We start from the raw sequence: 288,358 nt of genomic DNA on the forward strand, positions 1-288,358 counted from the left end.
TTAATAAAGTATCAGTGAGTCAAGATGTGAAAGAGGATCAAAGCCCAGGAAGGTGAAGTTGGCTTTGGGGTCACTTTTTCTCAGTGAGCTTTACTGATTCAAGGGGAACCTGAAAGTCTAAGAGGCTGAGAAGTGGAATATTACTTTTCACAGCTTCACAGAGAAAGGGTAGTGGTCATTAGAGTTCAGAACCTATAAGAAAGGGAAGGGGAGTTATAGACACCCCCTGTAGAAACTCTGAGGGGCTGTATCCCAGGGACAAGATAAACTGGAAATGGGGAACTGAGTTCAGTTGAACTTAACACTTAAATATATACCTACATGATGGGTGCAACGCGCACTGTCTGGGGAACGGACACCCCTGGAGCTTTGACTTGGGGGGACAGGCGGTACATGGGCAACGTATGTAACCTGAAATTCTGTATCCCCCATAATAATAAGATGAAATAAAAAAAAAAAAAACACTTAAAACTGGATTGAGATGATACCGAGAGATGCTAATGTCTCCAGGTACCTGGCATAAGCAAATATAAATCCTCTTCCTGAGAACATGACATCTTTAGCATTAAATTATTTCTGCATTGGACATTGCAAATACAATGTCCATTCACATGCATTCACATACGCACACTCACACGCACATAAATAACCTAGCATGCAAGGAAACAGCAAGATATGAATTAAAAACTAGGAAAAAACCCAGCCAACAGAAATGACTCACTGGGTCTCCAGATATTGAAATTATTAAGTACAGCCCTTAAAATAATTATGCTTACCATGTTGAAGGAGGGGAGAGAAGGATGCAATTAAAAATTTGGCAGAGAATTGGAATTTTTATATTAAAAAGAAGCAAGTACAAATTCTAGAAGCAAAAAAATACAAGAACTAAAATTAAAACTTTTGTGGATAAGAGAGTATATTAGTCATAGTTGAAGAGAGACTTAATAAACTGGAAGACAGATCAGAAAAAAAATTAGAATGAAGCACTGAAAGTCAAAGGATAGAAACTATAAGTGAAATTAAGAGACATAAATGGTATAATAAAGAAGTTTATCATACATGTAATTGAAGATCAATGAGGAAAAGAGAAAAGGAAATAGGGGAAGAATCATAATTTGAAGAGACAAGGGCTATGAACACTCCATAAATGATCTTAAAACACAGATTCAAGAAGCCCTGTGAATCCTAAGGGGGATAAATTAAAAGAAATTCACACTTAGGCACATCATAATATTACTGTTGAAATAATGTCTTGTGGAGATTGCTCTGTATGTATATATACATACTCTTATTACATATATATGTATAATATTGCATACACATATACATGCTACATTCTCTAAATAAGTGCTAAAAAATAGTAAATGAGTATATGATTTCTAAACTTATTGAGGAGAACAGAGGAATAAAAATGCTTAATAAAACAAAAGCAAGAAAGCAGGGAAAAAAGAATAATAAAACAAACAGAACAAATGGAAAACAAATACTAAGATGTTAAACTTAACCCTAATCCCAAATATATAAGTAATAAGAGTAAATAAAAATGATCTAAATATTTTAATTAAATGACAAAGACAATCAGATTGAAAGAAAGCCCAAGAACCACATGATGTTAAATAAAAAAGAAAGAGACATCTAAAACATAAGGATAAAGAGGTTAAAATTCAAAGGATACTTAAAGATATAGCATGCAAATATAAACCAAAAGATTGTGTAGTTATATTATTATCACTTTTTCTTTTAATGCTGACTTTAAAAGAAAAAGTATTACTATCGATAAAGAATGCTTCATAAAATAAAAGTTTTTATCCACCAGGAAGATTATAACAATTCTAATTTTCTATCCAACTATAACAGAGACTCAAAATAGATATAATTACAAAATAGACCGAACTTCAAAATAGACGTGAGAAAAAATGGACAATTCCAAAACATTATAGGAAATTGTATTCATAATATACCTCTAAATATATGATAGGGGAAGCCATATAAAAAGTAATATTTGGAAAACTAATTTGTAAATTTGATCTAATGTACATAAATAGAACACTAAATCCAACATGCAGAACATTGTTTAAATGATATGAAGCTCTGACTCGGGGGGATGGGCGGTACATGGGCAATATATATAACCTGAACTTTTGTACCCCTATAATAAGCTGAAATAAAAAATAAATAAATAAATAAATATCTTGTTTATAAAATAGGTGAATTAAAATACCCATTATATTGTTATGACATTTATAAATAATTAGTGACTATTTTACAACAAAAATAAATATATAAAGTGAATTAAAAAAATGATATGTTGAGATATAAAACAAGGTTCAAAATATTTGAAAGGATTGAATAGAGTGGGCTCTTTGCCAACAGTGGGAGAATAAAAAAGTAACTAGAAAAAATATCAATATGTTTGGCAATCAAACAATAGACTTCTAAACAATTCATGAGCCAGGAAAAAGTCACAATAAAAACAGAAAATATTTTGAACTCAATGATAATAAAATATATCAAAACTTATGGGTGGCAGCTACAGCCATGCCTATAAGGAAATTTAAGGTAGTAAGGCAAACATGAGGAAAGATGAAAGGCTGAAAATCAATAACCTGAACTTCAAGCTCAAGAAAACACAAAAAGAACAGCAAAATAAACCTAAAGAAAGTAGAAGGAAGAAAGTAATAAAGATAAGAATATAAAATCTGTAAATACAATTTAAAGGAAGTTTTTTAGGAAACCAAAAAAAGAATATGAGTAAGCTAAGTAGTCATTCCAAGAGACTAGCTAAAGGAAGTAAACCCAATAAAAGTTGTAAAAAAGAAACAATAGAGATAAAAGCAGAAATTAGTGAAATAAAAACTACAAAAAAAAAAAAAAAGGCAGGAGGGAGGCTGACCAATAAAACAGAATCTGGTTCTTTGAAATGACTAACGGAAAGATGGTTTGGAAAAAAATCAGAAGGGAGTACAAATGAATTTTGAAAAGAAGTAGGAGGTATATGAATTAAAAAAAAGATAAAATTGTATTTGCAGATGATAAGTTGCCTATGATAAGAGAATCTATAGATAAACATTTAGAACTAGTAATGGGGTTCAACAAGGCTGTGAATAAAGATCAATATACAAAAATCTTTAAAGTTTCACAACACAAGGCATAATAAAATAGAAAATGTAATAGAAAAAAACAATCACATAAAAAAGAAATAACAGCAACTGAACTATAAAGTGTCTAGGAATAAACCCTGTGAATGTGTGTATTAACTTAATGGAAACAATATGTAATAGTTTATTGAACAACATAAAAGAGAACTTGAATGAGTGGAAGTTTTACCTTGTTCATGAATTAAATCAACATTGCAAAGATAGCAATACTTCCCAAATAATCTATATATTCATTATAATTCTAATCAAAATCTCAAATTTATTTCTATGGTCTATGATTGCATGTACAATTTATATGGTAAAGATTGCTAAGACAATTTCAGAAAGAAAGAACAGAAAAGGGGTACTCATTCCACATAATTTCAAGATATTAAAAAACTAAGATAATAAAGACAGTGTAGTATTGGCACAGAGGAAGAAAAACAGACCAATGGAACATAGTAAAGACTCTTAAAATAGACCCAAACATATATATAAACTTGGAATATAACAGAGCTGGTATCATAAATCGATAGATAAAAAGCATACTATTTAAAAAAAATTTGTGTTCAAAAAATTTGTTACCTATATACAGAAAATAAAACCAGATTCCTATGTCACATTATGAACAAAAAATAAATTTTGTATTAAAATCTAAATATGAAAAAATCTCTACATGTTCTAGAAGAAAATGTAGGAGAGTATCTATGTTTATGAACTTAGGGTAAGCAAAGATTTCCTAAATAAGACAAAATATCTGAACCATGAATGGAAAGATGAATTTTTTTAAGAACAAAAAGCATTCAATCTAATTTATTGCTCTATTTTTAGGAATGAAAAAATATTAAAATTACCCATATGCCCATTATTAAATAAATGATGGCACATCTGCACAGTGGAATAATATGCAGCTTTAAATAGAATGAGTAAACTCTCCACGTGCTGAGATAGAAAGAGCACCAAGATATATAGTTAAGTGATTAAAGCAATATGCAAGACTGAATGTAAATAGCAAATAACCATTTATGTAAAATTGTGGAAATAAAATATATACTTGTATTTTCTTGTGTTTGAATTAAGAAATTTTGCAAGGATACATGTTGTTTGTTTTGGCGGAGGGGCAGCAACAACACGCTAACACAATGGAGACCAGGGTTGGGTATCTTTTCACTCTACACCTTTTAACATATATTTTTAAAAATTTTAAACTATATGAATGTATTACATTTTTAAATTTAAAAAAACAAAACTTTTGTACAGCAAAACCCCTCAAAATAAAGCTGAAACACAAATTAAATATAATTACAATGTATGTAGCATACAAAGCTTTATTTAATGTTAGTATATAAAGTACTCCTTTAAATCAGTAAGAAAAAGACACTCTATATAAATCCATGAAAATAATATGAATTTGAGCAGACATTTAACAGAGAAGGAATTAGAGATATATTCAGAATTTAAAATATGTTTACTCTCAACAGCTATCAGGAAAAGGTAAATTAATACAAAAAGATACCATTTTCATCCATCAACAGGTAAAATTAAGGAGTCTTTGTTGAACAGTGTCAGATATGTGACAAAAAGGCATCCTTCTTGTGAGAGTATTGGTTGATGCAGACATTTTGGAGTGTAATTTGGCAGTGTTTAATAAAATTAAAAAATTGCATTCCCTACAACCAGGAAATTTCACTTCCAGATATGAATCCTAGACAAATTCCTGCAACTGTGCACAAGGAAGCACTTACAAAGATGGTCCTTCTGGATTGTATTTAACAAACACTCATGTAGCACTTATTACATTCCAGTCATGATTTCAAGCACTTTACAAATATTATCTCATATAATCCTCATAACAGCTCTAGGAGGTAAGTGCCATTAATTTCCTTGCCTTATAGACTTAAAAAAAAATCTAACATAACATAAAGGTTGAGAATGTTGTCCAGGGTTATGTGGCTAGTAAATGGTAGGGCTAGATGTGAACTTAGACAGGCAGCCCAACCCAGGTGTGCTCTTTCAACCCCAAATGAACATTATTTGTCAATAAAATTCTGCAAACCACTTACAACTTCATCAATAGTAGAATGGATATATATATAATAGAATGTGCTGTATTCATAAGGTGAAATGCTGTCAGCCATTAAAAGGATGTCTATCTACCCTACCATCCATCCACATGTAGCCACATTCTTTATGTATAAATAGCTCTCAAAGCACAGTAATGATTGAAAAAATTTTCATATATAAAAATATTTACATATGAATATAAATTATTTATATATTAATAGCTCTCAAAGCATTGTAATGAATGAAAAAATAAGATACAGACAATTGTTAGTATGTAACACATGACAATTTGTAGAAGTTACTAAACCCACTCATGCAAACCCATACTATAAGTTTTTATGCACCTATAAGAGTGCAAAAGTATAAACATTTAATGTGATACACCAAACTAAACTCATTATGGGTTTTGCTCCTGAGTGAGTGAATATTGAGTGTATTTGTAATTTATCTAATAGAACTGGAAACCAATATGACAAAGTATTGGTACTAATTATGGGTAATGAAAATATTTTCTTTAAGATTTTCAGGTTTTTTTTTTTTAAGATTTCATATTTTCATGGGGCTCAAAAATTCTAGTGTAGTAGTTTTATCATATGAAATATCTGTTTCAATAAATTTCTTTCAATTCTAAAAGCATTGGTAGAAATCTAATTTCATGACGTTTTCAAATCAATTGAACTTTCTATCATGACTTTGCATTGCAAAGACAAAAATTCAAATCAGGTCAGGAGATTTTCTTCTATAGCTGAGTGAATTCTAGTAATTGTTATGTAATTTCATTTTAAATTTATTAATGTTAACATGTTTTTTCCTATTTAAAAATAACATGATTAGGTCAGAAAAATCAGTCACTAAGGGGAAGTAAAACAAGGAAAGAAGGCATTCCTGTGATCTCATCAGAGTAAATATCTACTGTTAACACCCTGGTTTATCCATCTATCTATCGTTTGTTTATCTACCTGGATATTTATCCGTGAAAAAGTGGCCCCTGTTTTTCTTGTATGACTAAGCTAGTCTGAGTAGCTCTACTGAGCAGATATATTTTTTCAGGTAAGAGTCACTTGATTCTTTACCTTAGTTATATAATGAAGAATGAGAAAGTTCCCAATGCCCTTGGGGAATTTATCATGGAAAATTTTCTGGTCTGACAAAGGCCACTCTTCACAATATCACTTGATATGCAGGCTCCATCCTAAGAAGAGATGGATCAATTTCTATAAAAAACCCAGGAAAAAAACAAAATATTCAAATGTTGGAGCATGGTTAAGATGGAAAAAATATGATATGTTTATAGAATATACATGGAATATTATCTATTAAAGTGATAAGACAGATGAATATTATTGATCCTTTATTCACAACTTATGTGAAAAGAGAAGATTATAAAATAATTTCTTCAGTAAAAACACATCTTTCCTCCTTCTTTGCCAGTACTAGGCACAGTTTTTTAACAACTTTGTTGAGGTGTAATGAACATAATTCCACGCATTTAAAGTGTACTCTTTAATAGGTTTTGACATACGTATACACTTGTGAAATCATGCCAATCAAGATAATGAGCACACCCTCACCTCCAAAAGTTTCTTCATGACCCTTTGCATAACTCCTCCCTCACAGCTCTTGCTCCCCTCTCCAACATTTCCAAATAACCACGGATCTTCTTTCTGTATCCATAGATTAATTTGCATTTTTCAAGAATTTATTTAAATAGAATCACATAGTTCTCTTTTTTTTACTGACTAATTTCACAGTGTGTAATTATTTTGAGATTCCTCCATGTTGTATCTAAATATTTCAGTCCTTTGTGCTACTGAGTAGTATTTCATTGCACAGATATACCACAGTGTTTATCCAGTCATCTGCTCATGGACATTTAGGTTTTTTCTAGTTTTAGACATTATAAACAAAGCTGCTATAGACATTTATGTACATTTTTACAGACATATGTTTTCATTTCTTTTGGATAAAGATATAGATATAGAAAGGCTGGATCCATACACAGGTTGAGTATCCCTTATCTGAAATGTTTGTGACCAGAAGTGTTTTGAATTTCAGATTTTGGAACTGGTCTTTCAATTTCTTAACAGTATCTTTTGAAGAGCAAAAGATTTTAATTATGATGAAGTTCAATTTATCAACTTTTTTCTTTTACATATCACATTTTTGCTACTATATCTAAGAAACTGCTGCTTAAGCTAAGGTCATAAAAATTCTGTTGTATATTTTCTTTTAAAATTTTTATAGTTTTAACTTTTACTTTTATATCTATTATCCATTTTAGTTAATTGTTTATACCATTGTATATGGTATAAAATATGGTATTAATTGTTTATACCATTGTATATGATATAAAATATGGATCAAAGGTTGTTTTTAAACATATAGACATTCATTTGTTACAGCACTGTTCATTGAAAGACTATTCTTTCTCCACTGAAATGCCTTTATATAGAGATTAGTTGTCCATATATGTGCAGGTCCATTTCCGGTCTGTTTTCATCCATTTGTCTATCTTGATCTGACACTACACTGTCTGGTCTTCATATGGTGGGTAACAGTGGCTTCATAGAATGACTTGTGAAATAAAATAAAGTTTCTGAAATAATTTGTGTACAATTGGTATTATTTCTTTCTTAAGTATTTTTTAGAATACCAATGAAGCCATATGGACCTCAAGTTTTCTGTGAGTGTTTTTAACTATAATTCCATTTTTAAAGTAAATTAACTTAGGGCTATTTTGGTTATTTAGTTTTTCTTGAGCGAGCTTTGACAGTTTTTGTCCTTTAAGGAATTTGTCCATTTCATCTAAGTTGTCAAATTCATTGACATAATATTTTCTTATTTTTATTTTAATATCTATAGAATCTGCAGTGACATTAGCTCTTTTATTCCTGATACTGATAATTTGTGTCTTCTCTCTGTTTTTCCTATCAGGCTGGTTAGCATTTTTTGGTAAAAGGATATGTCCCCTTTCTTCCTCTTTGCTAGTACTGGGAAAATCAGAATTTTTTTTTTTTTTTTTTTTTTTTACCAATTTGACAAGGAAAAAATTGTATCTAAGTCAGTGAGTTTCTTTGCTATCCCTTTCTTTCCTTCTGCATTAGAATTATTTTCATTTGTAGAATTATCATTTCACTGATGTTTTTATAAAGGAAGCCCTTCATTAATGAATTTTTTTATTGAATTCTTCCTTTGTTCCAATAGTAGACTAGAACTGGAGTTCCTCAGATGAATTAAAACTTGGTCCCTGTCCCTGAGAATTTGTCAGCTAGTGGGAGAGAATGAGAATAATATGGTAGAGGTCTGGATAAGTTACCCGGTGAAGACAAGGGAAGATATGATCAGTTCTACTTGGAAGATGTAAGAATTATGGTTAAAGGATGAGTTGGCATTTTATAGACAGACCAGGATGTTTCAGGCTGAGGGGATGGCAGGATCAAGGCACGGAAGCAAAAGGGAGAATGATGAGTATATCATCAGTTGGGGTTTTTGAATTGCAAGTGACAGAAGCAGTTCTTGGCTGATTAAACAGAAGTGGATTTTGTTAAAAGGATAATGGGAGTTCACAAAATTGCTTGGAGAACCGAAGAATCAAAACCACACAGGAAGGCCAGGCACAGGTGGCTCACACCTATAATACTAGCACTTTGGGAGGCCAAGGCAGGAGGATCACTTGAGGCCAAGAGTTCAAGGCCAGCCTGAGCCACATAGCAAGACCTCATCTCTACAAAAAAAAAAAAAACAGAAAAATCAGCTGGGCATGGTGGCGTGCACCTGTAGTCACCATTACACAGGAAGCTGAAGCAGGAGGATCACTTGAGCCTAGGGATCTGAAGTTGCAGTGAGCTATGATGACACCACTGCACTCCAGCCTAGGCAGCAGAGCGAGACCCTGTCTCGGAAAACACACACACACACACACACACACACACACACAAAACCACACTGGAGAACAGGCCTAATGAGAAGCCCCTTGGTGATCCTGCACTAAATCCTATGGAAAACCACCACGGCCCCCACAGTTGCCACTGCTGAGCTGGGAATTCGACCTACAACCATGTCTGCCCATGAAAGGTGGAAGTTTCTACTACTATCAATGACAAAGTGGTTTCTGCACAGTTATCCTTCATCAAGTTGTTCACTTCTAAATCACAGTCTTGCAGAGAGAGTATGATTGAGCTATAATTACCTTCACTTATTTATTCAAAGGTTATTCCAACAACTCAAGTCTATACTATATCCATGCCCAGCCAGACACCATGTCAAACTCTAGGAATTAACTAAACAAATAAAGTCCTTTCCCACATAAAGTTTATGTTCTAGGAAGAGCGGTGAGGGAGAAGGAAAATAAAAAAAGAAATGAGTGAATATATGGTATGTCAGTTGATAGTAAGTGCTATGGGCAAAGATTTAAAAATAAAGCAGGAAATGAGGCATTCTGAGAAAGGAGGGAGTGTTGCAATTTTATATAGAATAATCAGGATAAGCATTACGGGTAATGTATGGGTAAAGATATGAAGGAAGTGAAGGAGCAAGCCATATGGACCTCCGGGGCAGGAGCCTACCAAGCAGCAGGGACAGCAAATGCAAAGGTCCTCTGGTGGGAATATATTGAGTGTGTCCAAGGAACAGCAAGGAAACTCTGTGTATGTCTAGTATAACTGGAACAGAGAGGTCAAAAGCAAGAGTGGTAGGAAATGAAGTTGAAGATGTGGAGGGAGAAGGAAGAAGCCGTATCATATAGGGCTTTGCTAATAATCATTGAAAGGACTTTGGCGCAGGGTGAGATGGGAAGCCTTTCCATTGCAGAATACAGAGCAGAGTCAGTTCTGATTTGCAGTTTGATAGAATCATCTGGATGTTCTGTTTAGACTATATTTTAACACATCAAATACTGAAGGCAGAGAGCCATTGCAATAATCCAAGTTAGACATGAGATGATGGTGTTATGACCACAGCAGCGGTGGTAAAGATGGTGGAAGGTGACAGATACCTGGATATATTCTCAAGGTGGTGACCTCACTACATACAGTTGTGTGTGCATGAGTGGTGGAAGCAAAGATGGAGAGATGGGTGCAGACCAAGATTACAAAGTCCCTTGTGTGCCAAGCAAAAGAATTTAGATTTCAGCCTCAGACTATGGGTGACACTTACAAATTTTAAGTGGAAGACACACATCACAATTAGAAAGGTGATTTCATGGCAAATTGAGAATGCAGTTGAAGGGGCCATGTTGGAAGCAGTGAGACCTTGAAAGATACTGCTGTCAATATCCAGGCATGAGAGGATGAAGAATTTATGGAAATAATAGCTATTTATCTATGACAGTGGACAGGGGAAAATGGTCATGTATTCGTTTTCTATTGCTATGTAACAAATTGCCATAAACTTAATTGCTTAGAATAGCACACATTTATTTATTATTTCATACTTTCTCTAAGTAAAAAGTCCAGACTTTGCTTAGGTGAGTCTTCTGTTCAGGGTCTCACAGGGCTGCAGTCAAGGTATTGGCTGGGCTATGTTCTCATCTAGAAGCTTATCTGGAGCAGGACCTTCTTCCAAGTTCACTAAGGGTGTTAGAAGAATTCATTTCTTTGTGTCTGAAGGACTGAGGTCACTAGCTTCTTGCTGGTTGTTGGCTGGAGGCCACCCTTAGCTCCTACAGGCCACCCATAGTTCCTTGCCATGTGGGCTTTCTCAACATGGCTGCTGACTTCATCAAGGCAGCAAGGAGAATCTAGAGGGAGGTTGGCAGCAAGACGGAGCCTTAGTAATATAAAGTAATCACAGGAATAGCATTCTGTCATCTTACCAATATTCTATTGGTTAAAAGGAAGTCACAAGTCCTACACACACATGCGTGGAGAAAACAATTATACAAAAGGAATATAAACACCCGAAAATGGATTGTTGAGGGCCACCTTAGGATACAAAATGGACAGGACCCAGAGAGTAACTGGATGTGGGTGAGAAAAGGAGTGGGAGGAACATAGGTCAACACTCAGCTTTCTTGTTTGTGTACTTGGTGGATCACCAAGATAAGCACAGTTGGAGGAACTAGTTTGGGAAAATTATGAGTACTCTCTAATTTGGGAGTAAAAGATATTACTTTTAGTGCCACACTTTTAATCAAAATATTCTTTATTACAATGAAACATAATGAATAAGCCCTAGCCATAGATTTTGTTCTTAAAAAAAATTGACTCTCACAGTTCCAGCCACATGCTATTTTGCTAAGCTGAGAGAGAGTTCCTGGCTATGTCTCAGTCTCTGTACCTGTAACAGACTCTTCCAAAGGTGGAGCTCTGACTGCAGAAATGGTGTGCCTGAAGGAGCATCAGTGATTTCAGGTAGGAAAATCTATTGATAGAAAGTGAGATCATTCAGGAATTCTCAGGGCTCATATGTAATTCACCTATTTAAAGTTGCCTTAGAATTTACCTATTTTCTGTAAAGAAAATGTCTTAGTCTGATTTTTTGGTTAGAGATAATGTTTTATTTCAAGTTTCCCAAGGTGGGGGAGGGATTTGTGGGAATTATGCAGGAACAGAGAGGGGGGAAATACAGGTAAAACAATACACTATAAAACTAATTACCCAAGAAAAAGTTCAAAAATTATACATGAATGAATGAATTCCATGACCAGCTTTATTGAAGTCATACAGTATGTGGCTAGCCACTGCCAGGCAAGTCTAGGAGGTTAAAGTGGAAGTATTGGGCAAGTCAACATGTAACTGGTTAGGAACAATGAATTTGGAAAGTGCCATTTTCAGGTTCACTGAATGGCTGCATTCCTTCCCAGGCCTTTCCTGCTTCTACTAGTTGTTGGTGGAACCTGTGCTGCTATTGGAGGGGCCCGTTTACCAGAGGCATTTCCTCGTGCGTCTCTTAGTCCACTTATTCTTCAAGTAGCTGCACCCAGGAGAGTCCTCCCACAAGCCCGGGTTATGCTGATTCTGTCAGGTGGGAATTTTTTGATGGTAAATGACAGAAAACTGAACCTAAAATCACTAGATCTTGCTGGCTCTAGGGGCAACTGGTTTAAAGGGCCCAAATGAAGTCACCAGGTTTCTTAGTGGCAAGATAGTGATAAAAACCAGACCTTATATAATATCTTCTTGTCATCAAGTCCAGCACCAGAGACTTTTCCCCTCAAAGCTGAATATTACCTTTGTCCTCTCATTGACCTGGAGGTGATCACCTCCCCTAAATTAGTCACTTTGATCAGGGGTTTGACTAAGACCAGCTGGGCTCATTTATGGGCATCAACTCTACCCAGAGGATGTGGTTTCCCAAAGGAAATTTGGGTACAGTTCTGACTAGAAATAGAAGTGGATGTTGGGTGATAAAAATAGGAGAAAAGTAATCTTCACCCCATGCGTATGGCTTTTAATTGAACCGGCAATTTATTTGCATGCCAGCATGATTGCCAGTGACATGGAAATATTGGTATTTCCAGCTGTCCACCTTACACCTGACTCTTCCCTGCTGTACCCACCCGCAGTACACTCACACAGTTTGACCAAAAGCTCTGGCTGGGAGAGGCTCAGAAATGTTCTATCACTTTATGTGTCGGCAAAACCTCAGATCGATAAGGGAAAAAAGCCTGTGCCATACACTTAAAGGGAGAGAAGAGCCTCCAGATATAATAATCCACTGGGCATCACCTATTAATTTATACATTAGAGGTTTTGAAGTGCATGCTCCTTAAGGAAGAGAGATGTGAGGAGATGTGGGACTGCTTGTGAGAGACCCCCAATGAATTAGAGGAGGAGTGCTATATCTGGATGATAAAAGGAAGTGAGTTAGCAATTTGAGTGGTTTTAAGAAGGAATCATGCTGGCTTGGAAAAGTCTCTAGTGCTGCTTCATTTATTTGTTCAATGTTTCATTAGCAATACCAATGACATAGTAAGACTTTCGCTCCTTCAGACTTGGCATTTTGCTTCTCTTGTATTTTTCTTCTATCATATTTGGCTTAAATACCATCTCATTCTACTACTTCCCACCCTCCATCCCTCCCCAATCCTTTTTCCTGATGCCTGCTAAAAGGCTCCATATCTGATATTAATCTAAAACTTCCTTGATTCCTTAAAGTGAGTTATTCATTAACAGAACCTAAATTACTAGTTGTTAGGCAAATCTAATTCTTTCCAACTACAGATCTGCTCAGAGAAATCTGTAAATCTACTGTAGAAATAAGCGAAGCTTTGTGCCAATTGTTAGGTCTAAGCAGAAGTTTGAGAGAGGGAGGAGAAGTTACTCATTTGCCCGATTCCTCACGGTGAGTCCACGGGGAGGGAATGAAGTGCACCGCTGGCTTGACAAGCGGTGCGCGGAGAGGCGCGGCTACAGCCCACAGGACGGGCAGGGGCTGCAGGACTGCCTCTGAGCATGGCCATGGGTCCCCGCCGAAGTGCTCTAAAGATCAAGCTTTTTGCCTTCTATTTCCTATGACGGCCAGAGTTTCCTGTGCTAAGAGGTATGGCTGTCTCCTTTCCAGTCCTTTTGTTCAGCAAAAACAAAAGCTAATTAAAGTAAATGTCAGAAGCTGCATGGAGGAGGCAAGGAATGGGGCTAGGGGAGTAGAGCTGAGAGACTTCCAGGGGCTGGCTGCTTATGCAGATAAAGTGCATTTGGGAGCTGTGGGTCTAGCCATGCCTGCCTGCATTTCAGTTATTAGGGCAAAAAAGCCACTTCTCTGTGGGTTATTAAAACATGTCTCTAGGCCTCAGAAGCAGAAAGCTGTGCTTCTAGATTCATATTATGTGCATTTTTGTTTTACTCTGTAATAGTCTAATCTCATTTCTATTTCATACTCTTGTTTATCTCGAGAAATATTTTGCAACCAGCAAAGAAACTGGCCCTTTGTATGATTTTTGAAGAAAGTAAAATACTGTAGCATCATTGCCGTCAGTGGGTTGGACAGAGTAACCATTATTATTTGTTGTTACTGTTGTTTTTTTCCTTTGATATTTCAGATCTCTTACAAATCATAATTGAATACAACCACTTTTTTGTTCTTTCAGACACATATTTAAATTGTTGTAGTAATCAACCGTTGGATTCAATGATATTTATATATATTTTCAATTTAAAGAATAGAAAAAATACTCAGGAGATTATTTGAATTGGTCATATAGTTGTTTAATACATGAAATTTAAATGTAAATGAAGATATTTTTAACCTTGAATTTTTGTTATACTTTGAGTATGTTTTCTGGAAAAATAAACCCACAGAATTTGAATTTGGACTATTTTTTAGCAAGCTTTATATCATTCCAGGGCAAACATGACCTGCAAAATCAAAATTTACAGGAGAAAATGAATACACAATGAAATTATTATGACAAGTCACAAAATTCTTAGCTTTAAAGTTTCTTAAGACTTGAAAATAACTATCTCATCCTCCTTGAAGGAAAATGTTTCTTTTTGTATTTTGATAAGCTGAAATATATATTCAAAATTAATTAGATGTTTTGAGCTCTTGCCTAAGTAGGCCATCAAACCTATTTTTTGTATGTGCTTATGGTAATAAGCTTGCTACAAACTTAGACTGTATGAGTTCTAGCAAAAAGTCTGAGGGCTGAGTCCTTTAGCATCATTTGGAATAACCCAGCCTCAGAGGCTTTCAGTAGAAGTGAAGTGTAGCAACACACCACAGCAGAGGAAACTGAGAGACATCCAGGGAACAATAGACATCTTGTGGAAAGGGCTGAAATGTATGCAGCCAATTCCCATGGGAACGCCTGTAGTCCTTTCACACTGTGTGAAAAAGATGCTCCTTCAAAAGAATCTTTAATCCTTTCTTTCAAGGGAAAATCTATCTGAGAACTTTATTTTAAAGTTTCTAGAACCCAAATGAGTCTAAGTTAGTCAATGGGCATTTTTATTCACGTGAATAAAATGAAAATGTTTTGATGCAGGTAAATAAAATATTGCTATGCTAGAATTTTCTGAAGTGAGGAAACCAGGGCATATCCTAATCTAAGTTGGAAGCTAGAAGCTGAATTCTTTAGCATAAATTGGCTTCTTAATTTTGATGATTGTAATCCTTCCCCCCAAGAACTTTAGTTTTTACAAGTGGTATCCCAGTAGTGGGAGAATTAAGTCCTCTGGTTCATACATATTTTCATTTTGCAGAATCTACAAATGTGTAATAGAGTAAGCCACCGATATTCTATTAGAGTACACTGGATGTGGGTCACCTTGAAAAGTCGTAAAGAAAGTAGCTGGTGCCCTGGTGGGGCACTCCCTTCTCACTAATAAACATGGGAGCTAGTACTGCACTTACATGGAAAGCTCTGGTATTTGGATTACCCAGTCACAAAAAGTCTGAGATACATTGTTTTCTAGTCCATTTCTGCTCTGTAATAAAATTCACTGTTATTGTTCAGCCTTGGTGGGGGTAGATCACGGTAAGGCTCTCTCTCCAGGGAACAAGATAAAGTTGCCAAAAAATCAACAGGGACACATTCAAGATAGTGAATTTTACAGATGAAAAATGATCTACCCAGGTTTAAGACTGAGGAAAAGAACAACTAAGATATAAATATGGCACAAATGGAAAAGACCTAAGCATCTTTAATGCAGTGAACTCAATTTACTTAGCAGTACAGTAGTGTATTAGCTTTTAAAAGGTATGACATGAGGCCATGTTAACAGGGGAATGACCTATAATAATAATAATAATAATGTTAAGGGTGTGATTGCTGTCACTTGTTTTAGGGTTTCTATACGCCAGGCTCTGTGTTAGTAAATCTCCCAACAACCCATACCATAATCCTCCAGTGCCAATGAGGAACCTGAGGGCAAGGGAAGCTAATTAATCTGCCCAAGTTTGCACTGCAGGCAGAGCTGAGCTTGGAAGCCAGTTGTGTCCAGGTTCCCACGCTTTTACTACTACTCTGCTCCTCGTACTGGAGTCCTATAGAGTGTCCAATCAAGGACCCTACACTCTTTTCAAAATGTAAGAAAACTGGACAAAATATAGGGATAAAAACCAGTAATGACGAATAGAGGATAATGAGGGAAGGCTAAAGAAATATAGTGTATTTCATTAAAAGGGAAGACTTCATTAGTATCTTATAAATCAGAAAATACTAATGAAAGAATACTCATGGATGACTGGATTCTACATTTGTATAAAGGAACTCTTCAAGGGAACAGTCCTCTGTATGTGGAGGCATAAAAATATGATTGATCACCAAGTGTCTGGGAAGATTTATGAGGTCATTCTCCTAAGCAAATGAGCTGGTTTAATTGTGGCCACCCTGAACGCACACCTTTGTGGGGCAGCACTCTCCAGGAGACATTCACAGAGTCCACGTCTAGTGAACATGCAGATGGATTTACCTGGAGGACAACCACCTGTACGCTCTGCCAGTGGAAAGATGGTCTGATGACAATAGATCTACCACAGGAACAGAAAAATGAGGGGTAGGGAAGAATATAATTGAAAAACATGGTTTTATAAATGCCCTGTCAACTGTTTAAACAATAAAAAAGACTCTTTTTCTCCATTAGAGTGTCAATAGATTAAGCGGGATAAACATTTGCTGAGTGTTGCTGCAATACTTAAAAGTACAAATTCAACATGTCTGGTCCACGTGGATTTTTATGAAGAACTTCCCAGCAAACAGCGTGTTTGTGAAGTTTGTCCCATTTATTAGCACTTTCCTGCATCTTTAAACTTTCAACAATGTTAATCTAGAGGCAGAGCAAGGGGATAGTTTCTTTAGGAGCTGTGGCTCTTACTGGACAGTGTTTCAACTACATGTGTGAAATCTTGTGGGAGAGGGAAGTGTTAATTCAGCAACAGTTCTCTCTTCTTCCCCTGGGACTTTGTGAGATGGCTCCCTGTAGCCTTTCCATTCACCTGCTGGAGTTCCTGGCGAAGGCCGTGTTTCCTGCATGGCTTACCCCACCCACACCCCCCATTCTTCCCTGGGAAAGTATAGATTTTCATGAACACAGGGAGTTTTGTTTTCTCTGTTAAAAACAACTCTCCTTTACTGGAGCAGGCTTTGTGTTTCACCCCAGGAAACAGAGGGTTTCACTCAGAGGTAACTCTCTGCTGGGTGAGGTGCAGCCTGTCACCTGACTGGGCTCCAGAGCTGCCCGTGGCATCAGGCTGCATTCCTTGAATTCTTCCACCCGGCACCAGCACCGCAATGAACAACTTCAGGTTCACTGAGCTGAGTGGATTCCACTCTCTGTGCCCTTGGAGTCCGCTGCCTGAATCTCCTGCCCAGTCTCAAACCACACAGCTGAGTACAGTGCGCCTTTGAGGAGTAGTACGCAGGTAAACTGAGTCTGCAGGGGACAGCCGTGACTCTGAAATGTGCCCTGCTTGGTGCGGAGTCATTTCTCTTTTTGTGGTTTCTGTTTCTCCTTACAGAAAGTTAACTCGACAGCCAATACCTGCTTTAAGAAAAACAAATCAAAAACAAAAAAGAAAACTAAATAATGAAAAGGTGGTCCTCAGATTAGAATCTTGTAAAGGTTAGGGAAAGAAATTATAAGGGACACAAATTAAAGGTGGGGAGTAAGAAAGAATTTTATAAGTCAGGGTTTTTTTATAGTACCAAAAGTATGAGATTTGGAGTCTGACCTACCTGGATGTGAATCTTGGCTGTTTGTGTAACCTTGGGTATGATACTTAACCTCCCCAGTCCTGTTTCCTTTTTGGTAATAATATCTATCAAGTATTTGAGTGTGTGCACATATGTGCATGTGTGTGCACATGTGTGCTTCTGTGTATATGTATATATGTATATAGGCCACAGGCCTATGACAATTATAAGAGTAGGGAATTTCTCAGAAAATGAGACAGAATTTGATCTAGCTCTGACCTTCTGTGCTATTGTGGAAAAACCAGCAGGAGAAGCAAAACACCTGAGCAAAACATCCATCGATGTGAGCTGCTGGAAGATAACTAACATGTCTTGCCAATCCTTATCTAGGAACGGATGTACAGCATGGAGGCCACTCATTAAATGAGAGCTGGTGAGAAGGGAGGTAGCTCAATAATAATTATCCCACACAGTCATGTATGTGACTATACAAAGCTCTGAGTGCACTTTGTCTCGGGAGACCAACTGCCTTCGATCCTAACTCTGCAACTTGCCTTCTAATGCCTCTGGGCCAGTGGTTACTTTCCCCTCTGATCATCAGTTTTTTATTGCATGGAATTGTGGTGAGAATTAAGTGACTCTACTTGGGAAGCACTCAGAGAAATGCCTGACACAAGGCAAACACTAAATATCAGCTGTTGGTGTCATTATTTTCAAAAGGCTCTTTTATGCATTATCAACTCTGCTATTCAAAGCGTCCCAGTGGATAGACTAGGTGTCCATTAGCCCCGTTTTGCAGATTAAGACAACCAAGGCTCAGGGAAGGGAAAGCATGAACTAAAGGTCCCACAACCACTGTGTGGCTAAGCTGGGACTTGAATCCCAGTCTCCAGACAAGCTGCTGATTTAGTATGTACTCAGCACATGTGCAAGCGGCAAATAAAACCTGTAAAAATCTTACCGATTCTGAAAGGTGCTGCTTAAATGCCATTTCCTCCGCAAGCCATTCCTTATCCTTTTCTCCTAGGAGTGGCCTCTCTGTCCTTTATACTTCCCCAAACTTCTTTTTATAGTGCCCAGGGTACTTTTCTCTTGGTTGTCCACATGTTGTAGAAGGTTTGGTGCAAGTCTCATTTCTCCTTATGGCATTCCTAGATTTGCAAAAGTTTTCCTGTATGGCTGTGTATTGAACAACTTGGTGTTCCTACTCAGGGCCCAGAGAAATGTTTTGTGCATGATGGGCCCTCAAGAGTAACAGCTGAAGTTGGAAGCATGAATGTGGGGCTCCCTACCGAGTGTCACGTAAGCATATGAAAAAGGAGCCCCGGGAAAGCCTGGGGGTGCTCCTCTTTGCCAGCAAGTATTTCTCTGCTTGAAGCTCCTGAGCTGATGTGTCTAGGGCAGCTGAATCTGCTTCATGAAGTGCCAGATACTGTCCAGCAAGCTGACTGGTCAAGGGGAAATCATTTCTGTCCAATTTTCCTGAATACTGTTTCACTGCAGAGATTCTGTTACTGCAAATATCTGAGACTGGGGGAAGAATGTGTTAAGAGAAAAATTCAGGAAAATACTGCCATAATTTTTTTTTTAGATAATTGTAATTCATCCTTTCACATCTGCCAGGGTGCAAACTACTTTGTCGTACCCTCACTCTGCCCTTCTTCTATCCGCTGAAATCTTACCACTCTCCTTTCCTTTTCCTCTAAGCTCCATTTCCTTGTGACTCTCCTGCCCTCTGGTTGGCCTGAATTCTAGGGCATAGATGGGCAAGGATGCAGGATCAGTGTAGGAGGGAAAAGGAATTCAATTTCTCGCTTCATGACCCTACCCATGCCTTCATCCCTAAATGCTCATCTGAGCACCTCTACTCTTAACATTTTACATGGAGTTACATGGCCTCACATTTTACATGGAGTTAATATGTCATAGCAGTTGTGAACTCTTAGCCTAACACTGGGTTCACATCCCAGCTCTCCAGCTTACTAGCTACGTGGCTTCGGCAAGTTATTTAACTGCCTCAGTTTCCTCACTTTAAATGGGGTGATATATCTTCATATAGTTATTATGAGGATTAAATGAGTTAATATTTGCAAAGTGTTTATGCCTGGCACATAGATAAGGGCATGTAAGTATCAGGCATCACATTACAAAAGCTGGTAGATAGTACAAAAATTGCATATTGGCCAATACTGCTCTTGAAATCCCTAAAATGGCCCATGACTTGCACCATTTGGAATACTACAAGTAGCCTATTTGGTTGAATGCCTGATGAAAGATTTGGCTTGTGTTTAGAGAGCATGTTGTGTGGAGGGTATGTATCCTTAAATTTGAAAATTGCATTCAGCACAGCTATAGCTCAGAAGAGAGGTCTGAAACTGCCCAAGGAAACAACAGACTCCCCTCCCGCTTTTCACATGCATTCTGGTGAACACGTTCAGACTGAAATGCTAAGCAGAATTGCCTATTGCTTATATTAAATAATTAAGTCTTGACTCTATGTAACCATGTGGCTGCATTTGTAAGTTACCTGCATGTATGAAGTAATTTTCACTCCACTGGCCTGAAATCAGGAGAACAGCCCTGCCAGCTACTATGGGACCTCAGAGAAGTGATTAAACCTCCCTGGCCATTAAATGATGGCAGAAGTCTCTACCAGTATAAATGGTCTGTGATTTTATTAGGCCCAGAAGGGAGCTGCTGAGAATAACCAAATATCTAGCTTGTGCCATTGCCCTACTCTCTGTGGACTGTGAATTGGATGAGAAGTACAGTGGAACTTTATTATTTCAATTGTGGGAATAGAGGGAGGATCTCCTGATCTCAAAGCCCTCCTCGTTAGCCTGCATGGAAATGCAATCATGCTCAAGTTCATGCCGGGCGCAGTGGTTCACGCCTGTAATCCTAGCATTCTGGGAGGTCAAGGCAGGAGGATGGCTTGAGGTTAGAAGTTCTAGACCAGCCTGAACAAAAGCGAGACCCCATAGAAAAATTAGCCCGGTGTGGTGGCACATACCTTTAATCCCAGCTGTTTGGGAGGCTGACGCAGGAGAATCACTTGAACCCAGGACTTTGAGGTTGCTATGAGCTAGGCTGATGCCACAGCACTCTATCCCAGGTGACAGAGCAAGACCCCATCTCAAAAAAAAAAAAAAAAAGAATTCAAGTTCACGTTTACATTTGGTAGAGATTTATCTAATTCCATATTCCTAGGCAGCATCCCTTATTCCGTTGCTACTTCATTAGAGAGTACATAGGAGTAGAGTAAGTATGAGGATCACCTTTTACACTGGGCTGGGGGACTTCTATTGCCAATACAGCAAGGCAATCCAGCCAGGAGGGTAAACGCTGGTTTCCATGTCCAGGTTCTAGAAAGAAAGAAAGGTTCTAGAAAAGCCCCAAGCCGTGGGTCTAAAAGATGTTTCCTATACTCTTTCCTTTCATTCCCCCTTTGTGTTTGATTTCCATGAGAATCTGTTTGGGGAAAATCTGGCAAGTGTTGTGCATGTTTGTTGCTTATCTGCTTGTTTTCTTATGGCATGGAGAAAAGGATGCAGAAAGGAGAACACAGGAGAAAAATAAGTATGGGGCTCATGAAGCTTTTTAAGGTTCAAATTAAATTCTGAAGAATCCTAATACTTTCTGACAGGAGATTTGAGACAAAACTAAGGAAAGAGCTCATTTGAAGATCATCCAGCCAAGATCTGGTACTCTGTGAACATGTTTCTAAGTATCTTTTTTGTTTCCTTCTTTCTTTCTCTGCTGGGCACCAAGTTCATAGTCTGAACTCATACCATACTGCCAATGGCTATATTATGTCATTTGTTTCCCTTGCAGAGGGTGTCAATGAAGACCTCAAAGTCTGGAGAAAAATGACCTTTCATGGAATGCAAAGTAAATCTCCTGCCATGTGTTTTTGCCTTGCTGACCTCTGATAACTGAAACACATGGCCCTGGATCTGTAGAAAGTCAACTAATCAAACTCTTCCACATCATGCATCAACTGTTCAGACTTGTTTTGGGACAAAAAGATCTTTCACGAGCTGGAGACCTCTTCTCCTTAGATGACTCTGAAATTGAAGACAGCCTGACAGAAGCTTTGGAGCAAATTAAAATAATTAGCTCATCTTCAGTAAGTAAACTGGTTTATAGACTAGATCCATGAAATGACCTATCTTAGAGCCAAAGGTTGGTATATGTATCCCAGGGAAAGGAGCTTTGCAGGGGAAAGAGGAATGAGCACTAATACTGGTCTCTCTTAACTCTGCTTTGTGGTTTAGTTGGCGTCTAAAAAATAACAGCAGGGAAGCTGTTGGTTTAGGGGGCAGTTAGGCTACCTTTTGCCCACTCACAGAGACAAGGACTCTGGAAATTGCAGACCACGATGGAATTCTCACAAAAATATTATTAAGGGACTATTTTTACGTCCTTGAAATGACATGGAGAGGAGAGGGAGCAAATTCAGGGAAAGCAGACCTGCCAAGCTGCACAAGAGCGTCAGTAAACAGAGCAGGATGTGTGGTGGAGGCTGAATAATGAAAGAAGGCAGGATGACACCTCCTGCCACGCAGGTAATATGAGACAAGGACAACGAGATCGCTCTGCTGCCAGAAGTGACAGTTGCCCAGGGCTTGATAACGCTTATTCTGTTTCCTTCTGTATTGCCTCTATTTTTTATCTTTGCTTTGCTCCTTTTCCTCCCCTCTCCCCCCATTTAATTCCAGTTATCCATTATTAGTCCCCAGTATGATCAGACAGATTTAAAACCTCCATCAATCCTCCTATTCCTTTGCTTCTCCTCAATGTCGAGATTACGAAAGCACCTCCCAAAGGGCATGGATGTGGAGTGCCCAGCAGGGTTTGATGTTGACCTTCTTGGTTGTACTTAGACCCTCCCTGAAATTGGCTCCACTTCAAAGGCCTAGGCCACCAGGCATCCTCTTACATCCTCCAAGTTCAACAGCATTTGCCAGCACTTGGCACAGACACCCACTGGGAAGAGGAAATTGGCAGGACCTAAGCCATAAAATACTGAATTGGCAAATGTGTACATATTTCAGAGATAACAGCTCTCTTCCATGTTACAGAGAAGAGATGTTTAAAAGGCATACAGGCAACCAGTGCAACCTCCTCGTCAAGCCTGTTAGCGTGTTCTCTCGGTGGCTGCTGTCAACATGCCAAATTCCCCAGTGACCAATGAAGTCACTCTTCTTTTCTGCCCCAACACTCTTCTTTTCTCAGGTAATGTTCTCAACAGCAGTTACGTGTCCTCATTTTTTCCAGAACATTAATCAACTTAGACTCAAAACACAAATTTTTCTGGTACATTTCCACTTTCTCAGTAGGGTTTTTGTGCTGTTTCCAGCAGCCCCTTCCTTCATACTCCTCTGCAAATAAATTGGCTGAAAATGCCACTGATTTTCATCTTCCTAACAGGAAAAAAACAAAAAACATCTAAGTTCCCTAAAACCTATTTCCACTAGAGGTCACTAGTGGCCAGTGATTTCTTTTGTTTCCTTTGTTAGTTGTTTTGCCTCACAGGTGTCACATTCAGAGTTTAGGACTGGTGAGTTCTGTTCTGTGTCGGCACTGGTTAACTATTCAGGCTGGCAGGTCCCTTGTGATTAGGAGCATGTCCATCCATGGCCTCCAGTCAGCCTCCCTCTTGGTCAGCAGGGCTGGAAAGCCAGGAACTCGCGCATCTTCTTCATCTGCTAACTTCTATCACATCTTACTTCTTCCATGGCATAGAGTAGAAGAAAGATGGTAACTTCTTTTTTTTTTTTTTTTTTTTTTTTGACAGAGTCTCACTCTGTTGCCTGGGCTAGAGTGCTGTGGGGTCAACCTGGCTCACAGCAACCTCAAACTCCTGGACTCAAGCAATCCTTCTGCCTCAGCCTCCCAAGTAGCTGGGACTATAGGCATGCACCACCATGCCCAGCTAATTTTTTCTATATCTTTTTAGTTGTCCAGCTAATTTCTTTCTATTTTTAGTAGAGACGGGGTCTCGCTCTTGCTCAGGCTGGTTTTGAACTTCTGAGCTCAGACGATCCTCCCGCCTCAGCCTCCCAGAGTGCTAGGATTATAGGCGTGAGCCAACTCGCCTTGCCGGTAACTTCTAATTTAGATATATTCAGTTTGAGTGACCAATACCAGCAGCTCCTTATCTTCCTTTTCTGGTTAGTACACTGAACCACCAGGCCTACTCTACAGCTTACTCTCCTGCTAGCTGCATCCCATTGTTCTCTTGGATCTGGGCCCAGCTCTTCCTTATTAAGTTTTTCCAAATGACCTTGGATCTCAGTAATCAATTCCACTTCTCAATTCCTCTTCAGAAACATAGAACAGGAAGGAGCCTTCTACATCGCCTTTTCCATCTTCTTTCTAGCACAGAAATACCTTCCTTTGGATTGCTGATAGATAGGTGGCCTCTTCTGCACTTACAATGATGAGGATGTATTAGGTTTCTAATATTTTCTCCAGCTCTTCGATTTGCCTTTAGTAAATTACCCCTTTCCATTGCATGAAAACTTGGTGGGACCTTCATCAAAGTTTCCTCCTATTGATGACTCCTTACCCTGTTCTACCAGGAGAGGGGGAAGGAAAGAGTAAGATATCTGACCCAAGCTTGCCAATCAGAATTTTTTCCCCAGTAATTCTAAGAAAGAAGTCAGTAGAGGGTGATTTATCATGATGATAGTGCACCAAAGAAATAGTCATTTTTTTTCCTGCCCCTCTCTCACTGTAGCTGCCTTGCTCACTGCCTCTTCTAAAACCAGGTACTTCAGCTTTTCCTTCAAATTCATGAGCCACCTCGTATCTTTTAATTATTATTATTATTATTTTTGCTATAGTTATCCAGACTTTTTCAGTCACTTATGATCAAAGAATCAAAGAGATAGCTGTTCCATTGTTGGAAGTTTAAATGGTTAATATGTTCCTCCTTTTAGCCAGATGAAATCTTACTCTTTGTACTTTCTACCAATTGTTCTTTGCCCCAACAAGCAAGAGTCTAACCTCTGTTCCTACAAGAAAAACTTTAAAACTTTGAAGATAAGCATCAGATGTCATCTCTGGCTTCTCTCTTACCGGCTAAATATCCTTAGTGTCCTTGGGTTTTTCCACAACAAAGAAGGGGCCTATGTCAAGGAAAGGTTACACAACCTCACATTGTGGCCCTCAATTCTTAGGTATGGAAAACTCAGTTTTGCCAGGACATGAGAAATGTTATTGAAATCATGCTATCCAAATATAAGACTTAGAAATACAGATTGGAATGCTTATTTATTGATTTATAATGAAAATTATAACACACATGGTTCAGTGTTCTTGTGTGCTTCCTGCTGTTCTCCCCAACTCTATTTACCCTGTCTTTCTCTACATGAGAAATATCATTACTGATTAGGTTTCTTCCTCTTCCGTTAAAATCACATTCCAGCCCTTCCTCCCTGAAATTACATCTAACTCATCTGCAGAATCACCCATGGGCACATAGTGTCTCTGTTTAGGCCTGTAGCTGGCTAATCCCACTCATACAAGTGGACTTTATTAGTTTAATCCTCAAAGGGCAACCTGGTTTCCAGCTTGTTTGAGAATGCCTCATTGAAGCTCTTAGTACTGTCTACATTCTGGTTACCCTCCTCTGGAATGTTCCTAATTTATTATTGTAATTTATCATTGCAAGTACTTGGACCAATTGCTTAGAACAATTACTAATACTAGTCAGATACACTGTTTTTAAAATTTCTTTTTAATAGTAACATTACAAAGTTATCCACATTTATTCTGTGACACGCTAAGGCCCTCAGGTTGGATCAAAATTTGTAATTAGATCATTTTAAAAAGGCTAAGTGTATTATGACACATTTTAAACCACTGCACAAATAGTCTTGTCTTACAGACCCTCATTCCAGCATATTCATACCTCTTAAACATTATGATTCTGTCCAATATATTACTTATCAGGCTCACCTTTGTGGAATCCAAAACTTTGGCAAGCAAGCCTCCAATACTTCCCCAAAATCACTCACAAAATAATTGAACCTTACTAGATTTCACTCTCTAGTCTCTGCCCTCTTTTCCCACCAGCTGCTCCAAAACACTGCGATACAATATTTTGTCCTTGTGCTTTGCTTTGAAAATGTGACTCCTCGCTCAAAATTCTTTCCAAGTTCCCAAACATGCCTTTCAGTTTTGTCTTTTCAAGAACTTTCTGAACTACTTTCACCTAATCATCATTTCCTGTACGAAGTTGGCTTTTCTCCCAGACTATTTCAAGTGAGATTGTCTCCTTACCCACTCATCCACTTCTGCCACCTATCCACTGATGTTTGCCCAATGCCCAACCAATCCACCCACCTTCCAATTCTCTTCAATTTTTTTTTTAAACAATGAAACACATTAGGCACACAGAATTACCCAATTTAAGAAGTTAGATACAACTGAAAATCCCTTGCATGTCTCTCTTTAATTTAATTCTCCTTTCTTATTGTTTCCAAGGTAACTAATATCCTGATTGTGGTATTCATCCATGCATGGTTGGTTTGTTTTGGGTTATGTATTTATTTATTTATTTTGCTACATATGCATGGCTCAAAAATTATTCATAGCATTGTATTTCATGTTTTTAAACTTATATAAATGTTTTCATTGGGCTTAACATTATATTTTTGAGATTTATCCATGTTGGTACATGTAGTTCCAATTCATTTATTTTTACTAGGACAGACTATTTCATTGTATAAATATGCCACAATTCACCCATTTTTTTGATTGACATTTATTATTTAAACAGTGTTATAGTAAATATTCTTGTATTTGGCAATTTTGGCAAATGCATATCTCTAAAGGACACAGTTAAAAGTGAAACAACTAGATTTGGGGATTTTGTGTACTTCCAACTTTATGATGTACCACCAAATTACTTTCCAATGTGGTTATGCCAATTTCCACTCCCACTGGCATTGTATGACAGTTTCAGTTACTTTATATCCCCACTAATGCTTGCTTTCATTGAATTTTAAAAGTCTGGCCAGACGTGGTGGCTCACGCCTGTAATCCTAGCATTCTGGGAGGCCGAGGCATGCGGATTGTTTGAGCTCAGGAGTTCGAGTCCAGCCTGAGCAAGAGCGAGAGCCCATCTCTACTAAAAATAGAAAGAAATTATATGGACAGCTAAAAATATACATAGAAAAAATTGGCTGGGCATGATGGCACATGCCTGTAGTCCCAGCTACTTGGGAGGCTGAGGCAGAAGGATTGCTTGAGTCCAGGAGTTTGAGGTTGCTGTGAGCTAGGCTGATGCCACGGCACTCTAGCCTGGGCAACAGAGTGAGACTCTGTCACAAAAAATAAAAATTTAAAAAAAAAAAAAGGGAAAAAGGAGAGGAGGGTGAAGAATATAGGACCTTGAGAAACCATTGGAGAGTTCTGGGTGGAAGTAACATGATCTGATTTTTCTTTTCCTGTTTTGGGAATAATCTTGGTAAGGCAAGGGTAAAATCAGGGAGGTCAGTTAAGCAGCTACTGCAATAATCCAGAGAAGCAGCATCGGAGACTCTGACCTTCATGGAGCAATGGTGGTGATGAGGTGATTCTGGATATACTTTGAGGATGGAACCAACAGGATTTGCTGATGTGGGTATGGAGAGAGAGAGAAAAAATAAAAAAACAACTTAAAGACAATGATGAAGCTGTCATTAAATAAGATGAAGACTGAGGAAGGAAGAGATTTGGGGAGGGAGGGTGAAGGAGAGAGTGTAGGAATCACGAGTTCTGCTTTCAACTTGTAAAGTCTGAGCTGTCAGGTTCTGATTGGAGGTGTCGTGTAGGTATTTGGATATATGTGTCTGGAGTGCAGGAGAGAAATCTTAGCTGAAAGTTGTAATTTTAAAATTCATCAGCCTTGAGACTTGAAGGAGATCACCAAGGGAGGGAGTATAGACAAAAAATAAGTCCAAAGACTGAGTCCAATACTCAGAGGTCAAGGAGATGATGAAGGATCAGTAAAACAGACTGAGAAGAAAAATTCAGTGAAAGAGGAAGAAAGCCAGAAAAGCATGGTGCCTGGAAAGCCAGGTGAAGATACCGTTCCAGGGACAGAGTGATGTCAAATGCTGCTGATAGGTTAAATGAGATGAGCACAGAGAGTTGACTGAGATTCAGACATCATGAATTGACCAAGGGCAGTATCATTGGATGGGTCAGGGTGAAAGCCAGACTGGAGTTAGTTGAAGACAATAGGAGAAGAATTGAAGAAAATGATCAGTGACAATCCAGGGCATTTTCCCACAAAGAACAGAGAAATGGGCTGGTATTTAGAAGACAGGGAGAGAGGAAGCTGGTGTTCAGAAAGATGGGGGGAGAGGAGGAAGTCAAGAGAGACTATGTTTTAAATGGGAGAGCACATTCTTTGGAATTTTTTTTTTTTATATACAATCATCACCTTAAAATAATGATGGTGTTTCTTCCTTTCCACCCCTTGTGCCTTTTATTTGATTTCTTTGTCTCATTGTCCTGACTAGCTCTCCAGAACAAGGTTGAATTGAATGAGTTATCCTTCTTTCATTCTTTATTTAAAGGAGTTTTCTGATTTTTCAATGTAAGCGTAATGTTTACTCCAGGCTTTTGTTAATACCCTTTATCAGGTTAAGGGCATTCCTTTTTATTCCTGTTTCTCTAATAATTGTTTAATTTTATCAGTTGCTCTTTCTACCCTGAGATAATCCTATCTCCCCCTTTAATCTGTTAATGTGAATTACAGTAACAGATTTTTCAAATATAAACCTGTTATTGCAGTCCTGGCATAAAGTTAAATTTATCATTTATTTTAATGCATTTTAATATTTGGTTTGCTATTTTTAAAGAAGTTTGGAAACTATGTTTATTTATGAGATTGGCCTTTCTTCCACTGTCTTTACTTGGCTTCGATATGAAGTTATACACACTAGTCTCATAAAATGAGTTAAGAAATTTTCCCACAGTTTCTGTTATCTACAAGAATTTTATAATGGTGTGATGATCTAATCCTGGAAGAGTTCATCGAAAGCTATTAAACTCTCTGGCACCATGAGGTTTTTTTTTGTTTTTTAATTAATAGATTTTAAAACTACTGATTAATTCTTTGAGAACAATAGGGCATTTTGCTTTAGTCACTTTTAGTAAAATATATTTTCTAGGCAATTTTATATTTTATCTGAGTCTTCAAATCTGTTGGCATAAAATTGTTTGAATTATTTTTGTCTTCTGCTCCATCTTTATTTAAACACATTTTTTCATTGATAGTTTTCTTTTGCCAATATTTGCAGAGCTTTGTCTTCTTTTTAATTTTTTTTTTTTTTTTTTTTTTTTTTTTTTTAGACATAGGGTCTCTCTATGTTGCTCAGGTTGGTCTCAAACTCCTAGCCTTAAGCGATCATCCTGCCTCAGTCTCCCTCCCCCTTTTTTTTTCATTTTGGTTTACTGATCATCCATATAGGATCTCTTTTTAAACTCATTAATTTCTTTTTAAATCTTTATTATTTTTCTTTTTATGCTTTGTCTGGCTTTATTCTGCTATTCTTTTTCTAATTTTCTCAACTATATAATTAAGTTATTGATTAATTTGCTAATATAAGCATTTCTAATATAAGCATTTAAGACCATAAATTTCTTGCTAGGCACCACTTAGCATCATTCTATCATTCTACAAGTTTTGAGATATATTTTCATTGTGAATTCTAAATATTTTCTTACTGTTACTGCGATTTCCTCTGATTCATTAGTGATTTAGAAGTTGGTTTTTTAATTTCTTGAAGAATTTTTATAATCTTTTTGTTAAGTTAAAAATTAACTGCATGTAGTTAGAGAATGTAAAGTGATGATACCAGTTGTTTGGAAATGGTTGAGACTTGCTTTGTTGCATAGTTTATGGCTAATCTGTGTAAATAATAATAACTAAGACTTATGCAGCACTTTCTATGTGCCAGAAACTGTTCTAAGAGCTTTTCACATGTTAATATATTTATTACAGTTAGTTTTTGAGATAAGTATACTAATGTTATCTCCAGTTTATAGATGAGGAAACTGAGGCACAGAGAGGTTATTAATGTAACTTGTCCAAGGTTACATTAAGTAGAGTAAGTCGTAGAGCCAAGAATAAAGCCCAGAGTTTGACGTCAGAAACTATATTCTTGGCCACATTATGCTGCCTCTTTAAATGTTTCATTTGTGCTTGAAAGAAGTGTGTATTCTCTATTTATTAGGTGTCATATATTAAGTATGTTGATTAGAGAACTCTTGTTAATGATATTGTTCAAATTTTCTATATTTTCAATAATTTTATGTTTGTCTTGGACTGTCAATTACTGAGACTTTTTTTTACATTTTCCTCCGTAATTTTGGATTTGTCAATTTCTCCTTGTAATTTTGTCAAGCTTGCCTTGTAAATTTGGGGGCTTTTTAATGATGTATGAACAACTTTAGAATTGTTATTTCTTTCTTGGAGAACTTTTCCTTTTATTAGTATATTCTGAGCATCTTTATTCCTAGTAAGTTTTCCCTGTTTTCTTTGGGGTAGTAGTTGTAATACCTATTTTCTCTTTTTCTATCATTTTACTTTCACCTTTCCATCATTATGACTTAAATATAATTTGTAAACACTATGTAAATAGATTTTTAAAATAATCCAAATTGAAAATATCTGTTCATCAATATAAATTTAGCCAACTTGCATTTATTGTGATAAGTGATATATTTGGATGTATTTCTTAATTTTATGTTTTTATATTTCCTGATTTTTCTACATTTATCTTCTTTTCTGCAATTTTTTTATTAAGTTTTTGTCATTTCATTTACCACCTCTATTGGGATTAGTGGTTTGAGGGTTACACATTTTATTTCTATTCTTTTAATGTAGTTGCCTTTAACATTTTAGCAAGCAGTCACAATATTTCATCAATTCTAAAATAGATATTTCTTACATATTAATATTCCTGAAACAAATATGTGTTTTATAATTGATAGCAATCTTCTGATTGCTGTTGGTCAGATAGTAAGCATATGTAGTTGCCATTGTCTACATGTGCATGAACTTGTCATATTGCTCCTTATTTTATCATTCCAATTGAATCAGATGCATCATTGTTCCTACCAATGTTGAGTTAAATATTCATTTAAAATGTTTTCAAAGCTACTAGACTATAATGTGGCACTGAAACACAAATGTATTGTGTACGCAGAAAGGCATGGAAAGATAGCATGAGGGTATAAATTTTATATTAGTGAATCAAATATTCATCATTGAGGGAATGACAACAATTCCATATTTTCTTACAAGGCAATAACTGAGTACATTATGGAACCTTAAAAAATGATATTTTTTGTTACTGAGATAAAGGATTGGTAAAGGATCACTTCTACACTACATGTATTATAATTGCATTATTCATAAGTAATACAACTGAGACCAGGAGAAATGAACAATTTCCTTGAAATAAATGAAAAAATTTCAGAGAAAAAAAGAGTCTAGTATGATCAATTCATGTCTTGTGTAGGACTCTCTTTAAGGCATGATGCCACTCACAATGTAATTGGTAGTCTTTTTCTCTTTCTTTGCGATATATGAAATAATAGTTGATCTTATCATTGATATCTTCTTATGTTTAATTGTATAATTATGTCTAAAGTTATTCAGGAACTCTCTTCTCCTCCTATTCCTAGAATGATCTTGGAACACTTTAGTGGCCATCTTATATGTTATTAACCAGCACTTTTATTCACTTTGTTTAATATCCTTGAAATTATTCTTTAAAATGACTGATTATTTAAAACAGCCAATGCTTACTTTAAGTACCTAATATTTCCCTGTTTCTTTTTTCACTTATCATTTTTTTCATTGCCTTTCTTTTTTACCCCCTGAATCCAAGTTCTTATTTTCTGAAGTATACATTTTAAAAGTCCGTCAGCAATAGCATGTGCCTATAGTTCCAGCTACTGGGAGGCGGAGGCAGGAAGATTGTTTGAGGCCAGGAGTTCAGGGTTACAATGTGCTATGATTTTGCCTGTGAATAGCCACTGCGCTCCAGCCTGAGCAACATATCAAGACCCCATTTCAAAAAAAAAAAAAAGTCCCTTCACTGAAGGTCTGGTAATGATAAACACTCTCAATGTTTACTTTTATGAAAAAGTCCTTATTCTCCCCCTTAATTTTGAATCATTACCTAGAAATAGATTTTTAGATTGGCAGCCATTTCTCAGTAATTTTGATTATTGCTATTATGAGATCTGCTGTCGACTTAATTGCCATTTCTTTACATCTGATCTACTTTTTTTCTCTGTTTTAATATTTTCTCTGTGTCTTTGTTGTTCTGTGGCTTCCCTATTACATGTCTAAATGTGAGGTTTTTTTGTATATTCCTACTCAATCCTCATTGTGTTTTGTGAGTTTGAGGTTTTCTTTTTATCAGTTTTGGAAAGTTCTTAAGCATTATCTCAAATATTGCCTTCTCTATCTGATCTCTCCTTTTGGAGATCCTATTTATTCACTCATACATTCAACAAATATTTATTGAACACATGCTATCTTTCAGTAATATTCTACACATTAAGAATATAATAGTAAATAAAGCAGACAAAATCATTGCCCTCATATCCTTGATATTCTACCCTATTTTATCCTTCATGTTTCTTGATCTTTTGTATTTTCCATTTCTATGTGATACATTATTTTTCATTTCCTCAGCTCTGTCTTCCAATCCATTGAGTTTTTCCTTCAGCTATATCTTATTCACTGTTTCATCTATCTATTGAGTTTTTCATTTCTAGAAGTTTCTTTTAAAATAACTTTGCGGTTTTCTCATAAAAAGAATTTTTCTTTATACATTGAATGATTTTGAACATATAATTTCATAATTTGAGGTCAGTAAGTTCATTATCTGAAGTTTTTGAATACCTAATCTACTCTGTGTTTAATATGACTTTTGCTTGTATTGGTAATTTCCTTGAGTATTTTATAATTTGAGATTTTTAATTTAAGTTTAAATAGGATTTTACTTATGTGAATACTGAATGACCTGGGTTGAATGTGTTACACCCTGAAGTGATATTATGGTTGCTTCTATGAAGAATCCCAATACTATTATCAGCTCTAGGATGACTTGCTGTTGTTGTTGTTAGTGTCTTGGTTTTGGAGATTCTTGGAGTGATAAAATAAATAACATAATACAAATATGCGTGCTTTTAAAAGTGGAAAGAGTGATGCAAATATAAAGGTTTATTAGTATGGATGCCAATGTAGAATACAACTATAAGAGAGTAATAACTATGTAGTCTTTATCCTGTATATTATTAAGTGATTATGAAATAGATGTATAAAAATATCAATCACAGGAAAAAATATTTGTAACTCATCGTATGTTCTAAATCTAAGGCTAGCTTTTAGGGTTCTGGTATCCTTAAGGGAAATAACAAAATAATACCTGGCATTTATCTGCACTTACTATGTGCCAGACACTGTTGTAAATCCTTTCCATGTATTAATTCATTTAACTCTTACAACAGTCCTAGAAGGTAGACGTTAATAATATCCCGATTTGAATAATTAGGAAATTGAGGCATAGAGAGATAAGAGATTGCCTGAGATAGCAGAGCAGAACATAGCATTGAGCATGGGCAGTCTCACACAGCCCATGTTCTTAACCACTATGCTATGCTGTCTCTAAAAGAAGGAAGAAATAATTACATCCTCTGCCTTGGGATATCTCCGTCTTCTCTTCCAAACTTCCATTTCCATGCCAAATTTATTCTTCCCATCATGAACTGCTTTATCTCAGGTGTTCCTCATTCCCTTTGCTAGTGGGCCATTCCCTGGAGACTTGTTTTCACATAGAGAAGGTGACTTAAAAGGTTAATGGATGCTGACATGGAGGATAGTGTCTGTGGCTAAGCCGGAGTGAGCCATCCTGATAACTAGGCCTGAAACAGCATGATCTGTGGCTTTTTCATTGTCCTACTTCTCCAATTTGACATCCTTACCACTTTAGGATAAATTACTTTGAAATTGACAATGACCAGATCACCGTGAGAATGAGTCTCTAAATATTGTTTGGTGGGTTTGACATTAAATAGCTCTGGTCCTTAGAAGCTGCTCATTTGAATATGCAGATACTGACCCAGTATTGAGCTCAAACATAAACACATGTGCACACACACACATATTTAATAAGAAGAGGATATTTTCTTTTTTTTTTTTTTTTTTTTTTTTTTTTGAGACAGAGTCTCACTCTGTTGCCCAGGCTAGAGTGAGTGCCGTGGCGTTAGCCTAGCTCACAGCAACCTCAAACTCCTGAGCTCAAGCGATCCTCCTGTCTCAGCCTCCCGAGTAGCTGGGACTACAGGCATGTGCCACCATGCCCGGCTAATTTTTTCTATATATATTTTTAGCTGTCCATATAATTTCTTTCTATTTTTAGTAGAGATGGGGTCTCGCTCTTGCTCAGGCTGGTCTCGAACTCCTGAGCTCAAACGATCCGCCCACCTCGGCCTCCCAGAGTGCTAGGATTACAGGCGTGAGCCACCGCGCCCGGCCGATATTTTCTTGAATGTAAATCAGAAAACCCTAATTGCAAAGCTGATCCTTCACCAAAAAGCTTTAAACTATTCAATTACACAATTAAAACAAGTTTAAAAGGTTTTTCTTTTTGTCTTTTTGAATATTTGTTGAAGGAAGCAGTTAACTGGTTATTCAGATTTTTCCCCTTTTTTGAAGGAAATCTCTTTTTTGGAGAATATTTTTTCCTTCATATTGTATATAGTATTTAAATATATAAAATTGTTTAAATTGAAAAATCTCTTTACTTTTTAGTAAAGTGCTATGGAATATGAAATTCATAGCTTTAAGACGTTCACAGTAACATTAACGTTCATAACTGATGTATCTATACCTGGTATTGCTATATTAGCTACAATTATGGGCAATGTGAAGTAATTTATCCTTATGGGCAGCTGCTTAACTTTTCTAGTTAGAAATCATAGACTATATTCCTTATGTTCAACAATCTCGCTGACATTATTCTGAACCCACGAGCCTCATTCCAGAAGCCCCTTTCAAATTTCTCTGATAATCCAGTACTTTCTTAGCATGGAAATTGAGTCTTGGTGTTCATGATCAAGACACAGAGGTATGTCATGTATTTTCATTGAGTTGCACCTTCAGCTTTTATTGAGGCTTTTTTCATCCAAATGAAAATCTCTTTGCCATTTATTGTTTTTGTTTGTTTGTTTGTTTGTTTGTTTGAGACAGAGTCTCACTCTGTTGCTGTCAGCCTAGCTCACAGCAACCTCAAACTCCTGGGCTCGAGCAATCCTTCTGCCTCATTCTCCCTAGTAGCTGGGACTACAGGCATGTGCCACCGTGCTCGGCTAATTTTTTCTAGATATATATTTTTAGCTGTCCATATAATTTCTTTCTATTTTTAGTAGAGACGGGGTCTCACTCTTGCTCAGGCTGGGTTCTCAAACTCCTGAGCTCAAACAATCCACCCTCCTGGGCCTCCCAGAGTGCTAGGATTACAGGTGTGAGTCACCGCGCCTGGCCATATTGTTAAACTGTTAATATTATCTCGATATGGTTTACTATGCCTCTCAATGACATCTATATAAACCCTGTTGTAATTAGGTTATCAGGAAAACAAACTGTGAAGTGGTGGTTAACATGTAGGAAATTTACAGGGCAGTGCTCTTAGAAATAGTACCTACTGGGGGGTGGATGAAGAAGAACTATGCAGAGGGAGAAGTTGAACTGTGATGTAGTTATGAGAAAAAGCCTCAAGCAATCTCAGAGGGAGCTCTGGAGCTGTAATGACCCCTCAGAATCATCCTAAGACAGGGAACAGGTCTTCACATCCACACCTGGACTAGTCATTGGATGCAGGCTGTCCAAAGGGAAGAAGAAAACATTGAATGAGGCCATTCCCTTCAACTAAGGAAAGTTTCTGCAGACAGACTTAGCTATAAACCACCAGCTGTGTAAATGAGTGCCTCTGTTCATCCCATATGGAAATAGCTTCTCTGAGATGCTGATTCATCTCTTGTCCTGAGAAAATTTGCAAGAAGGAGGTTAGTGAGAGGATCAGGCATCTCTGTGATTGATTGGTTTCCTTGAGGGATGGTGCCATTCTGAAGGCTCAGTGCTGGCCTCTGTTGCTGCAGACTTCACATCAAGGCGGTGTTGGGTGATGCACAGCTTCGATCCCTCACCACAGTTACTCCATTTGTGCACCCCCTGGATAACACTGGGGTGGCTGATGACAGAGGCTTCATTGATATCACATGGCTGAATCATTCTATTTACTTTGATTTTTAGCGCCTCTTCTGTGGTGAATGCTCTCATGGGCATTAGCATGGAATAAAAAAGATATTTACACTTTGTGCCCAATCTCATGTGTCTATCCACACTCCCAGAGTCCCTTATCTCTGAGTTCTCAATCTGAGTCTCAGGCCTCAGTCCCAGGCCCTTGTCCATTCAGCCAAGCCGTCCACCACTGCCTATGATTCATAGCTCTTACCTGTACATTTCTCTTTCCACACAAAGGTGCAAGGGCTGAAGCTCTGCCCAGTGGGAGAATGTTCCCTCACTGCCATGTTTCAGGGCCACACCTGAGTATACTGTAACAGCAGTCAAATTTTTACTTGCACCCAGATACCCAGCCAACCCAATAATAAATCACTTTGAGACATTTTCCTCCTTTGTCAGCTGGTCATTAGGGAAGCCTACATGTGGCCGTTAAGTGTCACCTGAATGTAAGGTGTCATTTCTGTAGTAGTAAATGATATAGCTGTCTGGGTCACCTGCTCACACAGCTTATGTGTGCCCTCTGGCCTTGCTTGTGTGTCTGAGCCAAGATGTACTACTTCCTAGTAAAATATTTGAACTTCAAAAGTTAAGAAAAAATAAAAGCATAATATAAACTAACATGACATATAATATAAATTAATATGACGTATTTAAGGCCAAATATATCTATCTTATCTCTTCATGTAAATGAGCAAAAACTCACCTATTTCTTTTAAAAAACACTTTTCAATTGAATCACAAGGGAAAATCCAGCAAACAAGAGACATATTCACTAAAATGATTTAGAAAATATTTTTTAAAAGATGGAAAGTTAAACAATAATTTACTTGATTGTAAAACATGCTAATAATTCAAATTTAAGAAGTCATTTTAATGTTTACAACAAAACCATATCACACATTCAAACCTAATATATGGGCTCTTTTGTTTTTTGCACTATGTCAAATTACCAGATAGAACATAGGAAAAATGATACTCTGAGATAGAAAATCAATGCTGAGTAAAAACCAATCCTCTTTGCTGAAGACTGTGAGAAGGAGTTTGCTCACTCATTCAAATAAAGGGTTAACAACCATTTATTTGATGCAACATAGGTTGTAAAAGAAATTTTAAATAAAAATAGAATGGGCAAATGATTCTGGGCAAATGCAAATCAAAAGAAACAGGGATCATGATCTTTATATCAGATAAGAAAAAATTTGTGCTAAAAATATTAAATAAAACAAAAAGTCACTTTTTTTGCCAAAGAATTCAGTTCATAAGAGTTATAAAGATTATCTATGCATTAAATTATATAGCAACAATATTTATAAACCAAAAATTCCAGGAGATACCAGGAAAAACAGATAGACATATTAGTTGCAGGAAATTTTAATTCACTTCTCTTGGGCCAGGACACATTAAGGTCAAATAATAAGTAATAGTATAAAGAGCTTAAATCTTCTAAAATCCTTTTATAAAATTAGCATAAAATTGATAGGAAACTTGACAAACATAAAGACCAAATATTGATGCAAAAATTTTAAATAAAATAGTAAAAACAGAATTTACCAGCACAGTAAAAACTTATTTCCCAGAACCCAGTAAGATATGTTCCAGGAACACAAAGTTAACTAATACTGGGAAATTTGTTTCTATAATTTATCAAATAGATTGATCTATGGACAAAACTATGATATATCTATAGATGCTAAAAAGGCATTAAATGAAATTCACCATCCATTCCTGATTAAAAAGTAAACTCAAGTAGTAAATTGACACTTCTTTAATAAGTTATAATATTATAAAATATCTATCTCACCCAATAAAGCCTGCAGAATGCTTATTAGAGAAGTTAAATCAAATATATAAACTTTGAAATAGAAAGTGATGCATTCTATATGATTTAAAGCATTTACTGTATTTTCTTATTTTTGACCATAAAATTTTATATCCAAAATCAGCAATTCATAATAGGAACTAAACCAGTATTCTTGCTCCAATTTTATATGGAATAGCTTAGGAAATTCTACCTGAAATAACAAGCCATGAGATATATAAAAGTTATAGATCTCAGAAAGGCTGCATAAAATGCAGATATCTTTTTAGAAAACCCAAGAGAATGATCTGAAAATGTATTATCATTAAGAGTAGTTGAGCTAAACAGCCGGGTACAAAATACATACAAAAAGCAATAGGTTCATTCAATCAGCAGTAACTAAGAGTTCTAATGAGAACAAAAAAATACAAAGATTATGTTAACAGCAACAAAAAGACATAAAATACACTCAGAAACACCTTTAAAATTTTTTGGAGTTTATATAAGGAAAGTGGCAAAATTAATATCGTAAAAGAATTGAGAAATGGCACATACAGACAGAAAAGACAGCCTTGAAATAGAGCCTGATGTGTATAAAAACAATTGGGAAGAAATGAATTATTCAATAAATGATGCTGGGAAAATTAGATTAGCTATTTAGAAAAAAAATACATCTTTCTTTACTTCTATAAATACCAGATAGATTTAAGAGCTAAGTGAATGGTTAAAAGATTAATTTCTAAAATAACAAATGTTGAATGTTTTGTCAAGTTTTTTTAATCTGAAAAAAATAGAGGTGACTTTTATTAAACTTTTGAATAAGCAAAAACGTTTTTTTGAAGTTGGAAAAAGCTGTTAAAGGAATCACACCAAAAGAAAGGAGACTATAGGTGATGTCTGCATGTGTTCAGAATGTCTCCAGAAAAATATGTAAGGAATTGCTTAGGCTGGTTTCCACTGGGAAAAGGAATTGGGGGGGATGAGGAACAGGGCTGAGAGGGACACTAACTTTTTACTGCAAACCTTTTCTTTACATCTTTTGAATTTTCATACCATGTATTAAATAAATAAATAATTTAAACAACTTAAATTTCCAGTTTAAAAAAAAAACAATGAAACTCCAAATGATTGACAGATTTGATTATCTAAAATTTTAGCATTTCAATGGATAGCAGCAAAAAAAACCTAGAAATAATAAAATGTGGAGACATATTTGCAACCAAGTGTCAAATGTTAACTTAATACCCTTAATAGAAAAAGATATTGCACCAAAGGAGGACCAAAAAAAAAAGAAGTCATCTAAAGAAAAATAGACATAAGATATAGTGGGCTGTTCCCAAAGGAGGAATTACAAATGGCCAATAAGCATGTAGAAATATTCATCCTCACTTTTAGCCAAGGAAATTTCTAAGTAAAACAGCTATAAGATACTTTTCTTCATTGATTAAACGAGCCCCAAAATTAAAGATACTCTGTTCTTGCAAAGGTGCAATGAGGAGATCCCAGCTGACGGGAGTTTAAATTAGTAAGACTTTTCTGGAACATAGCTTAGCTCTATGTATCATGAACCTTTAAAATGTTTCTGTCCTTTGTCTCAGAAATTTCTGGAAAATTTAGGCTATAAATAATTTGAAATGTAGAGATGACTTCATGTACAAGATGTTTACTGCCCATTAGTTATAGTAGTAAAAAAAAAAAAAAAAAAGATTGCTAGGGCTGGATCTTACAGTTGGACAGAAAAGCCCCATCACTTCCCATCTCTGAAAGCACGTGACGATATAAGGATCTAAACACTTTGCTGCTCTGTTATGTTTTCAGTTTTATGAATCCACTATGTGAAGTGCACAGACCAATTTTCCAAATGAAAGTGACAGGCCTGTGTTGCATATTTATATGTTTTGTAGGGTCCTATTATCTCTCAGTAAAGATGACGAGATCTTTGAGGGGAATAGGGTGAACTTTAGTTGGGGAAAACTGAAATGGATTTGGGAGAGATGAAATGATGTGTTCCATTGTGTCCCGAAAGAGAAAGAAAGCTAATGATGAAGGGAAATTGGAGGGTAATTTGAAACATTTCACAAAGTTTCCTGAAATGTCAGAGTTAAAAGTAACCCCTACCGTTAATGGACTTAGAATCTGAAATAGCCTGGAGATTAAACCTACCCGCAAGTGAATAGTTGTGCTCCTTTGGACTCTCACTGCTCCCTGTGTATCAGAGACAGGGTGAACCTGCTCCATTTAAGCATGTTTGCATACCTGCCTCTTCCACAAGATCACGATCTTCAGTGAAGAAGGCCCTTACTGTATTAGACTTTACACCCTCACTCCTTAGCACACAGCCTGGTGTACCCATTTTGTAATAGACTGAGTTAGTATTTTGTCCTAATCTAGAGTATTATTTAATATGAAGGTTTTTTTTTTCTAAACAGGATTACCAAACCAATAACAATGACCAAGCAGTCGTTGAAATCTGTATCACAAGAATCACAACAGCCATCAGAGAGACAGAGTCCATTGAAAAGCACGCAAAGGCCCTTGTGGGGCTCTGGGACTCCTGCTTGGAACACAACCTGAGACCCTCCAGGAAAGACGAAGACACTCCTCATGCAAAAATAGCATCTGATATCATGAGTTGCATTTTGCAGGTATGTCAGCACTCAATATCAGGCTATTTGAAACTGGGTTGGCAGGTTAGTTGAACACACGGTGTCTCTGAACCAAGAGGTGGTTTCTGTAGCCTTTAGATACTGTAAAAAGATACCACAAATCATCAATAGCTAAGCTGGACAGGCTGGTAATTGACAGCGAATGTTCTATCAAGCCTCTATTATATGCAAGACACACTGCAGGGAATTCAAAGGAATACCACAGCAAGCCTCTAATCTATTTGGAGAGATAAAAAGTTAGCAATAAAGCAATATGTGCCAAGATCCAAAGTAGGAGTACTGGAAAGTTCAGAAGAAGAGATCTCTTTCATCCAAAGAGGAAGCAGAGACTGAACTGAGGGTAGTGAGCTCAGGGAATGTGGGAAGAAGTGACTAAGTCATTTTTAAGTGTATTTCTATATATATTGTGAACACTCCATGATGACATTTGCCTGTTCTGACCATATTTAATTCCCTCCTCTGGTGTACACTTGAATTTGGAATTTTGGCTCAGCCACAAACCAGTTGTGTAACATCAAAATTAGGGCCAGTCACTTAACTTCTTAAACCACAACTTCCTCCCTGTAAAGTACAAATTAAATGACAGTATCTATGACAAATTTACCAATCAATGATGTTGATAGGTATTTCTCAAAAGAATTTCTGTTGGGAAACACTGAACTCAATTTTTCCCTTTTGAGCTATCACAGTATTTCACAACATATTAAAGTTTCGTCAAGTCCTACAGTGAAGAAATTTGGTCACCTTTGTTTAGGCCACGATTTTGCAATTTGATTTGACCATGGAAGCTCCTTTCCCCTCCTACCCGCAACACAACACTGATGAACATCCCTCAGAACTGGTGTTCCACTGAGCGCAGTTCAAGAAATTCTGGTTGTTAAAGTGCTTAGCACTGTGCGTGACAGCTGACATTAGCTTCCTTTTGTCTTCTTTATTTCTGTCACAGTTGTGCATGCTTTGCTGGATTTTATTTCACTTTATCTGCTCAGTTCTTGGTCAACTCAACAAAAGATTCTACATGCACACCACAATGTTTCTTCTTCATCCCCAGGATTAGGGATGGGTGGGGAGGAAATGAGGATTTCAGCAAAATTGATGGAAGATGAATATTGCTTGAGAAACACCAAAGACCTAATATTTGTGTTCTTTGTTATCTTGAATATATTATTGATATACATCAAAAACAGAGATTATTTCACTCTAAGGTGCCATTCCACAGACATTCAGAGATACTCACAAATAAGCTGTACTTTCTAGCTCCCTCTGCAGGTTCAGAACCACTGGTCTGGACTCTAGAGCAGTGCTATGGGATGGAAATATAATATAAGTCACAAACACAAGCCACATGTGCAATTGTAAATTTTCTAGCAATTGCTTAAAAAGAAGTAAAAAGAAAGAGAAATTGATTTTGATAATATATTTTCCTTGGCCCAATATATCCAAAATATTGTCATTTTAACATAAAATCAATGTAACTAATGAGATAGTTTTTTATACTAAGTTGTGGATAAATATCTGGTGTGTGTTTTAGCACATCTTACTTTGGACTAGTCACATTTCATGTGCTCAGGAGCTTTCTCTGGTTGGTGTCTCCTGTGTTAACACAGTTCTAGAGTCAGGGAAGGTCTTCTGGAAGGAGGTCATGTTTGGAAATGGTAATGAGTAGTGAGCAGGAATTTCACCAAACAGGCAAGGTGGAATGAGAGAACATTCTAAGCAAAAAAAAGAAATAATAATAATAATATAATAGCTTGTACAAAAGTACAGATTTGTGAAATTAGGCCAGGGTCAGAGAATTATAAGCATGCTCTTTTCCAAAATGCCCAAAATTCTAACATAAAGGGATGTTTTATTCTGGGTAAGGCATTATATCTCTTGCTTAAAGGTGGTGAGGGTAGGACATGGAATCAACTTACTGATGATCACGCTCAGTGTCAATGAGTTTGTAAGACTGCTGAGAGCAGGGTCCTGAGGTCAAGGACTGATATTTTGGGAAGGGACAGAGAGAAGGGCTGAGGGAGAGGCCTCTTGGTAGAGCAGGATGGGTAAGTAACAGAAATGGGCAGCAACTCCAGCCTGTAGGGCCAGTGTGGGCATGGAGTGTCCATCGTGTGCCCTCAGGAGGAGACAGAAGCTGCTGTAATGGAAGGCAGGAGGCCCTAAAGGCAAGCTCACCTTTCAGCAAAGTTCAGCATCTTGTCTGGCCACCTCTGGGATGTGGTCCCAGAAAGTCAGCCCCAGGAACCAAAGACAAAACTGTAATCTCAGAATTTGTATTCACCTTTTATCAAATTTGAGGGGAACTTTTTGGCTTGCCGTACACGTTGAAAAGATGATTTTGTACTGCTTGTAATTTAGGTTCTTGTACTCATTTTGTTCTATTTTTTCAGTGAAATAAAACAGTAGACCAACTTTCCAAAGTTAGGTACTCAGCATTTTTAGCTTGCACAAAATGAAAGGACAAAAAGAGTGACTCCCTCTTGACCCCGCCCCACCTCCCAAGGCAAGCAATCCCAGTGTTGTGTATCTGATCAGGCGCACCCAGCCATTTATTTTTCCCACACTCTTGGCCATTTCATTAGATTTTTTTTTTTCTGGCCACTTGACTGTCATGATAAGCAAAATGTGTTCACACACACACACACACACACACGCACACACTTTTTTCTTTTTCTCCCCCAAATTTCTTTTTTCAGCTACCTTCAAACCTACTTCAGGCAACCATTCCTGTTCCCTTTTAATTGGTAATTATACTGAATTCCTTCTTTTCTTGATCTCTAAACTTATGAATTTGACACATTAACCTTAAAATAACTTTTAAGATTCCAGAACTTAATTTCTACTTCCTCAATACAAAATCAGTACATGGGACATGCACTTGTGAGTTCTGTCTTGTTGCCTTGGGCCATATACTTCTACCAACCCTTACTGTATCCTTAGACAATTCTCTCAGATTGTCATGGATAAAACAAAGACTTGAATCAGATCATCTCCCAGTCTAAAATTCTGACGGCCTCAGGAGATGTTGAGAGGTAAAACAGCAAAGAACTTTAAATCTTGAAGGCTTCCAAGTCATATGGATCTTGGTCTTACCAAGATGAGAGATTGGCAAGGTATTTTCTCTCTCTTAGTCTCTGTTCTGCCATCTGCAAAATGGAGGTAACAATAACTACTGCTCGGGACTGTTTTAAGGGTTAAAGGTGATATCACATATAAAGTGTTCACATAATACATTGCTACATAGTAAGTGCTCAATAAAAGTAGTGATTTGTGGCTAGCAAATAAATCCAGTCTTGTCGAGCAGTGGAAATAAGCATCCAGCTAGCTCCACTCAAGACATCAAACCATTGAAGTCCAGTACTTTTAATTGGTGCTGATAGGTGCACATGAAGAGGATCTTTTAGTACAAAAGCAATCTCCATTTGTGGTCTAGCTGCTATATGGAAGTAACTAATTCAAACTACAGCTTATCTAGGGTTAACAGCTTCCTCTGACAGCACTCAACACTTTCTTAAAGGTATTGATGTAATTATTTATTGCAGCCAGTGTTTATTGCGTATCTCTCTTCTCCCCAAATCATAAGCTCTCTTTTATTCACTGAAGTGGTCCCAGTGCCTAGCATAGTACCTGACACACAGTAGAAACTCAAATAATATTTATTGAATGGTTGAATGAATGAATGTGCTCAGGAGACGTGACTGCCCTCTGGCTTCCATAGCAGATACACTTCTCTCCAGAATAGACTTCAGTAACTAATCCTCAGACAGCGGCATGAAATGGGAGGAGACCGGAATACACACCTGTCAGAAAATACACTGGGAAAACTCAGGCATATGCGCCAATTAGATTTTACATGTAGCTATGCTGAGAAGAATTGACCATTTTATATGTAAATCCAAAATTAGTTTGACTGTGCTTGACGATGCTGAATGAATTATCCAAGGAACCCTATTTTAATAAATGAAGTTTGATATTTCTTGAGCTTAATCCTTTTTATAGCTTTTAGTTGAATTCAAGGCCTGAGAGCCAAGGAGCTTTTTAGCTGCTATCACCTCATCTTTTCTATTTAGCTTTGTTCGTTTCAAGTCTAAAACACTGGGAAACGTTCCCAAAATGCATTTTCAAAAGGAAAAGTTCCACCACAAGCTCAAATTGGTGCTAATCTAGTTAAGAAATATAATTCTTGGCATCCATAAGACAAGGCCCTCTTGTTTCACCTCTACAGCTAGATATAACTGTCCCCATGAGCAAGTCTTTATTTCTAGATCATGCTTCCCTGAATCGTTCCCTGGGCACCAAACTATGTGTAAAATGATACTCATACCAACATTCTCACGTCTGCACTGAGGGGCAAGGTTGGCCATAGGCTCTGGCATTATCAGCTGCTGTTAAAGTGATTTATTTGTAAAACCATAATCATAGGGCTTTCTCTGCATGTGTGCCATTAGCATTTCTGTGATCCAAATAATTCTAGGGAATAAAATAATTCCATGGGCCTGAGATCTACTGCATTAGCAACTCCTTTTGCTGCCTTTGAAAGTGAAGCTGTACCATTGAAAGGAGGCTTGTTTGGTCATTGTTAGATCTGTAGGACCCTCATCTGTCCAGTCTCATCTTGGCCTCCCAGCCCCTTGCCTACATCCTATTGCCATCAGCAGTGCCCATGGCTTCTTGCACTAGAAACTAGCTAGATGGTTTGCAGGCTGAGAGTCTTTGGTGGCAATTTTGGGGGGGTTGTATGAACTATTTGCTCTTTGCTTAATGTTTCACTTTTTATGTCATTTGAAAGATTACCAAATGACATATGGGAGGAAAACAGAAAAATTGAGTGTGTCAATTTTTTTAAAAATAATAATGACATTATATGTTTTGGGGGGATTTTATACACTTTACTTGGAACCATACTTCAGAGGCTTAAATGGCTGCCCACTATTTTTCTCTAAAACATCTAGAATTATAAAAGAATATGATCAAATTTGTTAAGATAGCCTGTTCTTCCATTACTGCTGGCAATAGTGGTTTACAAACATCAGTTGATGAGAATGCTGATTTCCATTGATCTGTCACTGTGCCTGTCTGTGTTCACAGGGAGTAGGGAACACTTCCCAATGCCACCACCTTTGGTCTGGTTTCTCAGAAAGTTATAGGTACATGTGCTTGAAGACATTCCTCTGATGGAAGATGTGTACCTCTCTACCTGCAAGTTGTTCTTGATGATAGACCCAGAGTAGATAAAGTAAACTTAGGCATGGAGTTCTTTGTTGAGAAGAATTATGTGATTGTGTTCCACCTTCACAATGAATTAAAGGTGGGGCTTTGACCAGTCATGACAGGGACAAAAATATGTCATCTAAAAGTTAAAATGGAAGAAGCCTACGTGCAGTGGAGAGATTGGCTTCCTATAGGAGTAACCCAAGAAATTATATAGGTGAGACTGAGGGGTTTGGGGAACACCTAATGCTCTAATAAGTAACTTGAATATAACTCAAGGGAGCAGAGATTGAATATAATTGAGAAAAATGGCCACATCAATTGGCTTTCCTAAACACTATGTGTTTGAAGAGTATGTTAAAAAGAGGATGCTCAAGGTGGAGTCACTATCTTGGCATGTTTACCCAGCACTACTGGGGAGGGAGGTAGAGACTGAATCTAATGAATGGAAAGTTCTAGTCACCAGAGATGGGGATTCGGTTATAGGACAGGAGTGTTATTTTAATCAAGTGTTGCCATGGTCTAGATGAAATATCTCTAAGGATCTCTGTCTGCTCTGATCTGATTTTGTGCCCATGAGTGAACATTCTGGTTTCTAATGTGGCTCCTTGGTCTCCTGAAAATGTGAAAATGATGCCTTAGGTTTGAGCTAGGAAAGCCCCCCACTGTGGATGAGTACATTGTCATGCTTGGTTATACACCAGCCTTTTAGAAATTCTGTGGTGAGTTGACCTCAGTGAATCCAAACAATTATATGTGGCCTGACCAAGCACATACCCAGACTTCAGAAGCTGAGGCTAACCCCTGGGGAAGGGGAACAGCCAGCCTCACAGAGAGGTCTCATAGTTCATCACATCGGTAATGGCCCAGTCATATCAGGCCCAATTAAATTCACTGGAAGGGAGGACAATGTAGAATTATGTGACTGTGTTCCACCCTCAGAACTGGGGCTTTGACCAGTCATGACAAGGACAAAAATATATCTTCTAAAAGTTAAACTAGAAAAAATATATCTTCTAAAAGTTAAACTAGAAAAAACCTACATACAATGGAGAAATTGGCTTCCTATAGGAGTAGCCCAAGAAATTATATAGGTGAGACTGAGGTGTTTCAGAGAAGTCATCAGAGAAGACTGGCTGGAAGCCATGGTCCTGGTACTTTGGTGGTGGTAGGAACTCTTAGATAGTACAGAAACCTACTGGGTCTATATAGACCCATGATTTGTCACCAAAGAATGGGGTCAGAGCTTTCAATATGGCTGCCTCAATGGTGGGATATCAAGTTAGGTTGTAGAACACCTATTTTCTCTGCTCAGAAGTCAGATTGACTCCTGCATCTGGAAAATGGATGAAACTCCAGGGATGGATTAAAGATTTATCAGTTCTATTTTTGTTTCTAGTGACTGGGGCTGGGAGAAAGCTTAAGCAAAAGATACTTAATTGGCTTGTTTAGAAAATTTAGTGTTAGAACTGGCCTCAGGCATAGTCTAAGGCATGGGGCTCAACTGATAATACAAGGACCTAGTTTCTCTCAACTTTTCTCTCAGATAGATCCATGTTTCTCTGAGTCTCATGCAGGTTCTCTCCTATGGCTGCTCCTACAAGATGGCGGCAGCTACTCTTAATCTTCCCTTCTCAGTACTTTAAATATAGCAAAAGAGAGAGAATCTCTTTCACAGAACCTTTCATGGCTCCTTAATTATAATTTGGTAACTTGCCTATCCTTGCCTATTGTTCGGACCAGGAAAATGTGATTTTCTGACTGGTCAGGTGGAAATGCCTTCATTAGAATTACTCTAGAACAGTTCCCCAGAAAGGAATTAGGGTAGTCTCCAGAAGAAAGATGAATGGATGTTGGGCAGGAGTCTAGTGGCTGATGGTTTGGAGGTGGGTAAAAACCATAGCAATAACATTTTCTGTGACTTCAGGAAGGATTTATAGATTCAACATCAAAATGCGAATGTTACAATGTAGTCATCACTCACAAGACTCACTAACTCTCTCAAGAACATACATTTGAATGCCTCAGTTATCCCATAATATTTACTTTACCTCACTCCCATTCCCATATCAGTGTGAATAAATGAGTCATCTTCCTGACCCTGTCACCACCATTTTTATACTCTTGGCTTCATTGAATCCACTGTTGCATGTCATTGTCATTCAGAAAACCCAAAGACAAGGTTTGTTTACATAATACATGCATACAACATTCAATTCTGTATTCATACTAACTTTTGAGTCCACTTAAAAGAATAGCTGAAATCTGAAATTATACATCTATACTTCTTTTTCAGAAAAGAGGTCATATTATCTTTGGATAAATTTTCACTAAATACAACTCTGTAATCAGAACCCAAACAAAAATTATTGATTAATGAAATTGAGCATATTTTCATGTTTGTGGATATTTTGGTGCCCTCTTTTGTGAAGTATCTGTTCAAGTCCTCTATTTTTTTAATTTGGTTGCCTGTCCTTTTCTTATTGATTTGGAAGAGTTTTTATATGTATATTCTGAGTACTAGTAGACTTTTGTTGTAAAAATATATTACAAATATGTTCTTTCACTAGTTAAATTATCTTTTCACTTTCTTAATGATATCTCTTGATTAATAAAAGATCTTAATTTTATTCACTTTATGACTTTTTCTTTATGTTAATACTTTTTTAGTTAGGTTTGAGGAAATCTCTGCCTACTGCGAGGCCATCAAGATGTTCTCCTGTGTTTTCTTTTCTACCATTGTTGTTTTATATTTCACCTTTAGAGTTACAATCTGTCTGGGATTGATTTTTGTTATGGCAGATATAGATGTCAAGATATATTTTTCTCCCATATGAATATCCAATATGACTCAATTGTCCCATTTCTAAGAAGACACATTTCCCAGGGATCATATGTAATCAATGACAATTTTTGCTTCATGTCCTTTCTTTTGTCCTTATTGTAGGGTGTGATGCATAAATATGGAATTCTAAATTTCATTATATAACTTTCTCTTTAAGCTACAGAGGAAAGTTGAAGAATGAACATGGCCCTGCCTTTGCATTGTTTTAATCAGGTTACAGGCTTAGCTGCTACAACAAAGATCTAAATATAACAGTGGATTAAGCAACACAGAACTTTATTTGTCTCTCATCAATCAATTTAAGAGCATCAGTCCAGGGCTAATTTGATGCCACCATGGTATCACAAACCCAGTCTCCTTCTATTTTCTCTATGTTACTCAACACAAGGTTTCTAAGTCATGGTCTGCTTTACTCTTTGATACTACATACTCATTCCAACCAGATTAAAGTGAAAAAAGGAATAAGAAGCCAAGTTACTTCATGGTAATAGTAACCTAGAAGTTGAACACATTTCTGCCACTTCTATCCCACTAGTCAGAACTTTGCACGTGGCCACATCTAATTGCAAAGAAGGCTGAGAAATGCAGCCTTTAGCTGTATGGTCATATCCCAACTGAAATTCAGGAATATATTACTGAAAGAAAAGGAGGTAAATTGTCATTAGTGGACAGTTAGTAGTTTCTGTCATAATACTCTTGTCTACCATTGTAGGTTTTCCCTCGATGTTCTCAATCTCATGCAGACAAACTTAGATATTGATTACCCGAAGGTAGATCTCTATTTGGATGGTAGTCATTACTTGACCCTATTTACAAGGTCAGTGATCCCTCAGCAGCCTAGAAAGTCTCCCTGTGACAGGCAGTTGATGTCATGTCTGCTTTGGGTTCCTTTTATCAAGTCTTTTATCAAAGACTGTTTGATTGGAAAAGATGATGATAATCACTTTTACAAGTGACACATAGAGAGCTGGATGATGTCTCCATGATCACCTGATAACCTGCAAGATGGTGGCAGAGCTGAGATTAGAATCCAGAGTCTTGCCTTTCCGTCCAGATGCTCTTCCCACCACATTATGTTCCCAGTTACAACTATCCCAATAGATTTACATTTTCTTTATTCATTAATCAATTTGGCAGATATTGAATACCTACCATAAACCCAAAATTGTAGGAGGTACTAGAGGGCATACTCCATGGGTGGAAAGACAAGCACTTTTCACAGGGAAAACAACCACTTTTCATTTATAATATAATAATATGAACTGAGCTCCCCAAACACATTGTGCACTGTGCAACTTTTTCTGTATAGCCAGTCTAAAAGGTGGTTTGATGGTCAGAGGTAGTAAATATGTACCATTCATTTTTAAGGAAACAACTTGTATTTTCCAAATATGATTCTCTAATTAGGTAACTGAATGCTGATAGCACTATTTTATATGTAAGGACATATAAAATATGTTCAGTCTCAAAGCAAATCAACAAGGGAATTATTTTAGGATCCAGCATTCCTTTAGTTTTTAGTCTTATGTTCATTTATTTTTTTCTTCCAAATCTCATTAGCTGAAACTTTAGGTGTTTTTTTGTTTTGTTTTGTTTTGTTTTTTATTTCAGCTCATTATGGGGGTACAAAAGTTCAGGTTATATATATTGCCCATGTCCCCCCATCCCCCTGAGTCTGAGCTTCAAGCGTGTCCATTCCCTAGACAGTGCACATCGCACTCATCATGTAGGTATGCACCCATCCCCTCCCCCCACCCCATCCCCCCCAGTCAGAACTTCAAGCGTGTCCATTCCCTAGACAGTGCACATCGCACTCATCAAGTAGGTATACACCCATCCCCTCCCCCCACCCTCCACCTCTGTCGGATACCCAATTGGTGTTATTCCCATATGTGCACTTAGGTGATGATCAGGGAAACCAGTTTGCTGGTGAGTACATGTGGTGCTTATTTTTCCATTCTTGGGATACTTCACTAAATAGAATGGGTTCCAACTCTCTCCAGGAGAACCAAAGAGATACCATATCACCATTATTTCTAATAGCTGAATAATATTCCATGGTATACATATACCACATTTTGCTAATCCATTCATGAATTGATGGACATTTGGGTTATTTCCACATCTTTGCAATTGTGAATTGTGCTGCTATAAACATTCTGGTGCAGGTGTCTTTTTTATAGAACCACTTTTGTTCTTCTGGGTAGATGCTCAATAATGGGATTGCTGGATCGAATGGTAGGTCTACTTGAATCTGTTTAAGGTATCTCCATATTGTTTTCCACAGGGGTTGCACTAGTTTACAGTCCCACCAGCAGTGTATGAGGGTTCCTGTCTCTCCGCATCCACACCAACATGTATTGTTTTGGGACTTTTTGATAAAGGCCATTCTCACTAGAGTTAAGTGATATCTCATTGTGGTTTTGATTTGCATTTCCCTGATGATTAGAGATGTTGAACATTTTTTCATATGTTTGTTATCCATTTTTATATCTTCTTTTGAAAAATTTCTATTCATGTCCTTTGCCCACTTTTCGATAGGGTTGTTCGATTTTTTCTTACTGATTTTTCTGAGTTCTAAATAGATTCTTGTTATCAGTCCTTTATCTGATGTGTAGTATGCGAAAATTTTTTCCCATTCTGTAGGTTGTCTGTTTACTCTCGTGACAGTTTCTCTGGCTGTGCAGAAGCTTTTTAATTTGATCAGGTCCCATTTATTTATTTTTGTTGTTGCTGTGATTGCCTTAGGGGTCTTGTTCATAAATTCTTTGCCTAGGCCAATGTCTGTAAGAGTCTTTCCTACATTTTCTTCTAGAATTCTAATAGTTTCCGACCTAAGGTTTAAGTCTGTTATCCACCGTGATTTGATTTTTGTGAGAGGTGAAAGCTGTGGGTCCTGTTTTAGTCTTCTACATGTGGCTATCCAGTTTTCCCAGCACCATTTATTAAATAAGGAATCTTTTCCCCAGAGTATGTTTTTGTCTGCTTTGTCAAAGATTAGATGGCTATATGAGGATGGTTTTATATTTGGATTTTCTGTTCTGTTCCACTGGTCTGTGTCCCTGCACTTGTGCCAATACCAAGCAGTTTTTATAATCACAGCCTTGTAGTATAGTTTGAAATCTGGCAAATTAATACCTCCCATTTTGTTTTTGTTGCTTAAAATTGCTTTTGCTAAACAGGATCTTCTCTAGTTCCAACCATACCATGCTCATGGATCGGTAGAATCAACATTGCTAAAATGTCTATACTGCCCAAAGTTATCTACAGATTCAATGCAATCCCTATTAAATTACCAACATCATTTTTCACAGATATAGAAAAAATAATTTTATGCTGTGTATGAAACTTTAGTTTTTAAGGTACAATCCAAAAGCAACTTGTTCAAGATTCTTTTGGTTGTTTTCTCAAGTATAAATCTGAAGTTATACCTCTCATCAGTAACTCCCAATTTCCCTAAAGATCAATTCCAAACTCCTTAGCCTGGCATGTCAGACGTTTTAGGATCATGCCCTGTTGTACCTCTCCCACCCCTCTCCTCCCCTCCCTCCCCCCACAGTTTCTTGGCACGTACCACCCTCCAACCACGCTGAGCTGCTTACAACTCCCCAATGCACCAAGCACTCCCTGGCGTCTGTGCCTTTGCACATGCTCTTCCTTCTTTCTGTCTGCTCTTTATCCAGCCATCACCCAGCCATCTCCCATTCATCCATTAGGTCCCAGCTAAGAGATCACTTCCTCCAGGAGGTCTTTCTTGACACCCCCAAAGACTGGATTGGGTGCTCCTTCTTTGCTCCCTTAGCACCCTGCGCTTTGTCTGTCACAACCTTCATCAGCCTAGGCTGTTAACTGCCTGTTTGTCTTAGATCTCCCAAACAAGACCAAGAGTTCCCAGAGTTCCCCAATACAATGTAAACAGGGCAGGGCTGTGTTTTCACAGCTGCACTCTGGGGGCTTAGCTCAATAAATATTTTTTGAATGAATGAATACCTGAATAAATGAGTCACTTATTTGATGCTTTCTTATATTTCCTCAGAATTACAACCGGCCCCCTGTGATGGCATTAGCCATCCCCATTGCAGTGAAATTCCTCCACAGAGGCACCAAGGAACTGTGCAGGAATATGTCCAACTACCTGTCCCTAGCTGCAATTTCCAAGGCGGATCTCCTGGCTGATCACACGGAAGTTATAGTAAAGAGCATTCTCCAAGGTATGGTGAAAAGGCTTGAGGACATGTGTTAGGAGTCATTTAAAAGTATTTTCAGGAAGCATTTATGTTTGGTGGAAGGTGAGATATTAGAGGCAAGTTAAATTTTCTGCTTTGCCGCTAGTTGACTTGTGAACATGCAAAAGGTCACTTGGGCTGGCTGAGTCTGTGTCTCTCCCCAGGGCAGATAAATTACTTGGATTCATTAGATGAGTTGCAACGTTCCTTCCAACTCTACATTTCTCAATTTGGAGAACTGTGTTTTCCATGTTTCTGGTCACCTTGCCCAACTACCAGCTGTGGAGAGCTCATCTCTATGTACTGAGTGGAACATGTGCTGCAGCTGTCAGTGGTAGATGGAAAACCTCCTCTTCATTTGGTTTCCAAAAGCAAGAAATGCCTTTTGTTAGAGAAAATACACCAGAAAGTGTGTAATGACTTCTTAAATGTGGACGTGATTTCAGACTGATTTATAAATGCGTTAAATACTAACGTAAAAAATCAAATCAAGACACCTCTGTTAATTGTTCCAGTATTTGAATGAAAGAGGTCGTTAGTCCATGCAAAATATTATCCTTGTCTTCTCTTTTTTCCCTTTGGTTTCAGATCTATCAGAGACCATGTATTTTGGATTTAGGGTCAGAGAACAATAGATACTATTATTTTATATGCATCCAAATGTCCGCAGTCCTCATTTAATAAAAATGCATCATGTCCCCGTGAGTATCTCAGCCCCAGTTTACTGACACAACCCTTCACATACCTAGGTTGAGAATCAACCCCCTGTAAAGTGCTTTCAGTCCAAGTATTTCTTAAGGGCCCTCTGTGTGCTCTCTTCCCGAGGTATCCAGAGCAGTCTTCAAGCCCATGCTGCCCATGAGCTTCTACCCATGCTTCCGGGCACAGCACGCTGGGGTGCTGTCCTCCTTCACCACCCTGAGCCTGGCAGAGCCTGGGGCCACTACTGTGGAGGTCCCAGGAATGGACTCCACTCCTGGGGACTCCATGCTGCTCTACCAGTGATGGCAGCCTCTGCACCCCTGTGCTGAGCCAGCTGAAGCTTGCAGAGCCACCAGTCCTCAGCTCACCAGTTGCATGTGGCAGCCTGTGGCAGGGTGGGAGAGAACACCAGTCTTTGTTTTTGGCGTTACACCTTGGTAGAGAGGCCCCAGAGCAGTGCCAAACTGTGTTATCACATTTGCAGTAAAATAGTTGGTTCTGTTTTACCTAAAATTCTCTTTCCTTTCCTTGGGACTGAGTTATCCACCCAGGAGTCTGGGTTACCAGCAAACTGGTATACAGTTCTCAAAATGTCTACTGCCTGCCAAGGGCTAAGGTTTTGTTCCTAACTTAGGTTCATTGTACCAGGGATTCCTAAGGAGAGTTCTCAGCACCACCCCAAGACTTCTGATCAGCCACTCCAATGGTCTGCTGGATGCCCAGATGGGTATGAACTCTAGCATAATGGTGGAAGTGTATCACTCAACCTGTGCTCCCCTCTGAAGATTTGTCATTAAGAATACTAGTTAGTATTTTCATCTCTAATTTCCTTTGGCTACAGGATTAAATTACTAATTTTACTCTATACATGATATTAAATTTGCTAAAAGTCTAGAAAAGCAATCGTGCTTTTTTTCATCAACTTAGCTACATTTTTGGAACAGATTTTATAGGAATTACAAACACTTACATACATCACACATTTAAAAACCATAATAGTCAGACTTGCAAGTAACAGATTTGTGAAAAATTGCATTAGCTCTTTACAGCTGCCAAGAACTTAGCTCATTTATTTGGCTTTTTAAAAATGCTTTTTCAATTACAAAGAAATCTTTGAAACACAAAATACACTTTCTAAATTCACTGCAAGCATTTGTAATAAGCAAATGATTTGGTTGATTTGATCTGGCACTATGAAAATTACCATAAAATGAATGGTAACTTGACCTATAAAAGGTTGGGGCTACATATTTCAGGATTTAGATTTTTTAAGACTGATGTGACTGTAAAACTCTACTGTCACTTGCATGAGCCCATGACACATTGAGTTACAAAGCAGAAGGGATCTTGTCACTGTCTCTGAGCAGTAACTTTTCTGCTTTGCAAATATGTCTTATGTCCTTGCCAAACAGCCTTAAGAGTCATTGTTGGGATTTTTCTTCATTACCTATAGTTTTTCTCCCCTTTAGACCTTCTTTGACTTATACTATACCAATCTTCATTCTCCCATATTTCTACTTCTACAAAAAACATTGAATGTTCAACCATTCAATGATGATAATTACTATTATAACAACATTAAATACAATGGATAAAATTCACTGCACACATTCTTTATGTCAGATACTGTATTAAGCCATTTACATTCATTATATTATTTAATGCCCACAAGAACCTCATAACAGAAGTCCTGTTATTACCCATTTTACCAGTCATTAGTATTTGAAGTAACAGAACCCTCAGGTATGAATGGCTTGATGAAGAAAAAGGAGGAGGAAGAAGAGCAACAATGACACGTTATTGGCACACAGGACTGAAAAGTCCACAAGTATATCAGATGTCCCATATGGCTTGATTCAGGGCTCAGTGGTGGTCCCAAAAGTCACTACTCAGCTCTGCTTCCTGTGGCTTGGTTTCTCTTTCATGCTTCATGGTGTGGGGCCTCCACAGATTCCAGTCACATCATCACAAATATCAACTAAGCAAAAGAAAGTCCATATCTGGTCTCACTTTCTCTGTTTGACATGACAGAGGCCACATGACCACTTCTGAACCAACCCATCATCGTTGCCAGGGGACACTGTACTTCAGTTGGCCAGGCTTGGGTCATGAGCCACCCTCAAAGCAGGAGATGAGGGTCAGCTGCAGCAGAACCACGAGGACGGGGAGTAGAGAAGGGGTAGATCCCCAAAAGGAATCCAGGGCTGCTGCCAGCAGTGGAGTGAATGAATATTGGGGACTGAGAAACCAGAAATGTCCACCATATCATTTTATAAATGAGTAAGTTAAAGCTCAGAGAAGTTAAAAGCAAGATTCAAACCCTTGTTGTTTTACTCTAAAAACTACTTTTACAATTAAATCTCAGCTCCACCAAATGCTAGTTATATTTTTGTCTTTCTGAGACTCTGTTTCCTCACTTGTCAATAGAGATGTTGAGACAACTAAATGAGATAATGTCCCAGGATACAGTTAGCTTTCGATAAATATTAGCTAAGATGGTGGTGATGATAATCATGATTGCCTCCTTAAATTGGAATCCCTTTAAGGCTAGGAAACTCCATTTCCTGTGACAACCCACTTTATCTCTGGACAAATCTGAGTATTAGATACTTTTTCCTTTTGTTGAATTAAAACTTTTCTTTCTGTGGCCTCCCACTTTTGACTAGGCCTCTCTCCTTAGGTCCTGAACCCTACTTTCTCTTTCACATGACAAGCTTTCAAAAATTGGGCCACAACTTTCATATCTTACCACTCCTCCCCTTTGCACTCCCCTCTTCTCTTCCCCAGGCATTACATCTGCAGTTTCCCTCTCAGTTCACTCACTGAGCAGATGATGACTTCATTCTGCATCCATTTGCAAGATGTACCTTGCCCCCTCCTTCACTTGGCTGCCCTCCCCTGAATGTGCTCTGGATCTCCTGTGGGCATCACACACTCTGGAGTCCATGGCTGAGCGCAATATTCCAGGTTCAATCTTGCCTGTGAGGACTGAAATGGATTTATCCTCCCTGTTGAGAAACTATATTTGCCTTAATGTAACCTAAAATCAAATTCACTTTTTTTTTTATCAATCACAGAATCACATCTTTAACTTCTATTCAAAATCTCTACAGTTTTCTTTTTTATAAAATTGTTTTAGCATATTCAGCAGTTTCTGCCATGCTGTGCATTTAGTTTGTTTTTTGAGTCTTACGTAAGTACTTACTTTTAATCCTTTACCCTTTTTCTTATGAGATGCAGCCCACTGCTTCGGTGTGCCAAAATCTTATTGGATAATATTTCTTCCATCTCAATGTATCTGCAGTTCTTCCAAGGTTTTTGTCACCTGTAAATTTTATGAGCAGAGCCACTTTGATCTTCATTTTAAAATACTGATAAAAAATGTTGACCAGATGGGGTCAGGTGAGCCTTGTGGTGTACCAGTGGCGTTTGCCCCTTAGACTTGGTTGCTACTATTTCATTGATCATATATATATATATATATATATATATATGAGACAGAGTCTTGCTCTGTTGCCCAAGCTGTAGTACAGTGGTTCGATCATAGCTCACTGCAGCCTCCAACTCCTGGGCGCAAGTGATCCTCCCACCTCAGCCTCCCAAATTGCTAAGATCACAGGCATGAGTCACCATGCCCAGGCAATTGATCATATTTTTTACAATTCTACTATATATATTTGTCTATCCCTGATTCAAAACCAAATGTGCACTTTTTGCTTATAAGTCAGTCATGAGAGAGTTTGTCAAACGGGCTATGTATTTATCCCTGACGGCAAATATTTCCATACTTCTAAGCCAATTTTTGCTACCTCTCATGATTAATGGTTATATATAAGTAACATCTACTTTTACATTAAATGTAAATGCAAATTCATTTCATTCAAATTGTTTAGACTCCATTTATTTGTTTTGTATTCTCTGAATTCTCCCAGTGAGAAGGAAATTGTAAAAGGGACTTACTTTTGGAAAAGAATTAAGGGCATAATCAGAGTGTTATCTTGATTCATACTTAAGAGCTAAGGGGATAGAAAATCTGAATATATCTACATCAAATAAGATAATTGCATCAATATTTTTAAATCAATCCACCAAAAAAATTTAACAAATTTTTTAAAACTGTCCCATTTAGCTTCATAAGTAAATTATAACAAATATACAAAGAATAGATCATTATAATCTTACCTAAATTCTTCCATAAAATTGAAACTGAAGTATGTTCTCCTACTAATTCTACAAGGCTAGCATAGCCATAATATCAATACCAGACAAGGACAGTATGAGAAAGAAAAGTTGAGGCCCATCTTAATTATGAACATAGATGGGCAAACCATAAATAAAAAATTTTAGCAAAATAACTCTAGCAGTGCTTACAGAAAATAACAGTTAACATTTGCTGAATTCTTACTATATATTAGGTACTGGTCTTTTAACTCATATAATTCTCCCCCAGTATCTTATGAGAAAGGAACTATTGTTATCTCTACTTTATAAAATGCATAATAACCAATTTCAGTTTATCCCAGGAGTAGAAGATGGCTTAATATTCAAAATGTAATTCCTTGTCATAAAAGACTAAATGGGAAAAATTATGTGATTAGTAAAATCATCTCATAAGATTCAATACCCATTCGTGAAAAAAAAAATTGCAAACTGGGAATTTTGGAGAAGTTCCTTAGCTCATTTAAGTGTGTGTATGTTTGTACACATATATATATACACACATATATATACACACACAAATATATGTGTATATATAATGGTAAAATAGTAGAAGCATTCCTTTAAAGTCAGGAATGAGACAAGTACTCTACATACTTCTATTTATTATGGGCACTAGAAGTCCTAGCCTAGACCAAAAAGATAAATGAAGTTATAACAATCAGAAAGGAAGTGACAAACAATCATTATTTCTAGAAAATGTGACTGTTTATAGTAGAAAATACAAATACTGTCTAGTAAATCTTTACACATAATTAGAGAAATTCCAGTTAAGTTGCTGGAAGTGAGATTAATTTATAGAAACCAGTTGTTTTCCTATAAATTGAAAATATAATATTAAAACTATTATTTAAAGTAGAAAATATACAATGCCTAGAGGGAAATATTTTTGTGGCTTCTGAGGATTAAATCATAAAAGTTTATTGAAAGCAATTAAATAAAGGGTAAGCAAATGGAGCAATATACTATGTTCATCGATGGCAGAACTTGATATAGCAAAGATGTAAGTTTTTAATAAATTCAGTGAAATTTTAATAAAATGCCAACAGAGATTTCCATGAATGATGACAGGCTCATTTTAAAATTCACAAGTTAGATAAAGTGAAGCAGGTATCCAAGACAATTTCATAGGATAAGAAGATGGGAGCTGCTGGAGAAGAGGAGGGGGTGATAATTTCACCACCAGATATCAAGACATTGTGAAAGCGTAGTAATTAAGACAGTGTAGCACCAGTGCAAGAACAGGCAAATAACCATGGACTAGAATAGAGAAGCAAGAAACAAACCCATGCATTTATGAAAACTGATATGCCAGGGGAATCTTTGCATTAGAGAAGAATAGACTGTTCAATAAATGGTTCTGGGACAAGTGTGCATATAACGCCATGCATAAATTAATATCAGATGGAATAAAAACCTAAATATATAAGGCAAATTTAAATCTCTCCTTCAGTCAAATTCAGAGTCTATTTATGATAAAAAAAAAATCTCTCAGCAAACTAGCAATAAAAGGGAACATCCTTATTCTGATAAAGGGTATCTACAAAAAACTAATCTAAAATTATACTTACTCAGAAAATATTGAATGCTTCCCCTTGAATTAAAAAATAAGACAAGAATGTCACTTGGGCAATGAATTTATTTTCAGCTTAAATCACATCAGGGGTAATTTGATGTTTTTTAACACAGAACCTATTCAGAGGGGAGGTTCTCAGAGGGGTTGTTTTCCAGTGTTCCTGAACAGTGCTCCAAGCTTCTTTTTTGCCATATGAAGATGAGCTGTAATACCTGTTCAGTATTGGAAAATAAAACCACAGCCAATGCTTAGTGCAGCATGAGTTAGCATATCTTTCACCCAAGAAGCTAACAATATTATTGAAGACCCCTAAAATGAGAGTATCCACAACTATCAGGGATTATCTGAAAAAGGAGAAAAAAGGAAATCCTTTTCCAAATTTTGATTTGGAACTTTGTGATGCAGTGCACACCATTGCTATCAAATCTAATTCCTTTTTCTGCATTTCTGAATCAGTGATAAAAGAAATATGCCTCTCCTGTGCCTTTTACATGATCCTCTGGCACAAGTTACAAGATAACCTCAAATGATTTGAAACTTAAGTAGAAAGTCTTTGGAAGGAAAATGCAATATTATCTCAGCTAGAGTCCAAATTCCTTTCTGACTGGCAATAGCCTGGAAAAGACTATCTAGTTAATTATGATAAATTCACCTCATTTCTTTCTCTGTGTGAGACAAAATTCAAACCACTGATTGGTGAACTGTCTGAGAAAAATGGAGATAGAAAATTGACATCCCACATTTATTATGTCAGTAATATGTACCACACAGATTGGATAAGGCTTATGTAGGTAAAATATCCACACTTTGCACAATACTCAGCCTATAGTTTATCAGTGGTTACTATGATTCCTCTTCTTATCATTATGATCATCATCATGGTGGTTATTGTCATCGCCAATTGAGCATTTGCCATGTACCAGATCCATATTATTAATAAAATATAGGAGGCAGAACCATATCCACTCATGGAGTTTGATAATCTCTAGGGAGATGCTTAGCCATTAAAAATTCATGATATGATTATTCTTAAAGGAAAAGGTTTTTAAATTCACCATATTACAGGTTGTTGGGAAAGAATTTATTAATCAAATATTCTAGGAAATAAACTACTAAGGAATCTTATTAAGAATATTCAAACCTGAATATTAATACACATAGGAAAATATTAAATGTAATGTTATAAAAAGGCAATCCAAATACAGATCAAGAAATAGAAACATCTTGGAATAGAAAAGGACCCCTTCTGAATTGTTAACCAAGTCTTGGATCTGATTTAAATCAGAGTTTGCACCTTCTTGACTTGACCAGCAGATGTTGCTGTGAAGTAGAACAAAGCCTGCACAGATCTGGACATCCATGTGCTGAATTCAGAAAATGACTTACCCCCAATGGAAGAGAATCCTTATATTCATTATTTGTATTTTTTTTGTTTGCTTATTTATGTTTTAATCCACTGGGAACAACTTGGAAAAACATTTTTAAGATAACTATCTTATTTCAAATATTATTTTATAGTCTAGAAAGCACTTTTATGTATGTTATTTGCTTAATAACCCTTCAACAAGGTAAGCAAGTCTTGTTATTCCTAATTTCCTGGCTATTTGAGACTCACAAAGATTAGCTGACAGGTCCAACATCTTATAGTTAGTAAGTTAGTAGGCAATGGTGCCAGGATTTTTAAACACTAGATTTCTGGCCCCAAGCTCAGCAAACTTTCTTCTGCACCCCAGATTTATAAAACTGAATGCAAGGGTCAGCAATATGAGTTCTCATGCTCATTGAATCCAAGAATATATAAATGAAAATGCACAATTGCTTTAACCAAGACTTTTAACCTTAGGAGTTCTATTTCTTAAGTGGATAAAATACAATTCTGGAAACATTTGGCCTTAGTAAACTTCTCAAAGAAGAGCTTTCTGTTATAAGATTTAACAGGACATGAAATAAAAATCAATTATAATTTCTTGGGTTTTTTACAAATCTAATTATTTGTTAAAGTCAATTAAGTAATTGTAAATAACTAAGCTCTAAAATTATACAATATATGCTTAGTAATCAAATGTTCTGAATATATTTTAAAGGACTTAATATTTAAAAGCCAATTTCTATTGTAATGGACAAGAAAAATATGTCAATTGTGTTTTGTTCATATATTAATATCTCTGCAAAAACATTACTTTACTGGACAGACATACAAATATACTAGAATGACAGACAGTTTGCCTGGGACTGAGGGGTTCCCAGGACGTGGGACTTTCAGTGCTAAAGCTGGGACAGTTCCTGGTAAACCAGGACAGTTGGTCACCCTAATGCACACAAGTAATATTTCATACACATAATGCATTATGTATTAGTTACACATACATGTTTTTCCCTCTAACTGGAGTCATCTTGCACAATTATTTTACTATGCCATAATATGGTGATGCTCTCAATAACTATTCTGGTGAATGAAACTGTGTGCCAGTGTGCTAAACTAAGTTACCATGCTGATATTTGTTTTTAGATATTTATATCAGTTTTACACATTTCTTAGGTCCTCCTTTTGCTGACACTTGTATAGTCTCAAGCTCATTAAATGTTATTGGTTAGTAAAAAAAAGTCAGATATCAAAATTTCTGGGTATCTGTAAAATATATTTTCTGAGTTTAGGCTATGAGTATTTTGGAGAGAATAAAGTGCATGGTCTTTTTAATTAAAAAAATTACAGGTTCAGGATTAGCTTGGGTGATCAACTAATAATGGATTAAATAAGACAAAAGTATACTTTTCTCTCGTGTAAAAGAAATCTGGGGCAGGGAGCCCAGCGCTGGCTAGGTGACTTCACAATCATCAGAAACCCAGGCCTCTTCTATAATGCTGTTTGGAATCTCATGGTCTAAGATGGTTGCTGAAATGCCAGCCATCAGTACCATATTCCAATCAGACAGAAGAAGAAAGGGAAAGAGAATCACATACTATATTTGAATATTGATCAGAACTTAGTCATATGGCCACACTTAGCTGTAAATAACGCTGAAAAATTTAGATTTTACTCTGAGTGGCCACGTGTGCCACTAAAACTAGAATTCTGTTACTAAGAAGAGAGAAAATAGATATTAAGGAATAATTAGAGTCCCTAGAACACCTATGTAAACTTACAGCTAGAGCAGATGAAATTTCTATTTTTATAATCCCAAAATTATTTTCTTCTGTTTTTTCTTTAACCTCAACATGTAATTGCTAAAAAAACAAAAAGCAAAAAACTTAAGTTTCCTTACATTTAATTCTGTAAGCATATGAGTTTGCATTTATGTTGGCCTGCATCATCTGTGGTCTCTTAAACAGATATAACTCATGCTGAAAGGTGGAAAGGAATTGAAAGCATGCTTAATTTTCTGCCAGAGTTTGGGTTCAGTTTTTCTTCTTCTGGCTAAGAGTTCAAGTGGTGTAGACCTGTGTTTCCCAACCCCTGGGCCATGGATCCTCACCTTCACCCCCTCATCCCCACCTCCATCCATAGAAAAATTGTCTTCCATGAAACTTAGAAACCAGGGTGCCGCACAGCAGGAGGTGAGCGGCGCTGAGCAAGGGAAGCTTCATCTGTATTTGCAGCCACTCCCCATCACTGCCATCACCACCTGAGATCCCCTTCCCCCCTGAGCTGTGTCTCCCACCTCCCACGACTTCACGTCTATAGAAAAATTGTCTTCCATGAAACCAGTCCCTGGTGCTAAGAAGGTTGGGGACCACTGGTGTAGATGATGGCTGGACAGGGGCTTTGCATGTGCCCAGTGTCCCTACAACTTGAATTATGTAATCTCCAACAGTCTGAGACTGGCCTATCAGCTCATAACTACCAGTGCTTTTCTTAGAGACTCATCACCCTGGTTTTGTGGGTCTCACAAGTGGAATGAAGCCGTACTTATATCATGAGCATCAAGAATTATTAGATTCACGGAATCGTATTGCCAAAAGTCACTAAGAGTCCAATCCTCTCCTTTTATTGAGAAGATCCAGAAGAGTTAAGTAACTTGTCTGACAACCAGCTAGTTAGTTACAAAATATAACAAAGGATACCCAGCTAGTTAGTTACAGAATTACTCCTGGCCCCATTCTCCAAAACTTATGAACAGGAAATGACCTGTGGTTATCTAGGCCCTATCTTTAGGAGGACACATCATTCTTGTGGTTCTACCATATTTCAGAAATGGCTTTTTAAGGCCCTTCCACCAGCCCTTGCATAGAATGTCCAGGAGAACCCTAGTGTGGTGTGAAAGTCTTACTGCCCATCTACAGTGTGAAGTGGCTTGACTGTCCTCTCCTTCATGAGTAAGAAAATGCACTGTGCTTTCATTTCCTTTTCCAGATTCTTAGATCTCTCAAATAACAGTCCTAAGCCACTACTTGCAAGCATCATGTGTATCTGGGGAACTGTTATGAATCATGTTTGATTTTTTTTCATGTTATACGGTACAGAAAGTTGTATAAACTCTTGGAATCATCAAATTGGAAGAGACCTAGACATCATTATTTCCTCAATTCTTTAATTTCTCAGTTAAGAAAACTAAAACCCAAATAGATGAATTGACTTGGCCAAGGTCATAATATTTCTTGCTTATGATTTATAAGAAGACAAAGCTTAATACAATCCTGTAGTTTATTTCTAACGATATTAACTATTGCTATTTATATGATAGTCTCTGAAAGCTAATTGCCTACTTTAGATGTAAAAAGTGTGGGTTTGCTCCAAAACATCTCTTAAATTTATAATTAGATGACATTAGCTAGTTTTATAAAATATTTTATTTACAGTAGAGCTTTACAAAAATAGTCTTAATAAAATTAATACAAACCCATTTTACAATATAACTTATATGTCTATTTTCTCAAAAATGACATTTGATTATAACACATAACCTACATTTATATTTGTTAAGTCATCTTGTAGTATAAATATGTTTTATCATCATTTTTTGTAATAAGGTACATACCAATAACAATGAACAATGGACAACAAATCTTTTTTTGTTACTTTTTCAATATAAAATTCCTCTCTGGCCAAACAAAATTAACCAAAGAAAAGTAAAACAATTGTACTTCTGTTCAACAATACAGTCCTTTTAAATTATTTGAGAGTTTATCTGACAAAGACACAGCATTAATCTGAAAGCACCATGGCATAAAGTCTAGTAACAAAATTCCCAAAAGCTTTCTCCAATGTGTTACTTTCAACTGTTTATTCAGCATTTTGCCAAGATAAATAAAGATTGAACTCAACTCTCTCCTTCATTAATCTCAAGTGTTCTTTTTATGCATTGAGGTTTTTAAGACCATCCCAACTGGCATATATTTAAAATGTTAGTTTCTTTCTTTGGCTTCAAGTAGAATTTCACAACACTTATAAAACATACTGAGCTCCTCCATGTGGCTGAATCTCTGTGACTCCCCACCCAACAACATTGCCCCGGATGTGACAAGACTCTGCTCCTCCAGTCTCTCTTATCTCTTCATTGCTGAGAACACGATCCCAGATATTGAAGCCTGTGAGTCTTCCAGAAAAGGCTAATGTTTCATCAAAGCTATGCCCCACACAGCAGCCATTCTTTTCTTGGCCAATCTGCAGGATTCCTCCCTCTGGAACAATGTGACCTCTGGCCATCTCGACAGTGGTAGCCACCAGTTCACCATTTACCCACAAGGATGTGAGCCCTTTCTCTGAATTCCAGGTGCCACACAGGTGGGTCCACCTTCCCAGGGAAACCACAGTATCAGCAACCAGTTTGTTCTCCTCTCCACCCACCACAAACACTATGGACTGATAGCTGAGGTACAGCTGGATCTCATAGGGATTCTTCTTTGTGCCATAGGAAAACAGGATGGTCTTGTTTAATACATCGGTTGCTTTGACCCAAATGCAGGCACTAAAAGACTCAAGCTGCATTGGTCTCACAGGATGCACACTTCCAAAAATCTTCTTGGAACGCATTGGGAATAAAATAGCTGTTTCACAACCTAGAGTACCAAGAAAGTAAGAAGAAGATGAGAGAAAATATAAATGCATTCAGAATTATTCTGGCATTTAGTTATTTTAACATCAGCATTTTAATGACTACAGTTGAAAACTACATGCAACATTATATTAATATTATAACTTAAGGGACCTCAAGTATAATCTCTGTAGAGCAAAAATGAGAATAAGGGAAGCCAATTGCCTTATTCAATGAAGTATCTAAATGGAGAAGGTATACAAATAAAAGAAAGAAAGAGTCAACTAGTCCAAACCCACAAAATAATAAAAACCATGACTACTTCCCCTCCCAATTAGCATATTTTCTTTGTTATTGCTTTTTAAAAAAATGTTGAATCACTATGAATTAACATCAAACAATGATTCTATAATTTCCATAAATTTAGAGCCCAACCTGGTTCTCTGTGCTTGTCTCCACCAAGCTCCTAAAATAATAAAACTATGGGCCGGGCATGGTGGCTCACGCCTGTAATCCCTAGCACTTGGGAGGCTGAGGCAGGCGGATCGTTTGCGCTAAGGAGTTCGAGACAAGCCTGAGCAAGAGCGAGACCCCGTCTCTACTAAAAAAATAGAAAGAAATTAGCTGGACAACTAAAAATACATAGAAAAAATTAGCCGGGATTGGTGGTGCATGCCTGTAGTCCCAGCTACTCAGGAGGCTGAGGCAGTAGGATTGTTTGAGCCCAGGAGTTTGAGGTGGCTGTGAGCTAGGCTTATACCAGGGCACTCTAGCCCGGGCAACAGAGTGAGACTCTGTCTCAAAAAAAAAAAAAACCCTATGAAATTCAATGGATCTAGTTCACTCCATTTAGCTATTATTAACATAAATTTTGCAACAAAATTCTAGAATAGTGATGTTATTATAGAATACATTTTAATATGCCACATGTTCTCAGGTATTTGTAAACTTTGCAGAGTTTTTAGAAAACTACCTTTGAAAGGGAGTAATGTATAATAATGATTAACACTTACTGGGTACTCACTATGTACCAGACACTGTTCTAATCCCTTTATATGTCATTTTAATACTCATAACAACCTTAAGAGAGAGTCTTTTTATTACCATTTTACAGACAAAAAAACTGAGGCAAAAGTAACTTATCTATGTTTACATAGCTGATCAGTAGTAAAACTGGAGTTTGAACTTGTGCAGGCTGGTTGCTGGTTGCAGAGTACACACCCTTAACCAGCACACTACGTTGTCTCTTAATAATAGAACCCCTGGATTTGGTTAGGAGGGCTGGAATTCAGTTTGTTTTACTACTAATGAGCTGGGCAGCTTTGGATGAGCACCACAATCTTCCAGGGTTTAGTGTTGTCTACAAAAGCCTTCTAATATTCTGCAAGTCTGTAAGCAACAAGTGTATGTAGCACTCAAGAAGAACTGGGTAGACCAAAGATATACTCAAAAATTCTTATTTTGTCCACATGCTTATAAATACTATATAATTAGTAATAGAAAAACTTTAAGAGGAGTAAATTCTTGCAAGGGCCTGGTTGGAAAACATGTTTCTGATAAAGACCGCTCAGAAGGAGGAGTCTTTCAGACTTGAGATGGAAAGTTCAGTAAGCTTCCACCTCTGTGCATCTCAAGGCAACATGGCTAGTTGAGGAACTGGAGATGCTGAAATAAGACCTTTTGGTATGTCTGTGAAATGATGGTGCTAAAACTTTTAACAGGTGAGCTCTGTGTTATTTTATACATACGTTATTTTGCCAAGATAAATAATAAGAATTTTATTTTATTAAAAGAAAGGATTTTTTAAAAAAACTAAATTAGGCCTAAGTATTCACATTATAGCAGCCTAAGGATTTGCCATAAGATTCCTTTGAAAAGCAAACTCCCAAAGCATTTAAAGACTAACTGGTGAAGAGACAGAACTTGCAGAAACCAAACATCCGTGTAAAGTGTGTAAACTATGTTGAACTCCTACAAGTGGCTCAGGGTTAGGCTCTGTCCTGAAAACATTAAACAGATGTGGACTTTATCCTTTAGTAATAGCCAAAGAAAATAGGGAGATTCAGAAAATCGTAAACGTAAGTATACCACTAAAGCACAAAACTGGTCCTGTTATTCTTTGGTATTAACCTTTTCACTGAATTATTTGAATTTTTAAGATTTTTTTAAATTAATTTTTTCATGAGGCATTGATTCTTTTTTTCAAATGAAATTGCTAGGTGCATTTTTTCTCGCTATGTTAATTAAGTAAAAATCGTTAAACAAAAATTCACCATACCCATGGGCATTTGAGATATTCTCTATGAAGTTTCAGTGGTGTTCGAGAGGGCACCCACTGCAATCTAATTAAGTGATTTCCTGTCAAAGTAAGCCTAGGCAGTCAGGATTGCATTCCAAAGCATTTCTTGATTGCATCTCAGAGACTCAGTTCTCTCCAGGCTGCACTGGCCACACAAGTTCATGGAGTGGAACTGCATGTTGGCAATTTTTTTGTGGTCTTCTTTTGGGGACCAGTGACTGAGGCTCTTGATACCTCTTTAAAATGTCAGGAACTCTCTCATGAAATGACTTTTAACTAATAGGTTTTTCTGATTGTATTATCCAAGACCATACAAAATTAAAACCAGGTTCTTAGGAGGCTGACAACAGAATGACTAGGAATCCCTTAGAAGCCAAGCCAGCAGGAGACCAAGAGAGAAGAAATCAAAGCATGTGGGTAAACATATTATTGGCTGTAATAAGAATGAACATCTTAGAACTCAGAAATACATCTCTCTTCTGCTCCAACTAATATGCAGAGGTGAAGATAAAAAATAGGGTAATTCTTCAGTTTTTCAGGTACATTATATGCACAATGACTTTGCACGGTTTGCAAAACAAGAAATCACATCCATTAAAATAGCTGCAGAATTATAATTTGTCTCCTATTACATTAAGGATTTACTATGGTATATTTGATTTTATGCTTTTTCTTCTCTGAAGCCCCATTTAATATTTAAGGAAATATGCTCTGTACTGATAAACAGATCTCAAATATTTAGAAAAGACTAATATTCTGGTATGGTTTCTGTAACCTTAAATGAAATATGCTCTCAAGCATGTTTATGATTCTTCCCTCTATCCCATCCAATAAGAGTTGTTTTACTGGAAATATAGGGAAGGATGGCATTGTAATTGTTTTCTGTTTCTGAGATTTTCAGGAAAAGTGTAAGTTATATTTTCTTACCCAGGACACTGACTTTCTAATATAATCCAAAATAATTCTCACACCACCATTTCTTAGAAATTTTGGCTTATAAACGAGTATTACTTGGCTACAAATCTTCTATTTCTTTCTTTTAATTAACCATCTATAAAATGTATTATTTCGGGAACACACGTTTGCTTGGCAATTCATGGAGTGTCACATGGGACTTTGACAAGTTGGATCTGGTTGGAACAGTCTCTCTCTCCTGTTTGGCCCCATTCTCGGAATCCCTGGGGTCGGGCTGGAGTCGCTTACAGGGCTCCTACACCCGACTGTTCCACGCTGAGTCCCTAACTGCACACTCTCCCACCTCCACTGTCGCGCTAATTCCACAGACCCAGGAGCTAGAGGACCCCTGAGGAACTCCGCTGAACCCGAGATCAGATTCAGCCTCAAGCCTCTTGCTCGTAATGGGGGGGGGGGGGGGGCCGGGAGGAGAGGCCGGCCGAGGGGCCCTAAAATAGCGCGGGAAACCAGAGCTCTTCTAAAGACAGAGGCAGGATAAAATTAGAAGACGTGGAAATCCCTAACGGAGGGAAGCTGGGCAGAGAGAGGGGTCACGGTTATAACGGGCCAGTGGAACTGCTGCAACGCCTGGTCGGATCAGGTGTTAGGGGCCCTGCACGTCTATTTCAAGACCGTGATGGTTACGTCCACAGCTTTCTTTGGGGTCCCTCAGGGCTAAGGAATACTTTTTAAAGCCAATTTTCCCTCCTTGTATGGTGTGTCTGAGCTCTGTGACCGTGCATGCAGAAATAGAGGTCTGTGTGTGCGCTTCCCCATTAAAGCTTCTCTGAGAAGGTGGCCTGACTTGGCTCGCCGTTACGCGCGCTCGCGGAACAAAGCCGCAGGGGGAGGTCCGGCTCGCTCGCAGTCTTACCTGCCGGCTGCCAGCGCCGGGCCGCCCAGTCCCGCACCGCGCGCAGGTCGGCTCGCGTCTGCCGCAGCTCCTCCAGCACCGCGCCCAGGGCGCGCCCCGCCTCCTCCGGGCGCTGCGCCTCGGCGCGCTCCAGGAGCGCCAGCCTGCGGCCCGCGTCGCGAGTCGCCTGCAGCAGCTCGTCCAGCGCCGGGGCCAGCCTGGCCTCCTCGGGGGCAGCCGGCGCGCACTGTCTCGCCAGGCTGCCCGCGAGCCGGCCCAGCTCCGCCCGCAGCTTCTGCAGCTCGCCCCGGAGGACGTCGTCCGTGGCCTGCAGCAGCATGCCTTCCCTCATTTGCGAGTTCTCCAGCATGATGAAAAGCTTGTCCCACTCGGAGTGCTCCCGACTGCAGTCGCACGGCGTGGCTAGGGCGCGGAACACACACGTTACCAGCCCACCCAGGGGGGAATATGCTTTGTAAAAGCTGACCTCCCTCGGTGGTGCCAAGTTGCAGCCCGTCCCCAGCATCCTCCTTCCCTTTAAGGACACCTCCGAAAAGCAACGTGTAAATATCTCAAAGAATGACACAGAAACTATTCATTCGGGTATAGATTTAGTTGTACTGTATGAAATTGCCATTTATGTAGCTCAAAGCAGTAGAATATCGGCCATTTCATATGGTTCAACCCATTATGTATCTGTTACAGAAATAACTTTTTGAAACCTCCCTCTTTCCTCAAGTGCTTCCTACTTTTGCAAAACAAGCTATAGTTTTTAGCTTGTTTCGTTGGCTACAAAGTATATGTATATTATTCAGACTAAAAGAGGTGGATATGCAGTTAGGGTTAGCAGAGAAACAGTTAAAAGGAACTTACGGTCCTCGGTGGTGGGATGGAGTCCATTGTCTATTTCATTGTCCAAATTCACGTACATGAGCTCATAATCATCCGAGTTCTCAGCCAACAACGCAGACCAGAGAGCACAAAACAGAATCCCAAAGAGATACATCGCTGGAAAGAGGCAAAGTTCCTTCCACAACTGGCAGGAGGGGAAGAGGCAAGAGGCTCTCAAGTGAGCTGAGTTTGAGCAGAGGAGAGGGAGAGTGAGAGGCAGGGGCAGAGAGCCCTTAATAAATGCTGGGGAAAGCCTGAATGGGGATGAATGAGTAATGCTGGTGGCACTGCGGTAATGGGAGTTCCCCTGAAGTTGCGGGGGAAGGGGCTGGGTGGGAGGGCGAGGGAGACGTGGAAGTTACACAATATTAAACCGTAAAGGTTTACACTGCCTCAGATTAATTGGAGGAGGGTCAGAGGGGAAAGAGGAAACTGGGCTTCCACCTTCCCCTTGAGGATTAGCTGTTATAACTTGAATTGGTAACAAAGAGGGGTAAAGGCCGAGTGGGTAGGGGGAGAGAGAATTCACCCAGCACTGACATGTGAAGGCAAATCATCATTTCAGCATTTTGTGTGAGCTCTTATTTCACAACCCTTTATGTACAGAAAATTTTTTTTTTCACTTTTCCTTTATACACTGTTTTGCAGGTCTAAGCTGTGAAAATGACTCTGAGTCCAAAATAAACCAACATATTAAGCATTTCTATGATCCTAGACGCCAGGTCCATTCCGAGTTATCCTTTCTTTAATCCTGGAGTTGCAACTGTACTTTTATAAACACATCTTTTTAATGACAAACAGTATAGTACAACTGGGTAAACCTAAAATGGGAAAGAGCTGGGGAAAAGGAATAAACTGATTTTTGGTATGCTTCTTTTCATAATATGGTATTATGTAGATACTATATTATTCTATGAGGCTTAGAGGCAAGGATCATGTTATAAAAGTAAATTTAGGGATTTCTGCTTCTGAGAATATTTAGAGGTCTGTATCGGCTGAAAACTGTCCTGTACAAAGCACCGAGAAATATATTTACATTTTAATAATAAAAACTTAAAAGGTACAGATGAGGTCCCAATGAAGTAAGGGAACTATCTGGGGGCCAAAGAGAGGAAATCAAAAACAGAACAGTAAGCCCATGAGTGGATGCTAGGACTACTCTGGAGGGGGTGAAGAGGTGTAGGGTTATTAGTTCTATCACCACCACGTGTTCATGACCACGTGGGAGCAATGCTTGGGCTCAGAAAAGTGAGAGCCTCACTAAAACCAGGACCCTCAAAGGGTTATATATTAGATTTCACTAGGTATTATCTGACTCTCTGCCCTAGCACAAGAAAATAGGAAGCAATCATGTTTCTCTTTGAATTCTACGAGGTCCCTAAGAGTTTGTGACTTTGGCCCTCCCCTCACACATATTTGGAATTTAAATATGTACTATCTGCCACAGTAAAGAATGAATTCACAAAGATATTTAATCACACGAGGCAACAGGCCATCATAAATGAGAATCAGCAGAAACCAAAAAGGATTAGACACCCCTCCCCAACTACTTCATTTATTTAAAATATCAGCTAAAAACTAGAAAATAAGTGTGTTTAAAATGATTTAAGATCTAAAGAAGTAACTGGAAATATGAGAAAAGAATAAGAATAAGAACAAGACATCAAAAAGAGAAAGGCTAGGTGGATTTTTTAAAAATAATCAAATATAATTTATAGTTAGAATTCTAAAAAGCTCAAGGAATGGATTGAATGGCAAATTAGGCAAAGCTGAAGAGAATATTAATGAACTGGAAGACAGATATAAGATGTACTCCTTCTATGTTCAGTAAAAATACACTAAAATCCTTCCATTGTTCAGAAGGATGATAAATAAATTAATTTTTTAATTTTGCTTTGTTCAAGAATGTTTGTTGGCTGGGTGTGGTGGCTTATGCCTGTAATCCTAGCATTTTGGGAGGCTGAGGTGGGAGGATTGTTTAAGGTCAGGAGTTCAAAATCAGCCTGGGCAATAGCATGACCCCATCTCTACAAAAAGAAAATAAAAAGCAAATAGTGGGGTATTGTGGTATGCATCTATAGTCCCAGCTACTTGGGAGGCTGAGGCAGGAGGATCTCTTGAGCCCAGGAGCTCAAGGCTGCAGAGAGCTATGGTGATGTCACTGCACTCCAGCCTGGGTGACAGAGTGAGACTTTGTCTTAAAAAAAAAAAAAAAAAGTTTGTTGTAATTTTAAGAACAACCACCAAAACCCAAAAGGAAATAGATACCCAAATAAGGGAAAGAGAGGGAATTATAAAAAAAAAAAAAAAAAAAAAAAAAAAAAAAACTTGATCTCAATAGAAAGCAATGAAGGAGGAAAGAAAATCACAAAGCGAAATAAAAAGCACAATGTAATGTGGTAAAAATAAATCCAAATATGCCAATAATAACCATAAATGTTAATGAAACACAGTTTCCAGTTAAGAGACAAAGGTTTTCAGATAGCGATACTTTAAAAATCTAGCTGTCACTTATAAGAGCTACACATAAAACATAAGAAAGTAGAAATGTTGAAAGTAAAAAAATTAAAAGGAGGGTATGAGAAGAACATGCCAAGGAAGTGCTAACATAGAGATAATAGTATTAGTCAAAAATAGACTTAGGCAAAAGGGGATAATTAAATTATGATAAAAGAAACACTTTAACAGGAAGATATCTCAGAACTATCTGGTAACATAGTTTCAAAAAATATACACCAAAGATTGACAGAATTATAAGGAGAAGTTGACAGATCCATAATCATGGAGGGAGGTTTTAATATAACTAATAAGTCCACCCCATCATGACTGATCATTCAAATGCCAAAAAAAAAAAAAAAGCCGCTAAAGAATACAGAAATTTAAACCACATAAAGTTTGATATTTTGAAATATATAGAGCACTGCCCAGATGGTTTGATACCATGTTCTACCAAACACTCAAGGAACACATAATCCCCATCTTATATAAACTCCTTCTGAGAATAGAGTGTGCAGGAATGCAGTAAATTCTTTTTATACGTCTAGCAAGTGTGATACCAAAAAGAGACAAGGACAGTGTAAGAAAGGAAAACTGCAACCAGTCTTATTTAAGAACATAAATGCAAAAACTCTTAATAAAGTATTAGCCAAACTCATTAATAATGCATAAAATACATCATGTTTATTTCAATACTGCAAGATTGATTAAATGTTACAATTACATTAACAGTTTAAAGGAAAAGAATCATATGATCATGTCATCAAATGAGAAAAAGCACATGGTAAAATTCAACACTCAATGATCAAAGTAGGAAGCAGACAGGAACTTACTTGAACTGACAAATATAAACTTCAGATCTATAGAAACAGATAGATATGTAATTTTAAATCCCTGGAAACATACTCTTTAAAAACAGGAATAACACAAGGATACCTGTAAACATTCTTTCTATTTGTCGAAGTATATATTGGAGGTCCCAGCCAGTAAAGTAGGACATGAGGACACAAGGAGAAGAAGTGCAAACAACGGGATGGAAAGAAAGAAACAAAGCTATTATCAGTCATCATGAATTGATCACCTATATACAGAAAACCTAACAGACTCAAAAGACATTATTAATAAAAGAATTGAGCAAGTTTTGTTGGATTTTAAATCAATATACAAGAATCTATTGCTTTGTTATTAGCAGATAAGTTAAAATTTTTTCATTTACAGTAACAATATCAATTTAACATAAAATACATAAGGCACAGCTAATTACAAAACTTTATTGAAAAACATAAAAAAGATCTACACAGAAAAGATAAATCACGTTCTTGAATGAACGGGAAGACTCAGTTTAACAAAGATGTCAGTTATCCCAAATTAGTCTATATATTCAATATGGAAAAAAAAAAAAAAACCCAGTCTGGTTTCTCAAGGAAGTTGGTAAACTGATACCAAAATTTGTATAAAGCAGCCAAGAGTAATTTGAAGAAGTAAAAGGTGAGGAAATTTTCCCCATGAGATATAATGATTTTTTGTAAAGTTGTTGTAAGTAAGAAAATGTGGAACTGATGAATGGAGAGATAGATGTCCAGAAATAGAAATTAGAATTAGGAAAACCTGGTATATGAAAGAGGTGTTGCAAATCAGAAGAGTAACAATTGACTCCTCAATAAATGGTGCTGGAACAACTATTTATGCTCAAAGAAAAAAATATAATTAGATTCCTTCCCTATATGGACAAAAGCAAATTCCAGATGGGTTAAAGATGAATACCAAGAAATAAACCATATTGATTTTAGGAGAAAATATAGGAGAATGTTTTTATTAACCTAGAGCATGGAAAGATTTTTCAATAACAAAAAAAAGCTATAAGGTAAAAAATTCAAAAAAAATAAACTATTTTAAGATTATAATTTAAAATTGATAAGCCAACAAAAAGAATGGTCTCCAGAAAAAATAAAAAATTTCTACAAATTAATAAGAAAGTAAGCATCCCAATAGAAAATGGGCAAAGATATAAGTGGCCAAATTACAAGAGAGGAAATGACCTGTAAATATATATAAAAAGAATGCTCAGCCTCACAAGAAATTAAGGAAGTAAAAATTAAAACAAACAAAAAAATGAAATACTATCTTACATCCCATCAGATTAGCAAAAAACCAATGTCTCTCAAGACTAAATGTTAGCAAGAATGTGGAGCAACAGAAACACTCATGCTGCTGGTGAGAGTGTAAATTGTCATAATCTCAGTGGTAGGCAGAATAATGGTCCCCCAGAACCTGTGAACAGGTTATGTCATATTGCATTTCGGATAGGATAATGTTGCTATACAAGATAGGGAGATAATCTTACATTACTCGGGTGGGTCCAGTGTAATCATAGCGTCATTAAAAGTGGAGAAGAGAGGCAGAAGAGAGAATCAGAGGGAGAGATGTGATAACAGAAAAAGGAGCAGAGAGATACCATGTTGCTGACTGTGAAGATGGAGGAGAGGCCACAAACCAAGAAATACAAGTGGCCTCTAAAAGCTGGAAAAGGAAACAGATTCTCTCCTGGAGGCTCCAGGAAGAAACTCAGCCCTGCCAACAACTTGATTTTAGCTTAGTGAGACTCACATCAGACTTCTGAACTACAGAAATATAAGATAAGAAATATGTATAACTTCAGGCCATTAATAACAATTGCAATAATTTCTTATGGCAGCTATAAGAAAACTAAAACAACCACTGCACAAAGAAATTTTGGAATGTCAAGAAATTCATCTCCCAGGGACATATCCACTACTTTGCCACTTAATTATGTGGTCCAGGGACCATCAGCATCACCTGAGAGCTTGTTAGAAATTCATATTCTCAAGTCCTGCCTCCAACCAGGTGAATCAGCATCTATGTTTTAACAAGATGTCCAGGTGATTTCTAAGCACATTAAACTCAGAAACACTGCCCTAGGGAATATCTGCCACTTACACATAAAGAGATAGGTATTGTACCAACTGTAGCACTATTGGTAAAAGCAAATAATAATAATATCAATAATATGATGTCTTTCAACCATAGAGTATATGAATAAATTGTTGCATATTTATACAATGGAATACCATATACTATGAGAATAAATGAAGGAGAGCTTTGTAGAGATAAAACTTCAACATAACATTGAATGAGAAAAAAATATATTACAAAGGATATGTACAGTATGATGCTATTTATATAAAATTCTAAAGCAGGCAAAAGAACACTATAAGATGTTTATTGATACACATGTAATTAAAGTGTAAAAACACTCATGAGGACAATAAATACTACCTTTAGGGTGATGGTTGCCTATGAGGGGAAAAGGAAACGAATGGGAAGGGAAGTAATTATGGCACAAGGTTAAGTTTTTACAAAGCTAGTTAGTGAGCACACCAGTGTCCCTTACATTATTGCCTACATTTGTCAGATGGCTTGAAATATTTCATAATTAAAAAGACTATATTAGTTATGAGTGGAATTTATAAGATTTCTACACCCTGGTGCGTTCATCAGTTTATAATTCAAAAAAAGTTCTTCCTCATTTATTTTTGTATTACTTGATTGAAATTGTAGTCAGCTGAAAATGACTAATCTGGTATTTTCCCTTTCAAGGCTCCCAGGGACTTTAGTGAGTGTTGTACCAAAAAGCCTTACATCAGTTTCCTGTCTTAGATTCCAACTACTGTCCCATTTAACATAACTTTTTTCAGCAATTGATCAATATGTCCACATGACTAAGTTCTACAGCATGTTCTGTACAAATTGGGTATTACATTAAAAATTCCTGATCCTTTAAAGAGAAGCTCTTAGTAAAAATAAACAGAAAACAAACAATATAAATTGTTTAAAATTAAATTGTTGAAAATAAATACTGATGGACACAACATTTTTTGAAAGAAAACCTGAAATATTTTCACCGTCTTTTACTGTGTGGGCATGTGACTAAAATTTGTTTGACACTAATTGTATGAACCACATGTGGAAAAAGCAATTCTCATTATTTATTGTCACCCAAATATGTTCAATTTGATTCAAAATCACCCTTTCACTAAATTTAGATATTGATATTCTGAAAATCCTGGCCTTCATTCTTTTAGAGTCATTTCTAAATGTCTTTTATATATGGGCATGTTGCCACTACTAATGAAAGCCCACATATGTGTAACTCCTTATTCAATTCTTTCTGTGTATGTCTTCTATATACAAAGCCAGATTTAAAGTAAAAGTAAAGAGAGTCAAGGAAATTCTTGTTCAAGAAATCCCTAAAAACCAATTCCCCTGAGACATTTAAGTACTTGAGAGGATTTTGAGAAAAAAAAAATCCATACCATAAAGTGATAAGCAGATGTTGCCCATATGTTGTTTGCAGATAAGTTCCTATAGCTAATGTAATATTTTTTCTTGAGGTTTTGCCATTGTAAAATCCAGTTGTCTATACATGTCTTTGAGGCAAATCACATATGACAAACAAGCTGAGCATAAACTTCCCTAGAAATAGTGCAGAAATTGGGGATTTAAATTTGCATTGTTGGCTTTTTAAACTATCGATAAAAATAAGGCATAGTTTCTATAAGTCGGTTGTCTAAATCATGCCTCCGTATGTCTCAGGAATGTGAATATTCCTCTGCACTTTTTTTTTTTTTTTGGTTCAGCCTCATTTAGGTTCATGCTTATGGCACTGCTTAATTTTCATTTAATCATCCAAATGTTGTCTCTCATTACGAATTCTTTATCGGAACTGTTTCATTTTAAGGGTGTGGTCTGGTTACTGTCAAAGTTCCTCTATCCCCATGGTGTGTTACTCAGGAAAGTGTTTCATTAAATAATGATGCTGATCATATCATAAAATATTTTTTATGAAATCAGTTTATATTATGCTTTAGTGATATTTTTAGCAGAAAACTTGGCCATCAGTCTCTGCTATTTAATGTGTAAGTGCTAAGGTTATTGCATTGACAATAATGTTATTTCTATTGCTCATGGGCTGATAAAGTCATCATTCCTTTTATTGTTCCTTCAACAGGTAATGTCATGTTGTTGAGGGTGCTACCTGCTGTGTATGAAAAGCAGCCTCAGCCAATTAACAGACACCTGACAGAACTCCTGGCCTTGATGTCTCAGCTGGGACAAGCAGAACAGTACCATCTACTACGGCTTTTGCATGTAGCAGCAAAGAGAAAACAAATGGAGGTAAAAAGTACATTATGTATGCAAATTTTGCCTCAGGGGGAAGTAGGTGTCATGAAGTCCCACCAAGGGAGTAGCATCAGGGCCAGACCCAGAAGAATGCGGCGTAGTTTTGTGCAGGTGACACAAGGTTGGGAGTCCTGGACATTGGAAAACACGCTTCACAGGAGGCTTCAGGGGATGAGACCAGGAAGACAGGCCAATGCCCGAACCTCACCCCCAGAGATTTTGGTTCAGTAGACCTGGGGTGGGGACCTCAATTCTGTCTTTTGAACAAGTGTTCAAGTGGTGCTGCTGCTGTTCCTCCGGGGATCACATGTTGAGCACCAAGGCCAGAGCTTGGGCAGAGGCCTGGGGACCTCTATGTTCCCAGTATGCATCTTTGTTTTTTCCCTTAAAACAATATATTGTCATTATTTTTGCATGTGTGTCTTATTCAGTGCACTGTAAATTTCTTGATGTGCACAAGCCTCATGCCTACATATTCATATGTACTCCATAGCATAGTGCTGAGCACATAGCAGGAGTTCAATAAAAAGATTCAAAGAGGTCTTGTCAGACTCCTGGATACAGCCCTTCTGTGGCTGCCCAGAGACTCAGGACAGGGCTTATGAGGCCATTTAAAATCAGGCCTCTGATCACTACCTGGCCTCATAGGGCCCCTCTAGCCCCAACACCTTGAACAACTAGAGTCCCCGGAACTCGCTGATGGGCACTCTCTCCCAGGCACACATGCTATATTCTCCACCTGGAATGTCCATCCCTCACCACTGCCACCCTCTCTTGGCTGACTATTCCAGTCCTTTAGACAACAGCCTAGATGTCACTCTCTTGCCAGAAATCCTCTCTGCTGCCTTCTTTCCCCTAGTCCCTGCCATGGCAAATTTCATATTGTGATCAATTTGTCTGTGCGAGGCTCTCCTTCTGGACCACTTTGAGGGGATACAAATGCTTAAGAGATGAGAACTGTTTTGTCCACCACCGTGTCCCCACTGCCCAGCACAGTACCTGGCACACAAGTTCCTTCATGAGTATTTCTTTACACAGATGAGTTAGTATTAGTACTATTTGCAAAGATCTTAGTCATTCACAAAGGACTTTTTTTTTTTTTTACCTCTAATAGCTCTTTAATCCTGCCAATAACTCTATGATGTGTTATTTCTTCTTCATTTTACATCAGCCAAAATGGATGCCCTCCGAGGTTGACCACTGTCACACAGGTAGTAAATGGTAGGACAGCTCCAGGATTTTGAAACCAGGCCCTCTGACTCCCAGCTGCCTCCTCTCTTGGCCTAGAGAAGTCACTGAGCAGCTTCCACTTAAGAAGGGTACAGGGGGGTAGTTCTCCCAGTGCTGGCTCCAGTGGGTGGGAGTGAGGGGGGCAAAAGGCACTAATGGTGGCTGAGCTCATACCATGTTCCAGGCACTGTGTGGGCATTGTATATAGACATTATATCATTTAATCCTCACAACAGCTTTTTGTTTTATAAATGGAGAAGCCTGAGTACAGAGAGGTTGAGAACAGTGCTGGTACCAAGTGACTCAGTAAGGTGGTTTGTCACACCTGCCTCGTCTTCATCTCCCCTCTAATCTTCATATGGGCAATGTCCATGTCTCCCCCTGGCCATTACTGCCAGACTACCCTCCCTAAAACTGTCCCGTAGAGATATCCTGGGCTAGGTAGGTCACATTCCAAAAGCCAGACAGGTAAGAACAAGCTACAACACAAACCCAGTCTAATTCCAGCCAGTAAAATCTTTGACCCCAGCTCAGTAAAGAATGGAGGCTATAGGGCTGTGGTTTGTGGAGCAAATGGGAGTTCCAGAGGATATAGCAGAAGGAGAGGGAGACAGGACAATCAGAGGGTGAGCTAGACAAGAGAAGGAGGAGAATGAACAGAATGAGGAGGAGAGGGTGAACGCATATTCTGGCAGGTACTATGGGTGCTGAGTGTGGATCTCAGAACGAAGAGGCCAGGGTTTCGGAAGCACCTATAGTGATGTGAACAGACCCCACCGTGTGGGATCCTAACAAGCAGGAAGAAGCTGAAACAGGGGAACCACTGCCACAAGCAGTGAGATATGAAACTGCCTGATTCATCTCCTCCCTTGCCCCTTCCTTAAGTAGGCAGTGGGCAAGGAGGGCAGGAGGAACTATGGAGAAAGGGTTTATTGAGAGAGAATAATGAAACAAGTGGCAAAAACCAGAAATGCAGACTGCAGCTTTCCATTCATTTAAGTCTAGTTAATTTCATTTAGGATGACATAAGGAGCTAAATAAGGAGATTTTTGACCCTGTGAAATTTGAATTGAAGTGGAAATTTTATTCTGCACAAAAGCTTCGCGGATGCTCTGTAACTCAGAGGTAAACTGAGTGAGTTCTCCAGTGAGGGCAACATGCAGGAATGTCTCATATTTTCTTGAAAGCCCTTCTCAATACCCACCCTCTGTAACCAGCCATACCAAGGCTCTTCAGAGATGGACGCTCAATAGTTAACCCTTGAAAGAACTATTCCTCTACATAAAGCCGACTAGTCCATGAGGTTGCAAAGATTGTGTAGCTTTAACATCGCACACCTGTGAACTCCAGGATGTGGCTAGGTGAGCAAGTGGATCCCCTTCCTGCATCGTTGCCCTCTGGGCATCCCACTTTTCAGGAAACTATCCTTCGTAGATGGAGGGAGGCAGTTCCTGGTTAGTGATTTGGGGTTGGTACCTCCAGAGAATCCTCAGGATCCATTTATAGGAAAAGACTGGGTGGTCAATTTTCCAAGTGGCCTTTATGAGAATCAATTCTGTATTCTTGGCTGCCATAATGATGCTGTAATCCGGCCAACAAAAGGAACAGAATTTAGGAACACATATGAGCACATCTGTTATTATCCCCAGGATGTGGACTTCTAGCCCCAAGCACACAGCAATGAGTGACAGAAAGTGGCAAGGGCAGCCCTCCACTGATGGATGCTCAGACCCAGAGGGACTGCTTTTGTGATCGGGTCCCTAAAGGAGAGAGTCATTTTCTAGGATTTTTTTCTCATCAGTGTAGAGCATTCCTATTCACATACCTAATCCTACAGGACCTAACATAGCATCACCAGGCTGACAATACTCAGAGGTCACTTTTGGTATTTACTTAAAATAAGACATCATTTACAGAACATTAAGAAGATGGAGTGCTGGAGTATATAGACTGTTTTGGAGCAGTCTTTGGAGCAGAACCATGGTTTTTGGAACATATAATATTTCTCAGTATGATGGGAATAAGTAGTAAAGGAGAGCAGCATTTTGTAGATTTCTAAAGATTAATAGATTCTTAATGCTAACTAAACTAACTAAGAGAGAAAATTGGGCCTCAAGACTAGTAAAAGAGAAAGTCTGAGTGTGTATGTGTACTCTACCTTTTATTCCATACATAAGAATTTAAATGTCATTTGCTACCATTAAGTTGTGGCACTGTTTTTAGTTGGCCAGGGGAGATGTATCCATAAAACTTCAATGACAAAATGCTAAACCTGTGAACAGCCTGCTGTAGGAGCACAGAAGAAAAAGTGACTAATTCTGCTCAGGAAAAACCAGAGAAGTCAAGCCTGGGGCCCTGCCCTGGGCTACTTGCTTTTGAGGATTCTGTCCTGGCTTCCTCTACTGGTGCCCCTGGTTCCCACTCGCCCCCTCGCCTGCTAAGATCAGGTACCTGGGACTTCGGAATTCCTTTCCTAGGTACCTCAGTTTGCTTCCAGGCTTGTGAAGGGCTGGTCCCTGGGTCTGTTCTCCTGAGAACAAGCTGGCCAACAGCTGACCCCATATTCCTGAGGGTGGCCTAGAGGAGCATGCATACGTGGGCTGGGCATTCACATTCAGGGCAAAGCCAGAGGTAGGAAAAGAAGAGAAAGGGTGGGGCAAGGAATGAGGGGTGGAGAGCATCTCTCCCTATTCCCTCTACCCCTCTACCAAGGCCAAAATTTCTAAATTCAAGTCAAGTATCACAGATTGTTATAAGGTACATTTGTCAGGTAGGAGGATAGCCATTTTACATAGCTGCTGAATATTTGGATGTGTGGTATGGGAGCCTCTGCTTTTACTCTAGCTCCAGGTCCTGCATGTGTTAGGATGGGCTGGAGAGAAGGCTTCCCAGAAGCAGAGATACCTGAGATCAGATTTGAAAGTATGAGATTTGTGTCCATGTTCAAGCCACTGTGGATGATCAGTGCCATGTAGCTGGGTCATGGAGGAGGAGTGATGGGCATGTAGGCCCATCACTGAAGACCCTGGAATGCCATGGCATTGGGAATGCCATGGGCCATGAGAAATCTTTGAAAGTCTCTAAAAGAAACTTGATGTGAACAGATCAGGCCGTGGGAATGATGACTGGTGGCAATGAGGAAGCTGAACAGAAGGGAGAGAGACTTGAGGCGAGGAGGCCAGTTCAGCTGCTCTTCTAGCAGTCCATGGGATGGGGTTTCAGCTTCTCTCTGCCAACCAACTAGGTTATCTTAGTGGCTACTCTGCTGTCAGCAAACACAAGGCTTTCCCTGGGACATGAAGCTAGATCCCAGTGAGGAAGCACTGAAGACACCAGCCTAAAGAAATGCCCTGTGTTTGGAAAATAAAACTCCTCCTAATCCAAGTAATCTACCTAAGGCCCAAAACACTACTTTTCTTTCATATGTGTGATAAACTTCAAGAAATATTTATCTTTTCTATCACCATCATGACAAACTTTGGGCTATTAGGAATTCAGAGTAATCAACTTTTGTTTAATTTGTAAAATTGCTATTCCTTACTTTACATTATTCAGGGCTTCTCTTTGCTCTTTGTAGAAATTAAACTGTGTTCAGGTGTATGTATTTGCCTTGAGTGAGTAAGCCTTCCTGCTTTCTTGATTGCTTGCTGCTCGCTCCCTCCCTCTCTCTCTCCCTCCCTCCCTTCCTCCCTTCCTTCCTCCCTTTCTCCCTCCTTCCCTCACTCACTCACTCACTCTTCCTCTCTTCCTTCCTTCATTTCCTTTCTTCTTCCTTTCCTTTCCTTTCCTTTCCTTTCGTTTTGTTCTTTATGGGGTGACAGATAAAACACATGCTGTGTGGCTTGGGATGTATGGCTGGATTTAAATTAAAAAATAAAATTGGCATGACTAGAAGCACATGTCACAGAGACCTTGGTGTTCCAGGAATAGGACCTGAAGAATAAGCGCTGGGAAATGGAATTTTTTAGAATGGGGAAGGAAATGTGTAAGCATTTTCCATTCTAAAAAACTCAAGTTAAGTGTGTTGCCCTCACCCAGAGCAGCTGGCTGACACTTCTGCTGTATGTGCCAGGGACCTCTCCTTCTTCTGAGGACATAAAATCGCTCCTGAATGCACAGGCAGCATTTATAGAACTGGCCATTCATATATGCCATTCACCAGAAACTGACCCTGTGCTTTCCTCCAAAAGTACTAGACATGAATATAAAGTCTGAATCTATATGTAGGGTAATTTTAGTTAGCTCGAAACTTTCTTCTTTTATATCCCTGTTAGTCATGTTGTATATGACACATGACAGTATATATGTTTAGACACTACGTACAACTTTTCAACTACTTTGGGATGGGGGAAATATTTTATTCAAATGACACCCTGTAAAGTCATTTAAAAATTTCCTTTCTTTGATTTGTTCCTCAAATACTCATTAACTCACCTCTGGCCAGGCTCTCTACTAGGCATTGGGTATACAAAGGTCTACAAAATAGACATGATGCTGACCTTGTAGAGCTCTCAATCCTGCCCGAAAGACAAACATCTAGATCAGCAGTAAGAAGGAAGCATGAGAAGGAGCTGCTCAGAGCCACTTGGGGCACAGCAGGAGCTTCAGCAGAGGCACTAGACTGAGAGGAAAGAGGAGAGGAGTTGAGAATGGCTTTTAAAGGACACAACAATTCATCTGAGGCCTCAAGAATAATTAGGAGTTACTCCAGCAAAATAGGGGAAACAAGAATTCCAGGCAGAGTGAATCACGTGAGTAATATCCCAGGTACAAGAGAAAACTTAGCGGTGCAAGAGAAAACTTTGCAGGGCAAGAAAATGTTTTAAGAATTCAGCATTGTTGAAGTGTGACATATGGTGGGGTCTGGATGGGGAAGGGTGGAATGGGAGAGGGGGTTGAGTATGGGAAGAGGGACAGGAGTCAGGTCAGGGAAGGTAAGACGAGTTTCTGTCTTGACAGCAAGGGCAAGTGACTGAAGGGTTTTCAGAAGAGAAGGGACACCATTTTGACCATAGGGGGCGAAGAGATTGGGCAGGCAAAACTGAAGGCGGGTAGACAGGTTAGGAGCCTGTGGAATAATCTATATGCAGGATGCCTGGGTCAGTAATATCAGCTTCATGTCCCCCTAAGAGAGGCCTTCTCTGACCACTCCCCCACCTCCACCAGCCTAAATTAGGGCCCTGAGACCATCTCTGACAGATCCCTATATTAAAATTTATAATTGTGCATTTCTGATGTAACTATTTGTTTTACTGAATGTCTCCTTTACTAGAGAGTGGATTATTCCATGATGGCAGAATCCTGTCAGACTTAGCATCTACAGTAGCACCTTGCAAATAGGAAGGACTTCATCGATATTTGTGAATGAGGGAAAGGATAGATGAATAGAAATGGAGGGGAATGGACAGAACTGTGGTACACTTGGGTTGTGGAATCAACAGGACTTGGTGATTGTTCATGTACGGCTGCTGGTAAGGGACAAACAGTAGTAGAGAGTGACTCCCAGATTTCTGGCTTGAGTGGCCAGGTGGATAATGGTATTGTTTATGGAGAAAGGAGACACTTGGGGCCAGAGGGAGTGGTGGGAGAAGCAGGTTTTTGGCAGGGGGTAGATTATGAGTTCAGCCTTGGGCAGATTGAGCTGGGCATCAGATTTGGTTTTAATACTGGAAGCTACATTTAAAGTATTCCTTACCAAAAATGTAACAAATAAAAAAAGCAAATCCATAACAAACAAAAGAAATAAGCATAGCAGAAATATAGATGAGCAAATCTTTTTTACTTTTATTGTTCACTTTCCACAGTTTTCCCTTTATAGTTCTTTTATTTTAGCAGACAAACAATTCATTAAATTGTTTGTCAGTATGTGACATATTTGTTTATTAACATAGTGACCCCATGGCCAGGCATTGGTGGCTCACACTTGTAATCCTAGCACTCTGGGAGGCTGAGGTAGGAAGATCGCTTGAGGTCAGGAGTTCAAGACCACCCTGAGCAAGAGTGAGACTCTGTCTCTACTAAAAATAGAAAAATTAGCCGGCTATGGTGGCAAGTACCTGTAGTCCCAGAGACTCCAGAGGCTGAGGCAGGAGGATCACTTGAGCCCAGGAGTTTGAAGTTGCTGTGAGCTAGGCTGGTGCTGCAGCACTCTAGCCTGGGTGGCAGAGGGAGACTCTGTCTCAAAAAAATAAAAAAATAATAAAAAAAAAAACATAGTAATCTCATTCCACATGAGTTCCATTTTTTAATATGAATTATTTCATCTTTGTATTCATAAAAGCATAATCAAGAAAAAAATATTAAATAGGGAAATACAGTATAAATCATTTTGCTTTAATAATTTTGTCTTATTAACATTTTGTGACCAAAATGGAAAATTGAAGAAAATGTGGGAAATCTTTCCTGCTTTCTTATTTTTATTATTAAACATTTCTAAACAGTATTTCTCCAACTTGAGGCTTTGAGTAAAATCAACAAGAATCTCATGCATACTTATATTTTCCTTTAAATTATAGCTTTCATGGTGGTTGGAGGAAATGTAGCATTCCTGATAAAGATATATGCATCAAAACTTGATTTATGAGTAGAAGCATTAAAGTATTTTATAAACTTCACTCTTCCACAGCAGGGCATAGATTTAAAAAAAAAAAAAAAAAAGAAAGAAATTAAAATCCCTGAAGATTTTATTGTAAATTTTAGATTCCACATTTGGGAGATTTGCTTGAGTTCCAACAAGGGTACTTATCCCAGAATGTGTTGCATTCAGAAAATTGGAAAATTGAAGAAAAACATTTTGGTCACAAAATGTTTGCTTTCAAAATCAATTCTGACTTAATTAACTTTTCTCTTTATTTCTTCTTTCTTCCTTTCTCCTCTCTTCTCTCTTTATAGGTAGTTCAGAAGTGTATTCCTTTCCTCATTGGGCATTTGAAGGATTCAACCCATAATGACATCATCCTAAACATCCTCATAGAGATAGCAGGTTATGAACCAGTAGCTTTAAACAGTTTTCTTCCAATGCTGAAAGAGATTGGTGAGAGATTCCCCTACCTCATTGGACAAATGGCAAGGATCTATGGAGCTGTTGGGCATGTGGATGAAGTAAGTTTGGCTTTTTTCTTTCCATTTCCCTAAATTCCAATCATACTTAATCTACAAGCTTTGGGAATTCTGAAAGTTCCCATTTTCCTTCCAATCCTGTTGCATAGACAATATCCTCTGGGTCAAGGTGGCAGGGTTATATGGAAGGATTAGAAAGTGAGGATTTTATTGCTGGAATGTTACTTGAGGAAGGAGGAGAGTTAAAAGGAAGAGAGCACTATGATAGATTCAAGACCACTTTGTAACAACAGCAGCCAGTAAAACAGCTTTATCTCATTTCTGGTTGCAGTTTCTCTTAACTCAGGAGACCATCAGTAAGCACAGAATTAGGTTTCAGAGACTACTGGTTAATGAGAGCCCAGGGCTATCCTGTCAATAAGTGCCTGGGCTCCATATGTTTTGAGCCCACTGGATGATGTTATTTAGGACATTGAAATAAACCTTCATGGATGTTTAAAAGTACTAGCCTAAATATTTGCATAATGAAATCTTTCAGTAGAGACAGCAGGATGCCTTCTGAGTTCATAGGGATTAGGCAACTAAGAAAGTTTTTAGAAATTCAGGTTCTGAAGACGTGTGTCTCTCCAATGATTTTATATTAGGATTTTGGATTTTTATCTTTTAAAAATGAAAGCAAATATATAATTGATCAAGAGAAGATTTTCTCTTAATCAACTTACATATAGCATAATTAGCTATTAGATAAATCATATAAAATTGTCCATCTTTTAAAAGTGATTTCACAATTCATCAAGTTCAACCCCTTGATTCTGCACTGGATAAAATTAAAAATCAGAAAGCTTATGTGACTTACCCAGACTCAGACTGAGTGAGTTAGTGACCAAGTTGGAATGAGATTTTTGGTACCCTTGGTATTCACTTTCAAATTTTGTCTTAAAATGGATCTTTGGTGCTGTTTTATTTTATTTTTGCTGAGAGTTGTGGAGAGTTCCGTTGAGTCCTGGGTTTCTTCTTGGCAGAGAATCTTTCTCTTCTGGCTTCCCAGAAGAAGGCAGGAGAAGGGAACTCCCAAGCCTGCACATGTCAACATGAGGGTGGATCTAGAAAGGGAATTTATTTCTTTGGTGCAGACATGCTGCTTAGTATAATCTCTTTCTGTTCACTGCTGTTAGGAATGTCTCACACCTGCTAAGGTCTGTCTCTGGTAGCACTTTCCCCTACCTGTCACCTTTGCTGCCAAGAGGACCTGCTGGTATGCCCAAGTGTTATTAGGCCAACTTCAGCTGGCAGCCATTTAACTGAATCTGCTGACTTCGCAGATCTTTGCAAGGACCAAAAAATTCAACCTCTGAGGTGTGAGGCCTGGGAATCTTTAAAAAGTGTACTCTTTCTGTACTTTAATGATAGTTCTTTTTGTCACAAATACATTTATGATTTATTAACATATAGTAATGCACATTGGAGTTGACTAAACTTCCCATGGAAAACATAATATGTAAAAAAAAAAAAAGTCCAAAACACTAGCCACATGCAATCTAACCACATGCAATTGTGTCACTGTAGGTTTGGCTAAGGCTAGTTTGAAAGAGTGGTCTGTTAGGCCACATTTGACATCCATGAGACTCTCAGTGGGTGCAGGGAAAAAGAGAGGTGGATCCAAATAGCCTGAGAAATAAATTATTTCAGAATTCAAATTTATTTGCTTTTTTCCCCAAAACAAACAAATTGTTCTGATGGTCTGATTCACCCACTCTTCACCCCCAGCAGAGAACAATTGTAGATCAAATAGTTACCAAATATATCTGGATATCAGGATTACATGGGAAGCTTTTAAATAATGTCTTGGGCCCCATAGAATACCTGCTAAATCAAAATCTCCAGGAGAGGTAACCAGGAATCTGGATTTATGGGAACCAGAGTAATTCTGATGCAGCTATTTGTGGATCAGCATTTGGAAACTTCTGACAGAAAATATTTAAAGTGTTTTCTCTCTTAGATTTAGAATCAGGCCTTGCCCATCACCCATACTGTCCTCTTCTATCAAGGCATTGCTAATCAACTGACAATTTTCTAGACTACTGGTAGAGCAGTTTAGAGTTGGTTTGGCTGAGAGTAACAGACAAATCCAAAACAAGAGTGACTTAAACAAAGATGGACATCTATTTCTCTCACAGATAAAGAACTGTAGAAGACAGTCAGTCTAAAGCGCCGTATTTCAGAGACGCAGGCTCCATCTACCTTGTTGCTCTTCCATCCCTGAGCACACCAGACAGCACAAGGCTTCCATTTCATGATCCAAGATGGCACCAGCTCCACCTATCTTGTCAGAATTTCAACCATCAAGAAGGGAAAAGCAGAGAAAAACTCTTCCAGACAGTCAAAAACAACCTTTATTTACCTCCCATTGGCTAAATAAAACAAAGCTTAGCATGACCATGTCTAACCACAAGGGAGGCTGGGACATGTAGCCTGGATTCAGGTTGCCACATGCTCAGCTAATCAAGAAAGAAGGGTAGGAAAAATGATGGAGGACAAACGGTCTCTGTTGCAGCTGGCCAAGGCATTTCATTCTCTGGATCTGTTCTCTCTTCTCAAAAATAATGGCTTTACACTGGATTAGCTCCCTTCTGGCTCTGATATTCTTTGATTCCATTATTTCATTTCACTTAAAATTGGTCTAATGAAATTACCTATAAGTGTCAGGCAGTCTATTTTGCTCAGATATAATGCCCCTTCCTATTCATTTCTAATGCCTAAAATATTACTATTAGAAAGTCCTTTTAGTTTTAAGAAGTGCTAAAGTCCAGATGTTCCAAGAATCATTGTAGTAATCTAAGCAGCTAGTAACTGCTCAATTTGAGTGACTTCGTTCAACTTTCTAAATAAAATCTGATGGAACAATATTCCTAAAGACCAAAACCAATAGGCAAAACATGTATATATGTATATTTCTACCCAACCTCTTTCACAAAGAAACATTAAAAGGTGGGCATGAGAGAGGAAGTCCAGGGTGGGGTCCTGGGAAAGGAAACTGCAATAAAGAGAGAGCAGCAAAAATTTTGCCCTGAAAAAGCCCCACCACTTTCTGTGTGGAGAGCTTGCTCTATGGAAAGGCGATGGGACTCTATGAGACATGGGCTTTTTGCAGTGTTTATGATAAGACAGCCACAGGACCCTGGTGATATTTGGCCCACGGATCCTCTCTCTCATCCTATTCTGATCTCATCTAAAAATTGACTTAAGTTGACATTTTTCTCTTTAACACAAAAATAAAACCTTCAGTTGTTTTCAGGGGTTCAAAGAACCAGGTAATTTCGTTACTGGGATTTAAATGATTTTTGAAATACAGAAAAGTCAATCTAACTTTGAGATGCTCCGATTTTTGAAATGTACAATCTGTGACTGATTGGACCCGACTGTTAGACCCCTCCCTTGTTTCCTGGCTTGCAGCAAACCCCATGGTTTTTTATCTTTAAGAAGAAAAGGGGAGTTTCCTGTGGGTATACAATCAGAGATAGCCACGGGGTTAGTCAGCCCAGAATCACATAATTGGCTTATGCCTCACCTTCTGTGCTTGCATGAAGCCAGGTGTAAGAACTGCAGGGCTGTTTATTGGGAACCAAGCGAGTGTGCCTGTCTTTCAAATCAGGGCCCATCTGGGTGGGCAAACTGTTTTTAACAGCTTGATAGCAGTGTCACAATTTTTCCATCTGTATTACACCCAGAGTTGTATGTGTAAAATGAAAAATAAATCCTACCAATTCTTATTTTCTCTATCTCCCAAATTAACTCAGGGATCTTTTTTGCCCAAACTTAAATGAAGTCATGTTTAATAGCCATGTAGTGTTTGTGTCACTATGGGAGGCCATGATGGCTCACAGAGCATTTCCAGATACGTGGTGGCATCCAAAGCACATTTATTGAATACGAATGCAACTGGAAGGACCAAAGGGCAGAAAAAATTGCTTCTGGAGCAGTTGATGAATTGTTGCCCTTGAGGTGCACCTTTCTGTCCAGTTAAGGTCATATCCAGTTCTTCGTAATGTCAGGATTTACCCCACTTCTGTGGTATGCTCAGGTGAGGCAAATTCATAAATAAGAAATAGTATTTTATCAGGTATGTCCTAAATGTAGCAAAAATGCATGGTTTCTTTTGTCTTTCTCAAATAAGAAGATTGCAGTGGAGACCTCTCAGACAACACAGCAGAAATGATTCCCTAGTAGCTCCTGTGGTTTCCCCAAACATACATCCGGATAATTCATATAAAACACTTCACACAGTGCCTGGCATGTAAGTGTTTGATGAAATTTCAACTAACAATAACAATAAAATAGCAGCAGCAATACAATAAAAACCTACGTAGCTGGAAAGAGCCAATGAGAGAGGGAAAAATGCAAGTGGGATCCTACTTCCTTGCACAAAGTCTTCTGAAGCCTGAACTTCTGCTTGCAGGTTACTATCTGAACTCCTTGGCTTGGCTACAGCTTCCCTCTCTAGCTTCAGCTCTTACCTGCCCAGTCTGCTCCTGCCCCCTACATTCTGTCTACTAAGGATTTTACATCTTTCCCTCAACACACTTTGCTCTGATGTATGTTATGATCTTCATAGCCTATTCTGTTTGGATAGTTTTTACCCTCTTCTACTTATCTCTCCTGACTGAGCTCAAATCTTACCTAATCTGTGAGTTCTTCCCAGCCCCCTTAGCCAAAGTTGGTCACCACCTCCCACCCCCACCGCTGTCTATACTCCCATATATGATCACTTTGGTGATAACTCAAATGTCATACCAACTGTGCCATGTTGTAATTTGCGAGTTCATGTCTATTTCTCCTCCATGAGTCTCTGAGCTTCCAAAGGAAAGAAATCACATCATATCCAGCTGAGTTTACCTGTGCAAAAAGAATGAATGAGTACTCAAAAGTACTGGTAATTGAAGGTTGGATTCTCACTTGAACTTTCTTTCAAACGTGTCTCTGCTACCTATTCTAGGTGGCATAATTATAACTTAGAGAGGAGAAGGAAATATTAATGTGGCAAGAGCTGTATACTTCTGCACCTATACAACTTATCTCTGATGTCTAGTAGGTGAAAGATGAGAATGAGGTTGACAGGGGAGCATGGGCTCATTATCCAGAAAGCATATGATGAGGCCTGGCCATCCATGATTCTAGTAGATCCTGGCTCCTAGTAGGTGACATAAGTGAAAAGTGAAACCAAATGGATCATAAAAAGAGGTTTTTAAATATGAGGCATCAGCAGGCAGCAAATTGGTTGAAGTACAGGTCCACGAAGGAACATTTACCACTGTAGACTGAGCAGTGATCACTACCTTGGATATGTCTGGGCAAGATTCCATCACTTGAATGAGCTGGCTTATGGTAGGGGCAGCCATCCAGTATAATATGCTGACTAAGAGCATGGCCTTGGCGTCAGACTCAGCCACTGACCAGCTATGTGAACTTGAGCAAGTTCCATATTTGACTCAGTTTCTTCATCTATAAAATGGGAATAGTGATATTATTCACCTCATAGGTTTGTTGTGAGGATTTAATGAGTTAAACCACGTAGAACAGTGTTTAACAAATGGTAAACATTCAATAAATGTCAACACTTTAATACTTTACTCATTGTTGCTTAAGGCTTTCTTGTTGCTTTTATTTGTATACAAGCTGAAACTTGACCCTAACAGACTGAAATTAGGAAAGATGGCAACTAGATAAATGGCTTACCTTGTCCCTGCTTCTGCAAGGAAAGTGGCTGAATGGATGGGTGTATGTGGGACAAATCAAAATTAGGACAGACAGAACTGGAATGAGGCACCATAGAAAACTGCATGTATCATTAAAAGTGGAAAGAAGAACTGACTATAGCTTTTCTCTTTTTTAGGAAATAATGGGTTTATGTTGATTTTTTTTTCTCAGGGTGGAATATATATCTGCTTTATATTACAGAACATCATTCCTGGGGGGAATAAAAATAACAAAAATAATAAAGATCCATTTCATGAAGTTTTATAATTTAAAATAGGCCTTTTTTCCTTGGGGCCCTGGAAGTACATTGCTTTTCACAAAGGGCAGGGGGTCTTTACCTCCCCACCTATAAAAACAGCTCAAATAGGTTTTCGGCAATTTTTTTTTTTTAAAGTCTCATTAATGAAATCTGAAGTGGTTTACATTAAACCCAAGCCAGGTTGACGTTTCTTGTCCACGCAGGATTGAAATAAATGTTTGTTTCAATTTTAGAGGATTTCATTTTTTTTATTATTTTCTTCCCTCATTAGACTCTCTCAGCCATGCAGTGGTCTCAGCCCACTTGTGCGGGTATTATTATAGCCCTCTTTCCTAACATGGGTCAACATGGAAAATATACTATGTTAGGAATGGCTTTGATATTTTTAAGAGGCAGACTTGAATTCATGCATCTATCCACCTAAGTCTCAAATAAATGAACTGAAACAAATTTTAGTTTAATGTCAAATTCACCTTACTTTAGGATCTGGCTCATTAGAAAGCACATACTAGTGTGTAGCATGCTCTCCATCACCATGTTTTGTCCCCACTCTGTGAAGACCTACAAAGCAGCAGACTTATGGTGGAAACAGAGATGTGGTGCTTAAAAATGCACTTACAAATGATCTCATAGCACATGGAAGGATGCTATGGCCACTTGTTTTCCTTAGCTGAAGACCAACAGCCTGCACCTGTGAAGAATCAAATGCTGTGCCCCTGAGTGCAGCCACTGCCATTGTGGGTGTTAAATCCTGTGCCCTCTGCCTTGTTTTTCAAACTGGCTGGAACTTGCTGGCCAAGCACCAGGATGTATTTATTACATCCTCTCTGGGCTCAGAGTCATGGAGACTTTTTAAGTAAAGAAGTGACACACATCTTGCCCAGGTCACATTTCTGTGACATCCGGCAAGCCTACAAAAACACTTTCATGAGGAAAAGGAAAAGAATGACAAAGGCAACTGAGAGAACCATATTACTGTCCTCATCCTGACTGTTGAATAACATCCTGCGAAATGGGAGCTGGATGGATGATTTGCACATTTAACTTGCAAATCTAGACTAAAGATCATGGGGGCCATTCTACAAGAGGAACGACCTGTGACTTAAAACCACAATTTCTCCAGGGATGATGAATTTTTTTTTTATTTCATCTTATTGTTATGGGGGATACAGAATTGCAGGTTACATACGTTGCCCATGTACCGCCTTTCCCCCCAAGTCAGAGCTCCAGGCGTGTCTGTTCCCCAGATAGTGCGCGTTGCACCCTCAGGGATGATGAATTTAATTAAAACTTTGATAGGCTCAATGGCTTTGGGGATTCATTTTCTCAATCATTTGTTGGTTCCAGGTGGATGCTACTTATTACTACAAAATTGTCATCAATTGGGGAAGACTTTTTTCCAAAATGAAAATAGCATTATTTTTTTATATTGTAAAAAGTTTACATGCTAGCTGTAAATATATAATACTAATAATAAACTTTTACAAAGTGTAAAGAAAACAAAAACAAATTTTGAGAATATACAACTCTGTTTTCAAATAAGAATGCTGATATTGCATATCCTCCCACCACCAAATGACACAAGGTTGAGTTGCTGGTTTTTCCTGAGTACAAGACCCAGTGCTGGTGATGGGGACACAGGGAGGAAAAAGACATGTTCCCTGCACTAGAGGAGTTCACAGTGAACGGGGGCAGAGGAGATGTACAATCAGAATTTAATTTGGTGCTTGCTATTCCTGACTTTTGAACTGGACCAAGAAGGAAAGAACTAGCCCTGTGTGTGGGAGATTTGGGAGAGTGTTATAAGTTTGGTTGTACAATGAGAGGGTTATGTCACGGGACGAGGAGGAAGGTATCCGCGGAGAGGTCACATCACATTCAGTGGCCATCAGCTGGGAAAAGGCCTTCAGTCTTCTAGAAACCACGAAGAGTTTCAAATGCCTGGAGCATAAGATGAATAATGGAGGGGAGGGAGAGATATGGGGCTGGACAGTGGACTGGGGCCAGATTGTGAAAACTCCTCATTGATTCACACACAGTTCCTGCTTTCTACCTTCTCTCTCTCAGCTGATTCATTACCAGGACCCAGGTGATCTTGGAAGAGTAGCTTGTTTCCCTTCATAGTGCCGACAAGTAAATGTGATCCTATGTACTTCAGAGTTCCCAGGAAACTAAAGTACTGGTAAAAGGGCAAACAGTCCCCACAAATAGTTGCAAATGTACAGTAGCAAATAATGGTTACAAAAGTTACATGTTGCAACAATTTTCAACAATGTCTTGTAATTATCAACTGTAATTTGGCCTGACTGACTGAACCCACAATTGGCAGTCCCACAACGCTTCAGCAGCATGTACCGGGGTATCTGCCTGACCAGTCTCCCCTCAGGATCAGATCCTACAAATGGGCAGACCTGATCCCACTGACCTGATCTTCCTCTTTGCAGACGGGGACCGTCTGACATTCTTACACAGGTGGCTGTGAGGAAAGTAGGCATGTGCCTGGCCCAAGCAAGGCAGAAAATTGTACTTAGTGAGTGCCCTTTCTAGACATGAGCAGATTCAACAGAAAGGACAACTGGGCATTGGCAGCAGGTGGGTTGAAGAAGATGAAGTACTTGCTAATTCCAGCTCAAGTCCTGTGATTCTCTTAAGACTGTAGCAGCAGTCCTTGCCCTGCCCATGGCCTTCAGATCTAAATCACTTTAATAAGAGGCAGCTACTTGCAACTACTAGCATTGCATTTCTTTGCCTTGTGATTTCCCCAGTTTCACAAGCCATTCCACTAATATACGTGGCAGGACACATACGTGAGGAATTACTGCTCCCCCAGACAGCCCTCAACCAGTGATGGGAGTTGGTGTATAAATACCCCAACTCCTGTGCTCTTTGAATAAGATAAACTCTCCCCTAAATTTCCCAGGCTACTTTCTGAGCTGTTTCCCTTCTCTTTCTCCCTCTTCTACTGCCCTACTGGTTTCCTGAAGTTTCCAGATAAACAATTTGCACTTAAATCATCTCAGATTCTGTTTCTGGGGAGCCCAATCAAAGACAAAGGCATTTCTATGACCTCCCCAGACCACTGGGATCTGCCCTGCTCTGAACATTTGAGAGGGTATATCTGCAACACAGAGTTTAGCATCTGATTGTCTTCTGGTTGCATTTGCTTTCCATTCATTTAGTGAAGGAATGCACACATTACCAACCCACTGTAAGCACTCTGAAGGAAGGAATCATACCTTACACCTCCTCATACCCTATGGCACTACCCATTCAAGTAATGGGCTCATAGCAAGTGGTCCACAGATACTTGCCAACTAACCATTATTGTAGCAATTGGGACTTGACTGAACGTCAGTGTCTTTTTCTAGTAGATGGCATCTGATGACTTGGCAGGCTGTGTTTGAGGAGGGCCGGGAAAACTACAGATGTTAAGTTCTAGGCAATAGCTGTGGCCACTGATTTTGAGGATCTGTTGGTCTGTATCTTGTGTGTTGCCCAAACTGTGGTCCTCAGACCAGGAGCATTGGGGGTCTCTGAGGAACTTGAATCAGAATCTATAATTTAATGAGATCCCCAGGTGATGTGTGTGCATGAATGTGTAAGAAGCACTGCTCCTGAAGGTCTAGGCCCCAGAGGATTTATCTGCTGTAGAACACCCCTGAGGGTCTGGACATGCCCACATACGGACATGTATGCGTGATACATATATGTTTACAGACACACACGGCCACACTCCCATAGGTTTCTTTGCGATACCCATATTTTTCAACATAAATGATGAATAACCTTTAAAAAATTACCATCTTTGGCGATGTAAGTATAAACAGGAGCCCAGAAAACATCAAGCATTATTTATAATACAGCTTATGAATATTTATCACACACTCGCTAGGTGCAAGGCACTGTACAGAGTGCAAAGTTAAATAAGATTCAATCCTTCTGCTGTTGAGAGGGGCTTTGTTTATTATTCACTTAGAAATGTTCCTTCACTGGGCAAAAATTGTGATGCATTAACACTTTCTGTATAATATTCTTAGAGTTCCTCACTTCATCTCCTCTCCTATAGAAAGAGGGAAGGTGTTCCTAATTAATGGTTTCATACAGAATATCATAGGGAATATGTACAAGATTTTCCTATTGCTTAAGCTTTTATTTTTTTAGTGGTGCTTGGTTTGTTATAGTTCAAGCAGGCTCTGGAAGCGTTCCCAAAACTCCCCACAGCATTTGACACAGGGATGTTGTCACTATGATGTAAAGTTGCATTACAATAGCACTCTCAAATACATATGAAAAGAGCACTTGAAAGTAAATGAATTTTGTTGTGAAACTTGACTATACTTTTTTGGACTTATATTTACATTTCAACCTTCATTATTTATCCAAAAATTTAAGCCTGAATTTATTTTGTAGTCAGTAGAAGTTGGGGTCTTGGTGCTGGTTTAAATGGACAGCACTAAAGCCCTTTAAGGAAAGATGTATCTGAGAGTTGGCTTGTCAGCAATGGACCATTGTACTGAAATGTTCACACATTATAGTTCATAGGATTAACCAGAATGATTGCTATTACCTACATGAATACATGCAGGTAACATGTAAGAAATTACACTGAGAAGGGTATCTTGACATCAGCTTATTTCTTGTTAAGTAATAAATAAATCTAAAGTACATAAATAAATAGTTGTTATTATTTAGGATTAATAAATTTGAGATGAATGGGAAACAAATGTTCCCAGAACTGTGGATGAGTAAATGGAAGTGGTCTGGGTAATGTTTCTTAACCTTCAGTGCTTTATATAGCCCATAGACGTTCAAATATGTAGCCATTCATTCAGAAAAGTGGAAAATAAAGTAGCCCTAACTATCCCACATTATTGAAATCTTTACTTACTAAGTATGATTGATTTTAGAAATCCCTGGATTAGACTAAACTCCCACTCCTCTTCCTTCTACTGCTTTCTGCTTTAGAGGGCAAACTTCCTTCAGCTGTAGGCAGCATTCTCCTGTGATGAGGGTCCCTATCCATTTACATCTTCCTTTCACCATCCAAACCACTTCCCAGAGCCTGCCTTCTCTGTAATAGCTACACATTCCTAATGCACTGTTTGGCTATCAACTTCTTCAGGAATAGTAAGTACAAATTAAAGTGCAGGGGGTAGGGTGCTGATGTGGGAAAACAGTAAAAGTTAGTAATGTTTTTTGAAAAATATATTCTGCCTTCCACCACCACAAGAAGTGAGAATGACCTCAAAGGCAAGATGCATGGATTCTAGTATCCCATGCAGTAGATACAACGGGGATTATAGTTACAATGAGGTGACTCATCTGTTCTTCTATTGAGAAATGGCAACATTAAAGCATGGGTTCATTCGAGATCTCGACACAACCCTATCTGAAAATCCTAAACTGTTTTATTCTTTTTCTTTTTCCACTGTTTACATTAAGGTGAGATCACAAATGAGAGGAAAGCAATTTAGAGAGCGATTCTTTTCTCCAGGCAAGCATATTTCAAACTTTTTCTTTCAAGGGCACCCTAGCCAGGGGTACCTTCACAACTCCATCTGATTCACCTTCATTCATTCATTCATACCTTCATTCCCTGCTTACTTCCAGAAAGCAATTAGGGCAGTTCACAATAAGAACACCGTTGCCAGGAGACACACCCCCCCCCCCAAAAAAAATTAACTCAAGGCAAAATCCAGGAACTAAAAAAGGGAGTGTTGGAAGGATTGGTGGATAAGTATCAGAGAAATTATATCACACTTTCCTAGCTAAGGAAATCACCAATCCCAGGCAAGATTTACACTTTTGCAAAATATATTTTTCCATTTCATTGTTCCCTATAAGTAACGAAATAATACCCAAATTCTTCTGTCTAACTTGTAATTGAGGAGGTACCTCTCAAGTACCATGAATAAATCATTCTGGCCATTTATTTTTAAAACAAGTAGGTACAAAGAAAGATAGGCACCTTACATCTAATTATGTAATGAGTAAATTAGGTCATGTAATGAGTAAATTATGGAAAGTTCAATTGTAGCTGATGTGTAGTTCATCTGCGTCAAATCTTACCATACACCATACCGTTCCTTTTTCTAATGAGCAAAAAGCACATTTTTTTCCCTGGCAAAAGTTTCAAATACAATCTATCTTTCTTTCTTTCTTTCTTTTTCTCTCTTTTCTTTTGGACCCATAACAAACATCTTTCTTCAAAATAGTTTCTAAGATTGGGCTAGAAGGCCTGTGGTTACTTTTTTCTTTCACTCAGTGATTACACCACATTTGCTAAACAGATATTGTGTAATTAAAGATGGGCTGCTTCTTTGAGTTCTCTAGAAATTTTTCAATGCTAAAGTCCCCAGTGGTCTTTCAAAAAGTTTGTTTAATTGAGGCAAAAGAAATAGTGGAACCATTGTTCAGGATAATCAATGAGAGGTCATTTACATGGGGGACCATGGCATAGTGGAAGAAGAAATTCTGGCTCAGCACAATTCATTCTGGGTCCCTTGAGCCCACACAAAAGATTTACCTTTAAGAGGCTAAGTTCCCAAGCCCCTAGTTTTTAAAGAGTAAGTCCAAACTATAGAACTCTAAATCTTTTATCAATCCACAAAATAACACTATGTTTGAAGCTCAAATTAGATAGAATTCTACAAGCTTTAAGATTTGTAAGTATTTGGGGATCAATGCAATGAAAAGATGCTAGAAAATAAACCCTCAGCACAAATGGAGAAGGATTTGGGTTTTAAAACATAAACATGGCCACATTGAATGCTATTTGGGGAAAAATATTTTAAATTAAAACATTTATTTGATAGCAGACCATTTCAAGTTTTCTGGTTTTTAAAAAAATCAATCAAACTAAAGACACAATTTATTTGGTTACATTATTGTCTCAAATAGCACAGGCTATTAAGCTGCCTCTCATATCCTCTGATTTCTATTTTAAATCCTAAATCAATTTCATTCAAACACCTTTTTGAGGAAGATATACCAAGTTCTACACTTAAGTAAACCCAAGCCATAATAGCTTTATAAATACAAAAATTATCCTCATTTTTTCCACAAGAATAAGTTTACTTTGTGCCAAATGCATAGTGTTGGACTGAGTCCAATTTATCTTTAATTTTTGCCATGTTACAAAATTTGAAGTTCATACAAAACAAAGGATACATCTGTTTTTATCCACTGTTTCTTAACTTTTATTACTGGCATTTATTTTTAAGAATTGTTTTGCCCAGACAGCATTGTTTTACTAAGCATGATTTATTACTCTCCCATGTGCCCACAGAAACTGTGATTTAGTTCCTGAAATCATGCAAACTGAACCAAAAATAATAAAGGATGGAAACTTATTCCCTTTACATGTGACTAAATGATCATTTAAAATATGTGAATATGTTTAAATTCTAATAGAGTTTTTCTTTATCAATGGGTAGAAAAATGTATTCAATTACCCTAAGCTGATATACAGAAAAATTGAGACATTCATCCTTTGAGGACAAAAGAAAGAATTGAAGAATGTGGCTTTTTAGAATGTTATTCTATAAATCAGCTCAAAGTTGGAGGATTATCTACCTAAGAAAGATATTAACAAGGTTTTTCTTTATTTATTCTCAGCTTTGTTTCAGAAAAGAAAGATTTCAGGCAGCTTGCCTTCTCAATGGTCTGTTAAAAACATTATTAAGTGTTAGTTTTCAAAAATGATAAACTAAAATTTGATGTCTACTTTCCTTGCAAGCATGTGTGTATATTTTTAAGGCTAGAATAGCACATCCTTGTCTGGGTAGCATAATTTTAAAGAATGAAATTTATTAATTATGCAATTATCTTGGAACTTATAGATTCCTAGATAGCTTGACCATTACTGGCTTGCTTAAGTCAGTGACAGCAACTTTTTGCAGAATTGAAAATGTTATAATATTTTTTCTCCATAAACAGGAAAAAACTGAAAAAGACTAAGGAATGATTGCAAAGAGAAAAAGATCTAGATATCTATAGATAATGAGCTAAAACTGGGTTCAGATCACTGGGAAAATTTTAAATTCTATGATGTTTTGATGTAATTTTTTTTAAAAAGGAAATTGGATTTCTCAGTAAAATATTGAGCATATTTCGCTTCTGGGTAAACTGTTTTTTTCAAGTTATCAAGACACTGGCCCACATTTGTTTAAACTGAGTTGGTTTGGGGGTTTGGGACATTTCTAGAATTTCCAAACTGTTATTAATTCACAAAATAAATTCACTGGGAAAAATTAAGGGTCTATATAGCTTCTAAGATGGCTTGTTTTAGTTTTTATGGCAATTCAAACATTTCTGTATTCTCATTTAGAATTTTTGACACTCAAGTAATAATAATAGCTAACTTTTATGTAGCATTTATGTACCAGGTGTTGTTCTGAATGCTTCGTGTTTTTAACTCATTGAAACCTCACAACCACTCTATGAGGTAGGTAACATGATTAACCCATTTTATAAACTGAGCCATGAAGAGTTACAGAAAACTTGCCCAAAGTCCATGACTGGTTAGTCACAGCTCCAGATTCAAACTCTGAAGGAGCTTCAGAGCCCACTCTGTAAACCACCATGCTACTGCACACACCTGCTCAAACAACGTACAAGTGTGAGGACACTACATGGTACCACCACCTTTGCATTTTCTGAAGGTAAAATTTTCCATGTTAACATTTCTCCAAAGAAAATATTTCACATATACTGACAATCTGAACAGTCAACACTCTCTTTGCTAGTCCTTTACTTACCAATTCTACTTTGCACACAGTAAATAAAGCTTCTTGAAACCCAAATACCTAATCACATCTCTTTTTCAAGGGAAGATTTTAGGAAGTAGAACTATTTAAGCTGTTGCTGGAAAATGTCTGAGAAAGAGCTGTGAATCTCCAGCGTGGGTGCAGTTTAGTAGGCCTGAGCGTGGCTGGGGAACCTTAACACGCTGCTCAGACAGAGCAGCTGAATCCAATAGGAGAGCAGGGTTAGCAGGATTTGGTGGCTTGGTCTCAGTTACAGTTCTGGATCTTCTAAAGAAAGTAGCTCTAAACCCACCAGTCAATGAGAATATTAAAATATTATTTTAGAGGTTAATATCTCAAACTCTGAACAAACAACTGAATAAGAAGTACCAAAACTGTTCCAGTATAATAGGACAAAGAATTATATACCTCCAGTGGGTAGAAATTTACCCCTTTCAGAGTGATTTCCATTGGTTAAAAATGGTTTTTAAACACTTGAAGGTGCTGACTCGGGAAAGGGGGGGGTGGGGAAAAAAATATGAAACTATTGTTTTTAACTTGCACTGTTCACTTAATAATTTATCATGAATATTTCCCATATTATTTCATATCATTGTACAAGAAATAATGTATACATTATGAGGACATACTGTATCTAACAAGATATACTGTTAGACTCTTTGATTCTGTAAAATTAAATTAAAAAAAAATATATTAAAAAAAAAATAAAATGCCAAAAAAAAAAAAAATGGTTTTTAAAAGTTGATAGAGGTTTCTCTGCAAGGGAGATATAGGGAGGAAGGAAGGGAGATGGGAGAGGGAAGGGGTCACAGATGCCATCACAGAAGATTATTGACAATCTTCTGTTTCATTACTTACACATATTTATGTATATTCTTTCATATGTATACTCCATAGTGTCAAAAAAATAGAATCATTGAACATCTACTCTGTGCTGGACAGTATGCCTGGCCTTGATAACAATAATCTTTATAATGAAACATGCAGTCTCTACCAAGTGACTTATTCTTTTAATTCATTGATATTTCTGGCATCATCATATCATATTAAAAATAACATTATAATAATAATTACTATCATTTTTTAATCACCAACTCTATGCCAAATTCTTTACAGTTATTATTTCATCATTCCTTACAACATCATAAAGTATTTATGTCAGCTGAGTTTCGTAATACCATAACCAACAAAATCTGGTTCAGCAATAAGAATATTTATTAACTCATATAACAAGAACCCTGGAAACCATGGTCAGTCCAAGGTTTGTTCAGGAGTTCTATAATGTCATCAAGAAGCCTTGATGATAAGGCTCTTTTCATTCTCTCTCCATTGTCTTCAGTATATTTGAATTGGCTGTGTAAACATGCCCCTCACACTTGCAGGTGGCTGCCCCAGATGCAGGTAGGCCATGTAGATACAACAATGTCTGATTAAAGAAAAGGGATATATCCCTCCTTCTCTTTTTATTTTGGGAAAAAACATTTCCCAGCAGTGTCTCACTCCAGAAAACTTTACCTCAAGTCCAGGTGCCCATCCCTAGTTGCAAAGAAGCCTGAGAAATCGAATAGCTGTCATTTTCACTTTGTGGCAGGATGCGGGTTCTACCAGTAGAAAGCAGTGGCAATCAAATGTATCTGACACTGAACTGCTAGCTCCAGTTTACAGATAAAGAAACTGAGGCTCAAAATAGTTAAATAGGATGCTCAAAATTTTACAGCTAATAAAGGACAGAGGCAGAAATCATTCCAAGTTTGTCTCAATATAAAGCCAACCATGCCAAAAGAAAAACACATCTAAACAAGGAAGAAAGATAAAACCCCCTACTTTGCTGACAGGCATTAGGTTTCACCACCCTCACAGTTCCAGAGCTGGGCCCAGGACTGCTGGGAGTGCTGGTGAAAATTTCTAATAACAATAGACATTACTCTATGCCAGGAAATGTACCAGGCATTGGAAATACAAACATGAACACAGCATGGTCCAGCCCTCGAGGGGCACAATGAAGAAAGAAAGTCAACTTGACACAAAAATTCCAGGCAAGGATGTAAGACACCAACAGAGGTCTAAGGAACACAGAGATAGGAGCAATCAGCTTTGGCTGGGTGAATCAGGGGTGTTTTCACAGAAGTGACATTAGGATTGGTTTAAAGATGCTTATAGGAGTTATATTAAGATTCTCCAGAGAAGTAAAACCAATGGGAGAGGGTATAGATTTGCCCTCCCTCTGCCTTTGCTCTATCTGGGCCCTCCATGGATTAGATGATGCCAGCCCACATTGGTAAGGGTGGATCTTCTTTACTAAGTTATTGATTCAAATGCTACTCTTGTCTGTAAACACCCTCACAGACACAGCCAGAAATAATATTTTACCAGCTATCTGGGTATCCGTTAACCCAGTCAAGTTGACACATAAAATTAATTGTCACCGGAGAGCACAAGGAAGGGAAGGAGAGGAAGGTCTTCCAGTAGCCAAAGGTCTGCCCTAATGGAAACCAAGTCGTTAATGGAGGGAGGGAAATAGAAAAATACTTTAGGGGTATTATTTTAAAAATGGTCACAAATAACCAAGTCACAACCAGCTCCTAAAATTAAATGGATTCCAATATCTCCAATTAACACCACTTCATAAATGTCTTACCAAGCATATCAGATTCCATTAAAAAAGGATTAGAAAATAAGTTTCTCCTTTGACTTTCTCATGATTACAATTCTCATTCAGGCATAGTTCATTGTTTCAAACCAATGGATCTTTTCTTTTAGAAGATGACATTATTCAAACATCTTTTTTTTTGCTCTTTTACTGGGAGAACCAAAGAACAATAAAAGGATTTCAGCATATGCCGTTCGAACCACACTTTTTGTATTCTGCTGTAAACAACTGAGTTGTAAATGAAAAGCAAATAGTTGTCCAGAGTCTTCAATCTGCACACCCAAGTTAGGTCACAGCTACAGAACAATCTGTAATGGGGAGAAGAGTTAATATATGGATGGAAAACAGCGCTTGCATTTATAGTGACTTGCCAGTGAAAGAAATGTCCAATTAGTGTGAAGGCAATAAAATCTGCTGATGGTGGGAAGTACAGGGAAAGACAAACTGGAGGATATGCTGGACATCTAAAACTCGAACACAATTTCATTTGACCTCAGTAAAGCTGACATTGCATTTCTCCAGGCATGATTGCAATGACTTCATAGAAAATCGTGTCTTAACAGCAGAATGTCTTTTTCCTTTTGTAGAAGATCTACAAAGATCTGAGATCCATTGATCAGTTGGTCTATCTACCTACCTACTCATCTCTATCTAGCTATCTATCTATCTCAATGATTTCATATTTTCAAATTCACCTACTTGCTAAACTGTCTTTGTAACCCTGAATCAATACTCATGGAGCTTTCGTGATCATTCATAGACATGTGCAGAGTAGCAAAACATTTTAGTTGTTCCCAGCCAAGGTTGAACAAGGCGATGCTCTGCCTTCTGTTTCAGCTCTCACACTGTAAATAATTGTCTATAATTCTTTTCATGGCCTATTTAGTGCCTTTTTGGTAGTGATTTCACTGTTTAAAGTCCCAAGTGTAATGCTAAAGTGCTCTCTAGTGTTCCTAAGCACAAGAAGATGTGATATGCCTTATAGAGAAAATACATGTGGTAGATAAGCTTTGTTCAGGCATGAGTTACACTGCTGTTGCCTGGGAGTACAATTTTAGTGAATCAACAATATATATTAAAGAATATGTATTTAAGCAGAAACACATATTTTTAAAAAGGTTATCCATTGGTCAGTTGATGAAAATGTTGTGGCCAGAGATTTGCAGTGAACCTAACCCTGTGTTTCCCCTAGAAGCAATACTTCAGTACTGTCCAGTTGAGTGTTTGTGGTAACTTTATAGAACATAGCTACTATAAATAATGAAAATTGAATGTACGTGTAAATATATTATATATACATCCATCCAGTTGTCCCTTGGTATCCAAGGGGGATTGGTTCCTGGATCCACAAGGATACCAACATTTGAGGATGCTCTAGCCCCTTATATAAAATGGTGCAGTATTTGCATAACCTACACACATCCTCTCCTATACTTTAAATCATCTCTAGATTACTTATAATACCTAATACAATGTAAATGCTACATAAATAGCTGTTATACTATATTGGTTTTTTGTTTGTACTATCTTTTATTGTTGTATTATTATTTTTATTGTTTTTTCCTGAATATTTTTGATCTGCAGTTAGTTGAATCTGTGGATGCAGAGCCCAAGGATGTGGAGGGCCAACCATTTATATACAGAGAGAGGTGTATATAGTGATCGTATTCACCTGCAATGTGAGTCTGTTGAGCAGAGTCCTCTGAGCTGAAATAATTTCCTATCTGCCCACAGACTCCAGAGTAGGGTGACCAGCTGTCCCAATTTGCCCACAATAGAGGAGTTTCCTGGGACAAGGGAGTTTTAGGGCTAAAACTGGGAAAATCTCAGGGCAAACAGAAAGAGTTGGTCCCCCTACTCCAGAGTTTCCTGCAGCCAAAGAAGAATTGGGGTGGGAGGAGGCAGCAGTACAAACCCTGTAACTCTTAGTCTGGAGCTAGCAACCTACTCCCAGTCATTAGGAAAGGGACTTCCGTGGAGTAAATATACCTCCAAGTAGTTGAGCACCACAGGCCACCCACAGGCTCTAAGAAAAGCCTGGGGTCACCCTGGCAAAGTCCCACTGAGAAAGCCTTAAAACTAAGTTCATTTGCTTTACATTTTCAATGGCCTCTGCAAGTATATCTCTGATGAGTGCAGAGACTTCAGAGTTGAACTATGAAGAAAGATAATGTTTACATCAAGAATAACAGATGCCCAGGAAATAAAATACTTTTATTCAGGCAACCAAATGTATTATTTTCTATTACTTTTGTGAATTGACAAAGGATAGAGAAGAGAAAAATGTGGATTATAGGACCAAATCCATATTTCCTAAATCAGCAAATTCTCGGATTTTTGGAGATTTAGGACTCTACATAGACCAGTGGTTCTCAACCCTGGCTGCACATTAGAATCATCTGGGAGGTTTAAAAGTTCTTACACCTGGACTCTGCCATTGCAATGAAATGAAATAGGAATTGGGAAGCGCCCCCGCTTTTCTGGGCATTAGCATTGTTCGAACAGCTTCCCAGGTGATTCCAATGTGCAGCCAGGGCTAAGAACCACTCATGAGGAGAATGGCATTGAGAAAGGGTCAACTTCTCGGGTCAGCAGGGAAGAGTGCTGAAATCAAGGGGTGACGCCTGCCATGGTGGAGGAAAGAAGGGGGGCTGCAGAGACACTAAATGGTCTTGTATCTTAAGAAAAAGCACTTGTGTTATTGGCCTACCAGCTAAACTAACCACTTTTTTCATGGAATAGTTTTTGCTTGAAATAATGACTGACAAATAACCTATGATTATTTGGTTTCGGCTATTTGGTAGAAATTATCTGGGAAACGAATGAAGTAAGCCTTTCACTTCAAGCAAAACTACTGCTATTAGTATTTGTTGCCAATGATACAATTTGAACTTGCAAGTGAAAATTAGAATTTTGGAGAATCTGTATCTACTACTGTAAACTTGGAAGTTTCCTAATACTTAAAAGACTTTTCTAATGAGATCAGTAGTGACAATAATAAATGCAATGTTTTGATATCATATAATGAAATGCATCAACCTTTGGAAGATACATCTAACTCACTGAACCAGTATTTTCCCAATGACCAATGCTTAACATTACAAAATCATGCATGGGTAAAAGATCTGTCCCAAGTGTAAGACAGACCAGTGGATTTTAATGTGATAGGGTACAAAAATTTAATGCTGCATATTGCAACTGACCTTTAAGAAACTACTGCTTGTTGAGTTTTGATGTAATGTCCAAGAAGAATATTTACAATTATCAAGGCTATTTTGAAAATAGCCCTCCTTTTCCCAACTACATGTCTTTGTGAGGCCAAATTTAACAGATCAAAAACAGAAACAGATATGAGAATCCAGATGTTGTCCATTAAGTAGTTCCTGAAGAAATTTGCAAAAACGCAGAGGAATACCACTCTTCTCACTATCTTTTCTGTTTTAGAAAATGTTATTTTCCATGGAAATATGTTTATTTAATTTTTCAGTTTTGATTTTTAATATGGTAACTATAAATAGATATAACCCAGGAAAACAAAAACATTTTGGAGTCTTCAATAATTTTTAAGAGAGTAAAGGGGTCCTGAAACCAAAAAGTTTGAGAAACTTGATCTATTTTGTATTTATAGAGTATTTATGATGTTTAAATAACTAAATTAAAAATGCCTAAATGAAAAGGACCATATCATTCTGATGATGAATGAGTTGCAGGAAAAAAAAAGTGGAACATATGTGCATGGGTGGGTTTGTGTTTTTTGATGGGAGAGGCTGGCGGCATAGCCAGCGACGGTAGAGATTTAGACAGAGAGGGCAGATGTGACCTTGAGCCTTGAGCAAGTTGGTCTCCTCTCTCTGCCCAGTTTTCTCCTTGTAAAATGACAGCAATCCTAGTACTGACCTCATAGAATTATTTGGAGGATTACGTGAGTAAATACCTTGCAAGTATATAGAATAGACTTGGCCTTCGGACTAAGTGTTCTCTATGGGTCAGAAGGGACAGGGTCGGGCCCACAATTAAGGCACACAGGTGCTGCAGCCCCTATTCCCACAGTGGATGACTAAGAGCAGAAAAATGCAGTCGCTAGCCTCCAGAGACAAAATATTACCAAGCCCAGAAAGAAATCAGAATCTCCTAACCCCCTTCTTGCCCTCATATCGCACTTTCTAATCCAAAATCACATCTGTTACCCCTGTGAGGTACGTGGATGTGCTCCAGAGTTTCAGAGCAAACGATGTGAGGTTGGCTTGGTTTCATACTTTAGTTCCAGAGCAGTTATAATTTTTCTTGTTCCTGCCCTGTGATTGATTTCCCTTCAGCTCAGTTTGGCTGCCAGAAGATCATTCAGAATTATGTTGTTTTCAGCAAATCTCCACACAGCCACCTAATTCACCTTTTAGAAGGCATATGCTTTAAAGAAGGGGCTTGCTAATTTCTATAGTGAGAAGGATTCTTTATGAAACCTTGGGGACATTTATTGGATAAGCAAATGAAGTGTTTGTGAAATAGCTTTTAAAAATGCTCAAGAAGAATCTGATTCTAAAGGCGAGGAAGTTACCTGAAATTTGAAATTACATTTTCAGTAGGACAAACAATAGATAAAATGCCCCATCTCATGTGTCCCAGTTCCTATATCTTCCTACCTCCCTGTATTAAGCAGAATGAATTTCACTACAACTGTTTTCTGAGAATGCTGGGTTTAGGTTCTGAAACCTCATGGAATTCAAACGTTCCCTTCTCTCTGAGATGTGACATGACTAAACTGTTTAACACTGACACCCCCCAACTCCCCCTCTGCTTCATTTTCCTTTGAGGCACATTTCTCCATCCAACACACTATACATTTTACATAGGTATTTTGTTTATTTTCTCTCTGCCTCATTATGATAGCAGAGATTTTTGTCCTTTTTCTTCAGCTCAGTGTTCCTAACTTTTAGAATGGGGCCTGGCATATGCTAGGGACCCCCCACATCCACTTTTCCCTTTACATGGGGAATAGAAAATGCCCCTGTGGTTCGTTGCATACTATAAATTCATGTATAGAGACCTTGTATGAATAAATGAGTCTATATTAGAAAAAAACTCTTGGATCTAAGAACATTTCAGTGTCATTCTGCAATCTGGCAATTGTATGAGCCAAAATATGAAACAGGGGCTTCCAGGAACACGTGCCAATGGTCTTTACTTTTCATTTAACTAATATTGTTATCCTTTAACAAATAAATATCTTCAGCTTAAAGTAGCTGTCCAGCTTATGAAAGCACAAGCCTCTGTCCCACATACCCATAGAGCTCTGTGCCCTAGTGGGGCTTAAAAACTAATTAAAGACTTGATTGGCAGATGTACCCCACTTCCCCCAAAGGTGTGTTCCAGTACAACTGTACATGAAGTCTTTAAAAATTAAGTATTCCCAGCCTGAGCAAGAGCGAGACCCCATCTCTACTAAAAATAGAAAGAAATTATATGGACAGCTAAAAATATATATAGAAAAAATTAGCCGGGCATGGTGGTGCATGCCTGTAGTCCCAGCTACTTGGGAGGCTGAGACAGGAGGATCGCTTGAGCTCAGGAGTTTGAGGTTGCTGTGAGCTAGGCTGACGCCACGGCACTCACTCTAGCCTGGGCAACACAGTGAGACTCTGTCTCAAAAAAAAAAAAAAAAAAAAAATTAAGTATTAAAGACTAGGGGACTTCACTACCCAAGTCTCTTCTGTAGTAAACATTTCTTGTAAAGCACAGAATTCCTTTGCAACTGCATACTTTCTTTACAAGGTCAAATTTTGACACATAAGGTTTGCTTAAATCAGTGAATTGAGACACACACTCTGGGTGCAAAATCTACAGGCTCAAGTCTGTGCTAGGTTGATGATTGATGAATGAGAAGTAACCCTTTCAGGAGACTTGACTGACACATGTAAACATTAGAGAATTAAATGAAAGGGGGAATTATGAGTCCCTTAAAGGTGTTCACCTTTGCCATCTAGAGTCTAGCACAGGCATATTATAGGCATGCAGTATCTATTTGGTGATTGAATAAAAGCATGGATAAGCAAATAATCAAATGCAATTAAGTACTAAACACGATTTTTAAAAGAGTCTATAGTGCAGTGAAAATTCACACAGAATTCCCCTGAAGAAAATTAAACTTCAAATGCTAGAACAAAGGGTAAATAATAATTCCTAACTAGAATACTAATTTAAACCCATGTACCAATCAGTTAGAAGGACTTTGAGCAGCAACCACTAATACATATTTATTTATAATTATACATATGTTCTATAATACCAACATTATAAAAAAAATTTAACATACACAAGAAATAAGACTTTACAAGGGAAGTTAAAGATGAAATAAGCCATACTTTAAATTGTTATTTTTAAATTAATGGTATACCATTATTTCTGTTGGGTACAAATCTACATTTCAAATAACGTTATGGATAATTTTGAATTTGTTTTGACTAACTTCTAGTCATGTTGGATTAGATCACGTTACCTACAAATGTGGCCAATGAGGAGCTCTAACAGATGTAAGAGACGTGTCAGCTGAGCCACTTTCTTGTTATTTCCCCATGCCTAGATTATTCATATTGTCCTTAATCTTCAGTTTCTCTAAAGAAACTTATTTAAATTACTCATGAGAGTTAGGTTGTTTAAAGCTAGATAATATAATTGGCCAAGCACATAAAAACTGTAATATGTTGAAAGATGCTTAAAGTGAACAAAGGAGTAAGAATACCTGTGGGAAGGAAGTAAACTGCACACAGCAGTGGGATATGTGGCCATCTGACAGACAGATGCATCGAGGGAGCCAGGGTCAAGGCTCACTTTGAGGCTGCTGACGCCGCCTGAGCCGTGTAGGTGGAGTCAACGATTCACATAGTTGGGAAGGGGGGATGTGTGGGGTCAGATCACTGATGGTGCTTGGGAGGTTTTGACCTGGAATGACAGGCTAATAAGAATATTTGCATATTAGTTTATTTTGGAAATCAGGAACAAATTTAAAATCTCAAAGAAGCAGATTAAGAGGAATGATGAATGAAACTTATTATTTAGCTTCAGCTAGCTCCCTAAGTCAACTCCCTATAGAATTGTCATCTGCTGGTCATGGGACTACTCGGATTTTCTTTTAAAACATAGACCTGTTTTCTTCATTGTTCTTGGCAGGAGAGAGCCAGGAGCTGCCTGATGTACCTGGTGAGCCAGTTGGCCAACATGGAGCATTCGTTTCATCATATTCTCCTGCTGGAGATTAAGAGCATCACTGACACCTTCTCCTCCATCCTGGGCCCTCAGAGCAGAGACATCTTCCGCATGAGCAACAGCTTCACCGCCATTGCCAAGCTCCTTACCCTGCAACTGGAAAATGCCAAGGCTGGTAGTGAAAGGTGAGCAGGAGTTCCTTGCGATTCAGGAAGTTGTTGAGAACACATGGAGGTGGAGCATAGCTAAGCTTTCCTTTGTAGGCATGAAAGTTCCCAAGAAAAGCCAAACTCACTATCTCAGCAGAGAATAATGTCTGAATAAATTATGGTACTTGCCAAATATTTTTTTCCTAAATCTGTGTAAACCAGAATATAACAACAAAAAAAAGAAAAATCAAAAAAGTGCACAAAATATGGTAAAGGAATAAGAATGTAATACAAATAATAATGTTTTATAACATATATGTACTCAACAAGCATTTAACAATTTAAGTAGTTAGACTGAACAATTTAAAAAAGTTTACTATGTGCCAGGGAGCTAGACATACAGAGAGATAAAACATGTTCCTTGTGCTCAGGGAGCTCACTGTCTAGTAGAAGAGATAAATATTTAAGTGCACAATTAGAGAATGGCAGGAAGATCATGCTAATCAAGATGGGTTCAAAGAGTTTAGAGATGGGGTGTCTACTGCACTTCTGTATGGAAGGAGGGGGAGTAGGAAGCTGGGATCAGGAAAGGTTTCCCAGAAGAGGTGATATTTTGAACCAAGTATTGAGAGATGACTGAATTGCACCAGGCTGTCTTTTGGGCAGCATGTACAAAAACACTTTCTGGAAACAGAAGTCATTTTGTTTGACTAGGGTGTATGCTACAAAGAAAACAACATTAGGAGACGGTGATGAAGTGGTAGCCAGGGACCAGAGGATGGTGGGCCCAACAGACCTTACTAAGGAGTTTGAATTTTACCCTGTAGGCAGTGAGGAGTCATTGTGGGGTTTTGTACATGGCAGGATGTAATCAGGATCCATATCTCAGGAAGCTCAGTCTGGCCTCAGTGCAGAGAATGTCTCCGGAAGAGGCAGACTGGAGTCAGATCAAATGAGAGAAGGACGGAAAAGTGTCCCTGGGTGGTGGCCATGAGGAAATTATTGATGATTGTGGAGAGGAAGCTGCCAGTGGTCTGGCTGGGCATAAAACAGGATATCTCGGTTTAAAGAGAGAGAGAGTAGACAAAATGCACAAAACTGGCCTTTCGAAGAAGTTTGTCCTTGGGGAAAAAAAAAGGAAGACTTTATGGTTGGGGGAGTATCATTTTTTTGTTTGTTTGTTTTGTTTTGCTACATTTTGAATAGTGAGAAACTTGAAAAGCTTTATGACTTTTAGAATTAACTACAAAGTGATTTCAAATACATAATCTCATTTGATCCTCATAACTGCCCTACAAGACAAGAAGGGCAGATATCATTATTCCTACTTTACAGAAGAAGAAACAGACGCTCAGAGACTGCTTAGATAAATATCTTCCCAATGTTACTTAGTGACTAAGCGGTAGGGGATGGACTCAAACCCCACCTTCGCACTTCAATGCTGAGTATTTGAAGGTATGCAGTTCTGGAGGAGGGGCAGGGCCCATTTGAGACCAGTGTCAAATTGGTGGGCTTTTGGCATAACAAATGATGCACACCATTTCCAGTATGAAACAAGGATTCCCAACACAAGAAACCATCTTGATACAGTAGTGAGCCCTTAGTCACAGTGTCTCCTTTAGGCTCAGCATGGCATAGAGCCTAGAGATCTTGAGGGACATGAGACAACATCCCTGCCTTTAAGGGGTTCACAGTCAGGGTATGTGATGGGGTTTTGATAGACATGCATACAATGCGTTATGGAGTAAGAGAGATGCACTGATCTGATCGGCATCCAGGGAATTGAAGAATGTTTCACAGAGAAGATGAAATTTAAGTTCATTCCTTATGTATTGAGCATCTTCCATGTGCCAGGCATCTCTCTAGGCACCAGGTTAAGTTGCACAGGATGAATGAGAATTCCCCAGGTAAGGGTAGAAAGAACATAACAAATGGAGGTAATAGCACAGGCAAAGATACAAGAACTTAGGAGTGTGTGACCCAGACTAAGGAAAAATAATTTGTTCAGTGTGGCTGAGGCAAGTACATCAGGGTAGGGCAGGAGGGTAAGTTGAAGAGTTAGGTTAGAGGCAGATTATCAGAGACCTTACATGCTGTATCAGAAGTAAGGGGCTTATTCGATAAACATGGAGGTTTAGAAAGATTTTAATCCACGAAATGACCTCAGGTCTTAGCACCGTAATTAGCAGATAGTAAGTATTCAAATATTTTTTTTACCAAGGGAATAGGTGAATGAGGAGTGACTAACATTGTGGAGCACTGAATGGATTTGGCTGGAGCAGCAGGCTGATAACGAGAGAGAGAGAGAGAGAGAGAGAGAGAGAGACACCAGGATGCTATTATTGGAGCCTAAACAAAGGGAGGCCTAGACAAAGTCAGTGATGGAAGCCTAAGAAGTCAGCGCAGATCATTTTAGTGAGAAAGCACAGAACTCTGAGGAATTGATCACCTATGGGAGGTGGGGTAAGGAGAACGAGAAGGGAGTGGATGAAAACCCAGAGCCACCTAGCTTGAGTGACTGCATACACAGGGAAGATGATACTGATAACAAAGAAAGGAGGTGGCAGAGGGGAGCCCATCTGGAAGTGTCTCTTAGCCCCACTACAAACAGAGAATATTACCTGACCAATACGGCCATCAAAGTCAATAATAACTATTCATCAGAAGAAGACTGATTGCAAATGTCCTTTTCTCTCAACACAAGAGGTTTGATTGAGCATATAAAAGGTTGTCAGCTGGTTCAATATATAGATGTTTCCATACCATGTTTTCTCAACCTTGGTGCTATTGATATTTGAGCTAGATAATTCTTGGTTGTGGGGCTGCCATGTGCATTATGGACTGTTTACCAGCAATGCTGGCCTCTACTCACTAGATGCTAGTAACAGCATCCCTTCTCAGTCGTGACAAACAAAAACGTCTCCAGACAGTGCCAAATGTCCCCAAAGAGACAGAATTTCCCCCAGTTGAAAATCACTGCTATACATATGTATATACACACACACCATTCAAAAATAGCATTTTTCCCAGACCCGTGACCTGACTAGAAACAACCTAAATATGGCAGCATCCAAAAAACTCAAGGCCAGCTTCATGAAGGGATTTGTCATTTATTTATATGCAACCACAAAGTCACCGTGGGCCAACATTCATGATGTGGTTTCAGAAATTTGGTTTACAGTCTCTTTGGGGGAGCCACTGTGTGCCGCGTACATGGCCAGGCTGCTTGTGTCTCCTCCCAGCCACGGAGGACACACATCAGAGGCGGAAGCTTGAGCACAAGTCCTGGCCAGTGCCCACCCATTCTCTATTGCCCCTACAGGTGCAAGGTTTCAAGAGACCAGCTGACATCTCTGAGATTATATGTGTAAAAAAAGTTTATATAAAGGAAAAAAAATGGTATACAAATGTGTTACGTTAGGCATCTTAACAGGAAAATTAATTTTTAATAAGTAGGCCCAACCCAATTAGCAATAAACAATTTACCCATGAAAAGAAGAATTTAGGAGATATGTAGGGAAAAATAGGGTCTCACAATCAAGATGAGTCTGAATATATGGGAATGAGTTTACGTTCTCCTTCCTCTACTATTTTTTGGGGTGGGGGACAAAGAAAGCACAACTAAATGTGAAAAGATGAAAAGGTCACCACTCACCTCACACCCCCACCACTGTCATCAGCAGCGGGACCACTCTCAATGCAAAATGCTCCTCTCAGCTCAACCTTCACTGTCAATCTTCTTCTAATCAATTGTAATTATTCGGTGGGAACCTCAAAACGCTGGTGTGGACAGCCAGCCTTTTGTATTAACTGCTCATCCTTTCTGGGGTGGTTGCTAAGGCTTCTCTCCCAACATCTCTTCCTTGAATAGCCTTCATTGTGACCATTTAGCTTCAGTCATTTTAATCTCTGCCCCCCAAAGCAGAAAGGTCTACACTTTTGTCTAAAGCATACAGCAAAATCTGATCCTTACAATTAAAGGGGAAATGAATAAGTGAAGAGAACGTGAAAGAAAATTAAAGATGATAAAATTCAAAACAGATGTCATCTAATTTATAAATCTGACACATAGCCCAGCAAGCCAGATTTTAGACTTCAGGCCAAAACTACAAGATTATCAAAAGAAAAGCAATTAGCATCCTAGAGAGAATGAAAAACTGAAGCAGACAGGAGCCTTCCTTGTGCCAAATGACTCTGAATAAATGGGGCTGGTTTTGTTAGTTGCATCAGGTGAGCACATTGTACTTTTCCTGTTCCTCTGTTTTAGAAAGAATGTTTATATCTAAATAATAAACCAACAGAGGCTAAATAACAGAACAGCCAAGCAAAGCATTTAGATTTTGAAATTAATTCAGGAGAAGAAAAAGGGGTACAAAAACAATCGTGGATTGAAAAGGATAAGGTGTCAGGGTAGGGGAAGAGATGTGTACCTTTCACAACCCTATCTAGCCCTCCAGGCAGACCCAGTCATCTGGCTGTTTGCTTGCCAGGACCCAGTGGAAGCTGGGGAAGGAGAGAGTGAGCTCCTGGCAACTCTGCGAGTGGCTGAGCAGAGCAGGCAAGTGATCATTGACTGGAAGATGCCTTTGCCAAATGAATGTGGCGCCAGGGAGGCTGCTCTAATCAGGCGCCATCAGAATGGGGGCAGTCTGTCACAGGTGATCTCAGTAGGAGGTTAGGCTAAGGCCCCAACTGGGAATGGAAACCTTGGAGGATGGAAATTGTGGAAAGAAAGCAGGAATGGGGAGACAAATAGCAGAAATAAGAACAGATAGGGAGAGAGGATGGTGATGGCAAGAGGCAGAAGGAAAAATCAGATGAAACAGGAGAAAGGGTCCCTGCACACAGCCCCAGGTCTCAGGCTTGGGGTAGAGGAGGGGGAAGGTTACAATTCCTTCAAATCCAGCTTTCAAACCCTAGCCAAAGCCATCAAAGTCATGGGCGGGGGGGGGGGGGGAGGGGGGAAGAAGTTGTTTGTAAGAAAAGTTTAAGACAAAGTGTGTGATTAAAGTTTACCAAAACTTTGGCTTAATTAAATGGGTAGTATTTCTTTTATTGTTTTGGTGGTGATGGTGGTAGTGATGATGAGATTTTGTGTTTGCTCTTTGTTTTCAAGAATCAGGCCTGGCCAGGCACGGTGGCTCATGCCTGTAATCCTAGCACTCTGGGGAGGCCGAGGAGGGAGGATTGTTTGAGCTCAGGAGTTTGAGACCAGCCTGAGCAAAAGCAAGACCCCCCTCTCTACTAAAAATAGAAGGAAATTAGCTGGACAACTAAAAATATATAGGAAAAATTAGCTGGGCATGGTGGCGCATGCCTGTAGTCCCAGCTACTCATGGGGGGCTGAGGCAGGAGGATTGCTTGAGCCCAGGAGTTTGAGGTTGCTGTGAGCTACGCTGACACCATGGCACTCTAGCCCAGGCAACAAAGTGAGACTCTGTCTCAAAGAAAAGAAAAGAAGAGAAGAGAAGAGAAGAGAAGAGAAGAGAAGAGAAGAGAATAGAATAGAATAGAATAGAATAGAATAGAATCAGGCCTGAAAATAAAAAAAAAAGAGAATGCAAAGTAAATTATAGTAAAAACTGATTGGTCAGGTGTAAATCTGATTTTGGTATAAGTGGAAAGAAATGAAACAAGGAAATAAAACAACAGCACATGGGGGAGAATAAAGGGAAAATAGAATAAGAAGATTATGTTCACGGAAGAATGACTTCAGGAAATCTATCCTCCTTGGAGTGGGCCCCAAATTTTGGTTTACACCACATTCCATGCACTGGACATCAAAGAAATGGATTATAGAGAAGAGCCAGGGATTTGATTCCATGTGTGGCCAAAATATGTAGTCAGACAACATGGCCTGTGAAGACTGTTTTCAAAGTGTGAGACCCTATCGTCCCAAAGTTCCCATCTTGACATCCTGGGAGTCATATCAGAACCTAACCCTGGTGAAATACACAGTTCCTCAAGACATTGTCCAAGAGTTTGAGAGTGATGGCTCTTCACTGAGTCCATGACAGAATTTTCAGGGAACAGGAGGCTAATTACTTCTCTACAACATTGCAAAAAATGCTGCATCCATGGGACTGATTAAACTTTTAACCAGCTCCTACCACATGTCAGATCTTGTATAAGGGCTTCCACCTCTGTTATATTGTTTAGTCCTCACAATAAAGTCTTTTAACCTGCACTAGGATTATAGAGGCTTCATACTAAGGCGTAATGGAGTAAACCTTGTGGACAGACAAGAACAAAGTAAAATTCTCTCCCACCCCGCTGTAGGCCCATGGTGATTCCTGGAGGGGCAATAGTGTAAATGCTCAAATATCAGTTCATTGAGTTTTCTTTAATTTCTTCCTTTGATCTGGTCCAATGAATCTCAAATTTTAGCATGGTCAAGAGTTACACTGTTCACAGTATTTCATAGATAATTCAAAAGAATTTGAAGGAATGTCATGGGTGACTTTTGCCTATTCCTCCCAAAAGTTGTACCCCACTAACCTTTACCATTACCTTCTAGAACACCCTCTTCATGCCTCTCTTCCCATGGAAGGCTGCCATTCTCCAAGACTCCAGTTTGGTACCACTTCCCCATGAGGCCTTCCCCACCCATCCTCGCACATGGTGACCTGACCTTCCTCTGAGCTGCAGTAACAGCTCATGCTGCCTCTCCACTCCTCCACTACACGCTGCCTGCCTGGAGGTGTTAGTTTTCTTTCTGTGTCCTTCTTGTCTCCCACGAGCTTGAAGAACTAATATTCAGAACCTGGGCTCTGTAGAAGGAAAATAAGGAGGGTCTTAAAAGTGCTTATATGAACTCCCACTTTTTTAGAAAAGACACGTTTATACAAAGGGAAATTCATTCTTTGAGAGCAACTTTTGGCTGAGGGAGTGCACGCGAGTCAGGACCTTAATTAAAAACATGTGATGTTCTGGTCAGTTTTGCCCCTTGCTTGGAAAAAGCTGACTATAATTTCGCCCCACCAAGTTAACTTTTAAGAATGAAGCCAGAGTTTTAATAAGAAATGAGTGTATCTTTTCTACTAGAGAGGTCAATGGCAGTCACTTGTATAAAGAAAATCGTAGCAGCCATTTGTGGCAGTAGCTGTGGCTGTCGTTACCCCTGTGTGCGTAGGAAAGGCAGGAAAGGCTCCAGTTGCTCGCCTCTCTTCTTACTGAAGAGGTTAAGTCTGACATGTGGCTCCATTTATGTTCCATCTGTTGTTCATTTACTCCACCAGTTGTCCTTCCTTAAAGCAGCTTTAGGGTGTTGTGGAGGTCTTTAAAGGTATTTCAGGAATTCATTTATCAGCAAGAGATGCAGGTAGGGGACATCATTATCAGCTCTGGAGACAATGGAGCCAGCCCAGGGAGTGTGAGGCCCCAGAGGGGCTGGCTCTGCTGTGTGTGGACAAAGGGGGTGGAGATGGGGGCAGGCAGCCCTGCCATGGAGTGTGAGCAATCCAATTTCAGCTTCACCGGGGGAGCCAGGCCCCTTTCCTGTATCATAGCAATGTTCGAAACACAGTGCACACAAAAATGGAAGAGGGTCTTTTGTCTGGCGCCTATGACCTGGCTTCCCATTTCAAACAAGACAGAGAACACCAATGTTCTAGTAGGAAGAAGTGCCCTGTGGAGCAGAAGTGAGAGGAACTGACCCTCTATACCCCATGCAGAAGGGGTGACAGCTGGTGCTCAGATGTCTTACTGGACCCTATGAGCTAGCTGTTTGCTATTTTGATTCCCTAAATGCTCCCTGTTCCTTTTTTGGCATCTGTCATGATTGAACTTGAAAATTGCCATTTGCATGACATTTTAACCTTTTTGTTTGGGTTAAAAGAGGGTGCCAAAATTCATTTTTCCAACCAATGTGAAGAGTCAGTCAGTGACCATACATCAACTTTGTTCTGGTGTCTGGTTCCCACAGGATGTTACTCAGAGATATTAGGTGAAATAATTCTTCTTGATTACTGTGCTATCACCAATCCCGTAATATGTATTACTTATTCCTGGGGTAGAGTCAGATGCCCTGAACCAAACACCAATTGAGAGGCAGTGTGGAGGGCAGGTGGGCGTGTGGGCTCTGGAGGCAGACACCTGCATTTGATGCTGGGTTGACTAAGTGACCTTCAGTAAGTTACTCCACATCTTTCTGCCTCAGTTTCTTCATATGTAAACGGAGCTACTAATAGGTACATGAGAAGTAATTCATGAGAATAATTACATGAGAAATAATTCATGTACAGGATTTAGAGCAGTGAGTACCTACACTCAGTGAGCCCTCAGTACATGTCCATTATCAGCATTAGCACTTTGCTCCAGGTGGGCATTAGAATAGGTGATTTTACTTGATATATCCACTAAACCAGTGCCCATCTGCAAACTGTTTCTTATCAGACTGTGACAAAGTTATTATGGAAATTGAAAATGAGAAAATAAGAGGTTAGAACTTTTATAGCAATTTGACATTGCTGCAATATCCAAGTGCATGATCAGTGGACACTGTATTTTTTTTATTCATTGCAATTCTCTGATAATTTACTTTTACTGTTTTTTACAAAAATACTGGCCTGTGACATATGCAAATTCAAAAAACAAAAAAACAGCTTTTTGCTACAGGTAACTTGAAAACCATTGCATTAGATCCTAGATGCAGCTGAACCCAGAAAAGTCTGAGACCTTTCTTTAATATCTAACATTTTACCCCCAAACTTTCCTTTGAGACCTAAAGTAAAGAGATTTAGTGCATGAAAGATGGTGAACACACACCATTTCAGCCGTGAGATGCAGGCACTGTGGGGTGGGTTACAGCTGAGGCAAAACAGTTCTTAATATTATTCATATTTGTCATAAGGCAAATGGTGGACTTTCTATTAGTTGGTAGCCTGAGGACTGTTAGCTAGTCTTTACTACAGGTAAATGCTGAATTCTAGGTAGACTAGAAATTGAATCACAGGATTTTGCACGGAGTTCTATCCCGGCTCAGTCATTGATGTGTTTTTGACAAATTATATCCCTCCATTTTGGAGTAGCTACGTTTCTATCTATTAAAAATGAGGTAGGGTATTGTATTTGAGGTGAAGACTATGAGAGAATATATCAAAAGGAAAAATTTTACCCAATCTTCCTGCTCCTCCAGTGTCAAATGCTGGAGAGGGACAATGTTTTAACTGCTTAATCCTCTCGTCAGACCCTATTGCCTGCTCTTGCTCCCAGACAATGAAGTCAGCCTAGATAGAGAAGAGCACATGCCTCACTCCTGATTCCAAGTGCTTTGATGACATTGCTACTCTACGTTTTATACTCCTTTATAATATACAAAGTGCTTTTGCAGCTTGTGCTACATCCACGTGGCAATTTGTTAGGATGGGGCAGGCTACTGTTAAGGCTGCTGCTCACCTGGGCTGCCCGGTCTAGTCTCGGGAATCTCGACTGAAGATTCGGGGTCTGTCTGGACCAGTATCTATCAGTGGCAAAAACTGAAAAGATGCCTGTACCTCAGAATTTACAGGGACCCTGAAATGACTGACGATGACAAAGCTCATCGTCAGTAATGCAGACTGTTTTAAGTCTCTCCTCACTACAGAGTTAGTGACACCCTTAGCAGTCTTGCTTGATCGAGGGAAAATGCCTCTGCCCTGGTCTGCTTCGGATGCTGTTCTTCATTGTCTGAGCCAGTGCTTCTCCAACTTGAATGTGCCACCAGACGCCTGGGGATTGTGTTAAAATGCTCATTCTGACTCAGTAGGTTTGGGGCAGAGCCTGAGATTCTGCATTTCTGACAAGCTCCAAGGCAACGCTGACACCACTGGTCCAGGGACCCCACACTGGGTAGCAAGGGCAGGGGCTTTGCATTTTTTACTGATCCTTTTTCCATGTCTCATTCTTTCCTGTGTTGGTTGAATGACTGAAACGTGAGCAAATGACTGAGCATCTGCATTAGGAGGGTCACTGCCTTGTATCGGGGCTTTTATACTTTTATTCAAATTGCAGGAAATTCTATGTCTTCAGTTGCTCAGAATTGACACTTGAAGTACAGAGATTTTTTTAAATTAATGAATTCCCAGTCCTTGTGTGCTCACACAGTGGGCTCTCTTTTAGTACACACTCTCTAGGATGCTACAGTTGGAAAAGGGATTATATAGTTCTCCCTGGCTTTGAGCAGGAAAAGCTCATCTTCCAGGTTTGGTGCCACCTGCACAAGCCTCCCTCTTTCAGTGTCAAATGTCCACACTAAGCAGCAGCCACTCAGAGTTTTACCATGGCTTGACATGTCTATTCTATATGGGCTACACTGTCAAATCCATTATCTTATATAATGCCTTGAGCAATCTGATGATGCAGTATCACTAGTCCCATTTTTATATGACAAAAATAAGACTTAGTGTTATAAAGAGATTTGCCACATCACAAATAAACATGAGATTGGAGTGATGAATCTAGATCTTTCCCCTGTGAAGTCATGTTCAGTCCATTTCTCCACAACTGTCTCTTTTTGAAATCCCTTCAAAATTGTAGTGTGAATAAAATGCCATAGAGCCATCTTATTTCAGCAAAGTTCTACCATTGGTATGAGCATATAACCAGGTGCCTGCCCATCTCTGCTCTTGCCCACTGAGCAGGTCACAGGCAGAACAGGTTGCCGAGAACCTAGACTTACTGTTGTTCTTTCCCATGATATTCCAACATAGCTGTAGGAGCAGCGTTGTTCTTTGCAGCCCTGAAACAGATGCTAGCACTCTGGACCTGGGGGATCATCTCTGTCATTCTTATGATGATTGATGACCCAAGAAACTGCTGAGGAGTAAGGAACATAACATTCTAAGAATTTAGGATCCCGATGTGGATTTGGTTCATTACCTTCTCCTACTTCTCCTCTAACAAGCTTAACTCTGCAGGAGTACATATTGTAGACATGGGATCATACGCCAAAATCATCAAACATTAACTAATATTATTATTTTTTTTATTTAAAGAGCCAGAAAGAGAGGCTGCCAATCTCCCCACCCCTGCCAGTTTTGTAGTCTCATCTCCCAGCTTAGTGAGAGCAGCCAGCTGTCCAAGGGCCGCTCTGTTTCTAAGGGAAGTCCTCAGGAGGGAGGTAATTAGGCCTCCTCCTGGGCATCTTTAGAGGTACCTTTAAAAACTTTACTTTGGCAACAGAGACCAGAAACCATTCAGACTGGAAATTATCTGAGCCTCTTGTAACGTGGTGTGTTGAGTTAAGGCCAAGTTAATATTTAGAGGATTACAGAACCCTGGCAAAGATTTCTATAAAATTACCTCTGGGGTTAAAAGTGACAAATGGAAAAGAAATAACAACCCCCTTCATGAGCCCAGCCTGCCGGCCCCACCCCCACCACTCCACAAGTAAACACACACGGGACCAATGGCTGCATCAGTACTTGCATATCAGTGATATGTTTCCTTGCTCTAGAAGGAAAGCAGAAGGGTTGTTTATCTCTGGAAAAGGTCTTCTCTCCTATCGTTTTCTATTAAATTTAAAAAGGAAGAGGAGAAGTAAAGGAGCAGGAAATGTTTATTACAAACCCAAACAAACCTTCTATTTATTAATGATACCATTTCCTGACTTTCCAACCCATTGGAATCAAAATTTGTCCTACCTCCCTGCCAGCAAAACTCTTTGGCATGCCCAGAAGGGTTGATGGCCACAGACAGAAAGTTCTCTTTGATCCGTCTGGAGGCCTTGGCTGCCTCAGTGACTCTTATTACCACTCCTGATCCCTGACTTCTGTGCTATACAAATTTCCCAATCATGAAAACAAGCGAGATGGTGTAGATGTAGAAAAGAAAGTCTTTGCGGTAAGAATTCTACTCATCAGCAACACTCATCAGCCTCATATCCAAAGAGCATTTCTTTGGCCCAGACATTTTATTATTGCTTCTTCACTCTTCTTATTTGCTCCTTTGCAAATTCCTCTTTTTGCTCCCCCTCTGGCTCCCTGCTTCTCTACAAATTTCGTATGTACCAAACAACACCATGCCACCCCCACCCCTGCTGGGCCAGGAGGAGTGGCCAGTGCCTCACAGGCGTCTGGTAGACCTCTGGAGGGTGGGGGTTGGGGTGAGGTTTGCAGGCTAACTTCAGACACCACTCAGTTCACTTATTCCACAAAGAGTCCAGGTACCCATGTGTGCCAAGCCCTGTGCCAGACACGAGGGAGCAAGGATGAGCAGTACAGGTCCCTGCCCGCCGAGCAACAGGGGTTTATTCCAGAGCAGCGTTGCCAAATTTAACAAATAAAAATATGGGACACCCAGTTGAATTTCACATAAAGAACAAATTATTTCTTAGTACTTTTTAGTGAAAGTATAATAATTTTAGTATAGTATAATACATATTTAGTATGTCCCACTAGGGACATACCTATGCAAAATATTTGTCATTTATCTGAAATTCAGATTTGGCTGAGTATCCAATATTTTAGTGACAACCTAACTCTAGAGGCACCAAACCTGCGCCTCTTGGGGTCAATGGATGTGTAGGGATCACCCCATAACTTCTCTCATGCCCAAAGTCTTCTCAGGAGGATGCTATAAAACAACCAGAGAGTGAAGGAAGGCTGCTCCCATGGAGCTCTGACTCCTTCAGGGTCTGGGGCTTAGTAACCAATACCCAGTCACTGGAGACGCAGGCAGGGAAAGGGGCCTGAGTGAACATCCCCTCCTAAAGCCTGATAGTAATAAAATCTGGTGTCTGTTGAATGCCCATTGTGTGCTAGGAACAGTGATTCACACTGACTCTGTCATTTAATCTTTCCAACAATCCCTTGAGTTATGTACGGTTATTATTTCCATTTTATAGATGGTGAAATTGGTATAAAGAGTATAACAAGGCCAGGCACGGTGGCTCACACTTGTAATCCTAGCACTCGGGAGGCCAAGGCAGTGGATCGTGTGAGCTCAGGAGTTCAAGACCAGCCTGAGCAAGAGCGAAATCCCATCTCTACTAAAAAAATAGAAAGAAATTAGCTGGACAACTAAAAATATATAGAAAAAATTAGCTGGGCATAGTGGCGCATGCCTGTAGTCTCAGCTACTCGGGAGGCTGAGGCAAGAGAATTGCTTGAGCCCAGGAGTTTGAGGTTGCTGTGAGCTAGGCTGACGCCACAGCACTCTAGCCCAGGAAATAGAAAAATAAAAAAGAATATTCAAAAACAAAACAAACAAAAAAAAAAGAGTATAACAAATAAAAGATCTCTGTAAGTAAGAAAAATTTTTTAAAAATCAAAAGCTGATACAATAAAATTATCTTTATCCTATAATTATATGAAATTTGAAATTTTGGGGAAGAAAATGTGATTATTGTAAATATTATTATAACCCAGAGCTTTGCACAGAGAGAAAAAAATTATAAATTCATGAGAAATTTATAACAACTCATATGTTATAAGATTTAAAAATTGGTATAACTGGGCACATTGGCTCATGCCTACAGTCGCAGCTACTCAGAAGGCTGACGTGGGAGAATCTCTGGAGCTCAGAAGTTCAAGTCCAGCCTGGACAACATATTAAGATCGCATCTCTAAAAAATGAAATGAAATTAAAAAATGTTAAAAATTGTATAATGCTCAATATCTGAGATATACATTTTGGGCTATGCTTTGTGCTTTACAAATTTTTTAAGTTTTAATAATTCCAACTTTAGAAATTGTTAAAATAAAGATATCTTTCAGTTTTGAAATGTGATTAAGTTACAAGGAACCAGAGAAATACTTTAGTATTTAGTACAAGGACTGACATGGATAAAAAAATAATACTCCCCAAAATTTCTTGTGTTGAGAAGGTTCATTAGATCTTTTAAAATTAACCTTGGTAATCATCATGGTTTGTGAAATACCATCCAGTGATAGCATTATCTTGGTTTCCTTTGTAATAGGAACAAACGTCTAGAATGTTCTGGCTAAAAGATGTCAAAGCCTCCCATCTATTTGTGTGCAGCCGGTATCACGTATATGTTAGAAAAAAAATCATTTTCAAGATTAGCCTTTATTCCCGTGTACTAGTTCTTGAAATCTACTCATGTATATTTCATTCACGCATGGTGTGGGCAGATAAATGAACATTATGTAAAGCCATAGGAAACCTATATGAATTATGTAAGTAAAATATTTTTAAATTTTAATTTTAAATAAACAACAGTTTATTAGGCAACAAACAATTGCCTTGTTACCTAATAGATGATCAACACTTCTTCCCACTTGGAACCATCAGCAGCTGTCCCTGGGCTGGACTCACAGGTGGATTCTGACCACCGAGGGTCCGTAACCACAAACCTTCCCTCAACGCCAGGACTGCTCTCTGAGCCAGACAGGAAAACTTCGGTATCCAACCCTACCAGTTCACCTTCACCAGTGCCCACTGCAGATACAATGCCAGGATGGGCGGAATAGTCAGCAGCCCTTCTGCATTGGTTCTCCCTGATAAGCAGTGCTGTTTAAAAAATAATCGTGTTTTTCCCTCACCCTGACCCAGCTATGCCAGATTCACTTTGACCCTTCAGATAAAATAACCATATTTTTTAAAAAGCTAGGATTTTTCTGTAAGTCTCAGGCTCTTTCCTCAACATCAACGAAAAATACTAACGAGAGCCAAGTAAGTACACACAGACAAACCAACAAAATCATTAAACCATCTTGGTGAATGCATTTTGGGGGATTATCATGTGGAGTAATAAAAAAATAAATATTTTGTCTTTGTCCCCAGTTCCTGGCACACAACTCCTAAACCCTTGGAATCTCCAGAGTGATGAGTGTCTTTTGTATGCTAATGAGATGACTAGTGGCTGGGTACCCCTAGATTGCTTCAGGATGGGGTCTGTTTGCTAGAAAGACCAAGGCATCATTACAGGGCTGGTAATTTCAGTCCTTCCTTACCCCCTCATCCCCAACCTCTGAGAAGGGGAGAGGAGCTGAGTCAATCATAACGGCAATAATTTAATCGCTCATTCCTGCATAATGAGACCTTCATAAAAACCTGTAAAGGACAGGATTTGGGGAGCTTCTGGGTTGATGAACACATTGAGCTTTTGGGAGGGGGCACAATCGGAGAGGGTACAGAAGCTTTGTGCCCCTTCCCCTCTACCTTGCCCTATGATCTCACCCATTTGGCTTTTTTTTTGAGTTGTATCCTTTATAATAAACCAGCAATAATCAGCTAAAGTGCTTTCCTGAGTCCTATGCGTTGTTCTAGTGAATTATTGGACCATGGGGGTGAGGTGGTTGTGGGAATCTCATGACTTTATAGTCAAGTTGGAGAGAGCCTGGGTAAGCTGGGCACCCTGTACCTTCAGCTGGCATCGGAATTGGGCACAGGCTGTGGAGTCTTAGGCTAATTCTGGGTAGTTAGTGCTGGGATCAAATGGAATTGTAGGACACCCATTTGGTGTCCGGAGACTTGGAGAATTGGTGTAAGGAAAAAGAAACCTACACATTCGATGTGAGGAGTATGGTGAAGGAAAACAGTTCACTTTACCTTTGTTTTTATAAGGAAAGAATTAATCCTAACATGACATGTTATGATGGGTAGCAATTGCTAAATAAGAATTAAAGTAGTTCTAGGCCAGCTAATATTAGTAGACAGATCAGGGAGGATAGATGCATATTACTCTACTGTAATTATTCACCACCTCAGTGAGCATCAGAGAGCTATTTCTGCAGCTTATTTGCAGGCTCTTAGCTATAGCCAAGGCACTGTTAGTCTGCAGAAGAATTCCAAAATTATACCACATGTGGCCTCCACCTTAAAGGAGGTAATTTTAATGACCCACAGAGTGGTTTATAAACTCTGCTATAGAAGATATTTGGAACTATTAATGTCATTTATAGAAAACCTCCTTCATCCAATATCTTAAAATTCAAAAAGATATTTCTTGCTTCCAAGGTGAAAGTTATGCTGATTTCCATAAAATTAACAAAGCCATGAGTTTACAGTCTATATGAAATATTCTTATTCTATCAATTTTAGTACAAAATTGATAGTACATATCAGCACATACAAATTTTCTAGAAAATGTCTGGCATGAATTTTATGTGAAAGCCATACATAGGAGAGTTTCTAGATGAGAATATGGTAGATGACCATAAAAACTGTTTTTTATTCTTTGAACACTTCAAAAAGTATTTCTAATACAAAGTTGACATAAACACCACAGTTTCTAAATTTCTGATGAAATAAACTACAGAAGCAATTTCAAAGACCTATGCCCAGAGTAAGTATTCAATAAACATTTAGTATGTGACTAGTGACAAAAAAATTATCAGGCAAAGTTTTCATTTCTGAATAAGAGACAGTCAAATAGAGAGTAATACTGTTCTGAAGGGTGTATTTTACTAGCATCTAATGCAAAGATTTCTATTCCTTTAGGAGAAAAATCAGCTCGGAAATTGAATCCCCTGAGAGAATGGAAGAAATCAAGATCATGGTAGCTGAAAAAGAAGACCATGAAAAGCTCCAAGTTAAAATCCAGGCTTTTGAAGACAAAATAAATGCTGAGAGCAATACCCCTGGCTCTATTAGAAGATATAGTTTGGGCCAAGTTTCTAAGGAAGAAAGAAAAAACATTAGATTTAACAGGTATAAGTTTTGTTTGGTTAGTTTTTTAAAGTATGCACTTCATGTTTGCTATTGGTTTTGTTATCCTGCTGTTATGGGGGGCATTTTATATATCTTTTACCTATGGCCACCCAAAGTTCTGTCCTTTCATGAATGAAATATTTTTCACAATGTTCTCATTATCCAAAGAAGCTCAATATTTTAAATGGGGAATACAAACGGAAAACAAACCTATGGCTTAATTTTTTAAATATAAATATGCCAATATGAAGAATGGCTTCTCTTGGTTTCTGATGAAAAATCAGAAGCAAAAGTAAAAAAAGAATAAGTCTACCATTTTCCAGCCAGTTTTGCCATAGAATTTATTTTTAAATCTTTGTTTTGGAAAGTGACCTAGATTTTCAAAGGTTTGGTTTATTACCTAATTTATTGGTGGTCTACATTTTATCAAATCTGTTAACAGTTTCACACTCCAGAAGAAGTAACTTTTTGTCCCAGTGTTATTACTATTTCTTTTCCTTATCAGTGAATGATAACTTCTTTAACTTTCCCTGTGTTTGTCCTCTAGGTCAAAAAGTTTGGCTTTGCACACTGTGCTCACAAAGGGTGTGAGTTCAGATGATGGGGAAGATGTAGAGAGTGGAGAGATACCAGCCAGCATCTCTCTTTCAGAAATAGACCCACTTAGCCAAAGAAGTGACAAGTTACCCTTTAATACAGACACTGACAGATCACAGCTGGGAAATTCTTCAGTTTCACACCCAAATATTATACATATAGAATCAGAAAATTCACCAGAAACTATTAAAGAAAACTTCCAGGAAGAAACTCCAGAGACACCCGCAAGTCCTACAGAATATCAAGATAAGCTCTACTTGCACTTGAAGGAAAACCTCAGTAAAGTGAAAGCATATGCCATGGAAATCGGAAAGAAGATTCCAGTCCCTGATCAGTGTACCATTGAAGGTAAGTACCATGAAATTCCCAAACCTGAGGAATTTCAAAAGTCACACACACACACACACACACTCAAACTCAGATTACATAAATTGCCATACTGTTTTCTGGATCTTTGGCAAAAATGGATAATTTTTAAATATACCTTGTATTATTTTAATTATCTCTTTTTTTTTCAGTAAAGGTGATCATCTTCTTGATTCCTATTTGAATCTGCTTAGGTGCACCTAAGTTCACTGACTGTCTGATTTTTGCAAACCTCAAGACATATTATTTCTAGTTCCCTGTCCCCAGGGTTCAGGAAAACCCTGTATAGAGGTCTGTGGCCAAGAAGCAGGCTCTGGAGTAGGCATCCAGCCAGAGACATGTTCCATCCACATAATCATGCAAGAAAGCTGTGCATGACATTGAGCATCAGCTGCAAGAGCTTTTTCTACTATTCAACTACCATGTGCCAGGCACTGTGCTAATGTACTCAAGATTCAGCTATAAACCAGACACCTCCCTGACCTCTTAGAGATTAAAGTACAGATGCTCCTCAACTTACAATGTGGCTACATCCCCACAAACCCATTGTAAGCTGAAAATACCGTGAGCTGAAAATGTATTTAATACACCTAATTTACCAAACATCATAGTTTAGCTTAGCCTACCTTAAACGTGCTCAAAACACTTAAACATTAGCCTATAGTTGGAAAAAAATAATCTAATGCAAAGCCTAACTTATAATAAAGTATTGATATCTCATGTAATTTATTGAATACTGTACTGAAAGTGAAAAGTAGAATGGTTGTGTGGGCACTCAAACTACGGTTTCTACTAATGAGTATCACTTTCACACCATCAGAAAGTTGAAAAATCACAAGTCAAACCATCTTAAATCAGGGACCATCTGTACAGAAAGAAAAGGACAAAACAGTAGGTAGTCAGGAAGTGACTTAAGAGGTAGGAGGCAGAGAGGGTGTGAGCTAGTCAGAAAACAAAGGACAAAGTGAAAAAAAAAAAAAGAGATGTCAGGGGCAGCCAAGACCTCCCTCAGGCAGCACCAAAAAAATCTTAGTAAAGTTTTAAGTAATGACAGGATCAGTAACAATGTCTTACTGAGCCATATTGGGGCTTGAGGCAAAAGGAATCATTGGTAATATCGATCCTCTCTCTAATTACAATTTTGATATTTTATTTATTATAGATTTTCTGCACTAATTTTCATTTTTAAAAATGTCTTAATTACTAATTTTTTTTCTGGCATGCCTTTACATTTTGTGCCCTACTCCTTCCTAGCCCTAGGAAAGGTAATGGGTTTGAGACACAAGTCCTAAAATGCCGTAGCACTAGGGGCAGGCTCACTTTTCTGGTAGTGCATTGAACAAGTCTGGACAGCTCAAAGGCACTACCAGGCTCATAAGATCTTTCCTACAACAGTTTTTAGACAGTAGCCATGTTCATTCTTTGAGATTTATGTGATGGTCCTGGCACTCTGGTAGAACATGTCATCTTCTCACAGACTACAGCCCTCATAGAAAAAGCCAGACAGCTCAGCCTCCAGCAAGAAACCTAGGGGGAGGACAGGGAATAAAGTCATATTCACCCACCCACTGGCTGTCAGGTTTAGGAGCTGGGAGAGAGAGTCCTGATTTCCCTACTCTACTTCCTATTCCTTCTTCCACTTCAAATCAGATGGGAGGATGCATTCTCATGCTAACAAAGGGAAAGGCAGGCGATTCAAGCATTTGGTAATGACATTATATTATCACTTAGCATGTCTGTGTAGAATCTGACACTTTCAAAGGTGTTTGCAATAATTTGATTAACCTTCTTAAAACTATTTTTAAAATGGTGACAATAAAAGTCACATTGCTTATATTTAAATATAAGTATAATTAAATAATAAGTATACCAGGGCTAGGAAATAGCTAAAATGAATAAAGCTCAGTCAAAGTAAACACTTTACAATTGCCCAATATGCTAATAATCTATGTATCTAATGCACAAGTTGGAGAATTTAATGTCAGAGAAGTTAAGTGAATTTCCCAGTTTAACAGAGGGAGTCTATAGCAAAGATAAAGTTAAAATAGTGTTTGTTTTTTTTTTAAGTTTGGCCTCAAGCATTAAAGGTTTGTTATTCTGTTAGTATTAACCTTGTGGAAATGTGGGGTAAGTCCTGTAGAGTTACTTCAAGCATCTAGTTGTCAAAAACACATGATATTTCTTTTTGTCTTAAATTATATTGGGAGTTAAAATTATATACTGTCCCTGATTTATGATGGTACAACATGATTTTTCAACTTTACAATGGTGCAAAAGTGATATATGTTCTGTAGAAACTGTACTTTGAAATTTGAATTTTGATTCAAAATTCTTTATAATAAATCTATTATAAAATAGGCCTTGTGTTAGATGATTTTGCCCAACTGTAGGCTAATGTAAGTGTTCTGAAGACATTTAAGGTAGGCTAGGCTAAGCTATGATGTTTGGTAGGTTAGGTGTACTAAATGCATTTTCAACTTATATTTTTTTGTTGTTGTTTTTTAATTTTTTTATTCCAGCATATTATGGGGGTACAAATGTTTAGGTTACTTATAGTGCCTTTTCCCCACCTGAGTCAGAGCTTCAAACTTGTCCATCCCCAAGATGGTGTCCATACCCATTAGGTGTGTATATACCCATCCCCTGCTCCCCACTCCCAACTGCCTGACACCCAGTGAATGTTATTACTATATGTGCATTTAAGTGTTGATCAGTTAAAACCAATTTGATGGTGAGTACATGTGGTGCTGTCTTTCCATTCTTGTGATACTTCACTTAGTAGAATGGGCTCCCACTCTATCCAGGATAATACAAGAGGTGCTAGATCACCACTGTTTTTTGTGGCTGAATAGAATTCCAAGCTTCTGCACAGCCAAGGAAACCATCATGAGAGTAAACAGACAACCTGCAGAATAGAAGAAAATACTCTCATGTTACACATTTGATAAAGGGCTGATAACTAGAATCTATATAGAACTCAGGAAAATTAGCAAGAAAAAATCAAACAACCCTATCAAAAAGTGTGCAAAAGACATGAACAGAAACTTTTCAAAAGAAGATAGACTAATGGCCAATAAACATATGAAAAAATGCTCAAGACATACCCCATTGTAAATTGAGGAGCATCTGTAGTTTGAGAGTTAACAAGGTAATTGGTTTTTTCCCCCAATATTGAATAAATCCATTATCTTTACTTTAAGAAAATAGTAGAGTATTTTCTTTGGATATTGATGTTTTATACCAGAGATGACTTAAAATTGAATATGTATTTTTTTTAAATTGACATTCATGCATACTTTTGTAATTTCCTGGGCAATTCCTTGCATAGAGATATGTGTGAGGGATAGAAGATTCATATGACTCACAGCTAATGTATCCACTGAGAAAGGACTCAGGCTGATTGCAGGGGAAATGTTAATATTTCAGAAATAGTGTAAACCATTCAGTGAAACACCAGCAGTCATCTGGCTGACACAATTTTGCTTATTGTCATAAGATCACTTGGCATGACAATATTACTTTTCTTTCCTTAAAAACTTACTGAAAAAAAATTAGGCTTAATTGTGTAAGGTTTAATGTGTTATTGATATATAAGAAATATATTTGATCTTTATGCACAGTAATCAAGAAACAAAGAGAAGAAGCATAAAAACTACTTCTAAAACATTTAAAGTTAAAGAGACAAATAGCTGGCAGGAAACAACAGCAAAGTGTTATGAATAATTTTGGAATGCTGTTCCAAAGTCCATACTGTAAGAACATGATAAAACAATCCTTGAAAGAAAATCTTTTTGTATTAAGTTGGTCCACATGAAAAAATTGATATTTGACTATTTTGATCTATAAAAACATCAATTTCAAATGCTTCAACCTAATACTTTAGTAATAAACTATGTTGAAAGAATAGGAACCTCACTTGTCACTGCACAGCAGAATTCGGTATGAGTAGAGTTGAGGTCACAAATAGCATTCTTAACCCCAGTCAGCCATCTATTATTGCATGATATTGATCACACTGGGGACAGGCAATGGAGTGTAATGCAGTGTAAATGGATCAGTGCATATTTATCATCATGTCTGGAAAAAATGTCAAACCCCAGGTCTCATTGAGGTTGAGTCAGCAGTGTGATTTTGGATATAAAAAAGCCTCTTATGGCCGGGCGCGGTGGCTCACGCCTGTAATCCTAGCACTCTGGGAGGCCGAGGCGGGTGGATCGCTCGAGGTCAGGAGTTCGAGACCAGCCTGAGCAAGAGTGAGACCCCGTCTCTACTAAAAATAGAAAGAAATTATATGGACAACTAAAATATATATATACAAAAAATTAGCCGGGCATGGTGGCGCATGCCTGTAGTCCCAGCTACTCGGGAGGCTGAGGCAGGAGGATCGCTTGAGCCCAGGAGTTTGAGGTTGCTGTGAGCTAGACTGAAGCCACGGCACTCACTCTAGCCCGGGCAACAGAGTGAGACTCTGTCTCAAAAAAAAAAAAAAAGAAAGAAAAAAAAAAAGCCTCTTATTACCAGGTTAGTAATTCACTCCTGAGCCTTGTAGGCCTCTGGTATTTGTGCAGGTTTACTAATCACTAAAACCTATGTATTCAAAAGCAGAGCAATGGTCTAATATCACTGCCTGTTTATATTTATATATGACAGGAAGAATTTTAATAATTTTTCTTATTTAAAAAAAATTTTTTCTTTAATAGTAGAGATGGGGTCTCACTCTTACTCAGGCTAGTCTCAAATTCTGAGCTCAAGTGATCCTCTTGCCTTGGCCTCCTAGAGTGCTACAATTACAGGCATAAGCCACCGTGCCTGGCCAACAGGAAGAATTTAGTTTATCTGCTAAAGGGAATTTTAAAAATCTGAATCATTGGTATTCATTTATGTGAATAAAAATGATTAGAGCTTAAAAAAAAACACATGATATTGAAATAAATCCTTGAAAATCTGGCCCATCACTGGAGATCCATAGGGATGATATGAAAGCTTACAAGAACCCATCAACGTTACTTTGAAGTATTTCCTGACTGGGTGAAAATGCATTCCATCTGTAGAGCATATCAGCAAGCCTGACTTTCAGAAAGGTAATTTTTAAGCTAGTAATGTAGTCCTTTCCCAATTAGACCCACATGAGTTGATTTTTTTTTAAATAAAATTCATTATAAATATCAAGGAGTGGGCATTGTTTTCATGATTAATTACAATGAATCTTCCTTATGAAAATTTGCATGTAGTCAAGTCCAACCTCAGTATTGGGGTGACTGTGGGGTCCTTACATCCTTCTTGTCCAGTTGGTCCAATCTGGGGAATGACGATAATGTTCATCCACTCATCCACTTAATGGTCCTGGGGGAGGTTCCTTCCTTCCTTCCTTTCTTCCTTCCTTCCTTATACATTGGTCTAATCACAGAATCAAGATAATTTCTCCATGAGTTGAAGTTGTAAAATTTGGAGTCAGAGAAGGATCCTAAAGCTTTTTCACACAATTTGAGAAGGAGAAACAGCAAATAGGAAGATGCTACAAATTCCCTGGAGCCTTATTTCATTTAGGTGGTCTCTTGGGCCCCTGTTTGAAGGACACTTATTAGGGAAAACTTTTTTAGAGAATTTTTCTTAATGCTTTGGGAATTTTCTTGGATTATCTTACTCATCAGCTCCTATGTCTCCAAAGAGTAGAATTTAGTTGACAGAGGAGGACATAACAATGGCTGGTTTCTACTTTGACTTTCTCCTGCCACACATATCCTGGTCCCAGTCATCTGCAAGAGCCCATGAGAGATATCCAAATAACAGTATTAAAGGAAGATCTACAAATCCTTTTGAAAAGAACTTCTCCAAACTCTTCTACTGAGTTAATGTCAGATCACCGCCCTTCTACCTCCCTAGCCAGAAGTAGGTGCAAGGCTCAGGCACATAACCACAAATCACTAGTAATGTTAGGCACTTAAATCCACAACTTAACATGTTGCAAAGTTCCAAAAGAGGACATCAGATCATTTTATTTCCTATTAATTATATTTTCAAAAGCTCTTCTTCAGAGAAAAAGGTTTGCTTTTCTTTGAACATTTCAATAATTAAATAAAAAGAACATTGTTTCTTACAATGCTGTTGTACAAAGGGGTAGATGGCTTGTCTTTATCTTGGGTTACCTGATACTTACCTACAGATGAGATACATATTCACCCAACTAGAAAATAAGTCAAAGTATAATTAAGCCAGTGAGCACATGTACACATTTAGGCCATTTTGTGTGAAGATCCAGAAGGGTTTATCTGACTCTCTATGACACGAGTCATCCTAAACCTTGAAAAGATTAGTTCCCCTAATATAGCGTCCACCTCAAGGGTATCTCTAATTGACTTAAAAGGACCTTGCTAACAAATAAACAGCGGAAAAAGTAAGTACATAAACAGGGCAAAAATGCGCAGAAGTGTATCTGAATATATCTCACTCTAAAGGTCAACATATTAAAGGACCTTTAATGGAGGAGAAAGAGGCGGAGGAGTTGGAGGTGGTGTGAGAGTAGTAGTTTGCTGTGGCATATGTTTCTAAATGTATCATTTTTAAAATAGAAGGTTCTATGGCAATGTACCCTTAAATCCGCAGTCAGTATTTTTATACTTTTTTAGGGAAGCTCAGACTCAGAGATTATTATCAGTCATCCATTACTGTCATATGGGCACTGTCTTTACTCCAAAGGATACAATGCCTTACAAAATGGTCCTGAGCCACGGACGGTCCCCAGAAGAGTACATTCCAATCCAGTTTCCCACAAACCAAATTTCAGTAAAGTGAATGTTATTGTTCCATTTACTTTCATTATGATACTGGCAGTATATGCCCAGTAGGGAAACAGACTGGCCCCTGGATATCGTCAAATCTCATTTAAAAACAGAGTCAACAGAACAAATCCATATTTTTGAGCTCTGTTGGTGATGAAGCGTTGGTAGCCAGGAAACTGAAAAGAGATCATCTGTCTGGGTAAAGAGTTTTGATAAGCCAGAGGAAAAGGCAGGGTGAGAGAGGGTACATAATTTCCTCCTGTTTGCTACACAGACACTGTCAGTGTCAGATGATGGAGGATATTTAAATATTTTTCCAAAAGCGTAGGCAGTTACATAGTTGACAATCAGGAATCCAGGTATCTGATAATTTGGCAGGCATTTATCTGTGCCATAGTTCATTTTCAGAGAGGTACATATTGACCAATAGCAGACGAGTCTGCTGAAGCTGACAGGGCCTTGTGTCACATTCTGGCAGGCCCACTAGGAGTGAGCAAAAAGGAGCTAAGGAAAAGATAGCTAATTCCTGTGTCCACATTTTTGCCCTGTCTACATTAGCTACTGGTGAATGAAACACAGGTTTTTTCTTTTCTTATAAAAAGATTCAACAAATTTTTAAGGATAAATTGTTTTATAGAAAATAATCATTTTTCAGATAAAATATTTACATCAATTACTCCACAGCCATTAAAATATTATGCTAGCGTTAAAATAAGACACAAATGAAGGAAACATAATACCATCACAGAAACTCTGAAAGTGTAACTCTGTTTCTCATGTGAACCCCTATAGTTTATAAGTTTAAATAAATTTTTTTTTTGAGACAATGTCTTGCTCTGTCATCTAGGCTGGAGTGCAGTGGCACAATCATAGTTCAGTGCAGCTTCAAACCGCTGGGCTCAAATAATCCTCCTGCCTCAGCCTCCCGAGTAGCTGGTACTACAGGCACATGTCACCAAGCACAGCTAATATTTCTTATTTTTTGTAGAGAAAGGGTCTCACTACATTGCCCAGGCTGGTCTCAAACTCCTGGCCTCAAGTGATCCTCCTGTTTCAGCCTCCCAAAGTGTTGAGATTACAGGCGTGAGTCACTGCCACCAGACAAAAACTGCTTTTTACAAATGATCACTTAAGTTTAGTGCTTGAAGAAATGTTAATCTGGGAAGTAATATCTTGTCTGCATGGCTAGGGACAATAACAAGTGATCGTGTCTCCCCAGCAAGATTTCCAAGGCCTCTGGGCCCAAGAACCTTGTGTCTGTTTCTCTGGTGTTTGTGCACAAAGCGCCTGGTGTTGGGCCAGGCATGAAACGACTCAGCCAGCCATCCTTGGGTTCCCCACTCTCTCAAAGGTGAGGAATTGGTTAATGATGACCAAAAAGTCCTTTTTTATATGCTCTGGATGTGCTTTGGAGACCTGTCTGGGGACAGTGGAGGTTGCCATGCTCATTTATGCCTTCATTTATGCCTTCATGGTTTCACTCATGAACCTGTGTGTACTGGGCACTGTGCTGTGGGCAGGGGACACAGTTGTCCATTGTCCACAAAATAGTCACGGTGTCTGCTTTCATGGGACTTACATAAGTGCATAGTTACAAAGTGACATAAGTTATCTTCAGGAAATAATATGTTTCTGTGAGGTCACATCACATGGAAGCTGACCTAAACTGAAGGGACAAGGAGGCTTCCCAGGAGAAGGAAGGGACTCTTGAGGAAAAAAGTGAAGGGTAAGTAGAGGTGTGGGGGCTGGACAGAGCCGTCTGTCAGAGAAAAGAGCCTGTGCAAATGTCTCTCCTGTGGAGAGAAAGCATGGTCCACTCCAGGGACTGAAAGCCGGCCCCTGGGGAGCACTGAGGTGAGGTGAGGTGAGGGGAGAGGGCAGTTCAAGGCAGATGGGGCCAGACCCCACAGGAATCTATCCTAACAGAAAAATCAGATTTGAAAAGATCCCCCTACCTGCAGTGGGGAGAATAGTCTGTAGAGGGAGCTAGAGAGAGGTAGCTGCTATTCTACAGGCAAGAAATTCATTCATTCATTCAACAAACATTTATTGAGTGCTTACTGTATGCTAGGCACTGGGGCTATAGCAGCAAACAAAACCAAGTCTCCACTGTCTTGGAACTTATTCTGTGGGATGATATAGACTAAGAATAAAAAAGAAAATATATAGCACAATGTCAAGTAGTGATAGACAGTATGAAACAAAACAGAGTTGGGGATAGAGAGATGGGGGAAACGGGACTGCTATTTAGGCAGAGTGGTTGGGGGCAGGCTCTCTACTGAGGCAATTTTGCAATGGAGACCTGAATGAGAACGAGAATCTAGGATGGCACAGTGAACACTAAGCCGTAAAGGACACTTTATGTGTGGGAACTTGGACTACAGGTGGTGAGAAGAGTTCACTCCAGATATATTTCAAAGGAAAGTTGTCAGCAGTGCTGGTGGGTTGGGCCTGATCATGCAATGGATGGAGGTGTCCTTTACTGAGACAGCTAAGACCAGGAGAAGAGAGAACATGTAGGGAGATAGAAATCAAGAGTTTGGTTTTAGACACATGACTTTTGAGATGACCACTCATTTGTTTTAATTAATAAACTTTATTTTTGATAACAGTTTTAGGTTCATAGCAAAATTGAGGGGAAAGTACAGAGAGTTCCCATTTACCCCCACCCCCATACAAGTAAAACTCCCCCACCACAGCGGTACATTTGTGCAATTGATGAACCCATACTGACATATCATTATCACCCAAAGCCCATAGTTTACACTGAGGTTCACTTTTGGTATTGTACCTTCTAGGGGTTTTGACAATTGTATAATGACATGTATTCATCATCATAGTATTATATGGTGATTGTAGAATTGTTTAACTTCCCTAAAAATCCTGCTTTTCCTCTTCATCTTGACTATTCATTCTTCATTTATCCATTCATCCATTCATACTACAAATATTTTTGAGTGCCTACTACATGCCAGCACCATTCTAGGAACCAGGGAAACATCACTGATCAAAATAGGCAAATATTCTTGCCTTCATGGAGATGGTTCTAGTGGGAAAAGACATATGATAAATAACAGAAATGATAAGTAAGCATGTAGGATGTTAAAAAGTGTTAAGTGCAATGATAAAAAGAAATAGAGCTGGCTGAGAAGAGCCAAGACAAAGAAAAGGATTAACATATATGCATATATGTATAAATTTGGAGGGAGTAGGGAAAGTTCTAGAAGGATACACATCAAAGTACTAGCACTAGTTTTCCCTGAAGAATCAGATTGATGTGAATGGAGGAAAGGGGGAGAGGGAAGGGGAAATGTGCACATTTTAATATATGCATTTCTGCAAGGTTTGGAATTATTTAATAAGAAGCATTGGCTTCGGTAATAGAGATGCAGGTAATTAGGACCCAGAGTTATTACTTGGGCTCCCAGCATCCCATCTAAACTGGGTTCCAGTCTCAGCTCTGCTGTAGGGCAATTCCAATTCCTTCAACAGGTTACTGTACCTCCTTGGGCTGCCACTTCCTCATCATTATCCCAAGAGTATATGATGGTGTCGTGGGTTTTCAAGCTGTCATCCCTGAAGGCTCTGACGGACCCCTTCAAAGGGGCTCCAGATTCCCCATTTTCCTCGCTCCCCCTGCCCTGCAAACAGAGCAGCTCTAACTTAAATGGTTTTATACATAGGTCTTCCTGATGGGTATTTAAAACAAGAAACTTAAAGAAAGCTAAAAAACACTGGGCTGGATAATCTTCAAGGTCCTTTGTGTTCTAAATGCATTTAATTCTAAATATCGTATGGCAGCACTGACAAAATATAAAACTTTAAATATTTGGCCAAGTTTTTCATCAGCCTCAAACAACTTGATTGGTAATTATGTTAATTTATATTTTATGTCTGTATATCTATGAGATATTATGTATATCTCTAATATAAAGTAAGAAGAACCTTTTCTTTCATATCAATTTCCTGCCCTTTCCTCCAAATATCTGCCTTCATCAGTTTGCTACAGTTGGGAGAAAATAGGCCAGATTGTTCAATACTCTCCATGCAGGAGAGAGTGCTGTGGAGACTGGGTGCCTCCATGCTACTCTCCTGGGCTTCCAGTCACCATGGGATGTGCATCTCCACCCACCTACTCCCACCTCCTGCTGCACTCCAGCCCTCTCCCTTCACCATTTGAGGGACCTCTCAGCTATGTGTCTACGACCTTAGTCCTTTATTATGGCGGGATGAGCACCAGGTATCTCTAGTCAGCCATCCTGCTCCACCTCAGCTCCTGGAGGCCTTCACTTCTTCCAATAGGAACTGATAATCATTGTTCTTTGGGCCATCTTTTCTCCACTGAATCTACATGATTTTTTTTTAATTATTTAAAAAATAACCTTGAATATACTTAAATAAATGCTATCTTTTCCAATAAATGCAAACAAGACAGACAGTTAAGATTATTCCTACATTCTTATTATACCTACTGAGATTTTATTTTACAGTCACACCAGCTCATAAATACAGTTACACCATAGGGCTTTTTGTTTGATTGTATTTTTAACAAAATCTTTAAACTGTAATAAACAGGTAAGTCTACTATAAAAGAAACAAGACAAGCATAGATATTCTTTATATTCTTGCAGTATTGATACTGTACAATCTCTCAGTATAATGTCAGTTATACATTAAACACAAGATGTTTGTTGCTGTTTCTGGAAATTTTGTCATATTTAACTTTGCATTCCCTGGACTCTTGTGTGATTTGAATTTATTTGCAACAGCAAGGAGGAGAACTATTCTATCTTCTTAAAGTAATTCAGTAACTATATAAATAAAAGGGTCTAATTGAGAATTTAAAGCACCAAAATATGAGGAAATTTCCAAAGCAAAAAATAAAACAATGGCATATTTCCATCCTTGATTAGTGAAAGTATTATCTGTGAATATGTTTAATGTGAGTTAAATTACCCTAATGGGTGAAAGAACTCATCTAAGTTCAACTTAAGAACTGGTTTTTCAAACACTTAAGAAATTCTCAAAAGCATTTAGTCAAGCATTACTACTGTTAACTTTTGAACTCAAGCACATTTTTAAGGAAATGTAATCCACGTGTTTCGAATTCATTTTCACTTTATCCATCAAGATATGCTTTGTAAGTTCCTCCGATCCCTATGAGGTGTTTTACTGATAATAGATAACTCATCGAGAAATGACCTTTGCTGATCTTAATAAGGAGGCCTGAACCCAGATTACCATAACGATAAACTTAATGAATTTTGAAGCAAAAGTAATCTTTTTCTGGTTTTAGTCACACTTCTTTCCTTCCATCTCAAATACAATGAATAAAAATGAAAATAACCTGACACGGAATCAGCAGGTTGTGGGCAAGTTTTGTGCAGGGAGATGTGAGTAGGCCACTCTACTCATTCACTTTAGGCAAGATTGGTCTGGAATACCACTACGATAAAATAATGGGGGAGTAGGGGAGATTAGGTACAATATATGAATCAGAGGGTCTACGAGGAATTCCCCTTCTCTTTTTCAATCCAAATTCTACGCCCTCACCACCCCACCTTCTTGGAAAGAGGCCTGAGATAATTTCTATTAGCAGTGCATTCATTTGTGTTCCCACCTCTGTCACATTCTCTAGACAGATGAGGGTCTGGAGACATAGGAGAATGCAAGGGGGAGTGAGGGAGAGGGAGGTCCCCAGTGAGTGGGCCAGTATCATCAGAGCAGTGGAGCCCCCAGCTGCCTTTGCCCTGCCCACCCAGTGCAGGGCCCAGCACTTGGCAGCACCAGCCCAGGAGCAGGAGCAGGGTCGCCACCTTTGGTGGCCAGCTGACCAGGCAGAGAACTTGATGCAGCAACAGATCCAGCCACAGTCAGCCCCTGCAGCCAGCATATAGGTCTTCCCAGGTCACAAGTCACTGCCTTCACAGATAAATGACTTTCCTAAAATACTTCTTTGTCCCCCGAGAGGGGCTTCGTGGAGACTTCCACTACCCTCATATGAAGTTCCCAGCTGGGCAAGTAGAAATCCAGGGCACTAGATATAGTCTTCTTAGACCCTGTGGGCCTCGACCAAGCTCAAGGTGGAACAGGAACAGCCCTTGGAGCCTGGAGAGATTCCCTGGGCCCTGAAGTAGGATTCAATGTGCCTTGTTTAGGTTTCCAATAGCCTTGGCTCTTAGGGCTCTGTTTTAAATAATCTGGTTATCTAACACCTCCCACACACAAATACTTTGTGGGATACCTACTAAGAGTGTTGAAGGGTTGGGGTCCCAGAGCCAGAGCCAGAGTGGAGCATCCCAATCACAGGTGTCAGCACCAAGGTTCTGAGTCCATATCCTTGCTATATTACTGAAGGGTCTTGACCTTCCCTATCCCCAGTGCCTAGCACAGTGCTGGAGACAGAGCAAGTGCTCAGCACTGCACACGTCAGTGAGGGAAAGAACAAATGAACAAACAAATGAAGAGCACGGAGCAGGCCTGCCTAGTAGATGATGTACACACTGTTAATACACAGTCCTGGATTGCAACTGAATCACAATCTTTCTGTAGGCTTTAACATTGCACATGACTCTTCACTTATGGTTATAATAACAGCCCTTATTTAATTAGGAGAAGTTCATTGAAACATAAAAGTGTGAAAACTCATGGAAACTGTCACAAATAAATTATTCTTTAAGCTCAGCATTGAAAAAGAGGCAGAATGGTAAAGATGTTAACCATTTGCTGGGAATATGTGCATGGTAGCTTTCAAACATTTGATATGTTGAAGAAAACACAGAATTAGTGGAAACTGATGGGACCTGTTAGATGATTTTTAGTAAATAAGCTTCGCTATCATTATTTATAACAGTAGAGAAGTGCAGGAGTGAGCCAGTTGGGGAGGGGAGTCTGAAGCAGGGTTTCCAGCAGCCAGGCGGGAGCCAGAGGCTTCGGCTTACAGACTGAGCCTCTGCATCTCAGTGTCTTCTTCTGCAGTGATGGCCAGTGCATCGCATATTTGAAAATTAATGAAGGGAAGCATCTAAAATGTGTTACTTCTAAAAGCTCTTACTATTTTTACTTCTAAATTCAATATTCACATTATAGGCTCTAACTATCATGGACATTAATTACACATGGATTTTCATCTGTAGGAAAATGTTAGGGGGAGGGGCATTGTGTAACTCCTCCCCACCCCCACCCCCAGCCCACCCATATCTAGGAAAGGCCTGGGTTGAAGAGTGGACCTGGTGAAGACTTCTCCCCCGAACAGGTACACATGTGGTGGCACCTTATTCTCCAAACTAAAAATGGGAGCTGAAGAAAAAATAATTTAAATATCAATTTATCTATACCCAATGATCTTCAGACACAATTCTTAGTTTCTGCGTATTTAGCACATCTGAGGCTGGTATCAGCTGAAATCATTTTATATATAAAACAAACTTAGTTGATCACTTATCCTTTGGAGGGCCAGCCCACTGTGATAATAATGTTGTGACAATTGATAGGTTAACTGAATCTATTATAATAGCACAGCCCGATTCTTATTTCCTGTTGGAAAAAAATTTTTAGTGAAAGTAATTTTTTTTACAATTATAAAAGTATAATGTTCATTGTAAAAACTTGGAAAATGAGACAAAACTAAAGAAAATCAGCCTTTCCTGTCATTTTAATACTGTTAGGAACTTTATGTATTTCATCCCAGGATTTTTTTCTATGTTGGGAAATATTTTGACCTTATGAGGAAGGACTATTTTTCAAAAATGCTTTACTTTTTAATCATGATGGTGAAAATTTAGGTTTGAAAATATGGAATAGTTTAGAAGTACAATTTAAAGATCTAAACTAACAATGTTCAGCTATAGCTTCCTTTGCTGCAAAATTTTAGCAGTATGATCTTTGAAATGGAATTTTTTTGTTGAAACACTGGAAACAGACCTGTTAGCTGGCATTTTATTAATTTTATATGTAAAGAAATGTTAGATTTCTCTCTATGAGAAACATTTATCTCACTGCTATATTGGATTCAAGATGTTGTATTTAGATTGATACCTTTCTTTAAGAAGATATTCTTTTGCATTCCTTGGTGAAATGTATTTCTTTCCTGCCTATGGCATTCTTTGACAATAAAAGTAAATATAATAGTTCCCAAAATTTTAACTTTCTTCAAACAAGTTTAAAATATAGAAAACTGTTTATATCCTGTTTTACAAATATTATTCACTGTTAATCAGCTTGTGTTCCAGACCAAGGGTTGGCAAACTTCTTCTGCAAAATGCCAGGTAGTAAACATTTTTGGACAGAGACAGGTCATGTGGTCTCTGTTGCTGCTACCCCACTCTGCCATTGTTTGTGAGAGCAGTCAGAGATCACACATAAGTGGATGGCCATGACTGTGTGCCAAGAAAACTTTGTTTAAACAAATAAGCAGTGAGTCAGACTTGGCCCATGGACAGTAGTTTATCAACTCTTGCTCTAAGCCATCATTTTTTTCCAGTTGCCACATTCATCAGGAGTTTTATGTTAAATGGCATTTGAGAGTTTTTGACCCTCCTTGCAAGACTTGGAGTCAGCATGGCTGATTGAACATATGTTCATTCTCCACTAACACCTAAATCTCACTTAAACAATTAGCAATGCAATTGAAAGGTATAAGCTTAGGAGAATGGGGGAGAAGACAGCAGACAAAGGATGTCAACAAAGTGTCTGGCACAGGAAAGCAGATGCAACAGTGTTCACTGACCTAGCCCTAAACAGGGCCCAGGCAAAACCACCTGTGGTCCAAGAGAGGCACCACGTAAGACGGATTTCGTACAACTCTGCTGAGGTCTTTTAGCCATCATTGGAGGGGCTGCAAACTGCTCCTCGGTAAACCTGGGCCCTGTCGCTGTTGAGCTACCACACTTAGCTCATTTGTAAAACTCAGAAGTAATTGAATTGGGGAGGGAGCTGGCTCTAACTCTAATTATAAACATTGTGGTATTCAGAGGGCTTTTGGAATGAGGAGAATAGCGCCAACAATAACTAGCAGTTTAACATCCGTTGCTTTACTTCTATTAAGCTATTCTGAAACCCTCTCCCTCCAGCCAAGGGAAATATCTGCTAATATTTGCAGTTACTCTTAGTAGTCATTGATGAGGGAGGGACAGAAAATGGGAAGACAAGAAATGCCAGAAAGGCGGCTTCTAGGCTGCTGATTTGCATGTCAGGGTTTCTGTCCACAGAAGGAAGTGGCTGGAGGAGGGAGGCTGGTAGCTATGGTGCCCACTGGGCTATGTGGTGTCTCACTCCACCACCCTGCTTGAGCCCAGTAAACAAAGGCCCTGTGTTAGGAAGCGGTGTGTTTGGTTGTGACAGATGCAAACTTCAAGGGTCGCGGGGGTCATATACAACAGGCTTCACTAACTTTGAGCCATTAACTCTCGTCTCCTTTTCCCAGCAGAGTATTCGGAGAATTGATGAGAAAAAAAACACATGCACAGTTGACTGGTTTTTTTTTTCAGAGGTGAACGCTTTTTGTACTCTGTTCTCTCTTTTGTCCCACAGCAGACGCTGGTTATATTCAGGTCCTGTGTGCTCTATTCAGAGGGAAAAACATTTGTACTTCTTGGGCAGGATTATCTTTCCTTTGATTTGACTTCCTTTACTCATAGTAAATCTTCCTATCCTCTCCCTCCCTTTGATGTTCTCCTGTCCTGTCTCAGTTCCTTGTGTTTGCATTTCCTTACCCCATGTACATTCCTTTCATTCTTTATGCTGCTGGTCTACTCTACTTGAGAATGTCAAAGAAAAAACACCTCCCAATGTCCCAATACCCACAGACTTTGGGCTTTTCAACGGAAGCTTTTCAGAGAACATCTCATTGACTTTGAGCATCATAATATTGATGAAGGTGATGAGGGAGGGGGCTGGTTACTGATTTTCAGTTTTGACAGAATATAAAGTTAAAATCAAGTAAAAGTCAGCAGCCCCTCCTCCCCAAGTGGATTAGGAAAGACATGAAATACAGGCAGCCATGACCCTTCCCTGGCGGTGCAGCATGGTCTCCGCCATCACTGTTACCACTAGATGCTGTCTGCTCCTGGATTTTACCTTAATGTGGATACTGAGGGCACCTGCACACCCAGGACCCCTGCAAGGACATCTGCAGACAGCCCACAGTATTTACCCTTGGATTTATGTTAAGTGGCAGTTGTCTGGGGGCAAAGACCACCTCAGCAATAGCAGAGAGAGGTAAAATTGTGGGCATTTGCCATGTTGGCCCTGCAGGAAGAGCTTTGGGCATCTCGCTCAGAGTGAGGTGCACAGTGGTTCAAACAGGGAGGAGAAGTTATAATCTTAAAAAAAGAAATAAAATTGACCAACCTCCTTTTGTTAAACCCTTTATTACCATTTTATTCTTGAAGCAAAATGCAGTCACATCGTTTCCTGTGAATCACTGAGTTTGATGTAAGTTGCTTTTTGGGAATGTGATCTCCTGAAGGTGGGACATGGAGGGAGGTCTTTTCTAAGTCCTCCTCCTGTGCATGCTTGGAAAATAGACTGCCCCTGTTGCCAGAAATAGTTTTTAGAGTTCTATTCCAAGAGTTGCCAGGGGATCTTAGAGGGCATCCAGCCTAAGTTGACTTCGAAGTCATCTATCACGGTCAAGGTCTTTACAAATTTAAAAACAAAAACGAAGGCCACCAGGTCTGGCATGGTCTTTGAGGACTGCACAACTGAGCTCCTACCCCTCTCCCCTCACCACTGTGCGCCAACCCCACTGCCCGGGTTCTTTCCCACTCAGGACCCAGATCGGGACCACTTTGGCCCTCACTATCCACCTTGCTCATTCCCACTTGTCCCTTCCTCAGAGCAGCTGTCTTGGGCCCCAACACAGTCTAAATTTTCTGCTCCTGTATTATTCTTTGAGGGTTTTTTTTTTTCTGTGTTTTCTTCCTTCATGGTACTTGTCACATTTGTATTTTTGTATATAATTTTTTATTGTTTTTCTCCTCCACCAGAAAAAAATAGGTAGCACCTCTTTTATAGACTACTGCATATCAAATGTCTGCACCGTAGGAACTCAGTAAATACTTGTTGAATGAGTGAGCTTTTGAAAATTCTTATGAGATTTTGTCCATATTATAATAAACACCTTTTAATAATTTTTTTTTATTTCTTAGAAAAAATCTTTATAAAGTGTACTATTAGCCCATTTTAACATTTGTATGCCTGGATATTTGGGATTTTATTTTTACAACTTTTATGTTGACCACCTTCTTCTTTACTAACCCCTACCCCCTCCAAAAAGAAAACAGAAAAATAGGGAATTATTGTAACTTATTGAGCAAGAAATTTGGCACTTGATCTTGGATTGCTCTTTTTTTTTTTATTTAATCTATTCACATATTCCTACTATCTTGTTTTTAAATTGTAAGACTCTTGATAAGTCTTTTTACTGTTTTAGCCCCCAGTCCAATGCCCCATTCTTGGTAAATCCCCAAAGTATTTGTTGATGATGAAGACATTGGACATTTCCCAGTACAGGATAACAAATGAAATCAACCTCCCTCAAGCTTAATGGCTTTCCTTGTTATGGCAACTATACTGATGAAAAGTAATCTGTAACATTTTTCAGAACTTGTCCTCTAAGAGTACAATTGAAACTACCTTCCCCAGAGACTTTCAGTCTAACTTGTAGCCTGAAGAATTGTGTTTCCTTTACACTAGAATTATGTTCTAAAATTGGCTTTCAAATTCATGGCATATCCCCAGAATTGGCTGCACAAAATTAGTTGCTTTCGATCCAATGAAACCCCACTTAGCAGCAGCGAATGAAACAAGATGCCCCCTAACTTTCTCATGTCAGCCACATGATCATGAAATCAAATTAGAATAAATGGTGGGCATCTTAGGAGACCAGGCTTGGTTAGAAGTTGCTATAAGGCCACTTCTATTATAGTAAGGGCTTCAGAGAGTTTGATATAGTTGATATACACTACGTGGAGGTCCTGTGCACCCTGTACCCACCTGTCTGACGTAATCAAACCTCCTGGTAAATACATATCACTCTACCATGAACATTCTCTTGAGGCCTGGTGGTGGCCAGGCCAGAAGGTCTTAGTTCAGCATTGCCAGCTGAAGAGAGCAATGTGATGGATGACTCATATATAGACAATCTTAGGCTCATCCTTCCTTCCTCGAGGAAAAAAAAAAATGTAAACAGGCCCATGTTAGTGGAGTTTAATAATAAAATTTCCTAAAATTTTCTGTGCCCCAAATCTGGTTGCTGTTACGCATTGTGTAGAATTGCAAAGTAATTGGTAGCACATGGAATGGTACCTGCAGGGGATCACGGCTTGCCTGCCTTATTTGCCTCTGTACGACTTTTGATAAATCTCTGCTTGGTAGAGCCAAATGTTTATTTATAACATCTGGGCTTCCACTGACTCAGTGTGACCACAAAGTGACTCTGTATCATTGCCAGAAATCAACTGCATTACCATTATGCAAAAAAAAAGTGTATGTATTTGATTTAAAATTCATATAAATTCCAAAATTACTTTCATGTCTACAAACTGTGCTAATTCCTATGAAAAATACCCCAGATTTATTTCTGATCATGTTGGTATTGTCTACTTTGTATCGTTACTGTTTGGACATCCTACTTTGTATCCTAACTGTTTGGACCATCAAGAGTGTGTGGTAGGATAATGTTGAGTTATTCCAAATGAACTTCCCTGGAGGTTTTATGATTGGATAAGTAAGTGCTGCATCAAGTTCCGCTTCCCAGAGCTGAGTGAGACTCATTGCTGTTGTTGGAGAGCGCATTCTTTCTAGTGGATACCAAAAATTCACTGGAGAAGTAATAAAAGTATCAATATAGTCATTTAAAGATAAGTTCAATTTTGTTAGTTTCACAATTTATATTTCATATTCCTACTTTGGGGGGATTATTGGCTAAATTCCTGAAAATTTTAGAAACAACACTGAAATTAATCCAAAAATTTGAACAACTTTGCCACAATAAACTTTTTCTGTAATTGTAAGCCGTGAGTCACCCAATCAGAAATGATCCTGATTTGAGCACTGTTTGTAAGAGCTGCTGCTCATCTATCTGTACAATAGGAGACCAGGAAAGTGACAGCAGGTATCACTATTCAGAAACATCCCCTTCACAACTAATATGACAGTTTTGTTTTTAAATTTGGACATTATAAAGATAAGGAAATAATTATTTAAAAATATATGACCACTCCTCAACAAGTTAGACATGGAATTACCATAGGACCCAGCAAGTCCATCCTGGGGTATATACCCCAAAGAATTGAAAACAAGTGTTTAAACCAAAGCATGTACATGAATGTTCATAGCTGTGTGACTCCAATAACCAAAAGGTGAAAACAACCCAAATGTCCATCAATGAATGAATGGATAAACAAATGTAGTATATCCATACAATGGAATATTATTCATCCACAAGAAAATGAAATACTGGTGCATGCTACAACATAAATGAACCTTGAAAACATTATACTAAGTGAAAGAAGCCAGACACAAAGGGCCATTTGTTATGATTTCATTTATTTAAAATATCCAGAATAGGCAAATCAGTAGAGACGAAATGCAGATTTGTAGTTGCCAGGGGCTGGGAGGAGGGGGAATGAGGAGTAACTGTTTAATGGGCACAGGGTTTCCATTTGGGGTGATGAAAAAGTTCTAGAACTATACAATGTTGATGAGCACCCAACATCATGAATGTCCTTAATGTCACTGAATTGTACACTTTAAAATGGCTAAAATCATAAATTTTATGTTATGTGTATTTTACCACAATAAAAAAATTTTTAAATATATGACCACACAATCTGTGACAAACTCCATACTTAATTAGCAGCAGAACTTCCATAAATAAATACAAAAAGCATAATTATAGAGTGGTGTGTGTTAACCTTTCTATGTTAACAATAGCAGCTAGCACTGTGTACTAGGTAGTCTACCCTGTAAGCTAGGTATTATCCCCAAATTACAAAAGTGGAAATTGAAATGTAGAAAACAAAATTTTCCCAAGATCACATAACTGGCAGATGGTAGACCTGAGATTTGAACCCAGGTTGTCTAGCAGGAAGGTCTGTGCCATTATCCTCTAGCTACAGGGTGAACTGACTTTATTCTGTGATAACAAAGCTAATGTACAATGGCAGAGGGCTCTCAATCTCTCAGAACAATGTTGGTAACATTTCAGTTCTTAAAGAACAGACTGTTTTTATTTAAATCTCCAAAGTACAAGCATATTTCTATTTCTTTTATTATGTATTTGCCTAATTACCATTGAACATACACATACCATGAAAAAACTGCAAGAAGTATGGTTCCCTCTCAGTGCAAATTTACGTGCTACGGAAGACCATTGCTGTGGTCAGAGGTGTCCTGTGGCCCTCTGCAGTCGTCTTCTGTTGATCAAGAGTTACATCCAATTTCTCAAAATATATCTCTCCCTCCCTGTCTCCCATTTCTGGGACTAGAGTTAGTAAGCTAAGTGAGGTTTGGTTGAGTCATAAAACAGGGTCTTTCTTTGCCACAAGGCATGCAGGGGATTGAAAGAAGTAAAGAATATCATAAGCACAGGGAATGGGGGTAAGAAGTGATGAATGAAAAGAAACTAACTAGAATAGAATGTCAGCCTCCTCCAAGGATAGCCATACGGTCCCAGATCACATTGTCCTAGGAATGTGGCTCACTTGCATTGGACTCACAGAGCCTCTGTATTGCCCCGCTCCAGAGGGCACCATTTATACTGTGGTCTGTGAGAATGACACCCCTGCCCCCAAATCATGCAGTGGAAAGCCTATGTGGCTGTCAGCAGTGACCCTGAAAATGAAGTCCAGAGTCATATTTAAAAAGATGAAGCTTGCAGGGCAGCAAGAACTCTTGGACAGATGCAGTTCTTGGCTGCAAATCAATGCCAAGGTCATGTTTCCAGCAAGGTCCACCAGGGTGGACAGAGGGAGATCCACACACAGGCCAGTGCCCAGACAGGAGGGCACTGGCAGCAGCTGGCAGGGTTGAGAGATGGCTTGCATTCCAACAGCGACATGGGGTGGTTCTCACCAGTGGAGAGAATGAAAACCCATGGCTTACTCTTCATGTATCTCCACCTCTGTTCATCCCCAACCTGAACTATCTGCAGCCCATTCACATTAGTGGACTCAGAGCTCCTGGGTAACCACCAGGTCCGCCTCTCTTGGTTCTGCATGTGGCCGAAGAAAAGCCTCCCTTGGAAAACTGTTGTTCTTGATAGGTGACCAGGGACAACATAGGCAAGAGCAGGTTCCACAACCCCTATACCTGGAGCACAAGGGCTTTTCAAGCTCCTCATAAGTGCTCATGGAAATAGTACTTTAGCTACCTCTTGCCTTTTAGCCATCCAAATCCTGGGAAAGAGCCCTCGTCATGTATTGCATTTGCTGCCACTTCTCTCAGTCTAGCGGGGATCCATTAATAATGAGGTGTTTTTTGTTTAGAGTTTTTTTTTTTTCCCCATACAGAACAATACCAGATACTGTGTGGTTGCTCAGATGGTTCTATGTTCATGAATGTGAAAGGCCCTCTCCTGGGGGTACCAGCCCAACAGTTTTCTGCTAAGAGGTTTCCTTTGAGCAGGAAGCTGTCATACAGTGCAGGTGGGTTTTATATATCTCAGTCCTTCTCGAGCAGGCTCTGGGTCATAAATGCCTTTATCTTGACTGTCTGATTCCCAGATTCCCCTATCACAAGAGAGGGCTCTCGGTGAAGCAGAAAAACTAACAATAGAGGCCTTGCTAATGTGGAAACATTGTATTTCATTTTCAAATAAAGTCAATATGATCTAAAAACATGGGGGAAATTGAATTGTGAGCTTCACCATGCCTTTAAGTGTTTTGAATCTCAAGATTTTAAAGAAAAGAAGAGCTTTCAGAGCTTGTTCTCTTGCAATCCTGCCTTATAGGAGGGAGACCACCAGTCAGTGTCTCTTCTAGCTCTGGGACTCTATGATTTTGAACTGGCCCTTGGCGTCAGATTTCCCCCACAGGGCAAATTTCTGAGATGTCAGAATTTCTGGGAGCAACAGGACAGTCCTACAGCCACTGTTGAATGAACGCTGTCTTTGCACCCAAAGTTCATGCTGCCCCAAGGACCACTGGGAAATAGCCAATTGAGGCAGGGAGAATTCAACTCTATTTCATTTTAGTTTTTCAATAGGTCTTTCTGTCTTCTTCTATAGAACAAAATATATAACCAGCTGTTTCAAATTTACAACTAGAAGGTTGAGTTTCTGAAAGCTGATTAACATGGCTACTCTATTTTACGATGTAACCATTTCTCCAGGTAGTAGTAAGAAAATGAATGTAGAAATAATTAACCAGAAACAGTAAAAATGTCAACTCTGTTTAATGTTAATTATGATGATTAATATCATCATGGGATTTTAGGTCACATAAGAATGAAATAAGTTACACATAAATATAACTTGAAAGAAGCAAGAACGAAACTAAGACTTTCAAAGATATATGGACCTCTGTCATGTGAAACATTAATTTATTAAAAAAATAATTTTATGGTTATGACATTTGCTTTTACTATGTTCTGGTTTCCAAGGCTAATCCCACAGAGGCACTTTATTTCTTTTACTTGTTTCTTTGATTCCTGATGCCTTCAGTTCAGGTGGCTCCCACTGGGGAACAGTAATACCTTAAGTTGGGATTTCATGGGTCAACCACTTGGGCTTCCCTCAAGAGAATTTTGGGCATGGATGGGAATGTGCCACATAATTCATTCAATTAGATTGTAAAGATCAAAACTGCAACTAAAAGCAAAAGTGAACTATCACTAAATCTCTAAATACAGTGTAAATGAAAGTGATATATAATTTATAAGATTTAAATAATTAAAAATAGTTGGGTATAAATTTAATCCCTCCTTGACTTAGAATGTTAATTGCTGCTGCATCTAAAGCATATCCCTATGTAGGCTGTAGAGTACAGTGGGCCTGGAGTGAAACAGTCTGAGTTTATCTTGATTGTAATTTACTATGTGACCTCATGGAAATTATTTGATGCCTTTGATCTCCCAGATTCTTCCTCGAAAGGCATGAGTCTTAAAAGGCAATACACACATAAAGATCTTAGAACAGTGCCCAGTACATATAAACCAACCAATCAATTAATGTCAACTTTCTTTCACCTTATTCTGCAACAAAAGAATGTCTTCCTCTCACTTATAATGCTTTGATTACAGTAAAGACTTAAATATTTCCTTAGAGCTTCCTGGTGGCATTCTTGCCACATTTCTGTGCTTCAGACTCAAAATGGCATGGGCATCAAAAGCCTCACATACACATGGCTTGGAGTTTTGGAACCTTGGAGAATCTTGGAGAGAACAAGGTTTCAAGCACTGTTAAAAGATCTTCTTTCTTGCTAGATCTTGTACTTTTGTTCTGACCCCAGAGAAATTTCTTTCAGTTGCATATTAATAAAATTTGATTTCAGCCTGCATGTCAACATTAACTCTGTGTAGTAAGTTCATTTTAAAATAAGCAATTAGGTGAAAATTTCAGGACACTAAGGAACCTAGATTCCATGGATCATTATGCAGTCCCTTTACTCTAACCAAAACAGCATTATAGCAACATTCAAACACTTCCACGTGGCTGAGGGATAATTTTTTCTTATTTTTCCATACACAGTAGTAGTAATACTCATAGTAATAGTGTTAATAATAATGATAAAAAGCACTATTAAACACTAGCTCTGTGCCAAGCACATGTCTGTCTGAGAGCATCATATGAATTAATTCATTTATGCTCACATTAACTAGAGAGACCAACTCATCCAATTTGCCTGGCACTTTCCTAGTGACAGCACTGAAAAACTCAAGTCCTGGGAGCCACCTTAGTTCTGGGCAAACCAGGATGGCTGGTAATCCTAAACAACCCTTAGAAACAGGTATTATTTTTATTATCCACAATTGAGCCACAGAGAGGTTATGTAACTTACCCAAAGACACACAGCTAGTAAATAGGAAAGTCTAGCTCCAGAGTCTGTGCTTCTAACCAGCACCTTGGAGGAGAGTTGGACTTGGATGAGGGGTGTAGGAAGTTGGGCCTAAAGTGGATTCTGAAAGGAAAAGCTCTTCAGTCCCTCTCTCAGAGCAAAAATATTGGTTGTGAGAGCATTCAAGGTTCTCCATCACCTGATTTGAAGTAGGTTGATGGGCAAGCCTTGCTTTGTTCTTTAATAGCAACATAAAACAGCAAGCAGACACAATTTTTAAAGAGTATTCACATAAAAATTTGCATGTATATATGTACCAAGGGATACTACATACCACTATGTGTATTAGATTTCAGCCTTCACATGCAAAATGTCCAATGTCCTCCAGCAAACCTCTACCCTCTGGTACAGGACTCTTATAAGTGTGCCCAAACGCCCTGATTTTTTTATTAGGACAAGATTTCTTTCTCTACCTGAGTGTTTTTGTTCACTGTGCAGTAGTTCTATTCTCTGAAATTACTTTTTCACTTATTATAAGATTACAAAATTTATTTTGCATTACAACTTAGATTTGCAGAGAAAATGTACCATCATTTTTTCTAGAGCTGATCATGAGTGACCAACTACTGGTTAGTGAGGGGGGGAATTAACGAAGAGTCCCTGTTTAAAGTTAATCCCATCTGATCATTTGAATAGTACTTTAAGGAGACAATCTCTCATTTGGATGAAAATGTTCTTTCTCTCACCCCTCCTAAGCTTATCTTGCTAAGGTGGCATCTGAGGGCATGTGTTACTAAAGCGATCATTTGCAAAAGAACTTTATTTCATTCTCTGTATTATTCAGAACAAAAGCATCTGTCATGTCTATTTAAGAACTGACTAGAATTTTTGCCATGAGGGGGAAAGGAGTGTAGTACTTTTGCTCTGGGCGGGGACACAGGTGCATGTGATATGGCTAGTGCCCAACCAGCTGCTGCAAAGGAACCATGTATTTTTCTACCAATAATGTCGTAAGTAGACTAGACAAAGTCCTCTTTCCCATTATCTTCCTGCCCTAGATTCTCATCATATGAGAAATTTGATAGTTTTTTCTTAAGTACAGATCAGTTTAGCTACACACATTTCTGAGCACTTCTACAGAACTGAGCCCTCAAAATACCAAGATGTCTACTCCTGAAAAATTATCTAAGTTCAAATAGTCATTTCAGAAATTCATCTTTGCTTTTGAGAATCTAATTTTGTTTTATCTTAAAATATCTTTTCTTCTATTCCCTGTATCAAAGTTATGAAATAATTGCTATTCGGTTCAAAACTTCTAAACTTTAATTGGGGGGTGAAAAAGAGTACAGTTTTAGTCAAACATAATATATTTTGCAAATCATTTGGTATTAAGTTTGAGCTGGGTGTAATAGCAAGATCCTTTAGTCCCAGCTACACAAGCATGAGGATTGCCAGAGTCCAGGGGTTTGAGGCTACAGTGTGTTATGATGACACCTGTGAATAGCCACTGCACTCCAGCCTGGGCAACAGAGTGAGACCTTGTCTCGAAAACAAAATAATAAATTAAATGACAGTATTATTTATTCATTGTGTCAATATTTTGAATTCCATGTCTTTGCAATACATTAAAGGATAATTAAATGGGAGATTGAAGAAACAGCTTCAGAGGTTTCTGTCTGGCTAGCGACAAGTAGGAGGAAGACTATTCTAACAGATCCTGTTGTCATCCCTCCTGTCCTGAGCTCCAAGAGCAAGGCCTGGTAGCCCTGGACAGTCATCACAGGCACATTTCTTCATAGGCCTCTCACTGAATCATTGAATTTTGGAGATGAAAATTTCATTCTAATATGACAGCTCCTCAAAAAATTAAACATAGAATTACCATATGCTCCAACAATGCCACTTCTTGATATATACCGCAAAGAATTTAAATCAGAGCCTCAAATAAATATTTCATATTTATGTTCATAGCAGCATTATTCACAGTACCCAAAAAGTATTAACAACTCAAATTTCCATCAACAGATAAACGAATAAGCAAAAAATGGCATATACATACAATGGAAAATTATTCAGTCTTAAAAAGAAATGAAATTCTGATACAGGCTACCACATGGATGAATCTTGAAGATATTATGCTAAGTGAAACAAGCCAGAACAACAAAACAACTATTGTATAATCCCACTTATATGAGGTATCTAAAGTAGTCAAATTCAGAGGGACAGAAAGCAGAATGGTGTTTGCCAGGGGCTGGTGGGGAGAGGGGACTGGGGAGTTTAATGGGTACAGGATTTCAGTGAGGAAGGATGAAACAGCTCTGGAGATGGGTGGTGGTGATGGTTCACAACAATGTGAATGTACTTAACACCACTGAACTGTACATCTAAAAATGGTTAAAATGGTAAATTTTATGTTTAGATAATTTACCACAATAAAAAATATCCTTACCCTCATGGAGCTTACAATCTTGGAGAGAAAGATAATAAGCAAATAAAATGCAAATTTTTAAAAAGTAGATTAGTTTTTTTTTCCATTCTAGATCAGCTTTTGGTTTGCCCCCATTTTACAGATAAAAAGCCAAAAGACAGACAAGAAAAGTAACAAAGACTACCCACTAAGACTCTGCTTGTCTGACTCCTTGGCCAATCATCTTTCCATTGAATCATACTTACTTTTTGAGGTACTTCTATTACCATTATTTTATCTGAGCCATTCAATTATGTACTGGAAAGAGAATAGGCTCTGGCCCCTGGGTTCAAACTACAGCTCAACTGCTTCCTGGAAGTTTGACCTTGAGATTTCTTCTTCAGTAAAAAGGAGATAACAAAGCCTACTTCAGAAGGTTAAATGTAATTTGTTACACTTAACATCTAGGTACAAAGTAAGGAGTCAGTGAAAATCAGCTCCCTTCCTAAATCTCTCAAAATGCCTTCTTGTTTTATTTATAAGCTATATTGAATGTGTGAATACTTTTAGTCTAGCAATTTCAGCAAACCTGTTCCTGTGTTTGAGTTTTTATAAATCATTCTCGAAATATAGTTTAGATATGAACAAGACTGGCTCATTGTTGAACACCCCGGGAAACAAGCCAGATACATTTTATTTGACTCTTATTTAGCTGGGAGGGAACTTTCAAAGGATAAGTTTGGTAAAGAATTCAAAATAAGAGCTAACTTATCCTTCCTTCCAAAAAATAAAGCCAACTCTTTGATATTTCTACTAGCTATTTTAAAATATCAAAGCCATATTCCATTTTTAATCTTAAAAGGCACTTATCTCTAAACAAAAACTATGTGGTGGCATAGACTGTATATAAATGGCTACCCTGGGAGACGGATTACAAGAGGACAGTCTCCCAAAAGAACGGTGTGTTTCTCAGATGTGGCAGAGTGAATGCAGGGCAGGAATGAAGGTGTCTCAATGGCACTGCAGAAGAAAAGTGGCAGAAAAAAAGAATTCTAAAATGATTCTTAAAGATTTTGACTCCCAGCCTGAGCAAGAGCGAGACCCCATCTCTACTAAAAATAGAAAGAAATTACATGGACAGCTAAAAAAATATATATATAGAAAAAATTAGCCGGGCATGGTGGCATATGCCTGTAGTCCCAGCTTCTCGGGAAGCTGAGACAGGAGGATCGCTTGAGCTCAGGAGTTTGAGGTTGCTGTGAGCTAGGCTAACGCCACGGCACTCACTCTAGCCTGGGCAACAGAGTGAGACTCTGTCTCAGAAAAAAAAAAAAAAAAAAAGATTTTGACTCAAAAAGATGACCAAATGTTTTTGTATTTTTGTGTCATGTCTTTAAATTTATCCAACTGTGTAATGTCTATATTTGGGTTTTTTTTTTTTTTTTACCATATTATACATTATATAGTACTATTTTTTTTTATTTCAGCTTATCATGGGGGTATGAAAGTTCAGGTTATATATATTGCCCATGTCCCACCCATCCTCCCGAGTCAGAGCTTCAAGCGTGTCCATTCCCCAGACAGTGCGCATCGCACTCATCATGTAGCTATACCCCCATCCCCTCCTCCCACCCCCCACCTCAGTCCGAAACCCAATTGGTGTTATTCCCAAATGTGCACTTAGGTAATATTATCAATGCTCATATTGACTTCAATCTTTATAAAGACCAAACCAAATCTTTTGATTTTTTAGAAAAAGAAGCCACATTCTAGCAAAAGTAAGGCAATAACTATCAGATTTGGTGGAATACGGAAAGCATTCTATACTTAAGAAAGTATGACTTCCTCTCTCTTCAACATTGAGTCTAGAAAAATAAATAACCCTTTGGGTACCAATTATATAAGTGGAAAACACTTTAATGACCCACATACACTAAACATACTACCTGAAATTACGTTGAACATACATGCCTTATGTGATTTTTTTTTTAGGGTCCCCTACACTTAAAATGTTCATCTCCCTCACACTTTTTCTAAGTTCAAAATTGTGGTCATTTTTCAAGATCCACCTCAGATATTTCCTCCTCCCTGAGGCTCCCTTCTTCGCCAGTCAGAATGCACCGCTCATATCTCTGAGTAGTCACAGTTGTGTGTCCCTCCATTATCTCATAAACATAAAACAACGTATAACCATTGTGTACAGACGTTTCTCCCATTTGGCTATTAGCTTCTTAAGAGCAGGATCGACATCACAGCCCCTACTGCTCTCAGCACCTTGTCTGACATTCATTCATCCAACAGCCATTAATTGCACGCCTACCATTCGATACCATGGAACGAACAGGAGGGAAAAAAATCATAGTGACTAAACTATATGTTAGACAACTAAATCTCTATGTTGTAGGGAAAATTTTCCAAGCTAGGAAAGCTCTTTAAAAAATGAGAAGAAAAATGTTGATATCGACCAGGTTTACTGAAAGCATTAAGAAAAGTCGTATAGCACAGAATGTATTTATTTTTATAGCCAGTGTATATACTTCTAAGTTAAAGATCTTTCTCTTTTACCACTCTGTCCTTTTTATGTAATCTGAGATCCCTGTAGTTTTTGTATAAAAAGCTAGTACACTCAGGGTGAATAAAATAAATCTAATCAATGTTTATTTTCAAATGAAAACATAACTGAGCAGTAAAAATTTGGAGCAAAGAAAATGATGAAAACTACTTCTTAATGGTAAAAGCCTGAAGTCCAACTTGCAACTGTCAAGCTAACTGCATGGATTCTTAGAAAAGAATTTGTTCCCTTTAGAAACTTTTTATTAAAACAAAACACATTGCTGTCTCAATGTATAAATTACACCTAGATTTATTTCAAATATCATTTTTGTGTGTAAGCTCTTATGAAATACTTGGTTTCCTATTTCTTTGGCATAGATTAATTTAAATTCAATTTTTCAGAGCATCAGTGACATTTTTTTTTTTAAATTACCATTGTCAAACATTTCTGATAGGGCAATTTTAGGTTAATATTGTACTCCATTCTATTTTCATAGGTCTTTCTCGGTGCCAGGCCTACTGGTCTATCCAATGAAATGTCAAGCACTCTACATCTCATGATCCATTCACCCACAGAATACAGAAATGATTTCTGATTTTATGCAAGGATATTGTATGTTCAACCTAAAATTTTTTAAATTCCCGAAAACAATTACTTTCACAAAAATTATTCCTTTTCCATACCAGTATTTCAGAATCACAGAATGCTATTAATTATTAAGATTTCTGTATATATCTCTAACTTGCCCTATGGCTTTATTGTTTTGTTTCCAAGGCCTCCTCTTTTAATCTGTCATTGGCCACTCTCCCTTAGCTTTTCTAAATTTTTCCTGAAAATCCTGTTTCTTCCCTCACACCTGACCTCTGATGGAACACTTACTTCCTCCCCCATGCTCTAGAGAATTCAATACACTGTCTTAGGTGGGGGCTGCTTCTGTGACCCTTACTAGGGTCTCCACCAAGTTTTAATAAGCTCTTGTCCATTTTCATTTTTTAAAGTAGGGCATACCAAATCTATTAATTTTTAAAACTTTTCATTTAAAAAGTCAGGTTAAGGCCAGGCGCGGTGGCTCACGCCTGTAATCCTGGTACTCTGGGAGGCCGAGATGGCAGATTGTTTGAGCTCAGGAGTTCGAGACCAGCCTGAGCAAGAGCGAGACCCCGTCTCTACTAAAAATAGAAAGAAATCAGCTGGACAACTAAGAATATATATAGAAAAAATTAGCCGGGCATGGTGGCGCATGCCTGTAGTCCCAGCTGCTCGGGAGGCTGAGGCAGAAGGATTGCTTGAGCCCCGGAGTTTGAAGTTTCTGTGAGCTGGGCTGACGCCACGGCACTCTAGCCAGGGCAACAGAGTGAGATTCTGTCTCATCTTTAAAATAGAAACAACACCCATCTTGTAGGGTTGTAAAAATTAAATGACATCAAGCACATAATGCTTGTGGAAATCCGTCAATGATAACTATTATTAGCCAGTACTTAACATGGTGTCTATCACATAGAATTTCAACCCATATTTGCTTCATTGATTCATTCATTATTGACTGTCCCTATATATGCCTCCTCATCACCTCTGCTCTATACCACCCATCCACCATTTTCTTGTCCCTAAAGGATAATCTCATTCTGTCTCCCTGCTGGAAGCTCTTCAAGATGAAATGACCTTTTCAAACCAGACCAGGCCAGTTCACAGGAAGCCACAGCTCAGCCAGAGTTATTCTGGAGGCTGTCTCCCTGCACAAATTTCCTCCATCCATTTGTTTATTCTTCCCAGATTATCACTTCAAGGTGTCCAATCAGATCAAAATAACATGATATCTCTCTTTTTATTGTTGAGAAGTTTTTTCTTCCATAGGATTGATTCTTCACACATTGCTAATTAGAACAAGAGAAAGATGGATAGAATACAACCTGTTTAAACCATCTTCATTTAAATCTACATTCCATGAAATGGATCCCCTCCCAAATGCATAGTTGTTTGGCGTTACTAGCTCACAGTCTGAAAACTGAAGAATATTTTCCAAAGGTGTTTGTGTGTTGAAGGATAAAATGTAACTCTGGTAAGAACCTAATGTTTAATGCTATGTGTATTTGTTTCTAGATACTGTTAGAAGTTGTGTAGCAAAGCTGTTCTTCACCTGCTCCCTGAAGGGTCATTACTGCCTATACAGTAAGTCCAGTTTTATTCTCATCAGCCAAGAACCTCAGCCATGGATCCAGATCATGTTTCTATTTCAGCAGGTGTGTATAATTTGTGCTCAGCAGACTCCTTAATTAGCTGATGGGATATGAGTCTATAATCATTTTTATTCAATTATTAATTCTTTGGCCAGAGTTAATATGTAGATAATGACAATATAAATATTTCATTAATAATTTTTAACATGAATTTTCTATATTTTAAGATAGCTTCCCTATAAAAGACTCTGGATTGTTAATCAACAGACCAAACATATTAATATCTTGAATATCCTTGGCTTTAAAAAAGAAAAATGAAAGGGAAAATACTTTTGGTTCAACAACAACAACTTATTTGGGGGAATAGCTTTCCTTATGTAGCACTAACCTTTATTTCTAGTCTTCCAATCTCCAGTTGGTATTAGTGTCAATGTATTTCTTTTGACATTGCTAAGATACTCAAATGCCACTTTTTTCTATAGGAATATGTATATAAGTGAAACTATATACAGAGCAACTTATAATTTACCAAGGAAGAATTTGATGCAAAGATATTAGCATCAAAAGAGATTCTTATTTGGAAATAGTTATCCTGCATGCATTAAACTTTGACATAAAATTTGAATGTAAATTATGTTATGTTAGTAATATAAGGAATCTTAGATATCATTTTTACAGACAATAAGGGCAGAACTCAAGTCATCTGACCCCTGATCCAGTGATCTTTTCATTGTTGTACCTGTGTTGAAAAATAAAATGGGAGGATGCAGCTAGAAGCAGGGACAGTGAAGGCAGAAAAAACAAAATGAAAATGTTATCATATGGTTGAAAATTAAGCCAAGTGATAAGATAATGTATTTATTTCTGTTAATAAAATATTTCTATAATGGCTCCTATAAAAATCAACTAGACAGTTATATTTCTTTATAAAGTCAAGTCAGGCTTATTGAGAAAAAAATGATTTTTAATTCTGAATACATCATAATCATAAAGTAGAACTATAGTAATTAAGAAAAGAGACAGATTGGAAATGCCTTAGAAATACAATTTTTTTGATAGCAAATCTTCTTAAGAACACTCAATAATGTCTTAGAGAACAACTCACATTTTGATGTGAACCAAATTGTACATGAATATATTATAAAAAACAACATTGATTTTTCTTCCTTTTCTTGAACTAATGACCTTATTTTTCTTCTATTTACTTATATTTTCATATAGTTTTCATCAGTGATTTATATTTGGTTTCATCTTTGGCTTTGTTCTTAACAGCTGTCAGTTTTTTCAAAACAAACCAAGAAAATTTGATTTTTTTTTTTTTTTTGGCCTTCAGTCTTATTTTATTGACTTAGCCTAATTCTTTATCTTTCTCTTTAAGCAAAATCATCAAAAAGTATATATTTATGTTTTGTTTCTTCTGTGTTCATTTTCCTATAACGGTTTCTTTCTTTTTCTACACCTTTGATATTATGTGATCTTAGGGGTCAATCCTGGCTTTGGGTGAATAAAAGTTAAACTTTAACTTGATATTACAAACCCAGCACTAGTATGTGCACTGGGCCAGACTTTTTCTCTTTTCTGTTAACTTCACACATTCATGGAGTTCTCAACTTCACAGATGTCAGTCTAAATGCTCCTGTTTAGACTGATGATTCATTAAATCAAGTCCTATTCTTAAAATGGAAAATTGTATGCTGCATAAGTTTCTGATAATAATCAAGAAATTTCTAGATCCACATTACGGGTTGCATAATCAATCTATCTGTTACCGGCTTTTATGGGTTTTAAATCTGTGGCCTACTTAGTTAGAGTCTAAGATCCTTCACATTTTCCCTCCCAGTACTAGAAACAGCTCTTTTTGATAGTAACAATGAGATTTTCTGAAAAAATGTTTATTAATCCTCATTCACTAAGTAGAAGTTTTGTACACACAGACCACTTAGAGAGCCTCATAAGTCAGTGCTTCTAGTCTGCCATCTTGGCCCCTTATATGACTTTATAAGCCAATCTCATTATGATATATCATGCATAAAGGTTTATATATATACAAACACTATTAGGTGCATAGAAATAGTATTTTATACCCCTTATAGATATCCTATAGGTTTTTAAAAAATGATTCCCTTGAATTAAAAAGCTTCTCACATTTACACGTATAACATCACAGCATATAAATGATTTTTAGATACATCATTGATTAGTAAATATATCAAAACAAGTTTAAATCTTTGTTTGAAAAACTGATTTTGATTGGTGTAAGTAAAATATATGTAAATGTTATTTTCTTTGCATTAACATTCTTATTGCTCAACACAGAGAAATTATCTTAAAGCTCTAAGAATATTCACCCGTAATACTTTTAGGATTAAAAGTGTTTTTGTGTTCCCCACACACCCACTAACACTGTTGATATTTGAGTAATTGTATATGAACTCTTAGTTATTTAATTTATATTCCTCATGATCTACTCTATGTAAATAAACTGAATTTTTGTACTCTAGTTTTAATTTTATCCCTTAATCCCCAGATCTTTGATAAAATAAATATGAATATTTATATTAACCACATTCCAATTAAGTAACATTCTTGGGAAATCATTGAGATAAACACTGTATTACAAAGGTTAGACATATTTATAGAGATCACTATCAACTGCTTTGAAAATCTTATTAAATAATTTTAATTTTCTGTCAAAAAATGAAAACCTGAAACATGTCATATGTTTAATCTTTAAGATAGATCTTTTCCTTGTACCATTTAAATTTAAATCATGTTAAAGTTCAAACCAAGCCTAAATAATACCACAAAATCAAACAATATTGTTGTTGGGGGCCAAGGTGGCAGACTAGAAGCAGCCTACACATGCCACTGTCATGGAGAGGATCAAAAGTGGCAAGGAGATATTCACCTTCAGATTGATCACCTAAGAGAGAGCATTGGGAATCAACAGAGAAGTGAGGGGAGTCTCCCAAAGTGATGGAAAGAGAAGTGGAGCAACCTGCTCGGCAGGATCAGAGGTACCCGGGGAAGGTGCCCAGACATGGGGAAGGAACAGAGAAGAGAACTCAAGAGCTCCACACTTCCCTTGAGGACATTGCAATCAGAGCTGCGTGAGGGCCCTTCCACCACAGCAGGCTGCTCAACTGACACCAGGAGCTGACTTGAGACTGTGCAGGGGGCCTTGCTCTGAAGAGAAGGCACAGCAAGGTCCTGCTGGCTTACAAACCCAGGGTGCTATGGCAGGCACCATTTTGAGGTCCCAGCCCCAAAATGCTGTGTCTGCCTGGGGTTAGATCCATTGATACTGCCTCCACATCACCCCTGCCAGGGTGGGGAGGGAGCAGAGAAGCCAGGCACTCTCATGGGCAGGTGCTGTGCACTCCCTCTGCTGCCAGGGAACCCAGGCAACCCTGCCAAGCCAGAGCTGCTGCGGGACTCAGACAGAGAGAGCACCCATGACCCTGGGTGCCTGCCACTGCCATCTGAGTGTTACAGCTACTGCCATTATTGCCTGTTAACACTGCCACTGATGGGCCTGGGTGGGGCATGCACTCAGACCACATGTGCCAACCACCAGTGATTACCACAGGAGAGCAGGGAGAAGCAGGAAAGCAGCAGTGTTAAAGGCTCACAGTGTATCTGCGCCTCTCCTACTTGGTAAATCTTCCTGAGTAGGACTCAAGCATGCCATCCAGGGACCTCTCCCTCCCTTTACTGAGCAACAGAGTTCCCAGCAGCAAAGAACCAGTGTACAGCAGAGCTATCTGTCTTGAGCTGAGGGGAAAGGTTGCAGATGAGAAAGAATCAGCATAAGAACTCTGGCAACATAAAAAAGCAAGCTGTTTTGAGACTCCCAAAAGATCACAATAGATCTCCAGCAATGGACTCCAACCAAAAGGAAATGTTGAAATGTCAGAGATGGAAGTCAAAGTGTGAATGGCAAGTAAGATCAATGGGATTGATGAGAATGTTGGAAATCAACACAAAGAAACAAAAAAATTCAGGACATGAATGAAAAATTCTCTAAGGAGATAGATAATATAAGAAAAAATATAACAGAAATTCTAGAAATGAAAGAGTCATTTAGGGAATTTCAAAATACAGTAGAAAGTTTAAACAACTGACTAATCAGCAGAAGAAAGAATTTCAGAGCTTGAAGTCAAGGCTTTTGAGTTAACCCAGTGAGTCAAAAATGTAGAAAAAGAAATCAGGAAGAATGAACAATCTCTCCAAGAAATATAGGACTATGTAAAGAGAATGAATATAAGAATCATAGGTATTCCTCAGGGAGAAGGAGAAAAAGCAAAAAGCATGGAAAAGCTATTTGAGGGAATAATTGAGGAAAACTTCCATGGTATTGCTAGAAATTTAGACATCCAGAAACAAGAAGGTCATTGAACTACCCGGAAGGTTCATGGCAAATAGGACATGACCAAGGCACATAGTCATCAGTCTGGCCAAAGTCAAAGTGAAGGAGAAAATTCTACAAGATGCAAGATGAAAGCATCAAGTAATATACAAAAGAAAACCTATCAGACCAATGGCAGACTTCTCAGCAGAAACCTTAAAAGCCAGAAGAGATCGGGGTTCCATTTTTAGTCTTCTTAAACAGAATAACTGCCAGCCAAGAATTTTGTATCCTGCAAAACTAAGTTTCATAAATGAAGGAGAAATAAAGTCTTTTCCAGATAAGCAAACACTAAGAGCATTTGTGACAACTAGACCTGCCCTACCAGAGATGCTTAAAAGTTCTTTATTCATATAACAGAACAATCAATTCCACTAGTGTAAAAACACCTAAAAGTTAGAGCTCACAGCTCTTAGTAAACACTAACACAAGGAAGAAAACAAAGCAACTAGGAAAAATCACAATGATGAACAGAAAAGTATCTCACATATCAATACTAACATTGAATGTAAACAGTTTTAATGGCTCATTTAAAAGATATAGATTGGCTGAATGGACAGAAACTAAATAAAAAACAAAACATAACCCAAAATATGCTGTCTCCAAGAAATCCATTTAACTTGCAAAGATTCTCATAGACTCAAGGTAAAAGAATGGAAAAAAATATTCCATGCAGATGGAAACCAAAAGCAAGTAAGAGTAACTATTCTCATATCAGATAAAATAGACTTTAAGTCAACAATAGTAGAAAAACAAAGATGGTCATTATATATGATAAAGGAAGTAGTTCAGCAATAAAATATAACAATCCTAAATAAATGTGTACCTAACATAAGAGCTCTCAGATTCATAAAACAAATTCTACTAGATTTAAGCAAGGAAATAAATAGCAACATCATAATTGCCAGGAACTTCAACACTCCACTAACAGAACTGGACAGATTATTGAAATAGAAAATCAACAAAGAAACACTGGACTTAAATGAGACTCTAAAACAAAGGACCTAACAGACATTTACAGAACATTCTACAAAAAAACTACAAAATGTACATTCTTCTTATTAGCACATAGGACTTTTTCCAAGATAGAGCATATGTTAGGTCACAAAATAAGTCTCAGCAAATTCATAAAAATCAAAATCATACCATGTATCTTCTCAGACTACAGTGGAATAAAAGTAATAATCAATTCCCAAAGGACCTCTCAAAACTACAGATATATATGGAAATTAAATAACCTGCTTCTAACTAATCCTTGATGACAAAATCAAGGGTTGATGACAAAATCAGGATGAATTCAAAAGATTTTTTGAATGGAATGACAAAGATGACACAAGCTTCCAAAATCTCTGGGGTACCAAAAGCAGTGCTAAGAGGGAAGCCTTAAATGCCTATATCAAAAAAAAAAAAAACACCACAGAAATATTACAACTTAACAATCTAATGTCACACCTCAAGGAATTAGAAAAAGAAGAACAAACCAAACCCAAGTCTAGCAAAACAAAAGAAATAACAAAGGTCAGAGAAGAAGTAAATGAAATGGAAACCAAAAATCAATACAAAAGATCAGTGAAACAGAAAGTTGACTCTTTGAAAAAATAAAATTGATAGACCACTAGCTATATTAACCAAAAATAGAACAGAAAGAACTCAAATAAGTTCAATGAGAAATGAAAAAGGATAAATTGAATCAATACACATAAATACAAAATATCATCTGTGAGTACTATGAAAACCTCTCTGCACACAAACTAGAAAATCTAGGGGAAATGGACAAATTTTTGGAAACATACAAACTCCCAAGTTTGAATCAGGAAGAGAAATCATGAACAGAGCAATAATGAGCAGTGAGATTGACACCGTAATAAAAAATCTCCCAACACGGCCTGGCAGGATGGCTCACACCTGTAATCCTAGCATTCTGGAAGGCCAAGATGGGAGGATTACTTGAGCTTAGGAGTTCAAGACCAGCCTGAGCAAGAGCAAGACCCGGTCTCTACTGTGCACCTGTAGTCCCAACTACTCGGGAGGCTGACGCAAGAGGGTCACTTGAGCCCAGGAGTTTGAGGTTGCTGTGAGCTAAGCTGATGTCACAGCATTCTACTCAGATTCTGTCTCAAAAAAAAAAAAAAAAATCTCCCAACAAAAGAAGCCCCAAACCAGACGCATTCACCGCCAAATTCTACCAGACATACAAAGAACTGTCACCTATATTACTGAAACTATTCCATAACATCAAGAAGGAGGAAGTCCTCTCTCACTCATTCTATGAACCCAGTATCACCCTGATACCAAAGCCAGGATAGGACTCAACAAAAAAAGAAAACTACAGACTAATATCCCTGATGAGCACAGATAAAAACATGAAACAAAATACTGGGAAACCAAATCCAACAGCACATGAAAAAAGATCATTTACCATCATTAGGTGGGTTTCATCCCAGGATGCAAGGGTGGTTCAACATATGCAAATCAATAAATGTGGTTCACCACATAAACAAAATTAAAAACAAGAACCATATGATTATCTCATTAAGAAAAAGCGTTAGATAAAATCCAGCACCCCTTCATGATAAAAAAAAAAAAAAACCTCAACAAAGTAGGCATAGAAGAAACATACCTCAAAATAATAAAAGCCGTGTATGACAAACTCACAGCCAATATCATACTGAATGGGGAAAACTTAAAAGCATTCCCCCTAAGAACTGAAACAAGACAAGGATTCCCACTGTCACCACTTCTATTCAGCATAATATTGAATTTCTAGCCAGAGTAATCAAGCAAGATAAAGAAATAAAGGGCATCCAAATTGGGAAAGAGGAGGTCAAACTATCCTTGCTTGCCAACAATATGATCTTGTATCTAGAAAACCCTAAAAACTCTACCAAAAGACTCCCAGAATTGATAAATGAATTCAGTAAAGTCTCAGGTTATAAAATTAATAATGTACACAAATCAGCATTATTTCTATACACTAATAATAGTCAAGCTGAGAGTCAAATCAAGAATTCAATACCATTTACCACAGCTTCAAATACAGTAAAATACCTAGGAATACACTTACCCAAGGAAGATATTTGTGAAATATCTCTACAAGGAGAACTACAAAACACTGATGAAAGACATTGTAGGTGACACAAACAAATAAGAAAACATCCCATGCTCATGGATTGGAAAAATCAACTTTGTTAAAATGTCCATATTGACCAAAATGACTTACAAATTTAATGCAATTCCCATCAAAATATCAAGGTCATTTTTCACAGATCTAGAAAAAATACTCCTAAACTTCATGTGGACCAAAAAAAGAGCCCACATACCCAAGGAAATCCTACCAGAAAGAACAAATCTGGAGGTATCACATTACCTGACTTCAAATTATACTACAAGGCACTAGTAACCAAAACAGCATGGTACTGGTATAAAGGTAGCCACATAGACTAATGGAATAGAATAGAGAAACCAGAAATAATGCCATATAGTTACAACCAACTGATTTTTGACAAAGCAGACAAAAACATACACTGGGGAATGGACACCCTATTCAATAAATGGTGCTGGAAAAACTGGATAGCCACATGCAGAAGAATGAAACTAGATCCCTATCTCTCACCGTGTACTCAAGTTTACTCAAGAATGGATTAAAGACTTAAATGGAAGACCTGAAACATTAAAAATTCTAGAAGAAAACATGGGAAAAATTCTTCAGGACATTGGCTTAGGCAAAGAATTTGTGGCTAAGATCCCAAAAGCAAATACAACAAAAACAAAAATAAACAAGTGGGATTTAATTAAACTAAAAAGTTTCTGCACAATGAAGGAAACAATCAACAGAGTAAATAGACAACCTACAGAATGGGAGGAAAATATTCACAAACTGTACATCCGACAAAGGGCTAATATCCAGAATCTACAAAGAACTCAAACAAATTAGCATGAAAACAATAAATAACCCCATCAAAAAGTGTGCTAAAGATACGAAGAGATGTTTTTCAAAAGAAAATAGACAAATAGCCAACAAACATATTTTTAAAAATACTCAACATCACTAATAATCAAGGGAATGCAAATTAAAACCACAATGAGATACTACCTTACCCCTGTCAGAATGGCCATTATTAAAAAGTCAAAAAACAATAGATGTTGGTGCAGATGCCATCAAAAGGGGATGCTTCTACACTGTTGGTGGGAATGTAAACTAGTACAACATCTATGGAAAACAGTATGGAGATTTCTCAAAGAACTGAAAGTAGACCTTCCATTCAATCCAATAATCCCACTACTCGGTATCTACCCAATGGAAAAGAAGCCATTTTATAAGAAAGACACCTGCACCCAAATGTTTATCACAGCACAATTCACAATTGTAAAGATATGGAATCAACCTAAGTGCCCATCAACTGATGAGTGGATAAAGAAAATGTGAGAGAGATATACACATATATTAATATATACCAGGGAGTATTACTCACCATAAAATGAATGAAATAATGTCTTTTGCAGCAACTTTGATGGAACTGAAGACCATTATCTTAAGTGAAGTATCTCAGGAATGAAAAAAAAAATACAACATGTTCTCACTTATAAGTGGAAGCTAAACAAGGGATATATGTGGTCATAAAGCAGCATAATGGACACTGAAACTAAGAAGAGGGGAGAGTGAGAGATGATGAGAGATAAAAATATACCTATTCTGGTGATGGGTACACTGAAAGCCCTGACTTCAGCATTATACAATTCATCCATGTAGCCAAAAAAAAAAAAAAAAAATTGTACCCATTGAATCTATTGAAATAAAAAAATATTGTTGGGACAACAGATAATATATTATGTTTCTCTCTTTAATACCCTTTCAGAGCCTGTTTCCTGAGCCCCTGTCCATACAGAGTCGTTCTGTGCAATTCCTCAGAGCTCTGTGGGAGAAGACCCAGGCAGGGGGTGCTCACACCTTTGAAGCAGCCATGATGGAGTCCACGTTTCCACAGCAGAAGGTAAATTCTTCTTTCTTGGATGCTTTATTTTAAGCCAAGATTCAAGATCACCTTTGTACAGTTTGCCTTTTTCTTAACAGTTCTTTTTTTCCTTCTTTCCTTTACTTCTTTTATCATTATCAAAAAAACATTTATTAAGTAATTATATTCATGTAGTGCCATAGTGGACTCTGGACAGAGTGGCATCTGTAGACAAGATCACTGCCCTTTGAGATCCATAGACTGACACAATACAGCCCACTCAGAACCACACAAAAACTGCATGCACAGCGTGAAATAGAAAACATTGGTGGGGTATGGTGGCAGCTCACGCCTGTAATCCCAGTACATTGGGTAGCTGAGATGGGAAGATCACTTGAGGCCAGGAGTTTGAGACTAGCCAGGGAAATATAGTGAGACCTTGTCTCTACAAAAATTTTTTTTTAAAAAAACAAATTAGCCAGGCATTGGTGGCATGTACTTGTAGTTCCAGCTACTGGGAAGCTAAAGTGGGAGGAAAGCTTGAGCCCAGGAGTTCAAGGTTGCAGTGAACTATAATCATACCACTGTACTCCAGCCTGGGTGACAGAGAAAGACTATATATATATATATATATATATATATATATATATTAATTACAGAAAGAGATTGTGGACTCAAGGACTGAAAAGGACAGAGCAACTGGAATCAGGCTCCAGGTTCCTTGGTGCTTTTCATTTCTTTCCTCCATACTTCCTCTCATTCCCTTGTCCTGTATAATCACCATAAAGCAAAAGAAGAAAGAGAGCATGGTCAGGGTAAAAAAGAGCCCTACAGAGGTAGGCAAGTATGACATGAGACACAGAGCATTTCAGGAGGGTGCAAACAGGGCTTCACTCTCAGGGCACAGTTGACTTAGCCTTCTCGGCAAGCAGTGAACTGAGAAAAGGCCAGAGTGTGGAACCAGATTCATTTATTCAAGAGAGTGAAACCGGCAGTGGAGGTACATGGACATGCTCAGATTTCACCATGAGAAAAGTCACAGGCCTAGGTGCAGCAGGGAATAATTAGAGTAAGCCTGACTGGAGACAGGAAGGCTGCTTAGGAGGCTATTGCTGTTGTTAGGTAGGAAATGAAGATGCTATGTCCCTCCAAAATTTATATGTGGGAACTTAAACCTCAAAATGATAGTACTATCAGGTGGGGCATTCAGGAGGTGAGTAAGGCATTGAGGATGAAACCCTCATAAATGGGATAAGCAACCTTATAGAAGGGCTGGAGGGAACTAGCTAGGCCCCTTGCCTTTCCAACTTCACTGTGTAAGGATGTAGCATTCAGTGCACCATATTGGAAGCACAGGTCCTCACCAGACACCAAGCCTTCCTCCTCCTTGATCTCCCAGCCTCCAGAACTCTGAGAAATAAATTTCCAGTATTTATAAATTACCCAGTCTCAGGTATTTCATTATAGCAGCACAAACGGACTAAGAAAGAAGGCCTGAATTAGTTCTAACCTTAGAGTTGGAAATTGTAGGAAGAGGATGGAGTGGAGAGCTATTAAGGAAGTCAAATCAATAGGACTTAGTGTTTGATAAGGAAAATGGAAGAACCCAGGATGACTCCAGGTGCACTGTTTAGCCAAAGGGATGATGATAACATCTGGAAAAAGAGAGACCACAAAGGAAGCCAACAGGGGTTTGGAGGTTAGAGATGAGAAGATAAAGCATTCTGGTTTACCTGTTTTGAATCCAAGTTAATTATTTGGATAACCAGGTAGTGATGGCAGTTGAAATGCTAGTGTGGAGTTTAGGAAGAAAGCCATGCCTGGAGATGAGGATTTGGGAGTCAGAAAGTAGCACTTGATGTCATAGAAGAAGATGGGATCACTCAAGGGGAATATGTATATTGAAACAAGAGCATGGTTATTGATCTTTTCTAGTAAATATTACCAGTTTCTCTCTTTAAGCCTTGCCTATAATCAAAGATTCTGATTATTTTTATTTTGCCTTTAAGAAATAATAGGTAATGGTTACTTACTTGGCAAACCAGAGATTCTGGAAATATGTGATCATGGTCTCCACCCATGTTTTACTGTTGAGAAGGAGAACAACCATGCTGATATTAAATAAGTTCAAAGTATAAGCAAGTATTAATGGTAAATTAACTTATCAGAAACTGTTATATTGTGAAACTAACTCAATAGCTTTTAAGTGCTGAAGAATTGTAACAGGATGAGAAATGAATATGATTAATCAGAAGTTTATTTATAATGGTATGTAAGACACCAAAGACATATCCAACTATTGCATCACTATTTTTTGGCTTTGGTTTAAGAATAGAACATGCAGTACTAAAAATAAAGGAAATGCCACAATTACAACAGTGTAAAATAAAATGGAATTCTTTGCACATTTTGTTCAAATTTTTACCTGCTGAATCATGTTTAAACACAATGCCTCAAGTTCTCATAAATTTTTCATTGTGAATTGTATTTTAACTAGAGGCAACTAGTAAATTAAAACTTGGCAGGCTGCTTCAAATCCTAAGAGATTAAAAAAATTTGCAAACCAGTTTTATGCATGCTTACAAGTATAGTGATTCATATTTCTTCTATTTCATACCAATAAATATTCCTCTAGGGGAAAATTAACTGTAAACCAAATTTTTTGAAATTTTTAAAGTTTTATAATTTGGGTTTATTCATGAGTAATAGAAAAAACATTGATATCTGGAATGTACATTATGTGCAAAGTTATCTGCCCAGGTATTTCTCACATTGATATTCTCCTATTTTTATGAGGTGTTCTGTGTACTGAATTTAAAATAGCTGTGAGAACGGTGCAAAGTCTCCTTTATTTTCGTGCTATTTGACAATATATACATACATAATGATCTAAAAGAGATGATCATGTGTATATGCTTTTGTGATGAAGTTTCACTACAGCCAATTGGATACACAAGGAAGAAGGAAGAAAGTTCTGATAAAATACCTGAGTATCTAGAATGTAACATTCTGGAAGTCATGAAGATAAGTTTGTTATGGTGGTTGCTCTTTAATAGAATCTTGGGGCCGGGCGCGGTGGCTCACGCCTGTAATCCTAGCACTCTGGGAGGCCGAGGTGGGCGGATCGTTTGAGCTCAGGAGTTCGAGACCAGCCTGAGCAAGAGCGAGACCCCATCTCTACTAAAAATAGAAAGAAATTATATGGACAGCTAAAAATATATATAGAAAAAATTAGCCGGGCATGGTGGTGCATGCCTGTAGTCCCAGCTACTCGGGAGGCTGAGACAGGAGGATCGCTTGAGCTCAGGAGTTTGAGGTTGCTGTGAGCTAGGCTGACGCCACGGCACTCACTCTAGCCTGGGCAACAGAGTGAGACTCTGTCTCAAAAAAAAAAAAAAAAAAAAAGAATCTTGGGATTTTAGACTGAAAATTATCAGTAAGATCTCTATTAAATTGCAAACTGCTTGAGGACGGGGATTTCTCCATGTTTTACCTTTGTATTGCCAGGGTCCCAAGGTGTTTGGCACATGGTAGGCTCTCAATAAATAATAGGTATCAATTGAAGACATAAAAAAAATCCTGTCATTTTCCAGATGTTAAAATTGGAAGCAAAGGGACTTGTTGAGGTCAGTAGCAGAGCTAGAGCTGGGTGCCTACCCCGGTGACATCGGGGCCATCACTAATGATCGGGCACATTAGAGGGTCACATTTCCCTGCCTATTGAAGATGTAGCCATGTAACTTGCTTCAACCAATGACATAGGAGAAGGCTATGTGTCACTCCAAGTGGAAGCTTTTTAAGGCCAGTGTGCCATCTTCTTTGTTCCCTCTTTTCCCCACCATGGTGCTTGTAGAAGCAAAAGTTAATATTGAGTTGCCAGAAGATGGACACAGCCAGGAATTCAGAGCCAGCACATGGAGGACGGCTGTTCTGCAGAGCCAGCCCATCCCACCACACACTTCACATGAGAAAGAAACAATCCTTTGTGTTTCTAAAAACTGAAGTTTCAGTGTTAGTTATGGCAGCATAACCTACCTTTCTTGATTCATACACCTACCAGAATAGTTAAGCTGTTGGTGCTGAAGCCAGATCACCTGGGTTTAAAATCTGGCTCTACTACTCACCAGTTCTGCATCATTATCTGTGTGCCCCGGTTTCTTTATCTGACAATGGAGATTATATTAGTACCTACCTCATAGAGCTGTTTTGAGAACTGAATGAGTTAATACGTACAAAGCTCTTAGAACAGTGGCACAAGATCTCTCAATAAATGTGAGCTAATATTCTGATTCCTAGCAAGCGTGGCACTCTCTGCTCCCACCAAATAACAAAAAATTCAAAATCTGTGTTAGATGCATTGAAAGAGGCTCAGAGTGAAGGTAAAAAGACAAACCTGAATAACAACTGTACTCATTATTATACTTTTCTAGAATAATTTGTTCAGACCAACATTATCAGAAAACATTCTACAAATTTCAAACATGAATTTTCAGTATAAAATTCAATCAAATTACCACTTGCAAACTATGTATCACCCCCACACAGGGGTCAAAGTGTGAAAATTCTTATGTAATATAGTGCTATAATATTTTTAAGTTACACAAATATAAGAAAAGTTTAATACTAGTACAACGCATCAATTCAATAGTTCAAATAAAAAAGTGTTATCATCTCTAGATATTTAAATGACATTTGATCAAATCTAACAACCATTTTAACCACACAGTTTCTATAAAAATTATATTAATGTCTGTGTCCCCAATTAGACTAGTTTTCCATGAGAACATATTCTTGTCAGTGTACACGCAGCACCCAGAGCATTACCTAGCATACAAATGACACTCAATATGGGTTGACTAAATAAAATGAATGAGTACTACTACTAACTAGTGGTGGAAAGATGTTTTCTTAGAATGATAAATATTTGTCTTATAACAAAAGAAAAATTGTGCTTAGTGGTGAACTACTTAATATGTTTTTGCTAAATACTCAAATAAAAGAGAATACCCACTTTAACCTTTACAATTTAATGTTGTTCAAAAAGCATGAGCCAACATGAGAATATAAGCTCCATGAGAACAAGGATCTTGTCTGTCTTGTTCATTATAGAATTCAGGATATTGACAGAGCATGCCTGGCTCATACTAGGCATTTAAAAATAATAATAGTGCCATGTTGAACAAATAGAATGCAAGATAGAAATAAGGAGTATACTACTTGAAATAAGAAGATAAAATCAACATTACTTTCAGATAATATGAGAATAAAGAGAAACTATTAGAATTAATAAGAATAATAGTTTTCTGGGCACTTAGAATGTTCCAATCACTGTCCTTTTAACACTTAATATTAATTATTTCACTGAATTTCAACAACAACACTATGAGATAGATAGCATTATTATTCCCATTTTACAAGTGGGCACACTGAGCAAAAGAAAAATTAATTTTCTCAAATTTGCAGAGCAGTGAAGAGAAATAAGACTTGAATAGGCATAGTAACATACCAGGTTCCTGATTGGGAATAACAAATATTACAAAGACATTAGTACTTCCTAAGTTAATTAACAGGTTAACTGAGTTCCAATTTAAATTCTAGCAGGATGATTTTTGATACTTTATAAAGTGATAGTAAAATATAGCCAGAAGGCTAGATAGATAATACTAATTTGAAAATTTTTGAGAGAAAATAAAATAAAAGAGAACATTCCTATAATTATTAAATCATTCTACTTTTATGGAAAGAATTAACATACCGATAAATGTAACAGACTAGTCCAGAAACCAACATAAATATATACATATAATCAGTTGCTGTGTATATGTAATTGTTTAGGCCTGGCCCAGTGGCTCACAGCTGTAATCTTAGCACTTTGAAAGGCCAAGGAGGAAAGATCGCTTGAGCCCAGAAGTTTAAGACCAGCCTAGGCAACATAGTGAGACCCTGTTTCTATGAAAAAAATTTTTAAAAATTAGCCAGGTGTGGTGATGTGCACCTGCAGTCCTAGCTACTTGGGAGGCTGAGGGCAGGGGGATATATATATATTACTTTCAAAGAAAATCCTTTCTTTATATAATTGGTTTTTTATATATAATTGTTTAACTATATATAAAACAAGTTAAATCCTTTTTTAAAAACCTACAAAAAAAGAGAATACTATCAAACCCTAGGGTTAACTTTATACATATAAAAAAAATTTAAAGGCATAATTCAAATTAGACAAGGATGCCTATTATCACTCTCAACATTTAACATTTTACTGGAGATCCTGTGACTTTCCAGACTGAAAATATAAAAGTACATCCCTCTCAGACACTATGTAGATCAATTAACTCCACATATACTAAAGACCTAAATGTAACCAATGAAATCTTACAATAATTAGAAGGAAACATTAAAGCTTATCTTTATGACTTCAGGATAAGAAAGTTTTTAAAACATAGATAAGCAGAAATCAAAGGAAATACAAATAAATGTGACTACACAAAAAGCTTTCTTTTCTATATGACAAAACACTATAACAAAGTGAAAGACAAGCACAAGCTGGGAGAAAGTATTTGAAATATGTACAATGGACACAAAAATCTACAAATCAACAAAGAAGAGACACCCCAAGAGAAAAATGAAAAAGAACATGAACAGAAAATTCACTGAATAGAAAACTCAAATTGCCAAAACACACAGAACAAGATGTTCAGATTCACTAAAAATCATTGAAGTAATTGGTTTAAATTTTTAAAATGTTGTGCCATTTTATAATGCAGACTGGCAAGAACAAAAAATTGTGACAAGTCTTGTCAAAGATGTGAGAAAAATGGGAATGTTCATACACTATTTATGGAAATAAAACAGTTATACCAACTTAGAAAAAAGTACTTAAGAAAAAATATATATAATCATTAGACTCATGAATGACAGCTAGCTGACTGTCAAAATGGGAGAGTAACTAGCTTTCCAGAAGTCTTAATTCCATTTAAAGCTTATCAGAAAAAATGCTTAAGCACAAGAAAGTTTTGTATTATAACATACAAAAATGTTCTATCCTAGACAAACTTTAAAACAAATTTCCATTTATAGCTTTCTGCGTACAGCAATCTGGCAACTGCTGGTTATATTTTATATTCATGTCCCCTATTGTTCTGCAATTCTTTTTTTAGATGAAACTCTTAATACATGCAGCAGGAAACATGTACAGATACATTAACTGTTAGCACTGTTTGCAGCAAAAAATTAGGAACAATACAAATGTCTGTCAGTAGGGAAATGGAGAAAAATGCGTGATATAGTCATGCCATACAGGCAGTAAAAGTGACTCAATTAGACCTATATGAAATAGCATGAGATAAATCTTGAAAATATAATAATATTGAGCTTTAATAAGCAAGCTGTAACACTATGATATGAATACTATGATAGCATAAATTTTATTAGATAAATTTTTAAAAACATCAAGCAGTGTTAGGCATTATTTATGGGTGATAAAAATATACCATATTTAGAATCACACCAAATTCATGATGGGATTGCCTTTGGGTAAGAAGAAAATGGGAAAAGGAAGGAGGAAAATGTTATTTGGGAAAGGAATTAAGAAGATCTCAATTTCATCAATGATTTTACTTTTAAATAATCAGAACCAAAATATCAGCATTTATTAAGTTTGACTGGCAGGTACATAGTACATTATCCTATGTACATTATTTGCTTTCTTTCTTTTTTAAATTTAGTTAAACCTTTAAGTAATGTCACAGAGTAGAGAATTGGTAGATTTGACTATATAAAAATACAGAGTTTATAAAGAACAAAACCTGTAATACACAATAATTTAAAATGAAAATATTTGCAACAAGCATGGTTACAAGGTTTAGTATCCTTATGATACTGCTGTAAGTTCATGGAAATCAATAATCAATGGGCCAAGAACATGAGCAAATACTCAGAGGAGACTAAGTCTAAAAAACGTATTCAGCCTCATTAGCAGTCAAAGTAGTCAAAGTTACAATAACAAGTCACCCTTTTTAACCCATTTTTAAAAATATAATAATCAGTGCTGGCTACAGCAAGAGGGTTTAGACACTCATGGATTTCTAGTTGGAGTGTAAATTATTTCAACATTTCTAAAAAGCAATTTAGCAATGCAGGTCAAAAGTCTTAAAAACGGTCTTATCCTTTCACACAGTGATTTCATTTCTAGGAATCTGTTCTAAAGAAATCTGAAATGGGTACAAAACTTAAGTATTGCAAAGTGGTTTGTAAACGCAATGTCTAAAGATGGGAGAATGAAATTATTATGTATCCATATAAAAGAATATTTAAAACCATGAAAAATCATGTTTATGAGACATGTTTAATAACATGAAACATACTTATGGTAAATACTATATATTTCAGGATACAAAATTATTTTATATAAAGAATATCATTTGGAGGATTGCCTATTAAAACAACCAAAAGAAAATATACTAAAATATTAACAGTGGTTAGCTCTGGCTGATGGGATTAGCATTTTCTAATTTTTCTCTATGTATTTCTTTTATAATCAAGGAAAAAATATTACTTTAAGTTACATTGTGTTATGTAAATGAGAGGTTTACTTAAAGAAAATCCCATTCTAAGATAATCAATTTCCATTATAAAATAAAAGTTTTTAGAAAGAGGATGGAAAGCCATTTGATTTATTGAAGAAATGAGGAGAAGGATCTCCGCGGAGCAACTAGAGACTATTATTAATAATTCCATTCAGTGCATGTGCTGCCCAACCCTTCACAGAGAGAGGTGCTCTGATTATCAGAGGACCAGACAGCTGACAAAGTCAATTGGGGAATTGCTAAAGGGCCAGAATTTGAGAGAGAAAATGCCTTTATTGACACACATGTTCCAGTTCCCAAGGCATGGGAAAATTCCATATGCCATAGAAATGAGGTCTCAAAACTATGCCCATTATGGAAACAAAAAAAATTAAATTAAATTTTCTGCTGAAATAAAATGTGCCCCATCTGGCTAAGATTTGGAAATTTGTTCTCAGTCCACATTGCTACAAACACATTTGACAGTTCCCAGGGTAATTGGCTGAAGTGTCGAGGCATAAATAAAACTGAAGCACCAATTCTGGGTGGAATATAAGGAGACCTTATGATGCTCCCAAAGGCTTAGATTTAGTGTTTTGAGTTAAAGTGTTAATGTGCTTGAATAAATAAATGCATAAGTAAGTAAATAAAAAGTGGGCTTTTTATACATAGGATATAACAGTTCAAAGTCTTATTATTAGAGACTTCAGTCTACATGTGTGATGGAAATGACAAGTGCTGTACAAGGTCAGCCTCCAGGGAGAGCAATGTGAATCAGCGTTTGAGAGAACCTTATTTTCAGAGCAAGCTTGATAGGCATGGGGATGGGGATTTTAGAAAACCAGATGGGCATGGGGGCTTCTAGGCTTTTAGGCTATGAGCTCAGAACTAGGAAAATCTGATAGGCAGTATCTAAGTAGCAAAAGTGCCCAAAAGAGATAAAAAGAAGGTGTAAATAGAAATCTACCAAAAAAGCCAGGCCAAGGGGTTAATCCAGTGATTAAGGGGAAAGCTACATGGACACTGCAAATCATAGTAGGAACTGGAGGCAAGGGGTTTAAGAGAGAAGATTGAAGATGCAATGTGGATGTAGATGCAAATGTCTGGGGTACTCTTTGCTTAGGGAGGGAGCTAATTGGAAAGAGGCTGGAAATTACACAGTTTGGATTTCTTTTAAAAAACAAAAAGAAAAATAGTTCCATGTAAGAAGAATCACACAAGGAATAATATGGAGGAAACCAAAAAAAAAAAAAAAATCACAGTGAAATCATGATAAATATGAGTGTAAGTAATTCATTCAGTCAAAAATATTTTTTATGAATGCATGCTCTATGCCAACCACTGCACAGAGACTAAACATAAACAATTATAATTCCTGCTCTGATGGAAGCATTCAATATACTAAGACACAAATACAAAATTCCACACTGATAAATACCATAAAAAAAATAAAATGCCTAAAGATAGTTGAGCATTTGTTTTTTTTTGTTTGTTTGTTTTTTGTTTTTTTTTTTTATTTCATCTTATTGTTATGGGGGATATAGAATTGCAGGTTACATACGTTGCCCATGTACCGCCTTTCTCCCCAAGTCAGAGCTCCGGGCGTGTCTGTTGCCCAGATAGTGTGCATTGCACCCATCATGTAGGTATATATCCCTCCCTTCCCTACCCCGCCTTCCCGAGTCAGAACCTTCAAGCGTTACCATTCCCCAAACGGTGCGCAATGCACTCATTGTGTAGGCATACACCCATCCCCTCCCCCACCCCCCACCTCAGTCTGATATCCGATTGGTGTCGTTCCCAGATGTGTATTTAGGTGATGATCAGGGAAACCAATTTTCTGGTGAGTACATGTGATGCTTGTTTTTCCATTCTTGGGATACTTCACTTAATATAATGGGTTCCAACTCTCTCCAGGAGAACCATAGAGATGTCGTATCTTCATTATTCCTTATAGCTGAGTAATATTCCATGGTATACATATACCACAGCTTACTAATCCAATCATGTATTGATGGGCATTTGGGTTGTTTCCACATCTTTGCTATTGTGAATTGTGCTGCTATAAACATTCAGGTACATGTGTCTTTGTTACAGAATGACCTTTTTTCCTTTGGGTATATGCCCAATAATGGGATTGCTGGATCGAATGGCAGGTCTACTTAAATCTGTTTAAGATACCTCCATAATGCTTTCCACAGGGGTTGCACTAGTTTGCAGTCCCACCAGCAGTGTATGAGTGTTCCTGTCTCTCCACATCCACGCCAACATGTGTTGTTTTGGGGATAGTTGAGCATTTGTTAGATGGTCGAGGAAATCTTCTCTGAGCAGATAGATGTCAGATGAGTTTTCCTGGCAAAGAGAACAATTTGCACAAAGGCCTTTAGACCAAAAAAACAAAGCAACAACAAGGGAAGAATAAGGAAAAGGAAAAACCTTGGCATATTAGAGCTTTCTCCTCCAAATGTAAAGCATGCATTCTATCAAAAAAAATTTTTTGAGTAAGCACCTTAAATGTGTGCATATTTATTTATTTATGAACTATATACATGTGTTATTTACAAACTTGATTTTTCCTTATAAAACATATTCAAAAATATAAATTTTAAAGGATGAGATGAAAAATAAAAGTGAAAATTCTAATATTTTCTTTCTCCTACATCACATGCAACCAGAAGTGAGCACACCCACCTTTTCACAGCATTGGAACAAGTGAAAGGACCAGAGTCGAGCCAGTGAACAAAGCTGAGAGTAAAGACTGGACAGTTAGTCAGGGAGAATTCACTCCCAGCTTTGTAGGCCATGGCAAGGAGCTTAGATTTTATTGCAGTGTACAGGAAGACACTGTAGAGTTTTCAACAGCAGACACTACTCAGTGTCTTAGTTGATTTGGGCTTCTATAACAAAATACCATTAACTAAGTAGCTTATAACCAACAGAAATTTATTTTTCACAGTTCTGGAGGCTGGGAAGTCCAAGATCAAGGCATATTTAGTATCCGGTGAGGGCCCACTTCCTGGCTTATAGATGGCACCCTCTCCCTATGTCTTCACATGGTGGAAAGGACAAGCGGTATTTCTTGGACCTCTTTTGGAAGGGCATTAATCCCACTTATGAGGGTTCCATCTCCAAGACCTAATCACCTCCCAAAGGCCCCAATTTACAACACCATTACCTTGGGAGTTAAGATTTCCACATAAGAATTTGGGGGTGGGGGAACATAAGCTTTCTGTTCATTGTACCCAGCTTGTTTTCAAACATCACTCAAGACTAGATCTGAAAGGGAAAGGGCGGAATTAGGGAGATCACACAGGAGACTATTGCTAATCCATGTGAGAGAAGAGAGTAGCTTGAACATGGATGGTCCTGGTAGGGATAGAAATATGATACATTCAATATAAACGTTGGAGGTGAAGTGACATGACAAGTAAATGATGGTGTGTGAGGGTGAGGGAAAGTGGGGAATGGAACTTGCTGATGACAAGTTTCTGGCATGGTGGTACCCTTTATTACAGCAGGTAAAACTAGGAGAAAATTAGCTCTGGGGATGGGCAAGTGGGTGATGGAAGGGCTGGGAAGCAAGACTTTCAGACAGCCTAAGTTCCAAGTGCCTGTGAGATGCGCCCGTGGAGTTGTCCTGTAGGCAGTTGGATATGCAAATGTGAAGTGACTTAGGCCAGAAATACAGGTGAGGGTCTTAGCAGCACACAGGAGATGAAACCACAGGAAGACTGAAGCCATCTGGGAAGATGATATAGAGAAGGGCCCAGTTCAGGACAGAGTCCAGAGAGCAGCTGAGAGACAAAAGAAACTCAGAAAGTGTAGAAGTCACAGATACCAAGAGAGTGTCCAAGAAGAAGAGAGAAAGAAATTATATGAAATTCAGCAGCCAGATCAAGATAAGTGTCCATCCAGTTGGGCAACTCAGAAGAATGGTTTTAATGGAGTTTTAAAGGCAAGGTCTAGACAGAAGTAGGTGTAGGAACAAGAAGGAGAGAAGGAAGTAGGAAGCATAGCATACAAAGAGACCTGTTTTAAGAAGTTTGTTGCTGAGTGGTTGGTAAGTAGAGGGACTGTGGAGATGGTTAAAAATGGAAGCCTTCAGAGCACGCTTGTAAGTTGTTTGTGTGACGCAGTAGAGAAGATGAGACTGACGAGGCAGGTGAGAGAAAAGGTGATGGACGTAGAGCCAGATCAATTCACAGATTTGCTTGTGGAAAGATGAGTGTGTTTTTTGATGGGTTTTCAAATTTTTCAATGAAATAAGAGGTGAAGCCATCAGCCTCACCAATAACAGAGGAGACAGTGGGGTGGAAAGTGGGAAATTTGAGGAAAGAGAAGGTCTGAAATGGAAGCCTCGGAGAAAGGAACCATGAGCTTCCTAGAGAAACATACAGGGCTGTCAGGCAGTAAGGAGCACCCATTTGGGGCCTGAGGTTCTGGATCTGGAGTAAAGTAGGAGTCTGATTTTCTCCAGCATGATCGCTGTCGGGGGCTGCAATGGAGTTCATTTGGGCTTGGAGTTTTGTCTTTTGGTTGAGTGGTAATGAAATGGTGAAAGATTTCAAGATAGGGGCGATCTGTGTTTGAGTGGATAGAGGGTAAAGATGCAGACCAAAAGAAAAAATTTAAAATGCTGAAAAGGAAGCATCTGCACATAGGAAAACCAGTTTGGGAAACAGAAAGATTGTCTTTAGAGCCCAGAAAAAAACAAAGTTATTTTCTGAGTGAAGAGGGTGATGGATTTGTGCAGAGTTTCTTTTCACAGGAACCCTCTGCTTCTCCTTGCAGCCTCAACACACACTCTTCTATTCCCCTTAAATAACAACACAAGAGCATCCACCACGCAGCTGGCCAAGGTTAAGGTAGACAGACAACAGCCGCAGGGGTGAGATGAGGTTAATTGACCACGGTTGTGTTTACAGCATGCTCTGTGGATAAGGCTTGCAATGCTAGGTAACGCCGGGAGAGTTTCAGCTTCAGCGCAAGATGATTTTTATCACAGTTTAGGCAGCATCAGTAGACTCACACTCTCCCATCATAGCCACATAATAGTTCATCTGTGATAAATGTGACTAACACAAGAGAACAGGGTCACAGGTGAAGAGTTCTTGAGAGAAATGACATGGCCTTTAGAGACTTTTACAAGCATGACTTTTATTGATGCTTTAGGACCGCTGCGTTTGGAAGTACAGCCAAATTCTAAACTTCACTGCCCTAAATATCATCTCTACTTTCATTTGGATTCATTTCTTTCCCTTAACAGCTATACATCAGGGCCACTCATTTAAATGATTCTGTACAAACAATCTATTATGTTAAATAAGTGCATGAGATTTTGTAAACACATTGAATCTAAGTGACAGTTCTAGTCACTATTAAAAACACAGACTTCATTGTTATACACTGGTCTGTTGTTTTATAGTCCTTGTTTTTAAATCTTCTTGTCCCTAAAAAAAAAAAAAAATTCTTGTCCCTCATAGAAAGTTATTACCCTTACACTTAGCTAATTAATATACACTATTCATACCTCCCTAACCACCATCAACATATACTGTACTTATGCTGTACATATGCTTTTTAAAATAAATTTAAATTGGCATAGAAATGTTTTCTCAGTTTAGTTGAAATCCTGGTTTGTCATATGTATTGTATTCCCTTCATGTTTCACAAACCAGACTATCCTATAATAAGCCATGTGAATTTTACTACTGTCATGAACATTCCTTCACAGTCAGCCAGATGTTCTGCATCAGTCAAGGAAATTAAAAAAAAAAAAAACCTTTAGAAAAATAGTTAACGAAATAACTCTATTCCTGGGGGAACAGAGGTATGTAGTACCTCTGAAATGTCTGTTCTAATCTAATAGCAGTTTGGTTCATTTCTTAAATATTCAGTGCATAAGTAAAAATCTTTTTCTCCCCCTTGCTGCTATCATGGATATTGTGTGAATGTCACAAACCATGGACACTGAGCTATCAGAATAAGCAGTACCTCTTTTCATGCCACACCAAAGTGTGCTGGCTAGAGACTCAGGATCTGGGTTTGAATCCTGCCTCCATGACTGACTTACCAGTTCTGTTTTACAACCTCTCTGTGCCTCTTCTTCTTTACCTGCCAAGTGCAGAAGAGAATAATACCCACTTCACAGGGATGTTATGAGATTTAAAAGACATGATGCCTGAAAACTCTTTGGAACAGTAGCTGGCATATAGTAAGAGCTCAGTGAACAGTGGCAAGTGCTGTTTTATTGTACTTCCTAAGCAAGAGCCCCTCCAAACAAAATGATTGATCCCCTCAGCCATATTCCCATAACCTTTCATGCATATGTGAAGAAAGCAATCAGCAAACCCAACCACAGAATAGTTTGATTTTAATATCTTTGTGCCTCCCACAGACTGTGGGATCAGGGTCTTCTCATTCATGTCTGCATTCCCCAGCACCTGCCAGGGCCTGAGGCAGAGCAGCTACTCCGTAAATGTTTTGTGACTATTTATCCTCAGTTGTAACAAAGGTTTCAGCTTTTGAGAATGAGTTTTATTCTCATAAGTAGCCCAAAAATTATTTGGGCACAGTTATATTATAAAAGAAGACTGCTCAGACTGAATAATAAGTTTCCAGGTTAAGAGCTGTGTTTCACTAAAGTAATGGACCTTGTTTTCTTGTGTGGCTCACAAATACACTCTGAAAACAATTTCAAAAGAGACTTCTGAAAAGGTTTGAGCAGAGGCTGTGTCACTAAAATGTGAGTAGTCATCCGAGTTTAACGTTCATTTCAAAATATAAAATCTTGCTTTTACCGAAAATATCATATCAATTTAGATATCTAAACACTAAATATATGGAGAAAGAGAACAGGCAGTGGCACTATTTTTGTTTAATTTTAGAACCCTGAAAGTCATGTGTGTATTGGCAAACTTTTGGTTATAAGGGCACATTATCCTCTTCCCCTTGGAGATTATAGGACTATGGAGTGACTATTTTTTAAATTCAGTAAACAACTATTTTCTAGGTTCTAATTATTTTCAATACATTGTTTGCATTTTTATCATCTGTTCAATATAATTTTGGGTTCCTATTGAAGGCCAGTCTGAGGCAAAGGAGATTTAAAAAAAAAATAACTCTGCTAAATGATGCCTCATTCCAGGTTATTCCTTCTACTAATAGACAGTCCCCCTCGTAACCAATCCAAATTCCTCATGCTACATTCCTCATGCTTTCTTTATGATCTTTCACCAGAGCTGGAGGCAGCACTGAATCACCTCCACTCTAGCCCTGATCCTGCCGAGTAGTTCCCAGACCTTAGTGCATGCAAAGGTCCCTAGGGAACTTGTTAAAAATGCAAGCTCCTGGGGCCTCTGCAGAGCTTGCAAATGGTGCTCACTGCAGTAGGACTGTGACTCCGCATCTTTGACAAGTGATCCTTATAGTTCTGGGGCAAGAGGTCCCATGGCCTACTCTAAGCAAACACCAAAACAGAACAAAGACAATTGGAATCCAGCTTATTTGGCTTGAGTGACAGCCCCACCATCGACAAGCTCAGAGAACCTGGGCCAATCAGTTAACCTCAATGCAGCTTGATTTCCTCATCTATAAACTAGTAACAAATCCACCTCCCTCATAGGATTGTTAGGAAGGTAAAATGAGCAGAGTACCTGGCATAGAGTAAATACCCTATAAACAGCAGCTATAAAACTATTATTTCATAAACTTCAAGGTTGTGGTTAAATTACCTCTTTAGTCTTCTCCTTTCTGGATTTAGATATCTTTGTGACTCTGCTCTGAATTTTTTCCATTTTCACCTCCTCAGTAAGAACTGAATGCTATGGTCTGTGTCTGATCAGGCCCCGTACCTCATTATCCTCCCGAGTGTGTGCCTAATGATTCCCTAAATGGGTGCGCATCATTGCACCTTTTCACTCTAGCGTCTCATTAGAGTGCTCCATTGACCCACCTTGTTATTCCCCATCCCTTTACCAATGTCCCTTTTTTTCTGTTCCTCCCTTCAGTGCTCACATCTTCTTGTGCCTGTTTCTTTATTCATAGTATTAAATCCTTCCTTTTATGCTTGTCATTATTCCCTTCTTTCTACACAGCTCATTACACCCCTCCATCAATGAAATTCATTATGTCATCCTGTTTTCATCTCATTACATCCTCATCATGCACATGTTATTAGCTCTTCCATTCACGCTTACCACCGTATTCTTTGTGCTTCTTACCACAACCTGCACTTTCCACCCTCCCTATTTAATGCTCCCATTTGTAAATCACATTACACCCCCCCAATGCCTTTATCATTACACCTGTCCATTTATGCATCTCATTATACCATTACCCATAGACATTTCTACATGCATTTCTATTTGTACATCTCATTAAGGCCCCATCAAACATGTGCATGTAATTCCTCCCCTTTGAAATGTTCGTGTTGCATTACATCTCTCTCTGTTTGCACCTCATTGCATCCAGTTCTCCTAGGTTTGTCAACAAACTAACAGAAACAGATAAGTATGTTACTTGATTTTAGAAAACTAAGTATGTTTCTCGGGCACCTAATATCAGTGTTTCTTAAGTCATTCATTTCAGAAAGACTTACATATATTTGTCTAGCTCAGAGACAAAAAAGAAAACCCCACTATATTTTATATGCATAAAAAGGAGCTTCTTACCTTGCTTAATTCAAATCATCATCATTATGACGACTTTTTATTATTTCTCCACAATTTACAAACTAGTGTGATTATCCATGAATTGATTGTGGCAACAATGCCCTGAAGGAGACTGCTTAGGGATCACAGTAAATTTACAATCTGAGAGGCACTTTGAAAGGCTGAAAAATTAAGCTATTTTCCCAAGAACTGCTAATGAATGACATTGGCAGAGCTCAAACTTTGATCTTCTGGCTCCAAAACCTATGTTCTTCATAGCTACCACTTGCCAGGAAGTAGCTTATTTCTGACTATCACCTCTGTCATTTAACTCATTCTGTAATACTTCCCTAATGCATTAATAGAACCTGGTGTTAGCATGCTTTGTTTTGCTTTCTAAAACAAAATAGGACATATTTCAAACACTTTGTATTTCATGCTTGATTCTTTGTCTCCAAGTTTGAAGAGCAAGATTAAAAGAAACTGTAGGCCGGGCGTGGTGGCTCACGCCTGTAATCCTAGCACTCTGGGAGGCCGAGGTGGGCAGATCGTTTGAGCTCAGGAGTTCGAGACCAGCCTGAGCAAGAGCGAGACCCCATCTCTACTAAAAATAGAAAGAAATTATATGGACAGCTAAAAATATATATAGAAAAAATTAGCCGGGCATGGTGGTGCATGCCTGTAGTCCCAGCTACTCGGGAGGCTGAGACAGGAGGATCGCTTGAGCCCAGGAGTTTGAGGTTGCTGTGAGCTAGGCTGACACCACGGCACTCACTCTAGCCTGGGCAACAGAGTGAGACTCTGTCTCAAAAAAAAAAAAAAATAAAAAAATAAAAGAAACTGTAACATGGAGCTCTCTGACAAGATTAAGTGCAAAAATCAGCAGAAAGACATGGTCCTTTAATGACTTTCACCACCAAGTCCAGCATCACACAGGACAAATAACGAGACTTCTCTATGGGAGATTGGAGGGGTACCAAGGACCACCCCCCCAACATTCAGAATCTTCTACCTCACGGATTCTAACCCCTGCCAGTCTCTTTGCTTCACTGAACTGTGTTCTCTGTCTCACTTCTATTTTTATTAAATTATGAAATAGCTCATAAAATCAGAAAAGTACAGAAATATGATACCCATTCCCACCACAAGATAGAAGAGATGTTAACATTTCTTCCATATTTGCTTCAAATGTTTCCCTTTACAAAAAGGAAGAAACTGTTGCAAGTACCCTCCTGAGGATGGTGTGTATTATTTCCACGAATGTTTTTGCACTATTCTTTTAAAATTTTAACTAAATGTTATTATATTGCATATATCTTTTGCAATGGCTTTCTGCACTTAATGTTATGTTTTTTAAAAATATGTCTATTCATAGACCTAGCTCATTCATTTTAGCATCTGCAAAATTTTCCATTGTATAAATAGACCATAATTTACTTTATCCACTTCTCTACTAAGGGGTAGGTCAACTTACCACATCTTCCATTATCACAGTTATTTCACCAGTGCTTAACTCTCTGCTTTGTTAAATGCCTAAATGGAGACATCTAAAATTCCAATACTGTGGAAAGTAATGCCGTTGCTGTAAGTCTGTGGTAGAGTCGGTTGTATCCCTTCTGCAATGACTCCAAGTAGTAAGCATGTAAACAAAATGATAATTCTTAAAACTAGATCCTGGCCAAATGTTGACATGCATAAGTGTATTAAAATAATTATACCTAAAAATGGTGGTCTGATTCCCAGAATCTGGAATGTTTCTCACTAGCAAAGGCAATAAAGATGGAGAAAAATAGAATGATTTCTATTGAAGTGACATTGATTTTTCTCATGGCTTAAGAAGCAATCATGTAAGAAGTCATTGGAAATTGCTGCAAGCTCCTGATGCAATCAGACCAGTATGCTGAGGTTCAACAAAAGCATAGCCTATTTCACACTTAAGAAAGTAATTCTTCCAGAAAATTCAGAGCCTAGAAAGGCCTCCCATTATAATGTGGGAAAAAAAATTTTATGCTCTGCTGGTGGGAATGTAAATTGGACAGCCATTTTGGAAAGTGAATAGGAAGTTAAGGATATAAATAATGTTAGATTTTAATGTCTCATACAAGCAAGGTTTCTGGAGCATAGCAGATTATTATTTTTCACTTATAGCAAGTCACCTCTAAAGTTCTCTTTTGCCTCAGTCGTCAGCCCTGGGACAACACAATGAGAACCAGATATCATCCTATACAGCCTCCCAAAGTGCTAGGATCACAAGCTTGAGCCACCTTGCCCAGCCTCATAAACTGTTTTATTTAAACTCTTATCACATTAACTACCAATATTCTGCAGTCACATTATTTTTTCATGATTTTTAGGTGAATGTGAAAATTTGACTTTTTCAACTAAATCAAATATTCTATCATACATGTTAGTATTTAAAGGAAAATGTTCTTCAGAACTTCTCCCTGAAATGAATCAAACATCATGAGTGCTTTGTTCCAGCCACTTGTAGGAACAAGACCCATGTCAGAATTGCCACAAATTGCCAAGAAGAATTCAATTCTTCCCAATACACAGGGACTCAAAAATAGAAAGTTAAGTCTATTTAGGGATCTAAATAGTGATAGTTCTTTCATGCCAGCAGCCTTGCTGCCTCTGCTTATAGTCTGTCTCCCACCTGTCACCCACCTCCCTCCCCACACACCCCAGCCTTCTGTCAACTTTCAAATTAGGCCCAATAAGTTTGATTTTCACACCTCATCTTTTCTTTCCATAGTGCACAATTTGGAATAATAACGTCTCTGATTTTCAAAAGTAAAAACGTTGCTCTTGTGACCAGACTATGCATGTTGTCATATGAAACCAAACTACTGTGGAAAAGAATGAGCATATGCACGTGGAGATTGACAAATTTCTATTGACAAATTCCTCAAATGGCAATCAGTGGACACAGGTCAGCCATCCCCACATCTGTTCCCCAGGGTATAAGATTAATTTTCCAGTCAGTGCACATCAGAATAACTTGGGGCAGCTGGTTTAAAAATGCAGATGCGCATGCTCCACCACAAACTTATGTTAGGCTTCCAGGAGTGAGACCTGTATCTTGATGTTCACAACAAGTTTCCCAGGGATTCCTGATGCTAATGTCAACTGAGAATTAACAAGCTAGAAAAGCAGAGGCTCTTGAGAACAAGCAGTCAGCATGCTACATTGATGGATTCAGACAAACATTCTTCTTTAATTATTAGCATTTTATTCTAAAAACTTGTTAAATAAAATTGAATAAAAATGAATTCTTATAATACCCATACAGATGCAGGTATATTTTTTTAAAATAAAGGTATTCTGGAAAGTCTTAATAGTTTTAAAAACCTAAATGCTACTGTTGATATAAATTAGAGATAAAATCTATGTGCCTCAGTTAGTAAAAATTTATAATAATTCACTGAACATTTACTATGGGCAAGGTCCATACTAAGTATTTTCAGAAGCTACAAGACAAGAAAGAAGTCAATCTTCATGATAAGGAGTTTTAATCCAGTTGAAGGCCAAAGAGTCACACCAGAGGAAGCTTAATAATAATCACACCATGCCCCAGTGAAGGTGCATTTCCATTTTCTTCTGTGAGGAATCCTGTAGACCCAGTGAATCAGCTTCTTACTTCCTTGGAATGCAGGACTGTGTCCCCTTCATCTTCTTATCCATAGTTCCTGACACCAAGTGCTATGAATACAAGCATTATAAATTGAGTTCAATAGAAATATTTTTTAGAAATTGAAAGACACAAAAACTTGAATTATAGCATGGATATTCTTTTAAGTCTCCTTGCCAGTTTATGCAACATACATCATTTTTTACAAGACACTATGCCTGTGCAATGTAAGACAATATAAAGATGAGCTGTTAGTTATATTCCCTCAATAGATTTATTTCACACCCTGGATTCCATATAGTTAGAGTATGTGCACTAGAAATAATGATAAAGACATAAATTCTTTATTATTATGTGAAAATATTGGTGATTTTAAAAAATCTTGTTTCTATTTCTTGAAACACACTTAAAATATATGCCTGGAGTGATCTTATTAACCACAGGCACACAGAGAACACAAGGCAATCCTATGTTTGATATTTATACACAAATAGCTTTAGGACAGAATTTAAATGCACCAAAACCCAAAGTTCTTCCAGATGTATCCTTTCGCTGATTTCTGGAAAAATACTTCAGAACACCTTCTCTCAGTAGGTAGACCATGCTGTAAGACCCAGAGGCCACTATGCACTTTTACAGAATCAACTGGCGTTGACTCATGCTGTCATTTGATAGCAACATAATCTTGTAACTATCCTCTCATCTTTCTGTGCTGCCTGACTTATACTTTTTACATAGCCTTCCAAATTCCTACTCCCATTAATGACATTTTTTCTAAAACTGAAGAAACATTCATTTAACCAATTGTTTAAAAAGATCATTTTCCCTCCAGTGACTTTTCACCTTCTTGAACTAAATGATGCTTGTCAGGAAAATCCTTCTTAGTGCATGCCTACTATGGATTATGTACCTTTTATTGAGTCAATGGAAATTATTTGAGCTTCAATATTTTTCAAGTTTTATTGAGGCATGATTTGGAATGTAGTTAGGAGAATGTGATTCCTCTAAATAGAATCATCATTTTCACTGAGAGTTGGCTGACAGGGTGTCACTTTCCCTTCCTCTTCATGGCACAATCTCCGTAATAGCTTTCAATGCTGCATAACAGATCCTCACAAACCTAGCAACTTAAAACAACACGTATTTATTATATCACAGTTTCAGAGCGTCAGGACTACAGTTGTGACTTAGCTGGGTATCCCACCCAAGGTCTCACAAGAATATAGTCAAGGTATGGCTGGTTTGTGTTCTCATTTAGAGGTTAAAATGGGAAGGGTCTGCCTTCAAACTCACTCAGGTTGTTGGCAGAAACCATTTCTTTGCTGTTGTGGAACTGAAGGCCTTATTTGCTTACTGGCTATCAGCTAAAGGTTGCCTTTAGGTCCCAGAGGCCACCCATAGTTCCCTGTAGTTCATAACATGGCAGCCTGCTTCTTCAAGGCCAGCAGGGAAGTTTCCGTATGCATCTGCTAGCAAGATGGGTCGTGTGTGTGTGTATGTGTGTGTGTAATAATAATGGGATTGACATCCCATCACCTTAGACGTATTCATGGTTAGAAACAAGTCATAGGACCCTCCTACACTCAAGGAGAAGGGATCTACAAGCATGAACATCAGGAGGTGAAAGTTATTGGGAGGTCACCCAGGGTCTGTTTGCCACAATCTCATTAGAACTGAAATGCTTAGGGAGTGATTTAGAGTTAGATATAAATTATTTGTACCACTCTTCCAGAGTCTAGTTGTCTTAAAGGAAATTTATAATTCTGTAAACAAGTTGATTTTTCTTCTCTTGTTTAAAAAAAAAAAAAAAATAGTAGCCATATAACAATTCTTAGGCAAGGCCTGGGGAAGCTATAGAGCCTAAAAGGGCAAAGAAGATAAGTAGAAGAGAGAAATAATGACCTTAAGCTCATTTAAGAGGTCAAAATTCTAAAAATTTAGGTATCACTGGTTGTTAGTTTGTGTTTGCTTGCTTTGCAATTTATTTTGCTTTGATTTTCCACAAATTTGAAACTATATGCATTTCATCTGTCTCTCTATTCAAAGTTGGCTGTTGTTACCAACTTCAAGAGTTCATAGAACTACCATGTATCTTCTTAACTCAGTTCCCTTTGCACAACACCTAAATCCTCTGAAGAGGTAAGCCTGCTTTTGGCTTCAGAACCTGAACACTGGGATATGGCTTGCCATCTGTCTTAAACTTTTTAAGTAACTTTTTGCCAAGACAAGTGTGGATTATAGGCAACAACCTGGGATGTTTCTGGTCTCAAAACAAAAAAAAAAAAATTGAGGAACCCCTAAGTATTATTTTAAGTACTTTGTTTGCTAGTAGTGTTTGTGGTGAATGAAAAATTGATCCTTAATTGTGTAGGAAACAAAGAAGTGATCTGCATGCCAACCGCCAAGTACAGACTTCAGAGACTTAGCAGTTTTGAAACTGATATTTATGAACATCTGCTTTTTCTCCATAAATTTTAATATGGAGTTCATCCTTTGAAACCTACAAAACTCCCCAGTGCTTCTTCAGTCTTTATCTTGGGGAACATGCATTTTTTAAAAAAGTCTCCTTTATCTCCATTGTACATATTCAAAATCACTTTTGTTAAACAACTTTCCTATATACACAGTGCCTATTGGAATGCCCATAATATGGTTTGAAATATTAGTAACCTAGAATGCTGTATTCAGTATATTGAGCCTCCAAATTCTCCAATCCTAGAACACAAGTCATAATAGTCTTAATAAAGGATAATGAAAAATATTTATTTCTAGTCCCAGTATACGCCTTTCATTATTCCACAAAGATGTATTTAGTGCTCGCTATGCGACAGGCCACTTTTAGCTGCTAAGGTTACAGTGGGCAGCACAACAGAAAATTCCTGTCCTCACTGTGTTTATGTTCCAGGGAGTGTAAATATTCTCTAAAAAGAATTCCCTTTAAATTTTCATATAGTTTGTTGGAAAACAGGCTTTGCACTGGGCTTGCAAAACAATGTTAATCCATTCCTGATGCTGGACTAGGCTCTGGGGGTACAACTGTGAATGAAGTATTTGTGTATCTGCTCTCAAGGATCTTATAGTTGGGCATACTTCTCACCTCTATCAAAAAATGTAGAACTGGGAGTCAGGAGCTTTGGTATAGGATCTGGGAAGCCACTTGACCATTCTCTATTTAGCTCCATTATAAGCCGTGCAAACAGTACCTATGCTACTTGGCTCTTGAGAATACTAAGAACTGTTACTATAGGTAGTGAAGATAAGAGCATGTAGGCCAGAAGAAAGGAAATAAAACCACAGCTGAACAGAGGACAAATACATTAAGTCGGCTGGGCACATGCAAGACTAGCAAGAACATTAAATCTCTCTTAGGAGGAGTAATCTTATAAGAGTGCAGTTCTGACCACCCTGTACCAAAGGATACAAGTTATTTACATAATAGGAAAGGCTCAGGAGGACAGTACAGCTATTTAATTTGGTTAGGCTAATAGTTTTCCATCCATATACAGTCTAGTGGAACCTCTCTCCTCTGTCTCTTAAACAAGAGCATATTGGCAGAGTACCACAGGGCACATAAAACATGGGCAGTCTTCTTGATCATCAATTTTACTTAACCATTTGGAGAAAAAAAAAGTTAACTAATTTACTGATAAATAATGTAAGGCATTACCTTCCATTAAAACCAATACAGCTATATTAAGAAATAGCATGCAAAATTTGCATAGACTTTTAAGATAAAGCATAAGGCTAAAACAGTGCTGGAGGCAAGGGCTGAGAGATTAAGCCCACCCCCATATTTTCCATCAGCTCCCTATGAAGCCAACCTAATAAAAATGATATTTTTATATGGATAACTGGTTCATAATTTCATATAAAATGTAAATAAAAGACAAATCCCCCAGCAGCACTTCTTTTAGCCACACTGCCATTTGGATAGCCCTCCTTTTTAGAAAATCTGGAGCTGCCGCTAGATGCAAGAACATCCTGGGCACTTCAGACTCTGACACCTCAGCCCCCCACCCCTGACACCCAGCTCTGGAGGCCCTGCTCACTCCCTCTGCATTTATGAGTCCTCCCATGGAAGAGTTGGAGCGGACTGCTTTTTTCCAAGACTGGCCAAGAGAAGTTGTTTTCAATGCTCCCTCTTGACCCTTAGTACTGAGACTGGGCATTGGCCATCCTGATTCCACATCCCCTTTTTCCATCCTCAGAATGCTATGTAGCAGGCAGATCAGCTTATATTCTTTGTGCATTGTGTTCCTGAAACAGGATCTGGACCAGGTACAGCTCCATCTGGAAGAAGTGAGGTTCTTTGACGTGTTTGGCTTCAGCGAAACAGCAGGAGCATGGCAATGCTTCATGTGCAACAACCCTGAAAAAGCAACTGGTGAGAGACTCCCCCTTGCTGCTAAGAACGATTTGTGGCCCTTGGATTTACAGGGATCTGCAAGTCCTGCTGTTCTAGCTGGCCTTCCTCTTGCATAAACATCCTAAGTTGTAATAACGTGCAGGGTTGTGCCTGATCTCCTCTGCTTCATGCTGAGAAAGGCGTCTCACCAAAGTGGTCATGAGAAAAAGGGAAGATGTTGGAAAGGAGAGAGAAACAGTCCCTTACCTCTATGCGGTTATCAAGAAAGCAGTTTGGGCCATTTTGCCCTAAAAGCATTCTCCATTTCACCCAAATGACCCTGAGGGTTAGAAAAAAACAAGCATTCTGTCAAGGGGTGTTCCAGAACCTCAAAGAAATGAGACCATGCTAAATGAGTGAATGAGCACACAGACCATGTTGTCTCATAGCCATCCCTAATCTGTTGCTTCATGATTGAACTGTGTAAAAAGCAAAACATTAAAGAGGAAGGAATTATTTGAGGAATAACCACATGGTTGGTTATTTACCCTTCCCCTTCCTTTCTACTGCTCAAGGAATTTGGTCTACTGACCTTGACTAAAAATAATAATTGTTAGTGAATATGAGCCAAGCCCTATGTTAAACATATGAGATACCTCATCTCATTTAATCAGTCCTTGCAATAATCTTATGAGGAAAGCACTGATATTATCTCTGTTTTACTGATGGGGAAACTGAGGCACAGAAACATTTGGTAACTGCCCAAGATCACACTGGTAATAAATTAACAGCACCAGGATTTGTACCCAACCTGACTCGAAAGCCCAAGCTTCTAACCATTTCACCATTCTGGCTCCTGGTTACACTTGGCACAATCTGACCAGTGGAAATAGATTCATAAGAAGCCTATATCCAAAAAGTTATGCTGTCATTGGAAATGGAATATTTCATCACTCATCTGTCCTCTGAGAGGAGAGAGTTCTCAATGCTGCCACTGCTTGGGAACTGCAGTTTAGACCAAGGGAGCAATGTTAAACACTGCTGAACACAAAGCCACTTTGGAAATGAGCCATCCTCTGGAAAGCCATTGATTGTACCACCTGTACCTGGTCCTTTAATTTTAGGTTTTTATGCATCTTAAAGATTACCTATTGTGGCAGGTCTATCCTCTCGTTAACTGCCAAGATGTTGAGGCTGAATTGAAAAAGTGTATTTGTTTGGCCAGATGGAGATGTGAGGGGCTCACGGAGAAGTACCAATTAAAATGTATTACCCCACGGAAAAGGTGTGGATGGCAGACACTGGCAGTTAGGATGCCAGCCTTTGTGAGGCACCGATTGTGGGCTGATTACAGAGTCTGGATTGAGCTGGTGCCAGAGTGAACACCCAATTTTTAAAAAGTAATTCAAGCAAATAAGGAATTGGGGAATTGACTGTCTCCATTATAAAACTTTCTAATTAGACCTTATTTCACGTATGAAAAAGAGCATAAAAGAAACTTTATTTGCAAGCTAGTGAAATAAGGTACTTACCTTAGGTGGCTCTGAGAGGCCCTTAAGAGTTTTCACTCCAAGCAAGCGGAGTCTTCAGTTCAATAAATATTTAATCATATCTGGCTGAGGAAGGCCTCAGAAAAGGGGCTGAAAGCTGAAAACACAAAATGTTCCTTTAATATATGTTTTCTCAAATTCACTGCCATGCACTTAAAAAGTACATTTTGCACATTCACTCTTTCTTATTTGTGTTTCTCATAGTTAAATATAGACTGAGAATATATAGCTATAAAAATTCAAACAAGGCCAAACATTTTATGGCAGAACATATTGCATCAAAATGTTTGGCCCTGAAAACTTCAGTGGGTTTGGATTTCTCTGTTCATTTCCTTTTGCTACATGAAAGGGAATTTGAGTTTGAGAGAAATCCCATTTTAAACTGTTTTTTTTTTTCACCAAAACACTTTGACTTCTTGAAAAGTTTATGGAGGTTGTTGATTTCATCTTCTTTTTTATGTAAACATAAATTATATGTTTAATCTAAGTGAAAGGTCTAACATAATACTGCTGCCAAATATGTTATTCATGGAGATGGTATTTGCATTCATGTTCTGCTTAAATTCAAAGCTTAAAGATGATCAAGACATAGGAATAAATGTTTTATTGGTTATACGTAGATAGCATAGTGTTTGCAATCCCATTTTTCATTTATGCAATGCATATTTGTTGCATTGGTTGAGTAGCTTCTACAGGTTGACCCTTGGAATAGAAATATGAATTAGGTACAATGTCTCTGCTGTGAAAGGGATTCACAATCCAGTTAGGGCCAGAAGGTATATGAGAAAATCTACCATACTACCTTGTATGTTTTTAGCATATGATAAATATTCGTTGAGTGAATGAATGAATGAATAATATTTAGAAATGGCAAAGTCAAATGTTCTTGAATATTAAAATGTGTTATTCCAAGATTGTGATTATGTGCCAATAATATCAAATACGTCATTATACCATACTCAGGGTATTTTGAATCTGGCAAATGGAGGTCAGTGTGATTTCCTCTTTGAATATTTTTTATTTTATTTATTTATTTAGTTAGTTTTATTTTTTTGAGACAGAGTCTCACTCTGTTTCCCAGGGCTAGAGTGCCGTGGTGTCAGCCTAGTTCACAGCAACCTCACACTCCTGGCCTCAAGTGATCCTCCTGCCTCAGCCTCCTGAGTAGCTGGGACTGCAGGCATGCGCCACCATGCCTGGCTAATTTTTTCTATATATTTTTAATCATCCAGTTAATTTCTTTCTATTTTTTAGTAGAGACGGGTCTCACTCTTGCTCAAGCTGGTCTCGAACTCCTGACCTCGAGCTATCCTCCTGCCTCTGCCTCCCAGAGTGCTAGGATGACAGGCATGAGCCACCACGCCCAGCCTGAATATTTTTTAAAAACTACGGCCCAGCATCTCTGTGAATGAGGAAGAAACATGAAGCAATTAGAGAATTTCAATTAGACATCAGGAAAGACATCCAAAATATCAAACAGTATACAGACTAAGCCATGGGACTCCTTCAGAACTGACATCACATCAGCTGACTTGCATGGTCACCTCACATATATTTCCCTCCTCAGGTAAAAGTCTCATTACCATCTTCCCACCAACTTCACCATCAACACACAGAAATTCACAGGACCTTTATGTCTGGTGATCAATAAAACATTTTTTATCTAATTAAATACAGATAAAGTCAGAGGGAATAAAATGCTATAATAGTGTAGAGGCCCTGAAATGATTATAATTGCTAGCATTTACCATTCTAAATTGATCTCAGCATATATGCTGACATTTACATGCATTTTTCTCATTTTTGTCACCATTATTAACACCATTTTACAGATGAGAAAACTGAAAAACAGAGAGATTAGGTAATTTCCCCAAGGTCACACAGCTACCCAGCAGTGGAACCAGGATTTTAATCCAGACAGGTTGATTCTAGAACCTGAAATTTCAACCTCTAGGGCAAATCCAAGTTAAGGATATGGAATATTGGAAATTCCAAGAATAATAATTCCATAGTGTTACAATATATGATAAATACCTCGAGGCAGGTTTAATTTTTAGAAGTGATCTACCTCTTCAATGACTTATTGCACCTAAAGAAGAGCAGAGACTGGTATGATAACATGTGGGGAGTTATTACTTACAGGAAATGATTACATTAGAAGCTATTTTCAATCCCTCCAATTGCTGATTCAGTTTCTGATAATCATTTTATAAAAGTACAGAGTATAAGATTATAAAATCACTTTAATAACTCAATAATCCTTAGAGACTTGCCTTGTGGTGTTTATTGCAAATCCCATTACTCCATATGAATGAGAAAATAGAGATTGAGCAAGTAGATTTAACAGAACAGAACTTATTTCTGGAAAACCAAGCAAATCCCCGTTATCAGTTGCCCTTGAGTCTTGGAACTGCACAGTGCATGTTAACAGTAAGAGTTAGTCAGCTGGTCCGTCCTGGAACACATCTGGCTTTCTATTCAGTCACATTTTTTTTTAAGCGAGAGGAAGAACTAGGTCGTGACTTTCACTCTTATTCTCGAGACACATGGGATGCCTTTGTTCTTACACCCTCCAAAAACAACTTCGAGTTTTGGCACTCATGTACTCCTCTATAAATCTGAGCAATCCCATGTGATTACTCTCTTAGTCACCAGCATTTAGAATTTGAGTGTGATCATCAGTAGGAGGTCTCCTTAGGTTCTGAAAGAAAATGAAAGAATTTTTTCATGCAACCTTTTATCATGATTCCTCTTTAGAATTTGATTTCAAATGTTGTTATAAGAATATGATGTCCATTATATAACATGAGCAAATAGAGATGGTTTCAAAATGATGGTATGAGAAAGGCGTCCTCTGTCCAGAGATTTTCTTCAGACGGTAGAAACGACTAGTACCAGTAGCTGTGGCTCTCCTGGGAGGGGCACTCTTCATGTGAGCTGGATGACTTTCTGCTCCAGATGCCAGCGTGAAAACGGACTAACTGACCTCTGAAAGGACCCATCCTGTAAGGCCACAAATAGCCCCGTGAGTCCATTAATATGAAACTTTTCCATTTAATTTTAGTGTCAACTCTCACAGAACTTTAGAACTGATGAAAGAAAATCCTGTTTGGATTTAGGCAATGGTAGGTTTGTCTTCCCTCTTAGCACAGACATCAGAGCGCTGACTTATACGCTAAATGTTGGTAGAGTACCCAAAACAATGCAATGCTTGCTGTAAGATAACCACGTTTTTCACATTTCTGTACTGTTAGTGACTATTGAATAGGTGTTGATTACATAAAATTGAACCCCAGCTTTTTGTTCAAAGATACTTTGAATTACTCAGTGACAAAACAAGTATGCACTTATGAACTCAGATGATTTATTATCCTGAAACCTTCTTCCTTTTTCCCCTGTCCCCATCTTCCATCTTCCTGTTCTATGCCTCCGTGGCATGGGCATTTCTCTCTCTGTTAAACTTCCCACACACTCTCATTCTCTCTCTCTCTCTCTCTCTCTCCCTCCCCCCGCCCCACACACATATGGACACGCATATACACACTACTCCCAAGCAGAGTAACTTCCTCTCCTCCGTCCCATCTTTCTGTCCCCTGCCCCAACTTCCATACTGCACATGACACATGGCCATCAATCTCCCCCACTAGACTGTACAGGAGGAAGAACCATAGATTATTCATCTTTGTATGTCCTATCTAGTGCCTGGCACATAATATAGTGTTTAATAAGCATTGGCAAATAGATGGATGACAGAGTAATTCATGAATCACATAAGTGATAAGATAATTATGGAAGAAAATAGGATTTGTTTTGAAATGCCACTTTAAAATCTAACTTTAAAAAATGTAATACTTTCTCAAAATTAAAAATAATCAAAAATAATCTAACTGAATTGAACCTTTGAAATAGCATATGTTGGAAAATAAGCTTTCATAAAAAGAAATTGTTGCTGTGTACAAGGTTTCAACATGTTATAGAAACCCAATTTTAATATTATACTAAAATGTGTCAATATGCACATACACACAGAGCCCATGGTAAACTCGCTAATAACTTGTGAGCCTTGATGGGAAACAAGCTAAGATCAATGATCTAACACCCCCCAGGGGTTAACTTCCATTTTTCATTGAGCAACATTTTCCTATTCTTTCTGCCTTCCCATATTGGGTCAACAATCTTATCTTGACATTGGGTAAGAGTGTCTGATAGGCCTTATATTTGCAGCAAAACATTAGTCACTCTGTGATTATCCACAAACAAATCACTACACATGAAGGTATGTCCTTTTCCACAGGGAGAACAAGCTGAGTCAAGCTAATACATGGATGAGGAGAAGCTTTGGAAGGGCAGACTAAAGTGAGCAAACCAGTCTCATCATCATACAGGCTTAAGATGACATTGATTTCAAGAATTTTTGTTCAGTTTTTAAAATAAAGCACTTAGTATATTTTTAAAAGAGCTCTAGTCATCACCTTTAAGAGTAATCTTAATTTTTTTGTTTACCTATATAAATATATTAGGAATAAATTTTTTTCAGCTGCAAACGCAACCATTTAAAAGACATATTGTGGCCGGGCGCAGTGGCTCACACCTGTAATCCTAGCACTCTGGGAGGCCGAGGCAGACGGATTGTTTGAGCTCAGGAGTTTGAGACCAGCCTGAGCAAGAGCAAGACCCCATCTCTACCAAAAATAGAAGGAAAATTATATGGACAGATAAAAATATATAGAGAAAAATTAGCCAGGCATGGTGGCACGTGCCTGTAGTCCCAGCTACCCAGGAGGCTGAGGCAGAAGGATTGCTTGAGCCCAGGAGTTTGAGGTTGCTATGAGCTAGGCTGATGCCACGGTGCTCTAGCCCAGGCAACAGAGTGAGGCTCTGTCTCTAGATAAATAAATAAACGACATATTGGTGCTTTTTAGCAGTCACATAAAGTCATCAAATATCTCTATAGGGTAGTTATATTCCTATTCTCTCAGAAACTTCATAGTAGTGATTAATCTTTTTCTCTTCTCTATTCAATTTCTGCTTCCAGCTGAACCCTCCCATTAGCGTTTAAACATATTCAAGTGGCTTAACCTCTCCCTTCCCTCCACCTACTGCCTTATTTCTCACCTTGCCTTTAAAGCCAAGAGAATTGTCCCTCTCCCCACTTCTTGTCTCCTCCTCCTCATGACCCAACCCTCTAATCTGGTTCTAACCCCATCATCTCTCTCTACAGACATCAGCAACCTGCAAGTTATCCATGAACTGGACATGTTTCAGTCCTCATGCTACTTGCCTCTTAGCAGCATTCGATTTTGCTGACCTATTCCTCCTCCTTAAAACATTCTCTTTGTTTAGTTTCTGTGAGACAATCCTCCTGTGGTTCCCTTCTACTCCCTAGACACTCCTTCTCAGCCTCCATTCTGAGCCCACTTGCCTTTACCCAGCTACTCATTGTTGGGTTAACTCTCTTCTCCTCACCATACACTCTTTCCCCAACCAAGTTCACTGGTTTTACAGCAGCAGTAGCCACCTCTGTGAGACAACTTCCAAATACATCTATGCCATCCAATCCTCTTCTTGAACACCAGATTTATATCTCCCACCATCTACTTGACTGCTTCTAAGATACCTCTAACTCAGTTCATTTAAATTAAAAGTCAGGATTATCTTTCCTTTGCTCCCCCAAAACACTTGATCTTCTTCCAGCATTCCTTAGCTCGGCAAAACAACGTTACTCAATCTGTTGCACCAGCCAGAGACCCACTGCCCTCCCCTTCACCTGCATCCAATCTACCACCCCAAATTTGAGGATTTTACTTTCTAAATTGCTCTCAAATCTGTCCACCTCTCTCCACAGCCCTAGTGCAAGCTGCCATCACCTCTTACCTAAAATAATGACAATAGCCTCCTCCTTGAACTACTCTGGACTCTTCCAATCTGCCTCCCACACTACAGCCAGAAGCACAAATCTGATGATGCCACCCCTTGAGTGAAATCTTACATAACTTCCCATAGCTCTTAGCTTAAAGGCCAAACTGCATAACATGCTGTTCACGGTCTCACATGGGATGGTCTCTCCCAGCCTCTCCAGCTTCATCTTGCCCTGCATGCCGTCTTCTCTCTCTCTGGTCTGCCCAGAAGAACCTTCTTTCAATTTCCCACACTCCCCACGCTTCTTCCTACCACCAGGCTGTTATATGTGATTTTTCTTCTACCTGGAATTCCCTTTCTCCCTCTTAACGCAGATCCTAGCCTTCCGATCACAACTCAAATTTACAGTTTCAGGAAAGGCTTCTGTAACCTCCTTGGCTAATGCTAAGGTCCTCAAAGCACCTCAGACCTTTCCTCCTTAACGTTAGTTACAGATGCTGTCTTGCTCTTTTATGTGTGACTGTTTGGTCAATGTCTGTTTCCTCCAGTAAATAGTAAGCTCTATGAAATGGGCTCTCCTCATCCACCCGTCCTCAGTCCCTAGCATGCAATAGATGCTCAATAAATATTTAATAAATAAATGAATGACAAAAGTTTGTATCTTCTTAGAAATTTTTCAGTAGCGAAACTTTTGTCAGTCAAGTGGTGACACCAAAAAATTAATGAATTCACAGTGATTCATTTTAGGATAAAAAAATAGATATTCATATTATGACACTTGTAGCAGATCTTTTGTGCCAATGTATTCTTTGTATAAACAGTCTCTTCTTAAATAAGTTATTTTAAAGAGTACTATCATAAACAGATCATTGTATTTATCAGAATGTGTGTATTTACATATGTGTGTATTGATAACATACATATATATGTATGTATATGTACACATATTTGTGTGTTTATTCATATATATACGTATATATATAAAACATACAGCACATGATGGTGTATATGTTATAGCTAAAGCTTCCAGTGCAGACATTATAAACTTCTGTTCGTTGCCAAAAGATTTCAAGCCAAGTTGAACCACAACAGATGGAACTCTTGCTAAAAGTTGTAGGTAACATCTTAAAATGTTCCAGAATACCAACAATTTATGGGCAGGTGGGACAGTGGTTACAATGTGCTCACCTTATACAACTCAAACAGTGGCCCTCGTTATCATAGACCTGAAGCAAGTATATCAGAGCTATTTTTCCCAATTACTGGGCAAGCTTAACAGTGTCCAGGCAGTACGGAAAAGTGCTCAACATTTAAAACTAAAGTCCTATGGCCAGATGTTGCCAGTAATATCTACCTATAAGAACTTATTAATGATACTAAGTGGACCAACATGGTATATGTTTGTGAAACTCTTTTTTATTAAAACCTTAACCCTAAGTCTCAATCTTCTTTATTTTCATCCTCCTGCTCTTTTCCTATTGTTCTCTATCAGTCATTACTTGGTAAGTCTGGGCCAATCTTCTTTGATGAGTTTCTCATAAAGGTACAAAGGTGAACACACATGCTGCTCAGAACTGGTGACCAGGTTACCTTCTTGGAAAGTGCCCTTAGCATTTTTTCTCACTGATAACACAATAAGTCAAATTCCACAAACATTAATTCTAAACATTTTTTCTGTAACACTGTTGACTGAAGCCAAGAACATGAATATGATCTCATACTGCCTTCTCATTCTTTAATTTCATAGAAAGGTCATAACAATTTTCTCCCTACTTTTGGTTTTGCAGCTTTACTCTTTTGCATGTCATATGACCTATTGCTCTCATCCACCATGAGGATACTTATTATTTCCTAGAAGTTTTTGAGCAACGTAGAATCACCTGGGGACTTTGTTAAAATGCAGGGTCCCTCACCCCACCCCCAAATTTTGATTAGGTAGATTGAGGGTAATGCTTTGGAATATGCATTTTAACGAGCCAGCAAATAATGCTGCTATAGGTTGCTCTCAGAGCACACAGTTCTTAAAGCTTATAAAATAGTAGTTCTGCAGCTTTTTTGGATCGATACATCAGCGATTGATCAGAGAAGCCTAGAAAGCACACTGTTTTGATGGGTATGAAATTACTGAGAAGGAAGCCATTCAGTCACATGTGGCAGTGCCCTAAAAGGGCTACTGTCAAACATAGTTTGTCCTCTTTTGGTCCCCACCTCACCTTGTAGGATGTTACAACATCAGTGCTGATTATGCCTCCTTGTTTATTCACTACCAGTAAAGAAATATGGCACTCTAAAACACTGCCTGACTCTAAAACACTGCCTGACTCTAAAACACTGCCTGGATATTCACAAGTAACATACCATTTGTTACAACCCTGGCAATTTCAAAAACCACAGGCACTCAGTCTACTAAATGTGGCTCCTATGTCCCCCTCATTTAATGCTTGTATCCTTTTTTAAGTACATCCTCTGTAATTATAGTTGGCTTTCTTAGAACTGGCACACACACACATTAAAAAAAAAATCAGTAAAACCACGAGAGGGGATTGAAGTTGATTTGAAACTTTCTACATACACAAAGAAATTCCCCATAGACTATATAGGAGTCATAATTCTCAGAAGCAGTGATTTGAAGGGAGTAAAAAAATAACATACTGTACCTTTTTTTCAGTTCTTATTTAAAAACTAAGTATTTGAGGTTTATATTTTTTTCTTTCAGAATATGCCTTCTTTTGAAGCCATTTATCTTTAACAATCAGGAAAGGATATCTAGAAATTTAAATATCACAGATAAACTCATGACAGTCTCAAATATGAGTTACTTGTGCACAATGCAATACTTTTGAGACAAAATTGTCTTAAGTATAAGGAATTTCTGAGTCTGAATGGAAATCAGTGTGGCACGTGAATAGTAGCTATACTGTCTATTGTCACTCCTTCCAGCCTGTCACAAGAACAAGCAGGAAGTCTGGGAATAAAAGGGAGCAGCCGCAGGTAACATAGCAAATACTCCCAATGCAGCACAACATGTTACTGGGTTTGCTGGGAAATGACAGTCTTGGTGAATAAATGGATCAGTTACTCAAAAAAAAAAGTTTGCCTTTCTTTTGGGACTCTTTTAATTGCCTCTCACACCTGCATTTTTATTAAAGGTACAAGTTCAAAGTCTGCAGGCCTGGAATCTTAAAAAAATTCCTGGTCTTACTATGAAATCTATCACTTTTCCTAGCACTGTCATATGGGCCCTTAAGATACAATATTTCTTAAACCACCTGTTCATTATCACAGTAAAAGGATGATCGTGTTCATTTCATGTTGATCCATGGTCATGATGACAGTAGCTACCATTTATTAATCCCTTACTGTGACCAAGGGTCAGTTAAGCAAGGCCACTGTTAACCTCCACGGAACTTTCATGTGACTTCATTTATGTGGATGTGGTCCACTTGGGGATATAAGGCTTGACCTGCAAAATTCGGGATGAATTTCAGCCCCCATTAACCACCTTGGCCCAGTGCCCTTGTGTGGTGAACAAACTGCATAACCATTCGAGTCGGCCCCTTGTTAAGCGTAACAACCCTAGAGAACAGGAAACTGAAGCTCAGCGAGGTTGAAATAACTTGCCCAAGACCAGTCAGCTGATAAGTAGCAGATTCTGGACTTCAGTTGAAGTCTGGCTCCAAAGACAGTGCCCTTACTCTGTAAACTATAAGCTTACACCAGAGAAAGTTTTGTGGATAGACCTATATGATCTATTATAATCAGGAGTAAACATGGCATTCAGCACACTATGTTTAAGTAAATTATACTTGGTTAGAGACATATTCAGAATTGCAACAACTCTTCAAATAAAATGGTGACTGAATTATTGAACTCTTGTGCTCTTGAGATAAAAGGGATTGTATGACTACAAAAATTATCATTTTTCATTATGTTACATTACAAAGTTTCAGATTGCACTTTGCATGATGCCCAAGGCTCTTCAGGATCGACCTCTCGGTGAATCTCAGACCTCATCTCTTGCCTCTCCTTCCCCACCCTGCTCCCTTCCTAGTCACATCGAGTGAGTTACCATTCCCAGAGTGCATTTAGTGCCCCCTCCCTCAGCCTTGGCCCTTTGCTATGATTTTTTTATTTTTTGCAGAATAGCCTTCGCCTCGTCACCTTCATAACTGCTACTTACTTGTCCCTGCGAATTCAGCTCAGTGTGTTTCAGTAAGACCCTGTGCATGGTTCTATTCTGCTGTTTGTCCCACTGTACTGCAGTTGACTCTGTCCTAGCTTCCCTACCGCAATCCTCTACATCACAAAGGTTAAGACTGTCACATTTTCTGAGCTTTCTCCAGCCAAGCAGTCTGGTTCTCAGACTTTCCTCACAGCATGGCCCCCAAAGGCCAGTCTCCCCTCCCACCTCAAAAGTAGAAACCAAGACCACCTACTGCCCCAACGCTGGAGGACACATGGGCCTCTCTGGGCTGGCTGAAGAAGAAAAAAAGAATACCAAGAAGCAATTGAACATATTGATGAAGTACCAAATAAAGTAGACAGACTTAATGAACAAGCCAGTGAGGAAATTTTGAAAGTAGAAAAGAAATATAACAACTCCACCAACCATTTTTTCAGAAGAGGTCAAAATTGATCACCAAAATCCCAAATTTGGGGGTGACATTTGTCAGCCATCCATGTGCCTCATACATAGTAGGTATTCAATAAAGGCATTTTGAATAAAAGAATAGGAGAATTCATGAATGGTGAAGGGTATTAATAAAAAGCGGAACTTGGTCTTTCATGGCAAGAATCACATGAATGTTAAATTCTCTTATTAACTGAGAAGAAACCACTGGAGGCACCTCATTTACTGCTAGTCAGTTCCACCATCAAGGTATAAAAGGGATTTTTCTCTAATCTTTGGACCCATGGTCTTTACCCTTTTTCTTCTTTCTACCTTTAATAAGGCAATCCTCCATAATAGGACAATCACCACCATGTCTGTAGTGCACAGCTACTACAGTGTGGGGGAAAAACTTAGGTAGGCAAGTTGCAGGTACAAATACTTTGGTCCAGCCAAAACAAAAGCAGGTTGGTCAAGAACAAAAATCATGGCAACAGTTTTGGGCGATACTGAAGGTATTTTGCTTGTAGATTTTCTGAGGGGCCAAAGAACAATAACATCTGTTTATTATGAGAGTGATTTGAGAAAGTTATCCAAAGCTTTAGCAGAAAAACACCCAGGAAGGCTGCACCAGAGAGTCCTCCTCCACCGGGACAGTGCTCCTGCTCATGCCTCATCAAACAAGGGCGATGGGAAATCATTAGGCATCTGCCTGACAGTCCTGACTTGGCTCTTGCTGACTTCTTTTTGTTTCCTGACCCTAAAAAACCTTCAAAGGACACCATTATTCTTCAGTTAATAATATAAAAAAGACTGTACTGGCTGGTGGAGTGGCTCACATCTGTAATCCTAGCACTCTGGGAAGCCAAGGCGGGAGGATTGTTTGAGGTCAGAAGTTAGAGACCAACCTGAGCAAGAGCAAGACCCCATCTCTACTGAAAATAGAAAAAAATAGCTGGCACGTGCCCATAGTCCCAGCCACTTGAGAGGCTGAGGCAGGAGGATCGCTTCAGCCCAGGAGTTTGAGGTTGCAGTGAGCTCTGATGATGCCACTTCACTCTACTGGGAGCAACAGAGACTCTGTCTCAAAAAAAAAAAAATGCGTCTCCACCAGCCAGAGGACATCAGGAATGACCTATCAGGGGATGCCATGTTGGAACAGGATATGTATTAGACGTGATAAAAACAAGTCCAGGTTAACCAGATGAGCAAGTGAGAGAAAGTGCTCCTTAAACTCATCCCCAGTAAATTCAAAATGACAAAGAAAACCAAAGTAGACTGCACTGACATGGTTAAAATCCTAGGACCCTCTGTTCCTCAGGGATGGACTAAATGGCTGGTATCGTTGGTTACAAAAGTGTCTTGAACTTGATGGAGCTTTTATTGAGAAATAAAGTTTATGTTTTTTATTTTTACTTTTTAATTCCACTTTCTCACAAACTTGTGGGAATACATGAGGGGAAGTCTCCTCATATATTCCAACTTGGCCCAATTTGACACATAACCTGTGCTCAATCACTGCTATTCCCCATCTCTCCCACCCAGCTCCGTGTCCCACAAGGCTGCCACATGGTGCTGCATCAGCAGAGGTAAACTCTGGCTTTCAGTTACCTTCGACCACTGGGGACACTAGCTAGAGGTCAGAGGGAGGGAGGAGAGAGAGGTCGCATCATTTACTTGTGGGTTCCCTCCCTGCTCGGACACAGAGATCAACGGTGCCCTCTGCTCCAGGCCACAGCTCCTATCAGACAGTGCCCCCTGTAGAGGTCTTCCATTGCATCCTGACTGCTCTTTCCCCTCTCCTCTTCACACAGAGGGTGTCATGTCTGCATGGTCACTGGCCCCTGAAAGTACTTTTCCTACACCTCACTCACACCTAGTAAATAGTCCTTGTATTAACTCCCCTCAGTTGCTCAGCTTGTGATACCGTCTGTTTTCCACCCAGATTCTGCATGACACATTGCTATTCCCATCTGGGGTCCATGAGGCTTCATGCCTGTGCTGGCTGGACCCTCACGGGCTCTAGCCCCTCATTAGTCCTTTCTAGTGAAGCTTCAGAAAAGCTTCCCAATGATGTCCAATTTGACCTCCCCATGACTGATACCCAGTCTCTTTCCTGGATCTAATAACTAGAAAAGCTTAAATTGGCTCATACCCTCGGTCCTCAGCCCATGGCTGTCCCAGAGCAACTGCTGTATGCACTTGTTTCTGAGTTAATGGATTCTTCCTGCTTCTTTAGGTTCTTTTGTGTATTTTCCATCACACTTCTCTGTTGCTGCCTCTATCCTTTTCTGTACTCTTTCTGGAAAATTCTTTCCCCCTTCTTCATCAAGGGCCCAGTTTTCATGTCACCTCCACTCAACTAAAAGTGGAATTTCCTCTATTTGAATGTTATAACACTTGGCTTATACTTCTCCGGTAGTACTTGTCAAACTTCACGTTGACCTGGAGTTTGTAAAATGCTTTATCTCCCCCTATAAGATGATATTCAAGCTCCCTGTGAGTAGGGTTTTGTAACCCCTCAAGTCTAAACACAGTGCCTTTCAGCCCATCTGTATTCAAAAATACATGTGAGATGGATGAATGAATGGCTGATGGATAAATAGATGAATATTCCTTATTGCTTTATTCTTTCTGGTGTGGGCTTCTCTGCTCTAAGGGATCTATCTGTTAATATTGTACTCTCATTCATCAACATCATGTTAAGGAAGATTAGCACCTTCAAAATTCATTTTTTATCAACATAAATATTTTCAACTCTTGGTGCAGAAATGGGTACAATAGGCTGGGCGAGGTGGCTCACGCCTGTAATCCCAGAACTCTGGGAGGCCGAGGCGGGAGGATCGCTCGAGGTCAGGAGTTTGAGACCACCCTGAGAAAGAGTGAGACCCCGTCTCTACTAAAAATAGAAATAAATTAGCTGGACAACTAAAAACATATGTATAAAAAAAAAAATTAGCCAAGCATGGTGGCGCATGCCTGTAGTCTCAGCTACTCGGGAGGCTGAGGCAGGAGGAAAACTTGAGCCCAGGAGTTTGAGGTTGCTTTGAGCTAGGCTGATACCATGGCACTCTAGCCGGGGCAACAGAGTGAGACTCTGTCTCAAAAAAAAAAAGAAAGGGGTACAATTAATGAATAAACATTTGTATTAGCATTCTAAAAGCTTTTTTTGATAAACATGGTTACAGTTTGGGTTCCAACTTCACTTGAGAATTCAGTTTAATAATCCATACCTTTTTCAGCCAGTTAATATTTAAAGAAAGGAACAGATCCAGGTTAGTAGAGAATGTCTTAGCCAAACTGTGGTGCTTTGAATGAAATAATGTGTTATTAGAAAGTGAGAAAATGCTTGATTGAATATCCTGTATGTGCTACATGTAAATAAGATCATTTTAGGTACAAGATCATGCCACATGTTATTTTAAAAATGGAATATGATAATCCTTAAAAAATTAATTCTTTGTTTTGGTTGTGAAGAGGCCATGCTATTATATGAGAATTACTTGCTTACAAGGACATGCTATGGACAATACACCTATTAAAATGACACATGCCCAATTGTGCCTATGATAGACATAACTGCTAAAAAAATTTTAAGATGTGGGATTGCAGTTGGAAATATTTTAAGTCTTTTTTTTCTTTGTCTTTTGAAACTATTTTTTTTATTTTATTAATAATTTATTGTCAGTAAGAAAGACTGGCTGTCTTTTGAAACTATTTTAAAATTAATTTTACAACTACAAATAGCCTGGCTTTTACTGAATTATCTGAAGCTGACCCTTATGCCTAAATTTCGGCCCTAACATTCAGCTGCTTTAAAGTTCTGCTAACATTTCCTTCCTAAAACCCATTCCATGGATGTTTTCCCTGGGATAAATTTTTACTGAGCTAAAAAGGAAACTTTTTCTTAGTAGAATATCTCTGAAGTTCTTCATCCTTTGTTCTTAGTAACCCTATCATTTTGTCTTGAGTCTCTGTCATGGCCATTATATCCCATTCAGCCCTGTCTCTAGGGAGTCCTTCAACACTTTTGCCAAGGGCTCCTTGCAGACTTTGGTCCCACACACTCTTCAGGTGAAACATTTGGGTCTGCCTTGAGGAGACATACAGTAGCTAATCCACTATGTCAGATCCAAAAGGATACATGCATGTGCTTAAATATTACCTATACTGGTCACGATTTAAAGTCATTTCAGATATCATAAATATTTCAAATGCTTCTTGAATAAATATGAGAGACTAAGACAGGAAAAACGTACCATTATTAAATGGCATTACATCAAATCATCTTACCATTAAAACCACGGCAAGAAAGCAATGTGATTACAAACTGGGAAGGAAAGTCTTTACTAAAAGTGGGGGTGGGAGCAGTAGTGCTTTGTGCCTTGCTATGTACCTAGCATCCTCACAGAAAATTTTTTGTTTTGATTTTTGACCTCTCAACATCCCTGTTAAGTGGGAGGGGACTGTTTGTATTTAGTATTTGCTGATCAGAAAACGGTGGTTGAAAGGACTAATATCTAAATCTTCTGAGTTCATTCAAAATCCTTGAACATTACAATTAGATTAGTAATATTTTCTCATTTGAAAACACGGAAAATGAGTGTTTTTAAAAATGCTTAATCTCATTTGGGGGTTGGATTTTTTGTTGCTCTTGGTTTTTACGTATTTTCCCCCTTCTCCCTCCTCGTGGATCCTGTCTTAAAACTTTCTTCCTCCTCCCAGATAGACTGCCGCACTGTTTATGACTCCACAGCACATTGTTAGTAAGCACGTGCTGAGCCCCTAGCCCAGGCAGACACTGTGCTAAGGCTGCTCCTGCTCCCACGGAACGTGTAGCGCAGGGGGATGATGCAGTGTCATAAGTGCTTTAACTGAGGTCACTGCAGAGTGTGGGGGCTGCACCAAGCAAGCCACCAGTATGTTTATGGAAAATTTAAGTTTCCAAAGCACATTACTAGCTTTAAAAATGCTCTAAATCAGATGATTCCTAGTAAAGCAAAGCAGAACACTGAAATAATTTTCTTGAGATTGATTTTCAATTTATCCTTCACCGTTCTGCTTTCCCTGGCCTCTGCTGTACACAGTACTGGCCACCAGGGAGCTTCTCAGATGATGGCAGATACTTCTCATCGCTGAGGTCTTAGATCACATGTCACTTTGAATGTCCAAGCTCTTTCCTGACCTCTTAAATGCATGCACGCCAAACCGCCAAGTCACTCACTTCCTATTCTATTTTCATCTTAGCCCTTATCACTATCTAACGATATATTTGATACGTATTTTCAGTTTTTAGCCTTAATTTGGAGTTGCCAATGGAACAGCTGATTGAATAGTTGTCAGACTATTCAATTTTTCAAAAAACATTTTTTTTTTAAAGCCAAACTAGCCTTAATAGAACTTTGTTTATGAAAACTATACTTTCATTATTGTTATCCTAAAAATGCTCTGTCAAGGTGGAAAATCCTCCTGCATGAGGTAGTTATTTGACCTACATTAGAAAAAAGAAGCCAGGTACAGTGGCTCACATCTGTAATTCCAGCACTTTGGGAGGTCAAGGTGGGAGGATCTCTTGATGCCAGGAGTTTGAGACCAGCCTGGGCAATATAGCAAGACCTCATCTCTACAAAAAAAAAAAAAAAAAAAAAAACTAAAAAAATTAGTCAGGTGTGGTTGCATGTGCCTGTAGTCCTAGCTACTCAAGAGGCTGAGGCAAGAGGATTGCATGAGCCCAGGAGTTTAAGGGTACAATGAGCTATCACTGCACACTGCACTCTAGCCTGAGTGACAGAACAAGACTCTGTCTCTAAAATTAAAAAAAAGAAAAAGAAGAAAAAGAAATGGTAGCATAGGAAAAACAGATGTGTTCACATGATCAAACAGGAACTGTCCGTATTTTTTCCAAAGTGATGGAACAAATTTCATTACTTTCAAGGTGCTATGAAAATTGAACACAAATGTATATAAATAAATAAATAAATACTGTCCTACTCCAAATTGAGCTTTCCATTGTCCCTTTCTGCTAAAACAATATGCTTTCATATAAATTTGAAGGATGAATCTTATGTAGTTGGTAAGAAAAATGAAAATTTTCAGTTCAACATTTAAGCTTCTGACATTGTAATGGATCTTCTAATTCTATGATTATGTGTAATCATACACACTCTGCTTCAGTGTAAAATTAATCCATTCATTCAGCAAATATTTATAGGCTTCCTACTATTCACTAAGTACTATGTTAAATTCTTGGTGATTCAACAGTGAACAAACCAAAGACCCTGCCCTTGTGGACCTTCCAGTTGGATGAGAAAGAAAGATATTCATCAGATAAACACCAATACCTGTCTACAAATGATAATACCTGATATAAGAGAAATATACAATGTGCTATGAGAACATTTAGGGGGGAAGCCATTCTTCTCTGGATTTGGGGAAAGTTTCCCCAAAGAAGCAACATTTTAGTTGAAATATGAAATGATCAATTGCTGACTAGGTGAAGATAAGAATATGGAGAAGAGAGATTGTGGGTTCCAGAGAGTTAAATAGCATGTATTAATACAAAAGAATTGGGTAAGTTTGCCTTTGTAGCTTAATGTATGGCTTTAAGAAACATGCCTTTTGAAGTGCTGCATTGACTTTTGCTGCCAAAAGCTAAATATACTTGGTTTGTGATTATAAAGCTATATTTCTAGCAGTTCTTGTGTCATAAAGAATGGAAATTTGTTTTTTATTACCTAGTTACTGGCAAAATAAAAATGAAGGTTATGGTATACTAGGTATTTTATGCCAAAATTTCAAACTGTTCTAAATTGATCTGGTCATTCCAACCTAAGGAACAGAATACTATGAAACAAAGAAGCCAAGAAGCACAGAAAGCTGGATATCTGGATAAACTTTTAATACTGCTACCCAGATGCTCTTTCTGTGAACTAATTCCTTTTGAAAATCTCAATGAAGGTTTTCAACATTTTTTCATTATCATGTCTGAATTGTGCATTCTTTTAGGGACAAAGGAGAAAACATTAAGCAAAATCATAATTTATGAGCCCACTTTCCAGATATGCTTACTGGGTTCTGGTTCACTGTGCAATTCTGACTTTTGATCACTTGCCAAATATATAATGGAAAATAAATGACTTGATCATTCTGTTACCTTCCACAGTTGTAAATCAAGATGGCCAGCCTCTCATTGAAGGAAAACTTAAAGAGAAGCAAGTCAGATGGAAGTTCATCAAAAGGTGGAAAACTCGTTATTTTACACTGGCTGGAAATCAACTTCTGTTTCAAAAAGGAAAGTCTGTAAGTTCCTCTGTCATCTATTACACTTGCATTTTTAAGGTTTCGATCTCCTCCAACCGACTAGGCATGTTGTCTTGAGTCAGAACCCTGATAATTTTTTCCTTCTCCATTTTACAATATTACAGCATTATTTAGTACATATTTCCCTTTGTCTACTCTGTTCATTCCTGTGTTAATTGGTTCGCTGTCTCTTCAGTTTATTATGGAAGCCTGTTTTAGTTGACTTAAGTTTTAGCAGAGGGACTACGTGGTGGTCTGGACTCAAACACCATGCCTTTTGTTTCCTGGAGGGCCACCTACATAAATTTATGGCTTATGATATTGACTCTGATTTTTATTTATAACTACAGGTTATAATTTGGATGTAGGGGTCCAAGGAAGAGGGACAATAGGCAGGAAGGAAAGAATGAGGCTTATTTATTTTAAATACCTTTTATAGTCAATGAAGTTCAATTTTGTTTAGGGAAAAATATTACTATCTTTTACGCATTTAATATTCAGTTAATAAATAGGATACAATTCTAATAGAATTAATAAGTATTTATTTAGTATAATTTTCAATCTGAATAAGATGCTCTGTAGTTATCTGTATTCTGAATTTTCAGTAGGAAACCTCCTAAACAGCATACTCTATTGCTCCCCACGTATACTTAAAATACAGAGCCAATGGTAAACTATATTAGTCATGGCTCTTGACAGAAACAGAACCAATAGGATGAATATAGTTATATAAGAGATTTACTATGGGAATTGGCTCATGAAATTATGGAGGCTGAGAAGTTCCACAATATGCTGTCAGCAAACCAGAGAACCAGAAAAACTGTTGTAATTCAGTCTGTGTCCTAAGACCTTAGAATCAGGAGAATCAATGGTATAACTCTCAGTCCAGGCCAGGCGCGGTGGCTCACACCTGTAATCCTAGCACTCTGGGAGGCCGAGGCGGGAGGATCTCTCGAGCTCAGGAGTTCGAGACCAGCCTGAGCAAGAGCGAGACCCCTGTCTCTACTAAAAATAGAAAGAAATGATCTGGACAGCTAAAAATATATAGAAAAAATTAGCGCAGCATGGTGGCACATGTCTGTAGTCCCAGCTACTTGGGAGGCTGAGGCAGAAGGATTGTTTGAGCCCAGGAGTTTGAGGTTACTGTGAGGTAGGCTGACACCACAGCACTCTAGTCCAAGCAACAGAGTGAGACTTTGTCTCAAAAAAAAAAAAAAAAAAAAAACCTCTCAGTCCAAGGCCAAATGCCTGATAGCCCCTGGGAGCCGGAAGGGAGATGCTGGTATAAGTCCCAGAGTCTGAAGGCCCAAGAACCAGAAAGAAGCTTTGATGTCCAAGGGCAGGAGAAAACAAATGTCTCCACTCAAGAAGAGAGAGCAAATTCACCTTCTCCCCGGCTTTTTGTTCTATCCAAATCCACAATGGATTGGATGATGCCCATCCACACTGGTGAGGTTGGATCTTCTTTCCTCAATCTACTGATTCAAATGCTAATCTCTTCCAGAAGGACCCTCATAGACACACCCAGAAATAATGTTTTACCAGCTATCTGGGTATCCCTTAGCCCAATCAAGTTGACACATAATAAGCTTAACCATCACATACACCAAAGTGTGTCTGAATTAATGAATCAAAGGAGTTAAATTAGGTAAAAATGGCAACTCATTCTAGATATATGCACTATATCTTTAGAGTCCTCTTTTATAAAAATTTATTTGAACATTTTATTCAACTGGAATCAAGAATGATGTAACTGAATTATGATAAATTCTAACCAGTGCTCTTTTAATTAATGACTTCCTGTTAACTTTTCAAATAAAAAGAATATTTTTGTGACACCTACTTTGATCTCATGTTACTTTCTTCATCTAGGTAGATTATGACATACACAGATAGACTCTTCTGTGGCTGAAGATCTTTTTGAAAGAGAAATATAATAGTATGTTCAATTTAGACAGTTATTAGAGATTTAGAGAAACAACATTTTTTAAGCATAGGTTCACACTGAAACATTTTTCAAGTATTTAAAATGACCATATGAGTTTCCTGTTTTTATTCAAGAAATCAGGAATAGAAGTAAAGATGTAGTGATTTCTCAGATTCCCTTAAGACAAAACAGAGTTTAGTCCATAGGAATAAGTTTTTCCTGAACTCAAATAATGACCTTTATACTTCTTGATTCAGGGCTTTTTAATGAAGTTTAAAGAATAAGCTATTTCATAATTAGCTAACTTGTTTGACATCTTTATTAAGAAATAGTGGTTTGACATTCCAGAAATCTAACAGAACATGTGGCTGGAATAGTGAGAAATAATTTAATATAGCATGGGGCCACAGCAAAATACCTCTAATCTCCAGGGACACAATAACTACCAGTGGTCAGCAGTCCTGTTGAAGCTTCAGCCACATTGTAAAAGGCCCTTTCTTTCAAATAAAAGAAATGTGCATTTTAAAATGAGAACTGAGGTTGAAAGATTATAGTGTAATTTTTTACTTTTGCATTCCTAAGGTCTTGGTCTCCACCAACTAGCTAAGAAACAGTGTCCTTTGACTTTCTTTCTATTCTTAGTTGATTCGTTATTCATCTTTAAATTACTATGATAACTTTTTATTTTCTTTCTTGCTTATTCCCCTCAACCTAACATCAGGAAGGAAACTTTTTATTTTCTTGATTAGTTCCTCCATGTATCAATTTCTGTACTGTGGAAATACTATTCATATTCTATAGAAATACTATTCTATATTCTATTCTATATAGAGAGATATTCTATGCAAAGAAATACTATTTTATTACTATCAGATACTTATTATAAACCAAATTAGGCTAAATAAAGTATTGGCTAGTGTACATGTCTTCAAACTTTATCCTGTAAATCCTCTAAAAGAATTTTGAAAAATCTATGCAAGACCTTGTAGCATTTTAAGTTTCATCAACACTTTTTTTACCATGTTTAAACAGTTGCACAAACTGTAATTTCTGTTGAATTGTAAATATTGACACTTCAAAATAAAAAGATCACATCTCTTATTTAAACGTAACCATTGGAATAAAATACCATAGCACTTTGATACCTAACACCAAAAGATACATAAATTAGCTCTTCTTTAATAATAATGTTTATACCATTTCTTTTTTCTTTGAAATCATATTTCTGTTCTACTTCTCCCACATTGTTTTATCTTTATTTCCCTACCATTTTTCACTACACTAAAATTAAGTATATATATTAAAAGTTAATTGTTTTAATTTCTTGTGACCACCAGTCTCTAAGTGTTAAGACTTTTTTCTTATTGAATTATATTTTTGAAAAGTCATATCATTCAAGAAAATCCACAAGTATAATACCAAATTTAATAAATATTTGTTAAACATTAAAAAATGGAAATGCTATTGGAAATGCATTTCTTAATAAAATAGCTGGGGAGTGACTATGTTGCCTTGGTTGATGGACACTTTGCTGACATCAATATTTTCAATTGCTTTTTTGTTTGGTGCTCCTGAGATTTTTCCATGTTGGACAATACACTGTAGAAAGCATGGGGTGGGTGAGGAGGGTGCCTTTTCATTGCAAAGTGAAAGAAGGGTGATTATTATAAGAGGAGAGCTGAGAAAGGAGAATTGGCAAGATTCTCAGCCACAGATACATTCTCCAGTAGATAAAATGTATTTAGGGAGAGAATATATATTCAGGGCAACTTGAATCTATGCTCCTGGGTTGCAAACTCAGCCCAAATATACTCTCTGCTTAAAAAAAATTAAAAAATAGTCCAGGCATGGTGGCTTGTGCCTGTAATCCTAGCATTTTGGAAGGCTGAGGCAGGAAGATCAGTTAAGTTCAGCAGTTTGAAACCAGCCTGAGCAACATAGTAAGACCCTGTCTCTACAAAAAATAGAAAAATTAGCTAGGCAGGGTGGCGCACACCTGTAGTCCCAGCTACTCAGGAGACTGAGGCAGGACAATCACTTAAGCCCAGGAGTTTGAGGTTGCAGCGAGCTATGATGATACCACTGCACTCCAGCCTGGGTGACAGAGCAAGAGCCTGCCTAAAAATATATATGTCATATGTATAACATATACATGATATGTATAACACATGTATCATATATAACATATATATCATATACGTAACATATATATGAAGGAAAAATGAAGCAGGCAAAGAAAAAAAGAAGAAGAAATGTATTCAGGTAAAGACCTAAAATTGCTTTAAAGAAGTATCTGATCCCTTAAAACTATTCATGCTATAAAGTCAGAGCTAGACATTAAAATTAAAAAAAAAAAAAACTATTCATGCTAGCCTAGTGTGATGATGCTGGTGTTGTAGAGATCCTTAAGCCTCTGCTTTGATAACAGGCAAATATAACATCATTAAATATTCCTTCACTTAGTGTTTGTAAACAAAGCATGGTTCCAAAGCTACCTAGAGTTTCAAAAACAGTTTTATCTACTCAAACACTAGAACCTTGTTCATTCGATTAAGGGTTTGGCAAATCTTTCTTAGAAGTAGCACAAATGAAAATTAAATTTCAAGCCTTCCAAACTATCTGAAATTCTGAGTTAATAGTACTACAAATTGTACTGCTGCATTTTGCTCTATTAATAGTGTTAATATCGATAGAAAATGACAGAAAATTAAGAACTGTGAATTAAGCATTTTTCCCAAATCCCACTTTATAATAATATTCTATAAATTGGCTATCTTATTCCAAGTTACAATGCTATAACAAAGGCTCGATTGCTCACTCCTTCCATTATTCTAATAACTCTTTGAGGCCTTAGCACCCAAAATAACAAAGATCTCAAGCCATAGAAACCAAAAGGATTCTGGCCCTCTTGGAAAATTCTCCAGTAGTCAGAGACCCTTGCCTATAGTAAGAACCAGCTCATGTTCTTTCCTTCCCATGCATTTCAGAAAGACGATCCGGATGACTCCCCAATAGAACTCAGCAAAGTACAGAGTGTGAAAGCTGTGGCCAAGAAACGCAGGGACCGCTCTCTCCCTCGGGCTTTCGAAATCTTCACAGACAATAAAACCTATGTTTTCAAGGCCAAGGACCAGAAGAATGCAGAAGAATGGCTCCAGTGCATCAATGTGGCGGTTGCTCAAGCAAAAGAGAGGGAAAGTAGAGAAGTAACCACATATCTCTAGGGATTTACAAGCCATCCTCATGCAATTGTACACCACAGGCATTGCATTATTATTGCCAATGTCAAGAAAACAAGATAAATTCACCAAGCATGTTGTTTTTCACTAAATACCAGTGAAATAGTTGTCCCTAAGAAGCATCTAAAATGGCAGGATGCTTAGTAAATTTCATACTCTAACAGCTTATATTTTAACTCCAGAATATCTGTCTGATACACACATGGGAAAGGAGCTATCAAGAATGCCCTCAAATGGTGAGGGGCCAGGAAGGGAAAAGTCATTGATAAAGATACTTGTGTAGATATGTCATTTAAAATTGTAAGAAACAACTTTGAAAGATGCCTGAACTATCCTGAGGAAAACTTGGCACTTCTGATGAAAATCAGTCTGTCAAAGATATTAAAGGAAAAAGGGAAAAAAAGGAAACCTGTTAGAAAAGTTGAATTAATGTACACTGAGAAAACCATATAACTTACTAATAATTACATTATCCTTGCTTAATTCAAATGGATCTAACAAATTAAGCCACTTATGAAATTATTATAAATGTCTATCTTTCAGAATTATTTGTTTAATTATTCCCTTTAGGTTCATATAATATAATATAATATAAAGTTTAGATATTTGGATATATCTACTGCCCACGCCAGTAACTGTAAGATAGAATAAGCATAGAAAACCATTTTCTCTGTCTTCAAAATATATGCCATCTCCAGTAAACATTTAAGATTTTAAACTAAAGTTCTATAATTTCCTTCTGTGTATTCAACTTTTTAATGCCTCCAAATTACAAACATCTATTGGTTTTTTTCTATTACCCATATGTATTGTTTTAACTAAGCTATAGGAGACAGAATTCTAGAATGATTCCCAATGACCCATGCCCCGGTATAATCCTCTCCCTGTTGAGTGTGGACCGGGGCCTGTAACTTGCTTCTAACTAATAGAGTATGACAAAGACAATGAGATCGTCTTTCCCATAATTATGTTGCATTATACGGCAAAGGCGAAAAGATTTTGCAGATTTACTTAACATCCCTGATCAGCTGACTTTGAGTTAATTGAAGAGATATCCTGGCTGGACCTGACCTAATCAGACGAGTCCTTTAAAAGTTGGTGAGCAAGTCAGAGACTCTCTCTTCTACTGGCCTTGAATAAGCAAGCTGCCTCAAGTTCTACAGCTGCAGAGAAATGAATTTTATTAATAATCATGTGATTACAAAAGAAGACTCTGAGCCTCAGAAAAGAGCCCAGCCCCAGCCAACATTGTGATTATAGCTTTGTGAAGCTCTGAGTAGAGGACTCAGCTAAACCATGCTTGGACTCCTGACCCACAAAAACTTTGAGAAAATAAATGTACACTGTTTTTAACCGCTAAATTTGTGGTGATTTGTTACACAGCAAGGTCTAATACAAAATTTAATTTGGAATACATATATAGAAGAATTTTTTCTTGAAATTTATTATGTAGTATAGTATAGAAACCTGGAGAAATATTATAAGTTATTAACACCCTGACTCTACTGCTAATTCACTAGGATAAGAAATATAAAAGGAGCCATGTTTGAGAAAGTAAACTTAATTCAATTTTAACATGTAAAGTTTGAGGGTATTACAAGTTACAGAAGTTATTACACATTGGAAATAGAGTCCTGGAAGTCAAAGTTTCAGTTCATTGGATATATAACTAGACACTGAAGATGCAAAATTATATGAAATTACTCAGGAAGAATACGAAGAAAAAAGAATTAATAAAGGCTCTTTGAGACATCAGCATTTTAGTAAAGGCAGGCTGGGTTAGCTGATTAGTGCTTAGAGATGTGTACATTAGGGAAATGGTGTCACAAAAGCCAAATTAATAAAGATTTTTCAGGAAAAAAAGGAGAGGTCAACAATTTGAAATACTGAAGAGTAATCACTTAAGATATAGCCTGACTTTCACAATTAGAAAGCAACTGGTGTCAGTGGTAAGAATGATTTCACTGGAGTGATGGAGTTAAGATTTCAGTGGACTGAAGAATCAATGGGAGGTTAGGAGTTTAAAGCAGTAATTGGACTATCCTTTCAACAAAATAGGGCTAAGATGAAGAAAGTGTTTTCTTTTTTGTTTTTAGGATGAAAGAGACTTAAGGGAAAGCTGGAATTAAAAATACAGAAAAAGAAAAAGTAACTTTGCTTCAGTAACATTTCCAGAAGTGATAGAAAGGATTGAAACTCCTTTATTTGGCAGCTATTTATTGAGTGCATACTAAGTAACGTACCAGGCTTGGCCTGGAGATAGAAAGATAATAGACCCAGCTTCTGTCTTCCAGGAGTTTCAAGTATAGTGGGAGAGACAGACACATGCAACAAAAATGTAAAAAAAAAAAAAAAATGTGAATGTGTGGCAAGTGCCTTGATGAAGGTATGCACAGGATCCTGCGGAAACAGGAAAAGGCAGCACTGAGTGACTTTAAACTCAGCGCAGGCTCCCTCACTGCTGCCCGGAGGTACTAGAGAATGAACAAGTCTCAAAGAACTAGTAGGAATGCTGTGGACAAACAAGGAGCAAATGGTCAGTAGAAAGAACCACCACAACAAAAATGCAAAGGAGGGAGAGAGAACATGGTCCATTTGCAAAATGGCAAGTTCTTCCTTGGGTTGAAACATGAGGGGCCTACGGGGAAAAGTACAGAGTGATGCTGAACAGCTCTGTGGGAACATAGCAGGAAGGGCTTGGCTGCACGCCCAGGATCTTAAACGTTTTCCTTAAGATGGTGAAGCACCATTAAAAGGTTTTAAGCAGATTTGCTCGTTCAGAAAGATAATCTTGCTCATAGTACAGAGAGTAGATTGTAGGAATATCAAAAATCATAGCAGGGAGACCATTTCTGAGGCTCTCCTAAGGTGGTAAGGACCTGGACTGATGTAGTAACAGAGGAAATAGAGAGAAACAGGCAGGAAAAATGTTGAATTAGCAAAATGGACAGGACACTGGTGGATTGGATGGAGCTGGAGAATAAGAATGGAAAGGAGGCCAGGCGCGGTGGCTCACACCTGTAATCCTAGCACTCTGGGAGGCCAAGGCGGGAGGATTGCTCGAGGTCAGGAGTTCAAGACCAGCCTGAGCAAGAGCGAGACCCCATCTCTACTAAAAATAGAAAGAAATTAGCTGGACAACTAAAAATATATAGAAAAAATTAGCTGGGCATGGTGGCGCATGCCTGTAGTCCCAGCTACTTGGGAGGCTGAGGCAGGAAGATTGCTTGAGCCCAGGAGTTTGAGGTTGCTGTGAGCTAGGCTGATGCCACATCACTCTAGCCCGGGCAACAGAGTGAGACTCTGTCTCAATTAAAAAAAAAAAAAAAAAAAACAGAATGGAAAGGAAAGAGTCTCTGCTGGTTTCTAGGTGCTTGGGAAACTTGGGGGATGACGGTGGTATTCATTGAGAAAGAAAATTCAGAAGCAACCTGTTGAGAGGTGAGGCAGATGGTATATTTAATTTTGATGTATACATTCAGAGCATACATAGGGGACTCACCTTGGACTAGAGGGACATTTTTTCCTATGAAGTTGGGCAGAAAAAGGGTAAGGATAGGTATAGTTGTAAATGATTCTCTAAATATTGCTTTAAAATCTATCAGCCCATTCTTAAGGGTCAGTGAATAACTCCAGCTGTTTTAATCAATTAGGAAAAACTGGTACCAAATAGTCACCAAGTATTAGGTGACATTGCTTTAGTTATTAACAATTTGAATACCAACAATGTGCTCAAACCTTTCACAGCCCATAGCTTATGGTAAAACAACAGCTATGTCCCGATTGATTTTGCCCTGAATGCTTGGCCTAAGAAAGAAGAAAATGGCCCTACCAGCTCAATTTGTAGAAAAAAAATTATTTTTACTACTTGCTTCACAGTCCTTGTGATTTAATGAATTGGATGCCTCTAGTTTAGAACAGAACTCTCAGTGCCTTTGAACCGGATCTAAAAAGAAGTAAATGTATGAAGTATGAATAATCTTTCCAGTTTCATTCCATGATGCAGTAATTCCAAATGCAAGTAAATTCTCCTGGGTTCAGAATCACACTAGGAATTTCAGAGTCATCGGCTTCCCGCGTACATTTCTGGCATTTACATCCCTGGTGCCAGCTGGTTTACCACAGACTGGCCTTTCCCAAGAGAGCTGCCATTCCTGATCCCATCTAAGAAGAAACCACTTTTCTAAACATGCTTAAACCTTTAAAAATGTTGGTATGAATTAAATTATAATCATGCACAGAAATCCAAGTGGTTTTCATTTTTTTTTCCCTTCCCAGATAGCCTTGGAAGCATAAATGTTTATGTATGAAAATCTCATCTGGTTATTTCTTGAGAATCTGGAGTTTGGAAAAAATAAATGTTCAATACGTTTCTAATACTGAGTTTTGTTCCTTGGCTGGTCATGCCAAGCGCATTTACTGGGTCATCTTCAATTCACCTACTTTCCATAGGCACCCACAGGCCTATTTGTGGTGCTGACATATTCTCAGGCATAAAGAAAGATTCTGTGGCTAAGGAAGCATCACTCACTTTAGGAAACAACTGTGAGGTGAGGTGAGAGAATATGCGAGCTGAATTCAAGGTGCGTTGCAGAGAAATAAATATAACAGTTTAAATGAACTAGTAAGGATTTCCGGTCCCCAAGATATAAGTTTTTAGACGAAAAAACAATAAAAATAAAAGATATCATCTTGTTTCAGAATAACACCAGTGTGTAGACCCCTTGGGACCATGCCTCCCCAAAGATTCTCCTGAAAGACAAAGGGATTGGAAAATCAGAAAGACATCTACGGAGGTGGAAGAGTCTAGGGAATGTGGCACAGGCTCTGGGCACAGGTGTGTGAGGATTCAAGCCTTTGCTCCACCAAATCTAGATTATCAACCTGTGCAAGTTATTCATCTTTCACACTTAGATTGGGGATGATAATGGCTACAGAGGAGAGTTGGTGTGAGGTATACTGTAATGTAAAAGCATCCAGCAGAGAAGCTTTAACTTAATAGATGCTTGAAAAAGACAATTCAGTTTTTATCTACCCTTAAGTAAGGAAAAAATCCTCCAAGGAAACTATGATGTCATGTGTTAATGATGGTTCTATGAGTGGTTTTGTCACTTCAAAATGTCTTTTTTCTATTCTGAGGGATTTGGCAGTTTCTCCTGACTTTAGTTTAGGTATATGGCTCCGTGTGTGGAGAGGTAATTCTTTTGTATCCACTTCAACAAGAAAATGAAACATGGCTTTATCTACGTGTTGATGTCTTCCTTTCTTAGGCAAAACATTTGGTGGTTGCTTTGCAAGATCATATGGAACCATGGTCGCTTCTCCAATGATGGCTCCTTGATTCATTAACGTCACACTTCATTCCACTCCTCTGCTTCTGTGTACATGATAACTTCTTGTTTCAAAGTTAAATCTTATTGTAACATGCATAAGACAGTAAACAGCAATTAACACATGTAACATGTAGTGTCGACCATCCACATAAATCAACTGATGTGACAACACAAAGAAAGACCAAGTTTGCACATCAATAGGCAATTACAGACACCAGTCACAGCAAATCCTGGTGGACAGTGATGGCAAAACACTGCTGATTATAAAACACCTACCAATTTCAGAGATGTTAAAATGTGGGGGAAGAAAATGTAAACCAATTAGTAAAAGGAAGTATCAACAGTTTCACAAAGGTTTGTTTCACAGTAATCAAAACTGTATGTTACAGTTTTTGTGAACGATAAGGCATATTGCAAATGTAAGAAATTGTAAAAGATAGTGGTTAAAATGCCCCCAATGCACCCATCCCCAAAGGCAGGACATCAGCCATTCCTGTAGGTGTTTGTCCTCTCTTTTGAGAGGGCTGAGGATGGATAATGTCCACAAACAAGCCGTGTTTCTGTACCCTACTTCCTGTGCTCTCCTTTACCCAAGTCCCCTTCCCTGGCAGGGAAGCTGGGTAGGGAGTGGCCCAACAGGGCAGAGAGGAAGACAGGGAGCATGTGTGGGTGTGTCTTTTACCCACAGTCACAGACTAGGGAGCCCAGGGATAAAATTAGAATGATGTCTAAGGAGGAATTCCAGATCAAGTGGGAGCATTTCCAGAAAAGACTTTCAAAGTCAATCATACCAAAGACAAGAATAGGGAAGCAAGGTCTGGAGCCAGGTTGAAGTGGGAGAAGCAGGGAAGAGCAGAGGGAGACCTAGAGCAGAATGGGCGGAATGGGTGGTGGGCTGCATGAACTTCAGAGGAGCAGGGCAATCCCCATGGCTGGGTTTTGCAGGAACTTGCCCAGGTGAGGAGGGTCCTCTTACATGTGTTTTGATGAGGCAGATTTCCACCTCCTCATAGTCACCCTTCTGTTACAAGATTGTGCCAGGTCTACAGCCATGTGCTTGGCACAACAGGCAACCGGCTCTGGTGATAAGTTTAGCTCCTGGGTCCTGCCATGAGAACTCCAGCCTTAGCAGAGCATATTCCATATTGACATTCTTCTCATTCCTCCTCCCCTCCAATCCCAGTACATATTCAATTTGTCTGTTTCAAAGAAAAACTTTCTGGGAGTATGGGAAGTATGAGGGAATGGGAAATCCTGGAGCTTTCTTCTACGTTTTTCTACAAAATGATAATCAGACACATTGTGTTTACACAGCTCCTTTATGTCTTTATAGACAAACCTTTTGAAAGCTTACACTGAATAGAAAAAAATTGCATTTCCTCTGTCTTTCAATTAATAAAAGTATTAGAATTCACTTTGGTACTGAGAATCTGGAGGAGTTATAAAGTACTCAAATAATGTAAAAATGCAAAGGACTCAAACAAGTGGCAGATTCATTTGTTTCTAGATTAACAGTGCTCCATGAGACCACATTGGAAACTAAAGGCAAAGAGTGCTAATAATAATAAATTCTAATTTTCCCTTTTTTGAATTCTCTTAGAATTATTTTTGCCTTTTTTAAACTGTCAGTCCACTCATGTTAATATTAATATAATATCCATAGTGTACATCCATAAACATTTATGAACACATATACTTTTAAACAGGTGTTGTGATAACAAAACAATTGTTTTCATATATGCTTTGTAGAAATCAATCTTATTACTTCATTATCTTATCTTACATCTGTATTTCCAATCTCTCTCTCCTCTCACTCCATCTCCCTCCCTCTTTCTCACTTTCAACTGGGATTTTATATAATCAGAAGAAACTTTGTGTGTTTCACTGTTTTTAACAGAGATTCACTTCTACACACCAGATTTCCTTTGGAGATATTCTGTTTTCTCTTAATTCAGAGCTATTATATTATGCAAGAATTGGTCTAAATGTTTTTTCTCTTGAGAGAGAAAAGCAATGATTTTGTTTGCCAAACTAGCTTATAAACACAAAAGTCAGAATATGGTTCATCTTTTTTATTTAGCCAAAAGCACATTTTGGAAATATCTATCTTGGACAATTAACCATAAAACTGAAGGTATATGTGCCTTAAGTGCTGATTTGAAAACATTTTAATCAAGACTCACTCAAATATTTCATAGAAGGATATCTTATGCTTGTCTACACAAACACCTCATACCTACATATTCATGTTTTTGGCATCACTATAATATTATTATCTCCTGAAATCCTGCTGTTATATCATCCTCATGTGAATACAAATTAAATTCCTCTGCAGCCAGTACTCACAATGAGGTTCCAATGTAATGAAGCCACCAGCAGAATGTGAGGCAGCCAAGTAAACTAGGCCAAATTCTTCTAAGAAAGGCAATTCGACATTTATCACTCGGTTAACAGCATCACAGGCTATTGCAGTTGGAAGGATCTTACAGCTTGCCAGACTCAACCTCCCCTTCCCATGGAGAAGTTTCTCCCTTGTCATTATTGGCAGGTGTCATTCCCAGCTGCTCAAATGCTTCCAGGAACAGAGAGCCCATTACTTTATCATCAGTTCATATCTTTTTAAAATAAATTTTTTCTGATTATGAAAACAACATTTATTGTAGAAAGTTCAGAAGAAAATAAATAAAAAATAATAATAATTGTTTGTAATCATTCAAAACTCAAAAACGTTCAATAGAGGTGTTCAAATATGGTTCCCATTAGGATACCCATCACTTAAAATTTTTTTTTTAATTCTGCCTTTCCATAATTTCTAACCTTTAGTCTGGGTTCTCTCTCCTGCAGCCATACATAATGTCTGCTCCCTGTTCCCAAAGACAACCCTTCACATAGTTTGATTCAGGCATTCATTCAACAAACACTATTAGCCAGATGTGGTGGTGTGCACCTGTAGTCACAGCTGCTCAGAAGGCTGAGGCAGGAGGATTGCTTGAGCCCAGGAGTTTGAAGCTGTAGTGTGCTGTGATCGTGCCTGTGAATAGCCCCAACACTTCAGCCTGGGCAACATAGCTTTCTCTGAAGAAAAAAATACTTATTGAGCACCCAACATATATCAGATACCATGCTAGGGCATGAGGACTCAAAGATAGGTGACTAATAAATTGTCTATTCCTTTAAGAAACTCAGTAAGTACATGCTATGGCCTGAATATTTGTGTCCCCCGTCCCCCAAAATTCATATGTTAAAACCTAATCCTCAATGTTGTGATATTAAGAGGTGGGGCCTTTGGGAGGTGATTAGACAATAGGGTTCTGCCCTCATGAATAGGATTAGTGTCTTTATAAAAGAGGCCCAGAGGAGCTTGTTTATCCTTCCCCTATGTGAAGACACAGCCAGAAGGTGCCAGGTATAAGGAACAGGCTCTCACAAAACATCTTGATGTTGAATTTCTCAGCCTCCAGAATGGTGAGAAATAAATTTCTGTTGTTTATGAGTTATCCAGTCTAAGATATTTTGTTGTAGCAGCCGAAACAGACTGAGACAATAAGTACATTTTGTTTAGTAAGTAAATCAATACATAAAGCACCTCCTATGTGCAGGACCTGTGCTGGTCATTAGGAATGCTGAGGTGATCGCGATGTGTCAGACTGTGTGGAATACATACCCTAGTAGAAGAGAAAGATATTAAAGTCTTTTCTTAATTATGACATTGCAATACGACCTATCCTATAAAGAAGCACAGCTGATAGATTGTGATAGTTAGGAAGTTAGGATGGCTTCCTGGAGGAAGAGACTGAGATTGAGAGGAGGAGCAGGAGTTATTAGTCTAGGAGGGAGGTGGAGGAAAAGTAGACCAGAAGGAGAACAGAATGTGAGAAGACGCTGGGGTAAAAGGCACACAGCACATTGGAGGAACCCAAAGAGGCCAGTATGAAGGTGGTGAGGTCGAGAGGTGGGCAAGTCATGCAGGCCCTGGGGGAGCTACGGTCAGGTTTAAAGCAGGGATGATATGACCGGGTCTGCATTTTTATAAGATTATTCTAACTGCTGTGCAGAGAAAGTATTGTTGGGGAAGCAAGAATAGAAACTGGGAGAAAGATAGACAGCTATTACAATGTAGTCCAGACAAGAACTATAATGAGCGCTTGAAAGAAGGTAGTGGCACTGGAAAGGGGAAAAAATAGGGGGTTAGAGAGAGATTTTAGAAATACAAATTGCAGGACTTTGTGATTGGTAGGAACCTGCCCCCAGAATTCTGGCACCAGTGGATTGGTGGCAGCACCATTCCTGATAAAGAGAACATTCAAAGGGGGTCAGGTTTGAGCGGAGTCCTGTCTGTGAGAGACTCCATATATAAAGAGATCATGGCACCGTGATGTGGGGGCACGGTGGAGACAGGGGAGGCAGCACCTAGCGCTGCCCACGAGGGGTCAGCTAAGCCTCCACTGAAGGGATGACACGATCCTGGATCTTGAAGAAGAAATTGAATTTTCTTCTATTTTAGACCTCTCCTTTCACACTCTTATGATCAAAGAAGAGAAATCGCATGTGCCAAGACTCAGGATCAAATTTAAGAAGAGACAACACAAATGGGCAAGGGAGAGAACCAGGGCCACTTATTTTTAATTACTTATTTTGTGTCCTTGTTCCAAAAATTATTTATGATTTTTAATCTTTTTTTACACTATTCTCACAAGTGTGGGATTTGAGAAATATATACTAGATTTTTAGAATAAGTTTGGTGGGCACTGATGCATCACCAAGGCCCCTTCAATGAAAGAACTGATGCCCAGGTTGCTGGGACTGCTGCGGGCAGACAGCCTTAAGTAGCACGCCCATCAAGGACTGACCAGCTGCAGAGCACCACCTGGCCAAGGTCTCTTCCTCATGCCTCTTCCTGGGGCAGCTGACATCTAATGAATGGGTCGGGGCAAAGTATAAAGACCTGGCCATTCAGGCTTAACTTGGAACACCTCAGAGGGCTGATTCTAGCTGCAAGAGCTCCACATGTGGTCCACTTGGCGTATGGTTGGAGCTGCACTGAAGCTCGATTTCTCCCCCTCCCCAATCCTGATTCCTCTCCACTCCCTTCCACAGGCGTGGATCCCACGGGCACTCCTTTATAAGCATCCTGCTCATTAAACTCTGCCTCAGAGTCCGCTTCCCAGAGAGTCCAGCCAGACTGAGAGTAAGTAAAGAGATAAGGGCAAAAGGAAAACAAGGTGGGGAGACTAGTCACTGGGATGAGGTAAGTAGATGGGATGCATCCCACGAGGTTCTACATCCTCAGAGTTGACACAATGCTTCCATGCAGCCAGTTAACAGAGACATTTAATCAGATTCATGAGTTGCAGTTTCCCCAGACTAAAAATAAACAGTTACCCAGAGGAAGAAAAGCTCTCCCAATACTGAGACCCCAAAATTTTTCCTATAGAGCTGCACAAAGAGAACACTGTAATATAACAACAGCCTCAGTATCTCCCCATAAGGGCAAAGCATGTTTCATAAGGGTGTATAAGGGTACAAACCTTAGCTTACAAATTCAAACATATAAATAATGTAATCTTCTGTATTTCTTTATTTTCAAACTTAATTTATGTCTTGAGCCCTGGATCCCATTTCAACTGGTGGCAAAAAGTAATCTTAGTCAATTCAGGATAAACTCAGTCAACTCAGAGCATTCTCCATTTATTCAGGGTTTCCCAAATCTCCCTTCTCAACAAGGATTCTTCCAAATGTATTATTTATGCAACAAAGTTCATATCCTACTTCTTTTTTTTTTTTTTTTGAGACAGAGTCTCACTCTGTTGCCCCGACTAGAGTGCCGTGGCATCAGCCTAGCTCACAGCAACCTCAAACTCCTGGGCTCAAGCGATCCTACTGCCTCAGCCTCCCGAGTAGCTGGAACTACAGGCATGCGCCACCATGCCCGGCTAATTTTTTCTCTATATATATTTTTTAGCTGTCAAAATCATTTCTTTCTATTTTTAATAGGGACGGGGTCTCACTCTTGCTCAGGCTGGTCTCGAACTCCTGACCTCAAGTGATTCTCCCACCTCGGCCTCCCAGAGTGCTAGGATTACAGCCGTGAGCCACCGCGCCCGGCCATATCCTAGTTCTTCAAAGTTATGGATTTTTTAGCCTCAAAATCCTGACTTTTGGGACTTAAAACACTATTTTCTCAAAGTATTATCTCTGCTGTAAATTTCAGAAATCTATTCTGAAATTCAAACATTTATAATTTACTGTTACTTCTCCCTAATTTCTTTTCAACATCCCTTTTCTAAGGCAATGATGGTTTCTGTCTAGTTTGAATGATCGAGTGGGGGCCCAGAAGGAGGGCACAGGGGTGCCACAGGAGAGAAAATGAAAAACAAGGAATTGTTTAAAAACATATTGGTTAACAGATTGTTACAATTTTTTAAAAGTAGCATTCCTGAGTGAAAACCAGTAGCACAATGCCAGTATACCGAATGAATAAAAGTAATTGGGGTAGGGGCTCAAAACTATGTAGCCCAGACAAACAACATCTGGTGCGTCACAATTAAGTCGGGAATATATTTTGAAGTGGAAGAATGGAGGAACTGTTCAACTTTCAAGCAATCTTTCACAAAGCTCATCCAAGTGGAATCAGAGGTCTCCATAATTTATTTATGTAATATGTCCATATTTAGGATATCTGCTTCAAAAAAGCACGGGGGTGTGAAGGTTTTGTCTTTGTTGTTTATTTTAAATAAAAGCCCCTGAGAAAAATGTGATGTCCCCCTAAATGAAAAAGGCATTATGAAAATTATGTGTCATTTGGTCTCTGCCACCACTACACTGACGCCCAGCCAGTCTGTTTTAAATTTCAAAGCACTGGAAAGGACAGGCTCCAGGGGAATGAGTAGAAGTTCAGAGGCTGCTGCTGAGGTTATAGTGACAGGAGCAGAGCAAAGTGTGTCCACTTCAGGGACAAAGTTTAAGAAGGCAAGGAGCCAGCCTCTGAAGGTGGAACTAAAATAGCAAACGCACACAGAGCTCTGTCTGCTGAGAATGCCGAACATATCAAGGGAATAAATTGATGGTCTGGAACACTGTGCAGGCAGGACACAGCAGGCTCATACCTGCAACGGAGAAGGGATACTGAGAGATGCTTTATGTGACTGAGAATGGATGCCTTAGGGATAATATTAACCAATCTAAACACTGAATTTTGGTAGGCATGGTACCAAAGGAAAATAAGGAGACCCATATAGTGGAATTTTTGTGATATTACTAAGGGGAATTACACTGTTACTGAGAAGTTAGTCCCTGACTTTATAGCTACATGCTATAAAGTTTCAATACTAATAATTCACCTATATGACTGCTTAATTTCACAAAAAAGTATTTGAAAGAAAATGATTAAAGATAGTCTGCTCTTTATTATGAAATTCTTCAGAATAGAAAGAGCTATGAAGAATAATATAATGAACCCCTTACAACCCCCCCTCAGCTTAGCAGTAAAGCATTACAAATGCGTGTGAAGCTCTCTATGTCAGCGTCCCCAACATTTTTGGCACCAGGAACCAGTTTCACGGAAGACAATTTTTCCACAGACGGGACTGGCGGGCGTTGCGGATGCGGGGGTGGGGAATGGTTTCGATATGATTCAAGCACATTACATTTATTGTGCAAACTGCTCTGCTAACGATAATCTGTCTTTACAGCCGCTCCCCAGCGCTAGTCACTTCCTCAGCTCCACCTCAGATCATCAGGCATTAGACTCTCATAAGGAGCATGCAACCTAGATCCCTTGTAGGCGCAGTTTACAGTAGGGTTCGTGCTCCTATGAGAATCTAATACCCCTGCTGATCTGACAGGAGGCGGAGCTTATGCAGTGATGCCAGCAATGGGGAGTGGCTGTAAATACAGATGAAGCTTTGCTCACTCACCTGCCACTCAACTCCAGCTGTGCAGCCCAGTTCCTAACAGGCCCAGGAGTTGGGTACCCCAGCTCTATGTATTCCTCTCCTATCTCACACAGGTAACTACTGTCCTGAATTGGGTAATTATCATTCCAATACATTTTCATACATGCTTACTACCCAATATACGTCTATAAAAAATACATAATATTGTTTTGTATATATTTCAACTTTACATAAATGGTGTCATATTGCATGACTCTTTCTCTATTTTCAAGTCTCATGGTTGGTTGCAAGACTATCTATCTTGATATATTTCTCTCTAGTTGAGATACATAATTCCTTTGTGCATAATTCAAATTTGTATCCACTTGCTGGGGGATCTGATCTTTGCAATAACAAAAAAAATTAACAAAAAATCAAAATACTGGTTCTTTGTATGCAATGTCAAATATTTCTTTGGCCAACAATTTTTCAAGTATGGTCCAGAGACCCCTGATGGGCCCAAGACCATTTCAAGCAATTCATGGGACCAAAATAATTTTCATAATAATGAGAAGATGACATTTACCTTTTTTGCTGTTTTGACATTTATACTGATGGTGCAAAAGTAAGAGTAAGTAAAACTGCTAGCACTTTAGCATAAATCAAGGCAGTAGCATCAAGCTACACTAGTAATGATTGTATGCTTCACTACTGTGCACTGATAGTTTTAAAAACTCATTGAAGAATATTCATTTTATTAAATTTACACTGTTGCATAATTATCTATTTAATATTCTGTATATTAAAATGAGAAGTAAGCATGAAGTACTTCTGTTACATACCAAAGTACAATGGTTATCTCAAGAAAAAGCACCTGTGTGACTTTTTTTTTTTTTTTTTTTTTTGAGACAGAATGTCACTCTTTTGCCCTGGCTAGAGTGCCGTGGCATCAGCCTAGCTCACAGCAACCTCAAACTCCTGGGCTTAAGCGATCCTTCTGCCTCAACCCTCCCAAGTAAGTAGCTGGGACTACAGGCATGCGCCACCATGCCCAGCTAATTTTTTCTATATATTTTTAGTTTTCCAGATAATTTCTTTCTATTTTTTAGTAGAGACAGGGTCTCCCTCTTGCTCAGGCTGGTCTCTAACTCCTGACCTCGAGCAATCCTCCCACCTTGGCCTCCCAGAGTGCTAGGATTACAGGCATGAGCCACTGCACCCAGCACTTGTGTGACATTTTGAGTTGTAAAATGAACTACTACTTTTTTTCATAGAATATCATTTTTATTTGAAAGTATGACTGGCAAACTGATTATTAAACTCTTGAGTATTTGGCAGACATTTTCTCGAAAATGAATGATATGAGCCTGCCAGAAAACTGACAGTATTTTTGTTGATGATAAAATTTGACCTTTCAAAAAAATTAGAAATTTTGAAAATTTGAATCTAACACTGTGAGCTGCACAGCTTCTCAATGCTTCATTATTTCTCTGATGAAATGGGTGGTGATTTTTCGGATATTGTATAAGGTAAACATATCAACATGTTGAAAATCTATAAAATTCAGTAAACCAATATTTTCCAAATGACCAATACAAAATGTTACAAAATTAGGTATGGATAAAAAGTCTACTCAAGATGCAAGATAAACCATGGATTTCAATTAACAGAGTATTAAAAGCTCATTGATATGGTTTCAAACTAACCTATAAGAAACTACCACTTGTTAGTTTTGGGTAAAGCATCAAAGAAGAATAGCTACAATTATCTGAAAAGGCTATTATAATACTCCTCCCTTGTCCAGTTCCACATCTGTGTGTGTCTGCATTTTCTTCATATACTGAAATCAAAACAATATACCACAAGAAACTGAATGCAGAAACAGAATCCAGCTGTCTTCTATTAAGTCAAGCATATTTGCAGAAGTGTAAGATAATACCACTCTTCTTGCTAAAATTTTTGTTTGGGAAAATATAATTACTTTATAAAATGTGTCTTTCATGTTAACATGTAATGGGCTTATTTTTGCTTGTTAAGTGACTTAATGAATTGTATTTTTTAATTCCTCAATTTTATTTTCTAATATGGTAAATATAAATAAATAGGTACAACTCACATTTTAAAAAATCTCTTTTATATTCTCAACAATTTTTAAAAGTTTAAAAGGATCCTGGGACCAAAGAGTTTAAGAACTGCTAACCTAGGGTATACCCAAGAGTGAAATTGCTAGATCATAATTTACCTTTACTAAATATTTCCAAATTATCCTTCAAAATGATTGCATAGATTTATCTTTTTTTATTCTTTTGTCTTTTTTTTTAAAGGGAAGGACAGGGGAGGGGGGATGATTGTATCAATTTAAACTCCCACTTGCAGTGTATGAAAATGCCCATTGCCTACATCCTTGTCAGCATTTTGAAATTGTTTCAGACTTAATTTTTTTACATATTTGATAGCCACCAAAGTGGAGTTGTTTTCATTTGTATTCCTCTGATTTCTAGTACTTTCCACTTTCCATGTATTCATTGGCTCTAAAAATTTTCTCTTCTATGAAATTTCTGTTTATATTTTGTGTACATTCCTTTATTAAGTTATTTGCTTTTTCACATCAATTTTGGGGGGCTGGCCAGGAGTGGTAGCTTATACCGGTAATCCTAGCACTTTGGGAGGCCGAGGTGGGAGGATCACTCGAGCCCAGGAGCTTGAGACCAGCCTGAACAACATAGCAAGACCCTATCTCTAAAAAAAATTTTTTTTTTTAATTAGCCAGGCATGGTGGCACATGCGTATAGTCCCAGATACTTGGGAGACTGAGCCAGGAGGATCGCCTGAGCCCAGGAGTTTTTGAGATTGCAGTGAGCTATGATCATGCCACTGCAGTCTAGCCTAGGCAACAGAGTGAGACCCTGTCTTAAAAAAAAAAAAATTTAAGGACTCTCTACATTTTCCAGGCATGTATCCTTGGTTCATTTCTCTTCTTCTTTTCACTTTTCAACTTTTAATTTTGGTGGGGAGGGAATAATTTACCTGCAATAAAATTTACATATCACACATTTTCAATATATGAGTTTCAATAATTGTCTAAACCCAAGTTATCAACACCCAAAACAAGATACAAAATGTTACTATCATCCCAGAAATTTCCTCATGCCCCTCCCCTGTGACAACCACCATAGACGAGATTGGCCTATTCTATAACTTCACATAAATGAGATCATATAGTATGCATTCTCTTGTCTCTGGCTTCATTCTCACAGCATAACATTTTTGAGATTCATCCATGTGGTTATGTGCATTAATGGTTCATTCCTTTTTATTGCTGAATACAATCCCATTGTATGAATAAACCGAAATTTGTTTATCCATTCTCCAGCAGATAAACATTGGAGTTGCTTCCAGTTCTTGGCTATTGCTAGTAAGGCTGCTATGAACATTCTTATACAAATCTTTTGTGACATGTTTTCATTCCTTTGGAGTAAAATACCTACGAATGGAATGAATTACCTTCTAAATGTATGTTTGGCCTACACATCTTATCTTCCATATGTTTTAGCCTATCTTTCATATTTCCATTTTTTCATCTCTTTGTACTACATTCTACATAATCCTCTTAGAGTTATCTCACAATTCACTCATTCTTTCCCCGACTGTGTCCTGCTGTTTATCCCATACACCAAGTTTTCATTTCAATGGTTATATTTTTATTTCCAGAATTTTTATTTGTTTCTTTTTTTGAATCTTCCAGATATTTTTAGTAGTATCTTATTCCATTGTCATTGTTTAATCTATATTTTGCTGTTTTAATAACTTTTAATAAAACATATTGTACTTAATATTTTCATTTTTTGACCTTTTGGGAGGCTCTAATCACATTGCTTCTTGTTTGTATTAACTCTCACTCTTCTTTTTTCTACACAGAAATGTGTAGTTTATTTATCCACATTCTCTTTTAGTCCTTGTCCATACATGTAAATACTTTACCATGGACATAATATCAGTGCACAGATTATTAATTACCTACCTTTATAACTTATGATAAGCATTTTCAGATTCCACTAATATCACTTTTAATGAATGAAGCAATAATGGCAAAGCAACTGACTGAAAAATTAAATCCTTTTTCCAACCAATATGTTAACAACAACTCCCCACTCATTTTCTTATTTACTCATTATGTGCTGGCTGTCCTTTGATCTTGGGAGTGTCCTCACTCAATGCTTCTCTTTCACGTCCAGTCCCAATTCCCACCCAGACCCATGCATGCTATATTGCAGGATCAAGATGAAAAGGCAATGTTTCTTCAATTCATTAGAAGGCTATGAGGTGGCTGTTACTTCTTCCACTTTGTCGTGTTGTGGGTTTTCCGGTGCCTGATAAGGTGCGTGCTCTGGGCGGAGGCCTTTCCGCATTTGCTGCGCACATGAGGGGCACTCCCCAGTGTGAGTCCTCTGCTGCCTGATGAGGTGGGAGCTCTGGGTGGGGGGGCTTCTCTGCAGACCTGACTTGGGTAGGGCTTAGCTCTGAACACACTTTCCCACAGTCCTGACACACGTAGGGCCTCTCTCCAGTGTGGTTTTTTTATGCACAGAGGATATCTCAGGTTCCAGAACATTTTACCACATTCACTGCATCGGCCAACTTGGCTTCCCCTGGGAGTTCTTACAAATGTAATCTGCTTAGCACTCCAGCCAAAGGTTTTCCTACAACTACTGCTTTTCCTGGCTTTGTCCCTTTCACAGCTCTTCTGATGAAATTGTACGTGTGAATTACGTGTCATGGTTTTAACCTGTGAGCCATGATTGTGCAAAAGTTTTCTGGGAGGAATTTTCTGGAGCAAAACTGGGCTTGTACCGAGACAAGGGTTTGCCTGGGTCCCAGGGTTTTCACACTGCTCTTTCTGAGGGAGGACTTTTTCCTGAGCGGACTTCACTTGTTTCAACACTGTGTCTGGGACTTCCAGAATTCCAGCCTGTAAGACATCTTCTGAGGTAGAGGACATGGCACAAGCCCTTGAGAATTCTTGTACTTTCAGGCTATGGGCTGGTTCCTGCTCAGGAATGTCAAAATTTGGAGTTAACTTCTTTCTTTCCAACATAGTCTCCCACCCCACAGAGACTGGGTGATGGAAGGTCTCCAGCATCATGTCGTGGTACTTGGTCTTCTGTGTCGGGCCCAGCAGCCCCCACTCCTCCCAGCTGACATCCACAGCCACATCCTGGAAGGTCACTGGCTCCTTAGAAAGCACCATCACTGGTGCTATGTCCTCCTCCTGCTTCTCCTCCTGCCAGGCAGCGACCTCAAGATAGCAGGCCAGGTCCTAGGTGGGCTGTGCAAGCAGTGCTTCCCCCTCAGGTATGCAGGTCACATCCTCCACCAGGGCCACTAGCTCCTGGCAGTCCTCCAGGTGCTGCCATTCTACCCGCGTCCTCAGCTCCCCAGGCAGTGTGCCCAGGCGCTGCTCCAGCACCAGCAGCTCCAGCATCTTGCTCCTTGGAGTACACCTCGGGCCACAGCCACTGGTGACACAGCTCACAAAGCTGGGCCAGGGCCTTTTGGGAACCTGTCACATCCTCATAATGGAAATTTCAGAAACTCTGGCCACTGGCCTGAGGGTCAGGATGCTTGCCCAGCTATTGGACTGGCTCTCTGAAGGTTTTGGGGCTCAGGCCCCCCATCTTCAGCATACAGGTCTCGGATCTGGGCATTCAGTGGACCAGCCACTCCTGGTTCAGTATGGGGCCTCAACGACTTCAATGTTCATCAGGAGACTCTGGCAGGAAGAGGATCCAATCGAGGGTGGAGCTGAGGCCCAGGCTATTCTGGAAAGGTGTCTTGAGGAATTCCTCTCTCCATGGGCCAAAACTCTTCTGCCTCCTCTGAGATACCACATCTGGCTTGGAAAGCTGATGTTCCACGGAGACCAGATTCCTGCAGTTCTCCAGCGTCACTTCCCAGTACAGGGACTTCTGTCTGAGGTCCAGCAGTACCCACTCCTCCCGGGTGAAACCCAGTGTAACATCTTCAGAGGTCACTGGTTCACAGGACCAGGCCGTCAGAAGCCTAGAGCCATACTTTCCTTCTCCTCCATGTGTCTCTCGTGGGAGTGGGCAGAGTCCTGAGAAGACCGAAGCTGGGAGAGGGGAGAGGGGTACGGGCTATGCTGAGGGGCTACTCCCGCCTCTGCCCAGAATTGGCTCCATCATCAGGAAATGACAAGTCCACCCCTGCATGAGAAAACACCCAGACTGAGTCATCACCCCCAACTCCTGGGGAGGAGACTTCTCCTCCTGCCTCCCACACTCCTGGAGGCAGGTGTCTCCCTCTACCCCCACACCTGGGGAGGACTGTCTCCCCTCGGGGCTTTGGTTCACAGGATGGCAAGCAAGGCCAGCTCCAGGCCCCCGAGCTCCGGGCCCCTTGGTGCAGGGACCGAGGCTGTGCTCCCCTCCCCACCACACAGTGGCCGTAGACCAGGCAGGGCAAGGAGCCCTTGGTGAGCACACATGGTTGCCAGAAGAGGTTTTCTTCATTTTCTCGTTCTACTGGGTGGCAGAAGTGCTATCAAACTAGACCACTTCGTGTGACTATCTTGACTTGGAGTTTCTGACCACTTGGATTGTATAAATTAAACCTCAAAACCACATATAGGCAGAATCTGAATACTTTTTCCTACCCAGAGCCCAGGTGAAACATACAATGTCACTTGCCATCTCCCTTTGTCTGAGCATCTTTCTCTTGGTGGCATGACCTTGTGAGGATCCTTGACATTTTGCAGAAACTTGGTTCCACCTCCCCACCTTGCATGGCTCCAAGCCATGCCTCTAGTTCCCACATGTCAGAAACCCCAACTTCTTGATCACCAAGGTCACCAAGTACCCTCCAGGCAGGACTGGGGACTAGTAACAACATCACCTCAGCAATTTTGGTGTCCCCGCTTTTCTTGTGAGCTCAGTATTTTAAAGAATATATGCTATATCTGATTCATAATTTCTAGGTGTTTTGTATTGAGAGGTTTTCAGGATATCTAATCTGTTATGATGACAAAAACTCCACAAGCCATTATTTTTCTCCCAACAAAGTCATCAATGAGTAATAGTCACTATTCTGTTCTTCTCCAAGTCGGGGATCAATTGCTTTGTGGTTAGGAAAAGGATCCATCCAGTTATCCAACAGACATACCCTGCAGAGAAATTGCCCTCATATCTGAAAAGTTCCTGCTAAATCCCTTTACTTTATCAGGACTTGGAGTTCCTAGTTATTTAAAAAGTTCATAAATGTGAGTTTCCTATGGGAACATTTCAGGAAGTTTAATTGGGAACACAAATTGTTGTTCCCAGGTGGGAACAATACAGGTGGGTCTCAAGTGGGTCTCGTGTTCTTACAGTGTGAGAACATACTTGCTTAAAGCTTCTACTCCATGTGTGCTTTGTTTTGTTTTGTTTTCAGTTAGTGAAGCAGCTGAGGCAAAAAATAAATAAAACCTAGACTTGCTCTAAAAGGCAAAAGTTTCCTAGTGAATCTCACTTTTAGGTAGGATTTGGAAAAGAAATTATTTAGTTTGGAGAAATTGCAACCCCTTTAACTTACTGGTTTAGCAACATATTGTGGGACTAAGGAAGAAGATGGTGCAATTTCCCTGAAATCTTCTGCCACCACGTGAAGTGCTTTCTTTCCTAATTATTGTTTGAAAATTAAAACTTCTGTGTTAAAGGCCTTTTACTGAATGGCAAATACGAGAACAAGCATAAACAAGTTGTCAGAGAAAATAGAGTTTTGGATCTCCAGGCATTTATACAAGCCTGGAGAATAAGATCCAACCACTTACGGCACAAAAAAGTGATGACAATAGCTACCTCCTGATATGAAAGAAGATCCCTAGGATGACTAAATACTCAGAGTTAAACCTGAAGAATATTCAGGGATAGGAGATCAAATGGGAGGGGAAAAGGGTAATGTCATGAAAAAGAGTCACTAACTACAAAGTGCATTGCTGTGATCTGAATGTGTCCCCCAAAATTCATAATTTGAAACTTAATCACCAATGTGATAGTATCAAGGGGTGGGGCCTGTAGGAGGTGATTAAGTCATGAGGGAAGAGCTTTATAAACAGGATTGGGGCCTGATAAAGGCTTGAGAGAATGGGTTCTCTCTTCTGTTCTTCCTCCATGTGAAGAAACAATGTTTGTCCCCTCTGGAGGAAGCAGCATTCAAGGCACCATCTTGGAAGCAGAGACACCCTCACCAGACACCAAACCTGCTGGCACCTTGATCTTGGACATCCCAGGCTCCAGAACTATGAGAACTAAATTCCTGTTCTTTATAAATTACTCAGCAGCATGTATTTTGTTATGGCAGCACAAATAGATTAAGACATACATCACAGCAATCATTAATAATGAATCACAGACCAGACCTTTTAAGCTAGTCAAAGCTCAACTGGGCAACATTGTCATGCTTTATTCTTGGCAATCCACCTTCTGACCATGTGGCTTTTATTGCAGTAACTCTCTTTGGTGACCTCCTCACATACTGCCCCTTGCTCCCACCCACACACCCCACACCCCTGCTTCCCACAGCAGAACACTCTGTCTGCTGGCCTGTCAGGTTGGGCAGCTGGGTGATATGGGTGGTGATCTGGGAAGATCCAGCAACTTCCGCAACGGGCAGGTAGAGAACTATATTAACAGGCTCCCAGAGAAGAGAGTAGGCAAAAGTTTGGAAGGTAGACAGCTCTGCAATGAAAATGATGACATAGCCAAAGAGGGTGGATTCTGGGACTCTGATCCCTGGGAGGATTGGTAGTGAGGGAAGCTAGGCAGAACCCCAGTTCAAAAGGCAGTAGAGACATGGTTTGGGTACTTCCTTCAGTGGTAAGCCTGTCCAGAGATTCAGAGAGGTTGGCTGGCAAGGTCCCTAAGCCCATTACTGCTTTAGCCATTGGACCACCATGACCAGAATTTTTGGCCCCAGAGGCTGACTCGGTGCTGAGTTGTACCGAAAGCCCACAGACCCAGAGACCACCACTGCACTGGGGCACTGCTAAAAAATGCTCAACATCACTAATCATCAGGGAAATGCAAATCAAAACCACAATGAGGTATCACCTCACCCTAGCTAGAATGGCTATTATCAAAAAAGACAAAGGATAACAAGTGTTGGTGAGGACAGGGAGAAAAGAGAATTCATACACTGTTGGTGGGAATGTGAATTAGTACGGCCATTATGGAAAACATTATGGAGGTTCCTCAAAAATTAAAAACAGAACTACCATATGATCTAGCAATCCCACTACTGGGTATATATCCAAAGGAATTTAAATCAGTAAGTTGAGGAGATATCTGTGCTTTCATGTTTATCACAGCACTATTTACATTCTCCAAGATATGGAAACAATCTAAGTACCCATCAGTGGATAAAGGGATAAAGAAAATATGGTATATATACACAATGAAATACTATTCTGCCATAAAAAAGAATGAAATCTTGCCATTTGCAACAACATGGATGAACCTGGAAAACACTATGTTAAGTGAAATAAACCAGGTACAAAAAGACAAATGTCACATGGTCTCACTCATGTAAAATCTAAAAACATTGATCACACAGAAGTAGAGAGTGCAATGGTAGTTACCAGAGGCCAGGGTGTTTAGGAGGGAGGGGGCTATGGGGAGATGTTGGTCAAAGGATACGTAATTACAGTTACATAGGAGGAATAAATTTCAAGAGATCTACTGTACGGGATGGTAACTATAGTTAACGATGATATATTCTTGAAAAATGTAAAGAGAGTGAATGCTATGTGCTCTTACCACAAAAAGGATAACTACGTGAGGTAATGCATTTGTTATATAGTTAGATTTAGCTGTTCAAGAATGTATATATACTTCAGGCCAGGTGCAGTGGCTCACGCCTGTAATCCTAGCACTCTGGGAGGCCAAGGCGGGAGGATCGTTTGAGGTCAGGAGTTCGAGACCAGCCTGAGCAAGAGCGAGACCCCGTCTCTACTAAAAATAGAAAGAAATTAGCTGGACAGCTAAAAATATATATAGAAAAAAATTAGCCAGGCATGGTGGCACATGCCTGTAGTCCCAGCTACTCAGGAGGCTGAGGCAGAAAGATTGCTTAAGCCCAGGAGTTGGAGGTTGCTTTGAGCTAGGCTGACGCCATGACACTCTAGCCAGGGCAACAGAGCAAGACTCTGTCTCAAAAAAAAAAAAAAAAAAGAATGTACATATACTTCAAAACATTATGTTTTACTTGATAAAAACATACAATGTTAACTGTCAATTTAAAAAATTAATAAATAAATAAATGTCACACACAATATGATTTACAAAAAATACAAGGACTAAGCAAAAGCAGAGGAAAGGAACCAAGAGAACCATGAGCAGAGAGAAGCTAGTTGAAACCAATCTAAGACCAAGGGTATGATCACATAGATGAAGACGGGTCTAGGTGCCAGATCAAGGACTCAGTGTTCCGACAGTTTGAGATATTAACAAAGGCTGCTTCCAGGCATCCTTCCCCCAGGGCTTGTTTGTGCCCATTACTCTTCCTGTTGCAGTGGGAACAAAGACTCAAATTCTTGCCCGAAAGTTCCAAAATAGGCTCTTAAAATTCATAACATAAATGATCATAATAAAAACTAAGATATTTTGATTTGTAAATTAGGCTCTTGAGAAACAAACAAAAATAAATTGTTTTGGTTCCAAAAGCTCAGTTCAATTTCCAAAGATCTGAACAAAAAGTTTACACTATAGTCAAAGTTTATACTATAAACAATGGAGTTGGAAAGATCACAGGGTGATGTATGAGCCTTTTTTCTCCTCTTGCCACAGCCACTGCCGCCTCCCTAAAACCAGAGGCAAATCTCACAGGTTGGAGGAAAGAAGACAACTGGGAAAAGAAAACAAGAAAACAAGTAATTGATACGAATTCCCAAGAAACTGTTCTCCATGACTGTCCCAGGATCCAAATCTATGGCACTGGAGTGGGCCTTTAAGAGAAATCTCAGATGGTTTTCGGGGAACAGGTTGAGTTATATCTTACAGGTCCCAGAGTAAGAAAGAAGATGGATATCAACGAGATTCACCCCCCTCACAAACTCTGTATGAGAGAAGCTGTCTCATCCCCAACTCCCAGGTCACCCATGGGAGACAGAGATAGCTTGAATTGGCAGAGTGAAATGTTCTGCAACAGGATGGACATGGGGCTCAAGGGCTAAACTAGGTTCAGTTGTAGGGAAATAAATTTACATCATTGCTCAACTGAATTTTGTGACTGTGAAATTTATGTCTGCTAACATATCTGCGTCCAGAGTAACACTGATTTAATGCTAGATCTAAGCTAGTGGTTTGGGGCACCACAAATTTTCTCTAAGTCAATTGTACAGAGTTCAGATATACACTTAACTACACATCAGAATTTAATATAAAAGCTATATTTCAGACCAGTGAGGAAAAGAGTTGTCAAACAGTACAAAAGCAATTTATGTAATCAAAACATTTGTACTCCCATAATATTCTGAAATTTAAAAAAAAAAGAAAAACAAAGAAAAAAAATTCTGGAAATGAGAGAATTTCCCCTATTACAATGATGTAACAGTAGCTGTAGCAAAAAAGAAAAAAAAGGCAAGTTCATTAAAAAAAAGTGAATTTAATGTATAATTAGTAACAATTTGGGAAAAAAATGAAGACAAATCCCCTTCTCACTTCTTACACCAGAGTAAATTTCATACAGATCAAAGATTTAAACTTTGAAAAAGAAACTATAATAAAGCTTGAAGAAACATTCTATAATCTTAGAATGGAGAAGATTTTTTAAAGAATGATACAAAACTTAGAAGCATGAAGAAGATTGATAAATTTAGCTATAAAAAGATTTAAAATTTTCCATGCAATAAAAAATAATGAACAAAATCAAAAGACAATTGGTAAACTTGGAATATAATTTACAATCCATACTGTAGACAAATGGCTAATTTACTAAATTTACCAAGAACAGTTATAATCAATAAAGGCAAAGATGACCCGCCCAACAGAACATTGAACAAAAGGACGTGAACAGGGAAGGCATGTAGAAAGACATATAAATGGCCAATACACATACAGAAAGATGCTCAACATCATTAATAATTGGGAAAATGTAAACCAAAATAACATTTTCATGTATATAATTGGCCAAGCTGAGCAAGGTGGCTCACGTCTGTAATCCCAGACACTGGGGAGGCTAAGGTGGGAGGGTCGCTTGAGGCCAGGTGTTTGAGACCAAGCTGGGCAACACAGCAAGACTCTGTCTCTTACAGAAATGAAAATAAAAAATTAGCTGTGGCAAGGTGGTGTGCACCTGTAGTCTCAGCTACTCAAGAGGCTGAGGCAGAAGGTTCGCTTGAGCTCAGGAGTTCAAGGCTGCCGTGAGCTATGATTGTATCACTGCACTCCAGCCTGGGTGACAGAAAGAGACCCTGGCTCTAAAACATAAAATAAATGATAAAATAAAATAATATAAAATAAAATAAACAATAAAATAAAATCTAAGTTTGATAATGCTTTCAGTGAGAGCATGGAAACCAAACATTTTCATACATCTTTGGTATGAGGGTAGTTGCTACAATTCAGCAACATGTATCAAATGTTTTAATCCATGTTCATTTTTATTCAGCATTTTAAGTGCTAGAATTTACACTACAGATATACTTGCAAAAGTAGCCCCCAAAATATCCTCGATGTGATATTGTTTTTAGTGAAAAAAAAAATATGGAAATTCTTTTTAGGTAGGAGTCTAGGGGAGAATTGCCCAAGGCAGGCCACACCAATGACAGAGAATTAGGATGATAAGGGGAGATCATGGACAGGATAGACTTGACTCACATTGAAGTTAAATTCAGTTATATCTCTCAGCTAACAAAATAATCCCCCATCCTTTATTTGTACCATAAAGCTTTTGTATTTTCTTTTTAACTTAATTCAGCCCAAAAAATATTTATTAGAGTCCTATTATGTTCTAAGCAGGATATGTTTATCCTGCATGTTTTTCCAACAAAGCTGGACATTGAGAAATTGGTATAATTTGACCAAACAGAAAGGTAGGTAAGGCGTTATAGGACAAACAAACCTGGGGCTGTGGGAGTTACAGCGTGATGGATAAGCAGGATACATCACATTTGAATTACATGAGGATGGGGTGGGTGGAGAAGCAGTGTTGGCAGAAAATTAGGCTGCAGCCAGACTCTGCTGTAGGAGTCATTGGTTTTTCAGCAAAGAATCATTATTATTACATTTGTGGGCCTGGTACAGTGGCTCATGCCTATAATCCCAGCATATGGAGGTGCTGAGGCAGGAGGATGGCTTTGAGCCAAGGAGTTTGAGGTTGCAGTGAGCTTTGATGACCCCACTGCACTCCAACCTGGGCAACAGAGACCCTGTCAGTCATAAATTAATTAATTAATTAATTTTTGTTTTAGAAAACAACTCCAGCAGCTATGTGCAGTAGGGAATGAAGAGAGAAAGAGGTAAGGAGGCCAGTTAGCTGGCTGATGCAGTAGGCGCTGAGGTCAGAACAAGGGCAGGAGAAGATAGAATGGAGAAGGGCGAGAAGAATTGGGAACATTTATAGGTAGTATAAATAGACGATGGCTACTTATCAGATATGGGGAGTGAAGGAATTGAAGTCATTCAAGATAGTATTAACAACACATAGTCATTGCTTGGATGTGGGAGGCAAAGGAAATGAAAACATTTCTAGTTTTGTTGACTATGAGAAGGTGATGCTGTTAATCAACATAAGGAGCCCGGAGGGGGGCCTTTTGATAGAGAGCTGGAAGACATGCTTAATTTTGGAAGTGTAGGGTTTGAGGTCCCTATGGGGCACCTGGGCCCAGATGTCTGATTGATATTTGGATATTTGGCTGGAACCCTGGGAGTGAAAAAGACTGCTCCAGTGCCTGGGTAACACAAGAAGAGAAGAGTATGGAGACAGAACTTTGGAGAATCCCTGCACTCCAGGGCTGAGTCAAGTAAAGGGAGTCAGCAAAGGAACTTGAGGAGGAAGAGAGAGGGTGGAGAAAAAGTGATGTCCTAAAGCCACAAGTGGTGTGAGCTTGTGAAGCCAGCCCTCAATGGCAGAGCTATCCAGTAAGTCCAGGGAAGGTGAGCAATCTGTCCCTCAGTCCCAGTCTCATTTTCTCCAGTGCTCTCTGTCATATGAAGTATTGTTCAGCTTTTCATATAAAAATTCAAGCACTTTCTAAAAAGTAAGTGGTATAATCCTCTTCATCTTGGGGATTCACAAATATAAAAAGATCTAGCAACTTTCCCTACACCAGTTGGCAAGTCAAGGGCAAATAAAGCTCAGAGTTCCCCAGGCCTTAGTCCAAAGGCCCCACAGCCAAAATCTTCCAAGCAAATAAATAAACAAAAGAAAAAAAAAATAAACCAGAGTTGACAAAAAAAAAAACATGCAAATTAAATTTGATTTCTTTTATTTTCATGAAGAAATTGCTTCTGACAAAAATATTGGGTTCCTTTCTTATGTTTTATAGCATGGTGTTCTTGTTCCTTTTTAAATCTCATAAGAATTTCCCTACAATTTTCATGTTCATTAAATCCTGCCAAAGCCAAGGATATTCCTAAAAGGTAAATTTATTTAGAATACTGAGGCAACAGTTGCTACACATTTCATTTTAGTAACTTTTGGGGGAGTTACTAAATGTTTAAGCATGTAATTAATCCTAAAGCCCTTCTGATTTTTGTTTCCTCAGGAAAAAAACTGATTCAAATTGCAATGACAGACTATTAGACATGCCTTGGAATTTATATGAGAAACCAATGAGTTATTACAAAAATAATTCAGATGTGTATATTAGGATTTAAAGCTGCCAAAGTAAATAAATTTAAGACACAAAAATGTTTTTAATAAAGGATTTTTTATTTTTTTACTAGGCAAAATCAGTTTTATTAAAAAAATATAAAATATAGAACTCATACAACTTACATTGGGAAAAAACATTTTTCCAGATATTTAAATTTGATATTTTTTCCTGGATCTGTATTAGTTGGGGGAAAAGAAAAAAAAAAACAATAAATAAATAAATAAATAAAAATTTTATATGTTGAATAAGTAGTATATTCGTGGGGCTGGGGGCGGTGGTTCACACCTGTAATCCTAGCACTCCAGGAGGCTGAGGCCGGAGGATTGTTTGAGCTCAGGAGTTTGGGACCAGCCTGAGCAAGAGCAAGACCCCAACTCCACCAAAAAAATAGAAAGAAATTAGCTGGACAACTAAAAATATATAGAAAAAAGTAGCTGGGCATGGTGGCGCATGCCTGTAGTCCCAGCTACTCGGGAGACTGTGAGGCAGAAGGATTGCTTGAGCCCAGGAGTTTGAGGTTGCTGTGAGCTAGGCTGATGCCACAGCACTCTAGCCCGGGCAATAGAGTGAGACTCTGTCTGGAAAAAAAATAAAATAAAATAAGTAATATATTCATGGGTTCAAAAACTTTAAGTATAGAGAGTCATATAGTAAATGTCCTTTCATTCTTTTTTTTTAATGTCAATATATTAAGGGGGTACAAATATTTTAGGCTACGTGGATCATTTTTGCAATGCTTGAGTCCTGGCTACAGGTGTGCCTGTCACCCAAATAGTGTTCGTGGTACCCATTAGGTTGTTTTAGTCCCCTCGCCTACTTCTCCCTCCCCCCTGGTTGCTCTCCACTGAGTTTTACTTTCCTCTGTGCACTTGTGCAGTCATTGGTTAGTTCCAGTTTAATAATGAGTATATGTGGTGCTGTTTTTCCACTCTTGTGATGCTTCACTTAGGAAAATGGTCTCCAGTTTTCATCCAGATTGTTGCAAAAGGTATTAATTCATCTTTTTTTATTGAGTAGTACTCCATGGTATTATTAATCCATTCATGAATTGATGGGCACTTGGGTTGATTCCATATCTTTGCAATTCTGAATTCTGCTGCAATAAACATTTGAGTGCAAGTGTCTTTTTGATAGAATGACTTCTTTTCCTTTGGGTAAATACCCAGTAGTGGAATTTCTGGATTGAATGGTAGGTTTACTTTTAGTTCTTTGAGAAATCTCCATACAGTTTTCCCGTAGAGAATGTACTAATTTGCAGTTCCGCCAACAGTGTATAAGCACTCCTTTCTTTCTGCATCCATGCCAGCATCTATTGTTTTCGGGCCAGATAATAAATTCCAGTTAATAGTGTCTACTAAGAAAAAAATAGTTAAAAGGATAATGAGAAGTAAAGAGGAATGATATTTTAGATAGTGTGCCAATCAGGGTCCCAGCAGGAAAAGAACTTCACTCTCAGGTGATTCAAATGAAGAGAATGTCTGAAGTTTACAGAGGCACGAATAGGGAAGCAAGGCAAAAGAGACAAGGTGATGCTTCCCCAAGGGCTGAAGGGGCAAAGACAGCAAGGAATAGTGTCACAGGGGAGCCCAGTGCTGCCTGGGGCCATGCAGGAGGGGCCTCTGGAGTGGTGGGATGCGGCTACCTCTGGAGATGCAGGCCTGAACCAAAGAGGGAGTAGAGAAGCAATACTGTGCCTTTCTCTGCCCTGTCTCTGCCAGTGCCAACCAGAACGCAAAAGGAAGTGAGAGGGCGTGGAAGGTGGTGAGTTGGAAATAGTGAGTAATCAGATTTCAGGTAATTTGAGGACAGAGCCAGTGGGTTTTGCTGATTGGTCATGGGGGGTGAAGGAAAGAGAAATGCCAAGATGACACCCAGGTTTGGGGCTGAGCTGCGGGTTGAACAGAGTTCCCATTATTGGGATGGGGAAGCTGAGAAAGAAGCAGGTTACACAAGGTAAGAGTTTGGTTTGGACATGTCTGGTTTGAGATGCTTATTAGACATACAAATGGAGATGTGAGTTTGTAGCTTAGAGGATATATAAATTTGGATTCATCTGCAAATAGATGACCTAGGGTTTGGTTAAGATTACCTAGAAATGGTATGATAGATAACCAAAGAGAGTAAAGGACACTGTCCCTAGGGCACTCCAACATTTAAAGGTCAGGTCAGATGGAGCCTGCAGAGGAGATAGAGAAGTGTCCAGGAAAGTAGGAAGAAACTGGGACAGGATGGTGAACTGGCAGCCAAGTGAAGAGCATTTCTAGGAAAAAAGTGTAATCAGCAGTAATAAATGTTATTGACCAGGGGATCTGGCAGCTTAGAGGTCCCTAGTGACCCTGATGGAATACTGTCATTGAAGCAGGGGGAATGAAAGCCTGATTGGAGTGAGTTAGAGAGAAAACGGGAGGTGAGGAAGTGGGAGAAATGGAAGAAAGAGGAAATACAGGCTGTTTGTTTTTTAGAGACCAGGCCTCATTCTGTCACCCACAACTCTTAACCTTGAACTCTTGGCCTCAAGCCATCTCCACCCCTGTCGACCTCCCAAAGCCCTGGAATGACAGGACTGAGCCACCCAGGGCTCAGGCTGTCTGTTTTAAAGAAGTTTTGTGATGAAGAACAGTGATAACTGGGGGAGAACTTGGGAGAGACATCACATGCTGTATGCTGATGGGAATGTGATCTCTTAAGGAGGTGAAAATTGATGCTGCAGAAAAGAGAGAATTTGAGTGCAGGAGCAAAGTTCTCGAGGAGGCAGCCCAGGATGGGCCGCAGTGATGCCATGCAGTGAGAGATTGTCCCATGTAGGCATAGGGACTGTTTGAATGCTGCAACCTGAAGGAAGACAGTCTAGACACTGAGGCAGGTGCAGTTGGGGGCAGGAAGATTGCCTCTCTTTTCTCAGTAAACTAACAGCTGAGAATGAGGCCAGCAGAGAAGGCGTTGCAGGTCTGAGGAGAGAGGAGAATACATGAAATGGTCCGTCTCCGCGAGAGGAAAAGATAGCTTACCATGAAAATGTGCTAGGATTGTCTGGCTGTGTTACTTAAGTGAGACCAGACAGCAGAGTGGATTTTCTCTACCTGTTCCCTCCCTCCTCATTCAGATGCTCAGGTACAGGTGCAGGGGAGGTAGACATTGGATTGTCCCAGGGTGTGGGGTTTTCCTGTATAATGGCTGTACGGTAGCTTACTTTATGTGTGTAAAATGATTTGATGTTTTAATAGAGGAGTCTAGTAATAGACCATGTATTCATCATAGAAAGTAAGACGAGATTTTTTTAAGCGCTATAAAGCATAACTTAATCTAGGACTTGATTACATTTTTATATTTGGAAGCTCTGAGACAACTTATTTTGAAAGAGAATTTGGGATATGTAAGGATGATCATGCCACTTATAATGTCATTTGATCTTGAGGATTTATATTAAGAAGTAAATTTTGAAAGCAAGCCTGTGAAGCAGCATATTAGTGGTTTACACACAAACATTTATGTGAGTGTGCAAAGTGGCTGGGCACGGGGGGCCAGGCTGAACTTGAGATTTTTGTTCAGGCTCAGATGTGCTCCCTTCTAGGCCCAGGCTGAATTGGCTGCAGCTTCCTATGGCATATTTTCCTCACAGCAAAGAAGAAACATGAGGTGGATGCCAAGCAGCCAATGCCTCTGGAGGCCTTGGCTCAGAAAGAACACACTGTCACCTCTGTCCACATCCCATTGGCCAAATGAGGTCCCTAGCCAAGCCCTACATCAATAGGATGCAAAAATATACTCTTCCCACAGTGGGAAGCACTTCAAATTACCATGGCCCAACACAAGAACAGATTATTTTATTATAGGATGGAGTGAAGAACTGGGACAATAATCCGATTACTGCAGGTAGAATAAGACTTCTTAACATCACTGAGGATCATAGACTTCATAGTCAGATGATTTGTGGTTTCATATGTATGAGAATGTGATATTATACACAATATAATCTATTTAAAACCTCAGAAACTCTCTGGACTTCCGGGTTCAGAATGATTAGTCAGTGGTCTGAATTCCCTGTGCATACCTTTGCTAATCTCCTAAACCAGTATTGACTATTTTCAGATGGACCCCAAAGTTTTATGTTTCTGAACTGTACACAAGCTAGCCCTCAGAAAGGCAGCCCTTCCTTCCCTCCTAACCTAGTTGAGTGCTTGGAAAAGTTCCCCTTTTAAAATCCTTAAGCTCTATAAATTTAAAAGAACTCTGTTTCCTCAGGCAAGCTTTTTTATTTCACATAGTTTCAGAATGGAGTCTGTTAGGAAATGGTCCAGGGGGTGGACCCCTGGTTTGGGGGGATGAGAAGAGGACAGGGACTCACAAGGATGTTGCAAATAACTGCCTTAAAATACGGGGCATGAAGCAGCGGTTCCTGAAGTCCTCTGAGCTGGTATCAGACCCAATTCTGTCAGAGATCTTAAAGATTTAAACAAAAAGAAATGAAAAGGAAGACGGGGAAAAAAGGTTTTCTTTGAAGTTGTAGAGTCATTTACTTCTGAAAGCAAAAGTGTTGTAGTGTTGTTCTTGCCTCTTAGCAAAGTACTTTTCATTGATTCATCACTTTATTGCTTTTCTGTCTTCTCAGAACTTGAATAGGGACCTCATTCAGTGGTGAGTAATCTTTCTTCTTGACTGTTTCCAGAGACCTTGCTCTTGTCATCCTTGTTCACAGTTTCCTTCAATTTCTTTTGATTCTGTTATTTGATGCTCTTTACTATAGTTGAATCCTTGAAGCTATCTTCAGGCTCTGTTTAATGTTTTTAAACACACACACATATTCATTTAGAGCAAACATGAGATATATTTTGAAGGTCATGCTGAATCACGAAACATATTGTTGGGTATTTTGATCATCTTTCCTTTTCAGTGGGAAATTTTAGCTTCCTGGATTCTGTGTATTCTGCAGAAGTACTTAATTGTGAAAACTCCTTCAAACCCTATGTTTACATTACCAAGTGCAAATCATCCCACTTCTTTTTTTGGCTGTGAATTTATGGGGCAATTCCAGAATTGTGGCTTGCATTAAGGCCCTGCAATTCTTTCACATTATGGTTAGTGAGAATCCTGAAGTGAAATCCTGGAACAATGTAAAGGCAAGCCAGTCAGAGACAGGAAACCTATATTTTATTCTACATTATTATTTAAGAAAATTACTTGGCTTCTTATGGTTTGAAAGAAAAAGAAAGGGATGGAATTGTGGACATTTTTAAGCCTGTTGACTTGAGGTTATTTACCTTGATTTAACCTGATCTTGTTACGACTTTTTACATAAGTAATTAATTGATTATATAGACTGATTTTGTTAATCCTGTTTAGATATTAAAATTCTCAGACAAGTCACTAGATTTTATAACTTTGTTGATTAATTTAAGGTCCTTGCTATATTAAGAATTTGCATGAATAAAATTGTTATTTAGCTTCCCTGAGCCATCCAACTCCCAAATATTAGGAGAATATTTAATTTAGTGAGCATATATTGTCTTTACCTAAATGGAAAGGATTGTTCCTCCTCTATTATCTCCCTCAGGGCATAACTTCTTGAAGGTAGATGTATTATATTCAATTAATTTCCAATATAATATCCTAGGACAGTTTTATTAACTCAGTGGTTATTCAATTAATAATAATTAAATGCATTTTTCAGACTCAATCACTGATCACTTGGTAGTAATTACCGCAATAGAACCATAATATGGAGTCAGAAATAACTGTTTGACTTCATCTGGATTAAATTAATAGGGTTTACTGTGCAATTCAATGGAAAAAGACAAGGATAAATGCCTTTGGGGCAAAATTGCATGAAATGATTAAAGGGAGAAATGCTGACCTTTATTTTAAACTGTAATAGCTTTACAATCTAGTCTCTTCACCAATAATTGTTAATTCCCAGTATTTTCCAATCCTGCTGGGCATATTAAAAAAGGAAAGATTGTATTTTAAAAGAGATTTTTCTTCTGGCCCCAAAGACTATAAATAAGGAATCTGAGTCTAATTATCCTGCATTACATCTGTCCCCTAAGAAGAAAATAAATGTAAAGTTTAAAGACATGTTTAATATTTTAATCTTTTAGAAGACCTAGAAAAAGCCACATTTCTCATTAGTATAGAAAACACATATATAATGGGCATTGTTATTTCTTCTTTTAAATTTTGAATTTAAATAGACCTTCCTCTTCTTTTCCTCTTCCTCCTTTCTTTCCTTCCCTTCCAAACAACGCAGTCCTAAAGCCATGAATTGGGCAAAGTAAGCATGTGTCCCCAAAGGAGAGAGCACAGTGGCCCAGAGCAGGATGTCAGAGCTCAAACAGAGGAATAGGATGACTTCCCAGTAGGGCTGCCTCACAGGGGGTGTCAGAGCCTGAGCCAGGTGAGAAGAGTGTTCACACAAAGGGCCCTGTGCTTCAGGATGCCAGAGCCCAAACAGGGTGAGGAAGGCACCCAGGCATGGGGGCTTCCCAGCACGGAGTGTTGCATTGTAGGGACAGAATCTCACTATGTTGCCCAGGCTGGCCTCAAACACCTGGGCTCAAGTGGTCCTCCCGCCTCATTCTCTGGAGGAGCTGGAACTACAGGCATGTCACCACACCTGGCTTTTACCACAGAATGTTAAAACCAATGGTGTAACTCTCAGTCTGTGTCTGAAGGCCTGAGAACCCAGGGCAGGGGGAGCGAGAGGGGAAGGGTGCAAGTCCCAAGTCCACAGGCTGGAAAACCTGGAGTTCTGGTGCCTGAGGGCAAGAAAAGAAGGATGTCCCGGGTCCAGGAGAGAGAGGGACAGTTTGCCTTTCCTCTGTCTTTTTGTTCTATCTGGGCACCTTGCCGATTGGATGGTGCCCGCCTACACTGAGGGTGATCTCTGTCATTGACTCACACCCCAATCTCCTCTGCAAACATCCTCACAGACACACCCAGAAATAGTGCTTCACCAGCTATTGAGGTATCCCTTAATCCAGTCAAGTTGACACCTAAAATAAACCCTCACACCTACCAAAGATGCATCACCTGAATGTAATCCCGAAGAAACATCAGACAACCCCAAATTAAATGACATTTTACAATGTAACTGGCCTATGAAAATATCTAGGTTGTGAAAGTCAAAGAAACACTGAGGACTTCTTCCAGACTGAAGGAAACTAAAATGACAACAAAATGTAGTGTGTGAGTCTCAACAGGATCACATAATTAGCATGATCAGCACAGCTTAAATGGGGTCTGAGGGTTAGAAGTTAGCAATGTATTCATGTTAATTTTCTGATTTTGATGTTTATATTGTGGTTATGTAGGAGAATGTACTTGTAGGGAAACACGCACAGAAGTATTTAGAAGTGCTAAGACATCAAGTCAGTAAGTCACTCTCAAATTGTCAAGGAAAAAAAAAAAAAGAAAAGAAAAATTTTCCATCCTGCTCTGACTTGCAACTTTTCGGAAAGTTTAGTACCATTCCAAATTTTAAAATACATTAAAAATAAATCTCATTATTCAATTTGGATTATCCCCACTTTTCATTTTTGTATTCTCAGTGCTATGCAAAATGCATCTGCAACTACTCGGAGGTAAAAGCTACATCTCAACCCTCTCTGCATCCACAAAGTGCACAGAGAACACAGGCACTCAGTAGAGTTCCCTGGACTGGGAATGAACACCTACAGCCCCATCGGCCTCCTTATTTTTATTTCCAAATATTGTTACTTTTTCCTGTCAACTTTAACGATGCTTCTGGGAAAATATATTATATTAAAATCTCATTGCCTCTGAGCAATATGTCTTTTCTCTCTCTTATTGCCTCAAATTGCGTCTCATTTAACCCCACCCCATGCCCCACATAAAATTAAATCATAAAACACACATCCTAAACAATAAAAGTCTTCATTTTGGTACCACTTTGTCATTTTGTTGTTGTTCTTGTTTAGATTTTACTTTTAAGCTGTTTTTTCTACCCCATCCACCTTCTTATACACATGGTCCTCCATTTTCCTAAATTCAACTTCCACATGGCCTTTATCTTTTTACATACATTATACATTAGGGCCCTTAAACTAGCAGTTGTAGGCCACATTCTGAATTTTTTCCTTGGCATCCAGACAAACGTTTTGAGGTGTGACGTGGGGAGCTGCCCTTGGTCCAGTCAGCTGCTCTCTTTGGCCGGCATAGCCGTCTCTGCCAGTGGGGGGTGCTGTGGAAGGGTTTGACTGTTTTATTATATCTTGCCATTAATGTTTTATAAAAAGTAGTGGAAAATGAGAAAATGAAATGGTTGATACTAGTGAAAAATATGTTTCATAAAAGTAACAGTATTGAAAGATGGAAATCAGTGGATGTGCCAAAGCCATAGGTCTTCATCCTTACTCAGTGTTCATTGGACTTAACCCGGTGACAGCATGTTTTATTGTAGAGGGAAAAGAACAAAATTAAGAAACGTATATGACACATTAGAACTACATCTTCAAAGACTGAGTTTGTTAGTATTAGACTTATACTCTATAATTAATATATGTTTGAATTCAATTTTCATGCATGTTTTCAGGAAGGTCTGAAAAATATATATACATATATGAAGTAAGCCAACTGTCTATAGGCTTCGTGAGAGAAAAAGCCCAGTCCTCTCCTTAAAATTCCAGGGTTGTCCTTTTCACCAGCCATGGCCTGGGGATGGGTGGGACTGTTGAAAGCCATCATGCAGGTGGCCAAGACAAGCACCATCACCTCAGCAGTGACGTTGGAATCACAGACCTCCCCACCACCCCCATAAATCTCACTTATGGATTTCCAGGAGAAAGGACCATCATTTTTGATTTTTTTATTTTTGATTTTTATTTTTTTTGGCTGTGGTCCTGGTTAAAGCCAAGATTGTCATAAATTTTTATGTAAGTTTTTTCACTTGGGTTCAAAATTCAAACTTAATTCTAAGGGCTGTGTCTTATCTTTCTTTTCCTATTTTAACAGGAAATATCTAGAATGCAGGTCAATAAAAGACAGAGGATAAAGTGGAGGAGAAGGAAGAGTAGAAGGAAAAAGAGGAGGGAGGTGTGGAGGAAGAGGAACAAGACAATAAAGACGAAGAGAAAGAGAAAAGGAAAATAGAAACAGAGTGGAGGAAAAGAAGAGGGAAGTGCTGATAAGAAACATAACAAAGGAAAGAAGGCTGCCACTTACTTGCGGATTACAGATTGGACTTCACGGCCTCTGGATCTGGTCACCAATTTGGAGTGTTCCTTCTAATTTTCTTCCTCTTTCCTTCAGTATTAAAGGGTCAAGAGCACGTGGTCAGGGCCCTGGTGATTGGGTTCTTATCCAGTTTCCAAGCTGCCAGGGTTAGTTAATGAGAACAATAATATATGCATTTGTATAGTGCATCTCACTTTCTGAAGCACTATTTTTGGGGGAACATTTTTTCTTTGTGGAAACTGAGACTTAATAGGGTTTGATAAATACCAAAACATTTTTTTAAAAATAGGTGGGGAGTTGTCTGTGAATGTCAGATTCATCTCAAGTCTCTAGCCTTAAAGCTCAAATACTTGGGTTTTGTGTTTTTCTTCCCACTCCACACTATCTCAGGATATTTCTGTATGTTCAAAGTAAATAGAAAATCAATAGTTTTACTTAATCATAAGTAGAGAAACTATAAAGCTTGTTTCTATGGCTATGGATAGGTAACCCTCATAAAATTAAGAAATTAAACCACTGCATACACCATTTACAAAAAAACATACATACTATACAACATGCCAAAGTTTATTTTTGGATGGTGAAATTTCAGGCCATTTGTCTGTTCTTATATTTTCTAAATCTTCTACAATGAACATGTATCACTTTTACAAATAAATGGTTTTTCTTTTTTCTTTAAAGAATCTAAAACAAACATAGGAAACATGTAAGAAATTTTTTTTTTAAAACTCTTCATCTCTGCCCTTTTTCCTTTATACACATACCAGAAAATACTGGAGTAATATTCAATAAACAACATCAAATGACAGTCAGTAAAGTTAATAATAACAATAAGAACTCTGTGAAATTAAGAAAAGTTTTATTTACTTCTAGGGTAAAAATATATATGCAATGCTTCTGATTATACATTAGTTATACCAAAGCATTGTTACCTATTTAATCTAGAAAAACAATAATATTTTGCTATCCTCCCTCCCTTAAAGATTTCCAAGCCATGGTAAACAATAAGCAGCTCCACAAATGCAAAGCAGCTATTTCTGGAGGACCGAATATTAGCCGGCCTCAGGGTGCACAGGATCAAGGAGCAGCAGTCTAAAACTCGTTCTTGTATTTACTCAGAGGATATTGCTGAGGATTTATTATTTTACAATACACTCTTTGTGAAAAATTCTTCACTGGCTTCTTAGTATCAGGAATGATTTTGCTCCTCCTAAGTTGCTTTGGGGCCTATTTCTCCTGCTGTATTAGCTACTGAGATGTTTAGAGCAGACTTTGTAGCCAACATAAGCAAACAGATCCATCCTTCCAGCACATATTTCATGCAATAATGTAACTCGTAGCTTCATTTGCATCTTCCTACTTCCATTTCAAGTTCTGGTGCTCTCATCTACTTGTTTTCAATTTTATTTATCTCTTCATATCATGTATATTTTGATAAATAATCTTACATCCTTTCTGGGATAAGAAGGACCATAAATATTCTTGCCATTGAGTTTAAATAAATAAATGCATATGTATATACACACGTACACACATTCTTACATATTCTAATTGTGAATATGTGAATCATCAATCTGCTGTGTCAGTTATTATGCTTTTCACATGATATCTACCTACCACAAATAATACTCAACATATAGTTTAAATATACTATCCTAAATTCTTGTCCTTTATAATCTTTCCAGCCCATAGACCTTAATATGTCATAAAAATTCAGTGGCTGTTGGTAGGACTGCAAACTAGTACCACCTCTGTGGAAAGTAATATGGAGATACCTCAAAGAGCTACAAGTAGACCTACCATTTGATCCAGCAATCCCATTACTGGGCATCTACCCAAAGGAAAAAAAGACATTCTGTAAAAAAGACATCTGCACTAGAATGTTTATAGCAATGCAATTCATAATTGCAAAGATGTGGAAACAACCCAAGTGCCCATCAATACATGAGTGGATTAAGAAAATGTGGTATATGTATACCATGGAGTTCTACTCAGCCACAAAAAACAATGGTGATCTAGCACCTCTTGTATTAATTACCCTGGATAGAACTGAGCCGATTCTACTAAGTGAAGTATCACAAGAATGGAAAAACAAGCAGCACATATACTCACCATCAAATTGGTATTAATTGATCAACACATACCGTAGTAACATTCACTGGCTGTCATGCAGGTGGGAGAGGGGAGGAGGGGATGGGTACGTTCACACCTAATGGGTGCGGTGTGCACCATCTGGGAGATGGACATGCTCGTAGCCCTGACTTGAGTGGGTCAAAGGCAAAATATGTAACCTAACCATTTGTATCCCTGTAATATACTGAAATTAAAAAAAAACAATCAGTGGCAAAGTCATTTATATCATTTATATCCAAAGTAACTGCTTCAGGATCTAAATTCAACCATATCATCCCTTTGGCCTCACTGGACTGATTCATGCCTCTCAGTATGTTAGCAGAATTGCTAGATTGTTCTCAAGAGGAAACAGAAATATTTTCTCCTTCATCCTACTTTTTTTTTTTGTTTTTGTTTTTTTGTTTTTGAGACAGAGTCTCACTCTGCCACCCTGGGTAGAGTACAGTGACATCATCATAGCTCACAGCAACCTCAAACTCCTGGGCTCAGGTGATCCTCTTGTCTCAGCCTTCCAAGTAGCTTGGACTATAGGCATGCATCACCACACCCAGCTAATTTTTCTATTTTTTTTATAGAGACAGGGTCTTGTTCTTGGTCAGGCTGGTCTTGAACTCTTGAGCTCAAGCAATCCTCCTGCCCCAGCCTCCCATAGTGCTAGGATTACAGGCATGAGCCACCACTCAAGGTACTTTCTGACTATAAAAGCACTGATTATTTGTTTTCAAAGTTGTAGGTGGGGAAAGAGAGGGGTCAAAGGGAGGGAAATAAGGAGAGAGAATAATTTTGCCATAATTCCAACTATCTGGTCATACAAAGATATGTGTAAATACTTCTTCTAGTTTTTGAAAAAGAAAATCAGATGCAAATTAGGTAATGGTAAAAGTTAAATAGCATTTTTGCCATATTAGTGAGTCAATGAATGCAAACATGGGACTGACTGCAGGGACCACATTTTCTCTAAATATTTCAAATAGAAACAAACAAACAAGTGTGTGTGTGTGTGTGTGTGTGTGTGTGTGCAATAAAGTAGGGTCAGGGAAAACAAGGACCACAAGAGAAAGTTAAAATTTGCTGTAAAGCAAAGCCCTCCTTTTGATTACAAACAAAATAAGGAAGACCCAGCTTGATATTCATGAAAAAATAATATTTTATAAGAAAAATAAGATTTTGATTTTTAAAACTCTCGTGATTACTTCTATGTGGAGCTAACAGTTGGTAGATTTATTTCTAACCAGTCATCACCTGCAACAAGTATGCTTTCAAAATGACTCAACTCACAGGGAACATAAAATTTTGATCCAAATCAGCTGCTTGAGATGTAGCTCAGGAACAATTCCAAGGGAAATTACTGGTATTGAAGGTAAAGTCATCTGCTTATACTTTCAAAGCCTCGAAAGCTGTTTTTGGGGGGAGTCTGTCCCTGAAATCAGAGCTCTAGGACGGGTTGTACAGAATGAAATCTCAGAGCTCAGCACAAAGGTCCCTGAACTTCTACAAACCTTGAACAGGCACAACTAAGCCGTATTTCATCATAAAAGCGAGATACAGAGGGAAATTGGAATCCTAGAATTCCCATTCAGACATTCAAAGAAATTGTTAAAATATTCCAGGAAACTGTATAAAGATATTTTATGCAAAAATTTCACAATTTCTTCCACTAAGCACAGAACGAAATGAGTTTAAAATTCCTTTAACAATTAGAAGCTACTAGCTATGTACATAAAGAAGGTGATAGGGTCATTAAGTCACATGGCCCAGATGTACAGTTTCTAGTGAGCTCCACCCTCTCTGTTCAGAGGGTTGTCCAGCATTTGCTGCACTGTTATTGTGTGCCTGGCCCCATTCTAGACTCGACAGATACAAAGATAAACAAAGCCCTGTCTTCAAGGCCCTTATAATCTAAAGAAAAAAAGAGAAGTTAATCAACAATTAAAATTCATCAAAAGGCAGCATAACATAGTGGCTAAGAGTATAATATATCAGTAAGTCTGATATTTGAGCTCAAAAACCAGCTGTGGTTTATGGCTTATATTGCCTGAGACTTTGAGAAAGTTATTTAACTTCTGTGCCTCAGTGTTTCATAGACACACACACATGCATACATATATACACACATATATACATACATACACACATATACACACACCTACATACACCTTAGAAGATTGGCTTGACCTTAGTAAGCAATGTATATGTTTATTAAATAACTAAATAACAAATGAAATGTAAACAAGGTCCATAAGAGAGCCATGCATGCTGTAAGAATTAAAAAGAAGCATCTTTGCGGGGTGTGCTGGCTCATGCCTGTAATCCTAGCACTCTAGGAGGCCAAGGTGGGAGGATTGCTTGAGCTCAGAAGTTTGAGACTAGCCTGAGCAAGACCAAGACCCCATCTCTACTAAAAATAGAAAAAATTAGCTGGGTGTCATGGTTCATGCCTATTAGTCCCAGCTACTCGGGTGGCTGAGGCAGGAGGATCTCTTGAGTCCAGGAGTTTGAGGTTGCAGTGAGCTATGATGATGCCACTGCACTCTACTGGAGGCACAGAGAGAGACTCTGTCTCAAAAAAAAAAAAAAAAAATGCATCTCCACCAACCAGAGGACATCAGGAATGGTCTCCTCCTGATAGAGGAGATGCAATGCTGGAACAGGATCTGTATTAGATTTGTTAAAAACAAGTCCAAGTTAACCAGATGAGCAAGTGAAAGAAAGTGCTCCTTAAACTCTTTCCCAGTATATTCAAAATGGTAAAAGAAGCCAAAGTAGAAACAGGGCAGGAGTTCCACTCAATTTAGAGAAAAAAATTTCTTGAAGTTCTAGATTCAAAATTCAAGAGGATTTTACATTCCATTCCCTAATATATTTATGTTTGTTTCAAAATAAAAATCATGGCTTTTACTTCCCACTACTGAGCAAAATTGATGTTGAGACAGATGTGCCCTGCCTCTCCCCTGCGTAGGCATGCCCTGATCTAGGAGGCAAAGGGGAAGAGGGATTAGAGATGCAAAGGGTGGAATTGTTAGAAAGGGTGACACATTCAGGGTCAGGATTAGGGGAGTACAGCTTGCAAGGGAGTGAGGAGCAGGACCTCCAGGCAAACACTGCTCCAGGCTACAGCAGGAGGAAACTCCAAGCAGCATTCCTAAAAAGAGCTCAGCAACTGCTGAGAGGAATAGAACAAAGAGCTTACTAGACATAACTAAGAATAAACAAAAAAATCTATATCGACAGATACCCTAACCCCGGGCTCTTAGTATTGACAGCCCAACTAAGATCAGAGCAAAAAAATATATTATAGAACCTGGTGCAATTCCAAAAAAGGCCCTCATTGTGACCAAGCAATTTCACCTGGGAGCTGACTAAAGTGCCTCCAAAATGGAACTCCACAGGGTGATGTTTGTTGGTCATTGTTTATACAGACCCAGAAATGTGGTGTGAGCAATACTCGGAGTGTGGATTAACCTCTCTGATTTTGGCTTACACTGACCAAGCTCACAGAAATACATGAAGTGGAATGCTAATGCATCAACTTACAATGATAAAAACAACTTTCACTGAAGTGGAATACCAAACAATTTAATAATTATTGAGCGAATTATCTAAAAAGCCTGAGCTAAATATTTAATAAATGTTATATTTAATCCTCAAAACAACTTTACAAGGCTGATCTCAAAGAAACTGTTAATGCTCATCAATATGTCTTTGCACCTCTCTGTATTGCTGCCTCCCTTACAGTTCTATCAGCCACTAGAATGTGAGCAGGGTGACACAGGTCGTTAAGTATACACTAAGGCCCTCCCTATGCTCTCTCTTTCACAAACATGCAGCTAGAAAGCAAAGAACTTGAAAAGGGAGGGGCTACAGACAGGAAGAAGAGGGAGCTGGTAGAAGGAAGTTCATTGCAATGAAATTAAAGCTGTTCAGCTTTCTAAATACATATTCTCAAGGGCCAGGTCTGCCCGGAGAAGGTTCCTGCTAAGGGCCCCGAGTGAGCAGTAAGAGACAAGAAGCTGGAACGGGTCAGTCACAGGGCACAGGGAGGAGTGCCAGGGCAGAATGGAAAGAACCATTTTGAGGGGCTTGACGAATGGAGGAAGTTGAAGGAAAAAAGGTTGTGATCAAAGGAAAAAAAAATCTGGAGTGATATTTCCAGGGATGACAAGGCAAGGGCTGGCAGAAGTTGAGAAGTAGAAGCTTCAAAATCATCAAGGAATGATAAAGGCCGGGCGCGGTGGCTCACGCCTGTAATCCTAGCACTCTGGGAGGCCGAGGTGGGCGGATCGTTTGAGCTCAGGAGTTCGAGACCAGCCTGAGCAAGAGCGAGACCCCATCTCTACTAAAAAATAGAAAGAAATTATATGGACAGCTAAAAAAAATATATAGAAAAAATTAGCCGGGCATGGTGGCGCATGCCTGTAGTCCCAGCTACTCGGGAGGCTGAGACAGGAGGATCGCTTGAGCCCAGGAGTTTGAGGTTGCTGTGAGCTAGGCTGACGCCACGGCACTCACTCTAGCCTGGGCAACAGAGTGAGACTCTGTCTCAAAAAAAAAAAAAAAAAAAAAAAAAAAAAAAAGGAATGATAAAAAAGGATCTGGATGGGTCATTAAAATACCGGAATCTTAAAACTAAGTCAGGGCCTTGTATGAAATGCAAACTCATGTTTTAACATATAACATACACAAACTTGGATGTCTGATGTACTTGGAATCCTGTCTTATTGTCATTAGTGATTTTCTGCATCGTACCCATGTGTCACCCATAAAACACACTTAAAAATTGAATAAGCTCCCTTCCAAATAATAGACAAATAAAATGAACAGCAAGAGATCTGAAAATTTTTCAGAAAATCCAATTCTGTCACATTCTTTGGATGTTTCTAAAGTGGTCCAATGAAGGTTTCTCAGCTTGTGTCAGGGTGTAGCCAGAAAATTTTTTTAATAGTATGGTCATCTCGAAGTTAATTAATGAGTTTCCACTTAATTAAGTGGGGCTGTCTCTGAATTTTTGTACCTTACTTATTTGAAGAAATATTTACAGACAAAAACCATTCATACTTACAGAAGAAGCAAGCAAAACTGTACTAGAAAGGACCTTCTACTTCAAAAAGAAAAAGTTTTTCCTCAGCCTTTTTTGACTTGGAAACTCCTTTTACTGAGGACAAAACTTATCTTTCATAAAGAAAGAAAAGGCTTAAATGCAAATACCTCTAGGAGAGGTAACATATGGCTGAAAATCACAAATTTGATCCTAAAACATTCCTAAGAACAGGTTTAAAGAAATACAAAAAAAATTGGAGGCCAGGTGAGGAGGCTTATGCCTGTAATTCTAGCACTCTAGGAGGAGCTCAGGAGTTTGAGACCAGCCTGAGCCCTGAGCAAGAGTGAGACCCAGTCTCTACTAAAAATAGAAAAAGTTAGCCAGGCGTGGTGGCATGTGCCTGTAGTACCAGCTACTCGGGAGGCTGAGGTGGGAGGATCACTTGAGCCCAGGAGTTAAAGGTTGCTGTGAGCTAGGCTAACCCCATGGCACTCTAGCCTGGGTGACAGAGTAAGACTCTGTCTCAAAAAAAAAAAAAAAAAGGAAAGAAAAAGAAAAAACAGAATTTGGAGTTGTTAGAATGGGAAAAGACACAAAATAAAATAAGGTGAAGACCTGCTAAAATCACATTTCCAGACTTAGTTTGGCTAATATCATTACATACATCTCTCTTTGATTTTTATACTTCTTACCAACTACCAGTCTCATACAGCACTAAACAATGCTAGATGCCTTGTCCTGTTCCTTTAATTCTGTGGAAATCCACTATTTTCACTTATATAAAAATAGAACTACAATGGCAATGCTATTTCTTTAAAAATGTCCAAGATATTTAGGCCATAATTGTTTGAAAAATGTGAAATGTTGTAGTGGTGGGTGTGCTATGATGTGATTTATTGGAAGGTCAAGGTCCCCAAGATAGGCACGCCGTTTGACACTCCTTTCTTCTGCGCATGCAAGATAGCTCTTCCTTGGCCTCAGGCCTGGTTCTCCAGAATTGTCTGATATGCCCCATCTCAGTGCTGATTAATCATGTTGATTACACATCAAATGTGATGTCACTTCTAGTCTGCCTACAATGATGGAAAAGACACAACTATATGTCAGAAGAGACAGGAGAACTCAGGGTAGGTGAGCTGCACCTATGTCATATTTTTCAGCATGATAATTTATCTGTTTTGTGATTTAATGATTTTATGGGGTTGGATGTTAGCGAATGTATGCCGCCGAGTGGGTGTGATCTGAGGCATGTTAATTTTACTTCCTCAGTCTGATATAACCTAACTGGTATTGGAGACGGAATCTGGACCATCTTCCTCTGTGCCCTCCTCTTTTCATTTTCTTTCACAATGCATATCTTTAGTCATCTCTCACCAAGGATTGCATTATGATTAATGAGTTCACTGACAGTCAGAAAATAAATGGGCAAACTTGAGAATGAAAGCGTATCCCAGACCATTCTCTTTCCATTTTGAACAGGAGAATTAATGGGAACAAAAAAAATTAATGGAAGGAAATAAGGCAAAAGTCAAAGAAATTAAAATAAATAAAGTGAGTATTTAGAGAAAACATTTTCTAATGGCTAAGTACGTTTCAACTGAGCACGAAATAAATAATATGCTACCAAAATGATGCACACAAACCAACCAAAAACCAAAACATTACTTCTGATCTTATCACTTCCCAGTTTTGAGGCTGATTCTCCATTAAGAGAACAAAGTCAATTTAATAAAGGATTCAACATCAACTCACTTCTGCCTCTAATAAGTATTTCAGACTTTTATGTTTCAACTACCTAAATAATTAGCTCAAATTTTCACATCATTTGCAGCTACAAAACATTCTTAAACATAGCTTTACTTTTCTATTCTTTTGGTCAAAAATAAAATAATGTACTTGATATCTCAAAATACCTTTTACTTTGTCCAAAAAATTTCAACGTAACCTCAAGAAAGCCTTTAAACTACATTTATAATTTTGTGCCTAATATCATGAGTACTGAAGTATTTGATAATATTCTCAAATATCACAGGTAGCCCTTTAACTATGAAAGATGTCCTCAGTATATACAATACAATCAGTTTTTGCAAATATCATTTTCAAGCCTCAGAGTGAACCATAAAATTCAAGGCATAAACACAATATATTTTAAAAATTCTGGTACTGTTTCCCCTACTTTTCTACATAGAAAAAAAAATCTTTCTTTAATTTTTTTCCAGAAAATTATAGACTTATCATTTCCTTCCTCCCATCTCCTTTTAATTGTATGAAATTTTCCCATTGTCCTATACTGAAATTTAATCCCTCAGAATTCCCAGTTTGTCCCACATGGCTGAATGGAATGTTCAGCATTTTTGTGTATTATGCCTCAATAGACAAGTCATCAGCCAAAATAGACATCTATTGTCTATTTTAAATAAATGCACACTCTAACTTTTTAATAAACCAAACTTCTAAATAGTCACTAAGAGTTTTACATTGAAAATAGACTACCAAAAATCATGTAACACCAAACGTCCTCCCTCTATAGCGTGTAAGAGCCAGTGTTATTACAAAAGGCAATGCGATCCAAGTCTGAAAGAGTCCAAAAAACTCAGAAGACAGTTAAAATCACTGAGATCATTATAACTAAAATTTGACCTTTTATTTAGTTAAGCAAATAGTTTGAAGAAATAAATGTAAAGTAGTTAATAGAGATAGTGTATAACTCATAAATACGCCAGCCAACACTGTTTGTGGTGTTTGCTAACCCTACTCTAGGCTAATTAACTGAAGACGTACCTGGCAAACCCAAGGAAGGCTAAAGATGATTAAAGAACTCAGAAGGAAAGCCTACAGCAACCCATGAAAAAAGAATAAGGAAACTGGGATTATTCCACCCAGGAAAGAAAAACCTGGAGGCCGATTTCATAGCAAACTTAAGTTTAAAATGACTGTTAAGCAGATCAGGGACAGACTGCTCTCCAATGGGACAAAACTAGAAAGGATGTCACATGTTTCAACATAAGGGAACCGACACAAGACAGACTTCATAATAATGACAGCCTGTTAAATTTTAGCCTGCATGACCCTTGTGTGAAAAGTGTGTGACTCCAGGGCCTCAGGCCCTGAAGCCAGTCCCCACACACCCAAGCATATCAGGATGAAAACAGGAGAGCAAATCCAAAAGATGGAACAGGAATGTATTTCTTGACAGGTGTCTTGAGATCAGGAGGGTGTCACATCGAACATCACAGAGGAAGACTTCCTGAGAATTCTCTCTAATTTCTCTCTTTCCCCCAACAGTTCAGCCTTTCAGGCAGACTCCTTTGTTCCAGTGGCTAAGTCCCTCCTGTGGTTTCCTCCTCTTTCTTCCCCTCTCCAGGTCACTTCCTCTCTCCCTCTTCATCTCCCTCAAACTCTCTTTCTCTCTCAGTCTCTTTTCCCTCCTTACCCCCCCCCACCCCGAGTCTCATGCTCTACCCACCCAGGCACTGTGGGGGCAGGGCAAAATACTTATAGCAGGATTCGTTTAATGACACTACAATTTATACACACCAAAAGATGGTGGTATCATGCCTGATATAAACTATCTCACAAGCCCCCATTCGCACCTTTGGAGGTGGTGGGATGGGGTGGGATAGGAAGATACAAACTTGCCAGTTAAGAGTCAATCTGGGCCGGGCACGGTGGCTCACGCCTGTAATCCTAGCACTCTGGGAGGCCGAGGCGGGAGGATCACTCAAGGTCAGGAGTTCGAGACCAGCCTGAGCAAGAGCGAGACCCCGTCTCTACTAAAAATGTAGAAAGAAATTAACCAGACAACTAAAAATATATATAGAAAAAATTAGCTGGGCATGGTGGCATATGCCTGTAGTCCCAGCTATTGGGAGGCTGAGGCAGGAGGATCGCTTAAGCCCAGGAGTGTGAGGTTGCTGTGAGCTAGGCTGATGCCACTGCACTCTAGCCTGGGCGACAGAGTGAAACTGTCTCAAAAAAAAAAAAAAAAAAAGTCAATCTGCTTCTTTCTTTCCTTCTTTCTTTCTTTCTTGCCTGTTAAGAGTCAATCTGCTACTTTCTTTCTTTTCCTTTCTTTCTCTCTTTGTTTGTTTGTTTCTTTCTCCCTCTCTTTTTCTTTCTTTCTTTGTTTCTTTCTTTCTTTTTTGACAAGGTCTTGGTCTTACTTTGTCCAGGTTGGAGTGCAGTGGCATGATCATAGCTCATTGCAGCCTCCAACTCTTGGGCTCCAGCCATCCTCCTGCCTCAGCCTCCAGAGTAGCTGGGGCTACAGGCATGCACCACCACACATGGCTAATTTTTTATTTTTTGTAAAGACAAGGTCTTGCTATGTTGCTCAGTCTGGTCTTGAACTCATGGCCTCAGGTGACCCTCTCACCTCAGCCTCCCAAAGTGCTGGGATTATAGGCATGAGCCACCACACCCAGCCAGTTACTTTGGTTTAAACAATCTCTTCTAGGTAAGTATGCAGTCAGTTCAAAGTCCAAACTCGAAATATTGTCTCTCCTCCCTTATTCTTCCCCTCTTCCCTCAAAAAATGGGGACTTAAGGGTAGGGCAGAGATTACATATCTCTGGGAGTGGCTGAGGGGGACAGTTGACCCCAGGACTGGCCTCCTCAGACATGTCCACTGCACGACCTGGTCATACCCCGCTGGTGACATTTGTGGTCAGTTCTTCTGGCAAAGCTGAGGGTCTCAGGAGTCTTTGTCCTTGTTAACTGGCCCACCTTGGCCCAGGCTGGCCCTGCAAATCCTCTAGTTTTTTCCTAAATATTCACTAAGAGTTTTACATTGAAAATAGACAATAAAAAAATCATATAATACCAAATGTCCTCTACATCATATAACAGCCAATGTTTCATGGTTTTAATTCCTGCATCAAGGCACGTAAAAATTTCTGGATCCTTCCACATCACAAAAGCCAAAGCTTTCTTGGGGCTCTGTATTTGACCCTCTCTCAGCTCAGACGCTACCTTCAGCCATTTCTAATTCATTGCCTGGGTGGTTCCCTATTGGATATCGTGAGTCTCCTGGAAGGTTTGCAATTTTCCTAGACTGTATCTAGGGAAACTGGAAGGAAAATTCCCTTCCTCTTGGAATAGACCCCTGAAAAAAGACATGGTTATGTTCTAACTCCCTCTCTCCTTTGACCATGAAGGCATGAGGAGAAAATCAGGGTCCTCTCACTTGAGCACTTACCCCCTGCCTCCCCGCATGCTCTGCTTCCTCTCCGCATCTTGGGTGTAGAATGTGTGCATGTGTGAGTCTGTCTGTCTCTCCTTCCTGCCCATCCCCTTCACACACACCATACAGCTTCCTAGAAACCACAAGTAATATCTGTTTTCTCTTTCCATTGAGTGGAATATCCTGATTGTCTTTATTTCCTTCAGAACTTCTCTGATATTGCCTTCCCTGGGAAATAAGCCTTAATGGTGAAGGATGGAAGAGGAACAGGAATTAGAAAAAATAAAAATTATATCAGTGTTTAAATAGCATTCCCATTACATACTTATGTAGTCAATTTATCTCTACTTACAAAGGCATAAATATGAAAGTGCTTAACTTTTTCCTAACCCCTGCCTTCATCCATACTCCATATTTCCCTTTCCCATCACTCCATGAAAACCTGGGCATATTGCATCACTTTCTATTCACTCTTGGTTATTAAAAAACAATGTAAAACTTCCATTTCAAGCTCTATTTAAATTCTATCTCCTCCAGCTCCCACCACTCCAGAGAAGACTGGAGAACCCCCATGGCTTAAAGTGAGATGGGGTCGAGGAAGTGCTGGCTCTAAGACGCCCCTCCTCCCTCCCCCAAGCCTGGACCCTCTGGTATGGGAGCAAGGAAGAGAGAGAAGGAAAGGACAGGGTCTCTACCCAGAAGGCTCAGCTGTGGCCCTCTCTCTGCCAGCTGTTCTGCTTCTCCAGTGATCCCTGAGTGTGAGAGCCAGTCTCTCCAGTCTCCTCTAGGGGAGCACGGTGGGAGTCCATCAGAGGGGTTGGGGCACAGCCCCACTGTGCAGTTCCTTTATATAAAAGACTCAGCTCTTCCACCCACTCCCTCAACTATCCCCACTAACATGCCCCAAGTCATGGTGCACAGTCCTGGGACAGGAGGGAGGTGTCCCAGCAAGGTGGCTCAAAGGCAGCAGCCTTCCCTATGTCCTCTTGTCCTGAGGAATTTCTTACATCCTGGCCATGCCACATAACAGGTAGGCAAGCTGGCTATTCCCATGCAGCCTCTTCTCTCTGACCAGCCTTCTCTCCCCAGCTTTCAACTTCTCTGCTCTGGTAGGAACAGGTAGTCTAGCAAGTCTGCTGCCTAAGCAGAGATCAAACCAGGGGCAGTCCCTAAAAACCATTTTCATGGAGCCTCTTTCTTCACTTGGCAGTGGAAGTAGGAAGCTGCCTCTCTGCAATGAAAGGGGGAAATCACCCCAGCCTATTCTCCCCAGACGCCTTTTATAAACCAAGGACAGGGTGGTAAGGGGCAGGGAATGTGGGTGGGGACTGATGTCCAGTTCTTCAGCCCCTTAGGAACACCTTGGAGAAAGTGTCAGACCCCAATTACTGTTTTGAGCCCGGGCCCTGTGTCAAATACAAGGCAACAGAAAAAATCCCCCCGCCTTCCTGTCATTCTTATAACTTAATTTCCCCATCGCACTGGAATCCCCTTCTTCCTGATTCTTTGGAAGCAGATAGACTCTCATTTTCCGTGCTAGATAAAATGAATTCTGATTAGCGATCACTGCAATGTACTACATGAAATTTCAAGATCCCTTCTAAAGAGCCTATGATTCTATAAAAACAAGGAAAGATACAGCAAGTTACATTTATGAATCCAAGTAGATGATTAAAACTAATTGATTATCCTTATTTCTGAGTGAATCAAATTTTTTTCCAAGAGTTGATCTCTTATTGACCAAATACTTGTTTTCTACAAGTTAGCAGTAATTGATTCATTCATTTTCCCTTCCTTCCACTCCATGGAATGAATTTGGCTACCATATATGCTATTTGTAATTTACTAAATAGATGCATTTAATCTGAGCAGGATTTGGATTTTACAGTTGTTTCAATATGCAAAGCTCTAGTGATGTCCAAGAATCTTTGCCCTGAAAGGTTTTTGGATGTGTGTGTTTAGGTAGTTTACACCTTTAAAAAAACAACGAAGGAAAAACTTCTTAGGACCTTTGCAAAAGCACCAGTTTAATAGTAAAATGCTGCCTCCTTCTGGATAAATTGTATTAAGCATGATAAGCTTGTAAAACTGCTGTAGATGTATATTATCTTATGGGAAAAATTTTAAGAAAATTTTTTATAGAAAATTTAAAGATTCTTTAAATTAAAAAAAATACAATTAGAGGGCTTGAGTAAACTTTGAAAGATTACCTTGATTCTGTCTTTGAGGAAGTAAAACACCTAAATTATCTATCCTTCTTTTATTTTTTTTTGTTTTTATTTTTTTGAGACAGAGTCTCGCTCTGTTGCCCAGGTTAGAGTGCCATGGTGTCAGCCCAGCTCACAGCAACCTCAAACTCCTGGGCTCAAGCGATCCTCCTGCCTCAGCCTCCCAAGTAGCTGGGACTACAGGCACATGCCACCATGCCCAGCTAATTTTTTCTATATATATTTTTATATATTTCTATATATATTTTTAGTTGTCTGGTTAATTTCTTTCTGTATTTTTAGTAGAGAGGGGGTCTCGCTCTTGCTCAGGCTGGTCTCAAACTCCTGACCTTGAGCGATCCTCATGCCTCGGCCTCCCAGAGTGCTAGGATTACAGGCGTGAGCCACTGCGCCCGGCCTATCCTTCTTTTAAAGATCTCTTAGTAGTAACTGAGGAAGTAGGAAATAGATGATAAAATTGGAATTAGTATAATTTTCATTTTCATATCAAGCCACTTTACTTAAAATTTTTAAACATTCAATTGCTATTGTCATTTATACATGCACACATATTAATACTACATGCCTAGAGAAATGAGTGCGTATGTGTATGCATGTTTTAATAAATCCAATGAAATGCCTAGGTTCTAGTCTTAATTCTATAGCCAGTAGCCATGTGAATCTGGACAAACCACTTAATATCTCTGAGTCCCAGCTTCCTCATCTGTAAATTGAGGGCAATAAACCCATTGTTATTGACCTCAAAAACTGTTTGTGAGGCTCACCAAAATCAACAGGGCACTATGTGAAGGAATAAACTTATTTCTTATCTTTAGAGTTTTAAATGGTCACATGCCTGAAGTGAAATAGCAGAACCAGATTTGTGACCAACAAGAAGAAAAATGCTAACAATGTCCTATTTATTGAATGACCACAGCTAGCTTGGTTGCACTCAAATCAATCAACTCTGCTATCTAGAGTAAAGAGATGGGGAAGGAGATCACAAATAACCCCAGACCACAATTACACAAAAGTAATATCCACTCTCAATTCTCCAGGGGTGATTCACTCAACAGAGCCAGAAGAACAGGTGAGTCTAACCAAAACTGATCTGGTCAGGTACCCAGAGACAGCCCTGTTTGCTCAGCCTTATATTTGAGCCAACATTCCCAGACTCTGCCTGGAGCATTGACCCTGGATGACCAAGTGCTGACTTCCCTGGTTATACTAAAGGGACTTTCAGGATTCTCTGAGGATCGCTCCACCAAAGCAGTACTAACTAAAATCAATACCAGCTAAGGGACCAAAGGATACTCCTAATGCTCAATCCCTACCCAGCATCTCTCTAGTGGGCATGCTATCTAAACACTCTGTGCCTCAATTTTGTCTAGAAAACAGGTGCAATCATAGTACCTACCTCATTAGGTTGTTGTGAAGATCAAGTGAGTTAATACGAGTACTCAGAACAGTGGCTGGCATATAAGCATTTAATGCATGTTAGCTGCTGCTGTTAGTGCCACTATTATTATAATCGTGCTAATGTGTTTGTCCATGACTTTCACTTATCTCCCTCACAGCTCTTCAATTTTCTGAGACTGAAAGTTGATATTTAAATCCTCTGGTCATCAATATCTAAAATTTGCTCCTATACTAGATACCTAACATTCCATATATACTTTTCTTATTTTTCAATGACAAAACAAGAAATTATAACTGCTGGTGCTATTCAGTGGCATATTGGTCAAACCAAGCAACAACTCTGTTTTGTAGCCATATAAACAAATGACCTTGCACACTTCAAACTGCTAAACATTTTTTATCATATTCCAATTTCATTTTACTCCAAGAGCAGAAGCAGCTATCATATCCCTGACTCAAAATTATTTACTAAATCACCCTAAGAACAATATTTAAAGGTATGGGGAAAACTGTTTTGAATGAAGACTAAAAATTACATTTGTCCACTAGATGGCATTTAAATTACGTAGCAGGTTTTAACTCACACTTGATAAACCTTGATTGGTTTGCACTTAGCCCAAGCACCAGCGATTCATATATTTTCACACTGTGGGATCTCTCAAGAGTTGGCTGAGTCGAGGCTTGGAAATACTCAAAGTAGGTTCTGTAGCTATAGATATGAAATCCTTTTGGAGTTATGACAAGAGATTAGTAATTTTAAATTTTTGCCTGAAATCTTCTTCAGATCAGTTTTGGTGTTTTTTGTTTGTTTGTTTTTGTTTGTTTCTTTTTTTAGAGCCAAGATCTCGTTCTGTCACCCAGTCTGGAGTACAGTGGTACAATCATAGCTCACTGCAGCCTCGAACTCCTGGGTCCAAGCACTCCTCTCACTTCAGCCTCCCCTGTATGTAGGACTACAGGCATATGCCACCACATGCAGCTAATTTTTTTTTTTATTTTTTGTAGAGACAGAGTTGCTATTTTATCCAGGCTGGTCTCAAACTCCTGGCCTCAAGCAATCCTCCCACCTCAGCCTCCCAAAGTTCTGGAATTACAAGCATGAGCCAACATGCCCAGCCAGTTTTTGTTTCTTTAAGTAAATTACTGAGCATAAGATTGAGAGATTAGAAAACTTATGTCTTTTCTATCCACTTCAGTGTACCATGAAGTCTTAATAAGCACAGAGCAGCACAATTCACTGGCAGCTAGTCTCAGTTGGCCCTGGTGTCTCTCAGCCCCTACGTTTTTACCCGGTCCAGCAGTCTAATCATATCTGCCATTTACTTTTCAACTAATTCCTAAGAAAGGCCAGCCGTGGACTAGTAATATATCCCAGAGGAGAAAGGAATAGAACCTAGTCCCTGTTGAATAAAAAGGGTATTACAGAGAAAGGAGAACAGTCAAGTTAGTATTTTTTTTAAATCTCCCACAAGGATATTAGCAGAAAAACATTTTAAATTTCAACACACCTTAAGATACCCATGAAGATGAAATGAAATAGATACTAAAATAAAATACAGAACAAAGTGTGTATTCTTTCCATATAGTAGAGGAGATACTATTTGGCAAGATTTTGCACAGAGACACCAAGGATGTAGTAAGTGATGCTTTCTAGCTCTTTTTGTAGATTTCGGGAGGCTTTGTGTCAGATTTAAAGCCTATGGTGCTAAATTCAAGTTGTCCACTAGATGGCCCTAATATAGGTTAAGTATCCTTTACCAGGCGAACATTTATTCCCATGATAAAATAAAGTACAGCATATTTAATTATATATGTGATTGAAGAAGGCTTCTTCTAAAAAAAGCAGTGATTATATAAAAAATTTAATAACAAATGAATTACCTATAAGATGGAGAGTTGAACATAAGCTTTTATCTCCACTCCATTCCATCCCTCCCTCAAAAGACAGAAGAGGAAAGTAGAAGTAAGAAATCCACAGGGAAATAAAGAATGGGAGAAGAAAAAAACAGCAGACCAAATCACAGTTTTAGGAAGTTAGCAACTGATGGCTGAGTGTTACTGATCCGGGAAAAAACTAAAACCCAAAGAAAGAGAAGGGATCAGGAGAAGACAGCCTAGCCCACCCCAGAACCCTGGAGGTCAGAGGTCAAAAGTGCTCCTGGGGGCCTAGAAAGTCAGGAGCCAGGAAGAAGTAAAAATAGAATAAAATTGGGGAAATCTGCATACTGGCCTGCAAGACCTCCAAGCCCCTTTCCCTACTCATTTCCCAGAAAACCATCAGATCAAGACAAGCTGCCCCTTCCAAAACTAGAGATTGATAGACACTACCATGACACTAACACATAGCAAGACTGCCAGAAATTGGCTCACTTCTTGCTTGTTAATCGTCCAGCGAAGTTACCATTCACTAGGCTTCCCCTCTTCCCACCACAACAGACTTTCCATCGTCACTCTTAAATACTAATATAAACAGACAACCAAAGACCACCAGACATTTTAAGAAAGCCTCCAATGTAAGAGACAGAGACCAAAGTAGAAAGGGTGAAAAAAACTTAGAGGAAACAGGGACAAAAGAAGAAAATTTCAAAGAAACTGTAGCATCCTCTGAAAAAGAAGAAAAGGTGTTGGATCCATGAAACAAAAATAGGGCTATTAAAATTTTTTTAAAAATCAGAGAATGAAAAAGTGCTCTTGGAAATTAAAAGTACTATAACCAGAATGAAAACTTCAATAGAAAGCTTAGAAAAAAAATTTAAGAAAGCCATAAAAGAAAAGAAAAAGAAAAAAACAAAGGAAGAAATAAAAGAAAAATGATAGAACATTACAAGATAAATCCAGGCTCCCCAACATTAGACTTAAAGAGATTCTGAAAAGAGAAATGAGAATAAATCAAAGAGAGGAAATTATTGAAGAAATAATAAAAGAACATTTCCCCCAAACTGAAAGAAATGAGTTTCCAGATTGACAGCATCATCATAGTACCCAGATTACTGAATTTAAAAAAAAATAATAATCTAGGCTGGGTGCTGTAGCTCATTCCTATAATCCTAACACTCCGCTGTCAGAAGTTAGAGACCAGTCTGAGTAAGAGTGAAAATCCATCTCTACAAAAATTTTTAAAAATTAGACAAGCATGGTGGCACATGCCGGTAGTCCCTGCTACTTTGGAGGCTGAGGCAGGAGGATTGATTAAACTCAGGAGTTTGAGGGTGCAGTGAGCTATGATCATGCTACTGCACTCTAGCCAGGGCAGACTCTGTCTAAAAAAATAATAATAATAATTCTAAGGCACATCACTGTACACATTTAGAATATAAGGGATACGTAATCCTAAAAACCTTCAATGGTAGGGAGAAAAAGGTTATATATGTAACCAAGTAATCAGAATATTGATATACTGAGTGTCTAAACCACAGTGGAAACTAGAAGTCAATGGAACATGTACAAAATTTTAAGGGTAAGGGTAAATTATTCTTACACCTAAAATTCTATACCTAACCAAACTCTCAAGAGAGTATGAGAGTAAAATAGAGATGTTTTGAGACATGAGAGTTCTCAAAACATTTACCTTTGTCAACCTAAAAAAGAAACAGAGGCAAATTAATATAGATAGAGAGTTTATTTAGGCCAAAGCTGAGGACTGAAGCTTGGGAAACACTTCCAAGTTACCTTGGGAAATACTGCTTTGTTCTGGAGAACAAAGAGGCTCAAGTTTTTAAAGAAAAAAGGATGAACCAGGAGAGGGGACCACTACAAAAGTTGTTTTCCAAGAATTCTCATTGATCTACAACCAGTAACATTGATTAGTAATCGGCTATATATTGTTGAACTATAGGGTATGAGTTATGGTGTCCAATGTATGGCCCTATTAAGTTAATTTATAGCTATTTGTGGCACCAGCCAGTCTACAGGCCGCATAGCTAGCAGCTTTGAAATGATTGCTTAGCTGAGGTGGGGAAGAGTGGGGGTAGTCACTGTTGTCTCATTCCAATGCCTCTCTGGGCCTGATCATTTAAAAGGGGATTGGCCAGCATGGTGGCTCACGCCTGTAATCCTAGCACACTGGGAGCCTGAGGCAGGAGGATAGCTAGCAAGAGTGAGACGCCCCCCCCCGCCCCCCATCTCTACTAAAAATAGAAAGAAATTAGCTGGGCATAGTGGAGCACGCCTGTAGTCCCAGCTACTCCAGAGGGTGAGGCGGGAGGATTGCTTGAGCCCAGGAGTTTGAGGATGCTGTGAGCTAGGCGGACGCCAAGGCAATCTAGCCCCAGGCAGCAGAGCAAGACTCTGTCTCAAAATAAATAATAAAAGGAGCTCATATTCCTCAAATAAAGTTTCTTTGCTTTCTCACCTTCAATGCATCCTTCTATAAGAAGCTACTAGGGGCTGTTTTCTACCAAAACCAGAGGATAAATCAAGACAGCAGAAGACCTAGGGTCCAGGACACATGTACTCTCACCTAGGAGGGAGGCAAAGTGAAGCCACGTGTCAGGAGGAAGCTGTGCAGTGGACGTATAATATGCAGAACTGTCAGGGTGGATGGAGACTCCTGGGAGGGGCATCTCCAAAAATAAAAAAATATTAGAATGGATAGATTTTCTCATTGATTTGACCTTGATGAAACAGGATTTTACTCTTCTCGTGGAAATTATGGGCAGGAAGTAATGACATGTTAGGGACAGAAAAACAAGTGAGAGGTAATGAAAATCAGAAAAACAGAAAGGAGAAAGCAGTTATAGAAAAATAATAAGGAGGAAATGGTTGCAGAAAAATAAAAAGAGGGAACAGTTATTTCAGTTTTAAAGAATAGGGTGATTAGACCATGGAACACTGACCACCAGTCAGAGAATAGAAATGGAACTTTCCCCACAGTATGTATAACATAACCTTTAAGTCATGTCCAAACATAGAAAGGAATTCAGTCCCCAAAACAGTGACATATAGTTATGAATAGTTATAACTAACCTTTACATAAGCTACTAACATATAAAAAGAAAAACAGAAGTAGACAGTGTCTTCTCCACTCGCGGAGACAGACCCATTTCCCCTTAGGAAATGTACTTTCGCTTTGCACCCTTAAACATTACTCACAATAAATTCTTCACGCATATTCGCTGAGTGTCTGAAATCTCTCTCCAACATGCAGGCCAAGGCTTATTATTCTTCCAAGCCCAGAGCCCAAGAACTGGGGCAACACTTCAGAGTTCAGCCATGAACAAGATCGTGACCAACAGACATAAAAAAAACTAGGAAGATTTAGAAAACAAGATAGGCTGGACATGGTGGTTCATGCCTGTAATCCTAGCACTTCAGTAGGTGGACGCAGGAGGATCGCTTGCGCCCAGGAGTTCAAGACCAGTCTGAAAAATATAGCAAGAACCCATCTCTACAAAAAATAAAAATATTAGCCAGATGTGGTGGTGCGTGCCTGTGGTCCCAGCTACTCCAGAGACTGAAGCAGGAGGATTGCTTGAGCCTAGGAGTTCGAGTCTACAGTGAGCTATCATTGTGCCACTGCACTCCAGCCTGGGTGACAGACCTTGTCTCAAAATAAATAAATAAATAACAAAGTAAGATAAAATAAAAACAAGATTATCCTTTATTAAATCTTAGATTTAAATTTTAAACAACAATAAAAGCATTACGGGACAGTTAGGAAAATTTGAATAGGGAAGATATATTAGAAAATATTGTGTCAATGTTAAATTTCTTAGGGATGGTTGTGATTGAGTATATTTAAATCACCAACATGGATGATAGAGACAGAAGACTGCCTAAGGAAAAAAAAGGTGAGTCTGAAGGAATGAATATGTCCCAGGTGGGAGACAGGGCATTCCAGGCCAATGCTACATAACAAGTAAGAACGCACAGGTCAGGACAAAGCATGACATCCTTCTAGTCATCGACAAATATTGTCTGGGTGACAGTATGTGTATAGCCCTTAGCACTGAGGTCATAGCAGCTGACAAAGAGGGTTTACATTCTAGCACTGGGTGTGGAAAGAGGGCAGGCTATTTGTGGCCTCAGGCAGTCTAGAGGCCACATGGCAAGCAGCTTTGAAATGACTGCTTAGCTGGGGCAGGTAAGGGGAGGGTAATGACTGTTGCTAGAGGGACAGGAATAATGGTGAGAATAGAAAGACTGGAGAGACAGACAGAGGAGTCATTACACAGGTATGTGGAAGCCGAAACACATGAGTGGGTGAAACGTCTCAGGAAGAATATATACAGAGTAGCCACCTCAGTCAGGCCCCAGAGTTGATACAATCGCAGCTCACCTGGCAGTAGCCAGCCCATGCTAACTGCCCTAAGTCCAATGACTAGTGTCCTTACAAGAGGAGAAGACACAAAGACACATGGAGAAGAAGGCCTTGTGACGATGGAGGCAGAGATTGCAGTGACACAACCGCAGGCCAGCGAACACCAAGGACTCTTGGCAACTACCAGAATCTAGGAGAGAGGTATGAGGTTTCTCCCTGAGAGCCTCTAGCCTCCAGAACTGACAGAGAATAAATTTATTTTGTTTTAAGCCACCCAGTTTTAGGCACTTTGTTACGGCAGCCCTAGGAAAATAACACACTGTCTTTATTTAAAAAGCTGATATTTTATTATGGATTGCTTGGCATTAAGTTTGATGTTTTAAAAAATACTGCATGAAAATGTTTATCTTGATAACTGAATTTTTTGGCACTCCCTTAAATTCTGTAGCTCAAGCACGTGCCTCACCCACTTTACCCTAGTCCCAGCCCTGTGGATGTTTTAACTATTAATGCTTTTATTGAGATATCAACAGGCAAGCTTCTCCTCAATTTGCAGACACACACACACACACACACACACACATATTCCAAATCACAAACAGTAAAAGCATGCAAGTAAGCATGATTTCTAAATAAAAAGGCTTTCAACAGGGAATGATTACATGTTCTTCCTTATTGCAGAAATCCAGCCCATCCCTCAGAAAGGGACACACAGATATTGGCAAATCTTGTTTAAAAACAACAGTCACAGTCTGTTAATTCCATCTGCTTCTCCTGAGAAAGAAAAATCATTACAAGGCAGTTTCATTGGCCTTCGCCCCCATGTAGGGTATTTTATGAACATGTTGTACTCACTCTGAGAAAATACCTAAGGGAAAATTCCTCAGAATTGAATACAAGAGGGTTGGATATAGAGAAAGTGACAGTTTTTGAATATGGCCCTAAGTTTTTTTTTGACACTCCTCCCATGGACAGGTGGTGGTGGGAGGGCTATAGTCACACCTCTTGACTATGGCCAGGCTTGTGATTGCTTTGGCCGACAGAGTATCCTGGACAAGACACTGAGGCTGGTGAATGAGGTAACACATCATCTGCCTAGGTACTAGAACACTCGTGCTTGGAAAGCTGAGCTGCCATATAAAAAGTATGACTACCCTGAGAACAGCAGCTATAAGGAAACCAACCCACATAAGGCAGCCAAGTGTGGACACTCCTGTCAGCAGTCCTCATCTTTGAGCCAGCCCAGCTTGAGGGATGAGACCTGAAACCTCAAGAAGGAGAGATCAACCATTCCTGTCGTGTCTGATCTGAATTCCTAACCCACAAAACCCATGAACATAATAAAATGGTTGTTTCAAATTGGCTAAATCAGGGCCAATTTGCTATGCAGCAATAATGAATGCTCCAGAGTATGAGGGTCACGTTTATATTAATATGAATGAACAGATTCATTATCCAAAAATATTTCGGTCAATTGCAGAATGGAAGTTCACAATACTTTGCAATAAAAATTTTTCCAAGAAATCTGAAGTGACCTTTGCACATTTGTCCCACTTGATGTTTTCTGTTATAGCTTCAGAGCAATGAAACATACAAAGCTCAACCCCTTGCTAACACTTTCTGTTCAAATTGCTTGTTAATGTTGAGAACATCTATCTTAGTTGTGAAACAGAAGGATACGGTTAATAAACCTCGTCCTTTGAGCTCTCATTTCAAATTTTATCCTGTGAGTACAGATATTAATAAAGTATATTTCCAAGCTCCCCAATAATAGACTTGAGTAGCACTTTTCTGGTGAGGATATTATTTCATGTCTGTATGTTTTACAATTCTAGCAGTAAAAATGTCAACGCTATTGCTGACATTTTAAAGACCAAAACAATCATTATTTTTGTTTGCATTTTAAAGCCACAAAAATTAAATTAACCCCTAACGATGTTCCTGTACACCCACCAAGTTTAAAATACTGTATAGAGTAAGGATAATAGAGTCCTATAAACATATAAAACTCTCCTTGGAATAAGCAAGCTTTATGTTTCTGCCATCCTGGGATCTAGGTTCCCAACTTTATGTTCACTTATAAGATATAAAAGTTAAAGAACCACCACCCTGGAAGATATAATTTTTTGAAAAAGAGAACAACATACAATAACAGTGCTTCTGCGATTTGTAAACTTTAGGGTAGACATATAGCATTATACAGATATGGGAGTAATTTGTCCTAACATAAATGCTTGGATTTAAGATCATAGAGTATTCCATTTTTTTCTGTTGTCACTATCCAGCTATCAAATGTCATTGAAATGAACAATTATTTTTAAATTGTGGACTACAGAGCAGTATATTTTCTTTCAATATAGGGAACTGAAACATAAACCAAATATCAGCAGTATCTTAAAATGCTTTGACAAAATATGAAATATATTTCTAATCAATTTCTGCAAGTTACTGTTGACCAAGCAAAATTACAAACACCAAAGAGATAAATTGATAGTAAGAGAATCAGCTTTCTTACATGGGCTGATAAAAAAAGAAAAAGGAGAGAGAAAGCATACTTCACTCAGTTGGTATTAGTATAATTCAGTATATTCTATTCTTCTTTTTTTTTTTTTTTTTGAGACAGTCTTGCTCTGTCACCCCAGGTAGAGTGCAATGGTGTCATCATAGCTCACTGCAACCTTAAACTCCTGGGCTCAAGTGATCCTCCTGCCTCAGCCTACTGAGTATCTGGGACTACAGGCACCAGCCACCACACCTGGCTAACTTTTCTATTTTTTGTAGAGACAGGGTCTTGCTCTTGCTTAGGCTGGTCTCAAACTCCAGAGCTCAAGCAATCCTTGGGCCTCGGCCTCCCAGAGTGCTAGGATTATAGGCATGAGCCACAACCTGGCCTATTATTCATTATAAATTAGAAATTATTATAGCTCCTTAGTATTATACATGTTCACTCAGAAACTAGAGAAATGGAAATAGCAGCAGCAATTCTGTCTTCTTAGAGATGTATAATCTTAGGCAAGTGATTTTCTGTGCTTTAGGTTCCCCAACTGTAGATCAACGATAACAACATCCACGGCAGAACTGGGAACGGATGCTACCACGTTGAGAAGCTTACATAGGGTGGCCGTGTAATCTGAAAACATTGATATTTTATTATTTCACAGAATAGTTCACAATACTGTCATTGAATAAACAATGAACCCCTATGATTACTTCTTCTGGACCAGCTAAAGCTACAGGTTTATTTCTAAGAGAGATGCAAATCATCTGAGGAAATGTGACACAGATGCATGTGCAGGGATTGATTTGAGAATGTTGTGTGTTTCTTGAATTTTGCAGAATCCATAGCTATGTTATCTGGAATTGTTTTGCAATACTTTAAGTACCTCTTTCTGTTTATACAGACGATTTTTTTCTCCTGTTTAGAATTCTAAATAGCTCACCACACACTCCCTTCTCTCCCTCTTCCACTTATCCCACTCTCCCTCTCTTTTCTTCACCATTCACACACACTCCCACTTCCATAGCTGTGGAAGAAAGTAGAGAGTAGTTTTTACCAGAGGGAATTTGGTATGTCTACCTGCGTAAGAACTTTTTCCCCCAAAAAAATAACCTTAAAACAAGAAAATAAGCCTTATGAAAATAAACTTAAAATTCTTCTATTTCCTTTTATGGTCTTTTTAAGGGGAAAGAAAGGTTGGCACAACCATCAAGAAAGCAGAAGTTAAAGAAATTGAGAAAGCAAAGGGGTAGGAGGGCACAGATAAGACGGAAACTCAAGAAGGGAACCAAAAACATAGAAAGGGGGAAAAAGACAAGAGAGAGAGGAAGGCAAGAAAAGAGGCAATGGACACCCAGGCACAGTGGATTCTAAAGATGGCCTTATTCAAGCTGGCCGCAGAATTGGCATGGTGAATGCAGTGGCCTCAATTCCACCTCTCTTGAGCAAGTCACAGGAATCTTTGAGCCTATTTCATTAGCTATGAATTGTAGACCAAACCTTTGGCCCTTCTAAGTTTAAATTCTTATTTCATTTCTGATACACCTTGAAATTCGTCTGGGCTCTAAATAGCTTACAAAAGGATTAACCACTACTCCAAGCTCTTTAACTGTTTTTTATGCCCAGCCTTTCAGAATGTCATTCCTGGGTAATCAAATGAAAATCAAATTTAAACTAAGTTAGTTACATTAACTTCATCAAGCCAGGCTGCTATTGTTTATCCCATCCTCCACATACAAAATTGTCATTTTATGGATGGCACTGAACTTTTTTCCAATTTGTACACTAAATTGGATGAGGGATGCCCGCGTTTTCACCCTTATTAGGAAATGAGCACAGTTTAAAGGCTTAATTTGAAGTTTCAGGAAATTACAAGGGTTAGGTTTAGACTTGTTCTGGCTCTGGGAGAGTCAAGCAACCTCCGGCCCCACCCGCAGCAACAGATCCGGACTTAGTAGGAAGGCTCTGCTGCTTACGTCACAGGGGCCTGCGTAGGGTGGGGAACCGCTACGTCACGGCCGCGCATGGGCAGAAGGCTAGCGGACAGAGAAGGCGGAAAATGAGATCCGGCTGCGGGGATGGAAATGACTGGCGCAGGGATCCGCTCGGCTCAGCCACGCGAAGGCGCAATGCTCCGCGCGTGCGCGGAGAGGACGTAGACGTGCAGTTTTTCCGGATCATGAGCTGCTCTTCCGGCCGCAGGGTAAGGCCCGGCAGGATTTGAGCTTCCCAGAAGTGACGGAGTGGGCGCGGCGCTCCGTCGCGACCTTTGTGAAGTCATTTCGCCCTTCCCCCCGCCCCGAATCTAGCGCCAGGCCTTGCACGTGTTCAGTGGCGATCGTCCCGGGCTTGCGGGGGTTGTGGGGACACGGGGCAGGGCACCGGGCTCTCACCGAGTTCGGGGAAAAGGGAAAGGGGTAACTGACCAGTTCCCACCAGTTACTTCTCCCGCAGTGGAGCCCGCCAGGAAAGCCGCCTCTCCTCTTGATTTTTGATGGCCCTACAGGGGCTCGTAGCGATTATGGTGTCACCAGAGTCCTTCCGTGAAAATCAGAAATGCCGTATTAATACTTGTCTTAATTAAGTTCGCTTACCACAACACAAGCAGAGTGTTATGAGGTTTCTTACTGAGAATGTGAAAGGCAGAGCAAAAAAAGCAAAAATCATGCCTTTCACGTTTAAAGACAGTTCCTGGAAATATTGACAGGGTAGAATCGAAGCTTTTCCAGAGGGTCTTCCCTCCTGCCACCTTTCTCCTTGAACTCCTTAAGCTCAAGGAAGAGTCCAGGTTGGAATTTCAGCGTCTACAGATCTAAAACTCAGCACAAAAAATCTTAACTCCTGTTGGGTGCAGTGACTCTTGCCCATAATCCCAGCACTTTGGCAGGCTGTGGCGGGAGGATCCCTTGAGGCCAGGAGTTTGAGGATGCAGTGAGCTATGATCCCACCACTGCAACTCCAGCCTGGGCAACAGAGCCAGACCCTGTCTGTTTCTCTAGTTTTTAATCTTAAATGTCGTGATTCGCCAAAACAATGCCTAAAAGAGCTGACCACCAGATCCAGCTTTTGAGTTTGAAGCTGCCATAAGCTGACTGATTGACTATAAACGAATTACATATATAAGAATGTGTGTGTAAGATTATTCTCTAATTTTTCTATTCTGAAAATTACATATACACTAAATATTTTTATACCTAAAGCCAATATTTTACACTGATCCCTCATTCCCACCTTAAGGAATAACTGGATTGGTTTTGAGCATCCAGTGACATACAATATATGAGAACACTATGTAAACTATAAAGCAATGCCATATCAAATGTAAGTAGTTATTCTCAGGACTAGGATGTAGATACCTGTGAATTGTTTCTGTTAGGTCCGGAGCCCGGGTGGGCGGGGGGCGGGGAACTGACAGACAAAGCCTCATGTGTAGCAAAACGCTGTTTATTTTGAGCATCTGGGTGCAGATGGGTGGAGGCCAAAGAGTGTCCACCCTGAGGGAGGGGAAAGCCTTGGGTTTTATAGAGGGTTTCTCAGGGGGGTGCCTGGGCCAGAACAGCCACTGCAATAAAAGAAATTTTTTTAAACAACCAATTTCTGGGACCCCTGGGTCAGTCTCATCCTGTAGAGATAAGGGAGGAGGGTAGTTCTGTCCTCATGGGGGGGGGGGGTTAGGAATGCTGCAGCTGTCTGTTAGATTTTACAACCTCCTGGGACTCTCCAGACTCCTGCGGCTATTGTTTCACAAACCTGTTTTCCATTAACTGCATTCTATCCTATACATACTTTTCGAGTTCCCACCTGGAACAAACCTAACAGTTTCCTGATTTGTGAAAAGAAAACTCTCATTCTGTGATAGTTTTCAGGTGTGGCGGATGAGCAATATCCAGTTACTGTGTGTATGTGTTTGCATGTGTATGAGAGACTGACACTGTAAGGAAACATTTCCCTGGGGCAAAACTAGATTAGGTCTCCAGTGGGTTTAATGTTACTCCATGTACATAATTTAAATCCATCCAAATAAAATTCCCTCTAAAACACCTTAGGGTGGGTTTGGAGAAAGCTTGTTCTTTTAGTTACATAGTAAGGTATCATTGTTTTCACTGTAATAACTGTTAGGTTTGTTCCAGGTGGGAACTCGAAAAGTATGGATCAGGTGGAATGTGACTAATGGAAAATAATGGAAAACCAAGGTTTGTGAAACAATAGCCACAGGGATCTGGGAGAGTCCCAGGAGGTTGTAAAATCTAACAGACAGCTGCAGCATTCCTAACCCCCCCCCCCCATGAGGACAGAACTACCCTCCTCCCTTATCTCTACGGGATGAGACTGACCCAGGGGTCCCAGAAATCGGTTGTTTAAAAAAAATTTTTTTATTGCAGTGGCTGTTCTGGCCCAGGTACTCCCCCTGAGAAACGCTCTATGAAACCCAAGGCTTTCCCTCCCTCACGTGGACACTCTTTGGCCTCTACCCATCTGCACCCAGATGCTCAAAATAAACAGCATTTTGCTACACATGAGGCTTCGTGTGTCTCTCTCAGCTTGGACCTAACAATAACATGTTACACCTGTCTTGGAGAAGCAGCATTACAACAGAGCCTTTGAATGCTGTCATGGAAAGAAAATGGACTGGGCATCAGAAAAAACAAAGTTCTAATCTCGCCTCTGCCACTAGATCTAAAATCTTGCTTAAGTCATTTCACATCTCTGGACTTCCATTTCTTCACCTATAATGGTCTTTGTCACTCTCCTGTATGCTCCTGTGATATTTTGCCCTTTCATTTAGCATCTGATGCACTCTACTGGTCAGTCTTTGCTGCTTTGGTCTTACTTAGCACCTAGCATAACACAGTTTAGTGAGTACTCATTAAAGGTTTGTTAAAATAATTCTAACTATACAAAATTTCATTGTGGGCCATTTTTTCTTCTTTGAAACAATGTATATAATCATCCCACAGATTACTTATCAATTGCAAGAGTGTAAAGGTACTTAGAAATCTGGTGGACACCACCCTAACCAAATGATCAAAATTAACCAATAATTGAACAAAACTGGACAATAATTGGGCATCATGTGCCCTTTGATGTGAAGCATGGAGAAGGATACATCACCTATGGAGTACTCCTGGAAAAACGTTTAACCTGAATCTAATCATGAGGAAACGATCAGACAAATCCAAGTTGAGGAACATGCTTCAAAACAGTTGGCCTGGAATCATGAAAAATATCAGGAAAGACAAAACAACAGCTAGGGAGTTGTTTTAAAGAGATATGACCACTATATGGAGGGAACTTGATTTGGTGCTTGGTTTTGTTTTATGTTCAAAATGGCTAATAAATGTATTCCTCGGAGATAACTAATTAAAATGTGTAGGGAGCTTCAGAAAAGCTGACTCTTATTTCTAAAAGTTTCTTCATGAAATTCTGCTTGTGTTGAATATTTATTGGAAATAGGAAACATTACTAAAGTGAGTCAGCCACTTCATTGCTCAAAATAAAATTATAACTCTCAACCCTTAAAAGGAAACTGGAATAATTTCTAAAATGGTGTTTTCAGGGACATGCAAGGATCCTTTTTATTTTTTATTGTTCAGGATCATTTCCAAATCCTGAAGTCACTGCTCCAGCCCCAACCAGTTCTCCAGCCCTCCTTTCCATGTTTTCAAGTTTAGTAATCATTAGAGGGAAACAAAGATTAACAAAAATGAAACTATTAGGAAAGCTTGAAGAACTAAATGCTCTTAATATTAAAGTTCCTGATTTATAGCTCTTGATTTTCTTGTTGAGATAATCACTGCTTTAAACCCTCCAGAGCTCTAGGGAGCCCCCTAAAATAGGGCTTGTTCCTCAGCCCATCACATGCCAGCCCCTGCCCACCTCTGCAGCCACATTAGTCTGTAGTGCGTGCGCACAAGCACACACACACACACACACACACTGCATTCTAGCACACCACAACATTCCTCGTACCAGTCTTTCAGTTAACATGCGTTTCAGGTTAAATGAATAAAAAGGAGATATGTGTTCATGTAACTGAAAATCCCAGAGGTAGGTCATGGGTATGGCTACATGGAGGGGCATAAACCAAGTCATTGAATTCTGTTTCTAGCTCTGGTCTCTGCTCTTTTCTCTGCTGGCTCCATTCTCAAGATGGTTCTCTTCTCCCTTGTCAAGTTAGCAGTCTTCTCAGCAATCCCAGTAGGAACAAGCACTTCTCTCCCTTCCCCTCCCCAAGGTTCCAGCAAAAGTCCCGGACCTGATAGACATTCTCAACCAATCACTGTGGGGGAGGGAAGGGGGTGGGATATTCGGATTAGCTCACAAACTGGGAAAGAGGTCAGCCCCACCCAAACCACATTCACTGAGAATGGAGAAGTTATAGGTCCCCAAGGGAAAACTGAAGAAGGGAGACTGAATGTTGGGCTAGCTAAAATAACAGATGTCCCCTGTATTTCTCAACAAACCCAGCAATCTCATACTTCCCCATATTGTCTCCTGTTCTCCCTCTGCCTAAAATGCTCTTCCACACTTACGCTTCTGACAAATGCCTATGTATGTAGTCTTTAAAACCCAGACCACATACTACCTCCTTTCTGTCACCTTCTTTGTCCATAAAATTACTCCATCCTCTGAACCATTGTTTTGTGTTGTATTTATTTCTATTATCAGCAGACTGGGAAATTTTTTTCAAAACAATTAATTGCAATTCTACAAGTCATATATGTTCACTGTGAAAAGAAAAGAAAAATCAAAGAGTGGCCTGTGGCCTGT

At 38.7% G+C, this 288,358-nt stretch overlaps 2 protein-coding genes across 6 annotated transcripts; one reads left to right on the forward strand and one right to left on the reverse strand.

Annotated features, from left to right (window-relative positions):
• Positions 1–13,349: 13,349 nt before the first annotated feature.
• On the forward strand, positions 13,350–220,948 carry VEPH1 (ventricular zone expressed PH domain containing 1). 5 transcript variants are annotated; one of them, XM_069473045.1, is made up of 14 exons: positions 13,541–13,682; positions 21,610–21,904; positions 40,331–40,546; positions 52,660–52,834; positions 77,840–78,006; positions 86,134–86,343; positions 110,897–111,117; positions 127,465–127,674; positions 128,222–128,619; positions 160,477–160,616; positions 169,818–169,952; positions 195,026–195,143; positions 214,285–214,421; positions 219,336–220,948. In XM_069473045.1, the coding sequence occupies exons 2-14, from the start codon at positions 21,767–21,769 to the stop codon at positions 219,570–219,572; spliced, it is 2,502 nt and encodes an 833-aa protein (XP_069329146.1). In that variant the 5' UTR covers positions 13,541–13,682; positions 21,610–21,766; the 3' UTR covers positions 219,573–220,948. The 5 variants fall into 5 exon arrangements, with proteins under 5 accessions (XP_069329148.1, XP_069329149.1, XP_069329146.1 ...); XM_069473044.1 differs by lacking the exon at positions 13,541–13,682 and adding an exon at positions 17,243–17,504; XM_069473046.1 differs by lacking the exon at positions 169,818–169,952.
• Positions 64,071–70,525, reverse strand: PTX3 (pentraxin 3). The gene is made up of 3 exons (XM_069473043.1): positions 70,297–70,525; positions 69,445–69,846; positions 64,071–65,342 (listed from the first exon to the last, which is right to left on the reverse strand). Exons 1-3 carry the CDS (start codon positions 70,427–70,429, stop codon positions 64,729–64,731), a joined length of 1,149 nt encoding a protein of 382 aa, XP_069329144.1. The 5' UTR covers positions 70,430–70,525; the 3' UTR covers positions 64,071–64,728.
• Positions 220,949–288,358: the final 67,410 nt, after the last annotated feature.

Source organism: Eulemur rufifrons, chromosome 7, assembly GCF_041146395.1.
Source record: "Eulemur rufifrons isolate Redbay chromosome 7, OSU_ERuf_1, whole genome shotgun sequence".
In the NCBI taxonomy this organism is placed as follows: Eukaryota; Metazoa; Chordata; class Mammalia; order Primates; family Lemuridae; genus Eulemur; species Eulemur rufifrons.

Bases quoted from the DNA above. Each gene is read 5' to 3' on its own strand.
- VEPH1 (XM_069473045.1), top strand. From the start codon at position 21,767: ATGCATCAACTGTTCAGACTTGTTTTGGGACAAAAAGATCTTTCACGA. The intron at 127,675-128,221 runs GTATAAGTTTTG...TTTGTCCTCTAG, and splicing joins AAAAACATTAGATTTAACAG to GTCAAAAAGTTTGGCTTTGC. The intron at 195,144-214,284 runs GTGAGAGACTCC...TACCTTCCACAG, and splicing joins CAACCCTGAAAAAGCAACTG to TTGTAAATCAAGATGGCCAG.
- PTX3 (XM_069473043.1), bottom strand. From the start codon at position 70,429: ATGTATCTCTTTGGGATTCTGTTTTGTGCTCTCTGGTCTGCGTTGTTG. The intron at 69,847-70,296 runs GTAAGTTCCTTT...TCCGCGCCCTAG, and splicing joins CCATCCCACCACCGAGGACC to CCACGCCGTGCGACTGCAGT. The intron at 65,343-69,444 runs GTAAGACTGCGA...TTGGTACTCTAG, and splicing joins CCGGCGCTGGCAGCCGGCAG to GTTGTGAAACAGCTATTTTA.